Source organism: Pinus tabuliformis, chromosome 9 (assembly GCF_031772625.1).
Source record: "Pinus tabuliformis cultivar Carrire ecotype Pingquan chromosome 9, CPIR1, whole genome shotgun sequence".
Lineage (NCBI taxonomy): Eukaryota > Viridiplantae > Streptophyta > Pinopsida > Pinales > Pinaceae > Pinus > Pinus tabuliformis.
In genome coordinates this window covers 240,937,706-241,181,498 of record NC_142307.1, presented here as the reverse complement: position 1 = coordinate 241,181,498, position 243,793 = coordinate 240,937,706, and the positions used below count along the sequence as shown (strand labels likewise).

At 36.8% G+C, this 243,793-nt stretch overlaps 6 protein-coding genes and 1 pseudogene across 8 annotated transcripts; 4 read left to right on the top strand and 3 right to left on the bottom strand.

The window, feature by feature from the left end:
- Positions 1-1,114: 1,114 nt before the first annotated feature.
- On the bottom strand, positions 1,115-171,907 carry LOC149148080 (uncharacterized). 3 transcript variants are annotated; one of them, XM_089439962.1, is made up of 5 exons: positions 171,783-171,907; positions 171,177-171,559; positions 170,528-170,615; positions 170,254-170,341; positions 1,115-1,313 (listed from the first exon to the last, which is right to left on the bottom strand). In XM_089439962.1, the coding sequence occupies exons 2-5, from the start codon at positions 171,361-171,363 to the stop codon at positions 1,116-1,118; spliced, it is 561 nt and encodes a 186-aa protein (XP_089296088.1). In that variant the 5' UTR covers positions 171,364-171,559; positions 171,783-171,907; the 3' UTR covers position 1,115. The 3 variants fall into 3 exon arrangements, with proteins under 3 accessions (XP_089296088.1, XP_089296087.1, XP_089296089.1); XM_089439963.1 differs by lacking the exon at positions 1,115-1,313 and having other exon boundaries at positions 170,256-170,341; positions 171,177-171,268; positions 171,486-171,559; XM_089439961.1 differs by having other exon boundaries at positions 171,177-171,892.
- Positions 67,470-168,559, top strand: LOC149148081 (protein MITOFERRINLIKE 1, chloroplastic-like). The gene is made up of 6 exons (XM_089439674.1): positions 67,470-67,805; positions 67,911-68,010; positions 68,324-68,401; positions 68,628-68,711; positions 131,324-131,409; positions 167,773-168,559. Coding segments are annotated over exons 1-6 (459 nt in total). The 5' UTR covers positions 67,470-67,803; the 3' UTR covers positions 167,882-168,559.
- LOC149148082 (uncharacterized) lies at positions 101,108-103,075 on the top strand. Its single transcript, XM_089439042.1, has 2 exons — positions 101,108-102,649; positions 102,773-103,075. The coding sequence occupies exons 1-2, from the start codon at positions 101,108-101,110 to the stop codon at positions 102,965-102,967; spliced, it is 1,737 nt and encodes a 578-aa protein (XP_089295168.1). The 3' UTR covers positions 102,968-103,075.
- Positions 171,908-177,361: 5,454 nt separating the features above from the next.
- On the bottom strand, positions 177,362-177,952 carry LOC149148079 (pentatricopeptide repeat-containing protein At1g71460, chloroplastic-like). Its single transcript, XM_089442065.1, has one exon. The coding sequence runs from the start codon at positions 177,950-177,952 to the stop codon at positions 177,362-177,364; it is 591 nt and encodes a 196-aa protein (XP_089298191.1).
- A 4,511-nt stretch (positions 177,953-182,463) lies between these two features.
- Positions 182,464-184,059, top strand: LOC149148078 (EIN3-binding F-box protein 1-like). The gene has a single exon (XM_089442064.1). It carries the CDS (start codon positions 182,464-182,466, stop codon positions 184,057-184,059), a length of 1,596 nt encoding a protein of 531 aa, XP_089298190.1.
- A 25,517-nt stretch (positions 184,060-209,576) lies between these two features.
- LOC149148077 (UDP-glycosyltransferase 89B2 pseudogene) lies at positions 209,577-210,194 on the bottom strand (annotated as a pseudogene).
- A 31,462-nt stretch (positions 210,195-241,656) lies between these two features.
- Positions 241,657-243,234, top strand: LOC149148076 (protein DMR6-LIKE OXYGENASE 1-like). The gene is made up of 4 exons (XM_089441405.1): positions 241,657-241,856; positions 242,130-242,377; positions 242,476-242,797; positions 242,881-243,234. Exons 1-4 carry the CDS (start codon positions 241,734-241,736, stop codon positions 243,121-243,123), a joined length of 936 nt encoding a protein of 311 aa, XP_089297531.1. The 5' UTR covers positions 241,657-241,733; the 3' UTR covers positions 243,124-243,234.
- The last annotated feature ends 559 nt before the right edge of the window (positions 243,235-243,793 follow it).

The following is a 243,793-nucleotide window of genomic DNA, read 5'->3' as shown; positions in this document are numbered from 1 at the left end:
AATAATTAAATAAAAATATTCGATTTTAATATAATAATACTTAAATTAAATTTATTAATAATGAAAATAAAATTTTATGGTTAGATGTTTCAGTAATTTCACAAAATAAAATTTTAATTAAATTTTTTCTATTTTAAAAATTTATTTTTTTAAAATGAAAATTTCCAAAAAAAATCTTAATTTCTTAAAATTATTTATAACCAATATTAATTGGAAATTAAATTTAATTATGAACTTGACAATATGCTCCAAATGTATACAAACACCTAAATGAAGGGTATCTATAATGTATATGTGCATAAGCATGTGACTCTCATAGCTATAACTAAATATTTTTCTTTTTGGGATTAGCTTGATAGTATTATTATCCATGTTTAATAGTTATTAAAAAATAATCAAATTTAAAGCCAGATATTGAAAATGGAGGACTAATGAAATATGTCCATTTGATGGGTAACAAATAGTTACAGGACTCTCTCATAACTTCCCCAATTTTATTCCTCAAAGAATACTAAGTGTATAAACCAAAAATGAGTGTCTATTTCTATATGGAAACCATGAAATGTAATTAGCATTTGTTTGCCTAGAAATTCAAATCTCACTCACATTTATTCTGTGGGTTGCAAAACATCATTTTCACTGCAAGTATAAACAAGCACAACTATCACCCTATCAAACATCATGGAAATCCATGTAAAAATTAATTCCCATAGTCCAGCAAATTACTTTTGCAATGAATACTACTGAAAGTATGAATGAGGAAGATTTGGTTATTATGCTAGGAGAGCAGAGGAAGCTCAAATTGACCTTGAGCAACAAATATATAACTATCTGTAAAAAGAAAACATAGAAAAATAAAAAATCATAAACTCTAAATTAACTATATTCAATAACCGTCACGAAGCACATTATAACAACAGTAACAAGAACATTAGCATGCAAAAATAACGCATTCAAATCCTCTAACTTCTACATGAGGTCTAGGATATGCACACAAACATCATATTTTAAAGCTTTTCTAGCCTTTTGTTGTGTTCCTGAGAAAACAAATATTTATTTAATAAACCCAACCATGTGTCTAAGATGGAAGCTGAGAAAAAGAATTCAAAGAAGCCCTAGCATGTGAAAAGGACATTGATTTGAGTTATTATAAGCTTTGAGAATGGAACCGGTATGCATTTGTCTCCATGGAACTTGTAATATTTATGGATGACCACTTCCATGGTGGCCTTTCGAATGATGGTTACAATTGTATTGCCCATCATGCCATTGTCCTCGGCCAACAATATCCCCCCCTCCTCTATGGCAGCTTGCTGCAATCAGCGAACAGAATTATATATCTCTTACCGATTTCACAAACCAATATCTAAATATTTAAACAACCAACAATATCCTCCCCTCCCCTCCTCTATGGTAGCTTGCTGCAATCAGTAAACACAATTATATATCTCTTACGATTTCACAAACCAATATCTAAATATTCAAACAATATAAGTTATGAAAGGTTTCAACAAATAATGTGTCAGTACTTTGGTTACTTTTGTCTGCAACTCAACAACGCCAAGACCTTGCATAGGTATTCCTCTTCCATTAAGGTTCTCTAGGCAACCAGAACAGAACAAATAAAATAATATAACTTCATCCAAACAATTTTTCTCTTAAAGGCAGCCTAGTCGATTAGTTTTTTAGTTGTGTGTATGTAAGCATGTAAAGCGGACATACCCAAGAATGGAGGAGAAGCATATCGCGCTGCTTCATGCTTGTCTCGCACGTTTTTGCAATGTAATCAATTACAGGGAGCTTCCAATTCAAATTTAATGGATATTGTGAATGAATTAATGGATTGCACAATATTCTTATGGTCATGTTATTCTTCTAAGTCGTTGCTCATTGTGGGTAGACAATTGCTCACAGTGGGGTAGAAAGAAAGAATAATTGGTATTAATGATAGTGATGGACATTATACAAATTTTGGTGGTAGCATAAAATCTAGTTAAAAGAATTATTCTTTAATTATGCTCCAATGCACTTGTGTGAGACAGGAAATAAGACTTTCAAAATATGAATTAATTAAAGAAATGAAAATTGGTTTTTCATATATATATATATATATTAAACATTAGAAAATATATAGGTGAAAATTCAACTAATGGGTAAGTTACTTAGTGGAATAGATTTTTAGTTGTTTTAGTTTAGTTTTAAATGTTGTTTAGTTATTACTTTAGTTTTATTTTAATTACTTTTACTTTTTAGTTTAATATAACTTCATAAGTTTAAATTGATTTTTAATGTAATGGTGTTTTTGTTTGTATGGAGTAACAAAGACACCTTCCTTGAAGTTGGTTGTTACCTCCAAGGAAAATACAAGCAGTTGGTTGTTGTTAGTGGACAAATATAGATAAACAAAGCATTGGGAGTAATGGAAACAATGCATACATAAACATAAACTAAAAACTATGAAGCAAACACATAAACAAAGCTTAATGAAGCAAACACATAAACAAAGCTTAATGAAGCAAACACATGAACAAGGTTGTTGTTAGTGGACAAATATAGATAAACAAAGCATTGGGAGTAATGGAAACAATGCATACATAAACATAAACTAAAAACTATGAAGCAAACACATAAACAAAGCTTAATGAAGCAAACACATAAACAACGTAATGGAAAAGGGTTCCCTTTATTGATTGTTGAATGTAGAAAAGATACAACAGATGAATAAAAAGACATTTTGAGAGAATTGATTGACCAATGCTGCTAAAAAATTCTCAGCAAGGAAGTTCCTTTGCTAAATCTCATTGCAAGCTTCCTCTCTCTCTCAAAGAAGTATGAAGAGTCTCTTAATTATCAAATCCTCTTCTCAATGAAATGCTTGATTGCTAGGGAGCAATTTTGGAAAAATAACAACGCTTTGCTTCTTCTCTTTTTTTCACTCTCCTTGAACTTTTATTTATAGAGTTTCTTGGAAACTCCTCCTCCCCTTGGTTCATCAATCTAGTGGCTTACCTCATAAATAAGATGGGAGCTACTAATTCCTTTCATTTAAGGCTTCTTGGGGTTCAAGGCTCGATTTTGTCAGTCTATCATGTCAAGATTTGGAGTGTTGCTCAAGCAAGTTTGCGGCCCGAGGTGTTGACTAGAATTTTCACGACTGCATGGCTATCAAAGAAATAGTCGCACGACCATTAATTTCTAGTAAAGGTGCACCTCTTCGGTTCAATTTTTTAACTTGAACCTTAGGAAAGCTTTCGATTTTGGGTATTCGTGGTGTTTCGAGCTGAAAATGTCAATGCGTTAATCACTGAATTTGAGTGTCTTCTAATGGGTACATATGAATGTATGATTTTCACATGGTAATAGTTTCCCCTTGATGTATGAGGTTAGGAACAAGAATATAGCCGAAATACATCACATTTTGTTGATTTAACTGAGAGTCTTACCAACTTCTTGAGAGATAGAGTAACTCACTATAGAGATGAGTAAGAAAAATCCTTGACTAAGAACTAAAGATAACCATGCTTTAAATATATACTTATACAAAAGTGTTTATTTGAGGCGATAATATCTTGTAAACATTATGATGGATATGAATAAGTATTACAATGACACAGGAAATGGTCTTGTCAAGTTAGCGTTGATGTGGCTGACATGATGATGGTTGATGATGATAACTACTTACACCCTTAGGGGAACCTCTAACAAATAGACTAAACTAGGTGCCTTGATGCATCAAAAGTGAAGCATTGTTGAATAAGGTGCTAAGGGATGCATAGGTCTTCGACTCTAGGTACCTCCCATGCATCAACATGTAAGCACTAGTAAATGAGGTGCTAAGGAATGCATGGGTATTTGAATAAATGAGAGAACAATAATGGTAATAATGCACAATACTACCATGACATGAAAATTTGTGCTCGTGTCGAATGTCAGGGAGACTGATGACATCAATGGGAAATAGTGACTCCCACTGTGCCGCCTGAGGTTGTCCCATAAAGAAGGGAGAAACCAAGATACTGTGTCAATCTTGGAAGATGGGTGTTGAAGTCGATAAGAAAGAAGCGACAATCGCCTGAAATGTTGATCCAAGGAATCCTTACGAAGCAATAAAGATGGTTAACATGGTGTATCAAAGATGCATGATAACAAGAGTTGAAAGTATGGGTAGATAAGAACAAATTTATGAGGTTGGAGCTATAATGCGAGTTGCGTCAATCAAAACAATTTTTTCTGGTGGAAGTGTCACTAGAGTCGGTAGGACATCCAGGGTGGGTATGAGCATGTTTTGATTGTCGTGGTAAATAATGTTTGAATGTAAATCATGGTGCGCGGTATAAGTGAGCTCCAAATAAAGGGTGACTAGGGACTGCCGTCAAGGAATTGAAACAAAAATATGCATCAAAATTCTTTTCCTAAAAAATCTTTGTACACATGCCATAAGAATGTAAAAGTGGTTTGGGATGTACAAACATAGAGATGAGTGCCCTAAGAAAACAATGATCTGCGTAATGATGTAGGTGGGGTTTTTTGCTGAGGGAGAGGGCCCCATTAGTTGGTATCAGTGTGATGTCTATGAGGTGAATGAAGTGACACAGATGGGCTATGCCATATGGAGGGATGATAAGTTAAATGTAGAATGCAGATGTGTATTCGACTTAATATGACAATGAACAATCATGGTGGTCTGGGAGAGGGGTTGGTAAGCAATGAGTAAAGAAGAAGAGAATGAGTTTGATCTGTAGAAAATTTTGGATAGGTTAACCCGATAATGCAATATAAATCAAAGAAGAATACTATAACCTACTTCTACTATCAATTTTCGGAAGCTTAAAGATCGAGCTAAACAATATAACCAGAAGAAGAAGAATCAATGGCACAATAACCATGAAATACTTTGGGGAAAGTCTGAGATAAAGACCCCACACTATTGTATTATCATACATGGTGGAAATACATAGGAATTATACAAATCCTTAACTCTCACAGCTATCCAGCTCTCAGTACAATCCTCACAGATGCTCACATGCAATCTTGGCTTCTCTCTAGCCTTCCTCTTTACCCTCCAAGTTCTTATTTCCTTGCACTATTTCTTGTAGATGATTAACCTATTACCAAGTGGAATAACAAGCCTTCAAAATTGCACAATCCTCAAGGATGAATCCTTTATTGCATGCATGAGTTTTCTCCATGAGAAAACACATGCAACTGATAGTACAGTGTGCTTGAACATTAATCTCAACTGGGTCTTTCTCATAATAGACATTCATGAGTTTTTGATGAGGGAATATTCAGTTAACTGGAGTAGCACTAGTTGAGTGCATTAATGCATCAACTGACTGTTAACTCACTATTAGTTCCTTCAACAGTTTGGAACTAATTTAACTGGATTTAACTCATTAAATTGAGTTAAATAATTACAACTAAAATATAACTCAATCGTATCTCCTTAATTTAAGGGATAACTCTTGCATTACTTGAGAAAGACTTCTAACTTGAATTTATCCAAATAGTTAATTTAAAATAAATTAATTAATTATTTCCAAGTAGTTGTTAAGACTAAATTTGATTTTAATTCACAATTTAATTCAAGGACAAATTAAATTGGAATATTCTTATTGCCATATTTCAACACTCCCTCTCAACAAGAAAGGGATTATCTGCCACGCCGATTCTGTCTCTATGGAACTCGAATTTATACTTTGATAATGCCTTTGTCAAAATGTCAATATCTTGCTCCTCTATTGAAATATACTGCAGCAACATGATCCTCCTCGCTACCTGTGAAAAGCCACAGGAGACAAATCTTGCCTTATTCTTCTCCACACTACCATCAGTAGCTTACTTTACCTTGTAAAGCCAACGGGAACTCACAACTGAATTTTTCTCCGGTCTCGGAACCATGTCCGAAACACTGTTACAAACTATGGAGTCATACTCCTCCACCATAGCATAAACCCAAATCAGTTGTTGCACTGCTTCCTCAAAGGAAGATGGCTTGGTCTCAACACATTTTCCAGCAAGGGCCATGTATCTAGTGTACCTCTCACGTTACCTCCTCTGTCTGCACTGAGAAGGTGGTGCTCCCACATTCTCTCTCGCATCCTCCAACAATCTGTTAGCTTCTCTTGTGAGCTTCCATCCATCTCTAGAAGACTCTACTTGAGTGGATGTCTCCACTTCTGGAAGCTCTACATGTGGCTGCTCCGCATCAATGTGAGGCTCCTCCTCCTTAGGAACCAACAATTCCTCCACAACCTATAGTTGGAGCTCCCTCTCAAGGGAAACTCGCATGGCCTTCTGCTCATCAAACTTGAGATCTCTACGAACCACTATCCTCTGACTGGTATGCAAGTACACCCGATAGTTGTGTGGTGTATCAGTGTACCCCACAAATATCGCCAACTCTATTGTCGGCTCAAGCTTCTTCCATGCATCCCTTGTCACATGGAAATACACCGATGAGCTAAAGATCTTGAAGTGACTCACATTTGGTCTCTTACCAGAGAAAGATTCCTCTAGTGTCTTCATCCCAAGTATGCGATGTGGGCTTGGGCTTCTATTCTGCAAATAGACTGTTGTGTTGCATGCCTCAGCCCACAACTAAAGTGGTAGGCCTTGGTTATGCATCATTACCTGTGCTTCCCCTACAATAGTTATGTTCTTCCTCTCGGCCACCCCATCTACAGTGGGTTAGGAGGTGCCATCAACTCTCGTTTAATTCCTTCCACTGCACAAAAGTCCTTAAACTCTTGAGAGACATATTATCCACCATTGTCGCTTCTCAAGGCCTTGATATTCTTCCCTGACTCTTTCTCGACCAAAGCTTTGAACTCACAAAACTTTGCGAAAGTTTGGTCCTTCTTCTGCATGAAATAATTCCAGCATTTACGAGAATAGTCATCAATGAAAATCACATAATACCTTTGCTTCATTGTGGATGCTGTCGAGAATGGTCCACACAAATCAGTATGAACTCGCTCTAATATAGCCTCTCCTCAACTGTCTCGATCATGAAAGGAAGACTTGGTGTGCTTTCCCAAGGTACAACCTTTGGATGTGTCAACTTGCTCAAGTTTACCTTTGGGAAGTCCTGTAGATATCTGTTGCATTATCTTCAAAGCCTCATCATGAAAATGGCCCAAATGCCTATGCGACAACACACTAATGTCTTGGCTTTGCACCAATTCTGCTTTTGTACTCAGTGCTACACAATCATCTATCTCTAGTTTATAGAGATTCTTCACTTGAATCCCTATCCTCTTGGTCTGACCCATGGCTATGTGTCTTAGGAATGCCTTTCCTTTACTGAAGACAACATCATAGCCTTTTTCCTCCAACATCGTGACCGATACCAATTTCTTCTTCAGTCCAGGCACATACATCACACCTGTCAAGGTGAGAGGATCTCCATGATCCCTCTGAAAAGAAACCGTGCCCAGTCCTGAAACAATATACCTTCCGTCATCACCCATCTCTATGCACATCTTGAGGTCTTTCTCCTCCAAGGCATTGAATAATTTTTTATCACCAGTCATGTGGGATGAGGCTCCACTGTTAAGATACCAGACACAACCCATCATCGATTACACCATGCACACGATGAGGGTAAAGTCCATTTTGAACTGAGAGGCTAATGCGTCACCTTCTGATCCTTCGGAGGATCCCTTCTTGGACTTCTTCGATGGGAAATTAGTCACATAATGTCCCATCTTGTGACAATTAAAGCATCTTACTTTAGACATGTCACCCTTCTTCCCTCCATGAGAAGAATTCGATTTGAAATGGGAAGTCGTCCCCTTCCATTTCTTTGCCATACTTGCTAAGTCCAGATTTTCTTCATCATCATTCTTGGATTAAGAACCATCTCGTGTGCTCCTCCTAATCTTCTCTTGCATAAGATTCGACCACAGTCGTTCCCAATCCAGCAGTTTCTCCCTTCCATTCGAAGAGTCCTGGTAGCTATTCCAACTCTTTGCAAGGCCAAGGAGAGCGAGGCTCACCATATCATCGTCAGAAGTAGTTATTCTCACACTACCAAGCTCATCTCTGCAGGTGGTGAGCTTGTTCAAATATGTGGAAATAGTATCGCCCTTCTCCATCTTGATTCTTCGAAGCTTATCCTTGAGCGCCAATTTCCCCTGGTCGCTACTATTCTGGTAGAGGTCCTTCAATGTCTTCCACAATGAAAATGGAGTATCCTTCCCATGGAGACTCGAGACAATATCATGGTAAATTTTAGGGGTGAATTATAGCCCAAAGGCAAAATTTGAGGGTTTTTACATTTTAGTAGGTCAAATTTTTTATTAAAAACCCTTTTTATATAGTTAGCCCCAAATTTATTTAAAAAATAATTAATTTTTTGATTTTAGCCCAAAATAAAAAATGGGCAGATAAACTAACCGAACCTTCATTTGGCCTGATTTGCTGGTTTTGGGAAATCGTATTCCCTTAAAATCGCTGAATTTTGATATTTTCCCCTGGTTTGGGAGATTAAAATCGCCATATTTCTGATTTACAGTTTGGTTTTTCTGGTTTGGGAGTGGTTTGTGAGGGTCGATTTGGTCCTGGGAGGTTAGATTTGTTTTGAAATGGAGGGTAGAGGTTAATTTTTTTTCAAATGGAGGGTAGCTCCTTGTTTTCACGGATTAAGCCCCCTGTTTTCACAAATTCCAGATTCATCGTGTATATGGCTCCCTGTTTTCATGGATTCATGGTGTATATGGCTCCCTGGCTCCCTGTTTTCACGAATTCATCATGTATAAAATTGTTTTGAAATAGGGTTTTTTATCATAGTTTACAAATCCTAATTTTCTAGTTTCAGTTCGAGCAACAACAGTTTCTATATTGGCAGTGCTATTTTCAGTGCCAGCAACAACAATTTCTATTTTGACTGTAATATTCTTGCATTTTGAATCCATTAATTCTTATCTTGTTTTGGTATCCGTGGTTTCTTGGATCTGAACGTCTCATGCCATTGCAGCATCAGCAACAACAACCGATAATTGACAGAATTGTTGGCTGAGCGCTAGAAATTAGGCCCCTTTATGCAGGTCCTACCCATCTATAGCCGGCTTTTCAATCAAGGTAAGTTGGGTTCATATTCCTTGTTTTTCTTCAAGTTTGAAGTGAGGGAGAAGATAGTTGTTGAGTATGATACAGATTATTAGTTGTTCTGGAAGGCCAAATTAGGTGGATTCATGCCTCCTGTAGTTGGAAAAGAGGTGATAATCACTTTTCCAGCCAAAGTTGAATTCTTCCATTGGTGGAGAAGCACATATAACCATGGTTGCAAGAGACCATGAATTTTTTTTAAGGGTTGGATATCAAATTTTGTTAAATATTCTCTCCATCTACCTGTTACCCCACAAGCAAAAGAGAATCAACTAAAGCTGAACAAACATGTAGAAGTATCATTATGCTGATTTGGATTTCATCTTTTGGAAAGAAGATTTGGCTTCAAAATTAACCTGAATGGTATATAGTATTTTCAGGAAATAGTCCATTCTGATTATGGCCAATGCCTTGTACCATGGTGGAAGTATTGAGGAAGTGATGACTGATAATGACCTCTTTACATTTGATAAAAAAGTTGAACAGAGATCATAGTATTCAACACGTGAGGGTGTTTCAACATATGAGAACTTTATAAGGTATGCTCAACTGTATTGAATGTTGATTTATTTTGCTACCAAGTTTATCCATGGTGATTGTTTTTATATACAACACTATAGCTGCTCGTAGTATGCATAATATTTGACTAGACCATGTCGGGCATTGCAAAAATTTGCTTTTCTCTTAATTTTACCCATGGATGAATCTCTTCTTCCACTTATTTTGCTATGTTTTTCAGAGCATGTAATGGATTTATCATATTTAACATTATCTTGCCATTTACCCCGGTCATTTGGACTTTGATAAACCACTGATAATACGTTTTTAACAAGCAAAGCCGCCTACATTGTTGAACAATTCGGGGAATGATCCAAGATATTTAGTAGTCGTGGATTTCTCATCTCAGAAAATTTAAATATCCCTACGGCTGATGTTAATGGCATCTCTAAAACCATTGTCGTAAGGCTTCTCTCAATTTTGTATTGGTGTTTTTGAACAATACCCTGCCAATCCCAAGGTTTTTCTCTCCAATTTCCAGAAGATTTCAATGCAAATTCTTTCTTATACAACTTAGAATTAGTTGCTTTCTTGGTTACGAATTTCTTTCATAAAAAGGTTCAATGATGCACACACCTTATGATCCAGGTGGATATTGGTGGCCACCTGCCAAGTCCACCTAGACCCCCACCATTGTCTTTCTCAGCATTTTCAGTTTCCTTAATTGTAGCACAACTTACTATTTTTAGCAGTTTTTCGGGTCCTGAACTTCCGGAGCCGTTTTGAGGCCCTAAACGACGTTTTTTGGGGAATCCGGGGGCAACATGGGTCCATGGAATGGATGGATGTTGCCCGTTCCAACAATGATAGTGCTCGGATAGATCTTTCTAACGAGCTATTGCACGCGTCAAACGAAGATCATATGCCAAAGTTACGACCCCGGGAAGTTGATGTACCAATTTACCCCAAACGGGGCCCACATTTTTGGCGTTTCATCTCCAAGGGTTAGGTTTTGGAATGTGAAGGGTTTTTCCATTGTTTCTCAACAATAAATAGGCCTTCGAGCCTCACTGTAACACAGTTCAGAGGCATGTAGCCACCACATCTCTTCTCAGAGATAAGCTACCATCGCCCTAGCTGATCTATTTCCATTTCTGATTGTAAGCATATTTCAGTATTTTTCCATTAATGAAATGAAGTATTATTTCTGCTGCATCTTTGTGTATATGGTTATCTCTGTGATTTGTTGCGTTCCTGTTTAAATCTGGATCAGTGGTATCAGAGCAGTCTGTTTTTTCTCGGTTTTTCTTTGCATGTCCCCAACAAGGTCGGGATATAAGGAGTTAGGGCTTGAACTGGTTGAAACTTTGCAAGACCAGCCTCGCAAATCCCGACGGCCTCCCATGGCGGACGAGAAGAAAGATGAGGGGGCAGGAGATCCCATCAAAATCTTGCTCGAAGAAGCCCTCGAGCGACAACGGAACGCAATGATAGACAGCTTTGCCCAGATCCTTCAGCGGCTACCTAGAAGCGGCGCATCGGCTTCCAGCAGCTACTCTGGAAACGCCACACCCTTTAAGGTACAAGTTAATTTTGAAATCCCCATATTCGAGGGTCAGATAGACGCAGATGTCGTAGATAAATGGTTAAATCTGCTAGAGGGTTATTTTTCTGTTCATGAATTTTCGAATCGGGAAAAGATTGTTTTTGCTCTTCTCAAAGCAGCCCCCCACGTCAAGGACTGGTGGGAAACCTACTGCGAGCAGAAGGATGAAAGTACTGGCTCACTATTTTCAGCTGCACCCACCTGGGATTCGTTCCGGGATGCCATCAAGGAGCAATACTACCCTGTCGGAAGCTATGAGGATGAATACATAAAGTGGACCACGCTGCGGCAGGGAAGGGACCAAGACGTGTCGGAGTTCACAAATCTTTTCCATACCCTTCGCACAAATTTGGGTATCAAGGATTCGGAGCAACATTTGATACTCAAATACCGTGGCTGCCTGCACAAGTACATCCAGGAAGAAATACAATTCCTAAACATCCCCTCGCTCGGCGCAGCATACCGATATGCCGTCAAGGTCGAGCAGAAGTTTAAACAAAAGAAGCGAGACTTTGGATCTGCGAATCCAAAACAGGGGAAAGGTGCCCCTAAACCACAGAACAAAGGACAAAGCCAAGGTAGGACAACTAGCCGAAGCTGCAAGCAAAGAACAGCGCCGCGAAGCCGAGAAAGGACACTGGAAAATGGTGCGAGTTCCATAAGAGCTCCACTCACAACACAAGTGAGTGTCGGGCCAAGCAGTCACTAGTGGCTAAGCTAAAGGTTTCAGAATCAGATGCATGTTCCGACTCTGAGTCAGAACCCGATAAGGGGCCTGAAAAAGGGAAGCAGATCATTGATGCGGATCCCAGCGCCACTGTTGCTACCGCAAAGATCCAGAAAAATGAACCCGAAGATCCAAAGGAGGAGGAGCGTCTCTTCCACTCCCAGATGTGGGTAAAGGGCTCCCCGATACAGTTCATTGTTGATAGCGGGAGTCAAAAGAACCTCATTTCGGCAGAGATCGTGAAGCGGTTGGGCTTACCGACCACAGCACATCCACAACCATACACCATTGGGTGGTTTCACCAAGGACGAGATCTTCGCGTGAGCCGGCAGTGTCGCCTTCCATACAACATCAAGCCCTTCACGGATGAGGTATTGTGTGACATTGCTCCCCTTGAAGTTTGTGATGTATTACTAGGACAACCATACTTGTGGAAGCGACATGCTGTGTATGAATCAAGGCCCCGTGCTGTTATTATTACATTGGGAAATAAGTTGTTCAGGATACCAGAGGTAGCACCACCTGCCGCCCTCTCTTTGATTACTGCGAAACAATGCAGTAAGATCATTTCCAAAACTAGGAAATTTGTTTTCCTGATGATACGCCCTCAAGGAAAGAAGAAGACAGTGGCCGCGGCCTCCAAACGGGGTCCCTCTGCGCGACAACTACAGATGGACAAGGTTGTGGAGGAGTACGAGGACATCTTCACCTCCCCGGCAGGGGTTCCTCTGCACTGTCAAGTCAAGCACTCCATCGATCTGACCCCAGGTGCGCCGCTACCCAATGGACCAATTTATCGGCGCTCCGTTCTGGAGAACGATGAAATCAAGAGGCAGATTCAGGAGCTCCTGCAGAAAGGTCACATCCGTCTGAGTTCATCGCCCTGTGGGAGCCCGATCGTGTTGGTACAGAAGAAGGATGGGATGTGGAGACTCTGTATTGACTATCGGGCGCTGAACAAGATCACTGTCCGTAATAGGTACCCGATCCCGCGGATTGACGACCTCTTAGACCAACTAAAGGGGGCGAAATATTTCAGCAAGATCGATCTGAAGTCAGGATATCACCAGGTACCGATCGAACCCTCCGATGTGTGGAAGACTGCCTTCAAATCCAAGGAGGACCTCTTCGAATGGTTGGTCATGCCATTCGGATTGACGAATGCTCCTGCAACCTTTATGAGGCTAATGGATGACATCTTGCGGCCATTCACCAACTCCTTTGTATTAGTATACTTGGATGACATTCTGATCTTCAGCCAGAGTTGGGAAGAGCACCTCCACCACATCCGACAGGTTCTCCAAACACTGCAGCAACACAAGCTGTGTGCCAATTTGGAGAAATGCACTTTTGGCATGACCCAGGTTCAGTATCTGGGATACATCATTGATGAACAGGGGGTGCATGTCGATCCAGCCAAGATACAAGTCATTCGGGATTGGCCCTCTCCAACCACTCTAACAGAGCTCCGTAGCTTTCTAGGTCTTGCCAACTTCTACCGCAGGTTTGTGTTGGGGTTTTCTCATATTTCTTGGCCCTTGAGTCAAGTCACCAAGGGCGGGGCGAAAGAAAAATTCTTTTGGTCTGAATCTCAACAGAAGGCATTCAGGGAATTGAAGGATCGCCTCTGCACGGCACCAGTGCTCGCGTTACCAGATTTACAACAACCATTTGAGGTCGAGACAGATGCCTCTGACTATGCTATTGGGGCAATCCTTACTCAACGTGGACATCCAGTGGCATATCACAGTGAAACACTGTCAGACACAGTCCGGAAGTACCCCACTTATGATAAAGAGATGTATTCCATTGTACAGGCCTGCCGACAATGGAAGCATTACATTTTGGGGAAGGAAACGGTCATCCACACAGACCATCGACCTCTGCAGTTCATACAGACCCAAGGGAAATTGCAGAATGATCGCCATCAGAAGTGGTCTACATACCTGCAACAGTTTCACTTGAATATCAAGTATAAAAAGGGCAGCACCAATAATGTTGCAGATTGCCTCAGTTGACCACCGATCATGGCGCTAACCACCGTGCTCAACTCTTGTCGGCACAAGACTTCTGATTGGCCACTTCTCTACAAAAACGACCCAGAATTTGGCCACACATACCAGACACTCTTGGAGGGTCGGCATGTTGCAGATTTTCACCTCCAGGATTCCTTATTATGCCACCTCGGTCACCTTTGTGTTCCTTCAAGCGAGCGTGCCAAGATGATTTGGGAAGCACACTACAGTCGGGCTGTTGGGCATTTCGGGGTCGAGAAAACAGTGGCAGTACTGCAAAATTATTTCTATTGGCCGAATCTTCGACAGGATGTTGGGAAGTACATCCGATCATGTACTGCCTGTGCCATTGCCAAACCGGCCATTAAGAAGCACGGCCTCTATACCCCGTTGCCTACCCCTAGTCGACCGTGGGAATCCATCTCCAGGGATTACATGTCAGGCCTTCCTTACACTAAGCATGGCAATGACTGTGTTTTTGTGGTCGTCGACAGGTTCTCGAAGATGGCCATTATGATGGCCTGCAAGAAGAATATCACAGCAGAAGCCACTGCTAAACTCTTCTTTGAACGAGTGTCGGTGCACTTTGGGATCCCACAGTCTATCATCTCAGATCGGGACAGTCGGTTTCTCAGCACATTTTGGTCCAGTCTCTGGTCAATGCTGGACACCAAACTCACGAAGTCCACAGCCTTCCATCCTCAAACTGATGGCCAGACAGAGGTTGTCAATAGGATGATTGTGCACATTCTGCGCATGTATAACTCCAAGCATCCACGCACATGGGACAAGAGCCTCCCCTATGTTCAGCACAGCTACAACCGAGCTCTTCGCAGCTCCACTGGCCATAGCCCTTTTCAGGTGGGTTTGGGATTCCAGCCACTATGCCCCATTGATGTGGCCATGCCACTTACAGCTACTCACATGAATTCAGCTCATGTCCAGTCCGAAACAGATAAGGCCACCAGCTTCATTGAGCGCATCCAACATATTCGCCAGCAGGTCCATGACATTCTTGAGAAATCAAATGCCAAGTACAAGCAGCGACATGATCAACATCGGGTGCCACACAAGTTTCAGGTGGGCGACAAAGTCTGGTTGCATTTGCAAAAGGAACGCCTTACTGGAGCCTATCGGAAATTGAGACCACTCCGATATGGTCCTTACACCATTACTAAGGCTATGGGAGACAATGCATTTGAGCTCAGCATTCCCCCATTCCTTGGCCTGCACCCAGTGTTCAATGTGGACCGCCTTCGGCCATACTTTCCACCATTGCTAGACACATCCGACATTGCAGAACAACTCAAACCCACAGAATTAAATCCAGATTGCATGGAACAAGCTGCAACTGATCAGATCATGGACACACAGATCAAGAACACTCGCCAACAGAATATCCAACTGTATCGAATTGTCAAAGCAGGCCAACTCCTTCAGCAGGGCAAGTGGCTCACCAGAGAACAAGTTCAGTAGAAGTTTCCTCATCTCATGGAGGAGCTCAACGCAATGGGGACCATTGCTTCCTAAGGGGGGAGGAATGATCCAGGTGGATATTGGTGGCCACCTGCCAAGTCCACCTGGACCCCCACCATTGTCTTTCTCAGCATTTTCAGTTTCCTTAATTGTAGCACAACTTACTATTTTTAGCAGTTTTTCGGGTCCTGAACTTCCGGAGCCGTTTTGAGGCCCTAAACGACGTTTTTTGGGGAATCCGAGGGCAACATGGGTCCATGGAATGGACTGATGTTGCCCGTTCCAACAATGATAGTGCTCGGATAGATCTTTCTAACGAGCTATTGTACGCGTCAAACGGAGATCATATGCCAAAGTTACGACCCCGGGAAGTTGATGTACCAATTTACCCCAAACGGGGCCCACATTTTTGGCGTTTCATCTCCAAGGGTTAGGTTTTGGAATGTGAAGGGTTTTTCCATTGTTTCTCAACAATAAATAGGCCTTCGAGCCTCATTGTAACACAGTTCAGAGGCATGTAGCCACCACATCTCTTCTCAGAGATAAGCTACCATCGCCCTAGCTGATCTATTTCCATTTCTGATTGTAAGCATATTTCAGTATTTTTCCATTAATGAAATGAAGTATTATTTCCGCTGCATCTTTGTGTATATGGTTATCTCTGTGATTTGTTGCGTTCCTGTTTAAATCCGGATCACCTTAAGCCATGACTTCACTGCCCTTGAATGTGCAGAGAAGGTCTGCTCATGTTTGGCAGATGCCTCCCAGGATCATCTAGCCAAGTCCTCTCAAGCATGGGTACTTTTCAGGGCCTAGAGAATATCGTTAGACAATCTATTGGATCATTCTCAATGATTGATTCCATGGTAGATTCTTCTTTTTACCCTTTTCCTCTTCATCTTGTCTTATGTACCTCTAGTTAATCTCTTGCACTCTATCCTCTTTCCACTTTTTTGATCTCATATTTAGTTCATGTTCTCTTGTTTGATCTTGTTATATTTTTCTTTATGCTTTTGGGGTAGCATAGGGTGCCCCTACATATTGGCATCACTGGTTGTACTTCTTAGTCTCATTTACCTATCTGTCAGGCTTTATTTAGACTTAAAATAAAATTATCTTGCCTTAGCTACATTGTTTCTCAGCCTTATATCTTATGCTACAACTTATGCTACATAGAACTTTGTAATAAACGCAGGACAACCTTTAAATCTGAGTCCTAACTTGCAGCATCCTACAAGTTGGTCAGGATTAAATGTTTCTGTTGGTAGCTATTGCACGATGACACTATATCTATAAAATATATTTCTTCTGTACTAACTATATTTCCTAGAATATTTTGATCCGTGAAGTTGCAGGTTGGCAGGCTCTAATATCCCACTTGGAGCACAACCCATTGAAAAATTTGACATTAAGAAGAATTACATGAGAAAATTGTTGTCACTTAGATGTCAGTAAAAACAGGTAGGTCTTTAGACTTTTGATCATAGTTGAGGAACATTCCTGAGATAATTTTCTTTGACACTCGAGACTAAAAAATTTTCTGAGAATGCTGCAAAATGAAAAACCTCTTGAGGAAATATCTTTAGCAAGAAGCCAAGCAGAATTTTAATATTTTTCTTAACCAGACCATATAAGGGTTCTGCTACATATTGGCATCATTGGTTGTACTTCTTAGTTGCATTTACCTATCTGACGGGCTTTATTTAGACTTAAATAAAATTATCTTGCCTTATCTACATTGTTTCTCAGCCTTATATATTATGCTACAACTTATGCTACAAAATTAGATAGAACTTTGTAATAAAGGTAGGACAACCTTTAAATCTAAGCCTTGACTTGCAACATCCTACAAGTTGGTCAGGCTTAAATTTTTCTGTTGGCAGGTATTGCACGATGACACTATATCTATAAAATATATTTCTTCTGTGCTGATTATATTGCCTAGAATATTTTGATCATTGAAGTTGCGGGTTGGCATGCTCTAATAGTCCACTTGGAGCACAACCCCTTGAAAAATTTGACATTAAGAAGAATTACATGAGAAAATTGTTGTCACATAGATGTCAATAAAAACAGGTAGGTCTTTAGACTTTTGATCATAGTTGAGAACATTCCTGAGATAACATTCTTTGACACTCCAGACTGTAAAATTTCTGAGAATGCTGCAAAATGAAAAACCTCTTGAGGAAATATCTTTAGCAAGAAGCCAAGCAGAATTTGAATATTTTTCTTGACCAGATCATATAAGGGTTCTGCTACATATTGGCATCATTGGTTGTACTTCTTAGTTGCATTTACCTATCTGACGGGCTTTATTTAGACTTAAATAAAATTATCTTGCCTTATCTACATTGTTTCTCAGCCTTATATATTATGCTACAACTTATGCTACAAAATTAGATATAACTTTGTAATAAAGGTAGGACAACCTTTAAATCTGAGTCTTGACTTGCAACATCCTACAAGTTGGTCAGGCTTAAATTTTTCTGTTGGCAGGTATTGCATGATGACACTATATCTATAAAATATATTTCTTCTGTACTGGCTGTATTGCCTAGAATATTTTGATCATTGAAGTTGCGGGTTGACATGCTCTAATAGTCCATTTGGAGCACAACCCCTTGAAAATTTTGACATTAAGAAGAATTACATGAGAAAATTTTTGTCACATAGATGTCAATAAAAACAGGTAGGTCTTTAGACTTTTGATCATAGTTGAGACCATTCCTGAGATAACATTCTTTGACACTCCAGACTGTAAAATTTCTCAGAATGCTGCAAAATGAAAAACCTATTGAGGAAATATCTTTAGCAAGAAGCCAAGCATAATTTGAATATTTTTCTTAACCAGACCATATAAGATTATGTTGTTATCAATAAGAAACTTGGCCAGCTGTACCCTTGACTGGTATATCATAAAGGAGATCCTTCAATGGCAAATGTTTGCTTTGATCATGAAAGGCAAAATGCAGGTTTTGATAATTCTGGATTTGTGTTATTTTCTAAGGTTCAATGTTCACCATTTTGCCCAAAATGGGAACTAGACATGCTTAAACCTTCCACACTCCTCAGAATAGTTCCACTTACACTATTTGATTTATAAAACAGAGAATGCCAATCCAACTGAGCAATGGCATCCATCAACTCCTATATCTTCAGACTTGATTGTTTCTCTTGAATTCTCATCTTCCTAAGGCTAGTGATTGGTCAAAAAGAAGCCTTGACTTTCAGTAGGTGAGCTTTTCTCTAAACAAACCTCTTGATGTGGAAGTAATAGTGCCTTTCCTTGACCCTCTCATGACTTCCAAATTAAGCTTTCCATCTTATTAGATTTTAACCATTTATTTTTCACATGCTAAGGGATGGAGGCTCTACACTTTCCATACTTAGATTTATGGTTGTTCAAATTTCTTCCTCATGTAGCAATACCCTTTCATTTGGCTTAGCATCATCTTTTCAGTTTTGGGCATGGTAGACATACTATAAGCTAGCTTGGGAGGAGGGGACCAGGTCCTGAATCCTGTCAACCACCTTCTATAGGAAAATAGGAATAATTCTAACAGAGGAGGATCCTCATATTTTCTTTATGATTAAGGTTGAATTGAGAAACATCATGGACCAAGAACAAGAACCCTAACTCCGCACCATTAATGATCCAGGAATCTATCCGGGGAGAAAAACGTCGTGGACCAAGAATAAGAACCCTAACTCCACACCATTAATGATACAGGAATATGTCCCGGGAGAAAAAAAAAAACTTTTTCCGCAGCAGGAGTAAAACCCCTATCACCGAGGAGCTCCCTGGTCTTCCGTCGAGGTAAATATAGAGAAAAATCTGCCTAAAATGGCACAATACTGCCCCATCCATTACTCGGTCCACTCCAAAAGGCATTTTTGCCTTGGCCACCGTCCCTGCATGTCACGGCAAGGAAACCCAGTGTCGCGGCGGTGCCATTCGAGCAGAAGCCAAGGAGAAAAAACCTATTTCGTTCTCCATCCTGAGACATTTTTCGTTCCAATCGCATAAGTGATGTTGTTTCAATGTTATACAAATGAATTATTATGTTTTATGTCTTAAAATTTAATAGTTTCCCATTATCATTATTAAATAATTTTTGTGAAATTCCATTTTGCCTCATAATTCAATTTCTGATATATGCTCTTTCAATGTTGACTCAACAATTCTTTTGCAAAGTACAATTCTATTTTCTATGAACAAGTGAATTTATTTGTTGAATTGAGGCTTCTGTGATCCATATCAATTTTATGATAGATTTTTCGGCGTAAATCACATGAAATTTCATTTGTCAATGCATTTTGAGCCCACCAATGTGGTTCATCATGAGGAGAAGTTGAAGAATCAGATCCAATATGCATGTGAAATACCCATAGCAGAACATCCAATGACTATAATCTTTGACCAGGCAACGACTATATTGACTAACGGCTAACTTTGACTGGGAAACAGTTAGTTAGAGAGGACTCGGGGTATAACTATATTAAATTAAAAGTTAAAATAAGTCAATTAAAGGGACTTATGAATTTACATAAAAGTTTTAATAATTTTATAATTAATTTAATTTTTATTATAAATATATATACAAATATATAAATATTAAATTAAATTAAATGATTATTAAACTAATAGTTAGTTATACATAAGAGGTATTAACTATTTTATATTTATTTTAATTTTTATTCCTATAAATATTAAAATAAAATAATTTAAGTATTATATAGAATAAAACTATAATATATTAAATTAGCCATTTCCCAGTGAAAGTTAGCCATTAGTCAATATAGCCGTTAGTCAATAAATCTATGAATTAGCCATTTCCCAGTGAAAGTTAGCCATTAGTCAATATAGCCGTTAGTCAATAAATCTATGAATTAGCCATTTCCCAGTGAAAGTTAGCCATTAGTCAATATAGCCGTTAGTCAATAAATCTATGAATTCCATATATTATAGTTTTATTCTATATAATACTTAAATTATTTTATTTTAATATTTATAGGAATAAAAATTAAAATAAATATAAAATAGTTAATACCTCTTATGTATAACTAACTATTAGTTTAATAATCATTTAATTTAATTTAATATTTATATATTTGTATATATATTTATAATAAAAATTAAATTAATTATAAAATTATTAAAACTTTTATGTAAATTCATACGTCCCTTTAATTGACTTATTTTATTTTGTTGAGGAATCTTAGGCGAAAATCACATAGAAAAAATTTTTTCGACGCGTTTCGAACCAACTAGTGTGGTTCATCGTCAGGACAAGTTGAATGAGCAAATCTTACTAAGCACATTAAAAAGATAGGGCAGAGAATCCCATGACTTAACAGTTAACAACCAACAGCTAGAATTGACTGGATAACAGCTAGATTGACTCAGATAAAGGGTCAATTAATATTAATATATATAATTTTTTTTATTTTTATTTTTGGTTTTTAATATTAAAATTAAAATGTAAGGGACAATGTTAAAATTAATATATAAATGCTATAAATATATTAATGAATATAAATTAAAATGAATTAAATTAAAAGTTTATGTAAAATAAATTAATTTCAAAAAGTATATTAGTTAGTAATAAATAAAAAATGGAGTAATAGTTAATTATATTATAGTGTTATAATATTAAAATTAAAATAGAAAATTAGCTTTGAATTATAAAATAGATTAATTCTAAATTTATTTTATGTGAATTAAAAATAAAATTAATAGACCAAGAGTTTAGTTAAAAAAAATATTAGTTAGTAATAAATAGAAATGGTTAGTAATAAAAAATATATATATTTTTATGAATATTCGCCAAATTAGAATATTAGTTTTAAATTAAAAAAAAAAGGAATAGTTTAAATTAATAATTGAAATTAGTAAATTTATAAATAAATCAAGTTTAAATAAGAAATCACAAAAAAAAAATCACAAACATAACAAAAATAAGGGCGGAAAAGAAAGAAGACGACTAGGAGGAGAGGGCTGGGACCCAACAACTGCTAATCTTCCAGCCATCTTCTCTATTAAGATTGTTCGGCCTTTTTTCAATCTCAAGGGCTTCCCTAAATTTCCGGTGATGGAATTGGGACACTCTAGCAACCACACTAGCCTCCTCAATGCAGACATGATGTTTGGTTTTCTCCACATGTTCTGCTAATGCGGAAGTTTTAGTTCTCATATGCTTGAGGTCCGCTGCGTGCTCACTAATCCTTTGATTAATGGAGCGACCAGTCTCACCAATATAGGGGGCCCCACAAGAACAAGGAATAATATAAACTCCTTTCATGTCCTTGGGGTCGATGGGATCCTTAACCGATCTTAGGGATTTACGAATGGTGTTAAGAGGTCTAAATGTGGCGGGGATATTATGCCTTTTAAGAACCCTCGCAATCTTATCCGTGGTCCCCTGAACATATGGAAGAAGGACACCAGGAATTCGTTCTTTAGGCCCCCTTCTCGTTAACGAACTCTTAGCTGCTCTGAGGAAAGCCTTTTGTCCCAAGTGTCTGCTATAACCATTCTCGACAAAGACACTAAGGAGATGGGATTTCTCCTCCTCTAAGCTCTTTTCATCAGAGATCCTCAAGGCACGAGTTGCAAGGGTGTTGAGAACCCCCAATTTCTGGGCCGGGAAATGGTGGGAACTAGCATGAAGATACTGCTCCGTATGATTTTTCTTGCGAAACACTCGGTGGGAGAGAGAACCATCCTCATTCTTCGAGATAAGAATATCAAGGAAAGGGAGGCAACCATCAACTTCTTGTTCCTTAGTGAACTGAATGGCTGAGGATTGACTATTAAGATGATCGAAAAAGAGATCTAACTCCTCCTGGCCGTGAGGCCAAATGACATTGGTGTCATCAACAAACCTTTTCCAAAGTTTGGGAAGGAGACGGGCTGAGCTCAGAGCCTTAGATTCAAAATCCTCCATAAAAAGATTAGCAACAATAGGGGAGAGGGGTGAGCCCATGGCAACCCCACAAGTTTGCTCAAAGAACTCACCTTCAAAACTGAAAAAGGTAGAGGTGAGGCAGATCTCAACTAACCGAGCGGTATCAGGATCAGTTAGACGGAAGATCACATCCAGGGCCTCATTTATAGGGATGCAAGTGTAGAGGGAAACAACATCAAAACTAACCAGGATGTCTCCAGAGTCTAGCTTGATGTCCTTGAGTTCCTCAATAAAGGAAGCCGAGTCCTTGACGAAGGACGAGGTATGACCAACTAAGGGCTTAAGCTTTAAAGCAAGAAACTTCGCAAGAAGATAGGTAGGACCTCCAATAGTGTTGACGATAGGCCTAAGGGGAGCTCCTTCCTTATGGATTTTAGGGAGTCCATAGATTCTAGGCGTGATAGGATTGCTCTCAATGAGTTTATGGTGAAGGGGACTCACTGAGTTACAGGAATTCTCAACACCCTTGCAACTCGTGCCTTGAGGATCTCTGATGAAAAGAGCTTAGAGGAGGAGAAATCCCATCTCCTTAGTGTCTTTGTTGAGAATGGTTATAGCAGACACTTGGGACAAAAGGCTTTCCTCAGAGCAGCTAAGAGTTTGTTAACGAGAAGGGGGCCTAAGGAACGAATTCCTTGTGTCCTTCTTCCATATGTTCAGGGGACCATGGATAAGATTGCGAGGGTTCTTAAAAGGCATAATATCCCCACCACGTTTAGACCTCTTAACACCATTCGTAAATCCCTAAGATCGGTTAAGGATCCCATCGACCCCAAGGACATGAAAGGAGTTTATATTATTCCTTGTTCTTGTGGGGCCCCCTATATTGGTGAGACTGGTCGCTCCATTAATCAAAGGATTAATGAGCACGCAGTAGACCTCAAGCATATGAGAACTAAAACTTCCACATTAGCAGAACATGTGGAGAAAACCAAACATCATGTCTGCATTAAGGAGGCTAGTGTGGTTGCTAGAGTGTCCCAATTCCATCACCGAAAATTTAGGGAAGCCCTTGAGATTGAAAAAAGGCCAAACAATCTTAATAGAGAAGATGGCTGGAAGATTAGCAGTTGTTGGGTCCCAGCCCTCTCCTCCTAGTTGTCTTCTTTCTTTTCCGCCCTTATTTTTGTTATGTTTGTGATTTTTTTTATTTTTTTTTGGTGATTTCTTATTTAAACTTGATTTATTTATAAATTTACTAATTTCAATTATTAATTTAAACTATTCCTTTTTTTTTTAATTTAAAACTAATATTCTAATTTAAAATTTTTAATATTATAATATTTCTTGGGCGAATATTCATAAAAATATATATATTTTTTTATTATTAACCATTTCTATTTATTACTAACTAATATTTTTATAACTAAACTCTTGGTCTATTAATTTTATTTTTAATTCACATAAAATAAATTTAGAATTAATCTATTTTATAATTCAAAACTAATTTATTATTTTAATTTTAATATTATAACACTATAATATAATTAACTATTACTCCATTTTTTATTTATTACTAACTAATATATTTTTTGAAATTAATTTATTTTACATAAACTTTTAATTTAATTCATTTTAATTTATATTCATTAATATATTTACAACATTTATATATTAATTCTAACATTGTCCCTTACATTTTAATTTTAATATTAAGAACCAAAAAAAATAAAATTATATATATTAATATTAATTGACCCTTTATATGAGTCAATCTAGCCATTATCCAATCAATTCTAGCTGTTGGTTGTTAACCGTTAAGTCATGGGATTCTCTACCCTATCTATTTAATGTGCTTAGTAAGATATGCTCATTCAACTTGTCCTCACGATGAACCACACTGGCTAGTTCGAAACGCGTCGACAAAAATATTTCTATGTGATTTTCGCCTAAGATTCCTCAACAAATTGATATGGATCACAGAGGTCTCAATTCAATAATTGACTTATTTTAATTTTTAATTTAGTATAGATATACTCTGGGTCGTGTCTAACTAGCCGTTTCCCAATCAAAGTTAGCCGTTAGTCAATATAGCCATTGCCGGGTCAAAGATTATAGCCGTTGGATGTTCTGCTCTGGGTATTTAACATGCATACTGGATCTGATTCTTCAACTTGTCCTCACAATGAACCACACTGGTGGGTTCGAAACACGTTGACAAATGAAATTGCATGTCATTTACGTCGAAAAATCTCTCATAAAAGTGAATTTATATGAAGCATATCTCAACACTTGGAAATTGTTGATGCAGGTTTGTAGATCGATTTGAAATTTTACTTGTGGAATATTCAGTGAGATGTCAAAAGATAATCATGGTAAGAAACCATCAAGGCAAACATATGTATTATCATACTTTCAAAAGGCTCCATCCAAAATACACATTCTCTTCATGATTCAAGCTCCTTTGAACAATCTGTTATTGAGAGAAAGGTTAACTCTTGTGGAAATGCATTTGATATCCATACGATGGATGAAATAATAGGTTCCTCAAGTGGTCAAGGTGAGATAAATGCAGTTTCAACATAAATTGGTGATGAAAATGTTAAAGATTTTTCCTTGGAAAGTGACACAATCCATTCATGGAAAAGGAAAAGAGGCCAGCGGACCATAGGGAGACGATTCCAAGAAAATTGGATCTCAAGTTTTCCATTTATTGAAGAAATATCTCCTACAAATGAGAATTATGTTCTCCGACAAGTTAGATGTACTTTATGTAGTTGGAAAACTCAAAAGGTAGTGAAATTTCAGATGAAGCTAGATACGGTACAAAAGCATGGAGGAAAGATGTATGAAAAGAAAATTGTAAATGGTAAAGAGAAATCTATTGTTAGATGGAAATCTTCTGAGGAATGTCGACATGTTGAATATGCAGAAGAATATAAAAAATATTTAATAAGTAAGAGGAAACTTGAGGTAGGCACAGGAACCATCATATCTCTATTTGAAAAGAGGATGGAAAGAAGTTTGTTATCCAAGACAATACAATTGAACTTTGTATTTCACTTCTTATCTAAAGGTCGTATGTAGTATACCTAGGGGGGATAGTATGGGGTACAAAGGGAGGTACCCAGAGGAATAATGTAATAATGGGATTGGCCATAGTAATAAATAAGCTGGTTAACCTGTATCATGTACAGGACCACAAGTAGTTAGCAATAATGTAATGAGCCCATGGTATTAGATACATGGTATTAGATAATATGGGGTACAAAGGAAGGTACCCAAATTCAAAAAAAAAATCAGTTGAATCAGAGTCCGGATGAGGGAGATATAGCTTATTTAAAATCAGCTATTTTTCAGCAATTTTTGTGACGGCGGGACAGTTGCAGTGCGGATCTGCAATTCCAGTGCCTAGATCGGGATTTCTACCACATGAGAAGATGAAGAATGGTTGTTCCATTTCTGAAAACAGGTCATAATAGGGATTCTGAGCAATATTGACAAAATTGTGGCCATTTCAAATTTTTTCCAAGTAAGTGAATTTTTTTCAAAACATTCTTCATGGCGGTTCTTAATTTTATAGGGAAAGATGATAGCCCTACTATTGAAGAATTCATACAGAGAAAAAAGTTTACATATGGGACACTTTGGAAGGTTCCAGTGTGGCTTGGTTTCAAAGATGAGGCTGCCAAATGGTGGTTCTCACTTGACAACAAGCGGTTGACCAAACTTTCAGATGCAGAATTTGAAAGAGTCCTTTTAGACAAACGGTCTCCTGCTAGAAAAAAGGAGAATGAGACACGTAAGGGGTTATTTTGTACTGTTGTCTCCTTATTGCAGGTTCAGGGATTGATTCAAAAGGAGAAGATGATTGTGTCTATAAATCCTAGCTGCAACATAATTTTATCAATGTTAATTTGGCAAAAAATTGCAAATTCTAGCCAAACACATTGAAAACACACAGGTTGATGATGAGGGTGTTCAAGTTTATAAGGATTTGAAGCTTTCTATGGATAAGTATGTGTTGCATGGTGACTTTTATATGTCAAATATGGATAACATGGATGTTGTTTTGGGATATTGTTGGATGGAATCCGTGGGTGCTATCAATATTAATGTGCAGAAGAAATTCCTGAAGCTTTGGTATAAAAAGAAGAAAATTACATTGCAGGATATTTCCATTAAGCCACAAACAGATACTAAGGAGACAGTAGCACAAAGCTCTAATGAAACTTACACATCAGATGATGAACCTTTGATGATCGACAATCGAACACAAATAGAGGCTGAAGCGGAAAAGGTTACAGGTGCTGATACATCAGATGAGGGCTCAGTGGTTGAAGTAATATTGGAAGATAAGACACCACAGCAGGCACCACAACATGCACCAGATAACAGTCAGGCTCCAGTAAGGAGTGAATTAAAGAAAAAGACACCGTGGGTTAAAATTTCAACATATCATCACCCACATCACCCCACAAGAAATCAACCAACAAGATGGTAACCAATTAGCCACAAGGACAACAACCCCCACATGATAGATAGAGAGAAGTAACGATCCATCTACTACACATCAACAAAGAAGATCCACCAGGGTCAAATTCCATCTCAAGTGAGCGAGGCACCAGCTAGATTGAGAGTTCACCTTTCTATTGGATGGCTAGATGCACATGCATGGTACCAGTGGACTACTGTTTTGAGTAGATTTTATTATTTGTGTTCTTCCCATGTTTCGGGGATGAAACATGTTAAGGGGGGTGGAATGTAATATACCTAGGGGGGATAATATGGGGTACAAAGGAAGGTACCCAAGGGAATAATGTAATAATGGTATGGGCCATAGTAATAAATAAGGTGGTTAACCCATATCATGTAAGGGACTACAAGTAGTTAGCAATAAGGTTATAAGCCCATGGTATTAGATAGATGGTATTGAGGGAACCATGGTAATGACCCATGGTATTGTATGTATGAGGCCTATATAGAGGCTAGAGACTCCCCATTGAGAGATGTCAAGGAATTATTGTATGAATAGGCATATGGGTTGTGGAGTGTTCTCCTTCCTTAACGAGTGAATGTATGGTGTTGCCCTACCTTAAGGGTTTGATATTAATAAAGAAGCATCTATCTATATTCAGATCTTTTTTTTCTTGGGTTTATTTGCATTGTCTTATATTTTCATATCAGATCTATAACAAGTGGTATCAGAGCTATAAAAAGTGGAATCAAAGCTATAATAAGTGGTATCAGAGCTATAACATCGTCCTATGACAGATTATCCAGATCACATGAAATTTCTATCTTTTCTTCAAGTTCCAAACTTTCCATCTTCTCATTGGTCTGTAACCAGTGGTTGGGGATGGGAAAGATTTCTAGCTCAAGTATAAAAGGATGATTTGAAAGAGAAGATTTCAAATGCTAGGTTTTTGGCATTGTCTTTAGATGAAGTTACGATTATAGATAATACTTCATGGATTTGCATGAGAATTTATATGGTTAATGACCATATTAGGCATTCCTATCTACTTGGGATTAACAAGATGAGAAATACTTCTACAGCTGAAAATATATATGAACTTGTTCTTAATGGATTGAAGGAAAGTGGTATGGATCAATTAATGATTGCCAAAAAGTTGGTATGCATTGGAGTAGATGGAGTAGCAGTAATGCAAGGACAAAAGAGTGGCATTTGTGTTAGGCTACAGCTATCAACTTCACCATATATGCTTAATATTCATTGTATGGCTCATAGGATGAATCTTGCATTCAAAATAGTAAGCAAGTTTCCATCAGTTTCGAAAGTTGAAGATCTTTACGTGAGACTCATGCATACTTTTCTCGTAGTCCCAAATGATATTTAGAGTTTCAGAAAATTTCAAATGGTGTTATGGATGAAAAAAAACTACTAAAGGATGTCGATATAAGATAGATCTCATTAAATGGACTGGCTCAAAGACTATTTAGTGAGTTCAAATCTTTGGTAGGGTTGATGTATGAAAATCGCTATAATGTAGACAAAGCTCAAGATCTTCTTTCTCGACTAACTAATATAGAGACATTATTGACATTGACTGGAATTCTTCCTAAGCTACATGAAATGAATGTCCTCGTGAAAATGTCTTAGAATTGCACAATGTATATTGCGGAATACACAAATGCGAGAAAGTCAACATGTCTTGCATTGGATAATTTGTATATGATGCCAAACTCTTTTACTGGTCTAGAGTTTAAAAGTTGGACTTAAATCATCAATATAGAAAATGCTGAAAATTTTTTGACGTTTGATGAAAAAGGGATACTATGTATCGCAGTGTGTGGGTATATGGTTCCCTTTCATTATATTAGTAAGACGGGACGAATCACCAAAGATTGCCCCGTGTTAAGAGACCAATTTGATAATATTGTGATTTCAGTGAGACAAGGTTTGATAGAAATTGCAAGATCACTTTCATTAGAGATAAGAGAACGATTTCGTCGAGATGAATTGTTGGAGGACATGTGTGCAGTATACCCTCAATATTGGCACAATTGTCAATGTCCGAGAACTTTAAAAGCTGATTTTCAAAAAATATTAAAATGTTTAGTAGACCATTTTTGCAAGAAAGTCTCAATACATGGAGAACAAATTGAAGGTATTTTAGATTCATTAAAATTGTATCAACAAGGTGGACACTTTGCTGAAACAATGTGGAAGCAATATCCTCTTTTGGAGAATATTAATGAAAATGGAGCTATAATAAGATTATGGACTGCTTTAAGTGCTAGCCAATACCTGCAAGAAAACATATCAGAATATTTCAAATTAACATATTTGTGTCAAACCATGCTTTTGGGATCAGTGGAGGATGAGAGAATGTTTAGTGCATTATCATTCTTGAAGTTGAAGTTAAGGAACAAGCTTGATAAACATGTGGATACATGTTTAAGATTATATGTAACAAAGTATGACATTGACAATTTTCCATATGAAAGAGCACTAACTCTTTGGCGATCAGATTGTGATAGAAAGGGAGAAAACAATATAACAAATCTCTCTAATGAACTTGATATAGAACATAATGTTTTGGAGGCTCATAATGACAGTTCATTTAGAGAAGATAATGTTCACAATTTAGACAATGAGGACCAAGATGAGAACTGAGAAATTGAAATACCATAGGACCCTTATTTTGGTATACATGTTCCATTGATCATGCAAGATTACTATATGTCAACTTCAGGTAAAAATAGGTTCTATATTTGTATTTTTCATTGTAACATTGCAGTGACATTACTTTGATCTATGTTATTTTAAGATTGATGTTTCATATTTAATCATTACATTGTTTGTTTCTTATCCGTGACAGGAAATAAATTTGGATTTGGTGAGGTTGGGACCTATTTCTTTTCACATAGATAGTTTTTGATTATTATTAAATGATAAATAACAAATTTAACAAGACTTTCAAGTCATTTGTTAGCCATTTCTTATCAATCATTTGTCAGCCATGTTTTCAAGTCTTTCAAGTACTAAGTTGTTCGGGTCCCCACATGTCCTTAGGACCATTAAGGGATGAGATAACATGAGTCAGTCCAACTCATGCCCTGAATTTACTTTTTACCTATTGATGTAAGTGTTTTGTTACCACTTATCACCAACAAAATTCTACCATAACATAAACCAACTTGAAGACAACACTTATCATCTTCCTTTTACATAAATTCTCTATGGATCTTGCTACTATACTTTCCCAAGACCAACGTCCCTTCTTGGTAGGTCTCTCCACCATACCACTAATCGCACAATAGAAACACAGTAGTAACTACCACATTCTATAAATCTCTCTAGTCTCAGTTATTGGTGTCCCTGTCACACTCGACCAATACAATCTTGCAAGTCTATTTTTTTATAATATCTTTATTTTTTGTTATTTTTTGTATTTAACTTTAGCACCATCCAAGAGTACCGAGTAAGTGTCCTTTGGATTTGATCTTTGATTGGAAATGAAGTCAGATTTGATGAAGCTGGGACCAATTTCTTTTCACATAGACAACGTCCTAGTATTAAATGATAAATAACTAATTTAAGAAGTCTAAAACTAAGCAACAATGGGCTTATTCAAGTACATGAAATTGCGTTGATGTCTAGCTCTAATATCTTAGAAAATTTTGGCGGTTTGTTTGCTGCTTGTTTAGAGGATTTTGTCACGTTTGAAATTTTTGGTTTGTTTTGGTCACATTTTTTTATTCGCTTAACTCATTTCATGCATATATCGACAGATATAGTTTTATTTTTATAACTATTGTTTTTTTCTTTATATATTTGGTGGTTTGAGGAAAGATATTTGATTTCCTTTCACTTTGTGGCATGACTTCAGCATCTTCACCTTTTAGAATATAGTAAAATATTATTCTTATTTTATTTTTTCTTGGAAAAGAATTATTGATATTTAGAAAGGGAAATAAGCCCTAGGTAGCTAAGCGAAGAGAAAAATGGTCTATGTACTAGGTTCCTATGCATTCATCATAGGAGACCTATTGGCATGAGACCGAAATTACTTTTATGCAATTACACTTTGTCAAGGTGGAGTTGAGTTTGTTGACTTGGGAAGAACACTAACAACTGATAATAATGCTAAGGATATTATAATGTTGGTTTCAAAAGCAGGATTGTGAAAATTGTTTGCACTAGTTCTTCTTTTGGTCATATTTACTACCAAATTTGTGTTTGGCTGATTTTTTACATTTGTAATGACCTTTTGCAGAGTTTGTTTGAAGAGCCTGATGTTAGAGTGAGAAGACTCTATACAAACCACAAGGACTACATTGTCTCGAAGGGCACTCGATGTTCTTGGTGTTGCTGAGTCTCTTCACTCAAAGCGTAAATGGATACAATGGTATGGCCATAACATCAGTTAATTTGATCCTCTTCACTAATCTCCTAATATCATTTCAATACATCAAATTGTTTTGTTTTCATGGAATTAAGAGATACATCAGTAATGTTATTTTGCCTTGGAAATACTAAATTATTTTGTTTTGATATCACCCAGTTTGAGTTTTTCTTTGCAGCTACCACTTGATCCTTTAACAAGCATTTGAAATTCAAAGTGTAATAAAGCTCTTTTAGTTTTTCTCCAGAAGAAGATTGCTACAAGCCAATGAATATTATTGTGATTAAACTAGATGTTGCACTTGGTACCATAGGCCTTGTAAAAGGGTTGTACTCCATTTCAGTCTATGGAAGTAGACTGATTTCTAACTCCTCCATGTATCCACATATGATATAATATTTTTCATTTTTGGCTCGCTGAATATACGAAGAGAAAATTGCTTAACAATATTTCTTAATTTGACAACAATTTTACTTTTATCTGATACAAGAGTGGAGGTAGTCCTAGATCTTACCTATTTCTTAGTAGTTTTTCTCCATCGGCAACAACATCATCCTTCAGAAAATACATTCTAGCTTGTACAGAGGAAAGTTGATGTTTAGTAGAGGGCCCATAAGAGATCCTCTAATGGAGGTGCAATAGTTTAGTAGGATCATTGGATGAGGCACATGTATGAATGTATTGTCTTCAATTAGGAAGGCACAATTACCCATCCAGGGGAGGGCATGCATGAATGTCTATTTTGTGAATGGTGCAGTTTTATAAGTGTGTTGGGTGCATGAGTTCATGCATTCAGTATACCCTACTAGGTCTTGTATTTGAAGCAGTGTTATCCACACGTGATGATGATATCCATTAGGTTCATTAGGGTTATGGTTAGGGTTAGGGTTAGGGATATCCAATGAAGCCAGATTCAATGGTTCAAGTCCTATAAAAGCTAGATTGATGAATTAGAAAGAAATGATTGGACACACATCTCACTCAAAAATGATGACTCAAAATCCCTATGGAACCTTGCGATATGTTGTTATGGATAGTGCTTACCTATGACTTTATACCTCTACAACTTCAACTGAGTTCTGTAGGGGGGAATTATAATTTCCCCTAGTGCTAATTCCCCCTACTACTTAACCTCATGGAATATTTTCTCAAATAGTGGAGCGCGAGGCTTGAGGTGGGGTAAGTGCTTTTTATGCACACATGTGAACCCTTAAAAATGTCATTCCTAGGCTAGGGTGGAACACTGTATCTAGAATAGGTTTATTGCTAGTTTTACACAATTGCCTCATGTTGTTCTCAGCCCGAGCTGTCATTCTAATTCAAACAAGAATCTCCCACATATATTTAATTGCATGTATATATCCTAATATTGGAAGGTTAACACTCCTCACAACCACCCATTCTAGCCCCAATTTACAATTTTTTTTGGGAATATATATCTTGGCACTTCCTCTCATTCTGAGGATGGTATCCAGGGTAAACCCAAATTATTTGGGGCATGGAGAAATCAACAATACATTCATTAAAAGGTCAACATGTCACTTGTGAGAATTGGTCATGGGTGTGGAGGGATAACATTCCCCCTCAATTGCTTGGGCTAGACCCAATTGACTAAAATTATTTTTGCAAAATATATCCTGAGAAAGCCTAGGGAACTTTGCCTCATTCTAAGGATGGCACCCGGGCTTAAGCAAATTCCTTAGGGCCAAAGGCCATATCAACATGTCATTGGCGGGAATAGAACCATTGTAGGGAGGATAAAAATCATTCCACTTAACTAGTGGAGCTAGACCCAATTGACATCAGATGTGTTTGTAGTTAGAAAAATGTGTAGCAATTTTGGAAATGAGTGTTTTGGTGTTTTTGGATGCGTCACTATTGTAGTGCTCAGGAGCATGAGTATTTCAAAGATCTAGGTTTTGTACCCTGACCTGTATATTAGCTGTGGGGATAGAAATATTATTGGCATGTTGTAGCATAGCCTGCATCATATCACTAGTGAGTTTCTCTTTGGATACTAGTAAAATAGATGGAAACCTGTATAAGCAACATGATCAACCATACCATGTTTAAAAAAAATATTTTTCCACATTTGCTAAGGATTTGCACCATTGGTGTAGTTGGATTGTGGTGATTCTAGTTCTTTAAGACTACTGAACAAAGCTTTATTTGTAAATTAAGTTGTTTACGATTGTCAAATATGACCGATCATTTGAAATTCTTTGCCATTTGTTTTTACTAACAGGGTATTTTATAATATTGTGCAATATGGTTTTCTATGCTTTATAGCGCGAGTATTTACTTGTTATATTGATGTCTAGAGGATATGATATTCAAGTGGTTTTTATGCTGGTTTTGATGATAACATCTCAATGGTGATGGAACCCTTGCTTTGAATCATGCAAGGTTCCAATGGTGAACTATGAAAGAGAACGCTTATATTGGATTCTAACCACGAAAATTTTCTTAAAAGTCCAACCCATAGAAAAAGGTGAAATGTTGTATATAAATGATGTTTGTTTCTGAGCAAGAAGTATTGTTAAAATTTGCAATATGATATATACTAGTGATTGTGTTTTTGAAGAAAGTTTTTGACTCACCTTTCAAGTTTTATCGCAATTCAGATCTAATTCTGAAAAATCAGATCAATGGTTTCAGATGTTAGAACCAAGATGCTCCTCATCAGTTGAAAGAACTAGGACTAGACAAAATTCAAGATTTGGGTCTTTATGATGGATCTAGGTAGGGTCCACCAAAGTTTAGCAATGTTGAAGGAGTTCTATTTGTATCTGATTCTCATCATGTCACATTTAAAGCAGGCCTTGAGGCAGGATGCAATAACTATGCAGAGCTTATGACTTTGAGGTTATTGCTTTAGTGTGCACTAGAAAGGAGAGTCAAACATATTCAGAATGTTGACTATGCCTCCTTTTTCATAAACTGGATAAAGGGAAGTACTGAATCACATAATATATTGCTCAAACTTAAAGGAGATCAATTACATGAGATAGCAGCCACCTTCGACATAAATTTCTTTGCTCATATGTTTAGGGAAATAAATGAGGAAGTGGACACATATCGAAAGAGGGTTAACAATTAGCAGTGGGGTCCATGGATGTGGAGAAAATAATAATGGAGTCATTGTTACTGCCCTAATTTTTGAATAATTTATAATGCTTATGTTTCATTTATTTTTCTAAATATGAAGGGTTTGTAAGTCTTGCATTTGATGTTTAGCTGAAACGAGTCTCTGAAGGTAGTGTTAGAATGGATATATTTCTTTATTTTGTGATTGTTTATGATGTAAAAGCTTGAAACCGTAAAAGGACTGTTTATTATATATATATATATATATATATATATATATATATCAAACGATAGTCTTAAAACCCAACCCAGTCTGAACCGAAACTAGTCAAACCGATTGGTTGGAAAGGGCCAAGTATCAAATCAACCACAAACTCAGCACAAGATACCAAACTAGTACAAACCGAACCAAACCAGTTGGTCCTCTCTTGAACTAGCCAGGCAGGCTAGGCCACATGGACCCAACACGTGCAAATTTGAAATGGGTCGATAGGCAGGTATTTTTTTCATTGATATGTATCATACTGGTGCCATTTTGATATATTCACCCTTACATGGCATATATATGAGAAAAATTTTCATATTTTGTCTCTAATGTTTTGGAAACTTAAAAAAAAAAATTCATTAAAAATTAATTGTTTTATGTATTTTTTTAGAAACCGGTTCATTATATCTGATTCCATCAAAGTCCAAGTCAAGACCTAGTTTGAAAGGTGGTTGGTTTGAAGACCAGTTCTGAGTTTTAAAACTATGCCTCAAACTCATGGAGGTTCCCAATCTTTACTATACTACAATCGGTACACAATCCCATGTAGGAAGATTTATTATTTCTTTCATGGATATCATGGAGATAAGTGAGGAGGATAAGATTATTTTCTCACAAATGTTTCCTTTTGTTCATGTTGAGATGCAGAGATATGTATAAAATTATTAAGTTTTTATCTAAATTTAGTGACTGTAAAAAAATAGAATGGGTGTGGATGGTTTCTAAGGTTGAAAAGGAGATGTAAATATGGCGCAATAGATGGTTATCATCATGGGGGGTAAGTTAGCGCTGGTGAAATCCATACTTGAAGCCATCCCTGTGTATTGAGTGTCTTTGTCCTTTAGTCCCAAATAGGTCCTGGAACAGGTAAGAAGACTTAGTTTCATATTCCTATGGGTTGGGGGAAAGAGAAAAAAGAATATTTCGCGGGTCTCATGGAAGAAAACTATTGTTCCTAAAGAGCTGTGAGCATGGGACATTTAAAATATCCATTGCTTGGAAAGAGCCCTGGATGTTAAATATGTCTAAATAATTATAGAAGGGAAGGGATTATTGACCAAGGTGGTGAGTTGGAAGTACATATTGCCTCTGTCTATAGAGGATTGCATAAGATCTCCAATTAAATCCTACATTAACTCTTTAGTAATTTGGAAGGCAGTGGTGTTGGCCTTTCCGTTGATTGGAAGCCAATTGGTTTGAACTTTGGAAGGTTGGGGGTGGCGACAACACAAGGCTTGGGGATGATCCTTGGCTACTTATAGCCCTTAATCCTTCTTTAGATTCTCTCTTTGACATAAAATGCGCTCTCCCATAGCCCAAACATGATAAGGCACAAATCTTGCCTTTCATCCACCACCTCAAAACATAGAATCCATTTTTTTTCCTTTTTTGTTTTTGTTTCTATGCTCTCTCTTGTTCCCACTTCATAATACAGACATTGAGCTAATTCAACCATAGGAAAGCTCCACTAGGCTTCACCTAATCTGAAGTGAGAAAGGCAAGGCTATTAAAGTGATAATGGGTAGCTTGCCTAAGTTTTCCTTGGGGTCTCACACTTGTGATTTGGACTTTTACGCCAAGTGAGAACTTGGGTAGTACTAGTAAATACTCCCTAGGTAATTTACCTTCTTGAGTACAATACATACGCTCCGTAGGTACATTATATAAGGAAACTTGGTATTTTATAAAACATGTGCCACTATGTCATCAGTTTAAAATACTTATACAAGAAATCCTAAGGCTCATATGTCTACCTATGTTTTAACACTTTTTTTTGTTATTAATCGAACTTTTATATTTAAAACAAGACAAGTTGTTGCTCCACATATTAAGGCAGACTCCATTGGTAAATTTAATCCTTGTTGTTGAGTAGGTTTGAGACTAGCCCTTACTAATTACAATACAACTATTTTCCCTTGTTAAAGCACATTAATGACTCTTCCATTTGACCAACATAGTCCATTAGGATCATTTTTCATCTTATCTGTTTGATCCTCTAAATTTTTTTTACAACATGACAAGTCTTCTTTAACTAACAGTAATCCATAAATTGATATCTGTTTTCAAAAATTAGAGTCAGTTTGGCCACCTACCATCACTACAGAGAGTGCCATATTAAAATATTTAGGTAAATATTTTAGTGGAATGGATTTACAGTTTCTTTTCATAGGGTCTATGTGGTCGATTCTTGCTCAATTATTTGAACTTTGCAGATTTCATGTCGAGACTATCCTCATCCAAGGTGTCTTTGTTCAAAATTTTCCTTCATAAGTACACTGCCTCACAAACATTGTGAAATGGTAGGTTTCTGTAGGATCTAGTTCAAAATTTTTGGCTTGAACTTTTACTACATATCATGGAAAGTTAAGTCTAATTTTGGTAAACTATTTCATTTTATATGGTTTATTCCTAGTGTAGAAACTATTTTCTCTGGATCTATTTTAAAGAGCAGGCAAATGTAGAATGTTTCTGACATGTCAATGATGAAGTGCCATTGTTATGTATGTGACGTTCCTGCTCCATTTTCATGTTAGAACAATCACTATCATGCTTTAGACAAGGAATCCAGTTGGAGATATCCGAGGCAATATTTTAGGATGAAACATGTTCCTAAGATTTGAGTGTCACTAAGTATGATTGGCTGCATGGTTAAGATCGTCAGCAAAAATGGGTGCAATAATTGTTTCATTTATGATGCTCAACTGACTTATATTTACCATAAGCCAATTGGTATCCAATTGAATTCCAGTGCACTTATATGCTTATTGTTCAGGAGCTTATTTATCTCCCCTTATTATCTCAGACATGCCAGACTAAAACTGTGCTTTCCATTTTGAAGGTTTACTTAAATTCTTCTATTATACCACAATGTGCCATGCCAAAACATATTATGAACAATGGAAGCGGGATATTGCTATTATCTCACATTCAATTATGTATTTGAGTATATTTAGGAAGCGCCAATTTTTTGGTTAAATACTATTCTTTTTTGTGTCCTAGACATTTTTTTTCAAGGTAATGGAATTCTCCAAGTTACCTTGCATAAAGGTTTTGATGTTAATTGTCATTTCATCTTCAATTTGTATTGGATATGGTTCATCCATCTCTGTTTGAAAATGTTAGATTTTCTGTTACAATTATGAACTTATTTTATACAGAGTTTTTTTGTGAGTTTTCATCAGTTCTGCTAATTCTTGGATGCACAAATACTAACATTGAAAATTTGTTCCTGCATTACAGTTAGTTTTAACTTTGTTGGTCATACATGTTTATCCTAGAAAAGGTGCAACCGGTATAGGTATATTTTGGTTATTTTCAGCTTCACATATTAGACCCGATCAAATGCAAATGTAGTATGAAAATTTAAGTTTTTTCTAGAAATCCATATTAGAAATATTGGTTCTACAAACACTTCTATGCACTTCTAAACAATTATTAATTTTTTTATAAACAAACAAACACCACGAGCTCTCGATAGTTGACATGTCTACTGGTTGTCTATTATAAACTTGGGCTAGGAAAACAAACAAACAAGTATTCCTTTTTGTTTTATGTATATGTTATAGAAATACGATTGACTTAGACTCATTAAGTCAATATGACTTGTTTGATTTGGGATTTTGAATCATATTTAGGGATAAAAATCATGAGTATAGACTCAAATATACTAAGGTGATTCCATTTCCTCAAAGAAAGTCAAATTCAGGAGTTAAATTGGACTCAGGAGAGTATGATAAAACTGGTTTGGGGATAATCTCATCTAAGGGTTTCATTGAAAATTTTTAAGGGTCTCAAGGGATTGAAGATATCTAAGATATATTCAAAGTCAGGAGTCAACATGGACTTCAGAGAGTTTGAAAAAAATGGTTTGGGGATAATATCATCGAAGGTTTCTTTGAAAAAATTTCAAGGTCTCACGGGATTGAAGATATATGAGATATATTCTTGCCCTGGAGTTTAGCAAAAAAGTGATCTGGTAGAAGAATGATTAAACTTTATCCCTCTTTGTCATAAACCCTGCTAACATTGGCTAAATTTTAGAACCTGTTTTATACTTGGTGTCTATAGAATAAGCATGTCCTTTGTAGTTGTAATTTTGTAATGGTCCAAGTTACCCAAAGAAACAAGCAAAATGTTATAGGTACTAAATATAGATGTTATGAGCCAGGTCTCTCTTAAACAGGTTCTCAATTTCCATAATTTTAATTGAGCCAGATTTTCCTTTACCCCATCCATATGATTTTTCTCCTTTCATATGTTTTTCCTCTACTCCTTGTTATAGAGTTATGTTGGCTTCTAAGTCTGGTGCAATAGGGTTACAGTCGTACACCAATTTCCTAAAATACGATTTGTTCCGGTAAACAGAAATATGGAAACTTGGCTAAAACGAACAACAGAAATATGGAAACTTGACTAAAACCTTCCTTGCACCACCTGTTTAGTTCAATTCAGATGGATCTTTAGAGTTGTCGAACTGCACATTTTTTTATGTATGGGTCAACACAAGTAAGAAACACATTTCCTAGTATGAGAATTTAGTACAATGAAGTGCCTATGTTTCGCATGCTTAGTCAACCATTCTCTAACAAATGGAAATGACTGGAGGTTATCCATTTCTCCAAATTCACCTAGGAGTTGTACCTGAGATCAATTACAAAAACACCCTCAAACACAAGCACACCAACCCACGTGGGGTGAGCATGTCTCTGGGAGGATTTGAACCTTGGTGGGATGCATTTCAATGCCCCAACTTTATCAACCACAACACAACACAAGCAATAAATACTTTTCCCATGATGAGAATTCAGTTCAATGAAACACCTATGTCTCACATGATTAGTCAGCTATTCTTTGTCAAAGGGCAGCGATTGGGGATTATCTGTTTCTCCAAAGTCACCCTGAAGTTTCACCTGGGATCAACTGCAACAAACAACCCTCAAACACATGCACTCCAGCTCATGAGAGATGAGCATGTCTCTTGGAGGATTTGAATCATGGTGGGAGGGATTTTACCACCTCCAATTTACCAATCAACCAAACTCACATTGACAAACTCAACACATTTTAGCAGCAACTCTGAATTGTTTTTTCGAACTGTCAATACAAACTACAGGTTATTCTATATATATATCTATTGTCACTCTTTACAGAGCTTCAATATCCTTTTAATTACACTTCTTATGGTATTGTTGTTCAAAAAATTCAATAAATTTGTCTGTCTAGTGAATTTTCCTATGAGGAATAGAGGCTTGTAGATATATTTATTGATATTTCTTCTTATAGTTCATCTGGAAAGGGTTCAAAAGAGAAGGGAATACAAAGTAATTTAACAATTGGCCAGATCCTAACCAATCAATTATGGGCATCCTTTTGTCTATGTCAATAACATTGGATTTTTCCATTTATAACTTCCACCTAGAAGCCTCACATAAGATTTGCAAGCAATCCATGGTGTTGTCTAAATTTTGATTCTCTTCAATGATGTTTATTAAATTTTATCTATGAAGTGACTATTCATTCATTTATTTCCATATACAACAGAGAGAAGAAACCTTTGATGAGGTGATGTGCTATTCTACTATGAAGAATATAGCCAATGGATTCAGTAGACATTACATAGAGGGTTAGGGTGAGTGGGAAACCTTACTTGATTAACTAGAAGATCCCTATCTTATTAGACTTGGTATGATTGATAGAAGGACAAGCTGCGACATGTGAAAATAAATTTTCTACCACTTTAACTGAATACAGGCCAAATCCAAGTGCTCTAAGCATGGTGAAGATTAATGTCTATTCCACTTTGTTGTAGGCTTTTATAAAATCTATTTTAATGAATAAGGTCTTGAGGGATTTTTCTTGGTTTTCCCTAGAAGTGAAGAATTTGAATTTTTCTTGGTTTTATATATAGTATTAGGTTTTTTCTCATGCTTTCTATGAATGACACAGGTGAATTTTATCCTACACCTAATAGGTTATCGATATGTAATTTTGGTAATTTTGATTTCAAAAGATCTTTTAAAGAAATGCAATTATTTCATTTGTGTGTTCAATAAATACAATATTATAATGGAACTCTGCATTTATGGTTTACCTATACAGGTGCCATGGAGGAGGATCAGTGGTGTGACCTCAATTATCCTCAATCAGAGGCTTTAGTTTTACTCTTTTCTTGAATCAAATACTTTCTTCCAACATTTTTGAGTTCCATGAAAAAATTGAAAGTCATAATACTATTCAATTATGGGCTCAAGAGAGACATAGTATTCAATTATGGGTTTAAAAAGAGATCCACACTAACAATCTATCGACCTTATCTTCACTTCTTTTAAGACTATTCGCTTGGGGAGGCTACATGTGCCCCCACTTCAAGAGCATAGTAAAGTCTTGTAGAACTTAGAGAAGCTACCTTTAAGCTTTTAGTGATGATTGGAAAAATGTTTGGGTTCAATAACACCCAATTGAGCATTAAGCTTCTAATAATGCTAGATTTTAACCTAGAGCACTTCTGTGATTTGGAGGAGATGCCCCCTCGTATTTGTGACACGTCTTCAGTTGTGAATTGGATTATTACTAACTGAATTTCCTTCGAAAGTTACCTGATGACTTGGGGAACCTAAACTCTTTAAGAATGTTAAGGAAGGAAAGAAATTACATTATGCTAAGTCTCTTATGCTTTTCAAGTGTTTCCTGGATATCTACAACATTTCAGGTAGGAAAGTACATTTTGTTAATGAAAATTTGTCTTAACAGAAAGGCCCATTTTCAAATTCTAATGCTTTCAAAAAAAATTGTATAACTGTAATGTTTCTTAAAGGAGAGCATATTTGTTCAATTTAAGTATCATGATCCCATATTCCAACTTATTTTTCAGTAACCCATTAGGCTTTGTAGCTTTGAATAAATCCATGTCTTTTGATAAGACCCTCTTCCAAATTAGAATGCAGTTTCCTTTTTGCAATAACCTCATAAAATGCCTTGATTTTTTTGTTGAAAAAATAGAGGTTGTGCAACAAGTCTGTGCCATACAAGGAATTGATTCATTGATTATGTATCAATTATGGCTCTTGGTGTAACAATGTCTTTGATTTTATTGCTTAGAAAATAGATTTTATGCTTTATTGTTTCACAGAATTTCTTACAATATTTTCATCAGTATTGATTTGTAATCTCAATCACTCAGGGATGACAATAATGACTAAGATAATATTCCATGGTTTGAAGTTCCCATCTTACTAACTATTTAAATATATCAACTCAATTTAACTGTTAGTTAAAGGAATTGTATTTGATTTGTAAACAATTCATTGCTTGATTTATAGATTTTGATTTTTTCCCTTTTTCAATTTTTTCTCAAATTTTGTATGAGATCTCTTTCAAGATTTGGTTTCCCTAGTTTCCCCACCATAGCTACAAGGTTCAGATGCAATCAGTAAATATTCTTGGAACATTACAAATTTTCCGGTAAGTGTGCTTTGAAACATTGGTGTTGCTTTTCCATGGTGTTAATGCAAATAAGCACTGCAACTAGTGCCATTATTTAGATTAAGTGCTGAAATCTAGGTGGTCTTGTAATGATGGAGTGATTGTTTTCTAGGTACTAAGGCCATATGCATTTTCATCCCTTATTTTGTCTCGAGATATTCAAATTCACAATAGGAATTGAGGTCTCTTTTCCACTTTAGATTGCAGTCAATTTCTTGAACATAATAGATAGTATATTATCTTTTACTAATCAATTATGGATGTGATCCCTTGCAGGAATGGAAATTCAAAATGACTTTGATTTCACACTAATTTGTCAAAACATCCACACAAGAAAGGAGATTCAAAGTGACATCGATTTCACACTGATTTGTCAAAATGGAGGCAAGAGAAAATGGAACTTTGTATTCAACAATGCTCTTAATTTCATATGTACATGCACAGACATATTAGTAGAAAATATTGAAGGGTTGTCTAAGTAATATTTTCCATTCCACTACATTCTTTACAACTTGTAAATAAATAATTTGGAACAATTCATTACACTACTTGTTATTCTTTATTAATTAGGGGTTAAGATTTTGATATTGAATTGGCTAAGATTTTTCTTCCTTCTGTGAAATTGTGTGTTCTATAATGTTTCTTTTCCATTCACTATGTATAGCATATAACGTGTGTCTAATGCAGTAGGAAGATTGGAAATTATTATGATCCTTGAACTATGTTACAGGGAAGATACCCAATGAAGCAGGGTGGGTGCATCCCCACGAAGGGGTCACAAATACCAAAGTTGGTATTGGCTAGTGCCTTGAGCTAGAAAATTTCCTTTACCCTTGTATTAACAGTGAATCTAGAAAGGTTTCTAATATTATCTTTTTAAGATTTACATCAATTAAGATTGATGAACAAAATTCATGAGAAGTGAGCCACGATGTCCTTGCAAGGTGGTTGTTGATTAGTGGAAGCTATCATGGCCATTAAGTCAGGCCAGGTGGTCGCACTCCCCTGATCATGAGCACAATTGTGATCAAGATGGAAGACTTCATAGTCTAGCTTGATTGTTTAGCAGAGATAGTTAGTGGGCTCATTCACAAAAGCTTCTATTTCGCTAATCCTTTTTATAGAGTTGTCAGATTCAATTTCTAAAGGTTTTAATTACACTATAGAGTTGAGTTCTGAGAGGGTTTTCATTCACAATGCTAAGTATAGCAGTTATGACACTTGAATGAAGACAATCATAACAGAGGTATCAGACTCTGTTATAATCTTACTTGCATATTATGAGGGACTTGGTTGGCTTTTTTATAATTTTATAAACATGTTCCATGTCGTGGTAATGTGAAAAAAAAACAGTGATATTTCCACCATGTGGCTCTGGTCATATATGGTTTTATACTTTTCCAAAAAATTCTCTAAGAGTTCACAATGTTAAGATTCACCAAGACTTTACAAAGTTTTATTATTCAGTGAAAGATTCGCCAAGATCTTACAAGACTTTATAATTTAGTAAAATATTCGCCATGATTTTACAAGATAATATAATCTAGTGAGAGATTCACCAAAAAAATTATATATACATATTATATTATTGATAAAATCACCTTCCATTTTTCCTATATACCATGGGGATTCGCCCATTCATTATACATATAAATTTAGGGGGGGTTCTTAAAATTTTCTTTGGACAATATGGTCTCAAACTCCCTCATGGATGATTTGTCTCACCTTCACCACACACTTCTTCCACTCGGCCAACTCTTGTGCAGCAGAGAAAGACACCCATACACAGACGCAAAGGGAGCCATAGTCATCCACTCAAGAAAACACAGATATTGTGGCAGCACCAATATTGGCATGGCAGGCAGACCTGGATGTATTTATTATTTTTGTTTCCCTGAAGCTCTCAGACATATCCAGTAGGAAAGTTCCTTTTGTTTTCTTCATGAAAATGGATTGTGTTTTATTCATGCAAATGGATTATGTTTTCTTAATGAAAATGGAGAAACATATGTTAGGAAAGTTCAACGGAACAAACTTTTAAACCAGGAAAATCAAATTATAAAACTGTACTTACTGAATTTAAATATATGGAGCATTGTCAGTGGGTTAGAACTTGGAACAAAAGCCCCCACAACAAGATAACATTTAAACTTCAAACTTGTCTAATGGACTAAAAGGATTGATAAAGCTAAATCCATCATCAGACTAGGAGTCCTTGAGTATGTGATTACATCATCTCAACTTGGCTAAGAGTTTAAAAGAAATCTGGGATGAATTAAATCAATTATGTAACTCAAAAGCACAAAATGCCCCCAATGAAGTATTCTGGAGACATGAAATTGATTGGGAGAACCTGTTGAGACTGATCCTGATGACCCCTTTAAGACATCTGTTGGAGCAATCTCTAGAATTTACTCAAAGAAGACTTGGAGCAGTAGTGAGGACACTTTTGCAGACATTCTTTGAAGACTTTGTGGGAGATATCATTCAGGACTTGTTGAAGAAGATATTGGAAGTCTTGAAGCAACATTGAAACCACCTTGAAGGATTGAAGCAGATTAAGAGGGTTGGAGCCCTAGAGGATTGGAGTCCTCACACAGGTTGGAGCCTTCTGGAAAACCAGGTCGGAGCCTGAACTGTTGAGGGGACTGGTGTCCTCAAGTAGACCGAGTTGGAGCTTGGATTGTAAAGGTTGGTGCCTAGTCCGTAATTGAAGATTGGAGTCTTGATCTAGGTTTGGAGCCCCAAAGGAGTTATAGGTTTCATTTGTATAGGAACCTGAGTTTTTGTCAGAGGATCGGAGTCCTCATCATTGTTATTAATAAAATTATTCGTTTGTGGTACATCATGTGTCCTAGTTTAAATTAATGATCTTAATTGGCATAATTTAACAACTGAAAAGAAATATTGATTCACCCCCTCTTAGCATTTCCAACAATTGGTATCAAAGTCAGTACCTTCAGTCTCAGCCTAACAATTGGTAGGTAGATCCTAAGAACACAAATGGCAAAATCAAGGAATAAGGCCTCCAAACTTTCTGAAGATGTCTCCTCCTCAGTTAAGAAATCAAAAGGCAAATAGATGTGCAATGCCCCTATTGACCACACTTTGTCAACAGTACAAGATGCAGAGTACAAAGCATAGACAAATTTTTCAAGGATCATTACCACCATTCAGCATCCAATTTCATTATTGTAAACTGAATGTCCGCAAAATTTATTGTAAATGATGCTAGTATCACCATTAAGCCATGTAATAACACCTAGGTAAGCCTATGATGCTTCTCAAATTGTTTCATCCAATTAAGCTCCCCAAATTATGTGTGTTTGTAAACACGGATAATCGGCAAAGTTTTTCTCCCAGTTATAACCCCAAAGCTAGGATGGAATTCTTTGACGAGGTCTTAGATGAGTCCTAGTGTTTATCGAATAAATGTAAAAGTGTGTTTAGGAATATTTTAGTGCATGGTTACTCATATTTAGACACTATGGCTAAATTATTTTATTATAGACACACTCGGTTTCATACTAGATCATATTGTGTCATAGAATTTGGTAGTATCTTGAGGGTCTATGTCTAAATGTGTATTTCCTCTTCTAAGGGTTAAATTATTTTGTAATATTTTGACGTAAAAAATATTTTAGTACATGGATACTCATAGTTAGACACCATGGTGGCAAGAGGCCCAAGCATATGCAATAGATAATAGATTTACTAGTCTTTTCTAGTTTCTAGTAGTTTTTATAACTATTGACTCTTTCATATTTATTATGATATTTTTTTAAACAATATATGACAATTTAAGTTTGAAGCTGGCAATTATAACTCATTAGTAATGAATTATGAATATGATGATGAAAGTTGAAAGTTATTTCATTTTATTTTATAACATTTCATTTCATTTTAGATATTATTTGTTGTAATGGTTACACTTAGCTTACATGTACAACTTTGGTGATCATTGATGATAAATGTGATATATTGAATTTTGAAAGCTTGAAACTTTAAGATTGATGAATCACAAGACTCAATATGTTGTATGTTACCATGTTACTAACTTGTGGACGTGGTTGATGAAGATTATAACTTCTAGGTGATTGTTGTTATATGGTTCAATCTATGTTTTTTTATGTTTTTTATATCTAATTCATAATTCTACATGTTTTTGTTGACATATATGTATCAAAATATAAAAATATAAAAAACGCTCTGGGATTCGCTCCCAAACCGAAAGCTTTTGAAAATATTGCTCCCGCTCCCAAGTAACACTGTGTTAATGACAACAACAATTTTATTTTGTAAATTTTGTAGATATTTGTAAAATAATTTTGAATCTAACTCTTGTATTTTAAAATCTAACCAATTTTAAATTTGTATAGCATTTCGGGTTTGGGGTTTTAAATTTTGAATTTTTGTATATATTGGATATTTGGGCTCTCTATTTTTGCATTTGTGCAGGTGATAGCTCAAAGGTTTGAAGCAGCAATTAATTTTTGGGCTATTCATCCAAAAGCAGAAGGTTGATCTAAGCCCTAAAGGGTAAGATCTAGCCTTTCCAGCTCCCAGCAACAAAACCTCCCACTGAAGAAGGAAGTAGCTACCTCTTTTGGTCTTTTGCAGTGATTTTTCTAATGTCAAATTTGTGTTTGCAGGGGGCCGAAGTTATTTTTTTTACTGTAGTAAGGGCTTTTAGCCTCTTGAAGGCTATCCACAACCCTTGTGGGCCCCTTCTACCCTAACGGCAGCATCTAAGGCCTAGCCGCAAGCCTTTTTCACCTTTTTTGGGCAAGCCACAACCCTTTTAGGGCCTTGCAACCCTAGCGGCAACTGTTTAGGGCTTAGCCGCAGGCCTTAGGGCCATTTTGGCCTTCTCTTGAAAGCAGATTACAAGCCTATGATCACATAGAAAATGAAAGACACCGCCACACGCTTCTGAAATGGACTGACAAATGCACATTCTCAACATTCAGAAAGACACTGGCATTTATGAAGCAGAGGGACACCACAATCAGGTGAGGGATGTATAGGCACATGCTTCTGAAATGGTAAACTGATAAATGCACACCCTCACCAATCAGATATACACTGACATTTATCAAGCAGAGGGACACTACCATAGGGTGAGGGGTGTATACTCGCTACTGTTCTCTGTAAACAGATATGGAACCTCCATGGTCTGGGCTGGCATCTCTGACAGTAAGTGCAAACTGAATGAATTATTCACAAGTACCCAAAAGAATCGTATATTGAAGGAAGCTGAAATTTGTATATCAGCGCTAAGATGAGAATGGTTGGTTTTGGCATGCCAAAAGCGGCATTTGCATTTCGAAACCATCAAAGATAAGGCTAAACATTGCCAGCAAAATTTCACAAATATGTCCATAAGTAATGGACCAGATTTGAGCCCGTCTGCTATTATCTGTGGTGTTTCCTTTGTCACAATGGAGGGTATGCCCAGATTGTCTCTTTAATGTTTTTTCAATCAAATTAATCTTAGAAGCAACTAAATATATGCAATCTTGAGATAAATATAGTGGGCTTCTCTCTTTGAATGATAAAGTAAATCAGAGTGAATTAGGCTTCTTTGCCCCGTGGCATTCAGTTTTTTAATAACTTCACATTGGAGCGGGGTGTCCTGGAGGCCATAACCTCCTCTTTTGCCAAAATTATACAACAGAAGAAATAGATAATTAGACATGCCTTCTCAGAAATGCAGAATTATGTTGAATGTTAGGAACAAAGTTCATATATGCAACAGGATATTCAGAATATCTGAAATATAAAAATGTCCATTATGGAATAATTTATATATGAATGTCTGAATACAAGAGATATATGAGATTGCTACAACTGAGGGTCCCATATATTTACCTTGGTGGGTACCCCTTCATGAACAGTCATATCTTTTGACCATATAATTTATTTTCTCAAGGTTTCCTAATAAAGTAATAAATATGAAATTGTTGAATATCAAAATGACACACAAAAACGATCCTTAGAAGGAGATGTTAAGTTTTATGAAGGGATAAAGCAATTAATTATGACACTTGAGCGCCAAAAGGCAGATTTTGATAAAAAAACTTTGGCTCAAGAAGTGAAGAAAGCATAATCCAATTTGCAAGTTGAACACACAAGATCGCTCCTACAAGACAATGTAATCTATTGTACTGAGAAATTGTAGTTGGAAGATAAAGAGAATTTACATATTAAAAATTTAGAAGACAAAATAGCGAAACTTCAGTGAAACAAGAAACAAAAATATAAAGATCTTGAGGATATGCATTATAAGGAAGTAATAAAAAAGGATGAAGAAATTTCTTGCCTCAGAGACCACAATGAAAAATTACTTGCGCAAGTCAAGAAGGCTAAGGTCACAAAGAAGGAACTCAAGACACATCTATTGAAACAAGAAGAGTATAATTTAGGCTTAAGGAAACTTAATCAAAGGTTATTAGAACAAATCAAATGTGTAAAAGATGAGGAGAAAGACACTAAGAATAAAGTCAACAATTCAAAAAATGAAGAACTTTCACATCTAAAGAATCATGACCAAAACCTACTTACACAAATAAAGAAGCTTAATAGTGATAAGAAGTCGCTAAACGACAAGTTAGAACAACTTACTCAAAATGCATCAAAATCTTTAGATGTGGAAATTCAAGTCGAATAATGCCACAATTCAAAAACATCCCAATCCAATTGAAGTGAAGATGTACATAGAAGTTGTAGTTCAAAAGATGGAAATTTCAAGTGAAGATCCAACTGTTAAACCAAGCGACTTCAGTATGTGAAGGAAATCAGATATGTAAATCAAGAAATTGCCACAAACAAGGTAAGGGGAGATCAAATCACAAGAACTACTTATCGACACCCAAATCATAAAAGCAGACATTTCAACCAATTTGCAAATCCTTATCACTCAGACAAGAAACAAATGACTTATGTTCCCAAGAACATCAATGACACAATAATCCAGTCTTATGATAACAATTCATCTAAAGTTTCTAGTAACTGGAAGATTCCACAAAAGATTAATTTGGGATGGCTAAATCATTTTACTGTGCGACATTTTTGTACTACACTCAAAAGTTCATATCGTCTTGTATCATCGAAGATGATAGTTCCGCAAGTTAAGGAGACAAAGAGACATTACGAGACATAAAAACATATCAAGCCTTTTCATTAATAAGCTTTGAGGACAAAGCTTTTTTAAAGGGGAAAACAATGTTATGAATTTAAATAATTAATAATTAAATAGTTAACAATTATAAGCATACTGAAGAGGTATGTCTCAAAAGACATGACTGTTCATGAAAGGGTACCCAGCTAGGTATATATATGGGCCCTTCAGTTGTAATAATTTTATATATCTCTTGTATTCAAACATTCATATATATATATTATTCCATGATGGACATTCTTATATTTCAGATATTCTGAATGTTCCGTTGTGCATGCAAACTTTGTTCATAACATTGAATGCCATCCTTACACATTTGACAATGTGTATGTGCCAAATAGGGTCAGATATAATACTTGGATTTATAGCTTTACAGTAGAGAAGGATATTAAGAGCACTGATCATCATAGAATTATGGTTTGAGCCCATCATAGCTGTTATACTTGAAATCAATTCTGTTTCAACTCTTCTGTTATACTATGGTCTCTTTTCTTTCCATAGCCTCAACCATGTAAGGTCAAGCAAGTCTTCTAGTTAAATATTTTGACCAACACAGGCCAATTTTGATGAAAGCATATCATTAACTACCAAGGCTGCAATTTAAACATTCTGGCAACGACTCGAAATATTCAGCTGAAACTCTACAATCCCTGTAAATCACATCATAGTCCACATAAAAGAAGTTATGGCACTACTGTGTTAAAGACTGTAAATCATTGAACATGAACTGAGGCCAGCAAAGGCATAATATATTTATTAAATATGAGCATAGATCTATTTAACTTAGTTCTAATAGATATCAGTATTTAGATAAATCTATGCAAATTTAACTTATTATTTCTCAACAAACCAATGGAAATTCAGAAAGTAATATACCTTTTTTAATTCCTTAAAAATATGACTAGATGTAGTTTTTGATGGCTCCTCAATGAGCATGATCGGCTTTTTAAGCTCACTTACACAGTCTTCCATGATTTTGTAGGAGGGTCCTCTTTCTTGCAATGTTGTTCTAGCCTCCTTGCTTAGCTCCTCTGCTCTTTTCATTTCTTCTCCTTCTCTTCCCAACAGTCATTTAACTGCAATTCTCAAGTCATCTCTGTTGGGTACTTTGGTGGTGCCCTCACATAACCTAACTCCAACCTTAAGATAATCAACCAATAACAGAGCATCTATGTATTGATTTGCAGTCATAGGCCATGTTATCACTGGGATTCCCAGTATGATGCTCTCCAAGGTAGAATTCCACCTACAATGGGTAAGAAAAACCCCAACAGAAGGGTGTGAGAGGATCAAGAGTTGTGGTGCCCGACCTCTAATTATCAAACCTTTTCCCGCCATTATCTGTTCAAAAACTTGTGGAATAGCACCATATTCATCAGCAATCATACCATTTGGAGGATCCCTGATTACCAATATGAAGGACTCATCACTTGCCTCGAGCTTTGCTGCCATCTCCTAGATTTGTTTATTTGAAAGGTAGGCCTGGCTGCCAAAGAAAATATAAATTACAGATTTCTCTTTCCGAGAGTCAAGCCATTGAAGACATATCGAGTCATCGATTGAAGGGGGTTTCCCTCTTTCAATCATGCTTCTTCCCTGCTTGGCCTTGAACACAACAGGAGGAAGCAGATGACCCACAGAACAAACAAGGCTACCTAAAACTCTGAAACTCCTTATACATGGTCTATGTAAATAGCTTATAAATCATAGAAGGTGTTGATAATTGAGACTTTGATACAAAATCTAACACAATACTGCTATAGCCAACGATGAGGAAAACATAGATCATAAAAAAATTATGCGAAAACCTACTACCCCCTCACACCATCTTCTTGCATGCACCAAATAGAAATTCATTCATGTCACAGATCCGATTTGATGTAACAGTGAATGAATAAACGTCTTCAGTGTAAACTTCAATCAAATTAAAATATTTTCCCAGATTTGATTTTGATGCAATAGTAAATGCTTAAGAGTATTTAGTTGTGGACATTCACATAATTTCATGGTTGTCACACTGAGCCATACTGAAAAAGCTTTGCAGAGAAGTAATGAAAAAAATACTAGGAATTTGAAATATTTTTTAGGCCATATGTACAGTAAGCTTAAGATTAACTTCCTTGATACACACCATCTCTATTTTTTTTTAAACGGACAATTTCATATCAAAATCAGCTAATAACATAAAGAAAACATAACAAATTAAACTTAGATTTATAAACATTATTATATGATGGACATGACTATCCACCTAGACTGTAATTTACATCAATCAAGGCAACCTCATATATATACGCCATGACATGGTGCAAGAACTATGGTCTCTTTTGTTTCCATAGCCTCAACCATGTAAGGTCAAGCAACTCTTCTAGTTAAATATTTTAACCAACACAAACAAACTTTGATGAAAGCATATCATACCAACCTATAAAAGATCCATGACATGGTGCAAGAACTATGGTCTCTTTTGTTTCCATAGCCTCAACCATGTAAGGTCAAGCAATTCTTCTAGTTAAATATTTTAACCAACACAGGCCAACTTTAATGAAAGCATATCATACCAACCTATAAAATTGGTTATGGTTTTATTCTACAAAGCAATGCTTTGAAATGTCATCATTAACTACCATGGTTGCAATTTAAACATTCTGGCAACGACTGGTAATCTTCAGCTGAAACTCTACAATTTCTGTAAATCACATCATAGTCCACATAAAAGAAGTTATGGCATTGTTGTGTTAAAGACTGTAAATCTTTGAACATCAACTGACGCCAACAAAGCCATAATATATTTATCAAATATGAACATAGATCCATTTAACTTAGTTCTCATAGATATCAGTATTTAGATGAATCTATGCAAATTTGACATATTATTTCTCAACAAACCAATAGAAATTCAGAAAGTAATATACCTTTTTTAATTCTTTAAAAATATGCCCAAATTCAGTATTCGATGGCTCCTCAACGAAATCGCTAACCCATGCAATATCTGACTGATTGTCAACAGATGTATCATATTCCTTCTGTACTTGGTCTTTCCAGAACTTTCTGTAGATCTCAACCCTTAGCTTCTTTCCTTATTCCAATGGATGAAGCCCACAAAGAACAACACATTTAGATGAATATTGATCATCCTCCTTAACATAATTCTAGGAAACAAATTGATTTATTTTGTAAATTTCATCTTGCAGATTCACAGTTTTAAAAGCAATAACTACATCTCCCACATCACAACCTGGGGATCCCGAGCTGGAACAAGGAAAAGATCCTGATGAAACAGAACTTGAGCTTGGAGTCAAGCCATTGAAGACATACCGAGTCATCGATTGAAAGGGGCTTCCCTCTTTTAATCATGCTTAAGTCTTCAATTGATGACTCAGTATGCCTTCAATGGCTTAACTCCAAGCTCAAGTTCTGTTTCATCAGGATCTTTTCCTCGTTTTAGCTTGGGATCCCCAGTTTGTGATGTGGGAGATGTAGTTACTGCTTTTAAAACTATGAATCTGCAAGATGAAATTTACAAAATAAATCAATCTGTTTCCTAGAATTATGTTAAGGAGGATGATCAATATTCATCTAAAAGTTTTGTTCTTTGTGGGCTTCATCCATTGGAATCAGGAAAGAAGCTAAGGGTTGAGATCTACAAAATGTTCTGGAAAGACCAAGTACTGAAGGAATATAATACATCTATTGATGATCGGCCAGATATTGCATGGGTTAGCGAGATGGTTGAGGAGCCATCAAATACTGAATTTGGGCATATTTTTAAGGAATTAAAAAAGGTATATTACTTTCTGAATTTTCGTTGGTTTGTTGAGAAATAATATGTCAAATTTGCATAGATTCATCTAAATACTGATATCTATGAGAACTAAGTTAAATGGATCTATGTTCATATTTGATAAATATATTATGGCTTTGCTGGCATCAGTTGATGTTCAAAGATTTACAGTCTTTAACACAGCAGTGGCATAACTTCTTTTATGTGGACTATGATGTGATTTACTGAAATTGTAGAGTTTCAGTTGAAGATTTCTAGTCGTTGCCAGAATGTTTAAATTGCAGCCATGGTAGTTAATGATGGCATTTCAAAGCATAGCTTTGTAGAATAAAACCATAACCAAATTTACAGGTTGGTATGATATGCTTTCATTAAAGTTGGCTTGTGTTGGTTAAAATATTTAACTAGAAGAATTGTTTGAACTTACATGGTTGAGGCTATGGAAACAAAAGAGACCATAGTTTTTGCACCATGTCATGGTGTATATATATGAGGTTGCCTTGATTTATGTAAATTACAGTCTAGATGGACAGTCATGTCCATCATATAATAATGTTTATAAATCTGAGTTTAATTTGTTATGTTTTCTTTAAGGTATTGGCTGACTTTGATATGAAATTGTCCCTTTAAAAAAAAAAAGATGGTGTGTATCAGTGAAGTTAATCTTAATCTTACTGTACATATGGCCTAAAAAATATTTCAGATTCCTAGTATTTTTTCATTACTTCTCTACAAAGCTTTTTCAGTATGGCTCAGTGTGACAACCATAAAATTATGTGAATGTCCACAACTAAATAGTCTTAATCATTTACTATTGCATCAAAATCAAATCTGGGAAAATATTTTAATTTGATTGAAGTTTACACTGAAGATGTTTATTCATTCATTGTTACATCAAATTGGACCTATGACATGAATGAATTTCTATTTGATGGACCCAAGAAGATGGTGTGTGGGGGTAGTAGGTTTTCGCATAATTTTTTTATGATCTATGTTTTCCTCATCATCGATTACAGTAGTATTGTGTTTGATATTGTATCAAAGTCTCAATTATCAACACCTTCTATGATTTAGAAGCTATTTACATAGACCATGTGCAGAGGGTTTCAGAGTTTTAGGTAGGCCTGTTTGGTCTGTGGGTCATCTGCTTCCTCCTGTAGTGTTCGAGGCCAAGTGGGGAAGAAGCATGATTGAAAGAGGGAAACCCCCTTCAATTGATGACTCTATATGTCTTCAACAGCTTGACTCTCGAAAAGAGAAGTTTGTAATTTATATTTGCTTTGGTAGCCAGGCCCGCCTTTCAAATAAACAAATCCAGTAGATGGCAGCAATGCTCGAGGCAAGTGACGAGTCCTCATATTGGTCATTAGGGATCCTCCAAATGGTATGCCTACTGATGAATATGGTGCTAGTCCACAAGTTTTTGAAGGGAGAATGACGAGAAGAGGTCTGATAATTAGAGGTTGGGCACCATAGCTCTTGATCCTCTCACACTCTTCTGTTGGGGATTTTCTTACCCACTGTAGGAGGAATTCTACCTTGGAGAGCATCATACTGGGAATTCCAGTGATAACATGGCTTATGACTGCAGATAAATACATAGATGCTCTGTTATTGGTTGATTATCTGAAGGTTGGAGTCAGGTTATGTGAGGGCGCCACCAAAGTACCCAACAGAGATGACTTGAGAATTGTAGTTAAACGACTATTGGGAAGAGAAGGAGAAGAAATGAGAAGAGCAGAGGAGCTAATCAAGGGGGCTAGAATAGTAGTGCAAGAAGGGGGATCCTCCTACAAAAACATGGAAGACTATGTAAGTGAGCTTAAAAAGCTGATCGTGCTTGTTGAGGAGCCATCAAAAATTGAATCTGGTCATATTTTTAAGGAACTAAAAAAGGTATATTATTTTCTGAATTTCCATTGGTTTGTTGAGAAATAATAAGTTAAATTTGCATAGATTCATCTAAATACTGATATCTATTAGAACTAAGTTAAATGGATATATGTTCATATTTGATAAATATATTATGCCTTTGCTGGTGTCAGTTGATGTTCAAAGATTTACAGTCTTTAACACAACAGTGCCATAACTTCTTTTATGTCGACTATTATGTGATTTACAGGGATTGTAAAGTTTCAGCTGAAGATTTCCAGTCGTTGCTAGAATGTTTAAATTGCAGCCATGGTAGTTAATGATAAAATTTCAAAGCATAGCTTTGTAGAATAAAACCATAACCAATTTTATAGGTTGGTATGATATGCTTTCATCAAAGTTTGTTTGTGTTGGTTAAAATATTTAACTAGAAGAATTGCTTGACCTTACATGGTTGAGGCTATGGAAACAAAAGAGACCATAGTTCTTGCACCATGTCATGGCGTATATATATGAGGTTGCCTTGATTGATGTAAATTACAGTCTAGATGGATAGTCATGTCCATCATATAATAATGTTTATAAATCTAAGTTTAATTTGTTATGTTTTCTTTATGGTATTAGCTGATTTTGATATGAAATTGTCCGTTTAAAAAAAATAGAGATGGTGTGTATCAAGGAAGTTAATCTTAAGCTTATTGTACATATGGCCTAAAAAATATTTCAAATTCCTAGTATTTTTTTCATTACTTCTCTGCAAAGCTTTTTCAGTATGGCTCAGTGTGACAACCATGAAATTATGTGAATGTCCACAACTAAATACTCTTAAGCATTTACTATTGCATCAAAATCAAATCTGGGAAAATATTTTAATTTGATTGAAGTTTACACTGAAGACGTTTATTCATTCATTGTTACATCAAATCGGATCTGTGACATGAATGAATTTCTATTTGGTGCATGCAAGAAGATGGTGTGAGGGGGTAGTAGGTTTTCGCATAATTTTTTTATGATCTATGTTTTCCTCATCGTTGGCTATAGCAGTATTGTGTTAGATTTTGTATCAAAGTCTCAATTATCAACACCTTCTATGATTTATAAGCTATTTACATAGACCATGTATAAGGAGTTTCAGAGTTTTAGGTAGCCTTGTTTGTTCTGTGGGTCATCTGCTTCCTCCTGTTGTGTTCAAGGCCAAGCAGGGAAGAAGCATGATTGAAAGAGGGAAACCCCCTTCAATCGATGACTCGGTATGTCTTCAATGGCTTGACTCTCAGAAAGAGAAATCTGTAATTTATATTTTCTTTGGCAGCCAGGCCTACCTTTCAAATAAACAAATCTAAGAGATGGCAGCAAAGCTCGAGGCAAGTGATGAGTCCTTCATATTGGTAATCAGGGATCCTCCAAATGGTATGATTGCTGATGAATATGGTGCTATTCCACAAGTTTTTGAAAAGATAATGGCGGGAAAAGGTTTGATAATTAGAGGTCGGGCACCACAACTCTTGATCCTCTCACACCCTTCTATTGGGGTTTTTCTTACCCATTGTAGGTGGAATTCTACCTTGGAGAGCATCATACTGGGAATCCCAGTGATAACATGGCCTATGACTGCAAATCAATACATAGATGCTCTGTTATTGGTTGATTATCTCAAGGTTGGAGTTAGGTTATGTGAGGGCACCACCAAAGTACCCAACAGAGATGACTTGAGAATTGCAGTTAAATGACTGTTGGGAAGAGAAGGAGAAGAAATGAAAAGAGCAGAGGAGCTAAGCAAGGAGGCTAGAACAACATTGCAAGAAAGAGGACCCTCCTACAAAATCATGGAAGACTGTGTAAGTGAGCTTAAAAAGCCGATCATGCTCATTGAGGAGCCATCAAAAACTACATCTAGTCATATTTTTAAGGAATTAAAAAAGGTATATTACTTTTTGAATTTCCATTGGTTTGTTGAGAAATAATAAGTTAAATTTGCATAGATTCATCTAAATACTGATATCTATTACTGATATCTATTAGAACTAAGTTAAATAGATCTATGCTCATATTTAATAAATATATTATGCCTTTGCTGGCCTCAGTTCATGTTTAATGATTTACAGTCTTTAACACAGCAGTGCCATAACTTCTTTTATGTGGACTATGATGTGATTTACAGGGATTGTAGAGTTTCAGCTGAATATTTCGAGTCGTTGCCAGAATGTTTAAATTGCAGCCTTGGTAGTTAATGATATGCTTTCATCAAAATTGGCCTGTGTTGGTCAAAATATTTAACTAGAAGACTTGCTTGACCTTACATGGTTGAGGCTATGGAAAGAAAAGAGACCATAGTTCTTGCACCATGTCATGGCGTTTATATATGAGGTTGCCTTGATTTATGTAAATTATAGTCTAGATGGATAATCATGTCCATCATATAATAATGCTTATAAATCTAAGTTTAATTTGTTATGTTCTCTTTGTGGTATTGGCTGATTTTGATACGAAATTGTCCCTTTAAAAAAATTAAAGATGGTGTGTATCAGTGAAGTTAGGTTGCCTTGATTTATGTAAATTACAGTCTAGATGGACAGTCATGTCCATCATATAATAATGTTTATAAATCTAAGTTTAATTTGTTATGTTCTCTTTATGGTATTGGTTGATTTTGATATGAAGTTGTCCCTTTAAAAAATTAAAGATGGTGTGTATCAGTGAATTTAATCTTAAGCTTACTGTACATATGGCCTAAAAAATATTTTAGATTCCTAGTGTTTGTTCATTACTTCGTTGCAAAGCTTTTTCAATATGGCTCAGTGTGACGACCATGAAATTATGCGAATGTCCACAACTAAATACTCTTAATCATTTACTATTGCATCAAAATCAAATATGGGAAATGGTTTTAATTTGATTGAAGTTTACACTGAAGACATTTGTTCAGTCACTGTTACATCAAATTAGATTTGTGACATGAATGAATTTCTATTTGATGGACCTAGGACGATGATGTGGTGGGGATAGTAGATTTTTGCATAATTTTTTTATGATCTATGTTTTCCTCATCGTCGATTACAGTAGTATTGTGTTATATTTTGTATCAAAGTCTCGATTATCAACACCTTTTATGATTTAGAAGCTATTTACATAGACCATGTGCATAGAGTTTCAGGTAGGCCTATTTGGTCTGTGGGTCCTCTGCTTCCACCTGTTGTGTTCAAGGCCAAGTGGGGAAGAAGCATGATTGAAAGAGGGAAACCCCCTTCAATCCATGACTTGGTATGTCTTCAATGGCTTGACTCTCGGAAAGAGAAGTCTATAATGTATATTTGCTTTGGCAGCCAGGCCTGCCTTTCAAATAAAGAAATCCAAGAGATGGCAACAGGGCTCGAGGCAAGTGAAGAGTCCATATTGTTCATTAGGGATCCTCCAAATGGTATTCATGTTGATGAATATGGTGCTACTCCACAAGGTTTTGAAGAGAGAATGAGGGGAAGAGGTATGATAATTAAAGGTTGGGCACCACATCTCTTGATCCTCTCACAACCTTCTGTTGGGGTTTTTCTTACCCATTGCGGGTGGAATTCTACCTTATAGAGCATCATACTGGGAATCCCAGTGATAACATTACCTATGACTGTAGATAAATACATAGATGCTATATTATTGGTTGATTATCTTAAGGTTGGAGTCACGTTATGTGAGGGTGCCACCACAGTACCCAACATAGATGACTTGAGAATTGCAGTTAAACGACTGTTGGGAAGAGAAGTAGAAGAAATGAAAAGAGCAGAGCATCTAAGCAAGGAGGTTAGAACGATAGTGCAAGAAGGGGGATCCTCCTACAAAAACATGGAAGACTGTGTAAATGAGCTTAAAAAGATGATCATGCTCGTTGAGGAGCCATCAAAAATTGAATCTGGTCATATTTATAAGGAATTAAAACAGGTATATTACTTTCTGAATTTCTGTTGGTTTGTTGAGAAATAATAATTTCAATTTGCATAGATTCATCGAAATACTGATATCTATCAGAACTAAGTTAAATGGATCTATGCTCATATTTGATAAATATATTATGCCTTTGTTGGCCTCAGTTCATGTTTAAAGATTTATAGCCTTTAACACAACAATGCCATAACTTCTTTTATGTGGACTATGATGTGATTTACAGGGATTATAGAGTTTCAGCTGAAGATTTTGAGTCGTTGCCAAAATGATTAAATTACAGCCTTAGTAGTTAATGATATGCTTTCATCAAAGTTAAAGCTGATCGTGTTGGTTGAGAAGCTATCAAAAATTGAATCTGGTCATATTTTCAAGGAATTAAAAAAGGTATATTACTTTCTGAATTTCCATTGGTTTGTTGAGAAATAATAATTTAAATTTGCATAGATTCATCGAAATACTAATATCTATCAGAACTATTTAAATGGATCTATGCTCATATTTGATAAATATATTATGTGTTTGCTGGCCTCAGTTCATGTTCAAATATTTACAGTCTTTAACACAGCAGTGCCATAACTTCTTTTATGTGGACTATGATTTGATTTACAGGGATTGTAGAGTTTCAGCTGAAGATTTCCAGTCATTGCCGGAATGTTTAAATTGCAGCCCTGGTAGTTAATGATATGCTTTCATTAAAGTTAGCTTGTGTTGGTCAAAATATTTAACTAGAAGACTTAAGCATGATTAAAAGAGGGAAGCCCCTTTCAATCGATGACTCGGTATGTCTTCAATGGCTTGACTCCAAGCTCAAGTTCTGTTTCATCAGGATCTTTTCCTTGTTCCAGCTCGGGATCCCCAGGTTGTGATGTGGGAGATGTAGTTATTGCTTTTAAAACTGTGAATCTGCAAGATGAAATTTACAAAATAAATCAATTTGTTTCCTAGAATTATGTTAAGGAGGATGATCAATATTCATCTAAATGTGTTGTTCTTTGTGGGCTTCATCCATTGGAATAAGGAAAGAAGCTAAGGGTTGAGATCTACAGAAAGTTCTGGAAAGACCAAGTACAGAAGGAATATGATACATCTGTTGACAATCAGTCAGATATTGCATGGGTTAGCGATTTCGTTGAGGAGCCATCGAATACTGAATTTGGGCATATTTTTAAAGAATTAAAAAAGGTATATTACTTTCTGAATTTCTATTGGTTTGTTGAGAAATAATATGTCAAATTTGCATAGATTCATCTAAATACTGATATCTATGAGAACTAAGTTAAATGGATCTATGTTCATATTTGATAAATATATTATGGCTTTGTTGGCGTCAGTTGATGTTCAAAGATTTACAGTCTTTAACACAACAATGCCATAACTTCTTTTATGTGGACTATGATGTGATTTACAGAAATTGTAGAGTTTCAGCTGAAGATTACCAGTCGTTGCCAGAATGTTTAAATTGCAACCATGGTAGTTAATGATGACATTTCAAAGCATTGCTTTGTAGAATAAAACCATAACCAATTTTATAGGTTGGTATGATATGCTTTCATTAAAGTTGGCTTGTGTTGGTTAAAATATTTAACTAGAAGAATTGCTTGACCTTACATGGTCGAGGCTATGGAAACAAAAGAGACCATAGTTCTTGCACCATGGTTGATTATTTTAAGTTTTTGCTACTTGTTCTTGGGCGTTCATTTTTTTCTGCCTGTGGCCTTGCATAATCAGTTATGTTTGTGGGCCGTTGCGCCCTGTATTGTTAGTTTTTGGATGGGTTCTAGTCAACATGTTTTTTGGGGGCTCGGTCTTGTCTGTTGCTTTGCAGGGTCTTCTTAGTGCCCAAGGGTTTGTCTCTTGTGCAAACCCTAAGTTTTTAAAAATGTTTGTCTGCAATGTTGTTAGTAAATCTAGATCTAGAATGATCAATGTTCGCCCTCTTGGGTTTCTTTAGGATGGTGATAGCTATTTTCTCAGATTATATCTCTGGAATGCGTTTTCACATATGCAAAATGTAATTTCATTATTCTTTGATGAATAAAATTATGTGTCATAGGTCATAAGCCCCTAAAAATAACCCCTAAAAAAGTTTACTGGAGCATTCAACTAGGTCAAAGGTCATAAGCCTACCTTGAAATAGCTCTAAAACATAACAAAATGTCAAAAATAAATCCACATTTGTTGGAGAAAAGGAGTCTCCACCAGGACGTCATCCTCCAAAATAGGCAATAAAGCATCAAGGGATTGAGATAGGGGTCCAAGAGTGCTCCTCATTCCAATAAATTCCCAAAGTGCATGTGTAAAATTCCAAATGGTGCCTCCTCCATCATGATATCATCCAAGCGGGGCCCCATGTCATCCTTTCCAAGCATGTGGGAGTAACGTGGCACCTCTAAGGGCAAACGTTAGCATCAAGGCCCTACCAAGTCATCTTAGTGATTACCACCCTTATCTGGGCTTCAGAACAAGCTATTATCCATCAAACAAGGTCAAGGCTAGCCTAGGGGTGTCCTAGATTCATTTGGGCACATCATCAAATAGTCCAACACCCAAGCCTTTAGGCTTAACATTTTAGTGTGTGGAGGCTCATCAAGTGGTGCAACATGTGGAACTAGCCTAGGGCCCAATGCACAACTATGGACGACCAATGTGGCGGCTACAATGTCATGTCTACTGTATGAAACGGGGCAAAAGAACCCACTGGAAAGTGTTGAAGAAGAATCAAACCATCCCTTAAGGGATCTTTGTTGCATATGTGATACCACTTGAACAAAACCTCTAAATATTAAGTGAGATCAACTTCATTAGAGACACAAAACCATTAAGGCATCATAGTGAACCATATGTAATGTCAAGGGCACAATAATACTTCACACAAACACACCTTTAGATGTCTAACTAAATCAGGATTTGCAAACAAGTTACCTCAATTATGTTAGGGATGGTTAGGTCAATAATCTTATACGGTGTTTCTAGGCCCAAAGGGGAGTGACATGTACCAGGTTAGCCCATCAATCCATAGGTATTTGTGATAATGGTGATCATGGAGAGGGAGAGACTTCAAGGCAACTGCCACAAACATAAGACCAGCTAATGGGGGTCCAACATTCTGAGTGTAATGATGTAAGGAGGGAGCAATCATGGTGGCATGAGTTATCTCTTCATTTGGCCTACTTTTTCCACCCCTTTGGTCTGCCTTTTACTTTAGTGATTTTGCCTTTATTTGATGCATAGCTCAGGAGCCCAAGCTTGCTTTATGTTTTTCCAATACCCCTTAAGATGTAGCAATTTCTCATTCATCGGGGTTGGGACATTTAAGAGTTCCTTACTTAAGATGAAGCATTAAATTCCCAAGGAATTGGGTGATGGCTAATGAGGGTTCCTTACTTAAGATGAAGCATTAAATTCTCAAGGAATTGGGTGATGGCTAATGAGGTTGGTAAAGCTCATGCTAGGCTTTCGCCCACATGCTAGTTTTCATCCCAGCCATATTTTGCATTTTATATTAACTTTCATTGTGGCTTTATATGCTTTTAACTTTCTTTTTAGCTGCATCAACATTTGGAGTCATGTTTTTGGGCCCAGACTCAAGGATGTGGATATAGGGTGCCAATCCCAATGGCCAATGGCTACCAACCCAAAGAATGGAGATGGATAATCGAGAGAGATGGAAAATGGTAATTATGGATTGCCTTCGGCATGCTATATCAATTAACTCCTCACAAGTAGTGCCCTTTCTAAACTCTACGATGTTTGAGGTCACACTGGACTAGTGTCAAAGATTAACCTCCCAAGTGAAGTGTGGGAACAAGAATACAATCGAAGTCAGTCAATCATCGAGTTTGCCTCATGATCCATATCAATATGACCATAGCATTAAATGAAAACAGACGATTGCAAGAATGGTTAGAGTACCTGCTGAGAGATGACCCACCTTCCTTCATGAAGAATGCCGGGTGGGAGAGAGATCTGACTTGAGCAATTGATTTTCCTTTAGGACTTGTTGATTTAGGATCATTGATTCGAGATGACCCACCTTTCTTCAAGAAGAAAGCCGGGTGGGAGAGAGATCTGACTTGAGCAATTGGTGGAGAACTCTGGCATAGTGTTATGAACTGACTATCACGGGGTTGCTGGCTAGCTGGCCGTCAAATGAGGAGAAAAACTTTTCCTAGGCATTACCCACTTTGGTGGGTAATAGCCCCCAGTTTTCAAGGTTTTTATATGATTTTCCTTTAGGACTTGTTGATTTAGGATTATTGATTCTTAGATTCTTCCAGATTTGCTTGATTGAGATTTTCATTATGTCAAAATCATAGTGTGCTACTTATTCTTAAGGAGAAGGATTTGCCTGTCTCAACTTGTGTTATTGATTGATAACATTGTGGGTTTTAGCATTGTTCATTATCCATGTCATTCAGCTTTAAGGTCAACAAGAATGGGAAGTCACATGGCATTGGGATAATGTTGTTGATACTTGCATGTGGAGTCATAGGCTTGTTATGTAGCCGATGCTGAAAGGTGCCTGGCATTTACCTTGAAAATCTCTATGGTTTCAATCCTAGTCCTGGCAGTCTCTTTGATTTGGATGCCCGACAGCTCTAGATTATGAGCACATGCCCCTAATACTTTTTATAGCTGTCACTTCTATCACATGTACTAGCTTAGCTTGACTTATATTGAAAATTAAGTTATTTTCTCACATTATAAGAGACAGCTGATGCAGCTTCTGTGCAAGTAAGTGGATGATTTTCCTAGATTTGCCTTTTAATAAAAATGATCCCTCAATGAGCCCCCAGAGAACTCATTGAACTCAGGATTAAAGCAACTCGGGTTTCCAGACTTGACTTCTGCGATTACAATCATCTGCAAAATGTTCAAAATAGCAGCCAACAAATTGCATATCTTGCATGGTATCAATAACTGCCACCCTTATTTTGATGGGCAGCATAGTTTTGATACAATGATAAGAGAAATTGAAACAAGAAGAATTTTTCAAATGATCAGTCAATACTAGACATATCAGAATTGTATGAACTGATCCAGTCCGAGATTCTTGATGCAAGGGATTATTGCCAAATTTGTTCAGGACTTAAGGAGAGGCAGATGCTAAGATCAGGATATCTATGAATATATTTTAATAATCCAGGCTACATGTTAGGTAAGGAGGGCCAGGTGAAATAAAAACCCCTAAACATTGTTACCAGGTAGCAGGGATTCATATTGTTTATCTAATTCCTTTAATTACTATTCATAGTTATACTCTACATCTTTGCCAAATGATATATAAAGTGGTCCACATTCTTCATTTCATTAATCTGTCAAAGGTTTAATCTCTAACCAGGTAGTCTAAGGGTCACTTTTGGCAGGTGTGTGACTTAGTATTTTTAGTAAAATATTTAAGCTTTTTGTGAACTCAAAGCTAAAGCAAAACTAGCTTCAAACAAAGGCAGTTCTATCAATTCCAAACACAATGAAAGTTGCCAGATGTTAAAGAGGCACTAGGGAAGTTGTAAGAAAGATCAGTTTTATCTGCAATTGAATAGATCTAGTTGCTTTCAACTCTAACAAAAACCACAAATTAATCAAATTATAAATCATATAAGATAAAATCTGTTCAGCTAAATATAGTTGATCTGTTCATTGGAAGTGACACTTGTTCCATCATCTTGCTGCTTGTGGTATGGAAGTCTTTAGGATGCTTCTTCAGACTTCAATGTGCTGAATATCCATCACCTATCAATTGGTGGCACATCATTTAGCACATAATGGCATGTGACCTCTAGGATGACTTAACGTTTGTGCTGGCTTCCAGTATCCAACGCTATCCAAGGCAGTTAGATTCTATTGCAAAATATGCTTGAGCCTTGAACCCTGAGCTGCGAGGAACTTGTATTGGTTGCAGTCTTATTGTATATAGCTTGCTATTTTTATCATTAACATTCACTAGCATCGCTTATATTTTATATGTAATACGTATTGTGCTGGTCACAAATACTGAAATACAATAAGTGAATAACCAAAATGTTTCCTTATTGAGCAATGTTCTTAGACTCAAAAAGCTCGGCAGCATGACTAGGGAAAACTTCATGAAATATTAAGTACACGGAACTTTGGCGCCCCAAAAAAAATTAAACAAAAAGCATTTCCAAGTTATAGGACTGTCTAAAGTACTTATTAATGCATTAAATACTCATACATAATACTACATAGTTTATTCAAAGAATCAAAATCAGGAGGTTACTTTATTTTGGGCATTTGAAAGCCTTTTATGGAAAAGTGTTTCCAACAATAGAAGGTGCAGTAGCATCACAGGATACTAAAAAATGCAGGATTATATGCTTATTTGAGCCCTCCATTTGCAATTTGAAGGGATCCAAGGAGCCTCCCACCTTCAAGGTACAATAGGGAATAAGCCTTAAGGAACAAGCAATCAAGTAAATCTTTAAACCAATAGCATATGTATGCTTGCATTAATCATATATAAACTTAATAATATTTTTAAGGTATGGATGTAAGCTTTGAAATAACTGTCTACCAGTGTAGATCCATCTTAATATTGCAACTACCAAGTGCCAAGAAGGATCGAATCTCACAAGATGCAAGCCTCTCTTTGAATGCAAAACTTGGAGAGATTTGATTCCTCGCGGTGCTTGGTATATCCGGAGTTAAGATGGATCAATACTGGTTATTAATAATAATGTTTATAATATACATTTATATAAAAATTCACATCTATTATTTTCAATTTTATTAAAACCCTTTCACATGTTTTATAATTTATAATTTAATTTTTAAATGTGATATTCATAGCATTGATGAGATATATATATATATATATAACTTAGGAAAAATGTTTAGTGTAAATATTGAATATTTATATATTTATTAATAAAATTTAAATTTGAAGTTCTGAAATATAATGGTTACGAATATGAATCATTATTTTAATTTATACGGTCAAATGGATCTTTAATTTATAGTTACTAATATTATATGTGTTTCACATTTCTATGTTTAGAAATATTTTTATTTTTAATTATACGTTTATTAATTAAATTTATTAAGTTTTTATATGCTTATTAATTTATATGTTCTAAAATGTCAGGGCTATGAATATGATTTTTTTCCAACGAAAATACCGTAATTCCATTAATGTTTATTACAAAATTACATTCAGCATATACACCTTCAGTGTGTATCTCCATCATCTGTTCCAATTTTACAAAAAAATGTCAAAGTGAGCTCTTTCCTTCCAGAAAAAGACTATAAAAGTCCCGCAGTCAAAGACCTGGCAGCATGGAGCACCACAAAAAACATGAACAACAGAAAAACAGAGTTTTGTTTCACGTAGAGCCGCTGACAAAAATGATTCCATCGCTCTCTTAGGGAGAACCATTATAAAAAAAGAGTGTACTGGCAAATGACCAATACCCATGAGTCATGAAGTATCCGCTGTTTGAAAGCAGTCATGTACCTGCTTATGATGGCTATGGATATGAATCATTATTAATGACCAATACCCATGAGTCATGAAGTATCCGCTGTTTGAAAGCAGTCCTGTACCTGCTTATGATGGCTATGGATATGAATCATTATTAATTAAATTTATTTTTTTGAGACAGGTTTTCGGCGATAATCACATCAAAATTTATTTGTCGACACGTTTCGAACCAACAAGTGTGGTTCATTTTGCCCTGATAATGAATCACACTGGTTGGTTTGAAACGCGTCGACAAATGAATTTTGATGTGATTATCGCCGAAAACCTGTCTCAAAAATTGGATATGGATCACAGAAGCCTCAATTCAATAATTAAATTTATTTTAATGTGATACATATTAAAATATTTTTTGTAATTTTATTAATAAAAATAAAATTACAGTACAATAAATTGAATTGATTTGATTTTTTATTTTTGTTACCTTTGACTTTTTATTATTTTTTTAATTGAGTTTATATTATGTTTTATTATTATTATTTTTCGATTTAATTCTTCACAACATCTCTCTCATATTGAGCTGACATTTAAATGTTTACACTCATTTACAACCACTACATCATCTTCCCCGTTTACACTCATTTACAACCACTACATCATCTTCCCCATACTGGGCTGTAGAGCACTTATTGGTGCAATAAAATAGAATACATTTCTTTATCACAAGGAATATTTTAATTTTTGATATAAAAATTGCTCTAGTTATCAAACTTTTCTGTGTATTTTCATTATGTTGAAAGAATGGCCTGTCTGAATACAAAACCACATGTATGCAAAAAGAGTCTAGTAAACTCCCATTCCTGAACAAGAACATAAAGCATGCAAGAAAAAATGAAATAAATAAAGAAATAAATTTATTAATGGTTACAAATGACCAAAGAAATAAATTTATTAATGGTTACAAATGACCAAATTAGGTTAGTGGGACTCAAGAGTGCAAACAAGTTACTAACCATACACATATAAATATAATGTCATCGGGAACCAAAAAACAAGAACATAAGGCATGCAAGAACAAATTAAAGAAATAAAGAAAGAAATTTATTAATGGTTACAAATGACCAAATTAGGTTAGTGGGACTCGAGAGTGCAACCAACCATACAAATATAAATATAATGTCATGGGGAACCAAAAAATCCAAGGCATTTGGGAATAGCTCACTGGGAATAATATTAGTGCATACAAGAATCTTTAACGTCAATTTAGCTGACTGCGAAGACTCCTAAAATGCCTACGTAGCATCTAAGGATACTCGTCAATAATTTGAAGATCAGTATAAGGAGTCAAAGGCCAAAATTCAAGGACTTGACTCCTTTTTGGGATGCATTGCCCTTCTTCTGGCACAATGTGGCCTTGTAGAGTCTACAAAAAAAAATTGATCATGTCTGTTGAGTTTGACTGGTCCATCTTGGCAAAGTCTAATAATCCTGTCCACAAATTTTCCACTCTACATTCAACTTAGTTTCACCAATTTGACCTCCTTTTCTATGTTAGGTTTGCTCTCTGCTTTCTTGTTGATTTTGTTCCATTATTTGATTATGCCTTAAGTTTAGTCCATCTGTATGGCTTTTTTACGTTTTGTAACTCTATGCAGGAAGGCATTAACGGGCATTCTTGAGAAGGGTGGATTCCCTTTGTTATATGCTGGATGGGGTGCAGTTCTGTGCAGGAATGTGCCGCAGTCTGTGATTAAGGTGCATGGATTTTTAAACTGAATGGTTTAGACGTGTGGGGTTATCAACTTTTAGCTAGATTGACATGCTGATTGTCTTTTCTTCCCCCTTTTACATTTTTGGGATTTGTGAGAGAGGCATTGTGGAAAGAACAGATAACAATCTAAACTGTGTTCCTATATCAGACACAGGAGACAATAATAAGTGTTAGATCCCTAAGTCATAATGAAAAACATAAAGATTTAGGCTTCTTGGTCATTATTTCTGAAAAATTTGTAGTGTATACCATAAAGCTAAAGTTCCCGTGGCATGTACTATTTCTTGACTTTGACAGTTTTATACATACGAGGGTTTGAAGCATTTGGCACTGCGTAGGCATAGTGCACAAGCCCACCTTGGCACTTTACAGACGGTTTATTTTCTATCTGTCTCTGACAAGTTGCTTTGTAATTCTTGTTCTCTATTTAAAGTAAAAAGTGGTCATTCAATTTGAAAATTTGGCAAGTTGAAAAAATAACACACCCCCGGTTCACAATGACTATGCAATAAGTGCATGTGGTGACTGGGTTACCTCAAAGCCTTTTATGATTTGAAATGGACAGCCTTTTCTAATAATTGGTGGGCAAACTCTATTGCAGCTTGCATTTGGAGGGTTAGCAGGATCAACTGCAGCATTATTTACAACTCCTTTTGATGTTACCAAGACGAGGTTACAAACACAGGTGTGGTTTCATCCAATAGTTGTGCTTGTTGCTGCTGGTCTATTGTCTCAACTCGGTGCACATTAAAGCTGGGTATATATTTTGGTTGAATTGTGTCTAAGCTGTTGGGATTTCATGAATGGTATTTACCACCTTGAATCTTGCAGATTTTATATATAATGCATTTGCAGCTTGGATTAGAAAGTATAAATTTGATTGACAACTGTCACTTGATTCTCCTTTGTGGATAACATGGATTGAAACTATAATCTGTCGTAACCAGTAACAATGGGAATGCTACAAATTACCCCCTGGAGTGAACTCTTCATGGCAAGAATTATAAAAGGTTACTCACAATTGGCTAAAGAATGCGAAATCTACCCTCAGATATGGATTTCCATGCAGCTAGTAAATTGTAATGTTTTGATGATCCTGTTAACTTCCTGGAAAGTTTTGAAAGGAGGTCAAATGAAGCCATTGGTGATCTCAAGCATGCCTTGGAGGTGGAGTTAGGTCTCAGGGTTTGGAGTCTAGGCTGAAATGCTATGATTAATTTCCACATTGAAAGTAAATAAGGGTCAGCTTCTATATTTGAATTAAACATAATCATTCATCATTAATGACGAGAATCATCTGTGATCACTTTTTTTGGTGCGTTTTCACCACCTTCTTTGCAGTTTTTCTTAGAAAGAACAATTGCAGACACTGGATGGTTGATTTCCAGATAGCTACTAATAAACCCTTGTAAATCACCCTCAAAGCAATCTAAACAGAAATAAAGGAACATATACTAGAACACATCCTTACAAGGCAAGCAAACAAGTATGCACCCTTATTAGATTGAGAAGGTTGTTAACTTGCTACAGTGTAGTGCTTTCTTCTTATTCACTCCTTTTTTACCAAAAGCTAAGTAGGCATTAGGTAAATAGTAAATACTTAGTGACAGTAAGTCAATGGAAGGACCATGTGTCATCCTCAAGAGATCATCACCACTTCCACCTCACGCAAAAAGGACTTCAAATTATAAGAAGCCTACGCCCATCCCTTAGCAAGCTTAGTTTTTAAAAGTGGTCTGAGTCATCTTGGACTTGGTCAACTTGGCCAAGTTGACTGCCAGCAATATTGACTCTGCCATATACATAGTTCAGACTCCAGAGGGCCGATTTGGTACTTGTTGCATGAAAATGTAGCACATTAGTGCAAAGCCTTACTAAGCAGCATTGAGTGCAATGATGGGACAGTCTCCATTGTCACCACAGTGATTACTCCCCTTGTTCTGTAGTTGGAGAAAATCCACCACAAGGGAGGCTTCCTATTAGATCTTCAGGATCGAGTAACCCAATTAGACTTTAGGCTAAATGGCCCCTAAGTGTTATGCTACAAGATTCACCCAAGATAAGATAAGATAATTATATTAATGTTCAATGAATGACCACAAAAGATAAGTATGCAATGATTAGGGTTTTGGGTGATTTATGATATAATTTCTAGAGAGCGAGTTCAAGGATTCCAATGGCTCTAGAACACGTAGGTTAACCAACAGAGGCTCAAATAGGTTCCCAAACACTTGCAATCAAGGAATTATACTTGGATGTCATAAAATAGGTTTTTAAGCAGCAGGTTACAACATGCAAATAATGTATAGCGGTGATAAAGATAAGCTCTAGAATCTATGATAAAGAAGTGTAAAGTTAGAGCTAATAAAAAGTAAAGAGAGGAAATAATTACAGCAATTTTCTGTGGTTTAAAAGTGCATATGACAGCAGAATTAACCCTAGATGTCAACTCTAATTTGTGGTTGATAAATGCATGTGAAATGATATTTTTTGAGCCAAGAGGCTCATTCTACAGCCCAGTGTGAGGGGATGTGTAATTTTGTCCGTCCATCGATGCCCCTTTAAAATAAAAATTATATTCTAAATAGAAAAAATAATGTCCACTATAATTTAAAAAATGAATATGCCATAAAGTAATTAGAAGTAAAAAAAAAAAACGTGTGAATCAGATGTTTAAATCTTATCCTTTTCAAAAATAAATAAACTATGTTCTGAATAGAAATATAATGTCCACTATAATTAAAAATATGAGTATGCTGTAAAGTAATTAGAAGTAAAAAAATGTGTGAATCAGATGCATAAATCTTATACTTTTCAAAAAATAAAAATTATGTTCTAAATAGAAAAATAATGCCCACTATAATTAAAAAAAATGAATATGCTCTAAAGTGATTAGAAGTAAAAAAAATGTGTGAATCAGATGTTTAAATCTTATACTTTTCAAAAATATTTCAACAAGAGATCTAAATAAACTATTTGAAGATCTATGTTAACTAATTTGATCTAAATAAAAAAATTTAAGTTTTTATGTTAAAATTTTTTATTTGGTCCTATATATACTCTATTTAGCATTCAAAAATACAATTTAAACAATGAAAAATAACACATTGTGTTTTGCACTCTAAAAAAGTTTGCATGTGAAGAAATTTGATCTCTCTCGGCACATGTTAGATCCGTACTTGAGATGGATCTATGCTGGTTTTTCTTTCCAAATAAATGCATAACAATCCTAACCCTACTACAATAATATCCAAGGTAAAAAATGCTGAAAATTAATGATTTTGCTGTAACTGAGCCCTAATTTACATTAACACAAATAAAAAATGAGAATATTTAGAGTTTTTGAGGGATTGTCACCAATGTTTACAACTCTGACTCCGACTCTGACTCCGACTCGGTAATGACTCGGCCGGCTCGATTTCAATGACTCGGTCGTTGTAAAAAATACATTAAATATTTATTTTTTTTATAAAAAAACATAATTTTAAATATTTTAAACATAATTTTAAAGATTTTCATTCATGTTTCCAAACACACAGCATTATAATATAGATGGAAGACAACATATGATCAAAGTAGGCTCATGAACCAATCCATTATATCAAAATGGTACCCAATGGCAATACATAGTCAACTGTCATACATGATCAAAGACTCAAAACAAAATACAAATAACCAAGGAGGCTAGAAATGGCCTCTACAACAAAAGTAAACTGTGATGGTGACCAGACTCCAATACTAGTACTACTGGCTAGTAGCTACTGCCAGAGGAGCCAAGATCATCTCGACCAATCTCTGGATCATCATTATTAGAGTCAGACAAGGGGCCCCATGGCTCCTCCTCATCATCATCGTCTCCAACTGCAACTGTAGAAGTGGTGCCAGTACCACTAGCAGGTTGTGCAGCAGATGCAAGCTGAGATAGAGTAGATATGCGGCTGCGCTTCTGTCGTGGCTGAGCAGAGGAAGCACCTACAACTGGAGGCCTACTCCTTGCTGGCTGTGAGACTGAGGCTGGTGGATCGGGATCTGCATTCAACTGAACAGGCTGAAGTTGATGTTCCAGTTGAAGATCATCAAGATCCTCATCAGGATCAAACTTTGGTGCACGACTCTCCACTACCCAATCTGATGTTGGATCAATGTCTTCCAACACAATGGGATCTGAATCAGGTCTTTTGTTCAGCAATTGGTTCCGTCTGAGCCGAAGGTTGTATTGGACAAACACTAGATCATTCAACCGTTTTTGCTCCAAACGGTTTCTCTTCTTTGTGTGAATCCTCTCAAAGACAGACCAATTGCGCTCACACCCAGATGCACTGCAAGTTTGACTCAAAATACGAATTGCAAACTTTTGCAATTGAGGGCACTGGCCACCAAAGGCCTCCCACCATTGTGCTGCAAAAAACATAGGAGTGTAATGAATTATGAGTTAGATGAAGGCTGAAGCTCAACAAAATTACAAATTATATCAACTTTCAAATTATAAATGATTTAGCAAACTTTAGTCTTTAATAAAAAAAGTAAAACTGTAAAACCATTAAGAAATTGAAAATTGAAATTTTTGTTTACCTGGCTCATCTGCTTCTCTTGCAATCTTTGCTAGGTTCTTCCCATAGGTACCTGTTGCATTGCTGAAGGATGTGACCTGTTGATGTATCTGCAGCTGATCAGACTCCGATGGGATCATGCGTTCAATGCAATCAACCAGTCCATCTCTGACCTCCCCCCTCAAAGCTCCTGACTCCTTAGCTTTATAATGATACCGTGGGTTCAAAAAATACCCAGCTGCATGTATAGGGCGATGGAGTTGATTGTTCCATCTTTCATCAATGATTGCCCAAATGGGCCCATACTTTGCCACTCTATCCTTGTATGTTGTCTTTATTTGCTCCTTTGCTTGATCCATAGCCTCATAAATGAAGCCCATAGCCAACCTTTCCCCATCCACCAACCGCAACACCTTAACTAGTGGCTCAGCAAGCTTCACAATCTCTGCTGCCTTTCTCCAAAAAGTTTCATCATGGACTTTCCTTTTCAATTCTCTGCCTTCTGGTTTGTTAGACCAATTGCTTTGATTCCATTCATCACTGGAAAACATCTTTTGCAAGTTTCTATGTTGGGAAAGCATAGATTGCAATGTCAAAAAATGTGTAGCAAATCTAGTGATGGCAGGCCTAATAATATCCTTGCCTCCAGTGTGTTTCCTCATGAGACTCAAAACCAGTGTATGATTGTAGATAAATTTTGTTATGCTTTTGGCATTATCTACAGTGTTTCTGACCCAATCTAATTTTCCAATATCCTCAAGCATGAGGTCTATGCAATGTGCAGCGCATGGGGTCCAAAAGATGGTCTTGTGTTTTTCCTCTAACAGTTTACCAGCAAGAACATAGTTAGAGGCATTGTCTGTGATGATTTGAACAACATTAGCCACCCCCACATCCTCAATAACCTCATCCAATAGCTGAAACAACAAGTGGCCATCTTTTACCTTATCAGATGCATCAACTGATTTTAAAAACATGGTTCCCTGTGGGCAGAAGACAAGAAAGTTTATGATGGTACGGTTTCTTTGATCAGTCCATCCATCTGACATGATGGTACACCCTGTTCTTGCCCATGAGTCCCTGAACTCTTGCAAATACTCATTAATGGATTGAATTTCTTTCTGCAAACGAAACCCCCTTAGCTCTTGCATAGTAGGGCCTTTGAAGCCTTTTCCAGCAGCATGTATATGGCATCAAACATAGGCTCATAATATGGTGAACGAGCAGCATTAAAGGGGATATCAGCATCATACCACCATCTAGCTATGTAGTCACAAGCAGTCTCCCTCAATTCTTTCTTCCAATGGTCATCTAAAGTGGGCTGAATTTGACCTTTACTAGCTTCAGGACCATGTGCATCTGATGGAGAGGAGGGAGTGAAATAACTTTTGATAGTCACATCACCCTTCATTCTACCCTTTCCCTTATCTTGAACAGAACCAAAAGAGGGAGGAACATAACGGAAAGGGTTGGATGCCTCAGTTTGAGGGATAGAGGAAGAACCCTCAAAATCATAGTGGGGGTTGGTAGCCATCATTCTTTGTATCTCCCTCTTCCTCCCAATTTCAGCCTGTATCTCTTTTTGCCTAGCCTTATCTTCTTTAAATTTTTCAAAGCTGGCCACCAAATTCTTTCTAATCTCCTCAATTTCATCAGAGGGACATGCGGTAATTTGGCCTTTAATCCCTGCCAAGTGTTGTTTCAGCCTATGAATCCCCCCAGGACCTTCCTTAATTTTCCTATGGCAAAACTTGCAATGCATCTGACTATCAACCATTTCAACATATGCCCAAGCAGGATCTTTTGCTCTAGGTGCCATTTTTTGACTAGGAAAACAATCTGAAAATGAAAAAAAAAAAAAAATTGATTCAATGTTCATTTATTTGACAAAAAACACTCTCTAAGCTTTCTTGATATGCACCTAAAATTTACTAAGCAAAAACAGAGTTATAGAGGTGGAAAAAAATACCTCCAGGCACAAACTGCCTCCTCAAGCTTGCTCCAAGAATCAGCTCCTCAATGCTGCTCCAAATGGCTGCCCAAGAAGCTCCTCACTCCAGCTACAATGCTCCTCCAAGACTCCTCACTGCTGCTCCAAAACAAGCTCAAGAACTGCTCACTAATTCTCAAAGAAGACTCTCACTCAAATGCATAAGACTGTTGTGAGTGAATGAGAGCATTTGGCTGTCTTAAATAGGGTTTGGGAGGGGGAAATGGACCCCAAAAGCATTTAACAATTTACCATTACCCTTTGGAATTCATAAACTGAATTGCACTTTACCAAAAATCACAAAAAAAGTTAATTTTTTTCATGTTTTACGCTGCCCAGCCGTTGGTTCTTTGACTCGGCCGAGTCAATACGGACCCGGCCGGGTTGACCGAGTCAACTATGACTCGGCCGAGTCATAGTTGACTCGGTCAACCGAGCCGGGTTGCTGGCCGGGTCATAAATTTTGGTGTTGGCTCGGTTCGAAACGGCCGTTTCGGAGTTGACTCGGCCGGGTTGTAAAACACTGATTGTCACAAGAAATTAATCAATGAATTGAATTAATTACGTGAGCAGAATGTAGCTCAATAAGAATAGAGAGATATTTACAATAATAGAAACATCAAGTTTCTATTAGGAAATAGAAACAATCAGTTTCATCTAAGAAACTGCTAAAATGATAAAAATAGCAACAGCTAATAAGAATGAGCATTAAACACTAAATAGTATTATTTTAATACCCTCCCTTAATGCTCAATCTATTTACAACACCAATAGACCCTCTGAATTTTACAAACTTATCAGGACCAAGAGGCTTGGTGAAGATGTCTGCGGGCTGCTCCGTTGTGGGAACATATCGCAACTAAACGGATCCATTTTCAACAAGCTGGCGAATGTAGTGGCAATGGGTTTCCACATGCTTTGTTCGTTCATGAAAGACTGGATTCTTGGCAAGTTTGAGCACTCCCTGATTATCACAAAACAAGGGAGTAGGAAACATGCATATCCGCAAGCATACGTCGAAGCCAAACTGCCTCACAAGATGCCTTAACTGCTCCCCGATACTCTGCTTCTGTTGAGGAGAGAGCCACTGCCTACTGCTTCTTACTAGTCCAGGTGACAGCACCGGATCCTAGACTAAACACATACCCAGCTGTAGATTTTCGGTCATCAATCGAACCGGCCCAGTCAAACTCTGTGTAACCACTGAGTATAGGATCGGAACTTCGAGTGTATAGGAGTCCATAATCAGGAGTGCCACGCACATATCATAGCACACGCTTTGCTGCTATCCAATGATCAGCCTTAGGAGCTGACATGAAGCGGGAAATGTAGCTCACTGCAAAACTGATGTCAGGTCTAGTGGCAGTAAGGTAGATGAGGCTGCCTACTAATTGCTTGAATAAAGTTTCATCCACAAGGGGGGAGGATGACTGAGTTGAAAGTTTGAGCCCTGGTTCCGTAGGAGTCGTGGCCGGTTTGCAATCCTGCATTTTGAATCTGTGCACAAGATTTTTTGCATACTTGGATTGAGATAGAAAGATGTTGTTCTCAGTCTGCCAGACTTCAACCCCCAGACAGTAATGAAGAAGTCCCAAGTCTGTCATATCAAAGGTGCTACATAAGTCTTGTTTGATCCCATGGATCAAATGTGCAGAGCTGCCAGTAATGATAAGGTCATCTACATAGAGAACCACAAACAAAATATCATCACCAGTATGCTTGATATACAGGTTTGCATCAGATGGGCTCCGCTGAAAGCCATGATCTGTCAGATACTAATCAATTTTCATGTACCAAGCCCGAGGAGCTTGTTTCAATCCATAGAGTGCTTTAACCAATCTACACACTTTCTGTTCTTGACCGACAACCTTGAATCTTGGAGGTTGCGTCATGTAGACTTCTTCCTGTAAGTCACCATTTAGGAAAGCACTCTTTACATCCATCTGATGAACTTTCCAATTGAATTGAGCTGCTAGGGCAAGGACAAGCTGTATGGTACTCATCTTGGCTGTAGGAGCAAAGGTCTCTTCATAGTCGATGCCTTCCTTCTGTGAGAACCCTCGAGCAACAAGACGAGCTTTATACTTGTCTAGGGTTCCGTCAGCTTTGTATTTCACTTTATACACCCATTTGCAGCTGTTGGGCTTTTTCCCTGTAGGAAGATCAGAAAGGGTCCACGTTTGATTCTTCTGAAGACTCTGGAATTCAGCTTTCATAGACTATTCCCACTCAGATGTACCCTTAGCCTCTGAATAGGTTTGAGGCTCAAAAATACTGTGTAGGTTAGCCATAAGAGAAAACTTTACTGTAGACTGTTGTTTGCTCTTATGTCTAGAAGTTCTACCTTCAAGGAGCTCATTATCCTGGAGATCACCAATGGTTTTATCCCACCATTTAGGCCGAAGAGTAGAGGAACCAATATCAGGAGGAGGTGGAGAAGGCTCAAGAACAATAGGAGCAGCAAGAGGAGGGTTATTTTCCGGAGGAAGCTCAGGTAGTGTATTATCAAATACTGATGTTGCATCATCCCTCCCATCAGGTGGACCTACCGGAAGAAGAACACTGTGAGGCTGATCCTCATAACACTACTCAGAAGGAGAAGACTGAAAGAATCCTCTGTCTTCATCAAATACTACATCCCGACTGAAGCTAAGACGACCAATGGCTATATCTATCAGCCTATAGGCCTTGTGATGATCACTGTACCCTGTCATCATGAGTTTCTGGCTTTTGGAATCCAACTTAGAGCGCTTAGCAGCTGGAATCCAAACATATGCAACTGAGCCAAATACTTTTAGGTCACTGATCTTAGGCTTACGGCCAGACCAAACCTCTTCGGGAGTCTTCCCCTTAACAGCCTGAGTAGGTGATCGGTTAAGAAGATAGACAGCAGTGAATACTGCTTCAGCCCAGAATTTGTTCGGAACACTCCTGTGTTGTAACATGGAACGAGCCATTTCAACAACCGTACGGTTGCGGCGTTCGACAACACTGTTCTGCTGAGGAGTGTAGGGTGTAGTTAACTGGCGTTTGATGCCATGAGTATCACAGAAGTTGGAAAAAGCAGAAGAACAAAATCCCCCCCCCGTTATCTATCCTAAGAGTCATGATATTACAGCCAGACTCTTTTTCAATTAAGGTTTTAAACTTCTGAAAGGTACTAAATGCATCAGATTTATATTTTAGAAAATACATCCACATCTTTCTACTGAAATCATCTACAATAAGCAAAAAATATTTGCAACCAGTAATGGAAGATGTATTCATAGGACCACAAATATCAGCATGAATTAACTGGAGTACCTCAGATGCGCGCCAAGATTCTCCATCCTTGAATGAAGACCGATGTTTCTTGCCAGCTTGACAGGCGCCGCATACTCCCAACTGCTGAGTCTGAATATCAGGCAACCCTGACACAAGTCCCTCCCAAGAAAGCTGAGAGAGATACTGCATGTTTAGATGCCCATATCGCCGATGCCACAGAGTGGTGATGGGAGAAACACGAGCTACTAGAGCCACTTCTGGAGAATCACCAGTGTCAAGAAGCCTGTATAGACCATGATCCTCTAGGCCAACAGCAACCGTAAGACTAGTCTCCCTGTCGATAATAGAGCACTTGTGCGCACTGAACACTACATCAAGCTGAGGAGAGTTCCTCATAATCTGGCTGACAGACAGCAGATTAATTTCCATACCAGGAACATAGTACACATTCAGGAAGATGAGTGTGCGCCCACCAGACTGGATCTGAACTGTACCTCTGCCAACCACTGTGTACTTTTCACCTCCCCCAAATACCACAGAATCACTGAAAGGTGAGAAGTCAATAAACCAGTCACGCCTGTGAGAGAAATGGCGTGATGCACCAGAGTCAATGTACCAGGCAGAAGACGGGACATGATCTGAAGACCTTTTAGCCATAAAGGCGTAAAAGGCAGAATCTGTCTGCTCGGAATGTTCTGCAACATTTGCTGTCTGATGGGGCCCTCCCTGTTTCTTCTATTCAAAAGCGATCCTCTGTCGGCAATCTTTCTTCATGTGGCCGAACTTGTGACAGTAATTACACTGCACACTTTTCTTCCTAGCCAGATCAAAAGGCTGAGAAGAACCTTTCTGCTGAAAGGACTGAGAGGACTGATATTTGGCAGCAAAAGCATTTTCCAAGGACACTGATGAAGCACCACTACCAAACTGTTGTTTCCAACGATCCTGCTGCAGGAGTTTGGTGCATAACTCTGGAAGCTTCAGATCAACATTTGTGGTGGTAATGTTGAGTGTTTCTATGAAGTGTTCATAAGATTTCGGTAGACTTTTCAGAGTGATGACTACCATATCTTCTTCCTCCATGGTCTGACCAATGGCTTCGAGCTGATCTCGAATGTCTTTAATCCTGTTAAGATGTTTCTGTAAAGACATATGTTCGTCCATCATGATGGAGAATAGCTGATTCTTGAGAAAGAAAGCTCTGCTCTTGTCGGATGTCTCGTGCAATTCCTTAAGATGTTGCCAAATTTCAGCAGTTGTTTTTCCGGAAGGAATCTGCGGTAACTGATCATCAGTGACAGAAAGTTTGAGAAGCATAACAACCTCTCGATTTCGATCATCAAACTTATCTTGAGCGATACCAGCTGTACCAGGACGAAGCTCTTTGGCCAAAACAAGCTGGTCAAGACGCCTATATTAAAAAATGGTCAACATTCTCTGTTTCCAGATGTTATAATTTGTGCCATTAAAGTGCTGACTGCCTTCCAACTTCAGATTGGTTAGCGAAGCCATTTGCACGTTTCCCAAGACACAGAAAATACCAAAGAAATCCAGCACGGATTTTAATGCAGATGCCGGCTGATCTTGGACAAAAATCTGACAGGTGCTGGTGTAATAGAAAATATAACCAGAAATCGATCTGAGAGGCGGGTTCAAGAAATTATATATAGCACGATCTTTTACCAAAATAACTTACTCGGCAAAAATCCTCACAGGCTTTCAGCAGTACCCACAACAAACAAATATACTCAAACTTGATACGTGATACCTGTTACGTCATCTGTCGTAAGAGCTCCACCACGCAGCAGTCTCTTTCACACATCTGCTTGAACTGAGAATGAGAATGAAGCTGTACCCCCCCCCAACAAGAAATCACGCCTAGTGACACAAGATTTATCCACAAATTTTTCACTGTTTATGGAGAAATTGCGGACTGCACGCAGTCAAAATACGGCTCACCAGAAATGTCATAAAAGAAAACAGTGACACAGGCAAGATTCAACTCTAGGAACACGGATCAATTCCTAATTATCAACCCCTGCAAACAAACTCAGTCGAATGAGGTCCCTGGAAATCATATATGGACTGATAAATTCGTACAGGAATGGATGCCTGCGTTCTGCGAATCGTGACCATCAATTTCGTTGGCGATTCTGCCGTTGACCTCTTCAAATGAAATAACAAGAACGAGAAGAAGAAGCATCGGCCCGAATTTTCACTGTTAAGTGCAGACAAATAATCAGCTTCCACGCTGCCAACATTGAGGACAAAGTGGAGCACACCTCTGGGAAATACAGTAACGTCCACGGGATAAAGAATATCGACGTGTGATACGCCGTTAATCGTCCCGGAGAAGCGTCAAACTTCTTTCGATGGCTCGAACGCGTGATCTCTCGACACCCGCACCACTGATTTCCTTGCTACCAAAATTGATGCGTGTGGATCTGGTGAGAAAAGTCGCAATGATGTCCCCCGTGCCTGAACTGAAGATAGCTGGAACAGCTTCCGCTGCCACGTTGACTCCCAGCCGTAGAGAAAATTATTACGCAGAGAACAGTGATGCGCTTAAGAAACCTAAGCACGTAGCATTGACGAGAGCACCAGCAGAGAATGCAGCCACTTGGCGTCTGCGGATAGATCCACAGGCTATAACCGCAACAGCAAATGGTGACGCCCCAAAAAAAAATTTCAGATTCCAAGAGCAATTTCGAAATGAGCCACAGAATTTTTCAAGTAATGAAAAATTATTTCGAAAGATACCTGTGCTCTGATACCATAATCAATGAATTGAATTAATTACATGAGCAGAATGTAGCTCAATAAGTAATACAGAGATATTTACAGTAATAGAAACATCAAGCTTCTATTAGGAAATAGAAACAACCAGTTTCATCTAAGAAACTGCTAAAATGATAAAAATAGCAACAGCTAATAAGAATGAGCATTAAACACTAAATAGTATTATTCTAATAGAAATAGGACTAGTACCTTCGTCAATCTAGGGCTAATGGAGTCTAGGAGTAAAAATCTATCTAAGAAAAGAATTGGATGTGGATTTAAGGAAATTGAGAAAGGCAAATTTTCGTTTCTCAATTCTTTAACCCTAGTGCTCTTCTATTTTATTTGGGTGTGGATTTAAGGAAATTGAGGAAGACAAATTTTCGTTCCTCAATTCTTTAACCCTAGTGAAGGTGACAGATGATCAGATCCTGGTGATTGTACACATACACTGTAGGGTACTCAGTGGTATGCGAGGAGGGGCATCATTGTAGACTCCAAGTGCAGATGAGTGTTTAAGGAGTCCAGGGCCAACATCCTGCATAGACAGAGCAATTGTTTTTTGCTTGACGGTGGGGACTACATTGTCAGCGTTCATGGATGAGTGAGCTCATACTCAATGTCACATGATTTGGGTTCGACAATGAGTAGGTTCGGTTTGAGTTCGATTTTTTTGATGAGGTTAGGATGAGGTTTGCCATTAAGTTCATATATATATATATATATATATATATATATATATATATATATATATTTAAAATGAATTATAGGATAAAATAGTAAGAAATCAACATTAGTAAACATAAAAAATGCTATCACAGACATGGAAAATGTAAGGATAAATTACAAGCTTGAGTTGTGACATGAAGTTATGAGTTTTGATCTATGGACTTGGTCAATGGCTACGAGGTTCGTCGAACCTCAATTTTTTTTAAGGTTCGCCAAAATTCGAACCTCAAGGTTAAAGTTCGATGAACCTTGTGACATAGCTCATAATAAAGTAAGCTGATTGATAGTGACAATGCGTCCATCAAGGGGAAACATCAAATTGTTCCTCAATTCTTGAAAGGGAGGGAGTTAAACCTAGGTCACTGAGAGAGAGAGAGAGAGAGAGAGAGAGAGATCAAATGAGGTGGGCTAGGGTAATTGTGCCCTAGGGTATTAGGGTTTCAATAAATATTTTCCCTTTCAATTGCAATAGTTAAATTCAAACAATCAACGCCTTCTTCACACAATAAGCTTAACAGAAGGATACCGATATTCACTAGATTGAATTAGTGCAATACATGCAATACATATCCAATAGTCGACTTCACATAACGAAATGATTCATATCAAACCAATTCTTATAGATGCACACAACATGATGAAACCAAGAGAACATAAAATATTGTTGTATATAATTTTGGATGCTGATCCTACTAAATGTACCAGTTTTGGCTTGAAACAACCTCGACCTTCCCTCTATTATCCAATCCATCCATCTATTATGATTTCTCCTCCTGTATAGGATCCAAACTGTAGAAATAATCTCTTGTACACCACAGATTGAACTTGGATCACAAACTCGATTTGCTATAGAAATCACAAGTTCGATCGCCAACAGAGATATTCTTGCCTACCCCAAAATTCAATCTAGGTACTTCAGAAGCCACAAAATAATGGGGGAAGCTCGACTGCACTTTGTCAGAATGTCTTAGGGCTCCAGGTCTGTGGAATCAAATCTTAGGAAACCCTCCTTGCTGATCTTCAACAACTCGGACATCTTATGGAACTTCAGAATGAATCTGTTCAATTTGACTATCTTCGTTTTGCCCATAATCGATTTCAGGAATATATCTATTTCAGGGATTTGTAGCCAGTTTCTCCCCACTGTAGTGGGCTAGGATAATTGTGCTGTAGGGTATTAGGGTTTCAATAAAAAAATTCCATTTCAATTGAAATAGTTAAATTCAAAGAATCAATGTGTTCTTCACACAATAAGTTTAACAGAAAGATACCAACATTCACTAGATTGAATCAACGCAATACATATCCAATAGCCCACCTCACATAACTAAATGATTCAAATAAGATCAATTCTTATAGATGCACACAACATGATGATACTCATTCCACATTGATCAACAGACCCAAATTACAGTACAACAAACCCTAACCAGAGAACATAAGACACTGTTCTATATGATTTTGGATGCTGATCCTACTTAATGTACCGGTTCCAACTTGAAAGAGCCTCGACCTTCCCTCTATCATCCAATCCAACCTTCTATTTTCATTTCTCCTCCTGTATAGTATCCAAATTGTAGAAATAATCTCCTGTACACCACAGATTGAACTTGGATCACAAACTCGATTTGCTATTGAAGTCACAAGTTCGATTGCCAAAAGTGATACTCTGGCCTACCCCAGAATTCGATCTAGGTACTTCGGAAGCCATAGAATAATGGGGGAAACCTGACTGCACTTCATCAGAATATTTTAGGGCTCTAGGTTTGTGGAACCGAATCGCAGGAAACCCTACTCGCTCAACTTCAGTAACTTGGACGTCTTATGGAACTTCAAGAAGAATTCGTTCAATTTGATTAGCTTCGTTCTACCCCAGAATCGATTTAAGGGATTTGCAGCAGTTTCACAGGGGGCTAGCTGTCCATATAACGGTCTTCCCAGACAGTTTAATCATAGAAAAAAATTGTTGCTCCTTATATGAAGAGTTTCTCCTTTGCCAAAAGATAACTTCGCAGGGTTTAAGGCCTTAGAAACTTCGATTTGTCTCAGAATTAATCACAAAACAATTCGTATACCTTCGTATTGGTCTGTCCAAGAAATTTTCTTACCCTCCATATATAATCGCATTGCCCAAAATTCTGTCCTATATGCATTAGAGGTGGGTTAGAAATTCGTCTTTACTGCCATAGAGAGGAGGGGCCCAAAAATCCGTCCTGTCTATGGCACAGTGTTAAAATTGGCAACTAGGGCCAAACTTCACATGGGTTATCTTATTTATGATCGCTGATATTTTTCTTGGATTCCCCTCTTCGAGAGGTGTAGGATTGATCTAAAGATCATCCGATTCCGACATGTACAAATAAAGTTATGAATTTATTGAGTATGGAAAAATTGTCATGGTCGGCCAATAGACTTATGTAGACTCAAAAGCTCAACAGTCACGCCTATTCATCCTCAACGTTTGTTATAAGTTCATGATGCCTGAGCCTCATTTAGACACACTCATCCTCTCACATCTCTCTCTCCTCATTAGATTGGTTACACATTTCTGGGCAGTTTTCTCTCTCACACGTTCGAAGGAAAGAAGGACAAAATTCTGTTTGCTACGTTGACCAACATTGATTGAGCTGTTGGGAAGCTGTTTGATTGCGTTGACTTGATGCGTTGACCTGTGTTGACTTCGGTTTGGGTGAGGAATCTCTTTCCTAGCAGGCCGTAGATCTAGGCAAAAAAACTGAGGCAATCTGACCTCCGCTTTGACCAACGTTGACTGTACTATGGCTGGCTGCAGGGTTGACTTTTGTTGACTAGTTTTGACTGGACTTTTTTGGACTGATTAGACTTGTTGTTCGAGGCCGAAGTTGATTGGGTTTAACTGAGCTAAATTGAGGAAGAAATCTGCCCTGTTGACCAACATTGACTTTCTGGATAGGGCTCTTTTGTTGCTGTCATAAATTATCAGAATTTGTAAATTGTACTCTCTTTGCTGAACTATTGAAAACTATAAGAAGAATTGATCAAGGTTTTCCCCACATTGGGGTTTGTCACTGGCTCCACATCTTGTGTCCTCTTGTTTTGGCTTGTCTTCTACTGTTTATGTTTATGTTCTATCTGCATTTTACTATTTTGTTGATGTGATTGCTAAACTGGATATTGATGTTGGGCTAATAAAGAAATTGAAGTAAAATTGCTCTAAAGCATAGAACATACCATTGTTGCCTAAAATTAACATGGTATCAGAGGTGAGGTGAAGACAAAGCCCAAGCAAGAGTGAAAGAGAAATCACCAAAGACAGTTGGACAAGAACAAAAGGCTCAATGGGTTCCTCATCCTACTTCTCGGTTGAAGACAAGCTCCATGATAAATCTGACTGTCATGTATGGAAGATGTCTCTTGATTTGACCTTGGAAGAACAAGAAGTGATGGATTATGTGAAGGGTAAAATCATTGAGCCTCCTTCAAATGCACCGGTTGCTGCGGAGACCAAGTACAATAGGGCTGAAGTAAAAGCAAAGAAGATTATCAGAGATTCCATTGACAAGTGCTTGGTGGCCTACATCTCCAAATTGAAGACCTCCAAGGAGATCTACGATAGGTTGATCATAATGTTCAAGGTTAGTAATGTTAATCAAATTCTATTTCTCAAAAATAAGTTTAAGGATATTAAGAAGGGCAAGGATGAGGATATTCAATCCTACTTCTTAAGGATCACCGAGATCAAGAATGATCTACTTTCGATTGGAGAAGTCATTCTTGATAGGGAACTTACTCTCACCACCCTAGAAGAATTGATGTCGAGATGCATTCTAGAAGAAACAAGAATGGTCTAGCAAGAAATGCCTTCTAATAGAAGCAACCCCACTGCATTCTCCGCTCATGCCAAAAGGAGAAATTATGCAGGGTCTAAAGGTCATCTCCATGGAAAGCCTGGATCTAAGGGAGGAAGGAAGGGCAAGTGCTTTGTTTGCAATAAGTTTGGCCACTATGCAAGGGAGTGTCCAAATAGAAGGGACACATCGCATGATGATGATCACAATCATTCCAGGGGCAACTTCAACAACTACGATCAAAGGAATGGTTGGTCCAATAGCAAGGGAAAAAAGAATGCGGGACATCAAGGAAATGGTCGACCCTCTAAGAAAGTAAGGAACTCCAGGTATGAAGAATCAAATGTTGTTAACAGTAAGCAAAAGGAGTACTATCTTATATCGACCCTCTCCACTGCCTCTCCACCGGACATTTTGGGGAATTGGCTAATTGATAGTGGTGCCTCAAGGCACTTCACCGGATACAAGGAAGCTCTCTCTAATTTGATAGAAAAGGAGACAAACATGGAGATCATCCTTGGAGACGATGCCACCTATCCCATGAAGGGAGTAGGGAATGTTACCCTTCAATTGACTATTCATTTACAAGAAGTACTATATTTACCTGATCTCAAGAAGAACTTGGTGTCCATTTCGGCAATGGAAGACAAAGGATTCAAGGTGGCATTCATCAATGCAAAGGTACGTGTTTGGAAAAGAAATTTTAAAGATGATTTTACTCTTGGGTTCAGGGTTGACACTTTGTATCAAGTTGGAGGAAGTCCATTGGGAGCCATGTCTTGCGACACATCTCTACAATCTGAACTATGGCACCAGAGGTTTGCCCATCTTCATTATAAAGCCCTACCTGATGTGAGACAGATGGTGACAGGTATGCTCGAGTTCAAAGTAGAGCATGAAGGTGTATGTCCGGGATGTGCCGAAGGAAAACTTACAAGGGGGCCTTTCCCCTCAAGTAATAGCAAACCACAAATATGTTGCAATTGATCCACTCTGACATATTTGGTATGATGCCCGTAAACTCTTTGGGAGGATACTTATATTATCTCACCTTTATAGTTGATTATTCTCGCAAGACCTAGATCTACTTCTTGAAGAAGAAGGATGAAGTGTTCACCTGGTTTTGACACTTCAAAGCCTTGATCGAAAATTAATCTGAGAAGAAAATCAAGATATTGAGGACTGATAATGAGATAGAGTATGAATCCAATGAATTCCAATATTATTGTAGAGACGCTGGCATTAAGAGGGAGACTACAACGCCATACACTCTCGAGCAAAATGGTGTGGCTAAAAGGAAAAATCACACTATTGTAGAAGCTGTTCGTGCCATGCTTCATGATCAAGGGCTTCCGAAGTTCGTATGGGTTGAAGCTGCAAGTACCGCCGTGCATGTTTAAAGTCGATGCCCTCATCAAGCATTGGACTCCAAGACTCCTGAAGAAATGTTCACTCGTAAGAAACTCGATGTCTCTCATTTTAGATTTTCAGAAGCCCCATATATTTTCATGTGCCGAAAGAGGAAAGAAGCAAATTGGGTGCATCTGGGAAGAAAGGAGTCTGTGGGCTATAGTGAAAACTCTAAGGGATATAGAATTTATGTGGCTGGTCAAAGGGAAGTTGAGATAAGTCATGATGTCACCTTCGACGAAGATATGGCCCTCAGGAAGATCAACAACCTCCCTATCCCAAGGAAGGACAAAGAAGCTGACATTGGAAATCAGGTTACAAAAGAAGATGAAACGATGCCTGATGTTGATGAACCTATGGATCCTATAGATCCTCCTCCTCATGAGCCTTCCTCCTCCAAGAGGAGACCCTCATGGCTTAGGGAGACTCTCGAAGATGCCGAGAGACATATTGCACCAAGTGGGACTTTTTGTGAAAGCAAGAAGCCGAACAGGTATCAAGGATGCTTGACCATGATGAGCACTATCATTCAAAATGAGCCTTCATCATTTGAAGAAGCCATGAAGCAACAAGTATGGAAGGATGCTATGAATGAAGAATACGAGTCAATTATGAAGAATGATGTTTGGGATGTGGTCCCTAGACCCCAGGACAAATTGGTTGTCACCTCTAAGTGTCTCTACAAAATCAAGCATGGAGCTGGTGGAAGTGCTGAAAAGTTCAAGGCTCGTTTTGTTGCTCGAGGCTTCTCTCAAAAGAAAGGTATAGATTACGATGAGATATTTGCACCTGTTGCCCGATACACCACCTTTCGCTCGATCATAGCCCTTGCTGCCTCGCAAGGATGGAACCTACATCAGATGGATGTCAAGACCACTTTCTTGCATGGTTCTATCAAAGAGGAAGTCTATGTGGAACAACCCGAGAGGTTTGAGGTTCATGACCGGGAATCTCATGTATGCAAGTTGAAGAAATCTCTCTATGGTTTGAAGCAAGCACCCTGGGCTTGGTATGAGAGGAGGGATAGCTATCTGATGAAGTTGAGATTCACTAGAAGTGAAGTCGATCTGAACCTTTACTTTAAGGTTGAAAATGATAAACCTCTCATTTTGGTACTTTGTGTGGATGACCTCTTTTTGACAGGTGCGAAACCTCTCATTTACAAATGTAAGAGGGAGTTGGCTTCTGAATTTAAGATGAAGGACCTAGGACCAATGCACGACTTCCTAGGGTTGGAGGTTTGGAAAAAGCCAGGTGAAATTTTCCTATCTCAAGGAAAATATGTTGTGAAGATATTGGAAAGATTTGGGATGGTAGACTACAAGCCTGTGACTACCCTGATGGAACTTAACTTTAAGAAGTTACGTGGTAGTGCTGCTGGACCTGAATTGGGAAATGCTTCTAAGTATCGTCAACTCATAGGAGCACTGATGTTCTTGGTGAACTCCCGTCCGGACATATGTTTTGCAGTTAACACATTGAGTCAATATATGGTTGAGCCTCATTATATACATTGGATTTGTGCCAAGAATCTTCTGAGATATCTTCGGGGCACAATCACTCATGGACAAAGATACACTATCGAAGATGTGAGGCTGCATGGTTATTCTGATGTTGATTGGGCTGATAGTATGGTGTATCGCAAGAGCACTTCTGGATGCTGTTTTTCTTTGGGTTCTGCTTCGATATCCTGGATGAGCAAGAAGCAAAAATTGGTTGCCTTGAGCATTGCTGAGGCCGAATACATAACTGCTAGTATGGCCTCCTGTGAAGCTGTCTGGTTGAGGAAGCTCTTCAGTGAGCTGTTTGGACATGTGTTAGATACCACCATGATCCTCTGCGACAACTAGAGTGGGATCCGATTATTAGAGAATCCCGTGTTTCATGATCGCTTCAAGCATATAGATATCACGTACCACTTTATTCGGGATATGGTACAATGAGGAGAAATAAGGCTCCATCACATTGGGACTGATGAGTAGGTCGTCGATATTTTGACAAGGCCCCTAGGGAAGGTCAAGTTCTTGGCCTTCCGAGAACGACTTGGAGTCGTGGAGAGACCCTGTTATGAGGGTCTTGTATGATATGGACATTGAGTTCTGGGAGCTCCGGGGGGCTTGGGGTACTTCATGGAGCGATGAGCAACCATAGGGTGAGTGGTTCAGCCTTTCCCTAGTGGTCTGCTGTGTACAGGGTGAGTGGTTCAACCTTTCCCTATGATACCCTTTGGCGACTTGTAGGCAGGATGAGTGGTTCATCCTTCTCTTGCTGAGACATCCTACCCATGCAGTCTGGGACTCATGGGAAGTACCTCTCATCTAGCCAATGAGTAGGGAAATGAGGATAGGGACCATGGTACTATAGATGGATGCATCGTGTACTACTGTACACCTTATGCTAGGATGACTGATATTGATCTGGGATCAATTGGAACTGACATTGGGTCAGTAAGAGTGGTATGAGACACTCTCTTTTGATTGGAATTGACTTCGGGTCAATAAGAGTGGTATGAAACACTCTCTTTTATTTGGGATTGACTTCAGGTCAGTAGAGAATGGTATGTGTTAGCCTCCTATTGTAATAGGTTTTCATATTTCATGATTGACAGTGGAAATGCCAAATATGTCATCTTTTTCATGCTACAAAGGTTCCATATTTCCAAGAAAACTCAGAAAAATTAAAAAATGTAAAGAGGGTATGCCCTAAAAGAAAAATCAAAGGGCAAAAAGAAGAATTGGCCAAAGAGAAAAATAAATGAAATGAACCCCAAACAAAGGCCAGGAGAGTGTGCAAGCTCAAATGCCACTACTATGTTCCATTTTTGATGAATTATTCCATTTTTGAAGGATTTCATAGTTAAGGAAAGGCCAAACAGCTTAATCTTGGCTTCCCTAGGTTTAAATTGCTTGTTCTAGAAGATAGAGAATAAAAATCTGTCCAAACTGTTTAATCTTGGCAGATTGTTAGATAGGTTGAGAAGCAAGGGTGCTCAACAACTTAATCTGAGCCCCTGGAAGAAATAAGGGTAGATTTAGATAGGAGGATAGCCAAAAGAAAAGATGAAAAGCTGGGTTTGCTAGTTCAAGTGCACCCAAACAAAAAGAAGACAAAATGCTAGGTAAGTAGGCTGGGTAGGCAGTTTTGAGGTTGCAGAATGAAGACTTGTGATAAATTTTGTGTTTCAAAGTGTTAAATCTACTTCAGATCACAAGTGCAAGGCAATTTTCCCTTGGAGCAGCTCAAGCGAGGCATGACTAACTTCCCCTTCTTCCTTTTCCCCAAATCATTCACTAATTTCCCCTAAAAAGATGTTAAGATCTGCTTGATATCTTTAAAAATCATCATATTCCATAAACATTTGCCTAAGTAAAGATCTGCTTTACTTAGGAGTGCTCATATTTCCTCTATAAAGTCCTATTTCCCCTTTAAAGCCTAAGATTTCTATCCTTAGCGCTTTTTGATCAAAATTCACATTAACTTCTAACTTACTATGTAAATCCCTATCTATTTCCCCTTCCCCTACTAAAAATATGTTAAATATCGCCCTTATATACATATCCTCTCCCTCTGGTTGAAATATAACCATAAATATTGCCTTGGGAATTACTAAGTTTATTTGAAACTTAGTAAGAACCCTCATTTTGCTCATTTAACCCCTTCCAATGCATAAACCCCCTTATTACTTCATAAAAACCCTTTTCCAATGCTTTGGACTTCTTCCATTGCATAAAATCCCTCCTCCGATGCATTAAACCCCTTCTAAAGTATGAAAACCCTTCTCTGATTCATATAACCCTCCTCCGATTGCATTAGACCCCCCTCCGACGCGATATCGCTGTCGGAGGTAGCAATCAAGTGTTGTATGCCCCCATATATATGCCCACAGTTCATTCATCATGCTCCGATGCGATATCGCTATCGCATCCGAAGCGATATCGTTATCGGGAGGCCTTTCTATCGCATTATCCCTTTTTCCCATATATATATCCGCTTTATCGTTTTACCGCAAAACTTAAGTCTACCGCGATTCTCCGTTTTTATTACAAAATGCATGTTTTATCGCATCGCAAGCCTTTATCGCTATATTGCTTATCGCTGTCGCAATTATATAAAAGCCCACACCCCATGCCCTCCGCCGACGCGATATTGCGATCGCGCGCCAGTCGTCTGATCTACCCCCCTCATCAACGGCCCAGATCTTATCGCATCGCCCCTTATCGCAAATCGCCCATCGCTTGTATATAAAGTCTCCACCCCCGATATGCGATCGCCGATGCGATATCGGCGATCACTATATCGCAAGCCATATATATATATATAAAAGTCCCCGCCCCCGGGTCCCCGGCGATAGCGATATTGCGATTTGATCGCAACCGTTGGATCTGCCCGCGCTAGATCCAACCGCCTTAATATTTTCTCTGCTACAGTGTCGCTCCCACTTCTTTTTTCATTAAAATTCCTTTATAAAGTAGTTTTTTGCCTTATAAAGGCAGAAAGGCTATTTCTTCATGATTTTTGTTCGGCGCCCGCGCGCGCTCCATCTTCAAAGGGAAACAGGTCATTCTTCATCCATTTTTGATCGCTCCAGCCCAAATTAGCTCCGGACAGCGAGCACGGCCCCAGCACAAGCTACCAGTCCTCAAAATCCTCCGCCATTTTTCAGTATTTCTCCTGTTTTGACAGTATTTTGATCGGCCAGGCGCTGAAACACCTGTAAAGCACGCAGAAAGCCACAGACAGCGCAGCAACAGTCAAATCTCGCCATAAAGTGGCATGGAAGGGCGATTTTGCAGTGAAAAGTGTATCAACAGTGGAGAAAAGGCCCCGATTCAGTATTAAAGAGTATCAAAGTAGCGGCAAAGAGTATCAGTTAGAGATTTGAAGTAAAAGACTTAAAGCCGAGGCAGATAAGCAATAAAGGGCCTCCATCCAAGTCAAAGAAGCAGTAAAAGCCCATTTAAGGCTCACCAGATCAGAGTTAATGCGCATAAGGCCACCTAAGGGCAGCGCTGCAGAAACCAAAGCACAGTAATGGCCAAATGAACAGCACAGAGCTCAAAGGACACCTCAAAGCCTTATTTTTGATGCTGCTGCCTCCAGCGTAGCTTAGATAAATATTTTTGCATTTATTTCAGCAAAAATTAGGTTAAACGCAGTTATTTCCCCAGATCTGCTATCAGATCTGTTTTTGTAGATATTTTGCTTATATATACCACCCTGAGCTATGTAATAAGGGTTGGTTGTTGGTTGATAAACTCATTCTAGACTTGCGCTGTATATTTTGAGAACTTTTATGAACAAAGATCGCTGGAATGCTTTGCTTTTGAACTGTCTGGTGTGGATTTGATGGCTGAAGAATTGATTACAAAATTCTAGTGCTACTTCATGGAACAATAAGTCTTTCTTACCTGTTTTCAGTTTCTATGTTTGTAATATCATCTATGTGTCATGATCTAGGTTGCACGAAGAAAGAATAGTTCAGAGGTTACTTAGCTGTACTCTGTTCTCAATTTCTGTGATTTATCTATGTTTTCCTCTGAATTAGTCCTGAATATGAATACTTTTCTGCTCATATTTGCACTAGTTCCTTCATATATGAATGTTGTTTAGGAATCATTGATTGCTCCTATATAATGTTCACTTACCTTCCCTCTGTTAGCATAATGAGAGCTACTTAGTTGCCTTTCATTCCCTGACTACCATTTCACCCTTATTCCAGCTTGAAATTGTTCCTTGTTTAGCTATCTTGCTCTATAATCCTTCTTTGCCAAAGAAAACACACCCAGCAGCCCATAGTCCTTGACTCTATGCCCAATGGTCTGAACTTCTTACACTTTCCATGCCAACTCTGTTTGAATACATCACCCATCCCACCAAACTTAAAACAAACTCATGCATATCATAACTAGCCTAAAATCACCCCAAAACAAAGCTAAATTTTAAAGAGAGAGCCCTCTCTGATTGCAGGTAGGCTAGGACCTGCAATCCAAAGATTGGTTTGTGGTTACCTCGGCCGTATCCCTTAAGGAGCCAAGGGACAACCTGAGTGATAACATCATTGGCGACTCCACTGGGGAAAATCTCAGAAAATTCCAAAAAACAAGCCAGAAGCTAGCTCCAAAGAAGAAAACTCGCAATACCAGGTCAAATCCAGACGCAAATCCCCCAACAATTTTTGATAGTCCCAATTTAATTCCAAAGACCTCTAGGAAACAAGAGCAAAAAGAGGATTTTGCTGATTCAAGCTCTGAAACAGTTCAGCAAAGCTATATTCCAACCCCTGCTAAAGTTTCACTCCATCCTCTCATTGTTCCAACTTCCCCTAGTTCATCATCCACTTCCCAAAACACCTCTTCTACACCTTCATCCACTACACTTACTCCTATTATTTCCTTTTCCATCCCAGCTGTTCCATTTCTTCCTGTTGTTCCATTAGTCCTTGTAAATATGGCGAATCGTTATGCACCTTTACAGTTACCTGCAAATCCAAGGGCTATGCTTCAGGATTATCAAACCAAAATCACATGTTTTGATGGTACTGGTTCTTGCACAGCCCTGCAACATACCAAGAAAATGCAGGACTATTTTGAGAATTATGAAATAGATGATGGTTTAAGAATGAAGATTTTTGTTCAAAGTTTGACTGGAGATGTAAGGCTTTGGTTTAGAGCTCTTCCGTAGCTGACCCAGAGGCTCTTTATCAAACATTTCTTAACAGATGGGAGAAGAAGAAAGATCCACTGCACATTCTATCTGAGTATGACACTATCAAAAGAGGCCCACAAGAAACTGTCTTAGACTATTGTGCTAGGTTCAACAATGTTTACAGTGCTATTCCACAAAACCTTAGACCTCCACCTGATCTAGCTTTATACAAATTCCCTGATGGATTTGATTCTGACATGGCATATCAGTTGAGGGAAAGAGCCCCTAAAACCTTAGCAGAGATGCAGAATATAGCTGTTAGTGTGGAAGCAAACCTGATTGCCAAACGAAATAGAGCAAGAGCTGAGAGAATAACTACTTTTAAAGATGAACCTTCAGTTTTTGAGCAAAAACTTGATACAATAATGAAAGGTATGGACAGTATTGGACAGAGTGAGAACCATTGAAAGAAAATCATCATGGGAAGGACAACCAAGCAATCCTATCAAAAACACAAACTTTAGGAAAAACCAAAACTCAAATGTTGGAAGGGCTAGTCCCGACCATGATATAAGACCTCCTTTTCATGAAAACTATGCTGAAGCATCCACATCTAGTGATCCAACCGAGGACTCTCATATCAACTTAATGGGTTTGAAGAGTGAACAACAAGTTTTTCTAACCCAAGAAGACCAAGATGATTATGATATCAATCAATTCCAAACCAAGTCTGGAGAATCATTTGACTTTAGAGAAGGTTATGATGCAACAGTATATGAGGTTCACAAGCAGTACAAATTAAGGACCAGAACCATAGATGTGCTTGAAACCATCAAACCAAAGGATGTTAAACAGCCTAAGAAAATAAAAGACAAGGTTATTTTCACAGAACCCTCTGAAAAAACAGTCTCAAATCCAAAAGAAGTAACTGTAGAGGATGTAACAGATGTACAGGCCTTTAAAAAACAGCCATTTGTATTCCCTTCCTCCAAAGAGAATTCAAACAGCACTCCTCAAAATACTTCTGAAACAAAAATACCTCAAGATAACACTGAAAACCAAGAGAAAATTGCTGAAAGTGCAATTGAAAAAGAAAAATCTGCTAATCACAACACAAAGACTCAAGTGGAGAAACCCTTCAATTTAGAAGCAGAAATTGGTAAATTAAAGATATCTATTCCTCTCTTTGAGCTTGTCAAACATGATGTATACAGACAGCAAATCAAAAGATCGCTGCAAATGCCAGAGAATAGGGATGATGTTAATGTTTTAGATGATCAACCCGAGTTGCTTTTTGGTCCTGAAGTCGATTGTAAATCAGCAAATGGAGCTGTTCTACCCTTCTATGTCAGCTTACATATCCATGATAAAGTGTTGCACAATGCAATGTTTGATTCAGGTGCTTCACATAACCTAATGCCCAAAGCTGTAATGGAGAAGCTAAACCTAGATGTCACTAGACCATACAAAGATTTGTTCTCATTTGATTCTAGTCAAGTCAAGTGTTTAGGCTTAATCAAAGACCTTTGTGTTTCTTTAATCCAATACCTCAACAAAACAATCTTAATGGACATCGTGGTAGCTGATATTCCACCCAAATATGGTATGCTCTTATCTAGATCTTGGGGAGCCAAACTCCAAGGATCTTTGCAATTAGACATGTCCTATGCCACTATTTCAGTCTTTGGGCAACCAAAGAGATTGTATAGGGAAACATTAATGAAATATGTGGTAAGTAGTGAGGAAAAGCCCCAAAACTTTCCTATCTATTCAATCCATTCTGATATGGATTCTTTTATCTTGTTTAATGATGATAGTTGCCCTCCGACTGATCATAAACCTTTGGCTTTAGAGCTAGAAATCTGCACAAATGAAGAATCGGTTGCCCATAGGCAAGAAACTGTTGAAATAATTGATGCAACCAGCAAACAAGACACACTACCTGAAACAGAAAATTCAAATCTGCCCACTCCAAAAATGATTACAACTCCCAATACTGACCACAAGCATGAAATCCTATGGTATTTAAAGTTTGATGGCTCGGTAAACAAACTAGGAGCAGGGGCAGGAGTATGGATTCACAACAAGCAAAACAACCATGCAGAGGGTCATGCTTATAGATTAAATTTCAGATGTACTAACAATATGGAAGAGTATGAAGCCCTCCTTTCAGGCCTTAAACTGATCAAAGCTCTAGGAGCTACAAAAATTTCAATTCTAAGAGACTCTGACCTGATTATACAGCAAATGAAAGGCAATTTTGTCACTAATGATAATAGGTTGAGAGCCTATAGAAGTGTAGCCATGGAAATACTCAATACCTTCACAGAATCCCAACTTACCAAAATATCAAGAAGCCATAACTTACATGCACACAGCCTAGCAACTTTTGCCAGCACATGCAAGCTGCCATTTGAGCCCAATCACCATTTCACAGCTGAAATCAAACACAGGCCTGCAGTCCCAAACAATGTCAAAGACTGGCAAGTCTTTGAAAATGATGCACAAATCAACAATTTCCTCACTTTACAGCAAGAATTTTCAAGTTTAAACATTGATGCCATGGATGACCCACAACAGCAAATGAACCAAAATGAGCAGACTATAACAGCTAAAGCAGCAAATCAAATGTTGCGCCCAACCATTTTTTATGACAAGAATATAGAAGAGCTGAAACAAATGAATTTGGATGAAATAGCTGAGGCAGAGACTGAAATTATTCAATTGAAAGATAACTTTCTGCCCACGGGCCTGACTCCCTTAGAAGATATTTTTGATTCAAACAATGTCCCCAAAAAGCCAAAGATGCAACCCTTAAACACTGCTATTGAAGACTGCAATATTGGGACAACAGAAAGCCCCAAAATGATAAAACCGTCCAAGTCTTTGCCTGCTGATCAAAAGCCAAAATATGTTGACTTGTTTAAAGAGTTCCAAGATGTTTTTGCCTGGAGTTATGAGGACCTTAAGTCCTATGATACTTCAGTCATTCAACATACCATTCCTTTGAAACCAAATCAAAAGCCTTTCAAACAGAAATTAAGGAGAATCAATCCTGTGCTTCTCCCCTTGATTGAGAAAGAAGTAAAGAGAATGTTTGAAGCTGGAATTATAGCACCAATCAAATTTTCAGAATGGGTATCCAACTTAGAGCCCACAAGGAAGAAAACAGGTGAGATTAGATTGTGTGTTGACTTAAGAAATTTGAACCAAGCCTCTCTCAAAGACCACTACCCTTTACCCAAGATGGACCATATTTTACAAAGGGTTGTGGGGCCTTCTATGATTTCATTGCTTGATGGTTTTTCAGGATTTAATCAGATACTAGTTCACCCGGATGATCAGGATAAAACAACATTCACAACACCGTGGGGAACCTTCAAATATGTAAAAATGCCTTTCGGACTCAAAAATGCAGGGGCCACTTTTCAAAGAGCAATGGACTTTGCCTTTGCCAAAGAAATCCATGATTTCTTAGTAGTCTACCTTGATGATCTTACCCCATTTTCAAAATCAGACCAAGAACATCTAAAACATCTAAGGCAAGTATTCTTAACTTGCAGAAAATATGGCATATCTTTAAACCCCAAGAAATCGTTGTTTGGTCTAGAGGAAGGCAAACTTCTAGGTCATATTATTTCAAAAGAGGGCATTAGGATAGACCCAGACCGAATTCAAGCCATTCTTCAAGTCCCTTATCCAAGAAACATCAAAGAACCGCAAGCTTTTCTAGGAAAGATCAATTTCCTAAGAAGATTTATCCCAAACTTGGCCGAGCTGATAAGATTGTTAAACAACATGCTCAAGAAAGATTCCAAAATAAAATGGTCTTTAAAAGCCAAACAAGCCTTTGAGGGCATCAAGATAGCCTTGACCCAAACACCAATCCTCACTAGCCACAAATTCGACAGAGATTTCATCATTTTTTCCTTTGCTTCTCAACACACCATTGCTGTTGTCCTATTACAGAAAGATGACCAGGGATGTGAAAAGCCCATTGCTTTCTTCAGCAGAGCCCTTAGAGATGCGCCCTTGAAGTATCAAATCATCGAAAAGCAGGCCTATGCCCTTATTAAGGCCATCAAAGATTTCAGAGTTTATATCTTATACTCCCATGTCATTGCATATGTTCCAAATGCAGTGGTTAAAGATATTTTAACTCAAGAAGGAATTGAGGGTAAAAGAGGCAAATGGATTGCCAATATCCTTGAATATGACATTGAGATAAAGCCCACTAAACTGATAAAAGGACAAGGTTTAGCCAAACTGAGGTCCGAAACCAATTTTCAAGCCCTAAACATAAATGAACTGGACAACGAATAGGGGCTGGCGACTCCACAGATCAGTCAAGCCTTCTTGCAATCACCTTGGTATGCTGATATTTGTTTTATATTGTTAAACCTGCATGCTCCTCCAGGGTTGTCCAGAACCAAAAAGAGATTTTTAAAGATGAAAGCATCAAAGTTTTGTGTCTTAAATAGTGCCCTATTTTGGAAAAATCATGAAGGAATTTTGCTAAATTGTCTAACTTTGAATGAAACTCACAATGTTATTGAAGAGTTTCATGCAGGGGACTGTGGAGGGCACTTATATTGGAAATCTACAACTGATAAGATACTAAGGGTTGGTTACTATTGGCCCTCCCTGTTTGCTGATGTGAAAAAATTTGTAGTGTCTTGCCATAAGTGCCAGATCTTTGAAGGCAAAAGAAAGTTGTTGCCCTTACCCCTTAAACCCATTTAAAATGAGAAACTACTTCAGCAGTGGGGTTTAGACTTCATTGGTGAAATCCACCCATCCTCTTCTGGCCAGCATAAATGGATTTTAACAGCCACAGATTATTTTACCATGTGGATTGAGGCCATCCCTTGTAGGCAAGCCAATGACTCAACCATCATCCAATTCCTAGAATCCAACATTCTGTCCAGATTTGGCTGTCCCGAAAAAATCATCACAGACAACGCTGCTGCCTTTAAATCCAAGAAAATGGTCAGTTTTTGCCACAAATACCATATTACCTTAGGCCACTCCACAGCCTATTACCCTCAAGGCAATGGCCTAGCCGAGTCATCCAATAAAAGCCTCATCAACATCATCAAGAAAGTTTTGGAGGAGAATAAAAAGAACTGGCACAAGAAGCTTGTGAATGCCCTATGGGCAAATAGATTGACAACCAAGAGATCCATTGGGACCAACCCATATGAGTTAGTCTATGGCATGGAGGCAAAGTTCCCTTCATCTTTGGGAATCCCTGTTATCAAATTACTGCAAGAGATACAAGCTGAGCCTAATGATATCCAAAGGAGGATAAATCAAACCATTCACTTGCAACAGGCAAGGGAGGAAGTGTATTAAAGAGCTCAAGTTTTACAAGAAAAGCTGAAGAAAATGTTTGATAAAAGGACAAAGGCCGAAGATTTCTACATAGGCAACAAAGTGCTAAGATGGGACTCAAGGAGAGAGGACAAAGGAAAGCATGGCAAGTTTGATTTCCTTTGGAAAGGCCCCTTCATTATTCATGCTGTGCAAGGCAACAATACATATTTCCTCAAAAGTTTGGATGGCAGCACAGCTGAAGAAGGCCCTGTCAATGGCCGAATGCTCAAACACTATCATGACCCCTTTTGATGTACATAATGCAGCTGTATATTATTTTTGTACATTATTATTTGTATGTTCAGCGTTTTTATTTTTCAGCAGTCCAAAGAGGGACCAGCGTATCAAAGTTTTGAAGGAAGGATAAAAGGAAATGCAACATTCAGATCTCTGTTTTTGAAATAATTTCAAAGAAGTGCTGCAAGCAGGTTGCAAAAGAGTCAGATCATATAGCAGCCAGCAAATGAGAGTTTTAGTTTACAGCAATAATTGAAGATCAAGGCATTCTGACCTGCTGTTCTTGGCTTTTCATCTAGAAAAGTCATCCCCAAATGGAGCCACTGTTAGCCTCCTATTGCAATAGGTTTTCATATTTCATGATTGATAATGGAAATGCCAAATATGTTATCTTTTTCATGCTGCAAAGGTTCCATATTTCCAAGAAAACTCAGAAAAATTAAAAAATGTAAAGAGGGTATGCCCTAAAAGAAAAATCAAAGGGCAAAAAGAAGAATTGGCCAAAGAGAAAAATAAATGAAATGAACCCCAAACAAAGGCCAGGAAAGTGTGCAAGCTCAAATGCCACTACTATGTTCCATTTTTGATGAATTATTCCATTTTTTAAGAATTTCATAGTTAAGGGAAGGCCAAACAGCTTAATCATGGCTTCCCTAGGTTTAAATTGCTTGTTCTAGAAGATAGAGAATAAAAATATGTCCAAACTATTTAATCTTGGCAGATTGTTAGATAGGTAGAGAAGCAAGGGTGCTCAACAGCTTAATCTGAGCCCCTGGAAAAAATAAGGGTAGATTTAGATAGGAGGATAGCCAAAAGAAAAGATGAAAAGATGGGTTTGCTAGTTCAAGTGCACCCAAACAAAAAGAAGACAAAATGCTAGGTAAGTAGGCTGGGTCAGGGTTGCAGGAATCGCCCCCCCCCCCACCGGATCCAAACCCGGAACCGCGGATCGGAGCGAACCGTCCCGGAATCCACCCTGGAAGCGCGGATCGGATTTGGCGGTTGCGCGGATCCGTTAAAAAAAACGATTCCTGCCTTTTTGGGTTGCGGCCGCCCGGAACCGCGGATCGGAGGGCGGTTCGGGCACGGGGTGGCGCCACGCTTCCGGCCCGGAACCGCACGCCACCCGCACGCCACCCAGGCGCTTCCGGAAGCAACCCCGCGGCCAGCGGATTTTTAATTTATTTTTTTTAAATTTGTTTTAACATGTGACTTAACTAGCATGAGGGGGTGGGTTAGGTTAGTTTAGGGTGAGTCTAGGGTGACTTTAGAAAAGAATAAAGCCCCCATTCTCTTCTCATTTTCTCACTTTGAGTTTATGAGAGTTGGAGAAGAGAAGAGAGGAGAGGAGAAGAGAAGAGAGGAAAGGAGAGGAGAAGAGAGGAGAGCTTGGAGGAGTGAAGAAGGAGGAGCTAGGAGAAGGAGGAGGAGCTAGGAGAAGGAGCTTGGAGGACTTCATCTACAAGAGCTAAAGAGGTAAGTTCAAACCCCAAACTCCCTTGTTTTTTTGAAAAAAAAATTGTATTTTTCTCCTCCCTCTCCTACTCTTTCCCATTGTTTCTACTTGCTCCTTTATTTACAGGTTGTCCACCACCTATATCCATATTCCAAGATGGTGTTCTTTTGGCTTCTATGTATCATTCCACTCTTGGTTTTAATGATGGCAAGGGTGAGGAATAGAGGGGAAGAGGAAGGGGATGAACTTGGTCCTAATAGTAGTGACCCAATGTATGATGAGGAGGAAGGGTTTGAAGAGGAAGGGGATGAACTTGAAGAGGACACTGAAGCACAAGATGGGAAAGGTACATCAAATCCCTTGTGGAACTATGTGACCAAACTTGAAGGGGGAAAGGGTGGTGGATCTTACAAATGGATGTGCCCTCATGATTGTCATGGAGGAAAACCATATACGGGTTCATATACCCGTCTGAGGAGGCATCTTTGTGGGGTGCTAGAGAGTGATGAAAAAAAGGGTTCTGTGGGGGTAGCCATTTGCCCAAAAATTTCAAGTGAACAAAGACAAAAATACATCAAAATAGAGATGGCTGCACAACAAAAAAACAAGAAACAAAAAACTCATTCAGAATCAAGTGCAAACTCTAAATTTGGTAGTTGCCCATCTCCTCATGGTACTTCTGCAACCTCTGGAGGTAGAAAAACAATAGGGGATTTCCTTAATGTTTCTGGGAGGGATGATGTGGATGGAAAGGTAGTCCGTTTTCTTTGTGCTTGCGGTGTACCATTCAATGTGCTTCGCTCTCCCTATTGGCATGACATGGTAAAGGCCATCAATGAAGCCCCAAAAGGGTACAAGGCCCCCAACTATGAGAAAGCTAGAACAGTGTTATTAGAAAGAGAAAAAGCTAAGGTTCAAAGAGCTTTGACACGTTTTACACATGAGTGGGTGGATTATGGGGTATCCATTGTATCAGATGGGTGGACAAATATTAGAAACCAACATTTGATAAATGTTCTTGGTGTTTCTTCTAAGGGTGCAGTATTTATTGCATGTCATGACTCCTCCTCCATCAGTGCAACTGCACAAAACATTGCAGATCTCCTATTGAAATCAATCAAAGATGTTGGTCCGAATAATGTGGTTCAAGTGATCACAGATAATGCAGCAAATTGTAAGGCAGCAGGAAAAATTATTGAGCGTACTCATCCACACATCTTTTGGTCTGGGTGCCTGGTTCACACATTGAACCTTTTGATGCATGATATTGTGAAACACAAAGAATGTGGGTGGATTGCTGAGGTTTACAGGAAAGGGAAGCAGCTCATTAAATTCATCACAGGGCATACAAGGGTAAACTACTTCTATGGCACTTACTCCAAGTTGCAATTGCTTAAAATTGCAAAGACAAGATTTGCTAGTTATTACCTCACCTTTAGGCGGCTAGTGAAGGTGAGACAAGCTTTAACTAATCTGGTGTGTGCTGAAACATGGGATGAAATTAACCAGTGTACAGATGGTGCTACTGCTAATGTAGTCAAGGACACTGTTCTTGACACTTACTTTTGGTCACAGGTTAAATATGTTTTGCAATTCACCAAACCAATTTATTACATGATCAAGTTTGCAGATTCAGATCGACCAGTAATTGGGGAGGTGTATGAGCAAATGGATAGCATGTTGGGGCAGATTAAAGACATTGTTGAGCCTAGAGATACCACCTTGTACAATTATATTCGTGAAGAGGTGGAAAAGCGATGGGATATGCTAAATGTTCCATTGCATGCATTAGCATATGTTTTGACACCTAGGTACTATCATCCATCATGGCTTTCAAAACCAGCACCTGGGGGGGGAAGCAGGAAAAAACCACACCAAGATAAAGAGGTTCACGAAAAATATATGGCTGCATTGAGTAGATTAATCCCTGATAATGAGGAGGCTGCATTGGTACGGAGACAGGTGAGCAACTATACGCTCAACACTGGTCCATTTGGGAGCATGCATTCAATTGAAGATCGAGAGCATTTTTCTGCTCTTGAGTGGTGGAACATGCATGGAGGGCCTACTCCACTTCTACAGAGTTTGGCATTGCGGGTGCTATCACAGGTGGTAAACACTTCTTCTGCAGAGAGGTGTTGGAGCTCTTATTCTTTCATCCACAGTGTTAAAAGGAACAGGTTGAGTTTAGACCGGGCAGAGAGCTTGGTTTATGTTCATTACAACTTGCGATTGTTGTCCCATTACTGTGAAGATGCAAAGTCTAATAAAGACTTGTTGACTTGGGACAAGCATCCAGAGGAGCCCAATTTGGAGGATGGAGTGTTGCAACTAGAGCAATTAGAGGATGCTCTTATCCAGGTATGTCCATTGTGGTATGAATTTTCCAATTTTCCCTTATAAAGCATTTCTCTAATTCATGTTTTTAATTTTTTTGTTAACTAGTGTTTTTTTTTTTTGCATGAATTTTTTGAGCGATTCTAGGATGATGATGACCGTGTTGATATGCCACCACCCCCACCCCCATCTGGTCCTAGGTTCCATGGTTCAACACCAACAGCAGGGGGTTCTTCTTCATCAGTTCCAGTGCCACGACTTACACAGGGACCATTTTCTTCATTGCCACCACGTGGAGGCACGCCATCACGTTCTATTCGTGGTGGAAGGAGGAGAGATTAGTAGATATATTCACAATCTACTTCTTTTTGTCATAGTCTATAGATTACTCATTAGACTTGTAGACTTGTGAATTTGAATTTTGAACCTTTTTGGCTTGGCGGTGACCAAGTGACATATTTTGTAAACATTATTATTTGAATTTTGGACATGACAAATGTTGACAGTTGCTCACTTGCTAGATAAATCATAATATGCTCTATGTTTTATGTTTTATAATATGCTTAAATGTTTTATGTTTTATAATATGCTTAAAAATTTGATGTATGTTTGTAATAGCTAGAATATAGATGATTGTTGTACATACTAGTAACTACAATGGAATCATGGATGCCATATCTATCTTGATTTATGCAAAAATATGCATGTTTTCATGTCTTCTACAATTAATTTGGTATTTGGGATGTTTGTTTTGAGTATAAATGCAAAAAAATATATAAAAATATATATATATATAGCAGACGCTTCCGCGGACGCTTCGCTCCCTAGATTTTTGGAAAATGACGCTTCCGCGCTTCGCGCTTCCGCTTCGCTCCCGCTTCGTGCAACATTGGGCTGGGTAGGCAGTTTTGAGGTTGCAGAATGAAGACTTGTGATAAATTTTGTGTTTCAAAGTGTTAAATCTACTTCAAATCACAAGTGCAAGGCAATTTTCCCTTGGAGCAGCTCAAGCGAGGCATGACTAACTTCCCCTTCTTCCTTTTCCCCAAATCATGCACTAGTTTCCCCTAAAAAGATGTTAAGATCAGCTTGATATCTTTAAAAATCATCCTATTCCATAAACATTTGCCTAAGTAAAGATCTGCTTTACTTAGGAGTGCTCATATTTCCTCTATAAAATCCTATTTCCCCTTTAAAGCCTAAGATTCCTATCCTTAGCGCTTTCTGATCAAAATTCACATTAACTTCTAACTTACTATGTAAATCCCTATCTATTTCCCCTTCCCCTACTAAAAATATGTTAAATATCCCCCTTATATACATATCCCCTCCCTCTGGTCGAAATATAACCATAAATATTGCCTTGGGAATTACTAAGTTTATTTGAAACTTAGTAAGAACCCTCATTTTGCTCATTTAACCCCTTCCAATGCATAAAACCCCTTATTACTTCATAAAAACCCTTTTCCAATGCTTTGGACTTCTTCCATTACATAAAATCCCTCCTCCGATGCATTAAACCCCTTCTAAAGTATGAAAACCCTTCTCCGATTCATATAACCCTCCTCCGATTGCATTAAACCCCCCTTCGACGCGATATCGCTGTCGGAGGTAGCAGTCAAGTGTTGTATGCCCCCATATATATGCCCACAGTTCATTCATCATGCTCCAATGCGATATCGCTATCGCATCTGAAGCGATATCGCTATCGGGAAACCTTTCTATCGCATTATCCCTTTTTCCCATATATATATCTGCTTTATCATTTTACTGCAAACCTTAAGTTTTACCGCAAAACTTAAGTTTACCGCGATTCTCCGTTTTTATTACAAAATACATGTTTTATTGCCTCGCAAGCCTTCATCGCTATATTGCTTATCGTTGTCGCAATTATATAAAAGGCCGCACCCCATGCCCTCCGCCGACGCGATATTGCGATCGCGTGCCAGCCGTCCGATCTACCCCCCTCATCAACAGCCTAGATCTTATCGCATCGCCCCTTATCGCAAATCGCCCATCGCTTATATATAAAGTCTCCACCCCTGATATGCGATCGACGATGCGATATCGGCGATCGCTATATCGCAAGCCATATATATATAATAGTCCCCGCCCCCGGGTCCCCGCCGATAGCGATATTGCGATTTGATCGCAACCGTTGGATCTGCCCGCGCTAGATCCAACAGCCCTAATATTTTCTCTGCTACAGTGTCGTTCCCTCTTGTTTTTTCATTAAAATTCCTTTATAAAGTAGTTTTTTGCCTTATAAAGACAGAAAGGCTATTTCTTCATGATTTTTGTTCGGCGCCCGCACGCGCTCCATCTTCAAAGGGAAACATGTCATTCTTCATCCATTTTTGATCGCTCCAGCCCAAATTAGCTCCGAACAGCGAGCACGTCCCCAGCACAAGCTACCAGTCCTCAAAATCCTCCGCCATTTTTCAGTATTTCTCCTGTTTTGACAGTATTTTGATCGGCTAGGCGCCGAAACACCTCTAAAGCACGCAAAAAGCCACAGAAAGCGCAGCAGCAGTCAAATCTCGCCATAAAGTGGCATGGAAGGGTGATTTTGCAGCGAAAAGTGTATCAGCAGTGGAGAAAAGGCTCCGATTAAGTATTAAAGAGTATCAGAGTAGCGGCAAAGAGTATGAGTTAGAGATTTGCAGTAAAAGACTTAAAGCCGAGGCAGATAAGCAATAAAGGGCCTCCATCCAAGTCAAAGAAGCAGTAAAAGCCCATTTAAGGCTCACCAGATCAGAGTTAATGCGCATAAGGCCACCTAAGGGCAGCGCTGCATAAACCAAAGCACAGTAATGGCCAAATGAACAGCACAGAGCTCAAAGGACACCTCAAAGCCCCATTTTTGATGCTGCTGCCTCCAGCGCAGCTTAGATAAATATTTTTGCATTTATTTCAGCAAAAATTAGGTTAAACGCAGTTAGTTCCCCAGATCTGCTATCAGATCTGTTTTTGTAGATATTTTGCTTATATATACCATCCTGAGCTATGTAATAAGGGTTGGTTGTTCGTTGATAAACTCATTCTAGACTTGCGCTGTATATTTTGAGAACTTTTATGAACAAAGATTGCTGGAATGCTTTGCTTTTGAACTGTCTGGTGTGGATTTGATGGCTGAAGAGCTTATTACAGAATTCTAGTGCTACTTCATGGAACAATAAGTCTTTCTTACCTATTTTCAGTTTCTATGTTTGTAATATCATCTATGTGTCATGATCTAGGTTGCAGGAAGAAAGAATAGTTCAGAGGTTACTTAGTTGTACTCTGTTCTCAATTTCTGTGATTTATCTATGTTTTCCTTTGAATTAGTCCTGAATATGAATACTTCTCTGCTCATATTTGCACTAGTTCCTTCATATATGAATGTTGTTTAGGAATCCTTGATTGCTCCTATATAATGTTCACTCACCTTCCCTCTGTTAGCATAATGAGAGCTACTTAGTTGCTTTTCATTCCCTAACTACCATTTCACCCTTATTCCAACTTGAAATTGTTCCTTGTTTAGCTATCTTGCTCTGTAATCCTTCTTTGCCAAAGAAAACACACGCAGCAGCCCATAATCCTTGACTCCATGCCCAATGGTCTGAACTTCTTACACTTTGCATGCCAACTCTGTTTGAATACATCACCCATCCCACCAAACTTAAAACAAACTCATGCATATCATAACTAGCCTAAAATCACCCCAAAACAAAGCTAAATTTTAAAAAGAGAGCCCTTTTTTATTGCAGGTAGGCTAGGACCTGCAATCCAAAGTTTGGTTTGTGGTTACCTCGGCTGTATCCCTTAAGGAGCCAAGGGACAACCTAAGTGATAACAATATGATACATTCTCAATCACTTTTTCTTCTTCATAGTTCAACAAAGTAGAGCAGAGCAGTGCATTGATGGCATAGATAGTACAAACTGGCATATGGATTAGCAGATGAAATTCTCCCTAGTTGAGAGGCAGTGTTAAAATTGGCAACTAGGCCCAAAATTCACATTGATTATCTTATTTATGACAGTTGATATTTTTCTTGGATTCCTCTCTTCGAGAGGTGTAGGATTGATCTAAAGATCATCTGAATTTGACATGTATAAATCAAGTTATGAATTTATTTTGATTATGGACAAATTGTCCAAGGTCGGCCAGCAGATTTTTGTAGGCTCAGAAGCCCAACAGTCACGTATATTCATCCTCAACGTTTGCTATACATTCATGATGCCTGAGCCTCATTTAGACACACTCATCCTCTCACATCTCTCCCTCTCCTCATTTGATTGGGTACACATTTCTGGGCAGTCTTCTCTCTCACACGTGCGAAGGAAAGGACAAAATTATGTTTGCTACGTTGACCAGCATTGACCGAGTTGTTGGGAAGCTGTTTGATTGCGTTGACTTGTTTTGACTTCGGTTTGGGTGAGGAATCTCTTTCCTAGCAGGCCGCAGATCTGGGCACAAAAAGTGAGGCAACTTGACCTCTGCTTTGACTGGCGTTGACTGTACTAAGGCTGGCAGCAGGGTTGACTTTTGTTGACCAGTTATGACTGGACTTTTTCGGACTGTTTTGGCTGATTAGACTTGCTGTTTGAGGCCGAAGTTGACTGGGTTTGATGGAGTTGAATTGAGGAAGAAATCTGCGTTGTTGACCAACATTGACTTTTCTGATTAGGGCTATTTTGTTGCTATCATAAATTATCAGAATTTGTAAATTGTACTCTCTCTCTCTGCTGTACTATTGAAGACTATAAGAAGAATTGATCAGGGGTTTCCCTACATTGGGGTTTGTCCCTGGCTGGTGGCACATCTTGTGTCCTCTTGTCTTGGCTTGTCTTCTACTGTTTATGTTTATGTTCTATCTGCATTTTACTATCATGTTGATGTGATTGCTAAACTGGATATTGATATTGGGCTAATAAAGAAATTGAAGTAAAATTGCTCTAAAGCATAGAACATACTATTGTTGCCTAAAATTAACACAGAGGGTCCCAAAAATCCTCGTTTGCCTAGAAAACTGCTAGGAATCTCGCAATTGTTTTATCTTCCACTGATTGTCTCTACTTCTAATCAAAACTTGCATTCTTGCCTAGGTAGACTCTGGGTCTGCCGCAGATGAGTTTTCACAAACAATCCAAGACTCGTTTGTTCAAATTGTTCTTATCTCAGACAATCACATCAGTGTCAGGATGCTCTGCCACGGTCCACAAAACTACTTTGCTGCTCCCTAATCCTATGCCGCAAAATGAGATTTAGCTACCTTTCTAGGTGGGATTCCAGTGTCAAACAAGGATCAAGAACCAATGGAATTTCGTTGCATTTTCCAGATAATATTCCTGTGCTCAGAATCGAGAGACAAAGGATAGAAAATTGTCAACTAGGGTGGAATCTTTCACCACCAGAAGTGACAAAGAAGAAATGGGTATTAAAACCCTCAGAGCCTCAGGCTCAAAAACACAAAGAGATAATCCAATCAATGATACCCCAAAATGAATTCAACCCTCTTATATTTATAGATTTCCTAGAAGGGTCTCTTCTTCTTAATTGATTGAGTAAACTTTACCTCAAACCCCAATTTTGGGTTTCTTTGCCCAACTGCCCCAAAACTCACCTAAACATTGTGGGTACTTTGGCTTTTTCTCCCTTTTTTGGAGGACTATAGCCTATGGGGATCAATAGGCTATTTCGTCCCATAGGCAATTAATTTCCTGGGAACATTACAGTCCCCACTTCCTGACGTTGCTTGTGCTCGAGCACAGGCAAGTTACACCGTTCTCCAACAATTTGTTTTACTCAACCAATCCCTACTACACTCTACAGGTGGGATAAAATCTTCTATGGCAGCTAGGTGCTCAATTCCTTCCTCATTAAGGTTTTGCATCATCAGGCTTGTCTACAATGTCAAACAAATCTATGTTACTGGATCCGTCAGGCCTAATCGTTGGATCCCCAGATCGGATTCGGATCTGGATCCGCAGAGATCCGCCCAACTTCTAAGGGTAGAAAACCGTCAACGTCAATGCACAAATCTGTGGTAAACACTAGCACAAAATTCCAAAAATGGAAATCCAACTGTCCATTCGCTTGTCAATGAACGAATCAACATCCGCTATAATAATGAATCAGCGTCTGGGAATATAATGAATCAGGGTCAATGAATTAATGAATCAACGTCTACCAAAATAATCTAGGGAGTTGGCCGCCACAATTTATTATTTTTATGACCATATAAGCTTTAAATTATAAACTTTAAAGCAGTTATGTGAACATTATAATCTACCCATTTTTATTTGGATATTTTAAAGTTTAAAAATTAACTAATCTAGGGAGTTGGCCGCCGTAATTTATTATTTTTATGACCATATTATAAGCTTTAAATCAGTGACGTGAACATTATAATCTACTCATTTTCTTTGGATATTTTAAAGTTTAAAAAGTAACTTTTTATTTTAATCAATTTTAAAGTTTCTTTTCAAGTTTAAAAAGTAAGTTTTCTAGAATGATTTGTTTAATATAAATATTTTAACTAATAATTAATGTTTAAATATTTATAAATGATACATTAATTGTAAGATAATTAAATTAATAATAATTTTTAAAGTATTACATTGAAGTTATATATTTAAAAACTCACATATGGTTTTCATTTTCATATAAATCTAATTAATATTTATAAATGATATATTAAGTCTGGAATTATTTATATAATATTTATTTATTGGATGTAAAAATTAGATATTAAAAAATTAGCATATGTTTTTATTTTTATATTTATATAAATTTAAATTTTAAAAATTTTAAAATATTTTATATTTGCATGTACTTGTCGTTTCCTTACCGTTTCCGGATCCTGGTTTTTCAAAAAAATGGCAGATCCGTATCCAAATTCGGATCCTGGTAACTTAGAAACAAATGATCAAGAGCACATGAATTTGAAATCAATTTTTCTTTTAATTTCCTGTTGGCTGGCTCACTATTTTGATGTTCATCTCTATCCTCTAATGCATCACTCCCAGCATGCTGCATATCCATAATCTCTGAATCACCATCTTTGAAGACATCCACTACTGTATAATTTGTTCCTAGTATTTTCTCTTCTGTTCTAGTTTTAAGTGGTTGTCGAAAGTTTTCCTTACTGTCCTGGTAAGCAGTTAATGTATCAGATCCAACAACAGCCTTTAGGATAGAATGAACCTGTTTCCTATTTCACACATCGCTGACCCATAGATTCAGCTTAGCAAGTAAACCAGTTGGAGCAGCGACACTTGAAAACTTGGACACTTGTTCTTTCTTGTCACCTTCCTTTTTCTGTTTTAAGGGCTCATGTTTAATCTTCTTAACTTGGATGGGAAATCTTCTAGCACCTTTCTGTCCTCGTGGTAACAGTAGTGTGCCTTAAAGGCATAGAAATATCAGAAAAATGCATGTAGTTCTTTGCAGTGCCTATTTGATTAACAAGGTCCTTTTTACCTGCATTTTTATGGCCCAAATAATCATCTGGAATCAACAAATCAATATTAAGACAACAGATTGATGCCTCGCTTTCAGGTCGAGACTGATCAAGGTCTTGCTTCTCAATTTCTTCATTCTTGTCTAGATATGTAACAATATTGTCAGGTTCCAAAACTTGAGATACTGCTCATATGTCATCTGTTTCATCTTGTTTTAGTAGAAGGTTTTCCACAGAGGGCATCTCAACAGCCTCAAGTACAGTCTCAACTACATAATGTTTTATATCAACTTCTTTGAGGTTTTCCACAGAGGGCATCTCAACAGCCTCAAGTACATACTACAGTCTCAACTACAGAAAGTTTTATATCAACTTCTTTGTGGTGTGGGATTTTCTCAAACACTGGAAACTCATCCACTGCAGAAACATCTTCATTATTAACTTTAGCATTATTGTGATCCCCTGGCAAATCTTCTACAATTTCCGTGGGAAGCCCAAGGGTAAGATTGGCACCAATTTTTGGTGAAGATTGTTTCACAATTCCACAAGATGTGGAATAATCTGTAGAAGAGCAACAATTGTCAGTACCAATGTATGGTGCATGTCCTTTACTATCATTTTTTGAACTGTCAATCTGGGGATGAGAGTGATTCAATTTGATAGCAGACTGGCAAGGATTTTCATCTAAGCCTAAATTTAGAAAAACAGCTGCCCCCAAAATGGACAACCCATTGTCATTTACCTTGGGAGGTACCTCTTCTGGGTACTTCAAGGAATCCGAAGTCTCAAACAATGGCAGAGCACTCACCTCATTCAAAACAAAGTTAGAGCTTCTCTGGTTATCATCAAGACAAATAAGAATTGTTGCTGTATGAGTTGTGCTGGAAAAATCTTGTGCAGATTTGTACCAGGTCACTAAATGACATGGGTTATTACTATGGTGTATATTCGTTGAGTCAGAACTAGCCTTCGTCCTTTTTGAGAAGATTCACATTCACATTCTCTGATGCCTGTCTGGGATAGTTATCTATTCCCTAACCCTCTACAGCAGTAACTATTGTAGGAATTTCCAGCTTATTCAAACAAGTTTTGTCCTTGGGACTTAAGTAACCTACATGATGCAAATCTTCAAGCTGAGAATCATGATGCGAATCAAATTGCCATTCAGGAGCCTTCAATGAGGCAGTGTCATCCACCTTTTGAATATGCACGCCTAGCATAGCAGTGCTTCCCTTTCATCTTGAGATTTGGTATCTGATATCTTCTCTCTCTTTCCATTCCTTCAATGCATCACCATTATTGCGCAAAGGATTTGCATTCATTTTTTCTAATGATTGCAATTCTTCTTTAGCAGATGGAGAGGGCAACTTAGGATCCGTGCAATCATAATACTTTCCCTAAATTCACCTTTCATAAAATCACGCCCCTTTATGATCATTTCCAAGGATAATATCATTCCGCAGATCCGAAATAACACGTTCTGCTAAGGCCTGGTTCAGTTGATTTAGATTTTTATAGCTTTTACCTGAATTTGGAGTGTATAGAGGATCTGGTAGTGTATGATTAGTATTCACTCGTGAGGCAATATCATCAGATAGGTTCCTCCACATGTATCTTCATCAATAGGTTCCTCTTGTTGAAGCTCTCCACCAGACTCTTGCTCACAAGAATTCTTATAAAAATCTTCTAAAACTGAATGTTCCTTGTCCCTTTCAGTAGTCTTGTCATCCAGATTAGAGCCCAAGTTCAGAAATTCATTATCAAGATTTTCTTGATGTTTTTCTCCATTCAGTGGCCCATCTTCTGATCCAACAGAAGATTCACTGCCAACTGTATCACTTTCACTGTCAAGATAGTTTCCATTTTCACAATCAAGGGGTACACTAGCTGTGGCAACTAAAGTTGGCATTCCATCTTTCAGTTGGCGATTGGACAAATCCATCACAACCACTATCTTCATTTCTTTCAAATAATTCTTGTTGATCGCTTACCTTCTCTTTAGGGGGATACATCCATATCCATGCTTTTGTCTTTGCTTCACCTTGCCTTTCATGCTTGGGCTATCCATGCTTTTGTCTTTGCTTCACCTTGCCTTTCATGCTTGGGCTTCCGATTGGCATCGCTTGATTTGTTTTTCTTGCCACTATTCCAGAAATCATTCCATTTTATTTTTCTTAGATGTTGTGGCATTTTGTTAAATTCTTCTAATTTTCAGTTCCATTCCTGCAGCCTGTTGATATTTTTTGCTTGCTGCTCTTCCATCTTCCTCAAAGTCTCTGCTTGCTTCTCTTCTAGCTTTCTCCAAGACTCTTGCCAAAAAATTGCTTCCGGTGGTTCCATTTTTAATTACCAACCAGCATGACAAGATTTCTGCTCTGATATCACTGTAGTGGCTAGGGTAATTGTGCCCTAGGGTATTAGGGTTTCAATAAAATTTTTCCCTTTCAATTGCAATAGTTAAATGCAAACAATCAATGTGTTCTTCACACAATAAGCTTAACAGAAGGATACCAACATTCACTAGATTAAATCAGTGCAATACATATCGAATAGTCCACTTCACATAACCAAATGATTCATATCAGATCAATTCTTATAGATACAGACAACACGATGATCCTCATTCCACGATGATCAAGAAACCCAAATTCAAGTACAACAAACCCTTACTAGAGAACATAAGATACTATTCTATATAATTTTGGATGCTGATCCTACTTAATGTACGAGTTCCAGCCTAAAACAGCCTCAACCTTCCCTCTATTATCCAATCCGACCCTTTGTTCTGTTTTCTCCTCCTATAGAGGATCCGAACTGCAAGAGCAATCTCTTGTACACCACATATTGAACTTGGATCACAAACTCGATTTGCTATAGAAGTCACAAGTTCGATCGCCAATAGAGATACTTTGGCCTACCCCAGAATTCAATCTAGGTGCTTTGGGAGCCATAGAATAATGGGGGAAACTCGATTGCACTTCATCAGAACCTTTTTGGTCTCCGGGTTAGTGGAACCGAATCTCAGGAAACCCTCCTCGCCAAGTTCAGTGACTCAAACGTTTTATGGAACTTCCGGGAGAATCCGTTCAATTTGACTAGCTTTGTTTTCCTAGAATTGATTTTAGGTATCTGTCTATTTCAGGGATTTGTGGCCAGTTTCACCCACTGTGGTGGGCTAGGGTAATTGTGCCCTAGGGTGCTAGGGTTTCAATAAAAATTTTCCCTTTCAATTGCAATAGTTAAATTCAAACAATCAATGCGTTCTTGACACAATAAGCTTAACAAAAGAATACCCTATTAATATCTATTAACTTTATTAATATTGTTTATTAACATTTATTAATATTGATTATTTTAATATATTTATTAATTTATAACAATTAATTAATTCATTAATTATTATTAATTTTAAATCAAATAACTTTAAATATTGATACAATATTCTTATTTCTCTAATCCTAAAAATTCTATTATATATTAATATAAATAAATTTAAATAAATAAACATTGCCCGACTAGAATCATAAGTAAATAATTGAATAAATAGAATAAAAATTAAATAAAACAAAATAAAATAAAATAAAAATTTTATTATATTATTATCATATATTAAATAACCTATTATTTTACCATTTAGTTTCTGTTTTTAAATTAATTTACTTTCTCACCTGTAAAAATTAATATATAATACTCAAAAATAAAATAAAAATAAAAATAAATAATTGAATGAATTATTAATTAATAAATAAATCAATAATAAATATGCTGATCTTAAAATTTATTTCCTTATTATTATTTATTTCCTCCTAAGCGGCTCTTCTTTTATCATCATTCATAAGCCCTGATGATGGATCCCAGTTGGGATTTGAAACGTTGGCATAAAAATGTTCATACTGTGGATTCTCCGGTAACTGAGTCAAAAGATACAAACCACAGATCTCTTAAATCCAATACCCAAATTCACTAGATTGAATCAGTACAATGCATATCCAATAGTCCACTTCACATAACCAAATTATTCATATTAGATCAATTCTTATAGATGCACACAACACGATGATCCTAATTCCACAGTGATCAACAAATCCAAATTATAGTACAACAAACCCTAGCCAAAGAAGATTAAATATTGTTCTATATAATTTTTGATGCTGGTCCTACTTAATGTACCAGTTCTGACCTAAAATAGTTTCGACCTTCCCTTTATAATCCAATCTGACCTTCTGTTCTAATTTCTCCTCTGGTATAGGATCCGAACTACAGAAGTAATCTACTGTACACCACAGATTGAACCTGGATCACAAACTCGATTTGCTAGAGAAGTCACAAGTTCGATCGCCAACAGAGATACTCGAGCCTACCCCAAAATTCGTTCTAGGTCATTTAGAAGACAAAATAATGGGGGAAACCCAATTGCACTTTGTCATAATCTTATAGGGCTTCGGGTCTGTGGAATCGAATCTTAGGAAACCCTCCCAGCTTAGCTTCAATAACTTGGACGTCTAATGGAACTTCAGGAAGAATCCATTCAATTTGACTAGCTTCGTCCTGCCCATAATCGATTTTAGGAATCCGTTTATTTCAAGGATTTGCGACTAGTTTCATGGGGGCATGTTGCCCATGCAATGATCTTCCCATAGAGTTTAATCATAGAAAAAACTTCGTTGCTCCTTATATGAAGAGTTTCTCCTCTGCCCAAAGTTAACTTCGCAAGGTTTAAGGCCTCAAAAACATTGATCTGTCTTAGAATTAATCACAGAACAATTCATATACCTCCGTGTTGGTCTCTCCCAGAAATTTGCGTGCCCTCTAGATGAAATTGCACTGGCCAAAAATTCGTCATATTTGCAACAAAGTCGGGGGGGCGGCAGCATGAAGAAATCCATCTTGACAGCCATAGAGGGGGGGGGCCTAAAAATCCTTCCTGTCTGTCGCGGAGCGGCCCAGAAATCCTTGTTTGACTAGGAAACTGCTAGGAATCTCACTATTGTTTTATCTTCCAATAGTCTGTCTTTGCCATTGACCAAAACTTGTGTTCTTGCCCAGGTGGACTCGGGTTCTGCTGCAGATGAGTTTTCACAAATAATCCAAGATTCGTTTGTTTAGATTGTTCTTATCTTAGACAATCTGAACAACATCAGGATGCTCTGGCACGATCCTTGCACAAAACTACTTCTTTGCTTCTTAATCCTACACCATAAACAGAGATTTTGCTGCCTTTCTAGATGGGATTCCAGTGCCAAACAAGGATCAAGAACCAACAAAATTTCTTTGATTTTTCCAAATAATATTCTTGTGACCATTATAGAGAGAGAAATGATAGAAAAGTGTCAACTAGCGTGGAATCTTTCACCACTGAAATTGACAAAGAAGAAACGGGTCATAAAACCCTTAGAGCCTCAAACTCAAAAACACAAAGAGATAATCCAATCAATGATACCCCAATATGAATTCAACCTTCTTATATTTATAGATTTCCTAGAGGGACCCCAATATGAATTCAACCTTCTTATATTTATAGATTTCCTAGAGGGATCTCTTCTTAATTGATTGAGTAAACTTTACTCTAGACCCCAATTTTGGATTTGTTTGCGTAACTGCCCCAAAACTCACCCAAACATTGGGTATTTTGGGTTTTTCCCCTTTATGGAGGACTATAGCCTATGGGGATCGATAGGCTATTTTGTCCCTTTGGCAATTAATTTCTTGTGAATGTTACAGGATCTACCCAAGTAACCTTCACAAGTGCTTCAATTAAAGACTCCAAATTTGAATTTTGATATATCGAACCAACAACTCCAAAACAACAAAAGCTTGACGTTGATTGAAGATGAACACTCAACCCTCATTAAATAGCAATGGGACGGTTTGAGGTTTAGATTTAGGGTTATGAATTTTTAATTTTCATTATTTTTTTCGTTTTTTCTTTTTGTGTCTTTTGTGAGCCCAAGCACATTCACATGGCCCTATACAAAACCAACAATTTTTAGTCTGAACCATTGGTTTCAATTGGAAGACCTCCATAGGTGGTCCAATCTATTGGTTTCTATAATGTTGATTTACTCTTAAGAGAATTTTTTAGAAGGTATTTTTTCCTTAGGGTTTTATTGGGAAAAGGATATTTATGAAACAGCTAGTCAAGGACTATCATATCATTGGATGTGCACAAGCTTGATGGCAATAGCTATGCAATTTGGAAATTCAAAGTCAAAATATTCTAGTGGTAAGAAAACTAAGAAATAAAGTCACTTTGATTGTAGGTTATTTTATGCTTTATTTCACTTTAATGTGTTTCTCACTCTATCCCACATTCACGTAGTGGATTTGACTCAACTTGTAACCTTTTATAAGGAAGCTTTCACTTTCTCATTAATCAATGCAATTTTGGTTTTCTTTGTGTTTGTGTTATCGTAATAGGAGACACCTCTTACAGCACCTAAATGTTGTTTTGCATGAATGAATCATATTTGGTGTTAATGGACATTTCCCACTAATTGTGTTATTTTGTTTCATCATAAGTTTGCGGCTGAAAAGAGTTATGAACAACAACCATTAATGCAAAATTTATATGTTTAGGCTCGTACTACATTAATGGATACCTCTTGCAGGAGATTGAAGAAGAAACAAGAAATGTGACTGTGTTCTCGTTAAAATCCTATTCTAACTTTGAAGCTTAATATGTTATTGCTATCAAGTCGATTTCTGCTTGTTTTAATTAAGTAGGTTTAAGGCCTTAGTGTGATGGAGTACATACTACAGACTTTGCTAAGAGATATTTTGCTTTTGACTATGTAAAGCCAAATAAAGCTGATCCTTTAGTGATGGATGTCATGGGTGAAAGAATTATTCAATTATGATCAAGGATCCCTCTTTTGAAGATCTAGGAAAGCAGAGAAATGCTGAGTCTATTATGAAGGCATTTTAATTTCATCTCGAAATATAAATATGTTTTTTTAGAGGGAGAAAAAGGCTAGTACTACGTTGGAAGCTCATCATCCTTCACATCTATAATTATATAGTAAAATTTAGGTCTGTGTTTTTACCGTTTTCCTCCAAATCAGCGTCAGCACTATTTAGTATTTTCAATTTCACTGATGCTATCAGTGTGCTCAAATCACCATGTTCAACGTGCACATTTTTTCATTGATGAGTTCTTGGTAGAAATTTGTGCCATGCATCTTGACTTACTTTTCAGTGTCCATGTAACCAACATAATTAAATTTCATTGTTGATTTTGAACTGAAATGTACCAAGACTCTCATTGAAGATTACATCCCCACTGATAACTCCCTTCTTGGTAATGATATCCAACAATCTCTATGCTTTAGATTGTTCGTTGCACATCCAATAAGCATCATTTTTCTACATTTTGGATCTTTTTGGTTCTCTTTTTAGTTTGAGTAAACGCATGCAATACAACCGAAAACTTTTATGTGACTAACCTTGGGTCTTCTACCTGACCTTGCCTCCTCTAGTGTGATGTTTTCAACAACCTTTATAGGGATCCTATTGAGCAGATAAACAACACTGTTTACTACTTCTCCCTAGTTCTTGTTTGGTACAACCCTACCTTGTGACATGGACCTTGCCATTTCAACAATTGTCTCATTTTTCCTTTCCACGACCCCAATTTGTTGAGGTGGATAAGGTGCAGGAAATTGTCCTTGAATTCCTGTCTTCTTGAAGAACTCGACAGGCTTAGTCGAGGGGAATTCCTCTTCATCTTTTGACTGGAGGGCTTTCATACATCTACCTGATCCTTTTTCTAGTGCTGCCTCAAACTTCGAAAAAGCCTCAGATTACTTCTTTAGAAAATAGACCCACACCTTTCTAGAGAAACTACAAATGCTAGAAAATACCTTGCTATGGATGATGTGGGTGTTTGCATGAGTTGTTGCAATGTACCAAATCCATCCCTCCTTTGTCTGTTCATGAATTTTCAGTTTCGAAGGTTGCTTTTTGTCATTTCATGCTACGCATGCTTCACATACTACTTCCCTCCCTTCTCGTATATCTCGCAAGTCGCAACCCAAGTACCATTTTGAATTTTTCAAGATAGGGAATATAGTGAAAATTGACATGCCCATACCTGTGGTTTGTGCCACAATGGGCTGATGTTGTTATTGCTTCTACTCTCATTTCTTGTCCAAGTTATGTGCTTTTCTCGCATCCCTTATCACAAACGTGTAAACACCATGTTCCTTTCCTCCAAAAGCAAGTGCATTTTTTGTCTTGAATCTTCGCCATAACAAAGCAATTATCTGCCTGAAAGATCAATCCAACTGTTTACCTTGGCCGGTTATTTCTTTCACTAAATGAAAATTCTTCATTAGGCATGAAATATAAAGTACATTCATAAATAGGAATGTTCTGCCTACTGACTAAAGCTGTGCATTGTTTGTTCCCTCCACAAATGGAGCTCTATCATCACCCAAAATGATCGAATCTGAACTGGATTTGTCTTGAGGAGTCCCATTGACATACTTTTGGTCATTTTTTGGATATTAATAAACTTATAAATCAAGATACCATGTTGGAGATTTACCTCAACCTTGAGAAGCAACAAAGCCATACATTTTTTCTTTCGTCTTTATCCGCTTTTTTAACAATGTCACTTGCTTTTTAGTTAGCATACTCTGTTCCCATTGTTTTGTCTGTTTTGTCTTTTCTTACATTTAGCCTTTAGATTACCTACTTTCCATAAATGTAAGTTTTTAGATTGAGTTTTTCTCTTAATTTTACTCAAATATGAAGTTGTAGATGCCTCCCACTACTCGTCAACCCTCCTCTTGGCCTTTTCTTGCCTTTGTCTTTTGCAACAAAATAATTTGGAGGTGTTACTGCTGCTCCAAAGTTGTTTATTCCACCTTTCTTGCTGCAACCACTGACTTTAAAACATCTCAAATGTTGTGTCAGTAATTTCAGAAGTGATATTCACGGTTTCCACAAATTTTCAGAGGAAGGGGGCAGAGTTTTGAGGTTCATCACCACCATCTCTTATTCAGGTGCCGCTCAACCAATGGTTAACAACGAATCCAACATCTTTCAACTTCAACAAATGACAAAATTTTGACTAGTTTATCTCTTATGTTTACTTAAATTTGAAGTTGCATGGGTCTTTCATCGCTGTTTTGCCCTCTTTGTGTTGTCTTGCCTTTTAAATTTGCAGCAAGAGCAGTTTTAGAGATGTTACTTCTGCTCTCAAACCTTTTCTTCCAACTTCTTTCTGCAATAGGTGATTTGACAACTTCTCAAATCTAGAGGACTATTCAAAAAATCATGAGAAATTAATTAGTTACGACTAATTCTCATGGAAATGGTCATAGATGAATGACTTACTTAACGCAGTTGAATCCCAAAAAAATGATATCTAATATAATGCACCGCGAAAACCCCTCAATACTTACTTCAAAAGAGTGAAGGGAACTCTACTTGAATGGTTCATGAGGCACAATACTTGCTAAGGTTTTGCAAATTGGGTAGCAAGCTAAGTGGGCTTGAATGTGGAGAAAACTCCACAGTTAAGCACGCTTGAGCCAGAGGCGATCTGGGATGGGTGATGTAAGGCCTTCGAGTTGCGGTGCGACGGGCGACAGCGAGTTCTTGTGCACGAGGGCGCGGGCGGGCGCGCGGACGGGCAGAAATGCGACGAAACCTTGCACGACGATGCGACGATAACATGAACACTTATGCGACTAAGTGTTGGACGTGAGCATATATATATGCGATGATTAGAATGTATGCAGCCGACTTGTAATGAAGACACATGGGCGTGTTATGAGTGGTTGTGGGGTCGGCCATGGGGCTGCACACCCCATGTAAACCCACGTTAAGAAGGCTATATACATGTGAGCTTGAGAGCTCATTTGAACATCGAACTCTCATGACTTCTACGCATAAGGAGGGGTAAAATCTGCGCAAGAGGAAGATAGGAACAGCGCATATCTCATGCGCTCTATCAAGGTGCAGTTTTGGTGTATTCTTGTGCCGGTTGAGGTGTAGGCAAGTGTGCCGGGGTTCGGTTTGTATGCAGATTTGTGCAGGACTTGGTAGAGAGGAATAAGTGGCTTGGGTGAGCACTTCTCTTTGTGCAAGGGTGCACATGATTGTAAAAGCAGGTTGCTTATCTTTGTATTATTCGGTTAAGTGTGAGACTTGGTTCGGCCAAGACACACTTGTATTGTAATCTGATATTCTTAATAAAATTGTCGGGCAGACTCACATTACGGGGAGTTGCCCCTCCCCTTTATACTTGTTGCAATTGTTGATGTTCTTGGTTAATTGCATGACGATAATGAATGAGTATGGGCTTCATTAAGTATAAAGGATAATTGCTTTTACTTAGTTGCGAAACACAAGCTAAGTATGTTAATGTGAAAGTAGGCGTAGTCCACGAATGTTAGTATTGGTGAAAAGAAAGCGTTCGGTGGTGCCGCACCTTGCTACAAACGGTTGGAATACTACCGCAGGTGTAGGGGCGTGACAGTTGGTATCAGAGCTCGGTTGGAGCTGGTGAGCAGGGTTGCTCGTAACGTAGTGCGGACCGGGGAAGACGAGGTATAAGGCATGGCAGGTTTGGGAGAAGGTGAAAGGGAGCTCTTGCTTACCTTATACAGGTTGAAGAGGTTGAAGGAAGAGAAGCCCCGGATCCGAAAGGAACTTGAAGTCTTGGAAAAGAATGTGGAAGAAGAGCTTCTTCAACTTGGTTGGACAATGGAGCAAGATGAAGTTGCAGATTGTGCCGACAAGGAAGAAGAAGCCGTGATGATTGAAGGTGTTGCAGACATGATCATGATGGAGGATGAACTTGAGAATGATCGAGTTGGACCAGGATCGTGCAGTTGCCGACATGGATGGATGAGGTCACTCACATGGAGGAACCTCATGATGATGAAGTAAGTATTGATACTTGTGTTTCATTTGGGCATTTGGTGGATGGACCATATGCAGGGAGAGGCAAAGCTAGTTTGCCTATGCTATGGAGGATCTTGCCATGGAGGATCTTGCCATGGGACCTTGTATGGAGAAGCAAGGATTGTCGATTGTTGCAGGACTTGTTGGGGTTGTTTGTGACCTTATGGTAGAAGGTGCAAAGGCCCTTGACAAGGGAGGAACATGATGATCGTTGTGGAGGATTGGGTCATGCTTTAGCCACATGGAGAATTGGCTAAGTGCCCAGCATGACTCATGGACAGGTTGAGGAGGGCACACATTTGTGATGTTTCGGTGGACCTCTCATGGCCGAGACCAAGAGATAGTCTTGGTGGTACCTTCAAGTGGAGGAGCTATGATGGAAGGGACTCATGATGAGGATGATGATGAGATGGTTGGGTGACCGAGTTCACTAAACCGAAGATTGAAGACTTGGATGAGGATGACCGATTGTTGTAATGGGTCTACTTGGTTGGACTACATGGGCAACTTAGTCATGGACATCAGGTTGGAGGCATGGAGCAGGGCAGTCTTTTGCAGGGACATTGTGTGGGAGCACTTGTAGAGGTGTCATGGACATCCAATGAGGAGTGCCAAGGAAGAGATGTTGTGCAGGTAGATTTGCCGGTGTGACATGGAGACTTACTACTTATGAGTCGATGGAGAGGTTGTGCACTCTTGTACAACAAGGCCATGGACTTGGTTGGATTTGTGAGCTAATTATGGAGCTCATGATGACATGAGATTGTTGTGAGTTTTAGGGACTTCATATATGGTGGACTTAGAGGATTTGATGCATTAAGGAGCTGAGGTCAGGAGAATTTGATGCAGTATGGGATGCATACTTTCAAAGTACATGTATGGGCATGGCTTGAAAGAGTGACTTGATGTAGAGGATCGATATGAGACACTTTGGAGTGATGGAGTTACGATGATGGTGATGCCTTGGTGGCTGTACTTGGGCATGGGTTGAGCCGAGACTCAACCACTTTTGGCATATGGGAGCTGATTGAGCAGCACATGGACAGGTGAGACAAGTGCATACTTGTTTCTATGGATGACTTGAGGGATGACACATTGTAGATATGATGGAGATTGCTTCATGGACCTAGATGTGGCACATCGAGAGTCGGTTTGAGGGGATGATCTCTTCATATGGAGGAGACACACACACACACATGATGATGTTGGATAGATGTGGTTGATTTCATGTAGCACATTGACACCAAACATCATGGACAACATGTTGCAGATGAGGTGGATAGAGTTCCATGGACCTGAGCATGGATTATGGAGATGGATTCTTGATGAGTCAAGGATGTGGCGGGATGTTTTGAGAAACAACTAATGGTGGCATGAGGATGTTCACTCTCATGGTTTGAGCGTATGGTTGGACTGATCACCCGACTAGTTCAGACATGAGGTCTGGAAGTGTACAGGGATGTGTTGGCATTATGTTGGAGTATCATGACAGAGGTTCATATGGGGACACATGATGAGGACCACACGAGATGTTGCAATGGAGATTGTGACATGAGGTCAGTAATCATGGATCGAGATGACATCTGATGGAGAGCATACCTTGGTATGGTGAGCTTGGTGGCAGTTGGTCACTAAGTCGAGGCATGATGGAGATGAGGCTCTACATATGTTGCAAGGATGTTTGCTTTGTGTGGAGAAGTCAACATCATGGATGATGATGATTTTGGTGGATGGCTACCGGGATGATATGTTGTCGAGGACGACAACGATTTCAGGTGGAGGAGGATGTAAGGCCTTCGAGTTGCGGTGCGACGGGCGACGGCGAGTTCTTGTGCACGAGGGCGCGGGCGGGCGCGCGGACGGGCAGAAATGCGACGAAACCTTGCACGACGATGCGACGATAACATGAACACTTATGCGACTAAGTGTTGGACGTGAGCATATATATATGCGATGATTAGAATGTATGCAGCCGACTTGTAATGAAGACACATGGGCGTGTTATGAGTGGTTGTGGGGTCGGCCATGGGGTTGCACACCCCATGTAAACCCACGTTAAGAAGGCTATATACATGTGAGCTTGAGAGCTCATTTGAACATCGAACTCTCATGACTTCTACGCATAAGGAGGGGTAAAATCTGCGCAAGAGGAAGATAGGAACAACGCATATCTCATGCGCTCTATCAAGGTGCAGTTTTGGTGTATTCTTGTGCCGGTTGAGGTGTAGGCAAGTGTGCCGGGGTTCGGTTTGTATGCAGATTTGTGCAGGACTTGGTAGAGAGGAATAAGTGGCTCGGGTGAGCACTTCTCTTTGTGCAAGGGTGCACATGATTGTAAAAGCAGGTTGCTTATCTTTGTATTATTCGGTTAAGTGTGAGACTTGGTTCAGCCAAGACACACTTGTATTGTAATCTGATATTCTTAATAAAATTGTCGGGCAGACTCACATTACGGGGAGTTGCCCCTCCCCTTTATACTTGTTGCAATTGTTGATGTTCTTGGTTAATTACATGACGATAATGAATGAGTATGGGCTTCATTAAGTATAAAGGATAATTGCTTTTACTTAGTTGCGAAACACAAGGTAAGTATGTTAATGTGAAAGTAGGCGTAGTCCACGAATGTTAGTATTGGTGAAAAGAAAGCGTCGGTGGTGCCGCACCTTGCTACAAGCGGTTGGAAGACTACCGCAGGTGTAGGGGCGTGACAGGTGACCTCCAGGGAAGTCGTGGTTACCGGGTGCAAGCCCCAAAAGTGATGATTGACGCTATGTGATTCATTTCACTAGTTTCAATGCCACTTCTTCACCCCTGTGAGCATCACCCAATGCAATGAGTGCTAAGTGGACTATTAAAAAATCATGAGAAATTATTCAGTTACGACTACCTCTTATGGAAATGGTCATAGATGAATGATTTACTTAACACAGTTGAATCCCCAAAAAATGATATCTAATATAATGCACTGCGAAAACACCTCAATATTTAACTTCTCAAATGTCGTGTTAGTAGTTTAGAAAGGATATTAAGATTTTACCGAACATAGGGGCAGACTTTGAGTTATGGTGACCATTTCTTCTTCAATCAGCTCTCATCCAATGGGTCCCCAATGCCTTTTGTCTTCAACAAAAGATTGTAAATTAACTCCCCTTTGTTTTTGAACTTGTTGGATGTATAAACACGAATTAATGTTTTTGGGAACCCACTGATGGTTTCAACTGGTTGAAAGAAATCAATAGAGTTGTTTGATGATGTAATAGTGAGGGGAAGATGAAGTATGTGAAAGAGTAGTGATTGCTAAGATAAATGATGGAACGAAGACTGCTTTTTGATACACATTGGGAAATCGAAAGGCCTTTTTGAGCAATGAAATTATGAAAGTTAATATTGTTTTGTTTTTGGTTTTGTACTATTCTTGACAATGCTATTTGGGGCATGGGAAACATATTCTGCCCATTTGTGCGTTAGCTCTTGTTGCTCCACCTCTATGTGTGGAGATGTATGGTTTTGTACTATTCTTGACAATGCTATTTGGACAGCCTATTGCGACCATTTGTGCATAGGCTCTTATTCTTCTAGCTTTGTGTGTGGAGATATATGGTAGGTTCGAGTTCTAAAGAAGTCTCTTTTGTAAGCCATACTGAATGAGATTGCTTCACTACATTCCGAAGAGGAATGGGTGGAGATGTTGTGGAGGTAATTGTTTTGTTGTATCTATTCATGGTCATGTATTTTGGTTGTTAGTGTTCCTAGCGTTAAGGGGTGAATGAAAGGATATATGATATATCTAGAGAGTTTATAAGACAAGTTGCAGTGATAAGGTTCTCTGCAGGATGTTGTCTTTAAAGGGTAGTATTGAGTTAATGCCACCTCCATTGATCTTCAAAGTTTTGTTGAAATGAAGATGTGAAAATATTTAATGTAAACCCAACTTTAGGAGTTTATTAAATTATTGGACCTTTGGGACTGCGTCATTTATGGTGAACCAGTTTAGTAGTTATTGTAGTCCCACACTTTGGGGTCTTAGGAATAACCTGTAAACCTATTTATCGGTGAGGTTCTAGCCTCGTATCATGTACATAATAGACTCATTGCATTCACCCAATGAATCATTCTGTTTGTGATCTTCTTACAAAGACGTGCTGCGTTGTTTGAAGGTGATTTTGAACACCACCTTTCCACTTGGTTACTATGGGCTCATCTTAAAACCCTAAAACTCTTCCTCCATATCCGTTGAAAATGACATATTTTTCATTAAACAGGCTCTATCATACTCTGAAGTTTCATCCATTTCCCGCGGTTGCATCTATATAGTGGATGCAGCCTTCACATCTTGTGTTTATAGGAGGCTGGGGCATCTCAGTGGTTATTGACATCTTTATCAACATGATCACTTAGCAATTTTCATGGTTGTAGTCATCTTGGTCCATGAGTACTCTGTTTCCTGGTACTTTATATTCATTCCAATGTTATCAAAACCAGACTGGTCATCGAAGCGGTAGACCCCTTGGATTAGGAACCGGTCAGAACTGGACCAGAACTGGTAAAAACACCGGACCAAAAAAACGGTTATCCAAAAACGCAAAATATTCTAATTTTAAAGAAAACCACATATATTCATGTGCATACATATGAATCCAAACCATTATACATGATAAGAAAAAGTTCTCATTTATAGAGCATGTAAGAGTGCACATGACCAAAATAACACCAAGAGCAATCCATTTTTGAAACGAAAATATATCAAAAAACAAGACCTAGATGGCCTCTAGCATCCAAAAAAAATTGTGCTACAACAAATACCTACATATCATCAAAATATCTGCCTATATTGGGATCTTCGTCATCATTATCACCCTCTAAGCAATAAAATAAGATGAGTAATGCCTAGCCTGTCAATTCAATATTTTGTTTGAGTGATGGGTACATTTTTAGTAAGATCATGATAGAGGAGTTCAACAATCAATGCCACTAACATCAAGGTACATAAAAGGATTGGTACTCTTGATTAAATGCTAGTTTGATACCCTCATACATGACAAAATCCAAAGGAAACATTGCGATTCTCCTGATCATGAAATCCTAAAAATCTGTTATGTCTGCTGGATTTTGAGTGTGATTTAAAATTCTTTTTTCTCCATAAGAAATCCAATGAGGTTGGAACCACTCTCAAACATCTTGAGTCATTTCGTAGCAATGTTAAAAATTTAAGTAAAAGGATGTCACTTTTACTTTAAGAATTTAACATTACCATGAATTGCATAGTAATAGTAGGGCCATAGGCTTCAATATTAGGCACTTATTGTGGGCTAGTGCCCGGCTAAGGCAAAAGTTAAAAATAAAATAAGCAAAATAGGCCCACTTGCTGCGTTCTACGTGGCTTTACCGAACCATTTTCAAGTCAGACCAGTGAGTTCAGACTGGTTCAGCCCGGTCCTGATAACACTGATTCATTCACATCCAGATTTGTTAATTTTAGATATGTTCTATGCTTAGAGCAATTTATTTCAATTTTCACAGTTAGCTCAATATCTCTTCCAGATTAGCAATCACATCAACATTAAAGTAAACTGCAAATAGAACATAAACATAAATTGCAGAAGACAAGCCAAGACAAGAGGACACAAGATGTGGCGCTAGCCAGCACAAACCCCTATTTGGGGAAACCCTTGATCAATTCTTCTTATATGTTCTTCAATAGTTCAGCAGAGAGAGAGAGAGATAGTACATATACATCAGAAGTCAACACTTTGACTTGACAAGATAAGAACATAGATCTTCTCTAAGAAGATGTCTCATGAGGTAACTGATATGGACTCATGTGATTCCATCACCCTATCACGGTGCTGCACCATGCTGCATCACTGTTGAGCTGTACCTCATCATGTTGTACCCATCTCACTGATCTTCATCTTCATGTTGCACACATCATGCTGCTGCACCATATCATCATGCTGCATCCCCTTGTGTTGCATCTTGATACACTTAGGCTGCACCTTGATACACTTGTGCTGCAGACCATGATACACTGCCCATAACAACTCTTGCTATGGTGTTATGGCCTGCGGCCTAGCATGTAGCAACAAACGTATCACAGATAGTGTCCAATCATTACGAATGCAACAAAATTTAGTCTATAGAAATGTCAACTCTTGAACATGCTGTAATGCTGCAATTCAGGGATTGATTAGGGTACTGACCACAGTCCTTAACAACCCATCTAAGCTGGCTCAGAATTGCTCTTAATGACTGTGGTTGTCCTCCAATGAGTTGCTGCCCTCCACGCTGCATCATAACAGTCCTCCTTGATATAGTAGACCTCCCAAATCGTCCCACTAATGAACTGCTGTAACTTTCTCTTTCACTGTGGCTAGGGCAGTCATGAGACTGCATATAAGGAACCATTCAGATCCCTTCTCCCAGCAGTCTAAGGGCACATGAAATCCTCCACAAATGCGGCCTAGAATAGTGTTAAGGTGACTGTGTTTAGGCCTGCGTTCAGCCATGTATAGACTGCATCTAGGGCACGTTTAACCCTTCCTTGTATATGCAGCTAAGGCTCCTTTAAGGCTTCCTCATGTCTGCGGATTTGGGCTGCTTTGCTGCGTGTAGAAGTTCCCCTAAACAGTGGGTATATCTCCCTTCTTTGCTGCAGATTAGGGCCTCCATGTGGCTGTGTGTAGGGCTCCTTAGATCTGCGGATTAGGGCCTGCACTTGGCTGCGTATAGGTATCCTTCTTTGCTGTATATTAGGGCCTCCTTTAGACAGCTGTTAGGGCTCCTTTTGGCTGCATATTAGGGCCTCCTTTAGACAGCTGTTAGGGCTCCTTTTGGCTGCGTATTTGAGCTTCCTTTGACTGCGGCTAGGGCTGCGTTCTTCAACTGCGTCTAGGGCACATAGAACCCTTTCTTCACTGCGTCTAGGGCTTCTCCCTCTTGACCTCTCTAGCCACTAAACCCAAACGAGTGGAGAGAGATCTTAGGAGAAGTGAGTGTGTAAATGACTTGAAGACCTCCTCCTTTTATAGTAAAACGTGGAGCACAAGAGGGGGCAGATTAGTTGCTGGCCGACCTTGACGAATTGTCCCATAACACAAATAAAATCATATCTCCATGAATACTTATCGGAATCGGATGATCTTTAGATCAATCCTACACCTCTCGATGAGAGGAGTCCAAGAAAAATATCAGTTGTCATTAATAAGATGACCCACATGGAGTTTGGCCCTAGTTGCCAATTTTAACAAGATTATATGCAAGCTTTCCCAATGACCACTTTCAACAGGTGGCTATACTGGAGGCTGGCAATCATTTCTTGCTTGCATGTGTTGAAATTGTGTCTATCATATTTTTCACCAAGCTCCAACATTAATTTTTTTAGTGGGGCCATGCTAATAGCTGTCATTGTGAGTTGTTTCATTCTACCTGAGGTCTCTTATAGCCCACCCAAACCCCGGTTTTTCATTGTCCAAGCCCATTTTAGGCGGCCTGAAGTCCGTTACAAGCCATCACAGAGTTTCTTGCTGCATGAAGCCTATTACAAGCTCCTGGAGCCTGCTTCTCTTTGCCCAAACCTCTTACTAGTTGGCCCTTGGAATACACATCCATGTTCTACCCTTGTTGATCATTTTCATTTGTATTTGTAGATATGTTGGAGATATTAAAATGAAGTAGTGACTCTTGTAGATTATTCTATTTTGTTTCACTCTTCATGTACATATGAGGTTGAAAAAAAGGATTTCACAAACAGTGACACACTCTTTCAAAGTGGGGGAAGCTTGGTAAATTAAGTTATATATAGATGTGAACAAATATTTTCAACTTGATCTATGCTTACATTGGATTAGGGGGCCATTGAACTATTGAACGACCTTTTTCCAAATTGAATAGAAAACAGACTCTATTTCTTTGGTTTTAAAATTTGGGTACCAAAGGACAAGTGGTTCCCTAAGGCTTTGATCTTTGGCCTAGGGAAAAGTGTCCAAATTTATTTTTTACTTTTCTCCTAAAGTGACTTTATAAGTGGTAAAGTCAATTTAACTTAAAAGTGACTTTATAAGTGGTGAAGTTACATTCTAATTTAAAAGTGACTTTATAAGTGGTAAAGTTACATTCTAATTTAAGGGTGACTTGTTTAAAGTCAATGAAGAATTAGAAAGTGAAAAAAGTGACTATGGAAATAAAAGGCTAAGTGTGTTTTTATTTAAATGGGTGGGTTAAAAAATAGAAAGTGAGAACTAAATGCATATTTATTCTCATCCCTAGATCTAAATGAATCTCAACCATTAGATCTTAGGGTAACCCAAAAGGTCATTTAGAGAATAAAAGGAGAAGAGAAGAGGAAACGATCATTTCATTCTTTCATGAGCATTTGAGAGAAAAAGAAGAGAGAGCAAGGAGAAAATTTTTGAGCAGTGAGGAAGTGAAAGAGAGTAGCAAGAAGACATTTCAGCAAATTTGGGAAGCAACATTTATTAGCATGCATCCCAAGGCAAAGCCGTATAGCAGGAGAAAGGCACAAAAATCGAGGAAGAGGGATAACACAGAAATTGAGGAAGAGGGACAACAATAAGGGCACAAATTTCGAGGCAGATTTGGGCACGAATTTCGAGGCAACTGTACTGCTGAAATTCGGACAGTCTGTACAAGTTTTGGGCATATTTTTCGAGGTTGGCCATACAACATTTAATGTTATTTTATTGCTAGAAAAATTTATGTTTAGGTTGTTCGCTTATTGGCACGATTTTCGAGGCAGAGTTCAAGCACGAAATTGAGATAAGTTGTAATTTGTGGCTACTGGAAGAATTTATACTATGTATTTCAGTTTTTCTGTAAAAAACATTTTCAGAAATAAAAAAGAACTCTCAAACTGGTTTTCCCCAAGAGTTGTAGGGGGTTTTTCTAGGGTCACATTGACCAAAAATCATTGTGTTATTTTCTGTGTATGGCTGTCATAATTTCACTGTGTTTTATTTCTACAATTTTAGCAGTTGTGAAATCACTAAATTTGTGTTTTCAGAAAAATATTGTCATTTCCAGATTTTAGAATTTTTATCATGCTTGGATTTAAAACTAAATGCATGTAGTCGTAAGAAAACTGATAACTGGAGTGGGGGTTGAAATTTCTTCATTTGGACCAAGGTTGCCCTTCAACATTTACTTATCTCCATATTCAAGGTTGCATTAAATTTGGTATATTTGTAAATGATCAATTCATCTTATATATTAGGTGTGTGTGAGTGTTTATGTATGCAATTGCATGTGCATGCATTGTGTGCATATATGTATATGTTATTGATGTTCACCTGATTTGCTCCCTAGTTTGTTAAAAGAATTGAAGTCATGTATGTTGTGTCCTTAAAGCGTATAATTGATCCGGATTTAAACAGGAACACAAAAAATACATAGATAATCATAAATATAGATATGCAGCAGAAATAATACTTCATTTCATTAATGTAAAATACTGAAATATGCTTACAAGCAGAAATGGAAATAAACCAGCTAGGGCGATGGTAGCTTATCTTTGAGAAGAGATGTGGCGGCTACATGCCTCTTAATTGTATTACAATGAGGTTCGAAGACCTATTTATTGTTGAGAAACATGGAAAACCCTTAACATCCCAAAACCTAACCCTAGAAGATGAAACGCCAAATTGTGGGCCCCATTTTGGGTAAGTTGGTGCATCAACTTCCCGGGGTCGTAACTTTGGCACCCGATCTTTGTTTGACGCGTACAATATCTCGTTAGAAAGATTTATTCGAGAACTACAACTTTGGGAAGGGCAACATCGGTACATTGCCCCATGTTGCTCCTAGTTTTCCCAAAAAACGTCGTTTAGGGCCTCTAAACGGTTCCGGAAGTTCAGGACCCTAAAAACTGCTAAAAATAGTAAACTGTGCTACAATTAAGGAAACTGAAAAGCTGAAAGAGACAATTGTGGGGGTCAAAGTGGGATAGGTGGGTGGCCACCAACAGCCACCTGGATCAATAATGTTCTTTATTAAATATGAATTGAAAAGTTAACAGTAACATGCTATTAATATCTGTAAACTTCTCTTGCCCAATCCAAGCATATATATTATAATTTAAATATTTATAGTTGCAATGTGCATGGCAATTATGAAGGATCATGTCATATAATTCCATGATGATATATTTGTTAGATTATGTTTTGACATTAATGGGCCCATGTTGTTGGCTATTCTTTTCTTGAAGTCACGGTCTTTTATTAATGGTTAGTTACTCATGAAATAATATAGGTCATATTGTTTTCTTATGTCATCGTGCCCATTTTGTGATCCTCATGTGTGTAAAGATTTAATAATATGTGCAGATTCTACGTTCACCCACATACTACAAGGGTGTTTTTCAAGCTTTTCAGCATATTGCTACACATGAAGGTTTAGGAGGCCTTTATCGGTGAGTGATAGCATTATATCGATTCCAGTTAATGACTTTTTCTTGTATTTGAATGGTGTGGATTGGAGCTTGTGAGGAACAGCCAAATCATTTCATGTCACCAATCTACTTCATTTTTGCCATTATTACTTCTGAATAAAACATCGGCTTATTATTTCTCTTAATTTGCTACCGTGAAGATCTTACTAATAAAATATATGTAAACCTTTTTTTCAGAGGGTTACTTCTAAGATTGGTGATATATATTTCACAAGGGGCATTGTTCTTTGCATCTTATGAATTTTTTAAGCGATTCTTAGCAATTGAGGTCCGGCGTTTAAGTATACAAACATCACAATCTAGAGGTACTAATAATATAGGCCAATCTGCAGTTGTTGAATCCACATAGCTAGTGCATGCTGTATTGGCAATGGAATTGCTCCACGGAAGGATGATAATTCTATTTGGAGCCCGTATGAAGCAGCATGAACATATTTATTGAGTGGTTTCATCCATTCAATGCTAGCTCAATTCCAGTGGAGTTGGACCACTTGTCGAGTTCATATGCTCTCCTTTGTTGTGGGCATATATTCTATTCAATGGCTTCGAGTCCCCAGTCGATGAATATCTTAGATCACCTTGGTTGCCCTTGAGTTGTCCATTACAGTGGACCGATTGTATTGAGATTTTTTGTTAGCATTGTAGGTTAAGGGCCATTTTTATCTGAGATTTTTTGTCAGCGTCATTGGTTCAGGGCCCAGGGTTAACTCTTGTTACTTCCAAGTTCTTCTGATCTGATTCAACAGCAATACCATTCTTTTCAACAAAGCTAGATGTGGAAATTGTGTTTATCCTATTAAAAGAGAGAGATGAACGTCACTGTCAAAAGAAGAACCACTTTTACAAAGATTCAATTTTCTCTTGATTGGTGAACCAAAGGACTTGCTTATAGGCACAATCAATGTTGCTTGGGAGCGGGAGCGAAAACGGGCGCGGGAGCGAGGAGCGGGAGCGAAAACGGGCGCGGGAGTGACCATTTTCAGAAGCTCCTGGTTTGGGAGCGAATCCGGGAGCGATTTTTTAAAAAATATATATATATTTTTATATTTTTTAATTTTTGATACATATATGTCAACAAAAACATGTAGAATGATGAATTAGACATAAAAAACATAAAAAAATATAGATTGATCATTGAACCATATCACATCAATCATCTAGAAATTATAATCGTCATCAACCATGTCCACAAGTTAGTAAAATACATATTACAACTGCAACATATTGAGTCTCATGAATCATGATTCATCAAATTCAATCTTAAAGTTTCAACTTCAAGCTTTCAAAATTGAAAATTCAATAACATTTATCATCATTGATCACCAAAGTTGTACTTGTAAGCTAAGTTTAACCATTACAAGAAGTAATATCTAAGATTCGAAGATATTTCTAAATCCTAACTTCTAACTGTTAACATGATATGAAATGTTATAAATTTATAAAATGAAACATGAATAATGAAATGAAATGAAACAACTTTAGTCTTTCACGAAGCATCATATTCATAATTCACATCATTACCAATGAGTTATAATTGCCAAGGCCCAACTTCAAACTTCAAATTTTCATTGTCACAGTGATATATTGTTTACAAAAAATATCATTATGATATGAAAGAGTCAAGAGTTAAGAGTCAAGGACTCAAAACTCAATAGTTATGAAAACTAAAGTCTAATAGAAACTAAAAAAGACAAGTAAACTATAAATCAGAATCTACATGTGGCCCTTGCCACGAGAGTCTCCAGGAGTATAAGCAGGTCGTGGTGGTCTTCTAGGAGTCTCCCGCACAGACCGACGACCAGAACTAGAACCTCCACATGAGGGTGTAGATGGAGGTGGCGACAGCAAAGGAACAAGACTCGGACCTCGAGCACTGCTATTGGATGGTGGAGGTGGAGGTGGCTGCTGCAGCTGCTGCATTTTCATCCCTTACAAGTTCCTCTTCCAGTTCTTCAATATGTACAATGCCATCCTCCAAATTGTCATCCTCTGGGTGATTGTCCCAAATTTTATATGTGGAATCCTTATAAGCCCGATCACAGTAATGACTCAACAACCTCAAGTTGTAGTGCACATAAACCAAGCTTTCTGCTCGGTTTTCATTGAGTCTGTTTCTTTTCACATTATGTATGTAGCTGTAGGTGCTCCAACACCTCTCTGCAGAAGAAGTATTTACAACCTGTGAAAGAACTTTTTTTGCCAATTTTGGCAAAAGTTCGTGGCCGCCATATGTTTCCCACCATGTGAGAGTATCAAATCTATCTTTGTTGTCCATTGCATGGAAGTTACCATACAAACCAGTGCCACTGAAGTATCTGCCTATTTCAAGGCACACAGCTGCACATTCCTCCCTGTCAGGTACCAACTTTTCTAATGCTTCCAAATATCCTTTAGTTACCTCTGGATCTAAATGGGGTTTGGTCCTAACCCCACCCCCTGCTGCAGGTTGGCCCAACCAAGATGTAGAGTAGTATTTTGGCGTAAGGATATACGCCAAGCAATGTAGTGGAAGATTAAGCCTATTCCACCGTTCACACACACAATCATGAATCAGTTTGTACAAGTTGGGATCTCTATTATGAACAATGTCTTTTATTTCCCCCAACATGGTATCCATTTGCTCATACACCTCGCCAATCACTGGTTTGACTGTATCTGCAAACCGAATCATGTGATAAATTGCCTTGGTGAAATCCAATACCTGCCTCACACTTGTCCAAAACTGCCCATCAAGAGCGGCCTCCTCCACCATTTCAAAGCCTGCCATGTCAGCTACATTTGTAGCCCTTTCCTTTAATACCTGCCAATGTGGACTTGATACCATGCTAGCTAATGCCTCTCTTACCTTCAAAAGGCGCCTGAAGGTGAGGTAATAGCTACCAAATCTGGTTTTCGCAATCTTCAACAACTCCAATCTCGAGTGACTACGGAAAAGGCCATGGGTATTGCTATGATTTGTAATAAATTTTATCATTTGTTTGCCTTTCTTGTACAAATCACCAATCCATTTGTATTGTTCATTTTTGTTCTTGACAATATCATGCAACAGAAGGTTCAATGTGTGAACCAAACATCCAGACCAAAATATGTTGGGGTATTTATCCTCAATAATTGCTCCCGCTGCCTTACAATTAGGAGCATTATCAGTGATGACTTGGATGACATTGTATGGGCCAATACGCTCAATTGTTTCAAGTAATGCTTCTGCAATGTTGGTGGCGGTCTTGAACTTGTCTGAGTAATCATGTGCAGCTAGAAAGATGGGACCACTAACAGACACAGCAAGAACACTTATCAATGGCTTGCCTTTTACATTTGTCCATCCATCAGATACAATGGACACCCCATGGTCAGTCCAAGAACTTGTCATTCTATTCAAAGAATGTGATATTTTTGCTTTTTCATGATCAAGGCCAACGGTTCTTGCCTTGTCATACCCAGGGCTCTTGTATCCTTTAGGGGCATCATTTATGGGAGAAACCATTTCGTGCCAATAAGGTGAGCGAAGAACATTGAATGGTATCCCACATGCATAGAGAAACCTGTAAACCTTTGAATCCACATCATTCCTACACCCCTCATCAAGGAAATCTGATATGGTTCTACGCCTTAAAGATGATGACCCTATGCCTCCATATCCACTGCCTTAGGAGGATGCTGAAGTAGTTCTTTGTGATTGTGAGCTTGGTTCAAAGAAACCCTCAAAAAACTAAACAAGACCAAACTCCATTGTGGAAATATGTTAACAGGGCTGAAACAGGGAGAGGGGGTGGAACCACTAAATTTCATTGCCCCCATTGCAACACTGATTACACAGGTTCATACACCCGTGCTAGAAGACACCTCTGCGGGAAAAGGCCATGGGATGGAGACAAACAAATAGGAATCAAAACTTGTACAGCGGTGTCAGTAGCGGATAGAGCCAAATACATAAGGGAAGAGGAGGAAGCCCAATACAGATCAAAAAAATCAAGGGGTTTCTTTGAACCAAGCTCACAATCACAAAGAACTCCTTCAGCATCCTCCCAAGGCAGTGGATATGGAGGCATAGGGTCACCAGCTTTAAGGCGTAGAACCATATCAGATTTCCTTGATGAGGGGTGTAGGAATGATGTGGATTCAAAAGTTTACAGGTTTCTCTATGCATGTGGGATACCATTCAATGTTCTTCGCTCACCTTATTGGCACGAAATGGTTTTTGCCATAAATGATGCCCCTAAAGGATACAAGAGCCCTGGGTATGACAAGGCAAGAACCGTTGGACTTGATCATGAAAAAGCAAAAATATCACATTGTTTGAATAGAATGACAAGTTCTTGGACTGACCATGGGGTGTCCATTGTATCTGATGGATGGACAAATGTAAAAGGCAAGCCATTGATAAGTGTTCTTGCTGTGTCTGTTAGTGGTGCCATCTTTCTAAATGCATATGATTACTCAGAGAAGTTCAAGACCGACATCAACATTGCAGAAGCATTACTTGAAACAAGTGACTGTATTGGGCCATACAATGTCATCCAAGTCATCACTGATAATGCTCCTAATTGTAAGGCAGAGGGAGCAATTATTGAGGATAAATACCCCAACATATTTTGGTCTGGGTGTTTGGTTCACACATTGAATCTTTTGATGCATGAGGTTGTTAAGAACAAAAATGAACAATACAAATGGATTGGTGATTTGTACAAGAAAGGCAAACAAATGATAAAATTTATTACAAATCATAGCAATACCGATGGCCTTTTCCGTAGTCACTCAAGATTGGAGTTGTTGAATATTGCGAGGACTAGATTTGGTAGCTATTACCTCACCTTCAGGTGCCTTTTGGAGGTAAGAGAGTCATTGGCTAGCATGGTATCAAGTCCACACTGGCAGGTATTAAAGGAAAGGGCTACAAATGCAACTGACAGGCGAGGTTTTGCACTGGTCGAGGAGGCCGCTCTTGATGGTATGTTTTGGTCAAGTGTGAGGCAAGTATTTGAATTCATCAAGCCCATTTATCACATGATTCGATTTGCAGATACAGATAAACCAGTGACTGGCGAGGTGTATGAGCAGATGGATACCATGTTGGGGCAAATAAAAGATATTGTTCATAACAATGATCCCGACTTGTACAAACTGATTCACGATTGTGTGTGTGTACGGTGGAATAAACTTAATCTTCCACTACATTTCTTAGCGTATATCCTTACGCGAAAATACTACTCTACACCTTGGTTGGGCCAACCTGCACCAGGGGGTGGGGTTAGGACCAAACCCCCTTTAGATGCAGAGGTAACTAGAGGATATTTGGATGCATTAGAAAAGTTGATACCTGATAGGGAGGAATGTGCAGCTGTGCGCCTTGAAATAGGTAGATACTTCAGTGGCACTGGTTTGTTTGGTACCTTCCATGCAATGGAAGACAGAGACCAATTTGATTCTCTCACATGGTGGGAATCATATGGCGGCCAGGGAATTTTGCCAAAATTGGCAAAAAAAGTTCTATCACAGGTTGTAAATACTTCTTCTGCAGAGAGGTGTTGGAGCACCTACAACTTCATACATAATGTGAAAAGAAACAGACTCAATGAAAACCGGGCAGAAAGCTTGGTTTATGTGCACTACAACTTGAGGTTGTTGAGTCATTACTGTGATCAAGCTTATGAGGATCCAACATATAAAATTTGGGACAACAACCCAGAGGATGACAATTTGGAGGATGGCACTATACATCTTGAAGAACTGGAAGATGAACTTATAAGGGATGAAGATGAAGCAGCTGTAGCAGCCATGCCACCTCCACCATCTAGTAGCAGTGCTCGAGTTCCGAGTCTTGTTCCTTTGCTGTCGCCACCTCCATCTACACCCTCATGTGGAGGGCATGTGCGTTCTAGAATACCACCACGACCTGCTCATACAGGAGGCTCTCGTGGCAAGGGCCACATGTAGATTTACAGTTTACTTGTCTTTTCTAGTTTAGTTTTCATAACTGTTGAGTCTTGAGTCCTTGACTCTTTCATATCATAATGATTTTTTTTGTAAACAATATATGACTATGACAATGAAAGTTTGAAGTTTGAAGTTGGCAATTATAACTCATTGGTAATGATTGTGAATTATGAATATGACACTTCATGAAAGACTAAAGTTATTTCATTTCGTTTCATTATTCATTTTATAACATTTCATTTCATGTTAACAGTTAGAAACTTATATATTATTTATTGTAATGGTTGAACTTAGCTTACAAGTACAACTTTGGTGATCAATGATGATAAATGTTATATATTGAATTTTCAATTTTGAAAGCTTGAAGTTGAAACTTTAAGATTGAATTTGGTGAATCATGATTCACGAGACTCAATATGTTGCAGTTGTTAATATGTATGTTACTAACTTGTGGACGTGGTTGATGAAGATTATCACTTCTAGATGATTGATGTGATATGGTTCAATGAGCTTCCGAAAATGTCGCTCCCGCTCCCGTTTTCACTCTTGCTCCCCGCTTTTGCTCCCACTCCCAAGTAACACTGGGACATGATGAGGCCCCAAAAATAAACAAGACCAAACTCCATTGTGGAAATATGTTTCTAGGTCTGAAGGAGGGGAAGGGGGTGGAACCACTAAATTTACATGCAACCTTTGCAACAACACTTACACAGGTTCATACACCCGTGCCAGAAGACACCTCTGTGGGAAAAGGCCATGGGATGGAGATAAACCAATAGGAATCAAAGCTTGTGTAAATGTGTCAGCAACAGACAAATCCAAATAGATAAGGGAAGAGAAGGAAGCCCAATACAAATCTAAAAAATAAAAGGGTTTCTTTGAACATAGTTCACAATCACATGCACAAAGAACTACTTCAACATCCTCCCATTGCAGTGGATATGGAGGCACAGGAACAAACATCTCTCTAAGGCGTAGAATCATATCAAATTTCCTTGACGAAGGGTGTAGGAATGATTTGGATTCAAAAATTTACCGGTTTATCTATGCATGTGGGATACCATTCAATGTTCTTCGCTCACCTTATTGGCATGATATGGTTTCTGCCATAAATGATGCCCCCAAAGGATACAAGAGTCCTGGGTATGACAAGGCTAGAACCGTTGGACTTGATCATGAAAAAGCAAAAATATCACATTCTTTGAGTAGCATGACAAATTCTTGGACTGAGCATGGGGTGTCCATTGTATCTGATGGATGGACAAATGTAAATGGCAAGCCATTGGCAAGTGTTCTTATTGTGTCTATTAGTCGTGCCATCTTCCTTCCAGCATATGATTACTCAGAGAAGTTCAAGACCGACATCAACATTCCAGAACCATTACTTGAAACAATTAAAAGTATTGGGCCATACAATGTCATCCAAGTTATCATTGATAATGTTGCAATTGTAAGGTAGCGGGAGCAATTATTGAGGATAAATACCCCAACATATTTTGGTCTGGGTGTTTGGTTCACACAATGAACCTTTTGATGCATGATATTATTAAGAACAAAAATCAACAATACAAATGGATTGGTGATTTGTACAAGAGACGCAAACAAATGATAAAATTTATTACAAATCATAGCAATACCCATGAGCTTTTCCGCAGTCACTCAAGATTGAAGTTGTTGAAGATTGCGAAGACTAGATTCGCTAGCTATTACCTCACCTTTAAGTGCCTTTTGAAGGTAAGAGAGTCATTGGCTAGCATGGTATCATACTATCAAGTCCATGCTAGCAGGTATTAAAGGACAGGGCTACAAATGCAACTGACAAGCAAGGTTTGAACAGGTGGAGGAGACTGCTTTTGATGGTCTGTTTTGGGCATGTGTGAGGCAAGTATTGCAATTCACCAAGCCCATTTATAATATGATTCATTTTACAGATACAGATAAACCAGTGATTGGGGAGGTGTATGAGCCGATGGATACCATGTTGGGGAAAACAAAAGATGTTGTTCAGGAAGATGAACCCAACTTGTGTACAATGTTTCATAATTGTGTGTGTACACCGTGGAATAAACTTAACGTTCCACTACATGCTTTGGGGAATATCCTTATGCCAAAATACTACTCTCCATCTTGGTTGGGCTAACTTGCACTTGGGGGTGGGGTTAGGGCCAAACTCCATAAAGATCCAAAGGTACAAGAGGGATATATGTACATGCATTAGACAAGCTAGTCCTTGATAGGGAGGAGTGTGCTAATCTGCGCCTTGAATTAGGCAGATACTTCATTGGCACTGGTTTGTTTGGTTCTTTGCATGCAATGGAAGATAAAGACAAATTTGATGCTCTCACATGGTGGGAAGCATATGGCGACATGGGGCTTTTCCAAAATTGGCAAAAAATGTTCTCTCACAGGTTGTAAATACTTCTTCTGCAAAGAGGTGTTGGAGCACCTACAATTTCATACATAATGTGAGAAGAAACAGACTCAATGAAAACCGGGCATAAAGCATGGTTTATGTGCACTACAACTTGAGGTTGTTGAGTCATTATTGTGATCGTGCTTATGAGGATCCAACATATAAAATTTGGGACAACCACTCAGAGGACGATAATTTGGAGGATGACACTATACATCTTGAAGAATTGGAAGCAGAATTTTAGAGAGATGAAGATGAAGCAACAACAACCATGCCACCCCCACCATCCAGTAGAAGTGCTAGTGCTTGAGTTCCAACATCTTTTCCTTTGTTGCCGCAACCTCCATCTACATCCTCACGTGGAGGGCATGTGCCTTTTGGTTTTGGTCGTGATTTTGGAGGAGACTCCTAGAAGACCACCAATTCCACAGTCACCTGCTCAGAAATTAGACATTTCTCGTGGTGGCAAGAGGAAGCTATAGATAATAGATTTACTTGTCTTTTCTAGTTTCTAGTAGTTTTTACAACTGTTGACTCTTTCATATTTATTATGATATTTTTTGTAAACAATATATGACAATTTCAGTTTGAAGTTTGAAGTTGGCAATTATAACTCATTGGCAATGAATTATGAATATGATGCTTCGTGAAAGTTGAAAGTTGTATCATTTCATGTTAGATATTCTTTCTTGTAATGGTTACACTTAGCTTACAAGTACAACTTTGGTGATCAATGATGATAAATGTTATATATTGAATTTTGAAAGCTTGAAACTTTAAGATTGATGAATCATGAGACTCAATATGTTGTATGTTACTAACTTGTGGACGTGGTTGATGAAGATTATAACTTCTAGATGATTGATGTTATATGGTTCAATCTATGTTTTTATGCTTTTTATATCTAATTCATCATTCTACATGCTTTTGTTGACATATATGCATCAAAATATAAAAAAATATATATTATATAAAAAATTGCTCCCAAACCGGGAGCTTTTGAAAATGTTGCTCCCGCACACGCTTTCGCTCTCGCTCCCAAGTAACCTTGGTAAAGTAGGAAGTATAAAAAATTTAAGCATATAATAGAAAGCAAACCGTTAAAACATTTGAAATAGCTTATCTAGCAACTGTCAACATGACCAAATAGTAATGTTTACATAATAGGTCATCTCTACACACTGAAGTAGGGAAATTGAAAAGTCCAAATTCAAAACACTATAGTCTAATCTATCATCTATAGACTATGACAAAAGAATTAGTGAATCTATCTACTACTCTCTCCTCCTTACACCACCATGACCATTGTGTGGGCCTCAAGGCTCCATGATACATATGTCCCATCCTGCGGTGCCAAATCTCACACAGCTCAGAACTACTAGCTTTGCTGTCGGTACTACTGCTCAATGCCAAAAGGGACTGGAATGCAAACTTGTACACCTTTGCATGGCGTACGCCTATCACTCTAGCTGAATCAGCTGGAGTGCCCCTGGGATACATCAACACCTGTCCTCCCCTGAACAGTACCTCATATCCTCTGTCCTCCAAAGCTGAGACGGATATGAGGTTCTTCCTCATCCCTGGCACATAAAGAACATCTGACACCTTCAAGGGAAGTTTGGACTCCCTTTGAAATGTCAGTGTCCCCACACCAACTGCTCTAACAACTCTGTCATCACCGAGTACTACCTCTATATCAGTGCCACTCTCTGAAAGCTCTGAGAAGTACTCACGGACTCCTGTCATGTGACGTGAAGCCCCACTGTCCACATACCAGATACCCGAAGATGCTCTGCTAATTTAGAAGTTGTTGGGGAGGCTGAAATTTCAAATCTGCAGTAGGGTCGAAATTCTAGAAGCTGGGGGCCAAAATTATGGATTGTTGTTGGGTTGAAGTTGTTGGACAAGAAGAAACTACTGAAGTTTGCTAAATCATATTGGAAGGTTGACTTGGTGGAGGACGAAGGTCTTTTGGTCAGGTCTAAGGTCTTGATTTGTCTCAATTTGATTTGAATATATTAATGGAAGAGTTTGACTGGGTTTTCCCCTAGAGAGAGATTTTGGCCCTTTCTAGGGGCCTATATTTGGTGTCGTTAATCTTCATGTTTTGATTTGATAATTGCTTGATGAAAAGTAAATAAAAGAAGAACAAAAAGAGAAGTTAATAAGACAACAAGAACATAACAAGTAATTATCAATAGAAGAAAATATTTCTACCTTTCTAATATTCGGACACCTGTTTTGTCTTAAGTGATGGCATGCTGCTCCAGTGATGGGGCTTTTGTTTTGGGCTCTATCTGATTAGAATAACCCTTATTCAGAAGGTTAGGTTGGTCTCCCCTAGCCAATCAATCAATTGAGCATCCCTTCTTCAGTGCCCTTTGTCTAGAGGTTGAGTTGCTGAACTGTTGATCAAACTAGAAGTCTTGGTTAGGTTCATTCTCTGCTTTGTTATCATGTCTTCATCACTTGAATCCCTAAATCATAATGCAACTCTCCTCCATTTTAGTGGCTATTTTTTTGTACATTAATGATCACTTGCTCTATTTTGCAATCCCTGGTCTTGTGGTTTGATTTCCCACAATAGAACCCTTTTTTCCTTTATTATTTGATATGATCATTGTTTGTTATCACATAATTATATTTAGAATATATGGAATATGAAAATATCCATCATAGGATACATACATATATACATATATATATAGGATACATACATATATATATATATATATATATATATATATATATATATATATAATGTTTGAGTACACATGATCTGATTGAATACAATGATGGGCCATGTATAAATATTAGGAAGGATGCCTTTTCATAAATAATCACGTCTTTTAGGACATGTCCTTTCATTATACTAATTATCATTATTATTTATGAACTATCTGTTTATATATTTATGCTTATAACATTGCCTTACTCTTTAGAAATGATTTGTACTCTAAGCATATTGATGAAAAGACGTGTTACCTTTTTCTTTGTCTTGTAATATATTTGCATCTTTCTGAATTCTTGGAGCTGTTTGTTGGAAACACTGAGGGGGGTGAATCAATATTTCACCTTTTTTTTTACAATTTAGTATCAAAAGTATTAACCAATAACATCACATGAAGAGATACACAAAAATTGTATGAACAATTTATTTATATTACAAGGGAAGCTACAACTTTCGATTTACCAACTACTACTGGAGGGAGCTACAACCCCTGGTTTACCAACATTCACTGGAAGGAGGCAACAACCTCCTGAAGGAAGCCACAATTTCCTTGCCTAGTGCCACCCTACCACCCTTAACAATAAAAGATAAAACAAAACTCTTGGGCTCTCATACCAGGGACAATGATGCAATTACAACAATACTCGACAATTTCAATAATCAAACAATCTAATCACTGTCCTCTTACTTGACCACGATTGCTCATCAACTACCGTTTCATTGTATCATTTGTCAGTGAACTTATACCCATGCAAGTTCACGTCCTCAGGCTTCTTTTTCAAACACAACTTAATGTGCCTTTGGTCTGCGCTCTGATTAGCTTCTAATTGTGTTAAACATACATGGAATGTAAACAACTAATGTGGAAGATAAGAATTAGTTTTCATATATTATTGACATGATATACATTTATAGTACATGGTGTGACCCTTGGATTCATGTTCCAAGTGGTCTCTTCGGCTTTGGTCGCTGTTCACATTCCACACCAACCCATAGAGTATTAGGTGTCCAACATTCCCCCCTTAATCCGAAGGGGTATGTATGAGTCCAAAAAGAGAGCTGTAATACAAAATGTGCAAAAAATGCATGGCAACACTAGGCTGAATGTGCTCTATGAAATGTTGGTATAAGGTGATGGTTTAAGGATGACCACCAACACTGGAATGCTTAGTGCAGTTCCCGAAACTCTTCCAAGTTTGGCATGAAGCTGAGGTCTTCTGCTAGAGGAAGTGCTCCTAATGTTTTGAAGAGGGAAACCTTCAACCTTGAAAGGGAGGTCTCACCCCGCATAAAAAGGGAGAACCTCAACCTGAAAAGGGAGGTATCAACCTGTGATGGTTTAAGGATGGCCACCAACCGAAGGCATGCTCAAGGGCATCTTTGTCTCTTGCTACAACTCTGAATCTGGTATCGCAGGTTGTGGCTCAGGCTCACTTGGTGTGGCTTTGAAGCTTGTAGATGACCATCACTTCCCCCCTGTCAGATACAAGGTGACATGATGGAGAAAACTCAACTGCAAGACTGTTCAATATTCTAGAACAAGTTTTGACATATGACTGAAATATCTTCTTGGCTGTTGATGCCCATTTCCAAGAAGTGATCCATCAAAGATGTATCTTTGTTCTTGCGGGAGGCTTGTTTTTGAGGCATTTTTTTTAAAAATGAATGGTTTTATGACAATGCTCACATGGTTGAAGATCAAAAACAATGATCTTTCATATGGCCAACTCGGTAATAGTGTTGGCATTTAACAACTTTTGGCTGCGAATGTGGAGGAGTAGAATCTAGAACATGTGAAGGTGAACCTTCATGGAGAAAACTAACGCTCTGAAATTTGATGGGATTTGAGTAGTCTAGAATATGAAATGACATGTCCTTGTCATATCCAAGACCATTTTTGTGCTTGTTATGGACAAGCTCTTCCCAAGGTCTAATGATGGGCTTGGGAAGTGCAGACTGAACTTCTGCATTTGTATGTAACTTTGTTGCTTCATTGGGCACTGGATCTGAATCAACTGTAACATTATTGACTCGCTGTTTATGGGAGTCTATTTCAATGTCTAGAATAGAAACAGGTTCAAAATCATGACTCCATTGTTGTAATTCTTCTTGTTGAAGTTGAGATTCAAGTTGCAAAAAATCAATTTTGTCATGTGCATTTCGCAAACAGGTTTGAATATCAAAAAGAGTGTCCTTGCTAATTTTAATTGGGCTTTCAGTTGTAGACACGACCAGAGTGCTTAATAACTCTGATAACCCATGAATCTTCACCATTATTCAAATAACTCAAATCAACAAATGGAGAGATGTCCGTTTCTCAAGGGTGCATATACTGAGCACAAATCTTTATGTTGTGATGGCCTAATGCTGAGTGATGCAATGCTAGCCAACAAGATTCACCATTATTCAAATAACTCAAATCAACAAATGGAGAGATCTCAGTTTCTCAAGGGTGCATATACTGAGCACAATTCTTTATGTTGTGATGGCCTAGTGTTGAGTGATGCAATGCTAGCCAACAAACTAGCTTAGGATAGTAAAAACATAACCTTTGTCTGATTCTTTTAAAGTTACATTTTTAATGTTGAAATAAGTATCCCTCTTGTGAAAAGCTTCCCATCTCTCTTGCTCCCAACACAACTTTATAAACAATATAGAATAGCTGGAATTCACAACAAATTATTTGTGCCAATAAATCTTCACGGCCATTTCCATTTCCATGCAGTAAATAAAAGTCAGAAAACCAAAAAGGAAAGTTTTGGCACTGTAAAGGTGATATCCACAGACCCGTCAATCTATAAACGCGAAGGATGCAAGACATAAAACAACTTTACCTTCTCACCAAAAAGGAATCGCAGCACCAATGACCAAACTAGAATGGCTTGAGGCATTCTACATATGTTAACATTTGAAAGCCCATTGGTCAAAGTATAAGCAATAATCACCGCAAACTATAGCTCCTCCAAACTGAAATTAATACTGAAGAATCCACACCGAAGGAAAGGCTAGCTGCTGAAGAAGTAGCAGAAAAAATGGCATCAACACTAGAAAAATGTGACTCTTAGAAGCAAAGAGAAGAAGAAAACCCCATGGAGCAAAACCACGCTGCCGAAGGCTCCTCATATTAAATCTCCACTGCCTTTGTCTACGGTAGCATGCAACAGCTGCCTGTGCGGAGCGCCTATGAATTTCCCGAAAGGAGACAGTTTCGTCCTTTCGCAACCGCCCGTGCCAACAAATTACAGACCAATTAGGGCACTCGCTCTCCTAACTCCGCCCAACACGCAAGCGGTGATCCTCGCCCCCGTCCCGCAGGCACAAAAGGTCTCAATCATCTCCGCGCCGTATTCCTTCCAAATCCCGTGTAGGAGAATATCTACCCCCGCGGATATTGAACACTTCCACAATTCGGACTCTAGAAGGTCTTTTTGGGCTTCATGGTGGCGTTGAGCTAATCGATCTATGGTCATAAGATCTCCGATGAATACCACGAATCCCCATCCGTAAAGGGCATCATCGAAATTCTGGGGATTATAGATGTGTGGATTGATGAAATACTGCTCGTCCAGCAGCCCGCGCGGTATGGAAATCCCGCTTTCTGGCAATGGGCATCTTCAACATATTTACCCAGTATGGTTATCAATCCAATGCAGAGGACAAATTATAATGGCTTCTGTCGGACAAAATTTTTAGTGGAGCGTTAGGACAGAACTGACAAGCACAAAGATGCCATAAAACCACTCGCTCAAACAAGATTGAGCAGGTTAGGAACATACCGGCTCTGATACCATGTTAAACATACGTGGAATGTAAACAGCTAATGTGGAAGATAAGCATTAGTTTTCATATATTATTGACATGATATACATTTATGGTTCATGGTGTGACCCTTGGATTCATATTCCAAGTGGTTTTCTTGGACTCTGGTGGCTGTTCACATTCCACACCAACCCATAGAGGATTAGGTGTCCAACAAATTGCCTAAAACTCAACTTCTTACCAACCCAATGCTCTGTCATATATGATCATGCTTGTTTTGACAAATAGCTGCTATCAACAGCTTCAGGTCTGCCCCTTTGTCATATCCAATATGCAAGCTGCTGTATCTTTAACTTTTAATATACATTCTGTAAAGATTTTCAGGAGTACATAGTCCAAAAAAAGGAATCTAATTCATGCTTAATAACTGCTTAAAATATCTTTAACATAGTCCTCAATAAATAATGAGAACAACCCTAACTTGGTTTGATGTTAGCTCTGAACAAACTGTTTAGGATAAGTCATAGGACGGGCCTTGGCCTTCTTCAGGAGAGCCTCAGATTCTGGTTCAATAGTTAAGATCTATGCCTTAGATTGGAACTCAGACTTCTACCTCAGAATTCAGATCACTTCCTCAGAAATTTGTATTGTTGGAAATATTGAGGGGGGGAGCATGTGAATAAATGTTTCTTTTCAGTTTTTAAATTATGCCAGTTAAGATCATTAATTTAAACCAGAACACAAGATGTACCACAAAAGAATAATTTTACTAATAACAATGATGAGGACTCCAATCCTCTGATAAAAACTCAGGTTCCAATTTTTACAGATAAAACCTATAACTCCTTCAGGGCTCCAACCCTAGATGAAGATTCCAATCTTCAGTTACAAACTAGGCTCCAACCTATATAATCCAAGCTCCAACTTGGCCTACTTGAGGATTCCAATCCTCCCAACAATTCAGGCTCCGACTTGGTTTTGCACAAGGCTCCAACCTTGTGTGAGGACTCCAATCCTCTAGGACTCCGACCCTCTTAATCTGCTTCAATCCTTCAAGGTGGTTTCAATGTTGCTTCAAGACTTCCAATATCTTCTTCAAAAGTTCTGAATCATATCTCCCACAAAGACTTCAAAGAATGTCTCCAAGAATGTCCTCAGTGTTGCGCCAAGTCTTCTTCAAGTCAATTCTAGAGGCTGCTCCAGCAGATGTCTTCAAGGGGTCATCAAGATCAGTTGAAACAGGTTCTCCCAATCAATTTCATGTCTCAAAAATACTTTGAGCGAGGCTTCAAAAAGGTTTCAGGAATGCTCCAGATACATCTTCAAATGCTTCAAAGGCTGATCCTAAGATGTCTTCAAAGGCTGTTCCAAAGGATGTCTTCAAAGGCTTCTTCACAGAATGTCTTCCAAGGCTGCTCTAAAAAATGTCCTCAATAAGCCTGCACAAAGTTCTTCAACAAGTCTTCGAGATTGCCTACTCTAAGGCTGCTCCAAAAACCTCTTCAAGAATTGCTCTAAGGATTCTTCAATGGCTGCTCCAAAACTTCATTTCAAGGGCTTTCAAGATTCTCTCTAACTCTGTTAGAGGGATAACCTTAAGTTCAGCTCAAAAGTCTTCAAGTGTACCTCAGAAAGGATTGCTCCAAAGGTGGCTTAAATATTCTGCACAACTGCTTCAGTACACCTTCAAAACTGTCTCAAGAGAATGCCTTCAGAAGGTACTTAACCCTTGCTCCGAACTAGTAAGTATGCGTAACAAAATCTGATCCAATAAACCAAAATTTGCTTCACAAAAAAAATGAGTTATGTTCAAGAATTGTCTCTGTACTGAGACACAAACAAGGTTGAAGTCTGAGGGTTATCTTACCTACAAGACCGAGCTCTTCTTATAAGGTACTGGCCGAATTTCGCAGAGAACCAAGGCCTGAACAAGTGATAGGGACCCGAAGTTACTGAGGTCTATTATAGACCTTCCATAGGGCCGGAAAACCAGAGCTGAACATTCCTTATACAGGGCAGAAATAATCAGTTTTCCTAGGTCCAAGCTGTTTTCAAGATAACTATTCAAGGGCCGAGGACTGGTCTATCAAGAAGGCCAAGATCCTAATCAAACATAAACCCAATCATAGGCATGTAATCTGCTTTCAAGAGAAGGCCAAAATGGCCCTAAGGCCTGCGGCTAAGCCCTAAACAGTTGCCGCTAGGGTTGCAAGGCCCTAAAAGGGTTGTGGCTTGCCCAAAAAAGGTGAAAAAGGCTTGCGGCTAGGCCTTAGATGTTGCCGTTAGGGTAGAAGGGGCCCACAAGGGTTGTGGATAGCCTTCAAGAGGCTAAAAGCCCTTACTACAGTAAAAAAAATAACTTCGGCCCCCTGCAAACACAAATTTGACATTAGAAAAATCATTGCAAAAGACCAAAAGAGGTAGCTACTTCCTTCTTCAGTGGGAGGTTTTGTTGCTGGGAGCTGGAAAGGCTAGATCTTACCCTTTAGGGCTTAGATCAACCTTCTGCTTTTGGATGAATAGCCCAAAAATTAATTGCTGCTTCAAACCTTTGAGCTATCACCTGCACAAATGCAAAAATAGAGAGCCCAAATATCCAATATATACAAAAATTCAAAATTTAAAACCCTAAACCCGAAATGCTATACAAATTTAAAATTGGTTAGATTTTAAAATACAAGAGTTAGATTCAAAATTATTTTACAAATATCTACAAAATTTACAAAATAAAATTATTGTTGTCATTAACACAGTGTTACTTGGGAGCGGGAGCAACATTTTCAAAAGCTTTCGGTTTGGGAGCGAATCCCAGAGCGTTTTTTATATTTTTATATTTTGATACATATATGTCAACAAAAACATGTAGAATTATGAATTAGATATAAAAAACATAAAAAAACATAGATTGAACCATATAACAACAATCACCTAGAAGTTATAATCTTCATCAACCACGTCCACAAGTTAGTAACATGGTAACATACAACATATTGAGTCTTGTGATTCATCAATCTTAAAGTTTCAAGCTTTCAAAATTCAATATATCACATTTATCATCAATGATCACCAAAGTTGTACATGTAAGCTAAGTGTAACCATTACAACAAATAATATCTAAAATGAAATGAAATGTTATAAAATAAAATGAAATAACTTTCAACTTTCATCATCATATTCATAATTCATTACTAATGAGTTATAATTGCCAGCTTCAAACTTAAATTGTCATATATTGTTTAAAAAAATATCATAATAAATATGAAAGAGTCAATAGTTATAAAAACTACTAGAAACTAGAAAAGACTAGTAAATCTATTATCTATTGCATATGCTTGGGCCTCTTGCCACCATAGTGTCTAACTATGAGTAACCATGTACTAAAATATTTTTTACGTCAAAATATTACAAAATAATTTAACCCTTAGAAGAGGAAATACACATTTAGACATAGACCCTCAAGATACTACCAAATTCTATGACACAATATGATCTAGTATGAAACCGAGTGTGTCTATAATAAAATAATTTAGCCATAGTGTCTAAATATGAGTAACCATGCACTAAAATATTCCTAAACACACTTTTACATTTATTCGATAAACACTAGGACTCATCTAAGACCTCGTCAAAGAATTCCATCCTAGCTTTGGGGTTATAACTGGGAGAAAAACTTTGCCGATTATCCGTGTTTACAAACACACATAATTTGGGGAGCTTAATTGGATGAAACAATTTGAGAAGCATCATAGGCTTACCTAGGTGTTATTACATGGCTTAATGGTGATACTAGCATCATTTACAATAAATTTTGCGGACATTCAGTTTACAATAATGAAATTGGATGCTGAATGGTGGTAATGATCCTTGAAAAATTTGTCTATACTTTGTACTCTGCATCTTGTACTGTTGACAAAGTGTGGTCAATAGGGGCATTGCACATCTGTTTGCCTTTTGATTTCTTGACTGAGGAGGAGACATCTTCAGAAAGTTTGGAGGCCTTATTCCTTGATTTTGCCATTTGTGTTCTTAGGATCTACCTACCAATTGTTAGGCTGAGACTGAAGGTACTGACTTTGATACCAATTGTTGGAAATGCTAAGAGGGGGTGAATCAATATTTCTTTTCATTTGTTAAATTATGCCAATTAAGATCATTAATTTAAACTAGGACACATGATGTACCACAAACGAATAATTTTATTAATAACAATGATGAGGACTCCGATCCTCTGACAAAAACTCAGGTTCCTATACAAATGAAACCTATAACTCCTTTGGGGCTCCAAACCTAGATCAAGACTCCAATCTTCAATTACGGACTAGGCACCAACCTGTACAATCCAAGCTCCAACTCGGTCTACTTGAGGACACCAGTCCCCTCAACAGTTCAGGCTCCGACCTGGTTTTCCAGAAGGCTCCAACCTGTGTGAGGACTCCAATCCTCTAGGGCTCCAACCCTCTTAATCTGCTTCAATCCTTCAAGGTGGTTTCAATGTTGCTTCAAGACTTCCAATATCTTCTTCAACAAGTCCTGAATGATATCTCCCACAAAGTCTTCAAAGAATGTCTGCAAGAGTGTCCTCACTGCTGCTCCAAGTCTTCTTTGAGTAAATTCTAGAGATTGCTCCAACAGATGTCTTAAAGGGGTCATCAGGATCAGTCTAAACAGGTTCTCCCAATCAATTTCATGTCTCCAGAATACTTCATTGGGGGCATTTTGTGCTTTTGAGTTACATAACTGATTTAATTCATCCCAGATTTCTTTTAAACTCTTAGCCAAGTTGAGATGATGTAATCACATATCAAGGACTCCTAGTCTGATGATGGATTTAGCTTTATCAATCCTTTTAGTCCATTAGACAAGTTTGAAGTTTAAATGTTATCTTGTTGTGGGGGCTTTTGTTCCAAGTTCTAACCCACTGACAATGCTCCATATATTTAAATTCAGTAAGTACAGTTTTATAATTTGATTTTCCTGGTTTGAAAGTTTGTTCCGTTGAACTTTCCTAACATATGTTTCTCCATTTTCATTAAGAAAACATAATCCATTTGCATGAATAAAACAAAATCCATTTTCATGAAGAAAACAAAAGGAACTTTCCTACTGGATATGTCTGAGAGCTTCAGGGAAACAAAAATAATAAATACATCCAGGTCTGCCTGCCATGCCAATATTGGTGCTGCCACAATATCTGTGTTTTCTTGAGTGGATGACTATGGCTCCCTCTGCGTCTGTGTATGGGTGTCTTTCTCTGCTGCTAGATGGTCTTCTTGAAGTTTGACAAAAATTTAGTCCACCGATAGCTGTTCAAAAGATCTGCAACATCTGTGTTTTTGTGGCAAGATGCGTGCCATTATTTTTCTACTAATGATATATGTTAGGAGAAACGGTTGTCTGAATGAAGATTTGCCCTAATGGATGCTTTATTTATAGAGCAATGTATGTGCAGGGATTGAGTTGTTACCATATTTACATTTCGTGGCTTTTGAAATCCTTGTAATCTGGGTATCCTTATTGAAGTCATTTCATTTAGGATTTTTGTTTTTGCGCTAGCCAGTTGTCTGCTGGTTGCTTTGATTTGATGGGCCAACTGATTTGCGAGCTATGTGTTGTACTATAAACCTGTGCTTTGCAATCACTTGAAAATCTCTATTTTTTTTGGTCAGTTCACAATTCGGTTGCTGTTGTCTAAAACAATCCACAGAAATTTAGTCCATCTATATCTGTGTAAAAAATCTGCAACATCTGTGTTTTTGTGGCAAGATATGTGCAATGATTTTTCTGCTAATGGTATATTTTATGAGAAAAGTTTGTCCGAGTGAAGATTTGCCCTAATGGGCGCTTTATTTATAAATCATTGTATGTGCAAGGATTGAATTGTTTCCATATTTACATTTCATGGCTTTTAAAATCCTTGCTATCTGGGTGTCCTTATTGAACTTTTATTGATGTTGAAAGGAACATGATAATCAACCTCTCATTCTTCATGTTAATTACCTTGTTATTTTACATCAAATACTTAATTATATCCTTACTCTAGATGAGTGGAAACCTAACTTTAAAAAAAAAAAAAAAAAGACTAAATAAAGTATTTTTCCATTAATTTTTAGGTTATTTATTATGAAATACTTTTGGATCAGCTCAAATTTCATCCAAATTTTCACTTGGTAACAGGTGTGTTGAAAGATGAAATGTGTTTAAATAATATCTCTATTTTATTATATTTATAATTTTTTTGAATTAATATAAAAATCATTCAAAAATAAAAATTCTCAATAAAAAACAACATCCTTCTTGTATAAAATGAGTATGAATAATACTAAGCTTGTTAGCTTTTTAACTTTCATTAACGTTTTAAATTTCTTTGAAAATCAATTTAAACATATTGGATTTCTTTTAAAAAAAAAACATTTCTATAAACAAAAAAATTATTACTATAAACAAAACTAAATAAAATATAAAAATCATTCAAAAATCAAGTTTCTAATAAAAACAAAATCACAACGAAAAATAAATATAAATATGAACAATATAAACAAAACTAAATAAAATATAAAAATCATTCAAAAATCAAGTTTCTAACAAAAACAAAATCACAACGAAAAATAAATATAAATATGAACAATATCTTTGTGTATAGGATGAGTATGATGACTAATACTTATAAGATCATGTTTACGCAGTCTTCTTAATCTCTGTAATACTCTAAATTGTAATTAGAAATATAAAAAAATGACCCTCAATGTAAATACACCTTATTACCATAGCCCTCAAGGTAAAAGGGGCACAAATATCTTCTAAATAGCATTTTCAATAGCTTAACAAAAATACAACAAATGAAATTAACTTTTTTTGTTTTAATTTTTTTTTTTAATCTAAAATTTAATGATAAAATAGTTAAGTGGTTTAAAATCCAATGATAAGATTAAAAACCAATATATTTGTCATATCTCAGGTTAAGAGCTTACTCTCTTTTCCAATATACTTAGTTAGGAGACGGGAGGATTTATCAGAATAAGGAGAGATACTAAATATGAATAAAGTTTTAAATTTTAAATTAAAAAAAATAAAAATAATTCAATATGTTTATTTGTTTTTTTTTTAAATTGAGAGTTATTTATCATAAAATTGTTTGTATTTAGAAAGAGTTTAGTTTGTGAGTTAAAATAGTATTAGGATAAAGTTATTTAATTTTTGATATAGATTAAAGTTTGATTTATCATGAATTTATTTTCATTTTACATATATATTTTATTTATTAATTTTATGTCAGAATTAGATATCTAAATAAAAATAAAATATTTTAATCGTAATTATTTATTTATTTATTACAATTACTTAATATAATATGTATAGTTAATATAGAAATATTTTATACAACATGAGTATTGAAATATTTTATTTATTGTTAATATATTTTATTTTTTCTTACTTTCTTTTTCTCTATATAAATTCATATGATTTTGATACTGAAATATGTTACATTTTTTTTCTTTTTTACCATGGTGAATCCATAACATGGATATTCAATTTTCGTAGGTACAATATTATATATTTTATATGAGGAATATACATATACTATAAATACTATATTGTCATGTAACTTGCGAAAATTGAATGTGGGTGGATTTGATTCCATTCCTTCCTCCCAACCACTAGGGATAACACCAATTGACATAAAATTATCTTACTTAATATGAACATTGAAATTTTTTTATTTATGATTAAAAATGTCATATATATATATATATATATATATATATATATATATATCTCCACACACACTTAATTTATGTTATGTATGGACACATCTCCTTCATATTCGATAGTAATATCAATAATGATTTTAATTAAAAGTAACCAAATATGTATATTTATTTTTCTTATTTATTATAATTGATATTATTTTTTATTTAGTGATTATTTTTAATTTTATTTTTAAAGAGATACTTACTAATTTTAGATATTTCTATAAAATTTTTGAGAATACAAGTTCTTTTTATCAATAAAATTTTACTATTTTCTTTAAATTTTTCTTTCTTTTAAATTAAAGTGTCAATTAAATATAATTTAGATAGTTGAAACTTGAAAGGAATGGTATTATCTTCTTTTCCTAAATTTAATTCCAATATGTGACAGGTTGAATTCAAAACAAATATACTTTTTATCTAAAAATTATTTATGAAATGGCTTAGAGCCCTCTGGCCTAAAGATCGAAAAACATAATTTCACAAACATCTTTATATATTATTAAAATTTAAAAATTAAGTTGCAATACATATATGTGTTGTTTTATAAACATTAATTCATATTATATTATATATATAGATATTTTAGAAATATTACATGGCATAGTTTATAGAAACTATGTCATGTTTATAGAAACTATGCCATGTAATATTTCTAAAATATCTATATATAATATAATATGAATTAATGTTTATAAAACAACACATATATGTATTGCAACTTAATTTTTAAATTTTAATAATATATAAAGATGTTTGTGAAATTATGTTTTTCAATCTTTAGGCAAGAGGGCTCTAAGCCATTTCATAAATAATTTTTAGTGCCATTTCATAAATAATTTTTAGATAAAAGATAAAAAGTTATTTGTTTTGAATTCAACCTGTCACATATTGGAATTAAATTTAGGAAAAGAAGATAACACCATTCCTTTCAACTATCTAAATTATATTTAATTGACACTTTAATTTAAAAGAAAAATTTAAAGAAAATAGTGAAATTTTATTGATAAAAAGAACTTGTATTCTCAAAAATTTTATAGAAATATCTAAAATTAGTAAGTATCTCTTTAAAAATAAAATTAAAAATAATCATTAAATAAAAAATAATATCAATTATAATAAATAAGAAAAATAAATATACATATTTGGTTACTTTTAATTAAAAGCATTATTGATATTACTATCGAATATGAAGGAGATGTGTCCATACATAACATAAATTAAGTGTGTGTGGATATATATATATGACATTTTTAATCATAAATAAAAAATTTCAATGTTCATATTAAGTAAGATAATTTTATGTCAATTGGTGTTATCCCTAGTGGTTGGGAGGAAGGAATGGAATCAAATCCACCCACATTCAATTTTCGCAAGTTACATGACAATATAGTATTTATAGTATATGTATATTCCTCATATAAAATATATAATATTGTACCTATGAAAATTGAATATCCATGTTATGGATTCACCATGGTAAAAAAGAAAAAAAATGTAACATATTTCAGTATCAAAATCATATGAATTTATATAGAGAAAAAGAAAGTAAGAAAAAATAAAATATATTAACAATAAATAAAATATTTCAATACTCATGTTGTATAAAATATTTCTATATTAACTATAGATATTATATTAAGTAATTGTAATAAATAAATAAATAATTATGATTAAAATATTTTATTTTTATTTAGATATCTAATTCAGACATAAAATTAATAAATAAAATATATATATAAAATGAAAATAAATTCATGATAAATCAAACTTTAATCTATATCAAAAATTAAATAACTTTATCCTAATACTATTTTAACTCACAAACTAAACTCTTTCTAAATACAAACAATTTTATGATAAATAACTCTCGATTTAAAATTAAGATTTAAAAACAACCATATTGATTTTTTTTTTTTTTTTTTTTTTTTTTTTTTAAATTTAAAATTTTATTCATATTTAGTATCTCTCTCCTTATTCTGATAAATCTTCCCGTCCCCTAACTAAGTATATTGGAAAAGAGAGTAAGCTCTTAACCTGAGATTTGACAAATATATTGGTTTTTAATCTTATCATTGGATTTTAAACCACTTAACTATTTTATCATTAAATTTTAGATTAAAAAAAAAATTGTTAAAACAAAAAAGGTTAATTTCATTTGTTGTATTTTTGTTAAGCTATTGAAAATGCTATTTAGAAGATATTTGTGCCCCTTTTACCTTGAGGGCTATGGTAATAAGGTGTATTTACATTGAGGGTCATTTTTTTATATTTCTAATTACAATTTAGAGTATTACAGAGATTAAGAAGACTGCGTAAACATGATCTTATAAGTATTAGTCATCATACTCATCCTATACACAAAGATATTGTTCATATTTATATTTATTTTTCGTTGTGATTTTGTTTTTATTAGAAACTTGATTTTTGAATGATTTTTATATTTTATTTAGTTTTGTTTATATTGTTCATATTTATATTTATTTTTCGTTGATTTTGTTTTTATTAGAAACTTGATTTTTGAATGATTTTTATATTTTATTTAGTTTTGTTTATAGTAATAATTTTTTTGTTTATAGAATATATTTTTTTTAAAAGTAATCCAATATGTTTAAATTGATTTTCAAAGAAATTTAAAATGTTAATGAAAGTTAAAAAGCTTAGTATTATTCATACTCATTTTATACAAGAAGGATGTTGTTTTTTATTGAGAATTTTTATTTTTGAATGATTTTTATATTAATTCAAAAAAATTATATAATAAAATAGAGATATTATTTAAACACATTTCATCTTTCAACACACCTGTTACCAATTTGGATGAAATTTGAGCTGATCCAAAAGTATTTCATAATAAATAACCTAAAAATTAATGGAAAAATACTTTATTTAGTCTTTTTTTTTTTTTTTTTAAGATAGGTTTCCACTCATCTAGAGTAAGGATATAATTAAGTATTTGATGTAAAATAACAAGGTAATTAACATGAAGAATGAGAGGTTGATTATCATGTTCCTTTCAACATCTTGGAACTGTTTTTTGGAACTTCCTTCCACTTTATGCTCACGTTTTGTATTATCATGTTTATCTTAAGCCTACAGATATAAGATGACTAGAAAGAAAACGACTTAAGATGACTAGAAAGAAAACAATTTGACTTACTTTAGAATACAAAATATAATTCGTAATTTTTCTTTAAAAAAATATTGAACCTTTGTAGTTTGATTGTTTTACATTTTGGAGTTTTTTCAAAGATATTTTTCGATTAAAATTTAAATATATTTATTAAAATTAAAAATATAAAATTTGTATAATTTAAATGTTTCAAAAAAATTTAATTAGATTATATTTATTTATATATTTTAAATTTTTCATTAAATTGAATTTATTTATATATTTAAAAACATATTTTAAATATATTTAAAAACATTTTAAATCATTTAAGAGAAAACAAAAACACAAAAAATGTCTTGTAATTTTAGAAATAAATTAATTACACAATACCTTGAAAAAAGAATTATGCAGGGACAAAACAATTTGCATGGAACAGGTCATAGATGAAACAGGTTGGAATTATCTAAAAAAGGAAATCTACATGGAGTCTCAAGGTGATTGAACTAGAGCAAGTGACAGAATTACGTGACGGTAAACAACCGCGACTCCGCGAGGAAGTAGCCGTCCAAACACAGCATTCGAGCGAGTTCCTCTCCATTGCAATCAATGTCTTCTTCGTAGCTGTCCCTGATTTCCTTCTCTAGCTTCAGGATGATAAACCCACCTCTATCCGTAGGAAATCATTTCGACAATGATGATAAACAGACGTTGTTGCCTAGTGGAGGAGATCCACCTCTATTCGTAGGAAATCATTTCGACAGTGATGATAAACAGACGTTGCTGCCTAGTGGACGAGATCCTGATGCTGGACAGTGAACGCGGCCATGTGGTACAATGATGAGATTCTTCGTTGTGTCATACGGTGAACGCGACCATGTGCTACAATGATGGGTTCCTGCTGACAGGTAAAGATAGATTTAAACAATGATGGGTTGCTGTAACAACCAAGTTATGCATTAAATAACCCCACCTCTATCCATAGGAAATCATTATTTTCATATGTACGACTACGAATGTCTACTGCCTAGTGGAGGAGATCCTGAAGCTGGAGAAGGAAATCGGAGAAGGAAATCAGGGACAGCTATGAAGAAGACATTGATTGCAATGGAGAGGAAGCAACTGTCCAAACACAGCATCCGAGTGAGTTTATACGGATGTTGTGTTTGGACGGCTGCTTCCTTTCCATTGAACAAGTTGTGTTTCTGCGAGTTCAATGGAGAGGAAGCAGCTGTCCAAACACAGCATCCGTATAAACTCACTCGGATGCTGTGTTTGGACAGCTGCTTCCTCTCCATTGCAATTGATGTCTTCTTCGTAGCTGTCCCTGATTTCCTTCTCCAGCTTCAGGATCTCCTCCACTAGGCAGCAGACATTCGTAGTCGTACATATGAAAATAATGATTTCCTATGGATAAAGGTGGGGTTATTTAATGCATAACTTGGTTGTTACAGGAACCCATCATTGTTTAAATCTGTCTTTACCCGTCAGCAGGAACCCATCATTGTAGCACATGGTCGCGTTCACCGTATGACACAACAAAGAATCCCATCATTGTACCACATGGCCGCGTTCACTGTATGACACAACAAATGATGGAAAGAGATGTTTCATGGTTGGTTTTGTGTTGCCCATGTCGGCCATTCATTATCCTTTACACGCAGAGCAATGAGGGGACATTATAAGATAAAATCACAGATGCATGTTGAGGGGCCATAACTTTTTAGGGTTCTAACCTGCCACTTCAATCACCTTGACACTCCATGCACATTTCCTTTTTTAGATAATTCCAACCTGTTTCATCTGTGACCTGTTCCACACAAATTGTTTTGTCCTGCATAGTTATTTTTTCAAGTATTGTGTAATTAATTTATTTTTAAAATTTACAATTTTTTTTGTTTTTATTTTCTCTTAAATAATTTAAAATGTGTTTTTAAATAGATTTAAAATATGTTTTTAAATATATAAATAAATTCAATTTAATGAAAAATTTAAAATATATAAATAAATATAATCTAATTAAATTTTTTTTGAAACATTTAAATTATACAAATTTTGTATTTCTTATTTCTAATTTTAATAAATTTATTTAAATTTTAATCGAAAAATATCTTTGAAAAAACTCCAAAATGTGAAACAATCAAACTACAAAGGCCCATTTAGGTTTTTTAAAGAAAAATTACAAATTATATTTTGTATTCTAAAATAAGTCAAATGGTTTTCTTTCTAGTCATTTTCTAGTCATCTTATATCTGTAAGCTTAAGATAAACATGATAATACAAAACGTGAGCATAAAGTGGAAGGAAGTTCCAAATAATGACCACGAACCTGACGGACTAAACTAGAAGAGACTATAGAAAGAGCAAAAAGAAAAAACAGTTCTTCAAGTCTCATTTGAAAAATGAAAAAACAGTTCTCCAAGTCTCATTTGAAAAATTTTCTTGCGGTTTGACTATGCGTATGAGTTTGTGCATGAATTAGATCTATGTGTAAATCCCAGTACAAGCAGTTTAGAATGGACAGTCCAAGTTGAGTGGAGTGTTAATCCTCCACCCTGCTACTAAGTTTCACAAGACTCGCTTAATTCGGCTCTGTTGAGTTGTTAAATCGAAATCATGGCCTAGTAAAATGAATAGGAGTAACCTTGGAAAGTTTTGAAAGGTCGACGATGAACACGCAGTGGGGAAAATTCTACACGAAGTTCAAATTATAAAAATTAAAAAACAAGTCTTAGTCGGGGTAGAAGCATAGTCAGGCATAAAACAATTGAAATTTGGATGAAGAACCTGACCCATCGACCTAGTGACTGTGGTCGTAGTCCTAGTCCACCTGAGAATTCGTTTGGCAATTTAATTTAGTGACAACCCCCAAACCCGTCATGTATGGACCCCAGTTTGATTTAATTTTAGTTATGCTTATTAAAATGGATAAAGGGGATTTTGATTTAATTTTAGTTGATGCTTATTAAAATAGATAAAGGGGATGAAGAGAATGGATTTCAATTTGATTCATTAAACAAGATAAGTTGCGAGGCAGTGTTGGAGATCAGATGCACAGCAAATAATGAAACATATACACAGCCATGAAATCATGCACAGGAAACACAGGAATTTAACGTGGTTCACCCAACCATTCTGGGCTACGTCCACCAAACATAGGCATCGACAATTCTTATTAATCAAACAGGAGATTACATATATCAAATCCTCACAAACTCTCACACCAAACAATCCGTATGGATACTTGTTATATAGCAAAGAGAATCTAACTGCCTCATAAATCCTCTCAACTCAAATTTAGGATGCATTAACTCCCTCCCAACAAACTGGAGCTAATCTAGGAACTGATTCTTATTGTTGTCATCTACTAAGATTTTGCCTATCTTATGCAAAACAGAAAATCTCAACAATCTCCACCTTGACAACAATTAGCCTGATGCCCTGTTATTATTATTTTATCTTTTCTGCAAGCCAAGAGAAGCCAAACACCAGCGTAGCTTCTCCAACAAAATTGGTTTCGTGAACATGTCTGCATAGTTTTCCTTTGTATGCACCTTTTCAAGAGAGACTCCCCTTTCAGTGATAACCTGTCTTACAAAATGGTACTTAATTGGAATATGCTTTGATTTACTATGATAGGCCGGATTCTTAGCCAAATGTATTGCACTTTGACTATCACAAAGTAACCTGATGTTGTCTTGTAACCTACCAAACTCACCAAGCAAACCTTTCAACCAAACTGCCTCTTTGCAAGCATGTGAAGCAGCAATGTATTCTGCTTCAGTAGTGGATAAAGCAACAATGTTTTGTAGCTTTGACATCCAGCTAATAGCTCCACCTGCAAGAGTAAAGACATACCCTGAAGTTGACCTTCTCTTATCCAAATCACCTGCAAAATCGGAATCAACATATCCGCAAACAAATTCACTACTCTTATTGTAAGTGATACAATAACTACTTGTGCCTCTCAAATACCGAAGCACCCATTTCACTGCTGACCAGTGTTCTTTACCCGGATTTGCCATATACCTGCTGACAACCCCAACTGCATGTGAAATATCTGGTCGCATACACACCATCGCATACATTAAACACCCTACTACATTAGCATATGGAATTCGAGACATATAATCCTTTTCTTCATCTGAATTAGGACATAAACTCGAAGAAAGCTTGAAATGGGAAGCGAGAGGGACTGACACAGGCTTCACATTATTCATACCAAATCTCAAAAGTATTTTCTCAATATACTTCTGTTGTGATAGCCATAGCTTACCATTGCTTCTGTCTCTGAAAATCTCCATGCCCAAAATCTGTCTTGCTGCTCCTAGATCTTTCATATCAAACGTCCTTGCGATCTGAGCCTTCAACCTGTTGATTTCTTCTATGCTTTTGCTTGCTAAAAGCATATCGTCAACATACAATACTAAGATAATGAATATGCCATTATTCAATTGCTTAAAATAAACACAATGATCATATTCACTTCTAACATATTTCTGACTCAACATGAAAGAATCAAACTTCTTATACCACTGCCGAGGCGACTACTTCAGGCCATATAATGACTTCTTGAGCCTGCAGACAAATTTCTCATTGCGATGCTGAACAAACCCTTCCGGTTGTTCCATATATATTTCCTCATCTAAGTCTCCATGTAGAAATGCAGTCTTAACATCTAATTGCTGCAACTCTAAATCAAGCAAAGCCACTAATGCTAATACAATTCTAATTGAAACAATTTTAACCACTGGTGAAAAAATCTCATGAAAGTCAATACCGGCTTTCTGAGAAAACCCTTTTGCAACCAGTCGCGCTTTGTACCTGTCTTCCGTATCATTCACACCCCGTTTCAGCTTGAAAACCCATTTACACCCCACAGTTTTCCTGTCTTTCGGAAGCTCAACCAGATCCCATGTGCCGTTCTTACCCAAGGCCATCATTTCGTCCTTCATGGCTGCTTTCCACTTGTCACTTTTCGAACCTTCTATTGCTTCCTGATAGCACAGAGGTTCATCGTCATTAGCAGTAAATGCAACTGAAGTAACATAATCATCATACCTTCTCAGTGGCCGTTTGATTCTTGTCGACCTCCTTAAGGATGTTTCTGACGCTTCCTCGATTGGCTGACTACCATCTGTAGGAACTTCTTGCCGATCAGTATCTGAGACTTGTTCATGATATAAACATGAACCCTGTTCATGTTCTGATTCTCAAACCTGTTCATGACTAGTATCTGAACTATGGTCATCATGACTATCATTAGAAATGCTATCAAACTGAATGTGCTGAAAGTCAGATACATCATCCTGTTTCAATCTACTATCTACATCTAACTGTACAAGAGAGGATTCATTAAACTTTACATCTCTGTTGATGATGATTTTGCGGGTAGTAGGATCCCACAATCTATATCCCTTTGTTCCAACACCATACCCAACAAAGATATACCTTTTAGACTTTGGATCTAATTTAGTTCGCTGATGTTTAGGCACTAGAGCATATGCACCACAACCAAACACTCTGAGTTTAGAATAGTCACAAGGGTGTCCTTTCCATACCTCTTGTGGAATCTTGCAGCCTATCGCCGTTGATGGAGATCGGTTTATCACATAACAAGTTGTTGCCACTGCTTCCGTCCACAACTCCTTTTGCAACCCGGCGTTACTCAACATACTCCTTGCTCTCTCTAGAAGAGTCCTGTTCATGCGTTCAGCAACTCCATTCTGCTGAGGAGTATAAACCGTGGTCTTATGTCTCTCGATCGTTCATATGTTGATTTTGTTCACGCACAAGATCTATTCAGCATCGCACAATCCCTATGCGCAGTCATACGCAGACCCACGCTGTGTCACTGGAGCTGATCTCCTCACTCGCAAACTGTAATTACATCCCACGCAGTTTGAACAGCAATGCAAACTCCACGCGCAGGTTTGAATAGCGCCCTCTACGCAGGTTGGACACACTCCGCAGCACACCAGGCAGCACACTTGGGACCGAGTTCCCTCTGCGCAGCACCTCCAGGCACGCAGTCCAACACGCCTTTGCGCTCCACCTCCAGCACGCGCTCCAGCTGCGCCACGCCTCCAACTACTCTGATACCACTTGTTGGAGATCAGATGCACAGCAAATAATGAAACATATACACAGCCATGAAATCATGCACAGGCAACACAGGAATTTAACGTGGTTCACCCAACCAATCTGGGCTACGTCCACCAAACATAGGCATCGGCAATTCTTATTAATCAAACAGGAGATTACATAAATCAAATCCTCACAAACTCTCACACCCTCATACCAAACAATCCGTATGGATACCTGTTATATAGCAAAGAGAATCTAACTGCCTCATAAATCCTCTCAACTCAAATTTAGGATGCATTAACTCCCTCCCAACAAACTGGAGCTAATCTAGGAACTGATTCCTATTGTTGTCATCTACTGAGATTTTTCCTATCTTATGCAAAACAGAAAATCTCAACAGGCAGCAAGTCCCTGCCAATAAAACACGTGTTGTAATAGAGTGATATAAGCTTAATTATAGTAATCAAAGACAAATAGAAAGCATGTTATATCATCTAAGAAATAGAACTCTGAAATCTAGAAATCTGAAATCGAGTTTCAGCAAAAATGGCGCTCTCCTTTCTCATGACCAAGTTCTACCAAACCTGATGCAAAGTTACAAACACGCTCGAGTGCTTGCCCATATCTTAACCACTCGTAATTTCCCAGATGTAGCTTTTCAAAACTCCTGCCATCTTCACTGAAGCTCCAATTCTTTTAACCAGATGGGGATCCCTGTATCCATAAAACGTTGATAAAAGTGCGTTGAAACAACCTGAATCTAACAGAGTTCTTCGTGATGCTATTAGAGGAAGATTTTGATTTTGAGGGAAGTAATCAGAAGCCAGAGTTCCCATGATATATTAAACATCAACATTACCATGGAAAGCCAATTAAGAAAACCCCTTCCATTCAGAATAGATTGTCAATGCAAAGGAGCCACACTTACCACTCAACAAGGAGTAAACCAATTCAGTTACTCAAGATTTTGCCCATAATCATTCAGATAACCCTAGTTACCTTTCAAATCATTGCCTCCTAATATTTTTCTCTCATTGCAATCAGAGTGGCCCACTTTCCAAATCATAATACTACTTACGATCAAAAAAATGCATACCCACCTTTGGAACAAAGAAAAAAAAAGAAAAACAAAGGCCAAATTAAAGCCAAATTGAAGAGCTGGGCATCAACACAAAATACAGATTCAAGCGCACTCGGATTTTTGAAGCTATTGAATATTTGGAAATGGTGTATATAATTGATTAACATTTGGAAAAAATAGATATATTGTCCAGCTTCCAAGAGGAGATATAGTGAGATAAATTTGGAGTGGAGGACGCTCAGCATCACCATCTTCATAACTACTCAGAAGCCAGAGTTCCCGTGATATATTAAACATCAACATTACCATGGAAAGCCAATTTAGAAAACCCCTTCCATTCAGAATAGATTGTCAATGCAAAGGAGCCACACTTACCAAAGTGTGGAGTAAACCAATTCAGTTACTCAAGATTTTGCCCATAATCATTCAGATAACCCTAGTTACTTTTCAAATCATTACCTCCTAACATTTTGCTCATTGCAATCAAGAGTGGCCCTTGGCACTTTCCAAATCATAATACTACTTACGATCCAAAAAAAATGCATACCCCCTTGGAACAAAGAAAAAAAAGAAAAACAAAGGCCAGATTAAAGCCAAATTGAAGAGCTGGGCATCGGCACAGAACACAGATTCAAGCGCACTCGGATTTTTTAAGCTATTGAATATTTGGAAATAGTATATATAATTGATTAACATTTGAAAAAAACAGATATATTGTCCAGCTTCCAAGAGGAGATATAGAGAGATAAATTTGGAGTGGAGGGCTCGGCATCACCATCTTCATAACTTCTGGAAACAAATCTAAATTGTGCGTCCCAGAATTCAATGAAAAGCCCTCGCAAAGAACCAAGAGACCATTCCTTAACACAGAAATTCAAGTTGGCTGATTTCCCCTGTATAATTGCGGGCGGACATATGAATTTTATTTAGTCTATTTAAGAAGTCTAGGTTTCACATCCAAAGGCCTTCAACAAGGATGCACATTGTTCCCTTTAATCTTTTTACCCATCGCAAAAATCCTAAGCAAATTGGTTAAAGATGCAACATCGAATGGCAATTTCCCTAGTGTTAATATTTCCAAACAGATGAGCAAAAATCCCAAGCAAATTGGTTAAAGATGCAACATCGAATGGCAATTTCCCTAGTGTTAATATTTTCAAACATATTCTTATATGACATCTCTTGTTTATTGAGAACATTCTCCTTTTCCTTTCAAGAAAAATAAGGAACATTTCTTCTCTTGATCACACATACTAGAAAGATTCATGCTCATGACAGTCTGAAATATTTGGGTTTCTATCTAAAATTGAATAGATAACTCTGCCAACTCCCCATGGATAGTTAAAAAAGTGGAGGCTAGAAGAGCATACCAATTATTTTCTTGGAGGCTAGAAGAGCATACCAATTATTTTCTGGTCGACTATAGTAAAGATCCCAAAAGGTATACTAAAACAGATCAAGAAGCTCAACTATAGATATTTATGGGCTATAAATCAGTCCTCAGACAATAGATATTTATGGGCTATAAATCAGTCCTCAGACAGGGTGGAGCTCATAAAGTGAACTCAAATTGCAAGGACCCTGGAATGGACAAATTGTGCTAGCGAAGAAACCATGGACCATCTATTCCAACAATGTATATTTTCACTGGTGATGGGGTTTATACAAACAGATGGAGCACTAGATTTTTGCTGCTGGTGTAATAGATGTTAGTCAAAATTTTCAAGAATTTGAATTTTTCACTACTACACCTAAATGTGCATTCAAGCTAAATAATTTTCACAAATCTGCTAAATAAATATTATAACGCACTGCATTACATTAATTCTCTCAAAATAAAACTAGGTCACCGTGATTTGATAAATTACAAAAGGCCCCTGCTTCAGTCTGGGCGTATATGTTTTACCAATCATACCCACTTCTTAGCAACCGCTATTAATTGTCCTTATTTTAATAATGGCCTTCATGGTTGTATTTATGGACTATTTCTAAATTCGATAATTCCTACTTATCCTCTTTGGAATGCCCAAGATTCTCAATTGTAGAAAAAAAAAGATAATGCCAAATTTGTAGGGTTCATACAGAGCTCAGCATAGCAATCCCATGATCCTTTGTCTATTATGATTACTTTTCCATGCATAAGTACAGTTAATGTAGGCACCTCATTCCAATGCATTTGGAAGTGGGACTCTGGAGTGATTTCAGTTGTTTTCTATTCAATCATTCTTAAAGTTCTCATATACCTGGTATATTGGATGTTGTATGTATTTTGTAGATGGTATATTGGATGTTGTATGTATTTTGTAGATGCTAGGGGCAGCATACAGGCCAGCCCCATAGCAATCTTATTGTTCTCACTTGTTTTCTGCATTTGCCTCACCATGCTTGTACTAAAGAAAATTGTGCATAGTATTGGCAACATATCAGTTTATTGTATGACAACGGGAATGTTTCCTGTGATTAGAATTATTCCCTACTCTGTGCTACCCTGTCATGCATCTTTACACGGGTTTTACCTCAAATAAACAGCTGGTTGAAATGGTAGAGCTGCTATTTCTGCTCTGTAATGTAAGGTACACCTGAAATCTGACAATGATATATGGTTACACATATACATAGAACTTGGCCTCGTGCTAAGTACTTGAGGGATATTTTTACCAATTATAGAATCTAACCCTAACCTCATTCAAGTGTAATCATGATGAATGATTGCATGGCTGGGAAATGATACCTTCTGTAGAGTTGTTTTCAGTTTACTTTTCCAAGATTTCAAGGGATGTTTTGATGAATTATTATAGCATATTAAATGGTTAGGATATGGCACTTTCCATAGAGTCTTTCAGCTTGCTTATCCAAGATATTTTGGTATTTCGGGCATGATTTTGTTCTATTTTCAAGAGCAAATGCATGCTCAGTAGAAGAGACCTATTAGTTTATTGTATGACAATGGGAATGTTTCCTTTGATTAGAATTATTCCCTACTCTGTGCTACCCTGTCATGCATCTTTACACGGGTTTTACCTCAAATCTGAGTATGATATGTTACTTCAAATAGCTGGTTGTAATGGCAGAGTTGCTATTTCTGCTCTGTAATGTAAGGTACACTTGAAATCTGACAAGGTTGTAATGGCAGAGTTGCTATTTCTGCTCTGTAATGTAAGGTACACTTGAAATCTGACAATGATATATGGTTACACATATACATAGAACTTGGCCTCATGCTAAGTACTTAAGGGATATTTTTACCAATTACAGAATCTAACCCTAACCTCATTCAAGTGTAATCATGATGAATGATTGGATGGCTGGGAAATGGTACCTTCTGTAGAGTTGTTTTCAGTTTACTTTTCCAAGATTTCAAGGGATGTTTTGATGAATGATTATAGCATATTATATGGTTAGGATATGGCACTTTCCATAGAGTTTTTCAGCTTGCTTATCCAAGATATTTTGGTATTTCAGGCATGATTCTGTTCTATTTTCAAGAGCAAATGCATGCTCAGCAGAAGAGACCTATTCTCACCTTCTCTCATCAAATTATGGCTATCTCTCCCATTTTACTGATGTCTGAGGAGGATATAGATGGAAACTTTCAACACCCATCTTGGGTTCTTTCTCATGATTGTACATGACAAATAGGAAGGACTTTGATACATAACCTACATCCATTCTTGGTCCAGGAAGAAAGTACCTGCAGTCTTTCGCCTTTCTTGGTCCAGGAAGAAAGTACCTGCAGTCTTTCGCCTTTAGTGATACCATCGATGGAGCATGTTATTGTCATTGCTCAGTATTTATTAAGGAGACTATTGAAGGATAAGGCATGGTAAACATGAGCCCTCAAAATGGTAAACTCTTCATCACACGGTATACTCTTCATCACAGGGGGCTCAGTATTCTGGCTCTACATGTCTCCACTATTTAGACCCTGATATCTATATCTGCATATATGTGTCAGTAGCATCTCAATGCGTTGCACCCATGACTGTTGTCAAAGAGACCATTCAGCAATCTGACTCTCACCAACTTGCTATCTATGTATGAGTTGAGGGAGTATGTTCAGCAATCTGACTCTCACCAACTTGCTATCTATGTATGAGTTGAGGGAGTATGTTCAGCCAGTGGGACTGTCTTCTTCTAATAGAAGCCAGTGGTGGTTGCTTCTTAGTAAGAAATGTGGATGACACTCCTTTTGATTGATTCTATGGTCAGAGGGTTGCCAAAATAAACCTTATCATAACAAAGTAGAAACACCACATGCAGCCTTCATTGAACAAAGAGATGTATCATACACAGAGAAATCGTTCATGGAGACTATAAGAACAACTGACTTGCTTGAAACCATTACAAAGGAGAAATTACCTTTTCTCAAGATGTTCTGGAAAGACCAATATTTGCTAGGAATAAACAGCTGAAAATTTTCTGTGATTTCAGACAGTCTACTGGTCAACATGAGCTTTACTTTTCAGATTGTGATGTTTCAAACTCTGAGAGTTTGAATAGAAGTAGACACTGGTGCCCTTGATTTAATGGCTTGGGACATTCTCTTACTGGGAGAATATCATGTTTTCCTTTACCTTACCATTAGCATTTGATGGCAGAGAAGGATACTTGTAGTAGCGCTAACCTTTGGTACCTGGGCTAGCGAGAACACGACCTTGCTTAAATGCCTTTATGAGATGAACAAGAAAAGCTAGTAGAACTAAAATCAATGTCTGCATTTTGAAGATGAATTTGAATCCGAAAATTTGATGATTACCTTAAAATGCCTTCTCGAGAGAACAAGAAAAGCAGTGAAAACTAAAATCAATGGCTGCATTGTGAAAATGGTTTTGAATCCAAAAATGGTTTATGACCCATTGTTTAAATTTAGTTTTCTGCAAATAAAAGTTATGGAGTGGTGGACAAAGGTCACCCCCAACTTTTGGCATGCTAATTGGGAGTAGCCTCCCTATATTACATGAAATACAAAATCAAACACGAAAAGACAGCTTCACGGTGTTGTCCTACTTAGGAGGAATGCATGCAACATATACATGGGTGGTTCCTAAAAAATATTGCCTCTGGCCAATAGTAGGCTATTGACATTCTGTGGCATTTGGTAATTAGCATATCTTTTTTTGAAATATCAATGTCTGCATTTTGAAGATGAATTTGAATCCGAAAATTGATGATTACCTTAAAATTTCTCGAGAGAAGAAGAAAAGCAGTGAAAACTAAAATCAATGGCTGCATTGTGAAAATGGTTTTGAATCCAAAAATGGTTTATGACCCATTGTTTAAATTTAGTTTTCTGCAAATAAAAGTTATGGAGTGGTGGACAATAACAGGTCACCCCCAACTTTTGGCATGCTAATTGGGAGTAGCCTCCCTATATTACATGAAATACAAAATCAAACACGAAAAGACAGCTTCACGGTGTTGTCCTACTTAGGAGGAATGCATGCAACATATACATGGGTGGTTCCTAATGGTTCCTAAAAAATATTGCCTCTGGCCAATAGTAGGCTATTGACATTCTGTGGCATTTGGTAATTAGCATATCTTTTTTTTGAAATATCTTAATATAAAATAATCCAAGAAAACCAATTGTGGGAACTTGAGGCTCTCTTTGATATCACTCTCTGGCTCTGGCTACTCAGAAGATAATGAATGTAGACTACAAATAGAAGCTGGGAAAATGAGATTGCCAAGCTGAAAGGGCTCTCACTCTTTTCTCAGAATAGAGATTCATGGTAGGGCTCTGTAAGATAGGATAAAAGACCTGATGAAATATATTTGCCAGTCCTAGCAATTGCAAACCAAAATCTAAATTCATTAAATATACTTTTGAGAGAGCTAGCAACTGAATAAAAGCAATAATCAGTTGAAACAATTATCACTAATAATTTAAGAAAATCACAATGTATTTACTATTAAGTTTTAACAAATATTATAATCACTAACCCTATTATGCCTTCTGCATCCTTGTCCGCATATTGCCCAAACAAGATATCTATACGTTCCAACTCTTTTGCAGCTACTCTGCTGGCCGCTGTTCAATATACATACAGAATAAGCAAGGACCAGATGATCAAAAAATCTAAATTCATTAAATAGACTTTTGAGAGAGCTAGCAACTGAATAAAGCAATAATCAGTTGAAACAATTATCACTAATAATTTAAGAAAATCACAATGTATTTACTATTTAAGTTTTAACAAATATTATAATCACTAACCCTATTATGCCTTCTGCATCCTTGTCCGCATATTGCCCAAACAAGATATCTATACGTTCCAACTCTTTTGCAGCTACTCTGCTGGCCGCTGTTCAATATACATACAGAATAAGCAAGGACCAGATGATCAAAGTCCAAACCAACTGAATTGCACCATGTAACATCTAAAAGATACAACTCAAATATCAAAATCTATCATGCATGTGATAATCTAATATGCAAAATCATTTGTAAGGCTTAAGCCAAACCACTGTGTAAGGATCCGGTAAAGGGTAAGGATCTGGGTACCTGCAATTCAAAAATGTCAAACTTCCAAGAAAATTAAAATCCAGCAAAGAATAGCCACCAGAAAATGGCATTCTCTAGTTTCCTACTTGCATCAATCTTATATGCTCTATGATTGAAGACCATTGGTGGAACTACGTCCATAAGAGAACCCAACTCATGCTAGCACAAAATGAAGTTTAGCTTTCAAGGTTGTACAAAAGAAGCTGCCTGTGATGATCATTAAGCTAAGCCTGCATTAGTTTTCATTTGCTTGTATTTTTCAATTCCCCCGTTAAATTATTCATCGATGGTTCAAAACATTTTATACAGGACACCACTGAAAACTAAACACAAAGTTATTATATGATTTGTCAATGAATACCATTGGTGGAAATACGTCCAATACCCGACCCTAGCCCAACGGCGGGATACAAAAAGACCACTACTATGAACGCTGGAAATATACCAGAGCTCCTGCAACAAACAAAGGGTAGCCACAGTCGAAAACAGAAATAGAGACATTGCCTTAACAATCTTACAAAATTTTTTGGGAAACCATATTTTGCCATTGAATGCACAATGACCTCTGATGCCTCAAGTCAATATCACATTGGACCTTAAACATAGCAAAACAGGAGGGTAAAAATGCATGAAAAGCATAGTGAAAGAAGGCCTAAGCTCATCAACTTACCTGCTCAGTCTTGTTGGATCTAGGGAAGCCAAAATATGCCATCAACATTGTTCATTGAGCTTTACCTTTCATGGCTTGACAATGAAAAAATCAAAAAAATCAAAACGAAGAACAAGAACAAGAGAATGCTTAGAGATTGAAATGAAAGTGTGCAAAAACAGAAACTTAAAAAGGCATAGTTGTAAAGGAGGAGTATCAACCTGATAACTTAAATAAATATAATGGGTGGAATAAAATAAAAATAAAAACGAAGTTAGTGGACTATGTGGGCCTTAGCATGAGAGCCACATGCCTTACCACTCCATCCTCTATCACCATTAGATAGCATGCAATCCCTAACCACGCCACTTAAAAGTTGCATCAAGCTAACATATGTGACTCAGTTCAGAAAGCCAAGCTAACATATGTGACTCAGTTCAGAAAGCCAGCGTTTCATCGGAAGAGCTTGTGTGGTTCCACTCTGTTTCATAGGTTATTCCGCTAATACAAATGCAGATTTACCACTCCTTTTCATAGGTTATTCTGCTAATACAAATGCAGATTTATAGACCGAGACAAATAATACAAATGCAGCGGCAGCAACAATCGGAGCAACAGAAACTGTAGGAACGTTATAGGCAAGAAAATAAAATCTTTCAATGAAATGCTTGGCTCCTCAGATTCTCATGATGAAGAAGAAGAGTCCGAGCAGCCCGAGAGGTCCGAGAGGCCCGAGCAGATGGGCGTCATCGACCGGGGCATCACCGAATCCAGTGCGGCGCATTTAAGAAATCTCTTGGTGTATGATGGCGAGCCAGGCAATACTCGAGGCGCTGGACACCGACTCGCCTTCGATTCACGTTGTCGACATCAATATAATGCAGAGCGTGCAGTGGCCTCCCTTCATGCAAGCACTGGCCGAGAGCGAGGGAAGAACCGCATGGACTATAGATCATTGCCCTTTGAGTTGAACGGGAATATAATAAGGGCCTTTTATAGAACCCCTGCTATTATAATGGTCACTTGGAGAGCATCTCGACTGGACATTTTGGGACTGCCTGCATGTATTAACTATTATCCAGATTCAATAGCTCTATTGGCGCTGCACAAGACTGGGCGACGGCTCGAAGGATTCGCGCACATGCTCGGCCTGCAATTCGAATTCAACCCCTGGATGGGTCATCAGTGTCAATTCTAAGGGGTAAGGCGGCAGTTAGTCGATGAAGGCGGGCGTCACGATTGATCCTCCCAGGCAGTAAGGTTTTTTATATCAATTCTATGAAGTCAATTCGGTTGATGAAGGACAGGTCTAAGGTCTTCGGTCGAAGCAGTGAGGCGGTATTGACATTCAGGAAGGGAGCAAGGTCTAAGGTCGGTTGGTATTGACATTCAGAAAGGGAGCAAGGTCTAAGGTCGGTTGAATGTTCAGTGCACAGCTCCCTCGCAATCTCGACCCTCCCGGGTGAGTCTCTCGCCATCAACTGCGTTCTCCACCTCCATGAGCAGGTCTGGTTCGATCGAGAGATTACCAACATCGTGCCCTTGGAAGGACACGGCAGGAACGCCACCAAAACTGGTATTTGTTAGCCATCTACCTGGTTTTTCTTAGAAATTCATGATAGTGGTGTGATAGAGGGGAAGTGTATGACATAGTACTGTAAACTTTCGAATGCGTGACACTTGTATGACAAACTGGTATTTGTTAGCCATCTACCTGGTTTTTCTTAGAAATTCATGATAGTGGTGTGATAGAGGGGAAGTGTATGACAAAGTACTGTAAACTTTCGAATGCGTGACACTTGTATGACACCTGTTTACATGTAAACGAAACGGTGGCAGGCATACATGCAGGTGGTGCGTATTGCGTAGTGGTGTACATGCAGGTGGTGCGTACATGTAGTGGTTCATAATAAGTTGATGAAACAGATTTCCACAGATTTCCTTATAAAACTACAGTGTGATGTTTAAAGAATTTGGATAAAGTTTGGGAAAAAGTTAAGTGACCAGGTAAGACTATGATTTTAGCCTTAGCTATGATTTTAGCCTCGTGTAATAAGATGATGAAACAGATTTCTTATAAAACTACTTTAAAGAATTAAAGTTTGGAAAAAGTTTGGAAAAAGTTAAGTTTGGAAAAAGTTAAGTGACCAGCTAAAACTATTGTTAACCCACATTTTTCGATTGCTAAAGTCCCTGGCCCCTGGCAATAGTAGTCAAGAATTTGGATAAAGTTTGGGAAAAAGTTAAGTGACCAGGTAAGACTATGATTTTAGCCTTAGCTATGATTTTAGCCTCGTGTAATAAGATGATGAAACAGATTTCTTATAAAACTACTTTAAAGAATTAAAGTTTGGAAAAAGTTAAGTTTGGAAAAAGTTAAGTGACCAGCTAAAACTATTGTTAACCCACATTTTTCGATTGCTAAAGTCCCTGGCCCCTGGCAATAGTAGTCCCTGGCCATTGCCAGGGACTAATAAGAATCTCGTCGTAATAGTGCACGCTGTGTAGAGAACAGAAGCCTAGAGGTGTGGGAGCTTTAAGGGGAATACCACCCGCAATGGTACATCATTTAGCTAGTTATATTAATAAAAATATCTTATTAGTAAAAATATCCTCTTTCATATTAATAAAAATATCTTATTAATAAAAATATCCTCTTTCACTCGTTGAATGTATTCTCATCTTCATAGGAACCAATTACACAGTTAATAATCATTTTTTTTTTCAATGCTTTATGTAATTAGAATTATCATAGTTATATAATTAAATTATATAATGATAATTGCATATAGAAAAATTTAGAATTATCATAGTTATATAATTAATTATATAATGATAATTGCATATGGAAAAAAATAATTGCATATAGAAAAAATATTCTCTTTCAATGTTGGAATATATTGGTATTTTCATAAAAATTAACTAGAGTTTTAATATTTTTTTCTCTTTCAATGTTGGAATATATTGGTATTTTCATAAAAATTAACTAGAGTTTTAATATTTTTTTCTCTTTCAATGTTGGAATATATTGGTATTTTCATAAAAATTAACTAGAGTTTTAATATTTTTTTCAATTTATATATATAATATTATTTTTTTCAATGGTGTAATGTAATTAAAATTAGCTTTTCAATTTATATATATATAAAATTTAATTTTATATATGATAATTGCATATAGAAAAAATATCCTCTTTCAATGGTTGAATGTATACCATAAATGACCTAAGAAGTAAGGATATACTCAACAGACACCAAGATGAGAGTGCACAAGCAAGACGGCAATGATTGTAAAGTTTGGTTAAACCTGCAATTGATCTTAACTAAAGAACCAACATTTTGGTCTCACTCAGCAAAATAAAACGTCTGTTGTAGGAAATCCAATTGTAATTCTTAGAAGCTATGAAAGTTGTAAAACTATTTTGTCCATACACCTGAAGGAACAATCTCTGAATGTTTGTGTACCCTAAAAAATCATTTAGAGTGTTGACAGTCAGTTATAAAGGACTTAAACTGTGCATTAAAGAGAGTCCTGAAACTATACCGCTAAAGATTGCTATCTGCGACAGTTAACACGATTGTGAAATACTTGCAAAAAAATTTTGTCGGTCACGCCCTTGAACCTTTGAAGACCAAGACCAAACAACATCCCATTGCACATGGCTGAGAATAACAAGAAATTTGTATTCTTAAAATGGTCAGGATTCATCGAACGTGCAAAGGATTCGATTACAATCATCATATAATTTTTTCAGCTTAGAAAATCTCCGCCCATTTGAGATGTGTTGACTGTCCCTCTATACACCGCGAGACGACCGAAAGAAAACTTGCGGGAAAAATGCTTGAAATCCCTAATTGCGATAGACAGGTACACAGCTATTTTATCCTTCAGCGGCACTTGCCGCTATAAATCTAACGGTGGCTCAGAAAACTCTGGCTGTCAATTCGACGGATCAGATTTAGAGACTTAATAATGATTTATAACGCCGGTCGGTCCTTGCAAGAAGGCGGAGCCGATCTATAAGGGCCGATGTTAGCAAGAAGAAGAAGAGAAACGGGAATTCATTAATTTCTCCGTATCTACTGAGTATTTACTGAGAATATTGAGGATTGGAACGTCAAGAAATGGATTCGAGTTTGGCAGACGGCATTATTACGCCGATTTTGGCAAGACGGGTCGGGCTTTAGAGAAAAAACTTTTAACTTTTTCTAAACAAGGCGAGGGCCTCATCACCGGTTGCTCAGACATTCACGTTCTCTAAATCAAGAACCGGAAATGTTCTTTCCGGGGTTCGAAATCAGGGCCACGGGGCCAAGAAAACTAAACATTCCCAAACTAGACGGAGCCGGCGATAAATGTAAATATTCCCCGCTGCCCGGCCAGGCAGTTGTGAGCGAATCCCCACTGAGAATCGACATGTCAGGGGAGCGTACGAGTGCATCAGCCATTGCCTTGCGATCCCCAGATGCCTTTGTACGCCCCTTGACAGACAAAATAACCGAGCTAGCCTATTCAGTTGATCTTTGATTCTTAATTCTCGATTTTTCCCCCGGCTCCTATGGCAGACCGTGCCGCCATTTTCCATTCCAATTTCTTTGACTGTACTGGTGAAAGCTATCGTTACCGGCGCCATGATTATCATCATCGTCGTCAGCAGAATTCGCATCCACATGGCGCACAGAAACGAAAGGAAACACAAAAAGCCGATATGGCAGCAAAGACGAGACTGGAAAATTTACCTTTCGAGCATCTTCGGCTGCTTCTTGTTTTTCTGCTCTGATTTGCTGTGATCCCCCTCGGTTTGGCTCTCGAAAACGAAGGTAGCTTCAGGAGGAAGAAGAATAAGAATGTTGGAGCAGCATGTTTTACAGAATAGGTAGAGCGTGCGAGGAGGGAAGTAGGTGATAGGCAGCGAAGGTGTGAAGGGTTTGCGGTCAGTTTAGTTAGTTAGTTTAGCGGTGATAATAATGATGATGCCCCCCAATGACAGTGCGACTGTGGTAACCCGGTCTAGCTCTTCCTCCGCGTCACACTTTACATTTAATGTTAAACGTAACAGTTTCCTTTCGTTGGTAATTAAATATACTAGCAATTGCCCCAAAAGGTGCAAAGAGAGGCCGATAGAAATGTTAAATTGAAATAATTGTATTTTGGTTTAAAATGATAAATATTATAAGGTGACGTAAAATCTGTGCACATATGTCAAGCAAGGCTATACCCAGAGGTCGAGTAGGAAAACACGCCAGATGTCTCAACGAGAATGAAAGTGCCGATGACAGTGGCTTGCCTATAATGCGTCTAGGCTCTCCCATTGATTTGTGAACATTCCATCTTACTTGCAATAGTGCACTGTATCGCTCTTATACTTGTCATTTGAATTACTTGCTCATTGACCTTTGATATTGTTCTATCTTTTTGAGCTCAGGTAAGACGTGAAGGTCTGGAACCTTCCTCGACCAGAAGGAACGAATCACAAAATTGAAGGGAAAAAAAACTTGCCGATGATATGTTGCAAGAATCCATGCCAATTATGAGAATAGTTTGATGTTCATTGAAATTTGTTTACATCACAAAGAGTATTAGGCAAACTTTGAATACATAGTTTAATTATTATATATATAAAAGCCCTGAACATAATTTCAGGAAATAGCATACAGAATCCATCCCTAGACAATAAACTACAGAAACTTTAAACAGCATAGTACCACGAAATTAACCTATTGCTTGCACTTGCATATGAGCTTGTACGCACACGCAAAAACACCTATTTGAATTCCTCTGCATTTGCCTTAATGTGATTGGCTTCTATGGGAAAATCCTCGTCCAAACATATATCCCAATGGCCAACCCATCTGATGAAAAACTCAGTATCCGTGAAATACTACACCCTGTGCACATCAGGCGCAGGAGTATAGAGATATCCTCGGGGTCCAAATCGAAGCATTGCTTCTTAGTGAAACATTCTTGTGTTCCTCCACATGTATCTGCCGGAAACATTCCAATGCTTCGCCATGAAACCCATTATGCACAAGTCCAACAATCATAGTTGTCCATGTGACAACATCTCTATGGCACATTTCCTCAAACACTTCAGTTGCATCCTCCACAGAACGGCACCTGCAATACATATCCACAAGCACACCTCCCACAAAGACATCAAGCTCATAACCGGTCTTAATAACCTGCCCATGAATCTCCATCCCCTGTTGCAGGTCCATTAAGCTTCCACATGCCTTCAGCATGATTGAGAACGTAAAATTATCAAGCTCTGTGCCAGATAACTTCATCTGATTATAAATCTCCATAGCCTTGGTTTCACAGAACCCATTCTTAACATAATCTCTGAGCAAAGCATTCCACATAAACATAGTCCGCTCAGAGGCTTCATCGAATGCCGCCCGCGCATCGACAATGCTTCCACAGGCAGAATAAAGATAAACAAGCTTGGTAGCCAAGTAGGGATTCTGATGAGCCCCTGTGATTCTCATGTGGGCGTGGACCTGCTTGCCTTCTTCCAATAATTTCTGGACAATGCATCAATCTAGGAGTATATGGTAGATTTGGGTATCCACAGGGATTTCTCTACTGAAGTGCATCTAGTGCAGAATGCGAAGAGCTTCATCAACCAGCCTTTCTCTGCACAAAAGAACAGTGCTTGCCAGAAGCCAGGGAAGAAGAAGAACAACAACAAATGGCAGGGAAAAAGCAGTAAAAATATCTTCAATAGTGACATAAAAGAATGGGAAAAAGTAGTAAGGCAACTCAACTGATATTTGGAAAAAGCAGTCACCCTTCAAATCAACAGTTAAAAGTGTGTCACCTGATCCAACGGAGCAGAGCAAAACTTCAAAGCAGTTAAAAGTGTTGACGATTGTTGATCCATATCCTTAAAAACTGATATCCATTGCCATGCATTGATAACATAATAGATAAACTTCAAGGAACTAAGCATTTTGGTAAGATTAATTCAAATTCACTTGTAATTATCGTGATTAGGGAAATTAGTTGTACAAGAAATAACCAGTAATATAAAAGGAGATCTGCCTCATTGTATGCAATGGCCCCATTTGATATAAAGATCATATTTTACATCTTCCATGCATTGTGTATTTGGTCTTTCATATTGACAAACAATACCAAGAAGAAAGAGAAGAACCAATATCATCCTTAGTCGGTTAAAAACAAATATTGGTATGTTAACAAAAATGATGACCCATCTAATGACAAAGAAAGAGGAATGCTCAGTAAATTTCAAGAAAGAAGGAAATTCTCATCAAGAGGATACTAAGGGTAAACAGCCTGAAACCTTCTGAATTTGAGGACTTCCTCGTTATCTTCCACCATGCTTTAAGGTGAGACAGCTATATGCAATCTTTGAAGCAGCAAAGGAGACCCTCGATAGTATCATGGGAGACATTCAAAATGCTGTTGAAGGATCAGTTCTATGATATTGGATATCAAGAAGATCCATTTAATTGTGATATTTTCACAAACACAAGAAAAATTGTTCAGGACTACACCACTGAATATAAGAAATCAGCAAGCTTGCTAAATCTCAAAGTAGAAGTTCCTCAAACGTTGATAAAAAATTGAGGAGAACTACATGGCTACATCAGAAAGGAATTTACCCCATTTGAAGTAAAGAACCTTAATGATGCTGGTAAGAAGGCTCTATTTATTGAGTACAAGAACAGAAAACCAACAGTAAGTGGGGAAATGGAAAACCAAGGAAAGGCAAACGAACAGAAATAGGACTTTCACCGCTGCTCAGTGACTCAAAAGACAACACCAGGAATCACTACAATCATTGCAGTGTTGATTTATGGGCACACTGAGAAATAATGCTGGAAATTACACCTGAAATTATATCCTACAATTTGGAAGAAAACATCTACGAGAATGTTGAGGGACAAAACTGGAAAGTTTCCAGAAGAGAAGAATATCGCTTATATGAGTGCAGACCACCAACTAAAGAGGACACATTATTTAATCCATTGTCACATATTTAAAAGCATATGTCACCTTTTGAGGTGTTTTGGGATAAGGACACAATGTTGAGGTCTTCTCTACAGATTTAGAGGCTAGCTCTTTCCTTATGGAGATGACAAGTGGCATTGTGGGCCTATTTTATTCACTCAAAGGGAAAAAAGGAGGATACCAGGGTCTTTTGTAAAGAAATATTATTTTATTAATCAGGTTTTAATTTGAATGTTATAAATAGAAAAGAGGATTCACTTGCTAAAGTCACGGTTGGAGTTGTGGCAGTTCCTCTACAAGCTTAGTTGAAAAACATTTGGGAGAATGCAATTAAGGGACAAATTCAATGTGAGGTTTTCGCTCTATGTTTCTCTTTTAGCGATGACTAGGTTTTTTTGCAAGGATTGCCATTGTTTTTTCAACTGATATAAGCTTTGAAGAAGGTCAGTCTTTCTCCAATAAGAGGACGTTAGGGTTTAGGTTTTGCTAATGGTAAATATCTTAAATACTGGCAATAATTCTAGACCTTGCTTTAGCATATCACAACATTTGCACTTGCAATGATTATATCAGATCCGATTTAATATTGCTAAAAAAGGAATGGATGTTTTTACTTTGAGACGAATTACAAAGAGTGGGCCAAATGACTTCATTCAAAATTTTCAGTTGACAGTTTAATGGTTGGAATATTTTCTTAAGGCTATACTATTTAAGGGCAGATTCAGTTTAAGGCAGAATCAAGAGAGTAATACTTCACTTGGAATTATTTGTATAACATTTTAGATGTTTTTGTTTTCATTCATTTGCAATCACTATTTCTTATGATAACATTGATATATGCCATACTTTGAAATATTATCTCATTGCTTATATTGTGATCATACACACGTACTAAGACAACGCTTCAAATTGATAACCACAACTGCTTACAACCTAACACTTTGATAAGCGCTATTTGAGCGTGTCAATACCCACTGGTTCTAGAGATATTGGATATGACTCAAATTCGCTGCATTTTTGTGAATAAGATCACTCTCTTAAGGAGTAATACATGAAGCAAAAATGATTTATCACAAAATCTTATGGTCTTCAGTTGCAATTTTTGAATGGTATTTAAAATTGGACTTTATGGATTACTTGTTGCAATTTCCATACGTGAATGGTCTCTATCTAAACAGGGGTTTTAGATTCAGCATTACCTTGTGACTTGAATCAATCTAATTTTATAACAAATTATGCATCACTTGGGATACTTCACAATTGTTCTCAACATTAATCTACATTTTGTAATCATTTAAGCATCACTTTGGGATTACTTCACACTTGTTCTCAACATTAATCTACTTGTTTGTAACCATTTAAGCATTCACTTCGGGGTATTTCACACTTGATCTCAACATTTGCAAATTCTCACATATTTGACGAATGAATCGATTTGATTGAGTTAAGTATAAGAGTAGTCAATTCATGCTAGTATTTTCCAATTTCTCTCCCAACAATCTAAGTTTAAATTGATCATGCGGATTCCCCCTGGGATAGGCAGTCTCCTTGGTCGGGCAAGGCCATCAAGGTGTCATGCTAGTATTTTCCAATTTCTCTCCCAACAATCTAAGTTTAAATTGATCATGCGGATTCCCCCTGGGATAGGCAGTCTCCTTGGTCGGGCAAGGCCATCAAGGTGACAGCGAGTGGCTTGCCTATTATGCGTCTAGGTTGTCCCATTGAGGTTAGGACTTTTCCTCCTAGGTGATAATTTGGGTGGTAACAGTGAGTTTGGGTGATATTTATGAGTTAAACTTTAAAGAATAAGTCGGGATTGATTCAGATTCAGCTGATTAGACTCTGTTTCCTCTTAAAACATAGTCAAACTCCCGACTCCACTTGGACTGCGAAGACTCTGATAACACTGCCAAGAAGCTTCGTATGGCATAAATTGCAGAGCAGTAAAGGCATTAGTGGACTGAAAATAAAATGTCATACAGATCAACTTGGTTAATAATTTACTTAGTCCATCTATATTTAAGAAGCACATCTATAATAATTGAAAAGCCACTGACCTTGAAGAAGAGGGGATGGTTGAGGTTCTGTTCCTCCATCTGTTTGAGGACTGCAAGCCAATCTACTCTTTTGGGCTTCATTATTCTCACCCACTTCATGATTAATTCAGATGGATCATCCTCTTCTGATAAACAAATTATATGTTTCATCAAGGCCTTACTCCTTCCAGACAACTTTGGAGGCAGAGCTTCTATGAGCCTTTTTTGCGTCTTATCCAATCCATTGTCGTCTACATCAGCCCACCTCAATCCCTTGCCCTTTACTTGCTGGTTGTCTTTATCTCCCCCAACATCAGAATCTGATTCGTCCTCTGCATCTTCAACCTCAAATTCATAATACTTTTCTTCTTCGGTTGTCGCTATTGCTATCGTTAATGGGTGTCCGGGCCTTTAATGTTTTGGACTTTTGATTTGTGGATTTTAAATCATTTGCTACGTTTCTTTCCATCCATTTTACCTTGTGCTTTTGCTTGTTCTTGCTGGGTTTAAGGCAACCTTTGACTATCATTTAGCATCTTAGGAGCAGGAGCCTTGGTTTTGTCTAGTTTTAGGCCTTCAGCTGCTGTGTAATTATTTGAATAATGAATCTTAATATTAACTTAAAAGGGATAAACGTATTATCACTCTATTCATCAATCTGGAATTATTCTCTGAACGATCTGTGGGTTTGTTTCAACTTTTCAAGTATGGTAGATGATTTACGAGGGTTGGTTGTGATCTGTTGGGTGCTGTAGCTAAATTTCAGTCACCTATCCCATTTTTTACAGAGTTTGTGGCTTTGTTGGCTGTTTCTTAACACTTTATGTTTGGTTTATTTGCCATTGAGGTAGTAAAAAAATGATTGGTGCTATATATCTTTTGTGCTGAGGGTGCTATACCTTGGATCTGCAGGTGATGAAGACTTTGGAAGGCCTAAGTTTTCTGCTCATGTGGATACAGATCTTTTCTTGTCTCTTGCACCTCGAATGGAAGTACTTTGCCCTCCTTGGAAAAGACTCCGTGGTAATTTCATCATACCATTCAGAGAGACAAAGCGAAGGCAAGAACAGAAAGATCTTATTAGCACGCTGCCTGATGAATGTCTTTTTGAAATATTCAGACATCTACCAGCAGCTCGAGACCGCAGCGTATCCACGTGTGTGTCGAAGCACTGGCTTATGCTCCAGAGCAGCATGCAGAGAAGTGAAATCAAGAGATCCAAGCCAAGCCCCAAAACTTGTGGAGAAACACCTAATAGAGACTGCTCAGAACAATGTAAACTGTGTCAAAAGAATGCAAGTTTTACTGAGAACAATTTTGAAGAGTTTTCCGATGATGGATTTGGTGAAGTGGAATATTTAGAGTCAGAGTCAACGGAGTTGGACGTAGAATGGAAAGGAACTGCAGATAAAGGAACAGGTGAAAAGCAGCCAAGATGGGTTATTAGAGACCTGTCCAGGTGTTTGGAAGGAAAGAGAGCTACTGATACTAGGCTTGCAGCAATTTCTATAGGCATGGGTGGTCGAGGAGGACTAGGCAAGCTCAAAATCCGAGGAAATCACCCTTCTCGAGGGGTGAGTGATCTAGGTCTTAGTACAATTGGTCTTGGATGCCCAGCACTCAGGGTCTTATCTCTCTGGGATTGCCCCTTAATTAGCGGTAAGGGACTGTTGGCAATTGCTAAGGGCTGTCATCTGTTGGAAAAGCTTGACCTGTTCAACCGCCCATTGATTGGAGACAAGAGTTTGGAAGCTATTGCGGAAAATTGCCCTGGCTTATTAACCCTCAACATAGAAAGCTGCCCAAAAATCGGAAACAAGTCCCTGGAAGCAGTTGGGCAGCACTGTCCCAATCTTAAATCCTTATCCGTCAGTGACTGTTCTCTTGTTGGTAACCAAGGGATTATGTCTTTAGTGTCGAGTTCAACAAAGTTGGAGAAGGTGAAGCTGCAGGCCGTAAAAGTTACTAATCATACTTTAGCTGCTATCGGACTTTACTGCAAGAATTTAACTAAATTAACATTTGTAAATCTCCAGAAAGTCACAGAGAAGGGTTTTCAGGCTCTGGGAAATTCTTCAGTTATGCAAAAGCTGAAACTACTGTCAATTACCTGTTGTCGAGGATTAACAGACCCGGGTTTGGAGTCCATAGGACAAGGCTGCCCTAGTGCGCGCAAGTGTGAATTATTGTCTGACAAAGGTTTGAAAGCATTTACCAAAACTGCAATTTCGCTTGAAAATTTACAGTTAGAGGAACGCAATATGATATCTCACTTTGGCCTGATAGATGCTTTAGGAAGCTGTAGTGGAAAGCTGAAGGTGCTCACACTTGAAAAATGCACCGGGATCAAAGAGTCTGGACTTAGGGAAGTTCCAGTACCCACCTGTGAATCTTTGAAATCTCTTAATATTCGCTCATTCCCATTCCTTGGAAATGGATGCTTGGCTTTGCTGGGACTCTGCAGGCATGGCACAAGATGCCATGGGCTTGGGACTCTTCTCGACCTGGACGAGACACGAGACACATACGGCGATAGACAGGCAGGAATGATAGCAGAAGCGAGGGATATCGACCCCCGCTAGGCGCAGATAACAAAAATGCCTACCATTCCGCTGAAGGATGAAGACCATAATAGAAACGGCTTGAACAATTTCCCGCTGAATGTGGATGCCAGGTGTTAGCCTCAGAAACAAAAAGACGACGAAAGTTTCTTTCAAAGGAAGGCCTATCGGCCTAAACATATTAAATGCAATATATAAATAGCAAAAATATATATTTTGTAATTAAAATTTGTAATTTTTCTATATTTTAGTTATATCTCTCTATTTTAGCGTGGGATTGTTGGACCTCCATGAGATTGTTGGAAAATTTTCAAATTATAGAGCTTTTAAACTTGTCAAAATCAACTGCTTAGGTTGTCCGTATAACATACCTTGTCAAATCCAAATATATGTCTAATTAAGTATAAACCAGATACTTAGGATTAGGTTTATCTACTTGCAAAAGGGAATTTTAAACGATAAAATTAAGGATAATTAAGGTTTTCATTATTTCAATATCATTTTAAAAAGTATTTAGTTATTTTATTTTGTCCAATTCAATTTAGGGAAGTAAATGAATAATGAATTTTAAACGATAAATTTGATATTAATTCTAAATTTTTTTAGGATAATTAAGGTTTTCATTATTTCAATATCATTTTAAAATGTATTTAGTTATTTTATTTTGTCTAATTCAATTTAGGGAAGTAAATGAATAATGAGAACACAAATGTAATTTATAAAAAATATATATGTTCTGTGTCATTTTTATGTGTTCTAGAGATTTTTAAAGGATTTAAATTTATTTATATATTTAAAAATTTATTTTCTTATTTTAATTTACAAAAAATCATAATAGTACTTGAAATGAAATCATATTATCAAGATTTTAAAAAAAAATCATCGAATTGCAATAAAAAATCATTTCCTTCCTTTTATTAATTAGATTACAACCTAAAAACTTATTAAATTAAAATATTATGAATAATATTTATTAAACGTATTATAAATACTTGTTTAATAAAAAACTATGTAATCAAATACATAAAACAAATTCAATATGATATGCAGAAACTATGCCATGTAATATTTCTAAAATATCTATATATATAATATAATATGAATTAATGTTTATAAAACAACACATATATGTATTGCAACTTAATTTTTAAATTTTAATAATATATAAAGATGTTTGTGAAATTATGTTTTTCGATCTTTAGGCAAGAGGGCTCTAAGCCATTTCATAAATAATTTTTAGATAAAAAGTATATTTGTTTTGAATTCAACCTGTCACATATTGGAATTAAATTTAGGAAAAGAAGATAACACCATTCCTTTCAACTATCTAAATTATATTTAATTGACACTTTAATTAAAAGAAAAATTTAAAGAAAATAGTGAAATTTTATTGATAAAAAGAACTTGTATTCTCAAAATTTTTATAGAAATATCTAAAATTAGTAAGTATCTCTTTAAAAATAAAATTAAAAATAATCACTAAATAAAAAATAATATCAATTATAATAAATAAGAAAAATAAATATACATATTTGGTTACTTTTAATTAAAAGCATTATTGATATTACTATCGAATATGAAGGAGATGTGTCCATACATAACATAAATTAAGTATAAATATATATATATATATATATATATATATATATATATATATATATATGACATTTTTAATCATAAATAAAAAAATTTCAATGTTCATATTAAGTAAGATAATTTTATGTCAATTGGTGTTATCCCTAGTGGTTGGGAGGAAGGAATGGAATCAAATCCACCCACATTCAATTTTCGCAAGTTACATGACAATATAGTATTTATAGTATATGTATATTCCTCATATAAAATATATAATATTGTACCTATGAAAATTGAATATCCATGTTATGGATTCACCATGGTAAAAAAGAAAAAAAATGTAACATATTTCAATATCAAAATCATATGAATTTATATAGAGAAAAAGAAAGTAAGAAAAAATAAAATATATTAACAATAAATAAAATATTTCAATACTCATGTTGTATAAAATATTTCTATATTAACTATACATATTATATTAAGTAATTGTAATAAATAAATAAATAATTATGATTAAAATATTTTATTTTTATTTAGATATCTAATTCTGACATAAAATTAATAAATAAAATATATATGTAAAATGAGAATAAATTCATGATAAATCAAACTTTAATCTATATCAAAAATTAAATAACTTTATCCTAATACTATTTTAACTCACAAACTAAACTCTTTCTAAATACAAACAATTTTATGATAAATAACTCTCGATTTAAAATTAAGATTTAAAAAAAAAACAAATAAACATATTGAATTTTTTTTTTTTTAATTTAAAATTTAAAACTTTATTCATATTTAGTATCTCTCCTTATTCTGATAAATCCTCCCGTCTTCTAACTAAGTATATTGGAAAAGAGAGTAAGCTCTTAACCTAAGATATGACAAATATATTGGTTTTTAATCTTATCATTGGATTTTAAACCACTTAACTATTTTATCATTAAATTTTAGATTAAAAAAAAATTGTTAAAACAAAAAAAGTTAATTTCATTTGTTGTATTTTTGTTAAGCTATTGAAAATGCTATTTAGAAGATATTTGTGCCCCTTTTACCTTGAGGGCTATGGTAATAAGGTGTATTTACATTGAGGGTCATTTTTTTATATTTCTAATTACAATTTAGAGTATTACAGAGATTAAGAAGACTGCGTAAACATGATCTTATAAGTATTAGTCATCATACTCATCCTATACACAAAGATATTGTTCATATTTATATTTATTTTTCGTTGTGATTTTGTTTTTATTAGAAACTTGATTTTTGAATGATTTTTATATTTTATTTAGTTTTGTTTATATTGTTCATATTTATATTTATTTTTCGTTGTGATTTTGTTTTTATTAGAAACTTGATTTTTGAATGATTTTTATATTTTATTTAGTTTTGTTTATAGTAATAATTTTTTTGTTTATAGAAATATTTTTTTTTAAAAGAAATCCAATATGTTTAAATTGATTTTCAAAGAAATTTAAAACGTTAATGAAAGTTAAAAAGCTTAGTATTATTCATACTCATTTTATACAAGAAGGATGTTGTTTTTTATTGAGAATTTTTATTTTTGAATGATTTTTATATTAATTCAAAAAATTATAAATATAATAAAATAGAGATATTATTTAAACACATTTCATCTTTCAACACACCTGTTACCAAGTGAAAATTTGGATGAAATTTGAGCTGATCCAAAAGTATTTCATAATAAATAACCTAAAAATTAATGGAAAAATACTTTATTTAGTCTTTTTTTTTTAAGTTAGGTTTCCACTCATCTAGAGTAAGGATATAATTAAGTATTTGATGTAAAATAACAAGGTAATTAACATGAAGAATGAGAGGTTGCTTATCATGTTCCTTTCAACATCAATAAAGGTCACTCAAAGCTCAAAAGAGGTTGGAGTGGAGATGCAATTTTTTGGTTAAATAATTGAGGGATAGTGAAGGAGAATACACTTCAAAATATCAACATTGTTAAAAAGAACTATAATAATTAATATGAAAGATAAAATGTGGAGTGATAAAGACACATAAATTTGATTTAATTCAAGGAAAAAACTAGCACTAAGCTAGAAGATCAAAACTATCTTTTTCTTTTTTTCTATCTCAAAAAAGAAAATAGATATTGGAAAGTTAAAATAGGAATCAACTACATAGTTTTAATGTGTTTGCTCAACTTATTTATAATAATATTTTTTTTTCAATGGTTTATTGTAATTATAATTAGTATAGCTATGTAAATTAAATTATATATATGATAATTTCGTATGTTCAACTTATTTATAATAATATTATTTTTTTCAATGGTTTAATGTAACTAGCAATTGCACCAAATGTTGCAAAGGAAACGCTGTAAGGCATATTCCAAAAGAATCACAACATATAAAACATCTTAATAGTGTAATTATAATTTTATAAATTTATTGCAAGAATATTCTATTAATTATAATCATAATTTAATAGGTTTATTGCATAAATATTCTATTCATTATTATAGAGTAATCTCATATGTTTGATATTTTGGAAAGTGAAAATAATTTATAATATATATTGATTTTGTTTGATATTTTGGAAAGTGAAAATAATTTATAATATATATTGATTTTTGTACGTTTTATGAATTTCATTATAAATGCTAATCAATTAAGTACACCAAATATGGAAATGAAGTTTCCAATCATATGATTTTACATTTATACCCTTCCACATAGAGAATTGCACCAAAGATGGACATGGGATATTGTTTGATATTTTGGAAAATGAAAATACTTAATGTTATTATATATAGTGATTGTTGCACCCATTTTCAACATCCTTGAGTTCAAAAGATGCATATTTTGGCTTCAACTTGATCTTCTTATAATCTATCCAAAATCATTTGATGCACATCACTATGATCTTGTCCACAAAGTGATAAAAAACAGAATGATACAAATGTTTGCTAGAGTTTGAATTGAAATGTAAATGGATCTGAATGAAACCCAAGAGAGCTATATCAATTGCAAGAAACCTTGAATCCCAAATAAAGTTGGCATATTCAAATAGGGTGTGGATAAATTCCAACCATTCAAGTAGGCAAATACTTTTGTCCCTTTTTACCTCTTTTTGTCATGGCCAAGCAATATATGAGATGTAGACATGGGCTAGCTAAGAGATGTAGACACAGACAAGTTGTGTGGGAAACCTTAGGCACAGGAGGCAACCTCTCATTACCATGAAACAAATTCCCTTGACACTAGAGCATAAATTTGATAGCTAGAGTCTAATGTGGCATGAGAACCCCTCCTTATTAGACACAACTCCAATGACAAGTTGTGTGGGGAACCTTAGGCACAAGAGGCAACCTCTCATTACCATGAAACAACTTTCCTTGACACTAGAGCATAAATTTGACAGCTAGAGTCTAATGTGGCATGAGAACCCCCTACTTATTCTTACTTAGATCTTGTTGTTAGGTGTCTAATTAGCTACCTCACCCTAGACACATTAGGGTACAAAGGAGTTGATACTTGTATTTTCTTACTTTGCATTGGGAATTGAAGTCTCTACTTGAACACATTCTAAACAAAAAAGAGAAGATGGGAATGACATACGAAAGATTCATAGAAATCAAAAATATTGTTTGGAAATATTGGATGCATATATAGCCCATGTAGAGGGTCACCTCCAATGCGAGGGAAACAATTGACCTTGTCTGACTCCTAAGCATTCTCTCATGTATTCTCTTGATCTCTTGTTAATGGTGATGTTTGAAACAATTGTAGTCTTTTTAAGGGCTTTTGGTGTCTATTATGTGGATGATATGCTACAAGAAGAGGAAAGGAGGTTGTCTCTCAAACCTCAAAATCTAGATCTTGCATTGATGACAAAGTTCAAGCCAAAAGGGAAAGCAGTGGCTAATCACAGGAGAGGCAACACATCAAGAAAAAGGACACCACACGGTATGACCTCGCATAAACATGACTTTGCTCCTAAATGATTTTATTGTGGTAAGATAGGCCATATTTCTAAATTTTGCCATAAGAAAAAGGCAGATGATGAGAGGTACAAGCAGAGAAGACATGCAGGTCATTTGGTTGATGGAGATGAAGATACAGATCAGAATCAGGATGTCAGATTGTTTATGGTTGAGGTTGAGACTGCTCTAGCTACTGAGGAGGATGAATCAGATATTTGGTTCGTAGATTCTGGAGCCTCCTCACATATGACAGGTAAAAAGAAATGGTTCAGAAATTTTAGAGAATCCAACACTGGAGTAAAAGTATACCTTGGAGATAATAGAGGGTACGAGATCAAGGGACATGGAGATGTCCTTGTTACTCTGCCTGATGGAAAGATCAGGAATATATCTGATGTGTGGTATGTTCCTGGTATTAAGAAGAACCTGATTTCTGTATCAAAGATTACAGATCAGGATCTCAAGGTAGAATTCTTTAAATCTTATTATATTATTAAACATTTGTTGGATCAGATGAAGCCCATTGCTACAAGTATCCGCATAGGAGGACTCTACAAACTGGATGTGAAGAGTACGCCATTGCAAGCCTTGATGTCATCAGATAAGTCTCCTAAAAAATTGTGGCATCAGCGACTTGGGCATATCAATTTCAGTGACCTTCTTCTGTTGCAGAACAAAGGTATGGTAGATGGTCTTCCTGTTTTGAAAAAGTTGCATATTGATTGTGAAGCATGTGCATTCGGTAAGTAGCATAGAGATGAATTTCCTGCCATTAAAGATAGGAAACGGAGGGATATACTCGAACTTGTATACACTGACTTATGTGGCCCGATGCAGACAAGATCATTAGGTGGGACCTACTACTTTTTAATCTTTGTTGATGATTGTACAAGATTCACATGGGTATATTTTCTTAAACAGAAGAGTCATGCTTTTGAATATTTAAAGAAATTGATAAACATGATTGAGAAGCAGATAGGAAAGTTCATCAGGATTCTTTGATCAGATCAAGGTGAAGAATTCAAGAAAGGGGTTTTCATCAAATACTGCAATGAGCATGGGATGCAGCAGCAATTTACAACACCTTACACTCCTCAGTACAATGGAGTAGCTGAGAAGAAAAACAAAACATTGATGGAATGTGCTTGCAGTATTTTGAAAGGTAAGAATCCAACCAATGGTTTTTGGGTAGACGCTGTTAATACTACAGTGTATTTAAAGAATAGGAGTCCTACTAAAAGTCTTGATTATAAAACTCCCTTTGAAGCATTGTTTGGCTTCAAGCCTGCAATAAGTCATCTTAGAGTATTTGGTTGTAAAGCTTTTGCACATGTTCCCAAAGAGAACAGGAAGAAGTGAGATTCAAAGGCCATTAAATGCACCTTCATTGGATACTGCAGTGAGTATAAGGCTTATAAATTGTTTGACCCTTCTACTCGCAAGGTGTTTGTTAGTAGAGATGTAATATTCCATGAACAGATTGATAATGGAAATCATGTTCAAAAAAATGAAGAATGGCATGTACCCTTACTTCCAGAAGAGGATAGTGAAATAGGAATCAGTCAGGAATAGGAACAAAAGCAGGTACAGCAGCAGGAACAGCAGCAACAGTGGGATAATGTGGAAGAAACCGATTTCAGTCTACAAAGAGAAGAAAGCAGCAGAATAATTGAACCCGCACCACTCAGGAGATCTACCAGGCCGAAACAGTTACCAGCTCAATATAGGGATTGTGCGCTCATGACTGGTATGTTAAACATTGCAAAATCTTCTAATTTTTATGAAGCTAGTAAAAGTTCTAAATGGAAGGAAGCAATGAAGGAGGAATATGAATCAATCATTAAGAACAATACTTGGTATCTAGTAAAGCTTCCTAATGATAAACAACCGATAGGTTGCAAATGGTTATTTAAGTTGAAATTTAAAGTAGATGGGTCTATTGATAAGCATAAATCAAGGTTGGTGGCAAAGGGGTATTCCCAGAAAGAAGGTATTGATTTTGAGGAAACATTTTCCCCTGTTGAAAAAATAAATACTATCAGAATGATTATTGCTTTAGCCACTAAGCATCATTGGAAAATACATCAATTAGATGGTTAAATCTACTTTCTTAAATGGTGACTTAAAAGAAGAAGTATATTTAGTGCTGCCTGAGGGGTTTGTTAAGAAGGGAGAAGAGCACTTAGTATGTAGATTAAAGAAAGCTTCATATGGTTTAAAGCAGGCTCCTAGAGCCTGGTACGAAAAAATTGGCTCATTTTTCCTCATGCATGGTTATAAACAGAGAAAAAATGATCCCAATTTGTATACTGTGTTTAATGATGAGGGACAGATAGTGTTGATTTCTTGATATGTAGATGATCTGATAATGACAGGAAGTGCAAACAATCTAATTGAAGAAATCAAGCAGCAATTATCACATAAATTTGAGATGAAGGACCTTGGAGAAATGCATTACTGTTTGGGTCTAGAAGTTTGGAGAGATTCAAGCCAAACTTTCTTGTCCTAGGGTAAGTATGCAAAGAGGCTATTGTCTAGGTTCAAAATGGATGAATGTAAGGCTACATTTGTGCCTTTACAATAGAATAGCAAACTTCAGGTGAATGATGGTTCGAGATATGCAGATGCAACACTGTACAGACAATTGGTTGGTAGTCTTATTTATTTGACTACAACAAGACCACATTTAGCTTATGCAGTGAGTGTTTTGAGTCAGTTCATGACTCAACCTCATGACAACCATTGGCTTACAGCAAAAGGAGTATTGAGGTATCTACAAGGAACATCAGACTTTGGTATTTTGTGTTCTGACTCATTTGATGTTAGCTTGACAAGTTATACAGACTCTGATTAGGTGGGAAATTTAGATGATATAAGATCAATTACAGGTTATGCCTTCAACATGGGTTCCGGGGTCATCTCTTGGTGCAGCAAGAAGCAACATAATGTTTCCTTATCCTCAGCAGAAGCAGAATATCAAGCTATGTGTGCAGTAGCATGTGAGGCAGTTTGGTTGCGTAGACTTCTCCAAGATGCAGGAGAAGAATAGATAGAAGCTACGATTATCAATTTCGATAATCAGAGTTCCATCAAACTGGCTTACAATCCCGTGTTTCATAAAAACACCAAGCACATAAACACTCAATTTCATTTTGTCAGGGAGAAGGTGCAGTCCAAAGAGATTTGTGTAGAGTATTGTAATTCTTGTGATAATATGGCTGATATATTCACTAAGCCTCTCGGAAAACTGAAGTTTGATTTGTTTAGGGATACATTAGGTGTGTTTAATAACCCATTTCTCCATTAAGGGGGAGTGTTAGAATTAATGGAGATTAGGTGAATATTGTTACTTAGTTATGATTAAGTTATTTCTTAGACATTTAGTTCCTATTATTTAGGGATTTGTTTTACTATCCCTAACAAAATGTATCTATTTATTATTATAGTTTAAGGTGAAACCCAAGCGGGTGCGTTTGATTGTAGGAGCTCCTGGTGATCCACACTTGTGAGCTCCTCCTATGTTGTTTGCCAATTCATGTCTTCCATGTGCAACTGTTGACAAGCTTCCTATGTGTTGGTTTGAGGTCATTGTATATCATGATGTACCTAGGATGCAATTTCGCACATTGAAAGTAATAGAACTTTAACTTTACAATAATGGTAAACGAGGGTTAGATCCATCTTAACTCCATGTATTCTCTTGATCTCTTGTTAATGGTGATGTTTGAAACAATTGTAGTCTTCTTAAGGGCTTTTGGTGTCTATTATGTAGATGATATAGTACTATGGCTTCCTATGTGTTGGTTTGAGGCCATTGTATATCATGATGTAATTTTGCACATTGAAAGTAATAGAACTTTAACTTTAAAAAAAATGGTAAGCCAAGGTTAGATCCATCTTAACTTCGTCTCGGCACTTGGTAGATCCCAAGATGAGATCACATAGTTTAATTATTAATTATAATCAATTATAATTATAAATTATTATATTAATTTTATGTTTGTTATTTTAGTTTAATTTTTATTTTATGAAATTTGATTTCATTAATAGTTGTAATTTTTAATTTTTAATTTTAATTATTTTAATTTATTTTTGCTATTTTATTTTTATTTTTTATGAAATTTGAGTGAGTCAATATGTTGTATTGATGGTTATAATTATTAATTTTTTATTTCATTTTTGAGACCAACTGCACTGTCCAACCCAAATGAAAATAAAAATAAAAATAATACTATAAAAATAAGATAATAATAAAAATAAAAATAGCCAATGGTAGTGACCCATGTTATTGAGAATCCATGGTATTGTCCCATGGTATTCATGGGAGTATAGCCTATTTATAGGGGGGAAGTAAACCAATCTAGAGGAAGCTTGGTGGATTTCAATAACTCTTTTCATTAGAGACACTAGTTCTGCTAAATTCTGATGGAAAAGTTTTTCATTTATTTATAAGTGTTGAGCTAACTTTGATTGTAAATTTCTAACCTATTTTGGAATTTGATAAACAATAATTGGGTCAAACGCTTAACCTAACTACTCTAGGTGAATATTCTAGAAAACTACAAATTTTGTGACTTTGATACAAAATCTAACACAATATCGCTGTACGAGGAAAACATAAATCATAAAAAAATTATGCGAAAATCTACTATCCCTCGCACACCATCTTCCTAGGTCCATCAAATTCGAAATTCATTCATGTGATTTGATGTAACAATGAATGAATAAACGTCTTCAGTGTAAACTTCAATCAAATTTTAAAAAAAATTATACGAAAATCTACTATCCCCCGCACACCATCTTCCTAGGTCCATCAAATAGAAATTCATTCATGTGATTTGATGTAACAGTGAATGAATAAACATCTTCAGTGTAAACTTCAATCAAATTGAAACATTTTCCAAGATTTGATTTTGATGCAATAGTGAATGATTAAGAGGCTTTGCAGAGAAGTAATGAACAAACACTAGGAATCTGAAATACTTTTTAGGCCATATGTACAGTAAGTTTAAGATTAACTTCATTCATACACATCATCTTTATTTTTTAAAGAGACAATTTCATATCAAAACCGGCCAATAACATAAAGAGAACCTAACAAATTAAACTCAGATTTATAAACATTATTATATGAAGGACATGATTGTCCATCTAGACTGTAATTTTACATCAATCAAGGCGACCTCATATATAAACGCCATGACATGATGCAAGAACTATGGTCTCTTTTGTTTCCATAGTCTCAACCATGTAAGCTCAAGCAAGTCTTCTAGTTAAATATTTTGACCAACACAAGCTAACTCAAATGAAAGCATATCATTAACTACCAAGGCTACAATTTAAACATTTTGGCAATGATTGGAAATCTTCAGGTGAAACTCTACAATCCCTGTAAATCACATCATAGTCCACATAAAAGAAGTTATGGCACTGTTGTGTTAAAGACTGTAAATCTTTGAACATGAACTAAGGCCAGCAAAGGCATAATATATTTATCAAATATGAGCATAGATCCATTTAACTTAGTTCTGATAGATATCAGTATTTCGATGAGTCTATGCAAATTTAAATTATTATTTCTCAACAAACCAATGGAAATTCAGAAAGTAATATACCTTTTTAATTCCTTAAAAATATGACCAGATTCAATTTTTGATGGCTCCTCAACCAGCAGGATTAGCTTTAACTTTGATGAAAGCATATCATTAATTACCAAGGCTGCAATTTAATCATTCTCGCAACGACTCGAAATCTTCAACTGAAACTCTACAATCCCTGTAAATCACATCATAGTCCACATAAAGTTATGGCATTGCTGTGTTAAAGACTGTAAATCTTTGAACATGAACTGAGGCCAGCAAAGGCATAATATATTTATCAAATATGAGCATAGATCCATTTAACTTGGTTCTACTAGATATTAGTATTTCGATGAATCTATGCAAATTTAAATTATTATTTCTCAACAAACCAACAAAAATTTAGAAAGTAATATACATTTTTTAATTCCTTAAAAATATGACCAGATTCAATTTTTGATGGCTCCTCAACCAGCACGATCAGCTTTTTAAGCTCACTTACACAGTCTTCCATGTTTTTGTAGGAGGATCCCCCTTCTTGCACTGTCATTCTAGCCTCCTGGCTTAGCTCCTTTGCTCTTTTCATTTCTTCTCCTTCTCTTCCCAATAGTCATTTAACTGAAATTCTCAAGTCATCTCTGTTGGGTACTGTGGTGGCGCCCTCACATAAACTGACTCCAACCTTAAGATAATCAACTAATAATATAGCATCTATGTATTGATCTACAGTCATAGGTCATGTTATCACTGATATTCCTAGTATGATGCTCTCCAAGGTAGAATTCCACCTGCAGTGGTTAAGAAAATCCCCAACAAAAGGGTCTGAGAGGATCAAGCGCTATGGTGCCCAACCTTTAATTATCAGACCTCTTCCCCTCATTCTCTCTTCAAAACCTTCTAGAATAGCACCATATTCATTAGCAGGCATACCATTTGAAGGATACCTAATGACTAATATGGACTCTTCACTTACCTCGAGCCCTGTTGCCATCTCCTGGATTTGTTTATTTGAAAGGCAAGCCTGGCTGCGAAAGCAAATATAAATTACAGACTTCTCTTTTCTAGAGTCAAGCCATTGAAGACATACCAAGTCATCAATTTGTAGGGGATTTCCCTCTTTCAATCATGCTTCTTCCCTGCTTGGCCTCGAACACAACAGGAGGAAGTAGAGGACCCATAGACCAAACAGGCCTACCTGAAACTCTCTGCACATGGTCTATGTAAATAGCTTCTAAATCATAGAAGGTGTTGATAATTGAAACTTTGATACAAAATCTAACACAATACTGCTGTAATCGACGATGAGGAAAACATAGATCATAAAAAATTATGCGAAAATCTACTATCCCCAGCACACCATCGTCCTAGGTCCATCAAATAGAAATTCATTCATGTCACAGATCTGAATTGATGTAACAATGAATGAACAAACATCTTCAGTGTAAAATTCAATCAAATTAAAACCATTTCCCATATTTGATTTTGATGCAATAGTAAATGATTAAGAGTATTTAGTTGTGGACATTCGCATAATTTCATGGTCATCACACTGAGCCATACTGAAAAAGCTTTGCAGCAAAGTAATGAACAAACACTAGGAATCTGAAATATTTTTTAGGCCATATGTACAGTAAGCTTAAGATTAACTTCACTGATACACACCATTTTTAATTTTTTTAAAGGGACAATTTCATATCAAAATCAACCAATACCATAAAGAGAACATAACAAATTAAACTTAGATTTATAAACATTTATATATGATGGACATGACTGTCCATCTAGACTTTAATTTACATAAATCAAGGCAACCTAACTTCACTGATACACACCATCTTTAATTTTTTAAAGGGACAATTTCATATCAAAATTAGCCAATACCACAAAGAGAACATAACAAATTAACTTAGATATATAAACATTATTATATGATGGACATGATTATCCATCTAGACTATAATTTACATAAATAGAGGCAACCTCATATATAAATGCCATGACATGGTGCAAGAACTATGGTCTCTTTTGTTTCCATAGCCTCAACCATGTAAGGTCAAGCAAGTCTTCTGGTTAAATATTTTGACCAACACAGGCCAATTTTAATGAAAGCATATCATTAACTACCAAGGCTGCAATTTAAACATTCTGGAAACGACTGAAAATATTTTGCTGAAACTCTACAATCCCTGTAAATCACATCATAGTCCACATAAAAGAAATTATGGCACTGTTGTGTTAAAGACTATAAATCTTTGAACATGAACTGAGGCTAACAAAGGCATAATATATTTACTAAATATGAGCATAGATCTATTTAACTTAGTTCTAATAGATATCAGTATTTAGATGAATCTATGAAAATTTAACTTATTATTTCTCAACAAACCAACAGAAATTCAGAAAGTAATATACCTTTTTTAATTCCTTAAAAATATGACCAGATTCAATTTTTGATGGCTCCTCAACAAGCACGATCAGCTTTTTAAGCTCACTTACACAGTATTCCATGTTTTTGTAGGAGGATACCCCGTCTTGCACTACTGTTCTAGCCTCCTTGATCAGCTCTTCTGTTCTTCTCATTTCTTCTCCTTTTCTTCCCAACAGTCGTTTAACTACAATTCTCAAGTCATCTCTGTTGTGTACTTTGGTGGCGCCCTCACATAACCTGACTCCAACCTTAAGATAATCAACCAATAACAGAGCATCTATGTATTTATCTGCAGTCATAGGCCATGTTATCACTTGAATTACCAATATGATGCTCTCCAAGGTAGAATTCCTCCCGTAGTGGGTAAGAAAAATCCCAACAGAAGAGTGTGAGAGGATCAAGAGTTGTGGTGCCCAACCTCTAATTATCAAACCTCTTCTCGTCATTCTCCCTTCAAAAACTTGTGGAATAGCACCATATTCATCAGTAGGCATACCATTTGGAGGATCCCTAAAGACCAATATGAAGGACTCGTCACTTGCCTCGAGCCCTGCTGCCATCTCCTGGATTTGTTTATTTAAAAGGCAGGTCTGGCTGCCAAAGAAAATATAAATTACAGACTTCTCTTTCCGAGAGTCAAGCCATTGAAGACATATAGAGTCATCAATTGAAGGGGGTTTCCCTCTTTCAATCAGGCTTCTTCCCCACTTGGCCTCGAACACAGTAGGAGGAAGCAGATGACCCACAGACCAAACAGGCCTACCTGAAACTCTGAAACTCTCTGCACATGGTCTATGTAAATAGCTTCTAAATCAAAGAAGGTGTTGATAATTGAGACTTTGATACAATATCTAACACAATACTGCTGTAATCGACGATGAGGAAAACATAGATCATAAAAAAATTATGCGAAAACCTACTACCCCCGCACACCATCTTCTTGGGTCCATCAAATAGAAATTCATTCATGTCACAGGTCCAATTTGATGTAACAATGAATGAATAAACGTATTCAGTGTAAACTTCAATCAAATTAAAATATTTCCCCAGATTTTGATTTTGATGCAATAGTAAATTATTAAGACTATTTAGTTGTGGACATTCACATAATTTTATGGTTGTCACACTGTGCCATACTGAAAAAGCTTTGTAGAGAAGTAATGGAAAAAAACTAGGAATCTGAAATATTTTTTAGGCCATATGTACAGTAAACTTAAGATTAACTTCACTAATACACACCATCTTTATTTTTTTTTAAGGGAACAATTTCATATCAAAATCAGCCAATACCATAAAGAAAACATAACAAATTAAACTCAGATTTATAAACTTTATTATATGATGGACATGACTGTCCATCTAGACTGTAATTTACATAAATCAAGGCAACCTCATATATATACACCATGACATGGTGCAAGAACTATGGTCTCTTTTGTTTCCATAGCCTCAACCATGTAAGGTCAAGCAATTCTTCTAGTTAAATATTTTAACCAACACAGGCCAACTTTAATGAAAGCATATCATACCAACCTATAAAATTGGTTATGGTTTTATTCTACAAAGCAATGCTTTGAAATGTCATCATTAACTACCATGGTTGCAATTTAAACATTCTGGCAACGACTGGTAATCTTCAGCTGAAACTCTACAATTTCTGTAAATCACATCATAGTCCACATAAAAGAAGTTATGGCATTTTTGTGTTAAAGACTGTAAATCTTTGAACATCAACTGACGCCAACAAAGCCATAATATATTTATCAAATATGAACATAGATCCATTTAACTTAGTTCTCATAGATATCAGTATTTAGATGAATCTATGCAAATTTGACATATTATTTCTCAACAAACCAACAGAAATTCAGAAAGTAATATACCTTTTTTAATTCTTTAAAAATATGCCCAAATTCAGTATTTGATGGCTCCTCAACGAAATCGCTAACCCATGCAATATCTGACTGATTGTCAACAGATGTATTATATTCCTTCTGTACTTGGTCTTTCCAGAACTTTCTGTAGATCTCAACCCTTAGCTTCTTTCCTTATTCCAATGGATGAAGCCCACAAAGAACAACACATTTAGATGAATATTGATCATCCTCCTTAACATAATTCTAGGAAACAAATTGATTTATTTTGTAAATTTCATCTTGCAGATTCACAGTTTTAAAAGCAGTAACTACATCTCCCACATCACAACCTGGGGATCCCGAGCTGGAACAAGGAAAAGATCCTGATGAAACAGAACTTGAGCTTGGAGTCAAGCCATTGAAGACATACCGAGTCATCGATTGAAGGGGGCTTCCCTCTTTTAATCATGCTTAAGTCTTCTAGTTAAATATTTTGACCAACACAGGCTAACTTTAATGAAAGCATATCATTAACTACCAAGGCTGCAATTTAAACATTCCGGCAATGACTGGAAATCTTCAGCTGAAACTCTACAATCCCTGTAAATCAAATCATAGTCCACATAAAAGAAGTTATGGCACTGCTGTGTTAAAGACTGTAAATATTTGAACATGAACTGAGGCCAGCAAACGCATAATATATTTATCAAATATGAGCATAGATCCATTTAAATAGTTCTGATAGATATTAGTATTTCGATGAATCTATGCAAATTTAAATTATTATTTCTCAACAAACCAATGGAAATTCAGAAAGTAATATACCTTTTTTAATTCCTTAAAAATATGACCAGATTCAATTTTTGATAGCTTCTCAACCAACACGATCAGCTTTAACTTTGATGAAAGCATATCATTAACTACTAAGGCTGTAATTTAATCATTTTGGCAACGACTCAAAATCTTCAGCTGAAACTCTATAATCCCTGTAAATCACATCATAGTCCACATAAAAGAAGTTATGGCATTGTTGTGTTAAAGGCTATAAATCTTTAAACATGAACTGAGGCCAACAAAGGCATAATATATTTATCAAATATGAGCATAGATCCATTTAACTTAGTTCTGATAGATATCACTATTTCGATGAATCTATGCAAATTGAAATTATTATTTCTCAACAAACCAACAGAAATTCAGAAAGTAATATACCTGTTTTAATTCCTTATAAATATGACCAGATTCAATTTTTGATGGCTCCTCAACGAGCATGATCATCTTTTTAAGCTCATTTACACAATCTTCCATGTTTTTGTAGGAGGATCCCCCTTCTTGCACTATCGTTCTAACCTCCTTGCTTAGATGCTCTGCTCTTTTCATTTCTTCTACTTCTCTTCCCAACAGTCGTTTAACTGCAATTCTCAAGTCATCTATGTTGGGTACTGTGGTGGCACCCTCACATAACCTGACTCCAACCTTAAGATAATCAACCAATAATATAGCATCTATGTATTGATCTACAGTCATAGGTAATGTTATCACTGGGATTCCCAGTATGATGCTCTATAAGGTAGAATTCCACCCGCAATGGGTAAGAAAAACCCCAACAGAAGGTTGTGAGAGGATCAAGAGCTGTGGTGCCTAACCTTTAATTATCATACCTCTTCCCCTCATTCTCTCTTCAAAACCTTGTGGAGTAGCACCATATTCATCAACAGGAATACCATTTGGAGGATCCCTAATGAACAATATGGACTCTTCACTTGCCTCGAGCCCTGTTGCCATCTCCTGGATTTCTTTATTTGAAAGGCAGGCCTGGCTGCCAAAGCAAATATAAATTATAGACTTCTCTTTCCGAGAGTCAAGACATTGAAGACATACCAAGTCATGGATTGAAGGGGGTTTCCCTCTTTCAATCATGCTTCTTCCCCACTTGGCCTTGAACACAACAGGTGGAAGCAGAGGACCCACAGACCAAATAGGCCTACCTGAAACTCTATGCACATGGTCTATGTAAATAGCTTCTAAATCATAAAAGGTGTTGATAATTGAGACTTTGATACAAAATATAACACAATACTACTGTAATCGACGCTGAGGAAAACATAGATCATAAAAAAATTATGCAAAAATCTACTATCCCCACCACATCATCGTCCTAGGTCCATCAAATAGAAATTCATTCATGTCACAAATCTAATTTGATGTAACAGTGAATGAACAAATGTCTTCAGTGTAAACTTCAATCAAATTAAAACCATTTCCCATATTTGATTTTGATGCAATAGTAAATGATTAAGAGTATTTAGTTGTGGACATTCGCATAATTTCATGGTCGTCACACTGAGCCGTACTGAAAAAGCTTTGCAACGAAGTAATGAACAAACACTAGGAATCTAAAATATTTTTTAGGCCATATGTACAGTAAGCTTAAGATTAAATTCACTGATACACACCATCTTTAATTTTTTAAAGGGACAACTTCATATCAAAATCAACCAATACCATAAAGAGAACATAACAAATTAAACTTAGATTTATAAACATTATTATATGATGGACATGACTGTCCATCTAGACTGTAATTTACATAAATCAAGGCAACCTAACTTCACTGATACACACCATCTTTAATTTTTTTAAAGGGACAATTTCGTATCAAAATCAGCCAATACCACAAAGAGAACATAACAAATTAAACTTAGATTTATAAGCATTATTATATGATGGACATGATTATCCATCTAGACTGTAATTTACATAAATCAAGGCAACCTCATATATAAACGCCATGACATGGTGCAAGAACTATGGTCTCTTTTCTTTCCATAGCCTCAACCATGTAAGGTCAAGCAAGTCTTCTAGTTAAATATTTTGACCAACACAGGCCAATTTTGATGAAAGCATATCATTAACTACCAAGGCTGCAATTTAAACATTCTGGCAACGACTCGAAATATTCAGCTGAAACTCTACAATCCCTGTAAATCACATCATAGTCCACATAAAAGAAGTTATGGCACTGCTGTGTTAAAGACTGTAAATCATTGAACATGAACTGAGGCCAGCAAAGGCATAATATATTTATTAAATATGAGCATAGATCTATTTAACTTAGTTCTAATAGATATCAATATTTAGATGAATCTATGCAAATTTAACTTATTATTTCTCAACAAACCAATGGAAATTCAGAAAGTAATATACCTTTTTTAATTCCTTAAAAATATGACTAGATGTAGTTTTTGATGGCTCCTCAATGAGCATGATCGGCTTTTTAAGCTCACTTACACAGTCTTCCATGATTTTGTAGGAGGGTCCTCTTTCTTGCAATGTTGTTCTAGCCTCCTTGCTTAGCTCCTCTGCTCTTTTCATTTCTTCTCCTTCTCTTCCCAACAGTCATTTAACTGCAATTCTCAAGTCATCTCTGTTGGGTACTTTGGTGGTGCCCTCACATAACCTAACTCCAACCTTAAGATAATCAACCAATAACAGAGCATCTATGTATTGATTTGCAGTCATAGGCCATGTTATCACTGGGATTCCCAGTATGATGCTCTCCAAGGTAGAATTCCACCTACAATGGGTAAGAAAAACCCCAATAGAAGGGTGTGAGAGGATCAAGAGTTGTGGTGCCCGACCTCTAATTATCAAACCTTTTCCTGCCATTATCTCTTCAAAAACTTGTGGAATAGCACCATATTCATCAGCAATCATACCATTTGGAGGATCCCTGATTACCAATATGAAGGACTCATCACTTGCCTCGAGCTTTGCTGCCATCTCCTAGATTTGTTTATTTGAAAGGTAGGCCTGGCTGCCAAAGCAAATATAAATTACAGATTTCTCTTTCCGAGAGTCAAGCCGTTGAAGACATACCGAGTCATCGATTGAAGGGGGTTTCCCTCTTTCAATCATGCTTCTTCCCTGCTTGGCCTTGAACACAACAGGAGGAAGCAGATGACCCACAGAACAAACAAGGCTACCTAAAACTCTGAAACTCCTTATACATGGTCTATGTAAATAGCTTATAAATCATAGAAGGTGTTGATAATTGAGACTTTGATACAAAATCTAACACAATACTGCTATAGCCAACGATGAGGAAAACATAGATCATAAAAAAATTATGCGAAAACCTACTACCCCCTCACACCATCTTCTTGCGTGCACCAAATAGAAATTCATTCATGTCACAGATCCGATTTGATGTAACAGTGAATGAATAAACGTCTTCAGTGTAAACTTCAATCAAATTAAAATATTTTCCCAGATTTGATTTTGATGCAATAGTAAATGCTTAAGAGTATTTAGTTGTGGACATTCACATAATTTCATGGTTGTCACACTGAGCCATACTGAAAAAGCTTTGCAGAGAAGTAATGAAAAAAATACTAGGAATTTGAAATATTTTTTAGGCCATATGTACAGTAAGCTTAAGATTAACTTCCTTGATACACACCATCTCTATTTTTTTTTAAAGGGACAATTTCATATCAAAATCAGCTAATACCATAAAGAAAACATAACAAATTAAACTTAGATTTATAAACATTATTATATGATGGACATGACTATCCATCTAGACTGTAATTTACATCAATCAAGGCAACCTCATATATATACGCCATGACATGGTGCAAGAACTATGGTCTCTTTTGTTTCCATAGCCTCAACCATGTAAGGTCAAGCAATTCTTCTAGTTAAATATTTTAACCAACACAAACAAACTTTGATGAAAGCATATCATACCAACCTATAAAATTGGTTATGGTTTTATTCTACAAAGCTATGCTTTGAAATTTTATCATTAACTACCATGGCTGCAATTTAAACATTCTAGCAACGACTGGAAATCTTCAGCTGAAACTTTACAATCCCTGTAAATCACATAATAGTCGACATAAAAGAAGTTATGGCACTGTTGTGTTAAAGACTGTAAATCTTTGAACATCAACTGACACCAGCAAAGGCATAATATATTTATCAAATATGAACATATATCCATTTAACTTAGTTCTAATAGATATCAGTATTTAGATGAATCTATGCAAATTTAACTTATTATTTCTCAACAAACCAATGGAAATTCAGAAAATAATATACCTTTTTTAGTTCCTTAAAAATATGACCAGATTCAATTTTTGATGGCTCCTCAACAAGCACGATCAGCTTTTTAAGCTCACTTACACAGTCTTCCATGTTTTTGTAGGAGGATCCCCCTTCTTGCACTACTATTCTAGCCCCCTTGATTAGCTCCTCTGCTCTTCTCATTTCTTCTCCTTCTCTTCCCAATAGTCGTTTAACTACAATTCTCAAGTCATCTCTGTTGGGTACTTTGGTGGCGCCCTCACATAACCTGACTCCAACCTTCAGATAATCAACCAATAACAGAGCATCTATGTATTTATCTGCAGTCATAAGCCATGTTATCACTGGAATTCCCAGTATGATGCTCTCCAAGGTAGAATTCCTCCTACAGTGGGTAAGAAAAACCCCAACAGAAGAGTGTGAGAGGATCAAGAGCTATGGTGCCCAACCTCTAATTATCAGACCTCTTCTCGTCATTCTCCCTTCAAAAACTTGTGGACTAGCACCATATTCATCAGTAGGCATACCATTTGGAGGATCCCTAATGACCAATATGAAGGACTCGTCACTTGCCTCGAGCATTGTTGCCATCTACTGGATTTGTTTATTTGAAAGGCAGGCCTGGCTGCCAAAGCAAATATAAATTACAAACTTCTCTTTTCGAGAGTCAAGCTGTTGAAGACATACAGAGTCATCAAGTGAAGGGGGTTTCCCTCTTTCAATCATGCTTCTTCCCCACTTGGCCTCGAACACTACAGGAGGAAGCAGATGACCCACAGACAAAACAGGCCTACCTAAAACTCTGAAACCCTCTGCACATGGTCTATGTAAATAGCTTCTAAATCATAGAAGGTGTTGATAATTGAGACTTTGATACAATATCTAACACAATACTACTGTAATCGATGATGAGGAAAACATAGATCATAAAAAAATTATGCGAAAACCTACTACCCCCACACACCATCTTCTTGGGTCCATCAAATAGAAATTCATTCATGTCATAGGTCCAATTTGATGTAACAATGAATGAATAAACATCTTCAGTGTAAACTTCAATCAAATTAAAATATTTTCCCAGATTTGATTTTGATGCAATAGTAAATGATTAAGACTATTTAGTTGTGGACATTCACATAATTTTATGGTTGTCACACTGAGCCATACTGAAAAAGCTTTGTAGAGAAGTAATGAAAAAATACTAGGAATCTGAAATATTTTTTAGGCCATATGTACAGTAAGATTAAGATTAACTTCACTGATACACACCATCTTTTTTTTTTTAAAGGGACAATTTCATATCAAAATCAGCCAATACCTTAAAGAAAACATAACAAATTAAACTCAGATTTATAAACATTATTATATGATGGACATGACTGTCCATCTAGACTGTAATTTACATAAATCAAGGCAACCTCATATATATACACCATGACATGGTGCAAAAACTATGGTCTCTTTTGTTTCCATAGCCTCAACCATGTAAGTTCAAACAATTCTTCTAGTTAAATATTTTAACCAACACAAGCCAACTTTAATGAAAGCATATCATACCAACCTGTAAATTTGGTTATGGTTTTATTCTACAAAGCTATGCTTTGAAATGCCATCATTAACTACCATGGCTGCAATTTAAACATTCTGGCAACGACTAGAAATCTTCAACTGAAACTCTACAATTTCGGTAAATCACATCATAGTCCACATAAAAGAAGTTATGGCACTGCTGTGTTAAAGACTGTAAATCTTTGAACATCAACTGATGCCAGCAAAGCCATAATATATTTATCAAATATGAACATAGATCCATTTAACTTAGTTCTCATAGATATCAGTATTTAGATGAATCTATGCAAATTTGACATATTATTTCTCAACAAACCAACGAAAATTCAGAAAGTAATATACCTTTTTTAATTCCTTAAAAATATGCCCAAATTCAGTATTTGATGGCTCCTCAACCATCTCGCTAACCCATGCAATATCTGGCCGATCGTCAATAGATGTATTATATTCCTTCAGTACTTGGTCTTTCCAGAACTTTTTGTAGATCTCAACCCTTAGCTTCTTTCCTGATTCCAATGGATGAAGCCCACAAAGAACAAAACTTTTAGATGAATATTGATCATCCTCCTTAACATAATTCTAGGAAACAGATTGATTTATTTTGTAAATTTCATCTTGCAGATTCATAGTTTTAAAAGCAGTAACTACATCTCCCACATCACAACCTGGGGATCCCAAGCTGAAACGAGGAAAAGATCCTGATGAAACAGAACTTGAGCTTGGAGTTAAGCCATTGAAGGCATACTGAGTCATCAATTGAAGGGGGTTTCCCTCTTTCAATCATGCTTAAGTCTTCTAGTTAAATATTTTGACCAACACAGGCTAACTTTAATGAAAGCATATCATTAACTACCAAGGTTGCAATTTAAACATTCCGACAATGACTGGAAATCTTCAGCTGAAACTCTACAATCCCTGTAAATCAAATGATAGTCCACATAAAAGAAGTTATGGCACTGCTTTGTTAAAGACTGTAAATCTTTGAACATGAACTGAGACCAGCAAAGGCATAATATATTTATCAAATATGAGCATAGATCCATTTAACTTAGTTCTGATAGATATTAGTATTTTGATGAATCTATGCAAATTTAAATTTTTATTTCTCAACAAACCAATGGAAATTTAGAAAGTAATATACCTTTTATAATTCCTTAAAAATATGACCAGATTCAATTTTTGATGGCTTCTCAACCAACACGATCAGCTTTAACTTTGATGAAAGCATATCATTAACTACTAAGGCTGTAATTTAATCATTCTGGCAACGACTCAAAATCTTTAGCTGAAACTCTATAATCCCTGTAAATCACATTATAGTCCACATAAAAGAAGTTATGGCATTGTTGTGTTAAAGGCTGTAAATCTTTGAACATGAACTGAGGCCAGGAAAGGCATATTATATTTATCAAATATGAGCATAGATCCATTTAACTTAGTTCTGATAGATATCAGTATTTTGATGAATCTATGCAAATTTAAATTATTAATTCTCAACAAACCAACAGAAATTAAAAAAGTAATATACCTTTTTTAATTCCTTAAAAATATGACCAGATTCAATTTTTGATGGCTCCTCAACCAGCACGATCATCTTTTTAAGCTCACTTACACAATGTTCCATGTTTTTGTAGGAGGATGCCCCTTCTTGCACTATCGTTCTAGCCTCCTTGCTTAGCTGCTCTGCTCTTTCCATTTCTTCTCCTTCTCTTCCCAACAGTCGTTTAACTGCAATTCTTAAGTCATCTCTGTTGGGTACTGTGGTGGTGCCCTCACATAACCTGACTCCAACCTTAAAATAATCAACCAATAATATAGCATCTATGTATTGATCTACAACCATAGGTGATGTTATCACTGGGATTCTCAGTATGATGCTCTCCAAGGTAGAATTCCACCCGCAGTGGGTAAGAAAAACCCTAATAGAAGGTTGTGAGAGGATCAAGAGCTATGGTGCCCAACCTTTAATTATCAGACCTCCTCCCCTCATTCTCTCTTCAAAACCTTGTGGAATAGCACCATATTCATCAACAGGCATACCATTTGGAGGATCCCTAATGACCAATACGGACTCTTCACTTGCCTCGAGCCCTGTTGCCATCTCCTGGATTTGTTTATTTGAATGGCAGGCCTAGCTGCCAAAGAAAATATAAATTATAGACTTCTCTTTCCGAGAGTCAAGCCATTGAAGACATACCAAGTCATCGATTGAAGGGGGTTTCCCTCTTTCAATCATGCTTCTTCCCCGCTTGGCCTTGAACACAATAGGTGGAAGCAGAAGACCCACAGACTAAACAGGCCTACCTGAAACTCTCTACACATGGTCTATATAAATAGCTTCTAAATCATAAAAGGTGTTGATAATTGAGACTTTGATACAAAATCTAACACAATACTGCTATAATCGTCGATGAGGAAAACATAGATCATGAAAAAAATATGCGAAAATCTATCATCCCCACCACACCATCGTCTTGGGTCCATCAAATAGAAATTCATTCATGTCACAGATCTGATTTGATGTAACAATGAATGAACAAACTTCTTCAATGTAAACTTCAATCAAATTAAAACCATTTCCCATATTAGATTTTGATGCAATAGTAAATGATTAAGAGTATTTAGTTGTGGACATTCGCATAATTTCATGGTCATCACACTAAGCCATACTGAAAAAGCTTTGCGGTGAAGTAATGAACAAACACTAGGAATCTGAAATATTTTTTGGGCCATATGTACAATAAGCTTAAGATTAAATTCATTGATACACACCATATTTAATTTTTTTAAAGGGACAATTTCATATCAAAATCAGCAAATACCATAAAGAGAACATAACAAATTAAACTTAGATTTATAAACATTATTATACGATGGACATGATTGTCCATCTAGACTGTAATTTACATAAATCAAGGCAACCTAACTTCACTGATACACACCATCTTTAATTCTTTTAAAGGGACAATTTCATATCAAAATCAGCCAATACCACAAACAGAACATAACAAATTAAACTTAGATTTATAAACATTATTATATGATGGACATAATTGTCCATCTAGACTATAATTTACATAAATCAAGGCAACCTCATATATAAATGCCATGACATGGTGCAAGAACTATGGTCTCTTTTGTTTCCATAGCCTCAACCATGTAAGGTCAAGCAAGTCTTCTAGTTAAATATTTTGACCAACACAGGCCAATTTTGATGAAAGCATATCATTAACTACCAAGGCTGCAATTTAAACATTCTGGCAACGACTCGAAATATTTAGCTAAAACTCTACAATCCTTGTAAATCACATCATAATCCACATAAAAGAAGTTATGGCATTGCTGTGTTAAAGACTGTAAATCATTGAAAATGAACTGAGGCCAGCAAAGGCATAATATATTTATTAAATATGAGGATATATCTATTTAACTTATTTCTGATAGATATCAGTATTTAGATGAATCTATGCAAATTTAACTTATTATTTCTCAACAAACCAACGAAAATTCAGAAAGTAATATACCTTTTTTAATTCCTTAAAAATATGACCAGATGCAGTTTTTGATGGCTCGTCAACGAGCATGATTAGCTTTTTAAGCTCACTTACACAGTTTTCCACGTTTTTGTAGGAGGATCCCCCTTCTTGTGATGATGTTCTAGCCTCTTTGCTTAGCTCCTCTGCTCTTTTCATTTCTTCTCCTTCTCTTCCCAATAGTCGTTTAACTACAATTCTCAAGTCATCTCTGTTGGGTACTTTGGTGGCACCCTCACATAACCTAACTCCAACCTTAAGATAATCAACTAATAATAGAGCATCTATGTATTGATCTACAGTCATAAGCCATTTTATCATTGGGATTCCTAGTATGATGCTCTCCAAGGTAGAATTCCACCTGCAGTGGGTAAGAAAAACCCCAACAGAAGGGTGTGAAAGGATCAAGAGCTGTGGTGCCGAACCTCTAATTATCATACCTCTTCCCGTCATTGTGTCTTCAAAAACTTGTGGAATAGCACCATATTCATCAGCAGTCATACCATTTGGAGGATCCCTGATTACCAATATGAAGGACTCGTCACTTGTCTCGAGCCCTGTTGCCATCTCCTAGATTTGTTTATTTGAAAGGTAGGCCTGGCTGCCAAAGCAAATATAAATTATAGACTTCTCTTTCCGAGAGTCAAGCCGTTGAAGACATACCGAGTCATCAATTGAAGGGGTTTTCCCTCTTTCAATCATGCTTCTTCCCTGCTTGGCCTTGAACACAATAGGAGGAAGCAGATGACCCACAAACCAAATAGGGCTACCTGAAACTATGAAACTCCCTGCACATGGTCTATGTAAATAGCTTCTAAATCATAGAAGGTGTTGATAATTGAGACTTTGATACAAAATCTAACACAATACTACTGTAGTCGACAATGAGGAAAACATAGATCATAAAAAAATTATGTGAAAACCTACTACCCTTGCACACCATCTTCTTGCGTCCACCAAATAGAAATTCATTCATGTCACAGGTCCAATTTGATGTAACAATGAATGAATAAATGTCTTCAGTGTAAACTTCAATCAAATTAAAATATTTTCCCAGATTTGATTTTGATGCAATAGTAAATGATTAAGAGTATTTAGTTGTGGACATTCACATAATTTCATGGTTGTCACACTGAGGCATACTGAAAAAGCTTTGCAGAGAAGTAATGAAAAAATACTAGGAATCTGAAATATTTTTTAGGCCATATGTACAATAAGCTTAAGATTAACTTCAATGATACACACCATCTTTATTTTTTTTAAAGGGACAATTTCATATCAAAATCAGCCAATACCTTAAAGAAAACATAACAAATTAAACTCAGATTTATAAACATTATTATATGATGGACACGACTGTCCATCTTGACTGTAATTTACATAAATCAAGGCAACCTCATATATATATGCCATGACATGGTGCAAGAACTATGGTCTCTTTTGTTTCCATAGCCTCAACCATGTAAGGTCAAGCAATTCTTCTGGTTAAATATTTTAACCAACACACGCCAACTTTGATGAAAGCATATCATACCAACCTATAAAATTGGTTATGGTTTTATTCTACAAAGCTATGCTTTGAAATTTTATCATTAACTACCATGGCTGCAATTTAAACATTCTAGCAACGATTGGAAATCTTCAGCTGAAACTCTACAATCCCTGCAACTCACATCATAGTCCACATGAAAGAAGTTATGGCACTGTTCTGCTAAAGATTGTAAATCTTTGAACATCAACTGACGCCAGAAAAGGCATAATATATTTATCACATATGAACATAGATCCATTTAACTTAGTTCTGATAGATATTAGTATTTAGATGAATCTATGCAAATTTGACTTATTATTTCTCAACAAACCAACATAAATTCAAAAAGTAATATACCTTTTTTAATTCCTTAAATATATGCCCAAATTCAGTATTTGATGGCTCCTCAACCAACTCGCTAACCCATGCAATATCTGGTTGATCAACAACAGATGTATTATATTCCTTCTATACTTGGTCTTTCCAGAACTTTCTGTAGATCTCAACCCTTAGCTTCTTCCCTTATTCCAATGGATGAAGCCCACAAGAACAACACTTTCAGAGGAATATTGATCATCCTCCTTAACATAATTCTAGGAAACATATTGATTTATTTTGTAAATTTCATCTTGCAGATTCACAGTTTTAAAAGCAGTAACTACATCTCCCACAACACAACCTGGGGATCCCAAGCAGGAACGAGGAAAAGATCCCGATGAAAGAGAACTTGAGTGTGGAGTCAAGCCATTGAAGACATACCGAGTCATCGATTGAAGGGGGTTTCCCTCTTTCAATCATGCTTCTTCCCCGCTTGGGCTCGAACACAGGAGGAGGAAGTAGAGGACCCACAGACCAAACAGGCCTACCTGAAACTCTCTGCACATGGTCTATGTAAATAACTTCTAAATCATAGAAGGTGTTGATAATAGTACCCCCAACTTTTTACATTCAAATTCATGGAGCATCTCATGAATTCAGAGACAGGATCTGACCTCTTCTAGGCGCGAGATTTGATACCTTGGAAAACTAACAGGACGAGGAACTTCAGGAATATGGACAATATCATCATTTGATGATACTTGTTCTTGTGGCATGTATTTCCACAGAGAATAGATGACAGAAACAGCAAAAGCACCAGATGGGTGATACACTATATATATGATAATTACATATGTTCAATTTATTTATAATAATATTATTTTTTTGTTTAATGTAATTATAATTAGTATAGCTATATAAATTAAATTATATATATGATAATTGCATGTGCTCAACTTATTTATAATAATATTATTTTTTTCAATGGTTTAATGTAATTATAATTAGTATAGCTATATAAATTAAATTATATATATGATAATTGCATATATAAGAATATATTTTTTTGCTTGTTGAATGTAACTATAATTAATATACTCATAAAATTTAAATACATGTCAATTATGGATAGACATCAATTCATAGTAGGTATAAAGACACTTATCTCATAATGCATCATTGCCAATATTTTATTTAAATTGAAAAGAAAAAAGGCATAAATACCTTTAAGATAAAATCTCAACCTTTTATTCTAATTACTAATGAAAATATCCATATTCCATGTAGGTTAAATCCCTACTATCTACCTAATAATTTTTCATAATTCAACTAAAATTCAAGAAACATGTTCTAAAATAAACATATCTATCACTATAATTACACCATAAGGCATTTCCCCTTGAAAACAATTCCCCTACATAGGATATTATGTTAGACGATCAAAGAATCCTATGCCATTAGATTGAATCAATTATAACGAGCTTCCTCGGTTGGAGAAAATGATTAGATTGAAACAATTATAACGAGCTTCCTCATTTGGAGAAAATTATTAGATTGAAACAATTATAATGAGCTTCCTAGGTTGGAGAAAATGATAAGCGACACATTTGCATCGTACAACAATGAAAGCTTGCAGTAGAGAGGATCGATTTGATATCCTCGGCCTCAAATTCATGCACCTCGTCACAGCCCTCGTGGAATTGAAGTTACCGTCAATTGCCTTCATCTACGGGCATACTTCTACAAGGGGATTCATTTTTACGTTAGCCCATGATTACAAATTCATGAGAAAGGACAGAGGGTTTCTCTATATGAGCAAACTAGACATGGGCTTTGTCATTACTCCCGATAGCATGTTCGTCAGTAGGAGCAAGGTTGATTCTTATTACTTACGGAAATTGCATTGGGCAGACGCAAGTATTTTGCGCCCATGGCCTTAAAAGAGGGTTTGGTGGACTTTGTTCATGATAATTTTTTTGAAACCCTAGAGGCCGCCATTGATTGAACTGTTAATATGGGATAGAAAAAATGGAATAAAGAGGTTTACCTGCAACTCAGGCTCTCTCTTTTCTCTGAACCAATGGAGAAACTCTGATTGGTTGCCAAAGAGGGTTCTCTACTACTTTCCCACCTCTGATTTCTATATCTTTAAACATTTTTTTAACTTTGTGAAACCCATGCGTCAATTTTTTGAGTACTCAAGTACATGAATAGTATGCATATATTTGCATACATAGAAGCTAATGCATTCTACATAATTCTTTTGACAGTTGACAAACTTCCCAAATGTGAAAAGTGGCTTACTGATAATGATGATAGGAAATAAGAAAAGGCTACATGGTGGTTGAATCGTTTGATGGGGTAGATCCGTGCAATAATTTCTTCGTTCAGTCAATCTAGTTATTATACTCTTTTATTTTCCGTTCCAACCCAAGAGGTTTTTGTTAATATTATTCTAATTGCATCTAAAGAAGGAAGATGCTTTGTGTAGAGGGTAACACTCGAAGATCCATCCCCACTACATTGTGTGTTTGAATGTTGGATAAAATTTACACACTGCATTGACTTCATTCAAAAGAAAGATTATTGCACCCAAGTAAAAAATTGTCTAATATACATATGGGGGAGTTCAGACAAATGAGCTCTACTTCGCAACCTCAATATTCCTTGGATAAATAGATTTGGATGGTATCAACACTGTGCTACCCTTGTGATTACTTCATCAATCAACTTACAAAACTTGTAGTGTTAAAAGCCGCCCAATTTCAATCAGAAGTTGTCCATTAAAATTCATTAAAGATACAGTCTTGTAAAATTTTATCCATGGAAAGATTCAATCAGAAGAAACACCCAACGTTTTCTATAGAGATCAAGCAATTTCGATGAATGACATCGATATTCATTTAGAAGATGAGATGTTACCATTATTTGAAACCAAGAAGAACAAAATACTTACAAATAAGTTTTTCAGTTACCGATGCAAGAAACGCCACCCATATTAAACCACACAAATCTCAGCTTTTCCATGTGGAAAATGTATTTCTCAATTGCTTTTGTATCGACAGTGTGTCCACTAAACACATTGAAATTCATAATTGCCCACTTACATCAAAATTAACACTGTTAATTTTTTTTATAAATAAATGTACTTATAAGGTCCTCATTGACCAATATCGATAGAGCTCACCGCGTAAATCATGCAGTAAACACAAAGGTATGACACGAAGGAGAAAAAAAATGCAGAGAGACGAGACATAGCTGACATAGTACAAGCGAAACAAAAATAGGAAATATAAACGTATCAGATATCAACTATGTGTTTTGAGCTTTATGTTATGTGAAATTATGTTGGGGTTAGTTTCCAGATCTTTCCAATCAACATCAATTCCAATTATATGGGAAACATGATGGTGGGATTGTATGTCATGATGATGGCTTCCTCTTAGTATAGTTGATTGTTGTAAAGTATTGAATAGACTCCTTAATGGTAGACACTGGAGTTTTTCTCTCTACAAGTTTAATGACTATTAGAAAGAACACTTGATGATGTAGGTGTGTAGGTGTATAGATTATTTTCTTTGACAAAGGGCTTAAGATGGTTTAAGAGGAAAACTTAGCTGCCATCTAAGGGTTGGGAATGAGTTGCATCATCCAACACAAACAATTTTAACCAAATCTTATTTGACCAACTCTAATTTTAACTCATTCTCCCTAATTATCTATATCCAAAATTTCTGCTAGATTCGAGGAAGAAAGAGTTTACATAGTGGATATTGTTTTTCCTATGAAAATCCCCTAGCCATGATCTCATGTTTTCCTCTGTGGATTTATTCACCCAAATCATGAGAGGAAAAAACATATATGGATATATATATACACATATGAATAGGAGGTAGATTGGTTCTCTAGTGATTTCTAGCATACTCAATTTTTCACCATCATGTAGGCTCAATATAGTATCATTCAGGGCCAATATACATCGCCCTAAACAAAAGTACCCACATGTTTCCCATGTAAAGTATTAATGCAATTTTTTTTTTTTTTTTTTTGAATAAGACTAATTCTATTAAGATAAGAAATGTATAGTACAATCAAGCTTGCATGCAAGCGAAGCAGAAAAGCATGGGAGCCGTAGGTGATAGGCTATCTACCTCGTTCCTTAGAGACAATCAAAGAAAGGGCCATAGAAAACACGAGAATACAAAAAGCTAGAACTAAGCAGAGATATCTACCCCGAGAGGGTAGTTACTGCCACACAACATTTTTTGCCTTTTTTCTTGCTTACTTTGACCCATCCAGTGGAGTTTGGCTGAGCCATAACAAGTTGTAGACTATTATGCTCTGGCAGTGGAATATCCTTATCAGAGTCTGAGGAAGAAGATATATGAGAACGTTTTTGAGAAATCTGAGGGGCAGAGGGGACTGTCGGACCGACCAAGGGAGTGTCCAGCGGAATCTCATCATTCTACCCATCTGCTTCAATTTCCTCCTCATCCGAACTAGAGGAATCTATATTGTCCATAAGAGGGGGTGGCACACAGGGATTCCAGCTCTTGGATTTGGGTTTGTGTTTCAGATTCTTCTTTTTGTCGAGGAACTAGGTACACGTACTTTGGAGGTGCCCCGTTTGATGACAATGGCGGCAACGGAAGGCTGTATTCTCGTAATCCAAGGTTTGTGTCCAGTGGAAATCTCCAATCTTGATATTGATCTGATTCGGTATTCCTTTGCTGATATCTATTTCTACATAAATTCTGCCGTAGGTGTAGAGTCCATTTTCCTTTCTTGAAGAATCTGTAGCCAAGTAGCGTCCTAAAGTGTCTCCAATGGCTAAGAAGACAGAGATATGCCATAGATGTGCCGGAAGATTTGGGAGCCTGACCCAAATGGGAAGCTTGGTGATGACAGCTATAGAAGGGTCGAAGTCTGGAAACCAAGGGGTGAGAAAAAGCCCAGCCGAACCCCAAAACCAAGGGCCTCCCATTAAGGCCTTCTGGTAATCTTCATTTAAGTCAAAAACCAAAATGAAGAATCCTTTTGAACATAAGTAGATCTTGCTTTTTGTAGTCCAATTGGTATGCATCCATTGGTATAGATCTGATGTGCAAGGCCAGAGCCCATTAAATCTGCATATGAGTGTGGATTCTGCAAATATCTGGTAGCGATTGTCAATCTCAGGATGAGAGAAATTGATGGAAGGAATTTCCTCTGATTTGTCTACCAAAAATGGCATTGGAGCCACAGTTGGTTGGGCTGCTTTCGAAGAGGACTGTGGGTGGGCAGCGTCTTTGCGGACTGCATCTTTATAAGAGAAAGAAGGGGCAGAGGAGGTCTGCCCAATGGAACCACCTCTTAAACAAAAGGTAGCCACAATAGAAGCTTCCTTATGAATGTTGTAAAAGGAGATAGGAAGGGGATTCATAAGTTGCTTACCCTTATATAGCAATCTGAGGTAAGAGGAGGGGATCCCTAGCCGACATTCGATTTTTTGCAAAAGATCCTGCACAAGATCTGTTGCGTGTACCCATTGCATCATCGTATTGCCCAACAGTTTTACTTAGATCTGAAATGCATGTGTTTCTTCAGGCAGATCTGGCTGGTTCAAGAAAGGAAACTGCGTCCAACAAACAACAGACAGATCCATGTCTAGATTCGCCAGTCTTTGAGCATTGACCAGAGCTGGACGAGGGGCACATATGCAGTCAATGTGTATTTCCTTCCTTGGTGCCTTTACAGGCCTATCAAGTGGGTTCAGGAAGCCGATCCGCTGCATACGTACGGTAGAGAAGAGATCTGAGGGAACGTCAGGGCTGCTCCTATTTACATTGTGAGAAACTCTAAAAGCAGCGGCATTAGGACCGTCTGGAACATTAGCAAGGAAAACAGCCACGCAAACGACGACTTCATCTGTGCCAAGGGGAGCCTTGTGCATGGGCATGCAACCTACAGATCCAAGTCTGCTACCCAGTCGATGAGAATGGCCAACGTTGGCGTCTCTGCAAGCCGATTTGGCAGGTTCGAGAGGCAGATCCGCTGATGGCTTTCTACTGAGGTGAGATCTATAGAACCTCCAAGGTGAGTCTTTGTAGCGTAGCAAGAATCTGTGAAGGCAGCGGCTCCAATATCGTCTGATGCATTTTTTTTCAGGTAGTGTAGCCGCCCAAACGGTGACGTCATCTCTTCCATGGATATCCCTGTGCAGGAGCAAGCAATCGTGCAGATTCCAATCTCCGATCTGGTTCAAGAGCAGGAGGTAGCCAGCTCTCTGAGTGGCCAAACCAGTGCAAACCAGAGAGGCCACGCTGCAAACCCTCATCACCGCTTTCGCCATCGCCTTCTAGAATCTCTTGGTCAAAAAGTAATGTAAATTATTAATGTATTACCATGAGGCTTAGGCATCATTAGTGAAGCTACCAACAACATGGAGATGACACCTTGGATGAATAGATGATTAATGAGCTAGCTCCTAGATTTCATGATGAGGATTCATCTATAGTTTTTAGGGATCTTTTCCTTCTATAACAAATATGGAATGGAGGCATGAAATTTTCAATTGAAACTACAAAATTAGTTGTGCTTAATGTCTAGCAAGAAAACCTAATGACAATGCCACTGCTAAGATATCAATAACATAGGTTATTGGAGAAATATTTTTTTGAGATGACACAAATTAAAACAACAAAAGGAGAGGATACAAAATTTCATGAATCAAGACTTTGAGTATAACATTTTCAAACATAATGTGAATTAATTTTTCCTTTACTTTCATAACTGTGAAGAACCAATTGTGCCACCTATCAATGACTTCTTAAATGATATTCTCACGAACAAGGATTATGATGCCAATATCATCATGGTCAAATAACAATTAGAATGCGGAATTTCACAATTGTGAGGAACTAGTTGTGCTACTTATCATTGACTTCTTAAATGATATTATCATGAACAAGTATATGATGCCAATATCATCATGGCCAAACAACAATTAGAATGGGGAATTTTAGAAGTGGTGACAAAGATTCAAGATTTAGATGACAACATCACATGGTAAGAGCAATACAATTTTGTTCCAACCAATGTACACTCCTTTCTACACAGTGAAATATATTGGTTTTCCACCAACATTTATTAAACCAAATTTATGAAATGCATTTGAAGACATTGAGTCACTATGGAAAGAGAATGATGGACACCTAGTTGATGCTATGGAAATGATTGAGTTAGATAAAATACAATGGTCCAAAGAGACAATAAATAATATCATTCTTTTATAGTTTGGACATTTTACATGAGTGAAATAAGGATAAGAAGCAACAAGTAACTAAATTAACAACATCATATAACAAATGATGAGGCAATTTATTAAGGTTCCCCTTACTACTAAAGTCTTTCTATTAAGCTTTCCTCATAAAATTAGACCAATTTCTAATGAACAAAAACTATTATCCATTGCATTGTGAATTAAGGTGATATGAGATTACTTTGTTATGAAATGTTTGATTTAAATCATTTACTTATAAAGGTTCTAGAATCTTAATGAAGAGCATTTTCATAAATCCTTTAGAGTGAAGTGTGGTGCATGACCTTCACTTTGAACATATCCTCGTTGGAATCTCCATAAAACATAACATATGATAAAAAAGAAACATCAGTAAGCAAACAACATTGCATAATTTTTTTACTTCTTTTTTCTATGCTATTGTTTCTTATGTCATTGCCTTACGGTGTTTCCTTTGCAACATGTGGTGCAAATGCTAGTTTATATTGTTACACAAGTTAATGTTCACAGAATATTTATGTCAATAAGGGTGTCTATTTAGAAATAAGGCTTTTACTGTTTAAATTTTGATTATCAATACTTATTAAATGGATGGTAGAAATTTAACCTCCATAGGATATTCATAATCATATATATAAATCAAATGTTCAGATTTATCTCCAAAGTACTCAGGCCAAATTTTTTATTTTAATTAAAAATTCTCAACAAAGTAGTTATGTCATTTTTTCCTTTTAATTAAAATGATTAATTAAAAAAATATCATATGAACAAATTTAAGCGAGTTATGGTTTTTTCAACATGTGGTATTGATAATCCATGGTATTAGCTCATGGTATTGTAACAAAGCCTATTTATAGATTAAGAAACTCCATGATAAAGTGTGGATAAATATCTATGGCTAAGAATTGTGTTCCATGTTTTTTTAAATGTGTATATGTTTAACTTAGTACTAATTATTTTTATTATTTATTAATAAAAGTACTAATAATTTAAAATAAAGTTATACTATAGTTAATTTTTTTATGATTTTTTCAAGTTTTAGCACCCTAAGATGTATCATGTAGTAATTCTTTTAATGCTTCTTATGGATTTCTTCCTATGGGATTCTACCTTCTATTTAATTTATATGGTTTTAAATTTTGATATTAATATCATTATGCTACTAGACATGTCTATTTTGGAACAAACTTCCATAATTTTAATTTAATTATCAATATTTTTTAGTTGGATGGTAGAGATTTAACCTCCATACAATATTATAGAATATTCATAGTATCATAGACAAATCAAATGTTGAGATTTATCTCCGAAGTAGTTATGCCATTTTTTCCCTTTTAATCAAATTGACTAATTAAAATTTTTGTCATATCAACGAGTGTCATATGAAGTGAGGTATGATTTTTGAGTATGTGGTATCGATAATCCATGGTATTATAAAACAACTTATTTATAGATAAATAATCTCTATGGTAAAGAGAGGATAAATCTTCAAGGTTAAAAATCCAGTTTCATGTTGCTTTATATGCATATATGTTTAACTTATATGTTAGTTCTTCTATTTATTTATTATTAATTATAACAAACCTAGATCCATCTTAACTAGGGATTTACAAAGCCTTGAAAGGGATCAAATCTCTTGAGTTGCAAACCAAAGAGATCCGAATTAAGATGGATCTAGGCTATTCATTCCCTCTTTAAATATGTTCCACATGAATACCATGGTTCAATAAGTTATTTTTATTTCAAAGTATGATTATTTTTATTTTTATTCCTTTATCACCTTTGTTTACATAACAAACATGATAGGACATTACAACATTAGTTCCATATTGTGTATACCTATCGGTGAAATAAAGCAAGTGTTTTGATGCTTCTTATGGGTCAATGCCTATAGGCATCTCCCATCTATTTAATTTATATAGCTATTCTAGTCTTAATAGTAGTTATGCCTCTTTTGTATTTTAATTAAATTGATTAATTAAATAAATATGATATGAATGTGAATTATGATTTTTTGAGTATATAGTAATGGTAAGACATGGTATTGACCTATAATATTGTTACAAAGCTTATATATAGGTTAAAAATTTAACTCATATGTTAATTGTGTTTATAACCATTAATAATAATAATTTAAAATAAAATTATAATTAATTGTCAATAACTATTAGGTGAAGGGTAGAAATCTAACTTCCTTGGAATATTCTAGAATATTCATAATAGTTTGCACAAATCAAAGGTTGAGATTTACTTCCAAAGTAGTTGTTCTCTTTTAGCTCTTCCTTTTATTGTAACTGAATGAATTCCTTTGGAGCCTATGATTTGTCCTCATATTTTTTTTATTTTTATTTTTACAATGGTGAATCAATAAATCACACACACTCTCTCTCTCTCTCTCTTGTTTTTTTTTTTCACGTGGAAAAAAGTCGTAATTTATATTCAAATTGAAATAAATTACATTTTGTAGATGCTTAGAGCATATGCAGATAGCTGTCCATGAATAGGACAAATATACTGAAAAAAAAATAAAAAAGTTTACAAATACATCAAAACCTATACTTTTCTGCCCTTCTTCTTCTCCACCCTACGCCAACCCTGTGAGTCAGAAGGGGGAACAATGATGGCCTGTGAGTATTCCTGCGTGTTCGCTGGTGGTTCTTTGTCGGATTCTGATCCTTCTGATCCATGGGTTCTTTTGTTGCCACTGGCTTCCGGCGGTGGCGTTTCCTGCTGCCGAACATGGTCCTCCATTTGTGGTTCTGGTGCTTTTTCTTCATGTGTACCATTCTGTTCCATATTTATATCCGATTCCTCTCTCTCTCTCTTGTTAATCAACTTATTAGAGTAATTTTGGTTACGACAATTTCTTTTTTTAACGATGGTGAATCAACTCATTAGAGTAATTTTGGCTAGGCCTAGTGGGCTAAAGATGTCTGTCGGTGGGATTCGAAATTAGGTGGAGAGAATAACATCCCATTGTACCAACATGAGTCATCTAGTTCGTGGGATTTGAAACTTGTGTTGAGATTGTAGCAGGAAATGGCTTCTTTGACTTGTGCCTGTCACTAAGTTATTGTTAGTTAATTCAAGTTAGATGAGTTCCAACGAGTTGTGTACTAGTGGATAACTAAAATTTACGTATCTAGTGGAGTTAAACACTAGTGTCTATCAATTAACTGATCTCTAGTTCTAGAATAGAGATATTTATGAGTTTAGTTGAGTAGTTTGACATTTTTTAACTCAACTGGGTCTCACTTAACTAGTTGTAGCTACTAAATTTATCCCTAGTACTTCATGCAATTCGAATTTCCTATTGAGATTGAATGAAGGCACACACCTATTTATTAATTGTACACATGTTTTCTTGTAAAGGATTAAGAAGCAAGTAGAGCAATTTCTCTTGGGAATTATATAAGAAAAGAGGAGAAATTTCTAATATTTAGGGGCAAAATTTTGCTAGGAAATAGGAGAAATTCCTATCTTTTAGGGAGGATTCATGCTAGCGAATAGTAGGATCTAGCGAGCATTATTTAACTACGTGTTGGGCAAGTATTGTGTAGAGTAGATCAATATTTTAGGGAGCTTCATGCTTGAAGTAGATTCTAGGTAATAAATTAGATTTCTTCGAGTTGATTTAATACAAGCAAGAGGGGTTTTTCCCAGTTGGTTTCACCAAATATGTTTTGTGTTCTGTGTGTGATTGTGTTTCTATTCATTGTTTTATTTCTATATAATTTTGGTAGATAAATCTTGTGTCTTTTCCATATTAGTTTGTTCTCATTAGAACTTGTAAGGTTTCAAGGATTTATACATGGTATTAGAGTCGAAAACAAGATAGAGAATAAGTTCCTTGATCAGATTCAAAGCACATTGAAGAGGAGATCAATTAGTGCAGGAATTCTACAAGTGCAAGAATCATGTCATCTTATGGTTTGAGGATAGAGAATGCCCTAGAAGGGAATTTGAAATTTTGTGCATGGAAGGACATAATGGAAGCTATGTTAGATGATAATGGGGTTTTGGAATACATCAAGACTGATATTCCTAAAATTCCGGCATTAGATGCACAACAACTGACTTAGTGGAAGAAAGGCATTGCTAAAGCTAGGAGGATGATCCTAGAAGGAGTTAGAGACCATATTGTTCCAAATTTTCATGGGATGGAAACACAAATTCTAGATGTGTAAGGTCCTTACTCATGTTTAACAAACAAGTAGTGATGCTAGAAAACTTTCTTTGAAGAAAAAATTGAGGAACATTTGAATGGGCAAGGATGAGCCTATTGTTACATATTTATCCAGGTTTACTCAAGTGAGGGATGAACTTGGAAGTGTTGGAGAGACAGTTCTACCAATATATCTTGTGAGCCTTGCTCTTATTGGGCTTCACAAATCTTTGCATAGTTTCTCGGATGTAGTGAATGACAGAGATAAGCTCTCTGATTGGGAGAGAATGTGGTTAGATATTTTTCATGAAGAGATAAAGAGGAATATAAGGGATGGAGTATTATTTGGGAAAAATATGAGGAGAAGTTTTCTTTAGATAACAAAGGGAAGACAACTAAGAGTGACAAGGCTTAAGGAAAAACCCAGTCTAGTTAGAATGGAGGCAAGGAAAAGAAGGAGCTTAGCAAGATCAAGTGTTTTCATTGTCATGAGTTTGGAAATTATGCTACAAAATGTCCAAACAAGAAATCCAATAAGAATGTTGTAGCAAAAGTAATAGGAGAGGTACTCTCTTCTCAGTTCGAATTGGATTTCTCCTTGATAGCTAGCATGGAAAGTTCAACACTAGGTAATGTGTGGTATATTGTCTCAAGGGCTTAATTACACATGACAGGGAATAACAAATTCTTGAGTAGTTTGGAGGTGAAAAGCATGCAATTCCATATCGATCTTGGAGATGATGGAAAATATATGGACAAGGAGTTAGTACAATGATATTTAAGAGGGAGTCTAGTTCCCTTCTCCATCTCGAGAATGTGATGTATGATTCAATACTGAAGAAAATCCTTGTGTCAGTAGTAGTCCTTGAAAAAAAAGGGTATGATTTAGTATTCAACAAAGGGAAGACCTACCTCAAGCATTCTACTTCAGGACAAGTCAAGATCGAGAACCTCTACAAATTTGAGGTTGTTGCATGTGTAGCCTTAAGCAGCAAGGCAAAGAGTTCTTAGAATATAGATGTGGTTGTTGAGGGATAACAAGATAGAGCTCTCGAGATGTAGCCTCAACCAGTATCTCAGTTTTAGTCTAAGTTAGTTGGTAGTTGGGCTAACCAGTAGGATGATGATGATGAGGACCATAGCCCAAGGTGAGTGGAGGAAACGACTCAGTGAGATACTTCCAGTATAGGGAAAGTTCGAGCCAAGTGGGTAGAGGAATTGGTTGAGTCCCCCAGGTTCAAGAAGCAGAGCATGATGAGAAAGAATGGGTCTTTAAAACAAGGTCTGCAAAAGAAATCCAAGAAGTCTTCTAGTTCATATGGAGCAACTACAACAACAAAGAACTTGGTAGAGTTGAAGACAAATCCAAGTGGACAGGGTTATTCCAAGAAGCCCTTCCTCATTAAGAGGGAGCTTTGAAATTATAGCAAGTATTGGCTTCCTTGACTTGTGCCTTAGTCAAGGATGGCAATTCAAATCCAATCTCACAGATGCTTGAGTTAGTTTTTAGTTAACATGTGTGATGTGGCCTATCACTAAGTTATTGTCATTTAATTTGAGTTAGATGCTTTCAATGGGTTTTGTACTAGTTGATAGCTAAAATTTAGCTATCTACTGGAGTTAAACTCTAGTATCTGTTAGTTAACTGATATATAGTTCTAGAATAAAGATAGTTATGAGTTTAGTTGAGTAGTTTCACTTTTGTTAACTCAATTGACTCTTAGTTAACTGGTTGTAGCTACTAAATTAAGCCCTAGTAGGTTGTGCAATTTGAATTACCTAATGAGATTGAATTAAGGCACAAATCTATTTATTCATTGTACATAGGTTTTTGTGTAGAGGCTTGAGAAGCAAGCAAAGCAATTTATCTTTGGAATTGTGTAAGGAAATGCCATTTTACATTAAAGAAATAATTACATGGGATGGAAACACCATTGTATATGTGGAAGGTCCTTACTGATTTGTTTGAAAGCAGTAGTGATGCCATAAATTTTGTTTTAAAGAAAAAATTGAGGAATATTTGAATGGGCAAGGATAAGCTCATTGTTACATATCTATCTAGGTTTGCTCAAGTGAGGCATGAACTTGGAGGTGCTGGAGAGACAGTTCCACCAACAGATATTGCGAGCCTTACTCTTCTTGGGATCCATAAATATCGATAGAGTTTCCACAATGCAGTGAATGGCAGAGATAAGCTCCCTAATTAGGAGAGACTTTGGTCAGACCTTGTGCAGGAAGAGATAAAGAGGAACACAAGGGATAGGCTTTCATTTGGGAGAAAAGCTAAGGAGAACTTTGTTTTGGCTCAAAAAGGGAAGAAAGATAAGGGCGAGAAGGCCTAAGGAAAAACCGAGTCTATTTAGAATGGAGGCAAGGAAAATAAGGATAGTAGCAAGATCAAGTGTTTTCATTGTCATGAGTTTGGAAATTATGCTACTGTTAGGATATTCCGACACATAGGAAATAGTTAAGTTCAACTTGGTCTAGTATAGAGTTAGGTATAGAGTTAGGTAAAGTGTGTTTCTTTACCGTTGTACATTTTGTAACTTACAATCCAACGGTCACGATATGTAGTGATCCAACGATTCACTCTCTCCTCGGTATTACCGACACTTGATCCGTGGCTTGACACCCGATTGGTCCATGAGTTCTATTTAAAGTGCATGGAGGGTCATTGTTCGGGTAATCCGTGCATGAGAGAAGCTTATGTAAATTTTCATTCTTTGATTAATAAATTGCCTGTAGTACCCACGTTGGGACAGGCCGTGGACTGTTTCCCTCTTTGAGGGTTTTAACCACGTCAAAAATACTGGTGTATTGATCTGTGATCTGGTTGTGAGTGGTGTCTTTTTGGTATTCTTTCTAAGGAACTTACCCTGTAAATTCCTACATGGTATCAGAGCTATTTGAGGGCCGCGTCCATTGGTGATCCAAATCTGAAGCCGGTAGAACTGCATGCGGCTGTTGTTTCCTAGATCTGCCGTTTCTGACTACTTTCGGGCCGAGAGGACTGCTCTGTTGCGTTCAGAGCATCTGTTCCAGTGAGGAACCCCTTTCGTTTCACGCGAAAAGGTTTCCGGTAGCCCTAGCTGTGTCATTTTTCAGATCGGGAGGTATACAGTGTTTTTTTGCAGTTTACTGTTATTTTCTCTCTGCTTATTTCGGTTTCGGTTTATTTAGCCTTTTTTTTAACCGGATCTATACCTTTCATTTCTGCGTATGCTCTTTGCCCTGCGACTCTGTGCGATCTGGGCAAATCAGAAACAGAAAGGAAGGATTTTTCTCATGCGTATGCTCTTTTCCCTGCACCTTAGTGTGATCTCGGAAAATCAAAAACATTGAGAAAAATATTTAGTTTTTCGGCTAAAGCTAACTTTGAGATTTTTTTAAAATTTTTTAGTTTTTTGGCTAAAGCTAACTTCGAGCCGCAAGGTTCGTTTTTCTTTGCATATTCGTGTTGGGTTTTCTGTTTTGTAGGGAAAAAGAGTTTTCTCAAGGCAAGCACGCAAACCAAGTCCCCCCCCCCCCCCGCTCTCTCTCTCTCTCTCTCTCTCTCTCTCTCTCTCTCTCTCTCTCAAATTTTTTGTATAGATCAATTGGTTCAAAGCTATTTTAAGAGAGTAGAGGTCTTGGGTTCAAGTCTCCATTTTGTGGTGGCGGATTTTTTCATTCCCGCACATTCGCGCACTTTGCCGGCAACGTCAACAATTTTTTTTCAAAAAGCCATAACTTCTTCATCCGGAAGCCTTTTTCAGAGCCGTTTTTTTTAAAACTGCCTATTTTTTCGAGATCTATCCATTGGACCACTTACTTTCAGCATCTTCAGCTTCAGTTTAAAAAAAAAAAAAAAGGAAAGTCCATGCCAAGTCATTCTTGACAGCACTAACTACTTCCAATGGGTAGCCTACATGGAAGATTTACTTAGAAGTAAAGGTCTCTTCAGAATAGCCACAGACCAAGAGAAGAAACCAAAAGATGAAGACAAGGCTGCAAAATGGGAAAATAGACAAGATCAAGCACGTGGTTTGATAGGGATGTGTATTTCTCCTGATCTTAGATTCCACATTGCAGAACTTGAAACTCCTCATGAAGCATTAGAAAAACTCGCTAAAGTTTTTGGGATTAAAAATGAAATTAGAGCCCATCAACTTGAAAATGAGTTGCTTACTTTGGATCCTAATAATTTTTCTTGCATTGAATATTTCTTGTCAAAATTCAAGACCCTTAGATATCTCTTGGAAGGTGTTAAAGTTAAGAAAGAAGATGGTAACCTTATTTATTCCATCCTTACTAAGTTGGGACCAGCCTACTCTGTATTTGTTTCCACTTTCCATTCTACAAGGGAAGCTTTCATTTGTCAAGGAAAAGACTACAAGGCCCCTTCCTTTGACTCCTTTTGTGATTCCTTAATAAGAGAACAAGAAAAACTCTTACACCTTGGTCTTCTTAATCTTGGAAACTCTTCCACGAAAGCGTTAGCTGCCCAGCAGCAACCAAATTCAAAGAATCCTAAGAAGTCATATCCTCAAAAGAATGGTCCTAAACCAACTCAGCCTCAAAATGAAAGATCATTTCAGCAAAATGATAAGGCCAATAAAAACAAATGGAAGAAGACTGATAGACATTGTAACTTTTGTAATCGAGATGGCCACTTAGAATCTAAATGCTTTAAGAAGATGGAAGCCTTGGAAGCCGCAATGAAGAAACATAACATCCATGTGGAGCCTACTTCAACTTCAACTTTCGGAATGGCACTTTCTGCATGTCGTTGTCAATCATCTCAGTCTGGTTATGCATTAAATGTATCTTCTTCTTCTTCTCATTCTCATGAGTCGCTCTTTGATTCTGGAGCCTCTTATCACATGGCCAAAAACCAAGCCATGTTTTCTTCTTTAAATGATTGTAACACCAAAAATATATATGTTGGTGGTGATAGATCTCTTAATGTTGTAGGGACTAGAACTGTTCATCTAGACAATGGTCAGTATAATGATGTATTATGTGTTCCAACCTTATCCTGCAACCTTCTATCTGTCTATCAGATAACTCATTCAGGTGAAGGTAAAATTGTTGAATTTTCACCTCATGATGTTGTAATCAAGGATCTAAAAGATCCTAAACAGATTCTAGCTACTGGTCTTGCTGATGATTCCACAAGGTTGTATAAGTTTCACAACTTTGGGTCATCAAATCTTCCCTCAGTATTTGTTGCTCATAATGATGAAGTGAGCAAACTTTGGCATGAGCGATTTGGTCACTTAAACTATCGCTCCCTTCAGCATCTATGTAAAGAAAATATGGTGACAGGTCTTCCTATGGTATCTTGCAGAGATGGTGTTTGTTCCGGATGTGTACTCGGAAAACATCATCGGGACAGTTTTGACAAACGTGCCTCTTGGCACGCCTCAGCCCCTTTACAGCTTGTGCACAGTGATTTATGTGGTCCTCTTCCTGTTGCTTCATTCTCTGGCTGCAAGTACTTCTTAACTTTCATTGATGATTTCTCCAGACGCACTTGGGTATACTTCTTAAAACTCAAGAGCGAAGTATTTAACACTTTTTTGGCCTTCAAAGCCTTTGTTGAAAAACAATCTGGACATCAAATTCTTAAGCTAAGAACTGATAATGGTGGAGAATATGTTAAAAAGACATTCATCAACTTTTGCACCGAAAATGGAATTCAAATGCAACATACTGTTCCATACACTCCACAACAAAATGGTGTAGCTGAAAGGAAAAATCGCACCTTAAAGGAAATGGCTAATTGTATGCTGCAATCTAAAGGACTCAGTCTTAGTTTTTGGGCCGAAGCAATTAATTGTGCAAATTATATAATCAATCGCACTCTTACTAAGGTTCTAGAGAATATCACTCCAGAAGAAGCTTGGAGTTCCATTAAACCAGATGTAAGTCACTTTCGTGTGTTTGGAAGTGAAGCATGGGCCCATATTCCAGATGAAAAGCATAAAGCTTTAGAACCTAAGAGTGAGAAATGTACTTTTGTTGGATATTCTGAAGATGTAAAAGGTTATAGACTTATTCCATTTAAGTCCAAAAATGTTATCATTAGAAGAGATGTAAAATTTGATGAAAATAAATCGGCCTGCGAGCCTAGTCCGGCGGATGTGCCACCTCTTCCTATCTCTTCTACTTTTGAAAACATTTCTTCTTCAGATGATGAAAGCGAGGATGATAATCCTCCCCCACCTTCTCAGGATCCTCAACTTCCAAGATGGGTCCGTGCTACTCGGGATGCAGCAGGTGATCTTGCCGGTGATCCTACAGATCAGCGACGTACACGTTCTCAGTTTGAAAGAGCCTCTTCTTTACTGGCTCAAGCTCCAGTAAATCATGATCCTGACACTTTTGCAGAAGCTTCAGGCCATCCACATTGGGAAGCAGCTATGAATGAAGAATATCATTCATTGATGACAAATGATACATGGGATCTTGTTCCTCTACCAAAGGGACGCAAACTTGTTAGATGTAAATGGGTTTACAGAACCAAGTATGGACCAGATGGGAAAGTTGATAAACATAAAGCTCGTCTCGTTGCTAAGGGCTTTTCACAGGTTGAAGGCATTGACTACACTGAAACCTTCTCCCCTGTTTCCAAAATGAACTCTATCCGCCTTGTTCTTTCCCTTGCTGCCTCTTTAAAATGGGAAGTCCATCAGATGGATGTTAAATCTGCCTTCTTGCATGGGGACTTGCAGGAAGAAATCTATATGGAACAACCCATTGGCTTCATACAAACAGACTCCAGCCTTGTTTGTCGACTTAAGAAATCCCTTTATGGCCTCAAGCAAGCTCCTCGGGCTTGGTATGCCAAAATGGATAGCTTTCTTTTAGAATCTGGCTTTTCTAGGTGTCATTCTGACAATACTGTCTACACCAAGAAAGTGGGCAACTCTCTTATCATCCTTGTTCTTTATGTTGATGATCTTATTCTTACTGGTAGTGATCCCAACCTTATAAACCATGTGAAGTTCAGCCTTAAAAAGAAATTTGAAATGACAGACTTAGGACACTTACACTATTTTCTCGGTCTTCAAGTCTTGCAATCCAAGGAGGGTATTTCCCTTTCCCAGTCCAAGTATGCTTGTGATATTCTTCGTCATTTTCACATGGAAGACTGTAAGCCAGCCCCTTCTCCCTTTCAGTCTGGAGTCAAACTTTCAGTCTCTTGTACTTCTCCTGAAGTTGATGCTACCTTATACCGTCAACTTGTAGGAAAACTCTTGTATTTAACCCATACTCGTCCTGACCTTTCCTTTGTTGTTGGCCTTGTTGCTCGTTTTATGCAAAACCCCCGTGAAAGTCATTGGAAAGCAGCTAAAAGAATACTTCGTTATGTTTGAGGTACAGTTCAGTTTGGGATTCATTACAGTGTCGAAGCAGCTCCTCTATTGGTTGGTTTCACTGATTCTGATTGGGCTGGTGACCCTGATGATTGGAAGTCTACTGCCGGTTATGTCTTCACTCTTGGTTCAGGACCTATTACATGGGCTTGTAAGAAACAGGCTGCCATTTCTCTTTCGTCAGCAGAAGCAGAGTATCGTGGTGCCGTGGAAGCTAGTAAGGAAGCCTTGTGGCTTCGTCAGATCCTATCAGAGTTTGGCTTTGAGCAGCAGCATCCAACCACACTTTGGTGTGATAATCAAAGTGCCATTCAGCTATGCAAAGATCCAGTCCAGCATCAGTGCAGCAAACACATTGAACTACACATGCACTTCATCAGAAAGCTCATTCATGACCATGTTCTTGAAGTGCAATATTGTTCAACAGATGATCAGGTTGCAGACATCTTCACAAAGGCTCTCACAGAGGCGAAGTTCACTAAACTTCGATATATGCTTGGAGTTCAGGAAGTTGTCACTAAGGGGGGATAGGCTCTAGTGCCTCCTTCCTTCTCCTTTTGTGTCATATTTGTAAATCCTTCAATCCTATCCCAAGTTGTTCTTAAGGGGGGATGTTAGGATATTCCGACACATAGGAAATAGTTAAGTTCAACTTGGTCTAGTATAGAGTTAGGTAAAGTGTGTTTCTTTACCGTTGTACATTTTGTAACTTACAATCCGACGGTCACGATATGTAGTGATCCGACGGTTCACTCTCTCCTCGGTATTACCGACACTTGATCCGTGGCTTGACACCCGATTGGTCCATGAGTTCTATTTAAAGCGCATGGAGGGTCATTGTTCGGGTAATCCGTGCATGAGAGAAGCTTATGTAAATTTTCATTCTTTGATTAATAAATTGCCTGTAGTACCCACGTTGGGACAGGCCGTGGACTGTTTCCCTCTTTGAGGGTTTTAACCACGTCAAAAATACTGGTGTATTGATCTGTGATCTGGTTGTGAGCGGTGTCCTTTTGGTATTCTTTCTGAGGAACTTACCCTGTAAATTCCTACAGCTACAAAGTGTCCAACCAAGAAATCCAACAAGCATGTTGCAACAACAGCAAGAGGAGAACCACTCTCTTCTCAGTTTGAATTGGATTTATCCTTGATAGCTTGCACGGTAAGCTTAATACAAGGTAATGTATGGTACATTAACTTAGGGGCTTCATTCCAAATGAGAGGGAATAAAAAATTCTTTAGTGGTTTGGAGGAGAAAGACATGCAATTCCATATCGAGCTTGGAGATGAAAGCAGATATATGAACAAAGAAGTTTGTACAATGAGGTTTAAGAGGGCATCTCATTCCCTTATCCATCTCAAGAATGTGATACAGGTTTTAGGATTGAAGAAAAACCTTGTCTCAGTAGCAGTCCTTGAAGACAAACCGTATCACGTATTTTTCAGTAAAGGGAAGACCTACCTCAAGCATTATGCTTCAAGGCAAGTCAAGAAGATTAGGGTTAGGATCGAGAACCTCTAGAAATTTGAGGCTGATGCATGTGTATCCTTGAGAAATAAGGAAAATATTTCTCAAAGTAGAGATGTGGTGGTTGAGCAAGAGCATGCTAGAGCTCTCAAGATAGATCTCAACCAATATCTCAATTTTATTCTAAGCTAGTTGGAAGTTGGGTTGACTACGAGGATGATGATGATGAGGACCATAACCCAAGGTGAGTGGAGGCATCCACTTAGTTAAATACTTCCAGTATAGGTAAATATTGAGCTAAGTGTGCAGAGGATTTGGTTGACTCTCCCAACTTCAAGAAGCAAAGCATGATGAGAAAGAATGGGTCTTCAAAACAAGGTCTGAAAAAGAAAGCATAGAAGTCTTCTAGTTCAATGGGAGAAACTCCAGTAGCAAAGAATTTTGTAGAGTTGAAGAATGATCCAGGGGGACAAAGTTCTTCCAAGAAGCCCTTCCTCATTGAGATGGAGTTTTGAAATTGTAGCAAGGAATGGATTCCTTGACTTGTGCCTTTGTTAAAGATTCCAATTCGAATTCAATCTCATAGATGCTTGAGTTAGTTGTTGTTAGGATATTCCGACACATAGGATATAGTTAAGTTCAACTTGGTCTAGTTTAGAGTTAGGTATATAGTTAGGTAAAGTGTGTTTCTTTACCGTTGTACATATTGTAACTTACAATCCGACGGTCACGATATGTAGTGATCCGACGGTTCATTCTCTCCTCGGTATTACCGACACTTGATCCGTGGCTTGACACCCGATTGGTCCATGAGTTCTATTTAAAGCGCATGGAGGGTCATTGTTCGGGTAATCCGTGCATGAGAGAAGCTTATGTAAATTTTCATTCTTTGATTAATAAATTGCCTGTAGTACCCACGTTGGGACAGGCCGTGGACTGTTTCCCTCCTTGCACTCTGAGGGTTTTAACCACGTCAAAAATACTGGTGTATTGATTTGAGATCTGGTTGTGAGTGGTGTCCTTTTGGTGTTCTTTCTGAGGAACTCACCCTGTAAATTCCTACATGGTATCAGAGCTATTTGAGGGCCGCGTCCGTTGGTGATCCAAATCTGAAGCCGGTAGAACTGCATGCGGCTGTCGTTTCCTAGATCTGCTGTTTCTGACTGCTTTTGGGCCGAGAGGACTGCTCTGTTGTGTTCGGAGCATCTGTTCCAGTGAGGAACCCCTTTCGTTTCACGCGAAAAGGTTTCCGGTAGCCCTAGCTGCGTCATTTTTCAGATCGGGAGGTATACAGTGTTTTTGCAGTTTACTGTTATTTTCTCTCTGCTTATTTCGGTTTCGGTTTATTTAGCTTTTTTTTTAACTGGATCTATACCTTTCATTTTTGCGTATGCTCTTTGCCCTGCGACTCTGTGCGATCTGGGCAAATCAGAAACAGAAAGGAAGGATTTTTCTCATGCGTATGCTCTTTTCCCTGCACCTTAGTGTGATCTCGGAAAATCAGAAACATTGAGAAAAATATTTAGTTTTTCGGCTAAAGCTAACTTTGAGATTTTTTTTAAAAATTTCTAGTTTTTTGGCTAAAGCTAACTTCGAGCCGCAAGGTTCGTTTTTCTTTGCATATTCGTGTTGGGTTTTGTGTTTTGTGTTTTGTAGGGAAAAAGAGCTTTCTCAAGGCAAGCACGCAAACCAAGGCCCCCCCCCCCCCTCTCTCTCTCTCTCTCTCTCAAATTTTTTGTATAGATCAATTGGTTCAAAGCTATTTTAAGAGAGTAGAGGTCTTGGGTTCAAGTCTCCATTTTGTGGGGGCGGATTTTTTCATTCCCGCACATTCGCGCACTTTGCCGGCAACGTCAACAATATTTTTTCAAAAAGCCATAACTTCTTCATCCGGAAGCCTTTTTCAGAGCCGTTTTTTTTAAAACCGCCTATTTTTTCGAGATCTATCCATTGGAACACTTACTTTCAGCATCTTCAGCTTCAGGTTTTTTTAAAAATGGAAAGTCCATGCCAAGTCATTCTTGACAGCACTAACTACTTCCAATGGGTAGCCTACATGGAAGATTTACTTAGAAGTAAAGGTCTCTTCAGAATAGCCACAAACCAAGAGAAGAAACCAAAAGATGAAGACAAGGTTGCAAAATGGGAAAATAGACAAGATCAAGCACGTGGTTTGATAGGGATGTCTGTTTCTCCTGATCTTAGATTCCACATTGCAGAACTTGAGACTCCTCATGAAGCATTAGAAAAACTCGCTAAAGTTTTTGGGATTAAAAATGAAATTAGAGCCCATCAACTTGAAAATGAGTTGCTTACTTTGGATCCTAATAATTTTTCTTGCATTGAAGATTTCTTGTCCAAATTCAAGACCCTTAGATATCTCTTGGAAGGTGTTAAAGTTAAGAAAGAAGATGGTAACCTTATTTATTCCATCCTTACTAAGTTGGGACCAGCCTACTCTGTATTTGTTTCCACTTTCCATTCTACAAGGGAAGCTTTCATTTGTCAAGGCAAAGACTACAAGCCCCCTTCCTTTGACTCCTTTTGTGATTCCTTAATAAGAGAACAAGAAAAACTCTTACACCTTGGTCTTCTTAATCTTGGAAACTCTTCCACGAAAGCGTTAGCCGCCCAGCAGCAACCAAATTCAAAGAATCCTAAGAAGTCATATCCTCAAAAGAATGGTCCTAAACCAACTCAGCCTCAAAATGAAAGATCATTTCAGCAAAATGATAAGACCAATAAAAACAAATGGAAGAAGACTGATAGACATTGTAACTTTTGTAATCGAGATGGCCACTTAGAATCTAAATGCTTTAAGAAGATGGAAGCCTTGGAAGCCGCAATGAAGAAACATAACATCCATGTGGAGCCTACTTCAACTTCAACTTCCGGAATGGCACTTTCTGCATGTCGTTGTCAATCATCTCAGTCTGGTTATGCATTAAATGTATCTTCTTCTTCTTCTCATTCTCATGAGTGGCTCATTGATTCTGGAGCCTCTTATCACATGGCCAAAAACCAAGCCATGTTTTCTTCTTTAAATGATTGTAACACCAAAAATATATATGTTGGTGATGATAGATCTCTTAATGTTGTAGGGACTGGAACTGTTCATCTAGACAATGGTCAGTTTAATGATGTATTATGTGTTCCAACCTTATCCTGCAACCTTCTATCTGTCTATCAGATAACTCATTCAGGTGAAGGTAAAATTGTTGAATTTTCACCTCATGATGTTGTAATCAAGGATCTAAAAGATCCTAAACAGATTCTAGCTACTGGTCTTGCTGATGATTCCACAAGGTTGTATAAGTTTCACAACTTTGGGTCATCAAATCTTCCCTCAGTATTTGTTGCTCATAATGATGAAGTGAGCAAACTTTGGCATGAGCGATTTGGTCACTTAAACTATCGCTCCCTTCAGCATCTATGTAAAGAAAATATGGTGACAGGTCTTCCTATGGTATCTTGCAGAGATGGTGTTTGTTCCGGATGTGTACTCGGAAAACATCATCGGGACAGTTTTGACAAACGTGCCTCTTGGCACGCCTCAGCCCCTTTACAGCTTGTGCACAGTGATTTATGTGGTCCTCTTCCTGTTGCTTCATTCTCTGGCTGCAAGTACTTCTTAACTTTCATTGATGATTTCTCCAGACGCACTTGGGTATACTTCTTAAAACTCAAGAGCGAAGTATTTAACACATTTTTGGCCTTCAAAGCCTTTGTTGAAAAACAATCTGGACATCAAATTCTTAAGCTAAGAACTGATAATGGTGGAGAATATGTTAAAAACACATTCATCAACTTTTGCACCGAAAATGGAATTCAAATGCAACATACTGTTCCATACACTCCACAACAAAATGGTGTAGCTGAAAGGAAAAATCGCACCTTAAAGGAAATGGCTAATTGTATGCTGCAATCTAAAGGACTCAGTCTTAGTTTTTGGGCCGAAGCAATTAATTGTGCAAATTATATAATCAATCGCACTCCTACTAAGGTTCTAGAGAATATCACTCCAGAAGAAGCTTGGAGTTCCATTAAACCAGATGTAAGTCACTTTCGTGTGTTTGGAAGTGAAGCATGGGCCCATATTCCAGATGAAAAGCATAAAGCTTTAGAACCTAAGAGTGAGAAATGTACTTTTGTTGGATATTCTGAAGATGTAAAAGGTTATAGACTTATTCCATTTAAGTCCAAAAATGTTATCATTAGAAGAGATGTAAAATTTGATGAAAATAAATCGGCCTGCGAGCCTAGTCCGGCGGATGTGCCACCTCTTCCTATCTCTTCTACTTTTGAAAACATTTCTTCTTCAGATGATGAAAGTGAGGATGATAATCCTCCCCCACCTTCTCAGGATCCTCAACTTCCAAGATGGGTCCGTGCTACTCGGGATGCAGCAGGTGATCTTGCCGGTGATCCTACAGATCAGCGACGTACACGTTCTCAGTTTGAAAGAGCCTCTTCTTTACTGGCTCAAGCTCCAGTAAATCATGATCCTGACACTTTTGCAGAAGCTTCAGGCCATCCACATTGGGAAGCAGCTATGAATGAAGAATATCATTCATTGATGACAAATGATACATGGGATCTTGTTCCTCTACCAAAGGGACGCAAACTTGTTAGATGCAAATGGGTTTACAGAACCAAGTATGGACCAGATGGGAAAGTTGATAAACATAAAGCTCGTCTCGTTGCTAAGGGCTTTTCACAGGTTGAAGGCATTGACTACACTGAAACCTTCTCCCCTGTTGCCAAAATGAACTCTATCCGCCTTGTTCTTTCCCTTGCTGCCTCTTTAAAATGGGAAGTCCATCAGATGGATGTTAAATCTGCCTTCTTGCATGGGGACTTGCAGGAAGAAATCTATATGGAACAACCCATTGGCTTCATACAAACAGACTCCAGCCTTGTTTGTCGACTTAAGAAATCCCTTTATGGCCTCAAGCAAGCTCCTCGAGCTTGGTATGCCAAAATGGATAGCTTTCTTTTAGAATCTGGCTTTTCTAGGTGTCATTCTGACAATACTGTCTACACCAAGAAAGTGGGCAACTCTCTTATCATCCTTGTTCTTTATGTTGATGATTTTATTCTTACTGGTAGTGATCCCAACCTTATAAACCATGTGAAGTCCAGCCTTAAAAAGAAATTTGAAATGACAGACTTAGGACACTTACACTATTTTCTCGGTCTTCAAGTCTTGCAATCCAAGGAGGGTATTTTCCTTTCCCAGTCCAAGTATGCTTGTGATATTCTTCGTCATTTTCACATGGAAGACTGTAAGCCAGCCCCTTCTCCCTTTCAGTCTGGAGTCAAACTTTCAGTCTCTTGTACTTCTCCTGAAGTTGATGCTACCTTATACCGTCAACTTGTAGGAAAACTCTTGTATTTAACCCATACTCGTCCTGATCTTTCCTTTGTTGTTGGCCTTGTTGCTCGTTTGATGCAAAACCTCCGTGAAAGTCATTGGAAAGCAGCTAAAAGAATACTTCGTTATGTTCGAGGTATAGTACAGTTTGGGATTCATTACAGTGCCAAAGCAGCTCCTCTGTTAGTTGGTTTTACTGATTCCGATTGGGCTGGTGACCCTGATGATCGAAAGTCTACTGCCGGTTATGTCTTCACTCTTGGTTCAGGACCTATTACTTGGGCTTGTAAGAAACAGGCTGCCATTTCTCTTTCGTCAGCAGAAGCAGAGTATCGTGGTGCCGTGGAAGCTAGTAAGGAAGCCTTGTGGCTTCGTCAGATCCTATCAGAGTTTGGCTTTGAGCAGCAGCATCCAACCACACTTTGGTGTGATAATCAAAGTGCCATTTAGCTATGCAAAGATCCAGTCCAGCATCAACGCAGCAAACACATCGAACTACACATGCACTTCATCAGAAAGCTCATTCATGACCATGTTCTTGAAGTGCAATATTGTCCAACAGATGATCAGGTTGCAGACATCTTCACAAAGGCTCTCACAGAGGCGAAGTTCACTAAACTTCGATATATGCTTGGAGTTCAGGAAGTTGTCACTAAGGGGGGATAGGCTCTAGTGCCTCCTTCCTTCTCCTATTGTGTCATATTTGTAAATCCTTCAATCCTATCCCAAGTTGTTCTTAAGGGGGGATGTTAGGATATTCCGACACATAGGATATAGTTAAGTTCAACTTGGTCTAGTTTAGAGTTAGGTATAGAGTTAGGTAAAGTGTGTTTCTTTACCGTTGTACATATTGTAACTTACAATCCGACGGTCACGATATGTAGTGATCCGACGGTTCATTCTCTCCTCGGTATTACCGACACTTGATCCGTGGCTTGACACCCGATTGGTCCATGAGTTCTATTTAAAGCGCATGGAGGGTCATTGTTCGGGTAATCCGTGCATGAGAGAAGCTTATGTAAATTTTCATTCTTTGATTAATAAATTGCCTGTAGTACCCACGTTGGGACAGGCCGTGGACTGTTTCCCTCCTTGCACTCTGAGGGTTTTAACCACGTCAAAAATACTGGTGTATTGATTTGAGATCTGGTTGTGAGTGGTGTCCTTTTGGTGTTCTTTCTGAGGAACTCACCCTGTAAATTCCTACAGTTGTTAATTAACATCTGTGATGTGGCCTATCACTCAGTTATTGCCCACTAATTCAAGTTAGATGACTTTTAGTGAGTTGTGTATTAGTTGATCGGTAAAATTCAGCTATATAGTGGAGTTAAACTCTAGTGTGTGTCATTTAACTCATATCTAGTTCTAGAGTAGAGATAGTTATGAGTTTAGTTGAGTAGTTTGACTTTTTTTAACTCAAAATTAGTTGCAGCTACTAAATTGAGCCATAGTATGTCACGCAATTCGAATTTCCTATTGAGATTGAATGAAGGCAAAATACATTTATTCATTGTACACATGATTTTTGTAAAGGCTTGACAAGGAAGCATAACAAGTTCTCTTGGGAATTATGTAAGGAAATAGGAGAAATTCCTATTTTCTAGGGGCTAAAATGCTCAAGGAAATAGGATAAATTCCATTTTTTTAGGGGGGATTTGCACTAGAAAATAGGAGGCTCCTAAGAGGCCTTATTTGCCTAAGTGTTGGGAAAGTCTTGTAAAGAGTAGATCAGTATTACAGGGAGCTTCAAGCTTGAAGAAAATTCTATGTAATAAATCAGATTGATCAGTTGATTTAATACAAGCAAGAGGGTTTTTTCTGAGTTGGGTTTCCGAGATATATTTTGTGTTATATGTGTGATTGTGTTTCTATTCATTGTTTTCTTTCCACAGAATTTTGGTAGAGAAATCTCGTGTCTTTTGCAAATGAGTTTGCTTTCATTAGTAGTTCCAAGGTTTCAAGGATTTTCTATAACTAGGTGGAGAGAATAACATCCCATTTTGCCAACTTAAGTCATCTAGTTCATGTTTTTGTTAAAGTTTGACAAACATAAAAGTTTGACATAAATTAAATAGTTAAAATTTTGAAAATAATATTCGATATTAAGTTTGACATACTAAAGAAATTGAAAATCGCACACACACACATATATTCTTGTAGCTCTTTTAAAAAATAGTTTAATCTATGGTTTATTACTTTTGAATATATATATATATATATATATATATATATATATATATATATATTCAAAAGTAATAAACCATAGATTAAACTATTTTTTAATATACATATGTTTATTTATATATTTAAGTATATTATGATGATGATGATGATGATTAACATGCATTATGAGGAATATGTTCTATTAGACCTTAAGAAAGTAAGAGATTAATAAACATTCTTTAATATTTTATTTCTATGATCAAATATAAGGGAGAGAAGAATTCCTAGGTCACCCTAGTTTTACTCACTTAGCAATTCAAGAAGCTAGGTAGTGTGGCAAAGGCTTTGAAAATTAGAGAGGATGTGAGTAAAAGCTTGGCAATCCAAGAGAAAATATTTTCGTCTTAAACTATCACAAAGGTGACAAACACTTTAGTCCCAACATGTCTTGGATATAAACCAAAGCCCCTCATGAGAAGTATACTTCTCTTAAAAATGTTTATATATACATTCAAAATTAATAAATAACAAGAACACTTAAAAATTAATTTTTTTTTTTTTTAATTTACATAAATTTCTCAAAAATATTTAACTTTTATATTTTATTAAAATATTGTACTTGTATTATAATTATTTATAAATACATATATTTATATAATCTAGATGTATAACATATAAATAAAAATTTCGCATATCAAAATTATGAAGATAAATATAAATAAATAGAAATGAAAAATATTATTAAAAAATAGTAGTGTTCTATGTAAATCAATAACATAATTTTTAGCATCCTCCCAAAACTAGCATAATGAGTATTAGTCTCCTTTGTTGTTAAGTTTGACATTGGGAGACAACATAGGCAACCTAGATTTTTTCCTTTAAAGTGGTTAATTTTAAGTTAGGTTTTATTGTTTTTATTTTTAATTTTAATTTTTTTTTATTATGAAGCTTTTTGAAATTCGTGTACCAACTTTAAACCAATTTCAATAGAATTTTAGATTAACTTTGTGAAACTATTCATGTTCATGGTTGGCTTATTCTTGTTCGACTTGAGATTTGAAAATCTCATCTAATAAATTTCCCAACAAATAAAATTTGAAGAACTTCGAATTTAATCAATTTTGTCCACTTGGTTGTTTTAAGAGAGGACACCTTTTTTCTGGCTTTTTTTCCCTTTTAGTTAAATTGATTAATTAAAAAAAATGCCATATGAAGTAAGTTACAGTTATTTGGACATGTGGTATTGGTAATTCTTAGTATTGTAACAAAGACCATTTCCACATTAAGAATCTCCATTGTAAAGTAAGCGTAAATCTCCATGAATAAGAATCTTCTTCTATATTTTTAAAAATGTATATATGTTTATTTTATATGAATTATTTTTATTATTTTTACTTTATTATGGAGTAAATGTTATAATCTCATATCATGTCCTTCATTGTTAAACATTTTGACTATTACAAATTACATTAAAAAAATAATAGTTATAATTATTAACAAAAATTTTGGATTAGTCAAATTACATAAAAATAAAATAAAATTAATGACCATATTTATAATTATAATTAATAATTAAACCAATCTAACCTATTTTAACTCTACAATTTCTTGAGAGGGATCAAATCTTTTGAGGTGCAAAACCTTTCTTAAAGTGAAAAGATATTTGATCCCTCTACACACAACTAATCTAGGCTAGTAGTATTAATAAATGACATCCACAAAATAGACTTTTTCATCCAAATTTTAAAAAGCAATTTTGAAAATAAATGTGATTTTTTGTGATTTAAAACACAATTTTGCAGATTCTACAAATTAAACAACTAAGCTTGAATTTTACAAATCTCTACCAGATTTTAATTAATATTAACCATAAAAAATATAGTAAAAAAAACATTTTGTACTTAGATTACCCACCTATATATTAATTTATATATGACTTTTTATTATTAATATATTAATTTATATATGACTTTTTATTATTATTTATTAATAGTATTAAGAAATAATCAAAAACTTGTTTCTTTGATGTTGCTATCAAATAAAGGTAGGCGTAATAATGGCGACCCCCAGAAATACAATTTTTTAACCCATAAATATAAATTTTCTCTGGACGGTTGAACTCATCCATTCATATGGCGGTGCATTTTCTACAAACGAATCCTTGAAAATCTGTATGGTCGAGACCATTTGCTAGCATTGGCTCTCTTCGACAACAATAAGTTCTACTCAAAGCAAACAGACTCAAATTGTTTCACTCTCTCAATAATTGCATCTACCATTGTGCTAGAACAGAAATACTGGTTCACAATTCAACGAAATGTCCTCTAAAGTGGTAGAGATCCAAAGCGAGCTGAATGGTATTATTGAAAAGCTCCTGTGCAATGGAATAAACAAACAAAAGTAAAGTGCATGACAAATATATATTGCCTCCCAATGAACGCCCACAGATGGCTGAGGTTTGTTACTCTGGAAACATTCCGGTGGTGGACCTCAAAGACCTGGATGGCCCAAAAAGAAGCAGGGTAGTCGAAGAAATCCGCCATGCCTGTGAGGAGGATGGTTTTTTCCAGGTACATAACCCCTTCAATCCCACTTTATCAACAATTATCTTCTGGTTTATCATCCCAGGTACATAACCGTAATAACTTTTTCTTTCATTTTCTGGTTTATCATAAAATCTTATATTACACTCTAACCTTGAGATGAACCCTAACAATCTAGGACGATATATCTGTAATCACCTCTGCAATTTGTTATGATTTCAGTTTTTTTTTTTCAGAGATGCATAATATTTTATCCTATTTTGGTTTGCATATAACGATCTGATATATTGTTGGTACCAGATAGTGAACCATGGCGTGTCAGAGACTGTTATGAAAAGCATGATGGGAATCGCCAAGGAATTCTTCGAAATGCCTGTGGAAGACCGAGCATGCCTCTACTCAGAGGACCCAAATCACAGGGTTCGGCTTTCTACGAGCTTCAATGTTGGTACAGAAAAAATCTACCACTGGAGGGAATATCTGGTGCACCCATGTCATCCTCTGGGGGAAGTGATAGGCTCTTGGCCTAAGAAGCCCGTAGCTTACAGGTAATCAATTACAAATTTTCATAAAACCCTTCAAATAATAGATAAGGGGTTACCTCAATAAAAACAAGGAATTTATTTTGCCTATGCCATTGTTACAGAGAAATTGCAAGTAAATATGCTGCAGAAGTGAGAGCACTGGTTCGAAGACTGCTGGCTTTCATTTCAGAAGCCCTAGGCCTCAGCTCTGATTACTTGAATAGAATTTTTGGAAAGCACAGCCAAGCTATGGGTGTCAATTACTATCCTCCATGCCCAAACCCAGATCTTACCCTTGGTTTTCCAGGCCATTCAGACGGAAGTGGAATCACTGTTCTAATGCAAGGCGATGTTAATGGCTTGCAAGTACTCAAAAATGGAAAATGGGTTTCTGTAGAACCCATAGCTAACGCCTTCGTCATCAATTTGGGAGATCAACTGCAGGTAATTACCAAAATGTGATCTAATTTAATTTTTCTTCGTTTAAAAACTTGACCATGGAATGATGAATGGAAATTATTTTTCAGGTGGTGAGCAATGGGAGATTCAGGAGTGTTGAGCATCGAGCAATAACGAACGCGTCCACTACACGTATATCAGTTGCTACGTTTTCTGGCCCTTCACACGATGCCTTCATTGCTCCTGCAGCATCCCTGGTTGATGAACAACATCCGGCTCTGTACAGAGGATATGAGTTTGGAGAATTCAGGAGAATTATCTGGAGCAAGGAATTGAAGGGCAAGAAGGCCTTAGACCATTTCAAAATCTAATATTCTATAACTGGTTTTGACATTTGAGACTGATTTAGGGAAACCATGATGAACATTCCACACTGCATATGTACACTCAAAGTCATTTACCAAAAATATTTAGTTGGGTTGCCGTTGGATTTAGTTTTTTTTATAAATTTATATTTAAGTTTAAATTTCAAAAATCAGTTTAGATTTAATGTTGGATTTATGAAGAGTAGATTTATTTTAATTTCAAATTTATTAAAAATGGTAAGGAATCCCTCTAAAAATGCATGTTTTTTTTTTTTAAAGAATGATTTTGTGAGTAATAAAATACTTATCCTCTTGTATGATATCATAGGTCATTGCTGCAGTGCTGAATTTTTTAATTTTAATTTTAATTTTTTATAAAAAGCAAATTTTTGAGTAATGGAACTCTTGTATGGTATCATAGCAGGTCATTCCTGCCGTTTTTCATAATTTTTTAAGATCTGAATGGTGTTTCTATTTACTGAGGTTTCCAAATTTCGTATTTCAAATTTCCGGAGCTGGTTGAGTCATGATGATTTCCATGTAATTTAGACCTGAATGGGAATTCCACTCCACTTTCAATTGTGGAGAAATACAGTCGATTTTTATGCTTCGATGGATCTAATCACAAATTTATTTCTGATTTAACTTTTTAAATTTGGGCTAGGATGATCCTTAA

What these genes read in the sequence shown, in the direction of transcription:
- LOC149148081 (XM_089439674.1), top strand. An exon ending in ACCTTGGCACTTTACAGACG is followed by an intron (nt 68,402 to 68,627) that starts GTTTATTTTCTA and finishes ACTCTATTGCAG; the next exon opens with CTTGCATTTGGAGGGTTAGC. An exon ending in AGACGAGGTTACAAACACAG is followed by an intron (nt 68,712 to 131,323) that starts GTGTGGTTTCAT and finishes TAATATGTGCAG; the next exon opens with ATTCTACGTTCACCCACATA.
- LOC149148082 (XM_089439042.1), top strand. Translation starts at nt 101,108, where the DNA reads ATGGTAAAGGCCATCAATGAAGCCCCAAAAGGGTACAAGGCCCCCAAC. An exon ending in TAGAGGATGCTCTTATCCAG is followed by an intron (nt 102,650 to 102,772) that starts GTATGTCCATTG and finishes GAGCGATTCTAG; the next exon opens with GATGATGATGACCGTGTTGA.
- LOC149148080 (XM_089439962.1), bottom strand. Translation starts at nt 171,363, where the DNA reads ATGGCAAAATATGGTTTCCCAAAAAATTTTGTAAGATTGTTAAGGCAA. An exon ending in TGGACGTATTTCCACCAATG is followed by an intron (nt 170,616 to 171,176) that starts GTATTCATTGAC and finishes TATATTGAACAG; the next exon opens with CGGCCAGCAGAGTAGCTGCA. An exon ending in GATGCAGAAGGCATAATAGG is followed by an intron (nt 170,342 to 170,527) that starts GTTAGTGATTAT and finishes TATATTGAACAG; the next exon opens with CGGCCAGCAGAGTAGCTGCA.
- LOC149148079 (XM_089442065.1), bottom strand. Translation starts at nt 177,952, where the DNA reads ATGAGAATCACAGGGGCTCATCAGAATCCCTACTTGGCTACCAAGCTT.
- LOC149148078 (XM_089442064.1), top strand. Translation starts at nt 182,464, where the DNA reads ATGGAAGTACTTTGCCCTCCTTGGAAAAGACTCCGTGGTAATTTCATC.
- LOC149148076 (XM_089441405.1), top strand. Translation starts at nt 241,734, where the DNA reads ATGGCTGAGGTTTGTTACTCTGGAAACATTCCGGTGGTGGACCTCAAA. An exon ending in AGGAGGATGGTTTTTTCCAG is followed by an intron (nt 241,857 to 242,129) that starts GTACATAACCCC and finishes TGTTGGTACCAG; the next exon opens with ATAGTGAACCATGGCGTGTC. An exon ending in ATTTGGGAGATCAACTGCAG is followed by an intron (nt 242,798 to 242,880) that starts GTAATTACCAAA and finishes ATTATTTTTCAG; the next exon opens with GTGGTGAGCAATGGGAGATT.